The 288358-nt window shown below is 39.4% G+C and overlaps 1 protein-coding gene across 2 annotated transcripts; it reads left to right on the top strand.

The window, feature by feature from the left end:
- The first annotated feature begins 46832 nt into the window (after positions 1–46832).
- GLRA2 (glycine receptor alpha 2) lies at positions 46833–225215 on the top strand. 2 transcript variants are annotated; one of them, XM_004758872.2, is made up of 9 exons: positions 46833–47458; positions 49641–49774; positions 87331–87398; positions 95349–95572; positions 113831–113913; positions 116892–117029; positions 118769–118983; positions 187544–187693; positions 223658–225215. In XM_004758872.2, exons 1-9 carry the CDS (start codon positions 47391–47393, stop codon positions 223934–223936), a joined length of 1359 nt encoding a protein of 452 aa, XP_004758929.1. In that variant the 5' UTR covers positions 46833–47390; the 3' UTR covers positions 223937–225215. The 2 variants fall into 2 exon arrangements, with proteins under 2 accessions (XP_004758929.1, XP_004758930.1); XM_004758873.2 differs by lacking the exon at positions 87331–87398 and adding an exon at positions 87494–87561.
- Positions 225216–288358: the final 63143 nt, after the last annotated feature.

The following is a 288358-nucleotide window of genomic DNA, read 5'->3' on the forward strand; positions in this document are numbered from 1 at the left end:
CTAGCCATTGTATCCAGTTTGGGCTGTGAAAAAAGAGGAAGGGGGACACAGATAAGTCTAGCTCTCCCACCACCCCTCAGTTCTGTATTATCCATGGCAAGAATGGACCAGCTCTGAATGTTTTAATATGGGGATAGGGGACTCATTCCTGTCTGAGAACCCTGCATTCTAGCCCCACCATAGCCCACTGTCCTCCCTGGTCATGATAAGCTGATTAACACCTATGTCATGAGTGCTCCAATGGAAAGATATTTGGGAATCTGATGTCATCATATGATTTCTCTCCCTCACTTGTCACCCAGATAGTCCCCAGGTCCAGAATGGTGCTATGTACGGTACTTATGGCATTGATCCTAATACTTCCCTGTAAAATGTCCAAGGTAAAAATTCTCTCTCTTATATCCTGCGATCTGTTTATCTGGGGAGCGGATGCGATCTCTGAGTTCTCATGCAGGGCTTGTGGCAGATTTTAGGTTCTTTTCTGAGAAAACTTGGATTCTGCCCAAGTCCATCTGAGGCCCATTTCCATTAAATGTAGGTTGACTTTTTATCTACATCACAATACAAATCATGTTCTTTAATTAAAAAAAAAAAAGATGTTTAAAGTGGGGCGCCTGGGCGGCTCAGTCGGTGGAGTGGCTGGCTGTTGTCTGTAGCTCAGGTCGTGATCAGGGTTGTGAGGTCAAGGCCCAAGCCAGGCTCTGTGCTTGGCATGGAGTCTGCTTGTGGATTCTCTCTTTCTCTCTGCCCCTCCCTTCACTCATGCTCCCTCTCTCTCAGAATTAAAAACAGAAAAAAGATGTTTCCACTTTCCACACAGTCAAAGGCAAAGACCCTGGAAAAGCTTATTTTTAAACCAATTTGTAGCTTTGGCCAAAATCATGGATGGGAAGGGTTATACTTGCAAGAGATGTTCTAGATTACCCACCACTAATAGGATCTCTTATTTCTAGCCTTGTGTTAAGTGCTAGATCCCCTAATAGCAATGCATTTGATAACACCTTGACTGCAATAGAATCTTCCTCAGGACCTCACTCCACTCCCACCTAAAAGGTAAGAGCAGTCCCTCTGGCAACCATTTTCTGTGATATGGCCTTGGCTTCCTATACCTACTCGGTTGGTCCAGACTTGTATGTGTGAGCTAGACTCTATGAAATAGAGAAACTTTTCCAGAAAATTTGGAATTAGGATTGAAATTCCAGTTTCCATCAGGACTGCTTATTTAAAAGGAGGCAATATAAATCCACGAGTGGTGGTATAATCCTGTTTTTCACCATGTGGATTGGAGAGCAGAGAATCCCAGGAGGAGGAGAGAGACGCAGAAATTTTGAGAAGACAAAGAAATGATGACACAGAGATGAGAAACAGAAAAACTGCAGTTGATGTTCCAAGCCCCTCATTCTAATATATTCCCAAGGCCTTTGGGATCCATGTTATTATATCTTAGTAATAAGTGGTGGCATTTTTGCTTATATGAGTTTAGGTCCACTTGAGTCCATTTCTTTTATATGCAAAGGAGTTGTAAATAGGACTACTGCTTTCTCTGAACTACTATCTAATGTTATATCTTAATCTAAATCAGAATTTTTGCAGAAAAGAGGTCTGCATTTTGTATGGAGACATGGTTGAAGTAGCCCCCTTTGTACTACTAGTGGGGTGAAAAACAGTTACACAGACTTACATCTTTGTGTGAGTGTATTTCTGAGTGCATATAATGTCACATTTTCTTCATGAAAATGCTTAACTTCTTATAAGTCATCTGACAAATGTTTATTGAGCACCTACTATGTGTCTGACATTATTTAAGACTTGGTTTTTTAAAAAAAATGTCATTTTTTCTATTAGGTGGTGACAGTTTTATAATTGATAATGTTTCCTTAATTATCCTGACTTTCAGAGTGCTCCCAGCTAAATATATATGCCAGTTATGGTGACAATTTTGTTTCATTATTTTATTACTGTTATGCTTTGTAGTCTTTAATTATTTCTTTATATGATTCCTAATCAATTTAACAATTTAAATTCCCTTTTACTGGGGTGCCTGAGTGGTTCAGTAAGTTGAGCATCATACTCTCAGTTTCAGCTCAGGTCATGATCTCACAGGTTGTGAGATTGAGCCCCACATCAGGCTCCCTGCTCAGCAGGGAGTCTGTTTGAGATTCTCTCTGCACTTCCCCACTCCTTCCCACTTGAACATGTTCTCAAATAAATAAATAGATCCTTAAAAAATTCTTTTTTACTAGCCTGGATTCACATGTCTATGCATTTTTATTTTAAGTTGACTCCAAGACTTTTATGAGATTTGGGGCACAGATTATTTGGAAATCATACTAATGAAATTTGGTTCTTTTGGGGTTGGTCCTTGGAATAAAGAGGATATTAACTCAGGCATAAAGTCATGATATGGCCATGTCTCTTGCCACATAAAAGAGGTTGGAAAGACTATCAGTCAAGACAGAAAAAAGAGATCAAGAGTTAGAGATGATACAAGTAGGCATGTGGGAAAACAAAGAGGCAAAGTGGAGAATGTAGCACTAAAGTCAGCTTTCAACATTCACAGTTATTCTTTCATTTCTCCTCCAGAGATGTATTGGGTGCTTAGAAGGAGCTATGCTATGAAGGCTCCTCAAAAAGTTGAAAATAGAGCTATGCTACAATCCAGCAATTGCACTACTGGGTATTTACCCCAAAGATACAAACGTACTGATCCAAAGGGGCACGTGTACCCCAATGTTTATAGCAGCAATGTCCATAATAGCCAAACCGTGGAAAGAATAGATGTCTATCAACAGATGAATGGTTAAAGATGTGGTATATATACACAATGGAATACTATGCAGCCATCAAAAATGGAAATCTTGCCATGTGCAATGACATGGATGGAACTAGAGGGTCTTATGCTGAGTGAAATAAGTCAGTCAGATAAAGACAATATCCTATGATCTCTCTGATATGAGGAATTTGAGAAACAAGATGTAGGATCATAGAGGAAGGGAGGGAAAAATGAAACAGGATGAAACCAGAGAGGGAGGCAAACCATGAGAGACTCTTATCTCAGGAAACAAACTGAGGGCTGCTGGAGGGGAGGGGCATGAGAGGGATGGGGGTGCTGGGTGATAGACATTGGAGAGGGTGTGTGCTATGGTGACTGCTGTGAATTGTGTAAACCTGATGAATCACAGACCTGTACCCCTAAAACAAATAATACATTATAATGTTGATTTTAAAATAAATAAACAAATAAATACAAAAAAAAAAAAAAGAAGAAGGGAGTGTGCTAAGTGCTGAATATCAGAGAGAGAGTTCCCTCTTAGGGTTTATTCCATTACTGAGGGATCATCATTTAAAACCCTCTTTAACTGAATCAGGTTTAATATTGCTGATCCAGGATGTCTTTTTTCTTCCAGACTAGTTTTTGGGCTTTATTTCTGATCTATGTTGTGGGATTCTACTTTTCACCCACAAGCCTAATTAATGGCCCCGGTGGCCTCTCTCAGTCTTCACTAAGCCCTGGGTATTTACTGCATACCCCAAAGTCGGGGATAAGTCAGTATCAGGCCTCCTCCCGATGGTTTATCTCACTGAGGTCAATGATGAGTCATGAGATGGAGATGAGCACTTGATCTTGGCAGCTGGCACTGCATGTAAGCTAGCAATTTAGAGTGAAAATCCAGCTGCCCGTCCCTTGAGCTCCTTCACATTGTAACAGTGGCTGTTTACTGACAGGGGATGCAAGGCCTGTGCAGAAAGAAAGAATGGAAGATAGAAAATCACCCAATCTACATTACGAAAATTAGAGCTTTGTTACTTCTCTTCACTACATATTCTAATATGTTGATCTGGAGAGATTTTCCTTCGTTGGGTGACTGTAAATGAATTACAACAGATCCACAAAATACACTTACCCTTTCAGAGCTCGAAGAGTGATTACAATGTACGGCAAAACAACAACAACACACACATACACACATGCGCATCCCCTTAGCGGTGAAATTTTCTTCCAATTCAATGAAATTTGGTCCTATTTAGAAGTCATATTTTAACCCACTCTCCCATCTAAGGATGCAACATAAATATTGCTTTGGAAAGCTGAAAGGGAAGACAATCAACTAAATGCTTCTATTTTATAGAACTGAATACAATTAAAATGCTTATATATACACACAATAGCAAGCAGGACTAACCATTTGGTTTAATTACACATTCTAGATTTTTAAAAAGTGTGCTTTAACTCCCAATTGGCATTCTAAAACCTGAAAGTAAACTTCCTGTGATAGTGAATGGAAGGGATTCCAGAATTCGAAGAAGCCTTTCTTGAGGGCTCATCAGTGATCACAAAGAATGCATATGCTCAGTGAACATAATTATACATTAATTTAGATGAAGACTGTCCAAAGAATGATTTCCTGAAATTCAGTGTGCCTGGCTACAGTGGGCTTGATGTTCAAAGTAGATGTATGTATAGTTTGTATAATGAATTAGGTGAGAGAGTCTATATACAGGCAACATCATTGCACTTTTTTTGTCTTTGGGAATGCTCTAATCTATGAACAAGAATGTTCCGAAGCACATTCTACAAATTCTAATGCTCAAGCCATGCAGGGTGGAGGCATAGAGTGAGCCATAGAGGGGCTTTCATCTAAGCAAAAATCTTCTCACCAAATTTTGTTCATATCAACTCTGGTTACAGGGCAATTGGTAAGTCTTCTTTCAAATGTTCTCCTCATGTCTCAGAGAGATGGCAAAGATGAAGCATATAAAAGCCGGGAAGACCACAGAAGAGGTCATCAGTAAGTGGATGGTTCTAATTATCAAGATGATATTCATAAGTCAAAAACACAGACCATCTCAGCAAGTATCCTAAAATTTGAAGTTCTAAAAAGAGGGGTTTTTTGGATCATCTCTACTACTCTCCCCACCATCATCATCACTATCATCATTCTCATGCAGTCTTTTTTTTTATATGCCAGGCAACAAGTTCAGCATTTTACTCTAATAGGTAATTTAATCCTCACACATACCCTCTAAGGGAGATATTATTATTATTCTGCTTTAACAGGGGAACAAATGAAGCCTTAAAGCAGCTAACTCTATACCACTGAAGTCCAAATTCTGCCACCGTCCAGTTATTTGCCACTATAGAGACAGCAATCCTAAGTGTTCTTGATTTGGCATTCTTTTTAAGAGAGTACATTTCAAGTTCGAAGCATGCAGTCCACATTTGCTAGATGGAAGGGCAACCCTCTTCCAACGTGGAGCATGAAAGAAATATCTGGATGTGATTTAAAGATCTTTTTGCCGTTCCTGCCTAGTGAAGAAGCAGCTATTTTTATCTTATCATGACTCTTGCTTTCCAAATTTGTAAAGTGGTGCACAGACACACGAGGACACAAAATAAAAAGCTCTCTCTTTTCACCCACCCTTTGTTAACTACAGTAAAGGGTAGAGCCGATTTTCCCAGCTAGACATCAGAACGGCAGAACAACACAGAGGTTGTGACACAGATTCCGGAGCAGGACTGCCTGGATTCTTCCAGATCCTGGCTGTACCAGTTGCTACGTGTGTGATTCAAGGCAGTCACTTAATGTGACTATACGTCAATTTCATTGTCTGCAGGATGGTGATAAAAATATCCTACTTCATAGGGTGGTAGCGAAGACTAAATGATATGCTACATGTAACACACTTAGAACTATGTGATAAATGTTAACTTGTATTATTATCTGACTATGACATTCATCACTGACTCACTACTAAACTGTCTCCAGGAGGTCATCGCTGGGCTTTCGCTGGCTTTAAAAGGATTGGCTTCTAACTCTGTCCCCCCATGATAATAAACTCCTTAATGGTGGGGGCCATTTATTATCTCTTTATATTTCCTGGTGCCTGGCACAATTGCCTTTTTATGGATAAGAACTCCATACTGTATCACTGCATTAAAAAAAGTGTGGGTGACAGAAAAGACCTTTTATTTTGTGCCTTGGTCTATCTTTACACTAGTTTTACAAATTTCAAAGGCTGGAGTCATGACAATATAAACATAGTTGCTGTACTTGACTAATGAAGCAGATGGAAAGGATCTTCAAGTCACATTAAAGCATCTCTTACATACTTTGCATTACCTGGAAGGAAGAGTTTTGCTTTAACCCAGTTAATGCTTGCTGCTGGTTAGTGCCTCGTATTTTCTCTTTTGTCTTTTTCTTCTCCTTCTTCTCCTTCTCCTCATTCTCTTTCCTCTTCTCCTCCCCCCCCCCTCCTCCAACTTCACCTCCTCCTCCTCCTCCTTTTTCTTCTTCTTCTTCTTCTTCTTCCTCCTCCTCGTCGTCCTCCTCTTCTTCTTTTAGAGAACGGGAGGGAAAGGGGAAGGAAGGAGCAGAGGGAGAGAAAGAATCTTAAGAACACCAGGTCAAGAACACTAAATGCTAGTGACCTTACACTAGCAATGAGTCCAACTGCATGGCTAGCAGACTTTGGGTATAACTGTGAGTCCTCGGGGATATGACTTAAGTTAGGTAAGAAGGTTGAGTGGCAGAGGGATGCAGTTCTTGGCCAAATCTTTTGATCGAACATCTATTATAAACCCAAGAAAGGACAAAATATAATTTCTGTAGCAACCACACAAATTAATTTGGTGTTCAGAATGTTAACCTGAATAACAAGTGCCTGGTACAAGCTTTGCAGACTGAGGTGTGTGGGGAGACAGTGTCACGCTGGCGATGGGGTCTGTCATCTCTGAAAGTCACATGATCAATAAGGTCATATCAAGCCATCCATCTAGAGGGATTGATGGAATTAAAACAGTGTTTGGAAAGGATTTCACTGGTCAGCAGCAGCAGAAAATAATAGTCATCTCGGTAAGTACCAAAGCTTTCTTCCAAGGGGCTCGAAGGTTCTATTTATACCTGGATAACATAGAAATCTCAAAGCTCTCTACTGTAAACATTCACCCTTAGGCTCATGCTAAAATAGCACTTGGTCTTTAAAAAAAATTGTGCTCTTGGAAGTCACATCATTACAGCTACTCTTGTTTATTCTGATTATTTCCCAAGAGGGACATCACTGTTGGTGCCTATCAGTTACCTAAGAATCAAGCCTTATAGACATCACTCTTTCATCTCCGCTCCATTATCGGGCAAGCATCACCCAAGGTCACCACTTGAGCATGAGGGTATCTCTAACTTTAAGGAACTATAGGATATTAAAATCTGAACTTTATATATAAGTGCCATGAAGGGGAGAGGGGGCAATTTATTGAAGACATATACATGCCAGATTGCAGACTGCGCACTAGGTAGGTATGGGTACCTTACATACATGTCATAAAGGTTGTAGGTACATTACATCTGCATTGTGTACTACGTCAACCATCCTTACAGTTCCACAGTCAAAACTCTCAATGCGTCACTGTTGATACCTCTACTCTTCTTTTGATGCCTCTCTTCCTTTGCACCTCACAACAGATTCACCAACAAATACGATCAGCCTGACCTTCGTAATATCACTGCAATTGGACCACATGTCGGTACCTTGGTTGCCACCACTCTGGTCCCATCTGCCGTTGTCTCTCACCCAGATTGTTGCGCTGGTTTTATAACTGGTCTCCCTGATTCCGCTCCTGCCTCACAGAAGCCTATTCTCAGTTAAGTTCCAGGGTGATCCTTTGATGTCATAGGGTAGGTCATGGCCCTCCTTGGCTGAAAACTTTCCAATGGCTTCCATCCCACTCCATGATCTGTCCCACCTAGAACCTCTTTGGCTTCATCTCCTACTCTTCTGCATGGCTCATTCTGTTTTGTGCTTTATGTAAATAGAAGCACAGATTAGTTATTTTGTGTGTGTGTGGCTCCTTTCTTTCAATATTACAGTACTTAAGAGATAGTGGTATTATCTCAGGGTTAGACAAACAGACTAATAGCACAAAAGAGAAGGGCTGGAATTGTGCCCACGTATACATGAAAGAGATGAAAAGATACATGAAAAGATGAAAAGAGATGAAAGATACATGAAAAGAGAGGGTCTAGAAATGGCTTGCATAAACAAGAGTTGGCATGGGAGATCAGTGAGTAAATAACCCATCTCTTCAATAACTAACACTGGAACAAATAGCTATCCCTATGGAAAAAATGAATTTGTATCTCCATTTTCTATCATAAACAAAATTACATGTGGATATGAGACTCAAAGGCAAACAGAAAATTAAAACTTAAAGACAAAATATAAGAGGAAAGCATTACAACTTCTGGGTGGGGAGGATTTCTTTAAAAAGATGACAAATACTCAAGCAAAGGAAATACATACTAAATTTAAGTGCATTACAATTAAGAATTCCTATTCAATAAAGAGACCATCAAAGGTAAAAGATAAGCCACAAATAGGGAGAAGATATTTGCAACACATATGACTGGCAAGGGATTAATATCCAGAATATAAAGAAAGCCCCACAAATCAATGGGGAAAAAAAAAAAAAGGAAACACATGCAGGCACTTCAGAAGAAAAGATATATGAATGAAAAATATCCATAATCGGGGCACCTGGGTGGCTCAGTGGGTTAAGCCTCTGCTTTTGGCTCAGGTCATGATCTCAGGGTCCTGAGGGCTCTCTGCTCAGCAGGGATCCTGCTTCCCCCTCTCTCTCTGCCTGCCTCTCTGCCTACCTGTGATCTTTCTCTCTGTCAAATAAATAAGTAAAATCTTTAATAAAAGAGAATAAGAAAACATCTGTAATCCCATTAATAATCTGGGGATGTTAATTAAGGGTACAATGACATGGCATTTTACGCCTACCAGGTGAACAAAAATTAAGATGTCTGACAAAGATGATTATTGTCAGGATATGGAGAACCAAACACTTCTTGAGCTATTAGTAGATATAAAAATTGGTTCCATCATGGGGCGCCTGGGTGGCTCAGTGGGTTAAGCCTCTGCCTTCAGCTCAGGTCATGGTCTCAGGGTCCTGGGATCGAGCCCCGCATCAGGCTCTCTGCTCAGCATGGAGCCTGCTTCCCCTTCTCTCTCTGCCTGCCTCTCTGCCTACTTGTGATCTCTCTCTCTGTCAAATAAATAAATAAACTCTTTAAAAAAAATGGTTCCATCACTTTGGAAAAGAACGTGGCATCACCTCGTAAAGAAAAATATGTGTATTCTTATCACCCAACAGTTTGGCCCCCAGGCCTATGCCCTAGACTCTTTCTTATCTGACCCTAGGAACACATGAAAAATATTCTAGGTAGAACATCTGTAATAGCAAGAGAATTGAAACACTACTACTAATATTGACTGGAGGATGGAGGAAAAAACTATAATATACTAATAAACTGGAGCAGGGCACAACAGAATGCCTTATCTCTGCTTCCATTTAAATAAAATGCATTAGCATATTAAGAAGAGCAGGCAAAATGAAATACAGTTATATGCATCAATAATGGGTGACTGTTAAATTAACATTGACTAAAAAAGCAAGTCACCGAAGAGTGCATGCAATGTAATTCTGTTCATAAAATGTCCCAAGGCATGTGAAGTAAAATAAAATTTTGTTTAGAAATGCATAAAAATTCTGGTGAAAACATCCAACAAAGGAAAGGAAGGATGAACGCAAAATTCAGAATAGTAGTTACCTGGTGGGGGGCAGTGGGTGGGATACAAAAGTGTTCAGGCAGGGGCAGCTGGGGAACGTCAGACGCTTGGGTAGTACTCTCTTTCTTATGAATGGTTGAAGGGTACATGGATTAATTGATTGTTATTTAAACCTTATATACTCTATACTCTTTCATGCCTATGATGTATTAATATAAATATTGCACCCATGAGTTCTTCTACTACTGTGCTTTCCAGTATGGTAGTCCCTAGACATGCATGGCTATTTGAAATCAAATTATTTAAAATTAAATAAGATTAAACATTCAATTCCTCAGTCATACTGCCATGGTTCAAATGCTCAGCAGCCCTATGTGGCTGCTGGCTACCATATTGGACATTGCAGATCATTGGGCAACACTGTTTTAGAACATTTTTACCTCCTTAGCATGAGATACTGTTTTTATCCACTTTTTATAAAATCAGGCAATTCAATGACTCTCTGAAAAAAAAAAAGTCTCCATAATTCTGTCAATAACAGCAGTAGGAGATGAAGCAAAGATTTACTTCCTATGGATTTTGTTGATCCTCTTGGTTAAAGAATATTCCATTAACAAATTTGTCAGACTTCATATTCCAGTTCACTTAACTCATCAAATGCCAGCATGAGCCTGATTACTATTCCGCTTCAGGAAGTCAAAGACAGTTTCCATGCAGCTTCTTGTACCAACAAGGTCGTGAGCAGAATTTCATCTGCCAAAAAATTTCATTGTGTGAAGATTTCCAAAGCTATATATCCTCCAAGGTAGAATTTGGAAGTGGAAAATGGCCTTCTAGAATGAGAAGGTACCATAGAGAAAAGAGAAGGTCTCTGCCCTCCTCCCCCCTTTTTTCCAGGGCCTTCCCAAGGCAGGTGTTGCTATCTGAGAGTTTCAGTTTCTAGTACTCCAAGTGCGTGTTTTATTCTGTGTGTTAGAGGATCAAATACATGGGTGTATTTCTCTGTTTCCCTGGTCTTCACTGAGCAGAATCTGGCCTTGGGCTCTGGCGTCCTTTCTTTCTTTTCTATCTCACACACACTTGGATGTTCTAAACCCTGGCCTCATATTCCTAATACAGTTTCTGTAAGGGTGGTACAAATTTGAAAGTGGGGTTAGGAATTAGGGGAAAGATAAGCTCTCCCTGTGTACTTGGATCTAAGCCATGGACTCTTATCCAGTTGTCTAGAAAGCTTTGCATTGGAGTTTTAGGCACAAACTCACTCAAAGAAAGAAAAAAAAAAGATGTCTTTTTTGTCTTGTCATTGTCCCTTGGGGGAATGGTGACTTTGGGGGCTTCAAGGAGAAGAGAGGAACTGAACAAAAATCAGATTCAGGTGATGCTTTCTCCTTTGCTCAAAAGTCCATTTAATGGCACTTAAAGCCCCAACATAACCCCTGGAGAACCTAGCTGAGGATTCATGATTCAGAGTGGAACAGGGAGTTGGAAAAGTAGTAGTCTGCAACAGCAGCCTGCTGTTAGCTGTAGTCCAGCTCTGCTGGGAGCCAACATTCCTCCTTAAATGAGTGTTTCCCTCACCTTATGGGTGGTCATCTCCCCATCAATGCCACATGCAACAAGTTACCTTCTGTCCTCGCTCAGGGCACTCAGGACATGCCTGTCCATCTTGGCAATGTTACATCTGAAAGCCATGAACGTTTGCCTGGTCTGTAGTCCTGAATCCTTGAAGAGAAAAGTCATCTCTAAAGACACCATTTTAATAGTTACAGTGTACTTCTAAAGAAGACTTATTTCATCTGATTGCTCTGCTAACACAGATGGTTGACCCCAGCGTAATGAGTGCCCCTAAATTCATCACAGATATTCATAGAAGTTACAAGAATTATCATAAAATAATCTCCCATTTACCAATCAAAGTAATCTTAATTCCAGACTCAGCAAAGAGGTCTACTTCCTTCTCTTTTACTAGTAAGTCTAGGTTTGTTTCTCTTCTCCTAATTATTCATTTTGTATTTATTCATTCATTCTTTTATTTGATAACATTCATTGTAAAAGTCACTGATTTCAAATCTGTGGCTTGTGGGCACTCAGGAATTCTAGGTACTATGCAAAAGGATCCTTTAATCCTTCTGTTCAGCAAGTACAGGCTGCCTAATGAATAAAAATAAGTCTTCCTATATATGGGCCTCGGGCTTCCTATATATGGAGTGCTATTTTTAAATGTCTGCAGGTGTTGTGATTAATAAGATATAATGAATTCTGGAACACTGAAAAGAAATTAAAAATAAATAAATTAATTAATATGCCACAGATTATCAAATCAGAAGAACTGGCATTGAGAAAGCTTTTCTCTTACTTAAGCATAGTCATAGCCGCTGAACTGAAGCACTCTCACCCTTGGTTTGAAATTAGTCTGCCTAATAAATTACTAGGGGGGAAGGATGGAGCCTGGACTTGTGAAGCCTGCGTGGAGTTCTAAGAGACTTGTATCGAATAGTGGAAGGGGACATAGATTCCTGATTGGACATCTGAGCAGAGACAGATGAGCATGCTTCCTTGCTAAGGTGGTGGGAATGGGGTTTGTTGGCATTTGGAAAAGAATTTATCCTCCTAAGAACTGGAAATAAAGAAGATCCCCAACCAGCAATGTTGTAGAAGCTCTACAAGTGTCTCAATAAAAGTCATTTTGAAAGAAAAAAAAATCACTTAAAACTGTGTTTGAGGGGTGCCTGGGTGGTTCAGTGGGTTAAGCCGCTGCCTTCGGCTCAGGTCATGATCTCAGGGTTCTGGGATCGAGTCCCGCATCGGGCTCTCTGCTCAGCAGGGAGCCTGCTTCCTCCTCTCTCTCTCTCTCTGCCTGCCTCTCTGCCTACTTGTGATTTCTCTCTGTCAAATAAATAAATAAAATCCTTAAAAAAAAAAAAACTGTGTTTGAAACTAAAGTCCTTTTGCCCTTGTGTAAAATATTATCTCAACCAACTAACACCAGAAACGTAGATAAAATTATAGGATGATTTGGAGATTTTTCTGATGGCATAAAGAGGTCTTCAAACTCATAGTGTTAGGAAACTCTAGTCTAAGTCACTCAGAGTTGGGTCCTCTCACTGTGAGTTAATGTCTGCCAACAGATTTTCCAAATCCTTGAGCAATAGGACCCACTGCTGTTCAGTGACTACATTGAATACTGCTGGAAAAGAAGGTGAGACAGATATCTGGGCTGTTAACAAAGGCAAATGAACAAAACCCTCTCACAAGCAAAGAAAAAAAATGCTTTTGCTTATCCAGAGTGATTTGTTCCCTTCCTCTTTTTGAAAAACCCCATAATGCCACAATTTCTTTCCAAACATAAGAAAATAATAGCACCTAGAGGGAACATGGAGGAGAAGTCAGGAGATCCCAGATCACCCAAGCATTCCTCTGTCCTGCTTTTGTCTTCCCAGGTGTTCCTCGATGGAGACAGTGACCAGCATCCTCAGCTTTCAAACAATCGTCTGCTGCTTCTCCTGTTCCTCATCTGCCTGGGATTCAAGCTGTTGGAGGACGGGCGGCCGGCTAGGCGTCCTGCTAGGTCTGCACGCGCATCGTGCCGGTCTCTCCGCAGTTCGCTTAAATAGCCAACATCATCTCTACTTCAGTCAGCCGCAACCCAAGTCCAGGGCTCAGCGTGGGGATGAAAACTGGGGATGCACCTGGGCTCCAGTCCCAAGGTCAACAGATGAGATGTGATGACTAATTCACTTCCGGTGATTTTTTTTTTTTTTTTTTTTTTTTTTTTTACAAATTCACTGGAAAAACAGTCAAAAGTATCTTTTGCTTCAACTTTGAACAGCAGGGACACATAATTCTCCAAAAATAAATCCTTCTGTATAACAAGCTCCTTTAGGTCAATTACACGTCCACACTCTGTACTTCAGATTTTGGTTCATTAGCTTGCAAAATGCATGTTCTTGGTAACAACCGGGGCGGCGAGGGTGAATCAGAGTATCTTCATGGCTGGATGAAACAAAGAAACAATGAAAATCCTGTGCCCCTGATGCGAAATCAGCAGTATCAGCTTGCTGTGGGAAAAAACACACCTTGGTGTAAGGGGGTGGGGAGAAGGTAGAGAAGTGGAAGGAAAGTATGGGGGAAAGAATCAAACCTTATTACCTTCTATTGCCTACAGTGGCTTTGGTGGGCATTTTAGAAGGCTAGTTTATTATACTACCAAATTGGCATAATGATGGCCAGCTTCAGCACAGAGCACACACTCTGCACATAATAAGTACCCAATAAATATTTATTAATGCCATCTGACCAATTGGAGACCAATTTAGAAGTCTGCTTCTGTCTTCGTTGCCAGTTTGCCTCTTCCGGATTCCAGCTCTCAGAATTCCTTTAACTAGGCTCAAGACCAAGATTATAGCTGGAATTACTATAAAACTTGCTCGTTTTGCCCGAGTATTATGCTTGGAAAATACTATCTTTCCTGGGGGAAATACACCACAAATAGCTTTGCTTATTTCCCCCTCATGTTTTATTTTTTAAAATATTAATTATAAGGAATATAAAAAAACTGTCTTCATTTAAACATTACTTTATTGTGTGTGTGAGAGAGAGCGAGAGAGGGAGAGAGAGCATAAGCAGGGAAGAAAGGGAGAAGCAGGTTCCCCACTGAGCTGAGCAAGGAGCCCAAAGTGGGGCTCGATCCCAGGATCCTTGGATCATGACCTGAGCCAAGGGCAGATGCTTAATCGATTGAGTCTCTCAGGCGTCCCTTACCTACGCTTCATAATGATATTTTACCACCTACGGTCATAAAAGGAGGGTCACACATTCTCCTGGAACTTGGCAGTCTTATTCACTGCTATTACCGGAGCCATTTTAGTTCTTCCTTGTTTAGGTTTAGGGAAGTCTGGTCCTAAAAGACTAATAAATCAACTCTCAGTACACATCTAAAAATATTGAGAAAGTCCTCTTATGTCCTCTTCCCAACTTTGAAATTCAGCTTTGTGATAATTGTAAATTGCTAATTGGCCGTTCCTACACTTTCGAATGCATCTGAATCCTTTGGAAAAGCTTGTTAAGATACAGATTCCTGTGCCTGCCCCCCGAGATCTGACTTAGGAGGGGTTGCCTGAGCATGGGGATTTCTAACAAGCTCTCCTGGTGATGCTGAAGCTGCTGTTCCGCAGGCCACACTTTGAGGAGCGCTATTCTAATGACCAGGTTGAGTTAATGAAGCCATTTAAAATGCCCGACATCCTCCTGGAGGATTAGGTATGGGTGCAAGTAATCCTGCCTAATAAGTGAAGATGGATGGCCATACTTGGGCATCTGAAGACTTCTGCTCTGGTTATACCAGAAATAGTACATTTTGAGGCCAGCCCCAGTATGACAAATGTGTTGTCATTTAGCTGATCACCATGACTCATGCCTACCGATTCTGGGGTTAAGGCCAGCCTGAGAAGTATATGTGCGTCAGGGGGAAATCCTGTCTCTCTACTTTGGGAAATACCAGGTCAAATGACATTTGAGGTCATTCCAGTAAAACGATGGAAAAGGGAGAAATCACCCAAGCAGATCCTGTTCCCATCTATGATAGCAGTTTAAAATACCACGGTCCGAGGGGGCATGAGTGAATTTGTCTCCTTGGGAAGCAAAAGGGGTTGACAGAAAACAGGAATGGATGCATTTTCAGTTAATTCACACCAGCTCTTCTGCACACTTGAATCCTGTAGGAGCTTATTGTACAGAAGAGCAGGTTCTCACCAAATCGGGAGGCATTCAAAGGGGAAGAGGTGGCCTTGAGTGTCATCGAGATGCGTTCCCATCATCTGCAGTCCTCATGCTCTTAATGCTCCATTTACTTGCTGTGCTGTTTATGAGACCAACAGAAAGCATATTCCTTAAGGAAAATACTAAAATTCAATTCAAGGTATGGAGTCTTCCTCTGCTGGGCTTATCTCACATAGCATAACACCCGAGGTGCATTCAAGTTATCACAAATGGTAAGATTTAACTCTTTTTATGACTGAGTAGTAGTCCATTATATATGTAGACTACATCTTCCTTATCCAGTCTGCTATCGACGGATGCTCAGGTTGCTTCCCTATCTCGGCTATTGTAAATAATGCCACCACAAACATAGAGGTGCCTAGGTCTTTCCATATCACTGTTTCTATTACCTTTGGGTAACTGCCCAGCAGTGGAACAGCTGGATCTGATGGTATTCCTAGTTTTAGTTTTTTGAGGAACCTCCATACTGTATTCCACAGCGGCCGCACCAATTTACCGTCCCACAAACAGTGCACAAAGGTTCCCTTTTCTCCACATCCTCGCTAACAAACTTGTTATCTCTTGCCTTTTTGGTACTAGCCGTTCTGACAGGTGTGAGGTGATCTTTCATTTGCATTTCCCTCATCATGAGTGACATTGGACATCTTTTCATACCGTATGATTTCATTTACATATGGAATTCAAAAAAAAACAAAAAACCCCAACCAAAACAAATGAACAAACAAACCACACAACAACAAAAAAGAAGGGAACAGGCTCATAAATACAGAGAACAAACTGGTAGTTGCCAAAGGGGAGGCGGGGTGGGAAGATGGGTGAGATGGGGGAGGGGTTAAGAGGTACAAACTCCCAGTTATAAAAATAAATAAATACCGCATAGGGACTATAGCCAGTCATATTGTAATACACCAATTGTACTGAACATTCTGTAATGCATGGAATGTTGAATCACTGTGTTGTACGCCTGAAACTAATTTAATATTATATGTCAACTATACTTCAATTAAATTGGGGGGAAAAATTTATCAAGGACTTCTGGATCTGGTTAAGTTGGAGTAAACACACATCACCCTGTCCTCCCACTAATCACAACTAAAAACCCTAGATGCAATACAGAAAGTAACTATCTGAGGATGGCAAATAAACACTTGGAAGTATGTTCAACATCATTAGTCACGAAGAAAATGTAAATTAAAACTGCAATATGATATGACTTCACAGCTATCAGAATGGTTTATCTAATCACCTGATAATAGCAGGTGCTGGTGAGAACACAGAGCTCTCCTACATTCCCGACGGCATCAGGAACAGTCATTCGAGAAAACAGCTTCACAGTTTCAGGTAAACAAACTACCAGATAAACTAACATTCCTACGTGATTATCCAAAAGAAATGAAAGCCTACATTTGCACGCAAAGCTGTACATGAATTTTTATAAAAAACTTAAAGCAAAAAAAATAGTTTTCAACAGACGAATGAATGAACAACACATTGTGATCCTGTGGCACCTGGGTGGCTCAGTCAGTGAAGCATCTGCCTTCGGCTCAGGTCAGATCTCACAGTCCTGCGATGGAGCCCCACTTTGGGCTCCATGCTCAGTGGGGAGGCTGCTTCTCCCTCTGCATCTACCCCTCCCCTTGCTCGTGTTCTCTTGCCCCCTCACTCACTCTCTCTCTGGCTCTCAAATAAATACATAAATAAAAACACAAAATCTGAAAAAAATGAATTGTGATCCATACAATGGAGTGGTACTCAGTAATAGAAAGGAATAAACTAAGTACATATGAACAACCTAGACGAATCTCAAATCCATTGTGGCAAATGAGAGAAACCGGTCTAAGAATCTGCGTACTGCATAATGCCATTTATAAGACATTCTGAAAAAATAAAACTGTGGAGTGATTAGAGGCTTGTCAGGGAAACAGGTGGGTAAGGGGTTGACTATAAAGGAAGAGCACGAGGGAATTTGGGGGAGTTTTTGTGCTTTAATCCAGAGTGTGGTAGTGGTTACACGATTCCATGCATTTGTCAAAGGTCCTAGAACTTGACACTGAAACAAAAGTGAATTTTACTGTATCAGCTAAAGCTGAGCATACATATAATGTAGGCCTCAGCCATTCTAGTCTTGGTTTATATCCCAAAGAAGTGCACACGTCGGTTCACTAAAACACATGCATGAAAATGTAGTGATACTCTTCTCAACAGTCCCAAACCAAAAAATACCAAAATGTCCATCAAAACAGAATAGATAAAGTGTGCTTTGTCAGTACGATGGAATCTACATGGAAATTAACAAACTGCAACTATACAATAATATGGTCTACTCTCACAAACAAGGTAGAATTATTAAGAAGCCAAATGTAAAAGTGTACATTACTAGATGATTTCATTTATATGAAATTCAAAAGCAGGCAAAAGCTAATTAAGGTATTGTAAGTCAGGGTAGCATTTACTCTTGGTGGCCTAATAACTGAAAGTGAAAAAAGACACCCCGTTGGGGTGCTGGTAATGTTCTATTTTTGATCTGGGTGCTGTTGATCTGGGTGCATTCTGTTTGGGAAAATTTATCAGACCGTAACCTTATGTAACTTCAGGATGCTTTATGTATATTTCAATATAATGTGAATGTGGGTAGATTTGTCTAGGGAGAGTTTCCACAGCTTTCAGCAGTTTTGCAAAGGAGTTCCTGCCTCAAAACTAATTACAACCATTGAATCAGAACACAGAGAGCAGATCTCAAATGGCATGAGGATGGTGGCTTGACCAGTAAACGTTATTCTGGATTTGTACATTGAACTGGTCAGTCTTGCTCTACTTAAAGAAATGGGTGGTCATATGACACTCCCCGCCCCTGGCTACCTGTAAGAAAGCTGTTCTGTGTTTTCCCAGGACTGTAGGCTTTCCCAGGACGAGGCACGTTCACTGCTAAAGCTGGCAAAGTCCTGGACAGACTCAAATAGAAGTGGAAGGGACCCCTGTTCTGCTTCTTTTCCGAAAAGGACAAATCTTCAAAGTCACGTGTCATTGGAGTTGTTGGCCTTTGGGAATCACCTGCTCCCACAGAAGTACCCAGATGTGTTTCACGGGAAAACTGAATGGAATTCCCAACAGTTCCTGTATTTGAAGAAAACAAATCTGCATCAGGGCAGCATTAAGAGATTCTCGGGGTTCTGAGGGTGAGGACCATCATAGCAGCTGGCTTTTAACCGACCCACTCTATGATGCCTCCTTGCCCCTTCCATGCAAGGTGCAGGGACCTGGTTTCCTGTGGCTCCCCTGTGGGCTGCAGGATCCGTAGCACTTTCAGGACAAGTGATTAGATGAGTGTCTTTCAGAGTCCTTGCTGGTGGATCAGATTTAACCAAGACGATCATGTGTTTCCGTACAATGAGTTCCAGAATACCCAGGGAGAAGGCACAAATGGCCTAGGAGCCTTTGAGAGTTTTCAGTGTAAGATGGTTTCTCTCTCTAAGGTTGTGTGGCTATTGATGTTTTCCTTTTTATATTTGGTGAACACCACTTAAAAATATTCAGTATGATATAATCGAAACTTGTCCACCCCCTTTTCATAGGTGGTAGCTTTGCCTTAGGTAATTGTCAAGCTTTTTGCACTTGTGCTTAACAAATAGCCTCAGCATGGAGTAGAGGAACAGATGAAGTGTCTCGATTCTCCAGACATTGCAGAAACTCAATGCAGGCTAGTGGACAAGATGTCTTACTTTCTAACATGGTTTTAAATTCGCTCCAGAGGAATGCATCTATACATTCATTTTGGTTAGGCGATACAGGGTTCTACTCTAGCTTCTAGAAAAGCCACTGTGATTGGTATGAGAGCTAGAAAAGGGGAAGGGAGAGAGACAGGGCGGGGTGGGGGGGGAGAGAAGAGAGAACAAGAGAGAGAGGGAGAGAAAGAAAGAAAGAAAGGAAATGCTCTTGATAACAAGTTTATTAAATGTAGAGGACTTATGAAATTTCTTATATATTCTATATATAGGGAGATGTAGATATATGACATTTATGTCTATCTGTATCTATATCTACACTATCATTACACATGTATACATGATGATATTTATATGTGCACATTATATCCTTATTTAATGCTCTCAACAAACTTTGAGTGTATTATCTGTTTCACAGAAAGAATCTGAGATTGAGAGAGGAGTAATTTGCCTTAAGCATGCACAGAAAACAGAAGAGAAAGGATTTGAACCCTGTTCTTCTTGAAGCCTAGTGATACCTCAGGGGCTTTGTGACCACTCTGGGCCTGGGAAATAAAGCAGTCAATTTTTATGAAGGAGAACTTGAGCAGTCTCAGGATAATTTTGTTTCAGGTCATCCAAGAGAACTATTAAAAAAATCCCACATTTTAAAGGCAGAAGTTCGTGAGCCTTTAGGTTCACAGCAGTGAAGAATGCCATGTATTTGAGGGAAGAAGAAATAACCCAGCATGAGGGAAATGGAAGGTCTCTACAGGGCAGTCGTCAGGGGGAAATGGATGCTCAGATTGTCGGGGATGAGAGAAGTTCTTGAACCCTAGATGAGGCATGTTGGCTCAGGTGACCCCGAATTCTACCTCAGCATCAAGGGAGGTGACAGAAACCTAAATGAAGCCATTTTTATCATCTGTTCATGGCACAATACACCTGGTGTCCCGAGTTTCAAGTCCTTGAAATGACAGGCTTCTCCGAGATCAGCCAGATGAGTGCTGAGTAAATCCCACTTATGAGGACTGACCTCAGACGAAACAGCTCAGGTCATTTCGGAACACCCTGATGCATTTCTCCTCTATTTTCAATGCATTTGTCATTACTTTCCGTCCTTGGGGTGATCGTGTAAACACAGTTATCTCAGCTCTAAGGCAAGTGGACGGACCGATAGACGGGCATTTGCCTCCTAATCTTAGAAGTTGGTCGTTTAGCTGGTCCGACGTTCCAACATTATCTTTGTGCTTGCACCAAATTATCATCAATCCAGCGTATTTCCCAGGAAATTCAAACTGCTTTCTGGATTCTTGATGAATCCTCACGATATGTGCCTGTGGGACCCACTGTCACATGTCAGGCCCATTTTACATATGGAGGATTTGAGCAGCTTGATCAAAGACAGTCACGTCATCACAGGAATGAGAGTCCAGCCCAACCGTGACCCTGAACCTGCTGGTTCTGGCTATCCCTCTCCTCTGGACAGAAGGTGGCTCCTCTAAGTTTCTACTCCGGTGCTGGTCTTCGGCTGGTTACTAGGCAACTTGAGCTATCAGCTTGGGCGCAAAACCCCAGAACATCAAAGTCCTAGAAAAACGAGGCAAATCTTCTCATCGTATGCATGTGAAATTGAAGCTAGCATCACGCCATGTCAGGCGGCCCTGGCCGGGGAAAAAAATGACAAGCTTCCAAGGGCAACCAAACACTGCATTTTGATGGATCGGGTTCATCTGAGACTGCTAATCATTCCAGGTGTCCTAGAGCACAGAAGAGGAAAACCGAAGACAGCTGCTCTCCCGACAGAGTCTGAGCTTCAGCAAATAAATACTTGCTCCCCAGGAAAAGATGTAAGGAAGATGCTGAGGGGTCAGCGACTTAATCTTAGCTCTTCTGAGCGGGCATGGTGATTCCAAAACAGGAGAGCAAAAAGGGAAAGGTGAAGAGAGAAAATTACCCCAGCTACTTATTTGCAAAGCATGAAAAAGAATTCCTCCTAAGTGCGAGAGGCTGTGTGGTCATCTAGCATTCTCCCGGCGTGGGTCCTTGTGGGCCTGGGCATGTGAAGCGGGTTTTGTTCCAGAGGACAGAGAAGGGTGTGAGATGGGCTCCTGGGCTTTGCAAACCATAGCAGAGCCGCACGCCTCCCACACAGTCCCGAGACGGGGCGAGGGGAGCGGCGGATTGAGGATCCAGCTGCCAAGCAGAAGATCTGTCTCTGGGTAACGGGGGACATTTTGACCGGAGCTGAAAGGCAAGAAGTTCACATTGTTTTCGTTTCTAAAAAGGTCGCAGCTGTTAGCAAAAATGGTGTGGGTTGCTCGGTCCTCGAGAAGTACTTTGCGCCCTGCCCCGCATGCTCCTTGACCCACGCCTGCCACCAGCCTCCCGGCGAGACCGGGCTCTGTCAGACTGTGTCCCTTCAAAACCTTCTGAATCCACGCAGGATCTGCTCAGGGAGGTGCTCTGTCCCAGCAGCGGCCTCCCATGGGACAGACAGCAGGGGGGATCGCACAGGAAGCAAAACTCCCAGGTAAACACTAGTCAACAGCTCGTGCTCTCTCAGGGAAGAGATGTCACTGTTTTCCTTTCTAGCTAATGCAAAACACTTTAAAAAGAAAAGAATTTACGTGAATCGTGGAAGAAAGTCACATGATAGGAAGGCTTCTTAGAAAACCTAATTGGTGCAATTATAAAAAAGTAAATTATTGGATTACAAGGAGAATAATTGAATAATGTACAAGTTACCAGGAAAAATATTTTAAAAACAATTCATTTACTAGTAGAAACCAGATGAAAATGGAAATGGTGGGGGATCACACAAACATCCTGTTAACAATGGAGCCAAAGCTACAGAATAGATAGGAACAAATTTAACAAAGAAAGTGTAAGATCTATTTGAGAGCTATAAATGTGAGGTTCATAAAACAAGACCCCCCAAAATGTAGAGATATATCATGCTCCTAGATAGAAAGTCTTAATAGAGTAAATATATTAATCCTTTTCAAATAATACATAAATTTCATGTAATTTCCATCAGAAACACAATGGACTTTTTTTTTTTTAATTTTTGGACTTTGTTTTTAAATGGAAAATGATGACTTACAAAAATACAAGAAAACAAAGTATGCAAAATTGCCAAGAATGTTTTTGAAAAGGTAGAAAACAAGGAGGGGTTTATCCTCTCTTATTAAAATTAAAAACTACTGTGTTCCAGAATCTTTGTCATAGCGTCTGCTTCTGGGGAGCCCAACATGACACAGTTATGATCAGTCTGTCACTCAACTATATATTAATGGGGATGTCAGAATTCAACTGCAACAGTGAGGTTTTTATCCAGATAAAAGAGCATACAAAGGAAGCGGGTTTAAGGTTTCTAAAGCTTCACGTTGCAGCCAGTCGGGTCTCAGGTGGGCTATGGATCCAGAAAGCTGTCCTGGTGATCCGTTTCCCATTGTCTTATGTCTTTGGGCTTTGCTTTTTAAACATTCGCCTTTGTGACCTGGTCCTCTTTCTTGGCGGGATCATTTGGCTTGTTTCTCATCCGGCACAATTCCTTCCTGTTTTGCTTGTGATTCTGTTGCTTGGCGCCCCTCCCAGTGCTTTGTTCTGGCTTGGCCACCTTTATGCTCCACTTGGCTTGGGCCCAAGATCCAGCCCTTTTTCTCCCTTGCTCCATCCTTGCAGGTGGTCCCAGAATTCCAGATTTAGTCATAGCCTCATTTGCAATTATACTATCCCCTCCCCGGAGAACGCTCCCTCCAGTGGATTGTGACAAGTGGCTAGGCTCTGAATGATCTGGAGTCTGCGGCCATGTCTCATTTATCTGCTAGGCATTGAGACTGTGCTTGTATTAGTTTGTTAGGACTGCTGCAACAAAGTGCCATAGTCTAAGGGGCTTAAACCACAAAAGTGTATTTCCCTGCTGTTCTGAAACCCAGAAGTCCAAGATCAAGGTGTCAGCAGGGCGGGTTTGTGCTGAGGGCCTCTGTCCTTGGCTTGTAGACGGTCATTTTCTCCCTGTGTCTTCACATTGTCTTTCCTTTGTGCATGTCCGTGCCCTAATCTCCTCTTCTTACAAGAACACCAGTCCTTCTGGACGACGGCCAACCCCAATGATCTCACTCAACCTGAATTCCTTAATTACGTCTTTAAAAACCTCGTTTCCAATACAGTCACATTCTGAGATACTAGGGAGCAGGACTTCACCATATGAATTTTCTGGGGACACAATTCTGCTCCTAACAATAGTCAAGCAATCTGGGTTCAAATAGGCATTCACCTCCTCCTGGCTGAGGGATTTTTGAGTAAGTTCTTTTATTTCTTTGGGCCTCAGTTACCCTCTCCATAAAATGGAGAAAGTAAGTATCTGTCTCATAGGACTATGTGAGGATTAAATTAAATAATATATGTAAAGTGTCTGATTCACAGTAAACACTCAGTAAAGGTTAGGTCTTTTTTGTATCTTTGGGGCCCCCTCACCAACACCAAATTCACTATGAATACACGTAAGATTTTGTATACATAAAAATATGCAAATGTGAGATTTTTTATTCAGTTGTTCATTTGCCCAACAAGTATTTATTGAGCACATGTCATATATAGTAGATTCTCATTATTTGCAGCAATGATGTTCTATAAAGTCACCATGAATACTGACTTAGCAAATACTGAAACATCGCTCCTAGGAAAATACAGGGTTAGGTTCCTGAGAGTCTCTGACCATAACATTTTTGTTAACTGACCAATACATAACTTTGTCTTGTGTATATTTCTGTTTCAGTATATATTGTTGGTTCGCTCATATTGAACTCAATATGGCCAGTATCACTATAACTCATGCCTGAACAAAGCTTATCAAACACAGGTATCTTCTCCATAAAGCACACCAGAGCCTTCTTGCATTTGGCAACACGAGACAATACCCCATCATTATACTTGGAAGCCATTTTAAACAGGGAAATCACCCACAAAAAGCACAACAATTTTAAGGACGTGGCACTAAGTTGGCTGGGAAACATACACTTGTTTACAATGTGAGAGCTAAAAACCAAGTAGGTGAAATTTTGTCTTATTTAACCCCACCTGGAAGCGCACGTGTGCTTTGGGAGACTATGGAACCTGCAAATAATGAGTATGAACTGTAGGTCAGGCACTGTGTTAGGTTTTAGGGCACTACTGTGTAGCAGAGGACAGAAAGTTAGGGCGGCCAAAGAGGGGTTAACAAATGACCTGCTGACTTAAGGAGTTTGTAGGAATGTTCGGATTCTCTGAATCCTCCGGGAAGGAAGAAGATTCCAAGCATCGGCCTCCCGAAGAAGCTTTACCATCACTCCATTTGCTGAATGATAAGGATCTTTTTCCAGAGGGTTCCACAATCAGGGTAAGACTTTACGGTAGTCCAAGTTGAGTTACATAATGTGTCAACCTTCCCCTGTGGGTCCTGTGTATCCTGGGAAATGGTGTACTTGACTAACATAGGACTTGCATTCTTCCTCTTATTCAAACAGTTCCTGGCTATAAGGCTTTCCTTCTCCAGTGTGGCTGTGGCTCACCTCCTCTCAGTGCTCTTTGCAGTGCCAACAGCCCACATTCTGCAAGGAGGCCATGGAGGGTGGGGGGGGGCACCTCTCTGATCTTGACTTTACATGGCATTTTTCTACTCCCCCTCTGCCACTGAGCTTTAAAACAAGGATTCTAAACTTCGGCTATTGTATGAGCCAATTGGGTGGGGGAGCTTTTCAAAAAACATCCATGCCAGGCTCCTGACCAATCAAATGGGCTCTGGAGGTGGGGCACAGACAGCCCTATTTTCTAAAGCTCCCAGATAGATTTCATGTGCAGCCAGGGTGGTGAACCACCACTTCGATCTCCCGGAGTCTCACTTTCCTCATATGTAGCAAAAGATGCTGGTGTCCGATGAATCCCAAGATAATATGCTCTGAACTACAATCCTAAATTCTATTTCAGAACTACCAGGGTGCTTCCCCATCCACTCCTTTTTTCCACTAATGTAGCTACTTTAGGAAATATGTTGATTAACCTATTTTCCTTCCCATAGCATGTTTATAGCATCATTGATGTCTGTCTCCCTATCTATAAGTTTGGAAGGAAGAAAAGGGATTTTTCCCCTCCATACAAACAAAAAAATGAAAGAGACATTATTAACTCAATGTTTACTGAATGGAAAGAAAAGCACCATAATCTTTCACATGCTAGCTGAACTTGAATGTTCTATGGCATGAATTTCAATGCCATCTCATGTCTCTAATAAAATCCCTTGAGCTCTTGGGTCCAAGTGCCATTGCTGCAGCTGGAATAAGCAGGACAGACACAGAGTTCAGCCAAACCATTTCCCCCCCTGTTTGTTTTTGAAAAAGAACATGTTTGGAACTCTGAAAAATAGTTCAGATCAGAATCTACGAAGTAAGCCTAGAATAGATTTGAGTGGGCAGATGAGCAGAGCAGAGGCCACAAGGCTCTCCCCACAGGCCAAATGCTGAGTGGAGTAACAGGAACACTTTGGCAGAGTTCTCCTCAAATGAGACACTAAAATTCCACGCTTGAGTTACTTAACAAAACCCTCATTGGATGATATGTAGCAAGTCTTTTGCAGGTAAAACTGAGTGGTAAGAATAATTTAGATATACAGATTAGCAATGATCTAAAGAGACTCTTTCTAGCTGTTTGATAAATGGAGTTTTTAAAAAAGTTATCCTCGGCTAATACGATAGGTCTGGGCACTCAGTTCATATATCACATGGAGGATAAGATATGTACTTGACCTCCACCAGCCAAAATATGATGTTTTTCAAAACTGTCAGCAGTGAAGAGAAAAGATGATAGAAGGAAACTCTGATCAAAGTCTGAATTTGGGGTCTAGGAACTTCCAGAATGTACCAAAAGCTTGGCAGGACTGAAGTGGAAAGTAGCCAGCAGTTATTAAAATTCACATGGAGGGCAAGTGACACTTGGTGCCATCAACAACTACACGTGATCAGATCTCAGGGTGGAGAGAAAGGCAGGCCAGATAGAGGGCGCTGTCCATGGTGGAAAGAAGCAAACAGATGGAATGCTTCTACCCAGATTATGAATCAGAAATCATGGTGTCAGGAAGCAGAAATGAGGAAGCCAGACTCAAAGATTAGTCTCCAGAGGTTGAAGCACTCTGAGAATCTAAAGTGAGACAGGAAGTTACTCAGGATCCCAGCCACAAAAAGAGAGTGGTTAGTAAGGAAAGATCAGGGGATCAGGGCTTCTGGTCACTCATATAGTGACCAACTGTCCTGGTTGGTCTGGGACTCTTGGTTTCAGCACTCAAAATCCTGTACCCAGGGCAAATGCTCAGACTTGGAAAAGCATAGACAGCAGATTACCCTATGGCTGTATAATCCTGAGCCAAGACCAGACATTTTCTGAATAAGAGGAGGCCTATTCTAAAGAAGATTACAAAAGGAAACAACTTATTTGAGGGAGAATGTCAGGGAAGGGGTAGGGAATCAAGAATGCTCCTTGTAACCACCATACCTAGCCATGGGATCTTCTAAATGTCCTTTCATCTTTGGAGACTCCAGTTTCTTTATGAGCAAAATGATTTGGCATTAAAGCAATGACTTTCAATCATTTTTATTTTCCTCTTGTGAAAGCAGCAGACTCCTTTCTTCAAATGAAATCTTACCCAGAAAGGAACATATACACGAGAGAAAGCAAAGCTGATGGGTTGAAGGCAGGTTGGGAGACCTGTAACCCAGACCACTTTGTTGTGCGCTCAGACCTCCCCCGCTCCATGCCCAGCTAGCCTCTAAGGCATCTGCACCAAACCCACACAGTTCTGAAGAACAAACTTTTAAAACCACCAACTGGATGATCTTCAAGTTCTCTCTGGGGTCAGAAATCCCATGATGCCGCCTTACCCATCTACAACATTATCACTATTTGTCAGAACTGGATTAGCTGCCCCTGTTTTCAGAGTCCTGACCTCAACATCTCTCCCTCGCTCCAACACGCACACTACTCAGAACACGGTCAGGGAACCAGTGTGGTTGTGATCTGCTTACTCTCAAAGTCAAAGAATGCATAGGAAACTTAATGAAATGATGAGCTCTGGGTTGTGGGAATGCAGGTGACTGATTCCGCGTAGTGTGTGTGTGTTTCTGTGTTTTCTACAATTTGGGTATAATACTTATTTGATTTGGGCCAAACTCTGGGGCTTGGACATGCTTTGGCCTCATCCAATCCAATTGACCCACTACCTTCTTCTGCTCAGAGACTCTTTTTTCTTGACTCCTTCCCTTTTGCCCTACATCCCTACTTTGACAGCGCACTCCCCCCACCCCCACTTCCTCCTATATCATTTTCCACCTCACATTTCTTCCTCTTACTTTAGCTTCCAAAGTGAATTTCTTTTATTAGCTTTAATGTCCACTGCTCCCAGGGGGAGGATCCAACACTAAGATGTCACACTGTTTCCTGTGCATCTCCGTAGGAGCTAATTCCCTGGTGAAGTCTTCTTTCCCTGCAAATAGCTTAGTGATCATCCCAGCCTTAGGGGGTGATCTACTCCTCCCCAGTTCTGTTAACCTTGCAGGATGTACTGCCCTTTGAAAAGGACGTTCTGATAAAGGAGACAAGTCCTTGAATTTGATGACCCTGGATTGTTACATACTCATTTGGTCTCTCTCAAAGTAAAGACCTTCCTATTGAGCCTGAAACTATGTCAAAGGATGTGTTTCTCCCTTTGCCATGTACAGTAAAGTTTATGGATGAATACTGATGACTCTGTCACCTTAAAAGGATCAGGACCCCTGAGTTATTGTGGGACACAGACAGTACATTTGAAGGTAGTAGAAGAATTAGGTCTCAGCTGTTAATAAAAATATATTTGATTGCTTTAGAAAAAAATGCTTTACCAAAGCAAAATCTCTTACTCCAGTTTTTTTTTAATTGGGGTAGCTGCTTACAAGGAACACTCCTTAGTCCAGCAACCAACACAATTTCAATCATTCCTATCTTCAATTACCTAGTACCTGACTCGTGCCTGACCTGGTTCTCCTGGTCTTTTGCTTTCAGCATTAATTTATGACCTTGCACTATCAGATCTGATTCTTTCTGATGTCATTTTCCTGTCAATAACCCTTCATATTACAAACTATTCAACCTTGCTACTTCCTCAAGAAAAGATGGTGGAGGATAAATCTGAATCAGAAAGAAACATTCCACCACTGACTGATTTTTGTGACTTTCGGCTTATTACCTGAACTCTCCAAACCTTCTTTTTTTCATCTGTAAAACAGACAGTAAGAATTGCCTCATAGGATTGTTGTGAAGACTAAATTACAATGTTTATGAAGTAGTTGGCATAATATCTGCCCCCTAAAATGTGGTGACCATTACTTATATGGAACAGGGCTACTCAAGGTATGCTTCATGGACCAGTGCTAATTATTCATTACTGGTCTGTGATGGGGGGAAAAAAAGGTACAGAAATTGAGAGTTAGCATTTAGAAAATTTTAGAGTGGTAATTTTCTTAAAAAAGAAAAACGAGACCTTTTTCAAAGATACTTGGAGAAGCGCTGCTATAAATGGAATGGACCCTGGCTGGGAAATGTCTGATGTACAGCTTAGCATCTATCACCTGGAAAGACATTCTGAAGAAATATTACATGAGCTCTCCCTTTTCTGCTGGTCAATTACCTTCATGGTTTGGTTAATCCTTGAAAGTTTTCCCATCGCATCATCTCATTCATGAAAGACCTCTTTCCCTTTTCTGCTCATCTGTTGGTGTCTGTTAAGGAAACACAAATTAACGTTAACATTTGTTCAAAACATAACTCAGAAAATCTGTTTCAAAAGCACGCAGGATGCATTCCAAAGCCAACTGGCATTTCTGATTTGTTACTCGTGCCATTTCCCAAAGCTGTCAGGGGATAATTAAAAGTCAGAGGGGAAATTTAATCTTTTCATGTTAAGGTATGGTGGCTATAGGAGAAAGAAAGCATTAACATTTTCAGGGGAGGAGGGGAGAAGTGCTTGATTAAATCCAAAGAAAACAATCAATTCTCGGCGTATGCTGTGGTCACTTTATCCATTAGCTTCAGGACAAGAGCGGCATTTGGAGCAGTCTTTTCAAGGCATTGGCATCAGGCCATTCCTGAAGCACACAGTCATTATGGAGACATTTAATTAGTGCATTTTGCATGATTGCCTATGGACACAGGAGGGGCAATGTGCTATCTAGCCCGTTTAGGGTCAATTGATGGTTGGAGAGGAGGCCAGCCTGCAAAGTTATGATAAATTCTATGAGCTTAGGAACTTCATATTACTTCAATTTTTAATATTTCCCATGTCCAGAATGGGGCCTGCAACATAGTAGAGATCAAAAGAATGCTTATTGAATGAATAAATGATTTTGAAGTCACCAAAACTAGCATCCCTCTAGAAACATTGTTCCATTGCTGGTTCTGTCCAGCATGCCTGGTCCTAGTAAAGGACAGAACCAGGATTCAAACACAGAACTGTCCAACTCCAGAGTTCAGTGCTCATTCTATTACAGCAAATTGCAAAGATGACACCAGAAATAAATGTCATGCCCTGCATAACTAGGGTGGCTCCAGAAGGCCTGATCTGAGCTACCCCCACCCCAGACTCCAAGGGGCTGAATTACCCCTCACTTCTCTCACTCTTCTCTAAAGAGGGATACAACTGGTGTCTCTTAAGCTTATTACCAGGACAATTAAATTGGACCCTTCTACTGTGGGCAAAGAAGTCCTCCCTCCCTCTATCATCATCTCTGGGGTGTGTTCTGGCCATGTCTTATAGAACCCAAGCTGGCCCTTTGGGTTATAAAAGGAGACATTTTTGTAATAGATTGAAGCATAAAGTCTAAGTGGAATCTGGCTCTAAACATTCATTCCAGTATCACCTTTATTTATCCTCCCTGGACCAACAGCCTTGGGTACTATATGACCACTGAGCATCCTTCACTTGATTTTTTTTTAACACAACAACAAAAAAATAACAATAGTGTTTAGTTTAAGTAAAAGTGATAGTACTTTGCATGTAAACTGACCTCCTTTCCTTGACCAGCCAAAATAATTTTAAGATGAGCTTTGTATTATGCCCTGAAGGGTGCAAAATTCACACTGTTATATTCAGAGAGCAAAGGACTTTCAGACTAATAAAGTCTGAGTTCTTTGATTTGTCGTTAACAATCTAATTCAGTATTTTTAAAGGGGAGTTTGGAATTTAAAGGGTTATAAGAATTGGATCCAGGAGGAAAATAGGAATGAACACATGGGTTAAGATTGAAAGTAAATAAGAAAGGCTCAAAAGGAGAAGTAAATCAAGAAACAATGAATTAAAATTTCAAATCCAGCTCCCTGGTAGTGCCTCTTCCTGGACTGGAAGCTATGAGAAGTATGAAGAATGGAATTTATGTCATCTTTAGGTGTAATATGTCTTACCCTTAACTAAATAATTATATATGAATTTAAAACAAAGTGCAAAGTCATGATAGAGCATAGAGAACATGTGCTACACGTGATATGGGAAGAGAAGATAATGTTGAATCTCAGCTTGCAAAACAGGAAGGTGAAAGAGAATAGAAAAGAGGGTTAAAGGTCAGAGAGAAGAGTTTGGAGGTGATCTCATGGGCAATGATAGCTTGTATGGGAAGTGGTCCTAGCTTTGTATGGGAAGAGAGGGCATATTTGAATGCGTTAAATGGAGAGGTCTCCTAAAAGGACTACTTACAAAGATCTGTCTTCAGGATTAAAGAAAGCCAACTAGGAATGGTAAAACACTCAGGAGCCAACAACAGTAGGGAGCTGTTCAAGAGTAGAGCCATTACAGAAAGTTCTGGAATATAGCCATTTTAGGCTTGAAGTTCAAGAGTAGAGCCATTACTGGAAACTGGATAGAGCTGTAGCTTAAGAGAGCACTACCTTCCAGTAACTGTGATCTTTCTTTCTATTTGTTTTAATTGATATAAAGGATATATTTTTCTGGGTTTGTATTTCTGTGTTATAGTTTCAAGTTTTTAGTGTTTCTTTCCCGTTTTCTTTATCCATATTTTCTTTGTTTTGTGCTACAAAAGTTTAATTTGAAACATCTATCCATTTTTTTTAAATTGAAGTATAAATGACATATAACATTATATTAGTTTCAGATGTTCAGCATGATTTAGTATTTCTACATTGAGGAATGATCACAATAAGTCTAGTTAACATCTGTCACCATACACAGTTATAAAGAATTTTTCTTGTGATAAGAACTCTCAAGGTCTACTCTCCTAGCAACTTTCAAATATTCAGTATAGTATTATTAACTATAGTCATCATGTTGTACACTTTATCCCCATGAATTATTTATTTTATAAGTGGCAGTTTGTATCTTTTGACTCTCTTCAACCCATTTTACTCACTCCCTACCTCTTGCCTCTGGCAACCATCTATCTGTTCTCTGTATCTATGAGGTATTTTTAAATTTAATTTATTCATTTGATAGAGAGGGGGTGAGTGAGAGAGAGAGAGAGCATAAGTGGGAGCAGGGGGAGTGGCAGAGGGAGAAACAGGCTCCCCACTGAGCAGGGAGCCTGCCATGGGGCTCAATTCCAGGATGCTGGGATCATGACCTGAGCACAAGGCAGATGCCCAACTGACTGAGCCACACAGGCTCCCCTATCTAATGAGCTTTTTAAAAAATTCCACATATAAGTGAGATCATACAATATTTGTCCTTCTCTGTCTGACTTACTTCATGTAGTATAATGCCCTTAAGTTAGATCCATGCTCTCACAGATGGTAAAATGTCATTTTTTATGGCTGAATAATAGTCCACTGTATAGTTTCTTTTCTTTTTTTTTTTTTTGGAGAGAGAAAGAGAGAGAGAGAGCAAGTAGGGCGTTGGGGAGGGGCAAAGGAAGAGGGAGAGAAAGAATTTCAAGCAGGCTCCATGTCCAGCATGAAGTCTGATGTGGGCCTCAATCTCATGACCCTGAGCTCATGACCAGAGCCCAAATCAGGAGCTGATTAACTAACTGAGTTAATTAACTAACTGATTAACTAACTGAGCCAATAGGTGCCCCCCTGCAACTATTTTTAGGCAGACAGTGAGCTTGGAGGAGGGAGGGCAGAGAAAGAGGGAAAGAGAGTATCTTCAGCAGGCTCCACTCCCAAGCACGGAGCCTGGCTCAGGCCTCAATCTTACAACCCTGAGAACATGACCTGAGCCAAATTCAAGAGTCAGACACTTAACCGACTGAGTCAGCCAGGCACTCCCTATATTTTATATCCATTTAAAAATTGAGATATAATTCTCATATCATAAAATTCACCCTTTTAATATGCACAATTAAATGGTCTTAGTATATTTGTCAAGTGTTGGAGCCACCATCATTTACCTCAAGAATGTTTTTACTACCCACCAAAACCCCATACCCATTAGCAATCACTCCCCATTTTCCTCTCCCTCGAGTTGCTAAAAACCAGCAGTCTGTGTTCTCTTTGAATATGACTTTCAACAGAGGAACAAAACCACTACCAAATTTCTGCTCAGCTGGGAGGGGCTGATGAAATAAATATTCCAACTTCTCTTTTCCTCCCTACTCTGATCTCCTGCTGGTACCTCCTATTGGCTGAAATAAACTGGAAGTCAGATGTCAATAAGGCCTCATTTGTGCAGCCCATTGATGCAGCATCCAGAGGCATAGAGCAGGATGAAGGGTGGAGAGGGAATCTGGAGGGACACAGAGGGAAAACACAGTGCCTAAAGGTCCTATAAATTCTTGATGAGAAGATGCTGGGAAGAGGATGTACTGAGAGATAGAACTGGAAAGTAAGGAGTGTGCAATCCTGGTACAAGGAACTGGGACTCCATGGTGAAAAAAAGAAACCCCTGGGGATAATGGGTCTATTTAACATAACAGAATCCAGGGGTCTGAAGTTCACAGTAAGACTGTTTTCAATGTCCTTATGTAACAAAAGATTAATCATGTATCCTTTCATTTTAATTTTTAAGTGGCTTCTGGAGACCCAAGAAAATGATTCATCATCCATTATTCATATTTCATTTTCATTCTTATCTGTATCAGTGTGACTTTGTATACATGACATTGAGGATTGCATTTATTCTTTCTTTATGGTACCCTATAAATAAATATAAAAGCTTACTTTCTAACTATATGATGGGAGCCTATACAAATAGATTTGTCTTGTATTTACTTAAAAACTGATTTAGTTTTGCAGTATAATTTGGCCTTATCTTCAAGGCCACTACAATCTATAACAAAAATAGTTTTTCTTAAAAGGAGAAAGATGAATGTTACTCGAATGTTTCAGTCTCTTGAGTTGATTACATTTCTTGTTGTGCTGGTCTAAAGCAAACACAACTCAATATTTTCCAGAGTCAGTCTTATGGTTACATTAAATTATCCTTAGGTCCCTTTGAAAATTCTATTCTGACAAGAAGACCTTTCCTTTGTGTCAACTGAATTCTCCCCCCATTCATATTTAGCAATTTATCTAAGTCATTTGGCATAACTATTAAACGTGTTTTATTATTAAAGTTAGTAACTTAAAACTTGAATAAGGTTTTCTTTCCAGAAGCACACATAATAAATGCCCATCTGAAAAATAATAGGATGTTGTTTTCTTCATCCACATATATTTTGTATATACTATTCATCATCATTGAAAAATATGTTTTTCTTTCTTTTCCTTTCCTAAATCAATGTGAAATGTTGAATACAAATTATAATCCTCTCCTTAGAATGATTAAGGAGGCTATTATATAAATAGCTTCATGTGATTGTGATAATGAAAGCATTTATTCAAGAATAACAACTTAAATCTATTGGAGTCCTTGAAGTTTATATAGCCCTGTAACCCATGTCATTGGATTCTTGCTACAACTAGGGGCGGTAGACAGGGAAGGTGAAATTGTTTCCCATTTTGCTGAAGGGGAAACTGGAGCTCAGAGAATTAATAATTTGTCTGATTGTAGAGCTAATAAGCAGGGGTGCTAGAACTTGGATGCATATCTTCCAAATTTTCAAATAATATCATGTGCTATAGATGCATAAACTTGGAGGGACGCAAGTGGGTTTATGACAGATGAACATGTTTTTTAAAAAAATCTCTGTTGATGGAGATTCCACCCATTTTATCTCTGCCTGGTGCAACAGCTAGCCATTTGGCAAAAATGCCCATCATTCATATATCTTAGACCCAGGGCCCCTATATGGTTGTCCTGGAAGGAAATAAAGATATGATGGCTTGTCATATTTTAGAAAATGAACTTTATTTTCTTGAAGGCAACAGTTAAATTGTCCTTTAACGTTCTCATATGAAGTGAACTAATCTCAGCATCTTGGTCTCCAAGAACCTGGAATTGGGAGCGGGGAGAGGGAGATGGAGAGGAAACACCTTTGATTCTCCAGTTGAAAATGGTCATTCAACTTTTTTTTTTAAAGCATTTAAAAACTTGTTAGGATCACCTCCTGGCCTTCTACTCTCTCTATTATTCTTTCTGCTCATCTTCATCTTCCTTGAGTTTTCTTTTTGTTTTGTACTAATGTGGTATCATACTATAGCTTTAATCAGATTGATTTGAGTACTATCATCCTGGCTCTCTCTAGTAAGATTTTCTTTTGCCTTACAACCTACTTTTGCCTGAAACTAATATATACTATTATTATTTGTTCATATTTACCTATTTCTATAGCAATTTCTATGTTTACTACTTTTTCTTGTATCTTATACCTTCCTTCTGGAGTCATTTTCCTTTTTCCTGAAATAGTCTTTCACTCTAAGTTTTATTTTTCTAGATGTTTCATTCTTTATTCCTTTCTGGATATTTCATTGTTAGTAAACATTCTCAGTTTTGTTTGTCTAGAAATACATTTATTTCACTCTTATTTTTTTATTTTTAAGAACTTGCAGATACATACTTCTAGGTTGACAGTTATATTCCCTCAGTATACTGAACAATTCATTTGTCTTCTCTTCCTTTTATTATTGCTAAGAATTCAGCTGTCCATCTAATTGTTGTCACTTAATAATTTTTTAAATTGATTTCCGACTGATCTCAAGGTCTTTTCCTTATTCTTTAGTGTCTTTAGTTTCACTTTAAGTACAATTTATTTATGTGTAGTAATTTTTCATTTATTCTTGGATTTCACCATGGTTTCTGATTCTGATGATTCAAGTTTTTCATCAATTCTGAAAAATTTTAGCCATTGCTTTTCAAAAATCACTGCTCCTGAAATCTTTCTTTGAAACTCCCACTTGACATGTGTTAGATCCCCTCTCTATATCTTCCATGTTTCTTCCCTTTCATGTTTTCAAATTCTTGGTTTTTATCTGCTGTTTTCTAGAAAACACTTTTGGTTTATCTTCCAGTTTATTAGTTATCTCATAAGTTATACCTAATATAACATTTAAAGAGCTCATTGACTTTCAAGTGTGAATTATTATACTTCTCATTTCATGATATTCTATTTGGTTCTTTCAAGTTACTTATTTCTTACTATTTGTTTCTATAATTCTTAAGCATAATTAATACATCTGTTCTAAGTCTGACAATCCTAATGTCTGAAATATCTGACTGTCTTATTCTATTACTCATTGCTACTTCCAGCTCTTACTTAAGCATACCTTGTTTTGTCATATACTCTGTGATTTGTGTTTGCAAATCATTATATCCATTATAACTTTAGCTAAAGGAAGACTTTGAGGTGTGTGTTGATCTTCTTTTCTTCCAAGCAGATTAGCATTTCTTCCATGAGAGATACTTGAAGTCACGAACTTAGAACAACTTTAAATAAATTCCTGGCCTGAGGTGTTTGGATTATGAAGTTAGGATTACAAGCCTATATGATGTTTTCCTGTGGTTACAAATTCTCAAATAGTGTTTTAACTCCATTAAAAGTCAAGTTTTGGATAGGCACTGCTTCTGTGCTATCTCTCCTTTTGTATGGCTTACACAGAGGGTCTCCACATAGAACATCTACCTTGCCTGGGTTCTAGGCTTCTATCTTATTCTCTCTGTCCTCAGCCCCAGTCCATGGTGCCATTAAAACTGAAGCCATTAGTCTTGGGGATCATAAGATACTTTAGAGTAGCTCTTGTCTTTAGCATTTGAATTTTACTCTGGATTCATGTGCTCTTGTTTTGGGTCTCAAAAATTTCTCTCAGTTCATGGCCTGTTCAACTTTACCTTTATAAACACATTTCATCCACAAATCCTAGGTGTTTTATATTGAGAGGTTTTTCAGTCTATCTAATCTTATTTATTGCTTGAAATAGCACTCTGCAAATATTAATACTGGTAATCCTTTGACATGGCTCTTGAAGTTAATCTTCAAAGACAACTGCCCAATGAACCATGCTTTCTAGTATTCACACCCTAAAGAAGTCTCCTTCAACACTGAAACTGAACTTGCCGTGTGTAACCAGTAAAATGCAGCAGAAGTGATACAATATGACTTCTAAACCTATGTCATAAGTATGCTTGCAGCAGCATCTCCCTTGTTATCTTGGAATGCTCACTGTTGGGACATAGGTTTTCATAACCGAGGCACCAAAGTGGAAGAAGCCCAAGCCTCAGGGAAAGGCGCCATGTGTGGATCCTTTAGTTGGTCATTCCAGCTGAGTTCCCATCCAGTACCCCATAACCAATATCAAATATGAATCATGTAAGTAAGCAATCTTGGAAGTATGACCCAACTGAGTTCTCAGATAACTCAACCTCAGCTTCCATATAACACCTTTGAGAGATCTCAAACAAGAATGTCCAGATGAACCCACTCAACCTGTGAAAACTTGAGAGATAGTAATAAATTGAATTGTTGGTTTAAACAATAAAAGTTTTTGGATTGTTTATTACAGTCATACATTACCTAACAATGGTCAAATCTTTTTGGATTAAGATCCATTTTATCTCTTTTTTAAAAAAAATAAAGATTTATTTGAGAGAGACAGAGAGAATGCATGAGAAGAGAGAAGAAGAAGAAGACTCCTTGCTGAGCAGGGAGCCTGACTTGGGGCTCCATTCCAGGACCCTGAGATTATGACCTGAGCTGAAGGCAGACACTTAACCAACTGAGCCACCCAGGCACCCCCATTTTATCTCTTTGAAGTGGCTTTGCAAATCTATGCTCTAATATGCTATATTGATATTATAGGATACTTTAATTTCCAAATTTTTAGAAGGGGAGCACCTAACTTTTGTTTCCATATATGATCTACACACATCATTTTATAACTATATGTATATGACAGTCACATAGATAATTAAAATAGAGAAGATTTATTCAAGCTATTAATTATTTAAATGTGAATGACATTTAAAAACCTTAGAAGATAATATAGGAACACATCTTCATAATATCAATATTGATACTTTTTATATTACAAGACAAAGATTGCAAAAATTATAAGGGAAAAATGAATTTTTATTACATTGATAATATCAAGAAAATGAAAGCTATCAATTGGAAAAGATATTTGTAAAACATACAATGAGCAAATCAAGGTTATAAGAAAGATTTTACACAGAGGCACGTGGGTGGCTTAGTTGATCTGATTCTTGATTTCAGCTCAGGTCATGCTCTTGGGATTGTAGGATTGAACCCCATGAGTGTGGAGTCTGCTTGAGAGTCTCTGCCTCTGTCCCCTCTTCTCTCTCTCTCTCAAATAAATAAATAAGTAAAATCTTTTAAAAAAATTTTATACATAAATAAGGAAAAGGAAACCACCTAATGGAATAGTTTTCAAAAGAAATGTATTTTATAGGTAAAACACAAATGGTCAGTAAACACATTGAAATGGCACTCAAGGTCATTAGTAAATGCAAACTAAAACCACAGTGAGATGCTAGTTAATAGTCTCTGAATTGGCTAGAATTAAAAAATCTGACAACATCAACTATGAGTGAGGATAAAAAGAAATTATAACTTTCTTATGCTACAGAAAGAGTGCAAATTGTTATAACATGGTAGGAAACAATTTGGCATCATCTAATAAAATTGAAGCTGTGCATACCTTAGGACTCAATAAATTTTCTTCCTCTAAATATGCATATGTACAGTAGAAGAAATGTGCAATAATACTATGCAGCATTATTTATCATAGCAAAAAATCTGGAATTAACCCAAAAGTCTATCAGCAGTAGAATGGATGGGTAAATTATGGAATGCTCACAGAATGAAGCAGTGTAGTGTGAAAATAAATGAATTCTTGCTATGTGTAATAACATAATATTGATCAAACAAAGCAAGTCACAGAAGAATACCATCTCATTCAACTGAGGTACAGTTTAAAGATTTTTTATTTATTTATTTGACAGATGGAGATCACAAGTAGGCAGAGAGGCAGGCAGAGAGAGGAAGGGAAGCAGGCTCCCTGCTGAGCAGAGAGCCCGATGCGGGGCTCAATCCCAGGACCCTGGGACCATGGCCTGAGCCGAAGGCAGAGGCTTTAACCCACTGAGCCACCCAGGCGCCCTGAAGTACAGTTTAAAACATGAGAAATTAAACAATATGCGTGTATGTTTGTGTCTGTGTGTGTTAGAATAATAAATCAAAGCAAGAAAATGGTGACATAATATTCAGGATAGAAGTTAATCTAAGAGATGGAATATTCCACATATATATTTTTATAAGCATATAATGTTTTATATTATACCATTTTCAAAAACCAATGGCTATGTCAATTAGCAGTGGAGTTGATTAGAAAGGGAGAAAAAAAGAAGTCTGAGACATCAAATTGCAATCTAAGAAATGAGTAATGAGAACAGATAATATAAATATCGTTTCACAAATGGGCATTATGAAGTTGGAGATGGCTCTATCAGTCTATTTGAGATAGGTTCTACTCACCGTTTTCACATCTCAATCATTCAGTCAGATCCTATTAGTCTAACGTCGTATTTATCATGAAACCTTCCCAGGCAATGTGCACCCAGGATGCTTAAATGCTGCTTAGCCAAATGGGTTTACTTGGCAGCTCGATAGCTGTATTTTCATTCTGGTTTGTATGTCAGGCTCTTAGGTATTATAGAGTTAATATGTCACATTCCTAATTAGTAACATATTTGGGACACTGATGAGATTAATTTTGTGGACGTGCCCATATCAGAACCAGAGTTTACACTGTGCAGAATAGATAGGTGAATGCTACATTTTGAAGCTCTTGAGTGTTAGTAAGCTGATTTCCTCAGATGATACCCTGGCTGCGAGGCCCACTTCTATAGTACTTATTTTTCTTATCTTCACATATGGATCACAAGTCCCTAGAGGGTAGAAGTAATATCTTAAATTACTTTATCTCATCTTTATAGATGTATACAGTACTTTGTATATAGTAAATGCTTAATTATTATTTGCTGACTGGATGATTGGCGGGACTGTTGATTGGGTATGCACTACCCTGTTGGCTTTTATGCTGTGCTTTACAACAATAGTAAAAATGTCATCATTGAGGAGCACCTGGGTGGTGCTCCTGGGTGGTTCAGTCAGTTAAGTGTCTGTCTTTGGCTCAGATCATGAACCTGGGATTCTGGGATCGAGTCCCACGTCAGGCTCCCTGCTCAGGGGGAGTCTATTTCTCCACTCCCTCTGTGTGTGCTCTCTTTCTCTCTCTAGCTCTCTCTCACTCTCAAATAAACAAATAAAATCTTGAAAAAAATGTCATCGTTCAATATAATGAATGGAACTACACTTCAACTACCAAATGATAATTACCTACAGATGTAAAATTATTGCTATTGTTCAAGTTAAAATAATTCACTCCTTCAAAATCAGCTTCTTTTCAGTCTTCTGTGAACCAAAGAGGCATTTTGTGGGGAGGGGAGATAAACATTAATAAAACCAATTACAAAACTTTAAAATTTGAGAACTCTTTGAAGGACATGTTCAGCAAGGGTATCATGATAATGAAGGTGGGGTTGAGACAGTTTTCATGTCAGTGGTAGAACCTAGAAGATTCTAAGACAAGTGATACTGTAACAACCTTATTATTATTATTTTCATTTTTAGAACTGTAGCAAAGGAGGAACCTTTCTAATGCATTCAAGCGAGATTACGTTTGATTTATCCTTCAAATTATTGTTTGCCCACTTGATGTTTATGAAAAGAAATGCTGCATTTCTCACCTTAGCCAACAGAGAAGCAATCACTTGTATGAATCATCGCTGGAAATAGAAATTGTTTCAAGTGCTGGACACATTTGTGGTCTGTGAACACTGAACACTAATAAGCAGGAGTGTTCCAATCCCAAAATGATTTTTCTGACTTTTAAGTAATTTAATCCAGAAATGCTCTGGATAGACATCCAATTGCCTGCATGAAACCTGGAAGAAAAGCGATTTCATATTAAGACTTCACGGCTTTGAAGCTTGCCTTTCTGCATGCTGAGCATCTTTATCCATTCCAAAAGATAAAGGAGAGAGAGGCAAACTGGATTTCTAAAAATGAAAGAGAATAAATGCAGGGCGAATCAGCTCTTTGGCATCCTTGCTCTGTGGATAATGCTGGCCATTGAAAACTGCTATAAATTCATCAGGACTAGTGCTTCTGGCAGCCTGCACAAATCAACATGAACTATGCTTCGGTTTTCACCTTACATTTTAAATGCCCATCCTCCTAGCAACTTATTTAATCCACCAAAGTGGGCTCTAGAGTGTTCCTTTCATTTCTAACACAAGCATTGCGAGGGGATAAAGAACATATGAGCCAGTGAGTGGCCGTGAAAGTTGAGAGCCATTTGTTGACCCTGCAGTGGTAGGTTAGAGATCTCGGACTCAAGAGGTAGACTCGCTCCCTGACTCCTGAGATATTATATATAGTCAAACAGTGGCAGTCCCTAATCACTCATCTTACAAGCCACATGATTTAACAAATATCATAAAGACCACACACCCCCATATCAGAGGATTTTCTCATCCAGAAATCCATCCTGATCCAGGGCCCTATAGTAAGAAAGGGTGTGTTTGAGGCAAGAGAATCTCTCTTAAAATTCTGAAGGTGCATTTTATCAAGATGAAATTGACTTCATTGTTCTCTGTGAGGAAGCATCCTCAAGAAACTAAAGATATTGTAAAACAACTTTTTGCCCTCTCTGATTTGCCACAAACCTCTGCTTCTTGGGGGTCGTCAATTGGAGATTAACAAAGTCTTTCTTAATTCTATTTCTTTTAAAATGGAGGAAAAAAATGTGCATACTTGAGGGCGATCATCTTTCTGCAGGAAGACCCATAAGAGTTCACAAGGAAACCTGACACAGGATATTGATATATTCGAGATCTTTGAACTCCTTCACTAATGAAATCAACTTTGAGACTCTTAATATTGGGCTTTTCATTTGTTATTTCTGGGTAACTGGATCTCAATATAAGGGAGACCAAAATGCCTTCAAGAAAGGGCACTAGCCTGGTGGTGAGTATTAAGGAGGGCACGGATTGCGTGGAGCACTGGGTGTGGTGCATAAACAATGAATCTTGGAACACTGAAAAAAATAAAATTAAATTTAAAAAAAAGAAAGGGGCACTTATTACAATGGAATAATAAACATAGCAATTGAAAATAGCTTAAAAATAGGTATATAGTAGGTTTTCAGTGATTCAGAAATAAGATCAGTCATACATATGATGAGAAATAAGTCTGTTTACTTGGGTAGTAAATATAGAAAGTATGACTTTGTCACTTAATAATCGTGTGAATGTGGGACAATTGATCAATGTACATGAACTTTAGATTCCTCACTGGGAAAAAAATGGTGACCAATCATTGTTCTGCCTGCCACATAGTATGAGTATTTTAAAAACTGTAAAGCATTTTATATGTTAGAAGTTTGTCAGTGTTAGTAAATGATACTGATTTTTCAAACAATGCTGCTGTTCATAAGACATTTGTTTATATCTATTTAAAAATTTTTAATACGTAGCATCATAAAGACCAAATATTGTATGTTGATCTTTATGACATTATAGGATGGGTCAGAATCTTTTCATTGCTCTGATAAGAAGAGTACAAAATGAGGGTGCCACATGCCTCAACAAATTGTAATTTGCTGATTTAGAAGCATAGGTGCTTTCCACTTCAGGATTCCACTGCATTGCAAATAAGACCTTTTCTAAGCTCCCAAGAGTTACTGTGTTTGAAAGTGGAACTGTCCAGGGATAAAGTCAAAACATGAATTTTAGCAGTCAATAGATGCTAAGAACTTAGCTATGATTTCATATGACTTTCAAGAGCATTTCATATAGTATTTTACATAGCAATGTTATCATCTATAATTTACATATGATGAAAATGAGGCTCAGAGGGATTAAATGGCTTACCCAAGGTCACATAATTGATCAGTGTTAGAGTTGGAACTGGAATCAAGGATATCAGATTCCTTGTCTCTTATCTGTACTTTCATCTCATGCTATAGACTCATGAGCCACTCAGCTTGGTTTCTTGTCAAATAATCATAGTTCTTCATTTGTTAATTTCATGTAACAGTTAATTTTTGACAAAACTATACTTATTTAGTATACTGTTCTGTTTAAGCAGACTTCTGGATGCATTTTAAAAATTGTATCCTAATCATCATCAAAACCATTGTGATTATTGTCATTATCAATGAACGTAGGAGGGTACAATGATGGTCTAATATAGATGCTGTCCCTGTCCATTACAAAGTTCATCATTTAAACAATTAATGATACATATGCATACATGCAATGGTGACAAGCTCTTTGACTCAGAGTTGCCGAGTACTAAGGAAGACTATCATAGGGAGAGTTGACAGGTCAGGGAAGACCTTCTTGAGGAAATAACATTTGGGCAAAGATTTGAAAAATAAGTTGATATTAACAAGACAAAATGAGAGGCATAAGCATTCCTTGGGATTAAGCAATAAGGTAAGCATGAGGGACTAAAAAGACACCAATATAGCTATAGGGGAAGAAATGAGATGAGTAGGGGATGAGGTGAAGGACAATAGAGGCATGCCAGACCATGTGAAACTTTCAGGTCACATTAGGGAGGTTTGTTTGTTTGTTTTTGTTTTACCCAAAGATCAGCTGAAAGCCACAGTATTAATCAGGCATATGATATAATCAGATTTTTGACTTTTAAACAACTACTCTGGCTAGAGTGTATAGAATGAGGTGGAGGAGGATCAGCTATTGGATCAGGTAGACTTGTCAGGCAACTATTATATTGTATTGCTACAATACAGAGAAGAGATAAGGAATGCTCAGCTGGGGTTGTGGAGGGTGAGATGGAGAGAAATGGGCAGATTTTGGAAACATATGAGGGATGAAGTCAATAGGGCTTGGTGAAGAACTAAATATGGTGGGTGCTGGAGAAGGAGTCTTAGAGATGATGCCTTGGCTTTTGGTTGGCAACAATGAAAGAGCCACAGTAGAATAGGAATGGATTTGGAGGAAGTATTAAAAGTTGATTTTGACATGGGGAATTTGAGGAGCATTTGAGACATTCAGCAGGAATTGTTTAGGAAGCAATTCGATATACAGGTCTGGATAGAATATATATATATATATATTTGTGTGCCATCTGTGTAGGAGCATAACAGAAGGCATATACATGCAAAATATTGTCTAAGAGAGTATAGTATGAGAAGAAGAGAAAGCCTAGAATGTAGCCTTTAGGAAATCTAACTTTTATAAGCCAGGTAGAGTAGGATATGCCAGCCAAGAAGACAGAATAGAAGGCAAGCTAGGAGTACGCTGCATCATGAAATCAAAGAAAGAATGTACTTCAAGAGAGCAGGATGGTGGTTGCTAGGGACAAAGAAGAGGAGGGAAATGTGGGAGTTGTTATTCGATGGGTATAAAGTTTCAGTGATGCAAGATGAGTAAGTCCTAGATTGTGCCTATAGTTAACAATATTGTATTGCACACTGAAAATCTGTTAAGAGAATAGATCTCATCTTAAATCTTGTTACCACAATAAAATAAAAATAATTTTTAGAAAAGAAGGGATAAGAGACCAATAATGTTCAGGGCCAAGGAAATATTAAGCATGATGACAACAGAAAAATATCCTTTGGCCTTAGTTACAAGGGATTCATTGTAAGACTTAGTGGGAGCTGTTTCTGTGGATTGATAGAGCTGGAATTCAAGTTGAAAAGAGCTGAAAAAGTAAAACAAGGAGGCTGAGACACCTGGCTGGCTCAGTTAGTTAAGCGTCTGCCTTCAGTTCCTTCATGATCCTTCATGATCCTGGAGTCCTGGGATCTGATCTAGTCCTGCATCGCATCAGGCTCCCTGCTCAGCCAGGAGACTGCTTCTCTCTCTGCCCTTCAACGTGTTTGCATGCTCTCTCTTAAATAATAAAAAAATAATATAACAAAAAATCTTTAAAAAAATGAGGCAGCTGGCGCACCTGGGTAGCTCAGTAGGTTAAAGCCTGATCTCAGGGTCCTGGGATTGAGCCCCCCATTGGGTTCTCTGCTCAGCCTGCTTCCCTACCCCTCTCTGCCTACTTGTGATCTCTCTCTCTCTCTCTGCCTGCCTCTTTGCCTATTTGTGATCTCTGTCTGTCAAATAAATTAAAAAAAAAAATGAGGAGCCGAGACTAGATCCCCTTTAAAGTGCCTTCCAACTTTAAAATAGTAAATGCTGTGATTTCATGCTGCTGGCCAGAGCTTCTCTTTGTTACAGGTTTCCCTACTCACCCTACTCCTGGCTAATAAGAAGACTCTACCATTGAATGAAATAATTTGCAAAGACCGTATTACTTTAAGCACCATTACAACCTCAAACAAACTTGGGACAAATCATTCTCTTATACGTTTACATATGTATTTTTTCTTTTAAAAATTTCATTTATTTGACAGACCGAGATCACAAGTAGGCAGGGAGGCAGGCAGAGAAAGGGGGAAGCCGGCTCCCTGCTGAGCAGAGAGCCCCATGCTTGGCTCTATCCCAGGACCCTGAGATCATGACCTGAGCCGAAGGCAGAGGCTTAACCCACTGAGCCACCCAGGCGCCCTATTTTTTTTTTCTTTTGAAAAGAATCTTGAACACAAAAACTTCTTACATGATTTTCCCCATAGCACCAGTTGAAGAAACATATTTCCAAGAATTGGTTTTATTTTTTGGGTCAGGACTGCAGGGATAAAATCAGGTCTAGAGTTTCCATGTGGATGAATTTGAAAGTGAACAGATTCGAAGCTGCAGTCCAGGGTTGTCTCACACTACACTATACTATTTTCCTTTTAAATTGAATCACCTTTTCTGGGCTTTGAGAACTAAGAGAACACATCCAAAGAATTGATTTTGTATGTAAGCAGAATGCTTGGGCATTTGCTGCTTTTCATCTAAAGAGAGATTCCTATATTCTCATTCTTTTGGTAGGAAAGAAATCTAATAAAAGGTCATATAGACCATTGCTACTCAGAGTGAGATCAGTGGACCAGCAGCATCAACTTCAGCTAGGAATTTGTTAGAAATGCAGAATTTAAGGCACCACCTCAGATCTACTAGATCAGAATATGCATTTTAACAGGATCTTCGGGTGATTTATATTAACATTAAGAAGTGAAAAGAACTTGTGATTTTTTTCTCAGAAACTATTTTTTAAAAATATAGAATCCTTTGTTACTCTGCTATGATATTTAATTAATCCAAGGACAGATTAGTCATTTATGGACTAAAAACTAATTATTTTGTTTTAAGATTAAGACCTGCAGCAGAGTGCCAAGGTGATTAAAGAGATATATTTTACAGGCAAATAGCTCATCAGCTCAGGGTAGAACACATATTTTTCATTTCTCCTTACCAGAAGCCGCTAATTACTTGCATTGGACTATTTACTTTTCCTCTTTTAGTAATAATAGTATTTGTAAATTTACTTTGAAATAGCAAGATTACCTGTCATGATTTTGTATAGGTTTTATAAACTTTCACTATTTTCTGTCTCCTTAGCCAGTTTAGGAGAACATCTACACTTTATTGCATGGCCCTCCTTGGTGATTAACATCTGGAATGGACAGCTGAAAACTGTTCAACCCTCAGTCTCACCCTTCTTTTCCGTTTCTTACGTGAAACCCTACTCTAACCTTTAATCAGGGCAAAAAAAGATTGCTATTGCCCCCTGCTGGCCCGTTTTATTTTTCCTCCTCTACAGATTGAATAGGATGCCCAAGGATTTTGAGCCGCGGAAGAAAGCTCAGCGGAAGGGACTTTCCTTAGTAGAGAGGTAGAGATCCTTTGGGAACAGGCGGCTAAAATCAAACGAAAACACTCAATGGGCGAAGAAGGCATAAAGGGCTTCTAAATTAAATTATTGATCTTCAAGAGTCTTTTTCTGCATACGGACTTGTCTATACCAAGGGAATGTCCCCTTCTCTGCAACACAGGACTCCTCTTTTGCCTTTAGATTCCACTGACAAGGAGTGAACTACCCACTCCCCTATTATAATTTCAGTACTCTGGATTCTGTTTTCTGCTTCCCCCAATTCCCCTTTCCCACTTCTTGACCGTATTCCCTTTTCTGCTTCAAACTCCCGTCCCGCCCACCTACCAACAGACTCTCATTTCTAGGGGTCAGACCCTAATCTTCTTCACCCTCCCTGTCTACCTGTCTGTTCTCTCCTGATTGTCATCGCATCCCCCTTTAGCACCCTTCCCCTGAAGAGAAAGCCACTCTTTGCCTTTGAACATCAGGCTTGTCCCCTCTTGAATGCCTCTCCCCGACCCCCGCCCCAAGCGACTGAAAAAGGAAACATGCGCACTTCAGAGCTAGGAGCTGTCCGAGTGCTGAAATTTATAGGCTGGGTAAAATCACGTCTCCCGTCTTTCTGTAGCTCTCATTCCAGCACAGGATCTCAGCAATTTTGCCCTCTTCCCCTGTGCCCACTCTAGCGCGCAGAGTCCTTTCTTCTATCTCATTTACAACTTCTTTTAAAAAGAGAACATTTTCTAGAGAAAAGGGATTTGCTAAACAGAAAGGACATAAAACAAAAGCCACAGCAACCCGACTTCCAGCATGGCATTGTCACCAGCCCCCTTTGCATGGTGATGCGATTAAGGTAGCGGCATTTTTATTATTCAGGAAAAGCAGCTGGGGAATCCATCAGTTCTAAGGCTTTGTCTTTCCTCGGTTAACTGATGGTCCTGAGCCCCGGTTTGACCTGACCATGATGCCTAGGACTGGCACTTTTTGTTTTTTCTCAGCAAACTGTACAAACCCAAATCTCTTTTTGATTTTCAAGGAAACTAGATTCCTGCCAGATTTCGAATCTGGACAATAAATAGATACTTTGTCCTAGCTTCTTTCTGGAATCATTTCGGAGATATTTTCCACAAGCATCACAGAAACAGGAATGAACCGGCAGCTAGTGAACATTTTGACAGCCTTGTTTGCATTTTTCTTAGAGACAAACCACTTCAGGTAGGTGAAACGACTTTGCATGCTGATATTTTCCCCCATGAAAACTGTTTGAAAGAGAATGTGTCATACATTTTAATCTATTTTTCTATGCCCTGGACCATATTATTTTAATTTTAAAGAGGAGAGTTATATTTCTTTTGTTCTTTTAAAAGGCGTAATTATGGTGGGAGGGTGGTAAATTTTCAAAGGCAAGTTTTACGATCCATAACCCCACTCTATGCATTTCAACACATTTTCACAGGCAATGTGATATTAAGGAAGTCTAATGAGTTGCATGCTCTTTACATTTCTATATAATGATGATTTTTTTTTTTTTGCTTTCAAATTTCTCTGAAAGTCATTTAAAATGGTTATTGGATGCAATGGTTCTCATATGGTGGAAGTGATTGGATTAATTTACAAGGAGCATGCTCATTTTATATAAAATATAAAAGAACCCCAATTCTTAGTCAACTTGAAACTTCTATTGTATTTCGGCAACTAGATGCATACTATGAGCACTACAATTCAGGAAATTTCTTGAAACATCAAAAATATTTAAAATCTCATTTTACCACTATGTTCCATTGCTCAGTATATTTGGAAACTGAATGCCTACCAAAATTTAATTAATATGACATGTTTGTATTTATCTTTGCATGAGAAATGGACTGTGCATAATTAAAATAAGTGGCAAATCATTATTTGCATGTGTGTATTTTCTACCTAGTTTATAAGTTGTCAAATCAGTTTATACTTCAAATTATCAGATGATTACCAGTAAGTGAAATAGCCATCCTAATGGCAGAGGTTCTAAGATAGCATAGAGACAGGAGATGTTCATACCACAAAGTGTAGGACTCTTCATTTAATTTTCACTAGATTTCATGGTATTTTTTTTTACAGAACCAAGAGAAATGGAACATATAGCTAATGTTACGAGTACTGGGAAAACCCACTATGTTCCTTTCAGGCTCACACCTACTATGATTAAGAAAAACCATAGGCTGCGTTTCATTAGAAGCATCATCACCATCATCATCATCATCATCACCTTCATTACCACCACCACCACCACCACCACCACCACCATCATAATTAAATAATACTTGATTAATCAGATGAATCTGCATATGGGAATGTGAGTATTTTTAGATGACTGTATCAATTTTTAACTCCTACCAAATGTTTAAATCCTCTGCACTTAATACTTTGCATTTAATACTACTTTGAAAAACTGGCAAAAATGTGGTGTTTTCTCAGTGACAGAATTAACAAGATTATTTGTTAAACTATTAAAAATAAAGCTTGTCAAATATTATGCCTTAGGGAAGAAATAGACATTCAGTCAACCACTATGTACTGTGAAAGTATTCATTTCACTACAAACCAAATAAGCTCTTTTTATAAGCCCTTTAAGGAAAATGAAAATATGAGAAATTTTCCAATCACATTTAGTGTTTGTGATAATGCAGAAGAGAAAATGATTTAGAAGTTCTTTTTCATGACTATTTTACTGGAGAGTGAACAGTTTAAATGCTAATATATAAATAACATCTGATAAAATAATAGAAGTACAGACACACTTATTGTTGACCTATTTTAGAATGAAGTTAAATTTCCAAGTGAAGCCTTTCTTTTAGACAATGCATTGAAAATTATTAATAGTTGATAGCTGGAATAGAATCTAGCAGGTGAGAAAATAAGCAATGGAATAATTAGTTCACTGTTCACTTTGTTCTGCCCATCTTATTATATATTTCCAGTAAAAAGTAGAGGATTTATATTAAGGGCTAAAATGCTGGAAGAATTGTTTGAGAGTCATGGGGGAATGATTTTAAGACAATCACATTTTAGAAATTATCATCTTCATTTCTCTGATGAGTCTAGAAAGAAACAGCTTTAACTATATGTCCATAAAATCTACAAAATAAGCTATGCGTGTAGTATCATCTTAAACATCTTTATGGCTATAGTTTGGACATCTGGGAGATATGACTCAGGATTTCTAACTCTCATCATTTAAAGTTAACTTTAGAGAATGTACAAATTCTGAAGTTGACCAAAGAGTTTTTAATTTTCTTTTTCTTCTTACTAACATAACACATATATTAACAAAACATGATGTCAAACATTCTGTGAGCCTTAGCTCTCGGGCATCGAGAATGAAATTGTTGCTAAAAAAAGTTGATGATGTGTTTAGGACGGCTTTCTGCAAAGACCATGACTCCAGGTCTGGGAAACAACCTTCGCAGACCCTATCACCTTCAGATTTCTTGGACAAATTAATGGGAAGGACATCAGGATACGATGCAAGAATCAGGCCAAATTTTAAAGGTAGGCTCCAATTAAATTTATGTTAAGCCTATGGGAAATCTAGGTGTTTGAATAAACTGAAATAACTTTTAAGGGCTTTTTATCATAAAATAATGTAGTATTCATTTCATTTGGCATTATTTTGAGATAGCCAATTTAATAGTTTAAATTTTATATATTGTTTGCCTCTTTTGAAAACTTTTCTCATTAGTATTCTATTCCACAAGGAAAACTAATGTCAGAGATTATTGCTACATTCCCTTTTTTGATCCTAAGTGGGAGTATGACTGGAAATGACTCCAAGAGTAAATGATGGATTTGACTTATATGTGTGTCTACCAGGAATCATTCAAGATTCAATAATTATTCAAAATCTTTGGTTTCCGTTTTGAATACCTACTCCCAAAGTGATGCTTGAATCTCAATATGAAACATGCCATTTTACACACTTTCAGGCCTCTCTCATTTCTCAACATTGTGGCAAGAGGCTCTAATTGAATACATCAGAAATTTTTGGTTTTCTTTTGTTTAAACATTTTAATAGTTTATTTGAAATTGTTTATCTAAAATTAACAAATACAGAATTGTAAAGTACACATGTCAAAGATGGTGGATACTGTCTTTGTTCAATTGGAAGCAAACCAAAAAGTTTGATATTTTTGTTTATTTAATGTTATAAAAATGTAACTAATCACCTGTAAAAATTATTTTTTATCTTTGATTTATTTTTATACTAAATAAGAACCAATTATTAATGAATGAATTATTTTTGATGTTTTAATTTCTAAATACATATTTTCAACAATTGCGTTTTATCTTGTAATTTAACATAATGCATTGTGGAGTGCTTATAATATTTTACAAAAGAAGAATCTTATAATATTCTAGATATTATGTTGTAATTCCATTGCTTTGGTTTTGCTTATTAGCGACTTAATTGGATTGCTTTCTTTGAGTTTTGATTAATTTTTACTATTGGCAAATATGAGCATGAAAATTAAATTCTAGATTCATTTCAGCTTTAAATGCTACAACTCTGAATATACCCAGCTAAGGGCACATTTTATAAAGAGTTATGTCATAATTTTGACAAAACAAGTATTTATGATTTATAGAGTATTTCCAAAAGAAACAGAACTAAATTCAAAGCTTGATATTCCTGAAAACAATTTTCATGCTTATCCCATTTCATACTAATTTTGTAGTCATTGCTTTGGAAGTCAATATTTGAAATAAAATCCTATGAGCAACATATTGAGAATGAGCTTTCAATGGGACCACTCATTCTTACATCTATTCACTTAGTCATTCAACAACTTCTGAGTCTGAACTATATGGGAAGTCAACTACTGCATGCATTGAAAAGTTGAGAGATGAAACAGGTTTGGGTGCTACCGTCAAAAATTTTAGTGGGGAGGGTGGATGTTACATGAATATTTATAAAGTAATATATATTATGACACAGAAATAGTTAAGTAGTTAATAGTTAAGTAACATGAAAAAGTACAGATAAAATGCTACAGGATTCCAACAAATGAAGAGATGATTTCCTGTTAAGCTATTCATGGAAGGTTTCATAGAGAAGGCCCAGAGATGGAAAATCATTTCAAATTTATGTGGATCTTGTTTAATAGCAGCTATTATTCATTATTTTCTAGAAGTCACTTTCAAAAGTGGAGAAAAATGCAGAGTAATAAACAAACACCCATGTTGTCATTTGCTACTTTAAATGACCACACAGAATGAGCAATCAGTTTCACAGAGCTTTTTTTCTCATTCTTCTGGGGATGTCACCCTTTGGAAACAACACTTCTCATGATTCTAAAGGATAAATAAATGGAGAGATTATCAAGTATAGGAAAGCATGGCCATGTTTTTGAGATTTTTTCCACTGCTTAAAGACCCGAGCACAGGATGTTTTAAAGACTTATAAAAGGGAAATGGGGTAGATATCCTTTAAGATTCGAACATGAATGGATTTCAGTGAGTTTTGTCTCCCACTCCCTTTAACTCTCCACCTCAATGAACGCTGATCCTCTTTCATAAATTTTGTTTACATGAACCAGTTATAGAAGATTAATTACATAACAGCTCCCACAATTCTCTTTATTCAGGGAATCTTGGCTCTTGCTGGATATAAAACATTCCCCATTATTTTAGAGTAAAATAATTCTCACTTCTTGGTATTCCCATTAAAACTTCATATGTCTAATATGGTTCTTTTGCATATTTATGTTTTATCAACCCACCCAACACTGCATCTGAGAGGGGAGGGTTGTGTACAGAGTTATATATAGAGAGAGTTATATATATGCACACACAGACAAACACAAATATGCACACATACATAATATAGGTAAAAGAAGTCATCTTTTCTCTGGAATGAGGATATAAGGACCAAGAAAGAGAGGAAAATGTAGATCACTTATGAAGATTAGTGCGACCAATTAGTTGTAGTAGACGTTGAGGGTGGGAACTTTTGAGGAACCAACCAGTGGTCACAGTGACTAGCAAAGATGATCTTAGTTGAGCTGAGGAGAAAGAAATAAAAGAGATCATAAGGAACTTGTAACAGTGAGGAGGCTAGGAAGAACACTATAGACTTATTGTAACTTACTATGGTTGATTAGCAATGTACCAATGAGAAATCTTATATAGTAGATAGAAATGAAGGATGATTAGGAAATGTGACTGTATCTAGACAGTGACAGGCATGCTGTAAATGCTAAAAACCAAATGGCTATGAAAACAATAAACATGATGATGATGATGATGATTTTGAAAACAACAATAATAGTAATTAATAGGAGGACAGAAGGGCAAGATTCGACCACAAAAATAAAAGCAAGAGTGAAATATGGGTGGCTGAGGTACAAGGAATGGCTTTTCTAGATGTCTTATTAAATATTAGTTCTTCTCTATTTTCCTTGCTGCTGGCAAGGGAAAAGGAAATGCATACGCATAATTTTTCTTATTGGAAGGGATCTTTCCTGTATACTTTCAAGTCAGTAAAATATTTCATGTCTATTTCATATCCCTGATGGCCTCTGAAAGATGTCATAATGGGCATATACACAAGAAGGAAAATGGATGTAAGCTAGAAAAGGGGACCAGAAATGAATCAGACTTAGGCTCTGTAATTGAGAGCCATTCTTAGAAACTACAGGGAAAAAATAGCTTTTCTGATGTGCTGAAGCACAAGTGTATAAACAAAGTCATGAGTCAGATTTGCCAGTTGCATTCCATCTATAAGATCCATAGAGACCTGGGTCAGATCTTGTCAAAACACAAATTTTCAAAATCTTCAGTTCAGATGAAAACACAAGCTAAGTCCATTCACAATTACCTGGTTCTGAAACCATGGTAAATATCAATTCTATGTCAACAGAGGGGCCACTTTCCCCACTTGGGTGATTTGTCTCATTGTCAGTTGATTTATCATGGTGTTACTCCATCATCGTATCAGATACTCCTTTGTCAGTGTTATTGCATCTTGAGAATGCCACTTTAAACATTAAGCTTTTAAGGAGGCCAAATGAAATGCTCAAACCTGGGCAAAATACATTAGTTCTGATTCTGTCTCCTTGAAACAAAGCCTTTATCTATTTTAATGAAATTTTCTTTGAAAATAAAATTAGAGTTATATCCTAAATTTCATCCCAATGTGAATAAATACGTTCCACTATAGCATTCATTTTGGAATAGGATCTGGAATGGATGATGCCGGGAGATAATTATTCACTCCACTTCTTTGTGCATGCCATGCACACTAATTTTTTTCTATGTCTGGAGACCTAAATTTGAAAGTGTGATGTGTGACATTAAAACCTACATTTGCATGCAATATGGTTTCCTTCATTTTCTAAGGAGTTATCAGCTCAAGAGGTGTTTCAGATACAAGTAGAAATAGGCCCACTTTCAAAAAACTAGAGGTTCAGGTTTCTTCCCTTGGAAATTCTATTTATTGTCTATAGCCAAGTGGAGCTCAAGCTCAAATGTTGTGCTTGCCAATCCCTATAGGGGGTGGCTTGAGCACAAATGTCCAGCAGGGACATTTGGAAAGGGTGATTCTCCCAGTTAGGGATAATGCAGCCCCAGCATGGTCATTTCTTTGATCACCCTGGTAGATGTGGGCATCAGATGTTACGATGTTTTCTGAGAAAAAGAATAGAATGCTCACAAGTATCAGAAATATTTGACTTGAGTGCAGGAAGTTGCAGAAAGAGTGCAGCCATTTTAGAATAAGACAATAGGAGATAAAAAGGAGAAAAGTATTATTGAAATGAAAGACTGAAGGTAACAAAGGGAAATTTACATATGACAGTTTTGTTCAGAAATGACGTTAATGAAGATTTTTGAACATCTGAAATCCATTGGCTGTGTCACAGTCTAGCTTTTCTCTGATGTATGGACACCAACCAACACATTTGTATATACTAGGCTTCTACTATTGGCCTACAAGGTGCTTGTAGTATGAAGTGACATCAGGAAGGAGACGTCTATATTCTCCCATCCAAGTACTAACCAGGCCCAACCCTGCTTAGCTTCCGAGATCAGACGAGATCGGGCGCGTTCAGGGTGGTATGGCCGTAGACAGGAGACGTCTATATTCTAATAGGCTCTGGCAAAGTAAATGTTTTCCAGTCCGTGGTAACAGAGTAATATAGTGGAAAGGGTCCTAGACTTGGATTCAGAAAACCCAAGTTCATGTCCATTTTGAGAAAAGATATCTTCACCTTTCCATGCCTTATTTTTTCTTCTACCTTTGCATTTGAGTTGTTCTGAGCATCATATGAGATCATGCATCTGAATGATTTGTTTATAACTATTAAGTTTATTGCAAATAATCTGAATTATCAGACCCTATTACTAGCCCCTCATTTCTATTTTGTAACCAGCACTGATGATATATTGTCAAAGCTAACCCTTTATGGTGGTTGGGGTCTTATAATTGCTTGATTGTTTTTATGGTATAAAAACAAGTCAGAAAAGTTCAGTACCTTAGAATCCTATTGCAGTAATCAGAACATAGACGTCATGTGTCTCAGCTGGTTCTCCTTTTATTTGATTGGTGGGAAGATTTCCAAACTGAAAGAGCTATTTCATATTCTTAAATATGAAACAAAGAGGGAGCCATTTGTGAGAAGGAATTATCTTTATCCATTCAAATCCCACCCCTGATTATTTTCTTGGACTCATTTTTAAATGAACCAAGGAAAAGAAAGAACGAATTTTACTTAGTCCTAGAAAGAAGGACCCTAAACTTAACTGAAGATGTATGACTGTCATTTCTTATATAATTTCTTGTCCAGTTATTGCACTTACAAGGGTCACTGCACAAGCATGCAGAATTGATTTTTTATTTTAGAGTATTTTGAAGAGAGCATTTGGTCTCTACAACATGGCAGTTATGAGCAATAGAAATGGAAGCTCATAATTTAGTTTTTGAGAATGTATTGTTTTGCTTCTTGGTTGATTCTGGGTAACTTTATATCCTTAATTTCATTAATGAAAGAGCTTAAACATTTTATCCTAATCTCTATAGTGCTTGCTTGTCCACCTTGAAGGACAATTCTGTCCATTTTACTGATAATCAGAGACTTCATTAAAAAAAAGATAACAGCATTGATACTGGGATATCTTGGTACTTAATGAGTGGACATTATAATGTGTCCTCTTAGGGTTATCAGCTTTAGAGTGTGAAAAAAAATCATTTGTTTGTTCTTGGTAGTGTTGAATTTTTTTTTTTTTTTTGGCGTGTTGGATATACATGTTTGGAATAGGGTCTTAAAAATGGAAATATAGTTGGATCAAGCCTCATAACAACAAGGTCTTTGGAAGCATTCTGGATTCTCTTTGGAGTTAACATCCGTGAGGCTGTCCTGACTGTGGCACACAGCATTTTCTCACTGACTTCTTTCTTGAGAGGGCTACTCTGGACACTTGTGACTGATTGCAGACATTTTTCGCCATGTGAAATGCACTAAAGGAAGGACCTTCACAAAAGGAATAGGTCTCTAAGTGATATTCTTAAGTGAGCAGGACATTTAAAAATAAAGTCACTGGTTACCCTCTTAGAGTCTAGTCTGGCTAGCCAATCAAATGTGGTCATGGAGCAAGTACAAGAGAAAAGCTGGACACTGCCTTGGACTCATGCCCTGGCTTGTGTACCCACCATATCCTTATGAATGCGAGTATATCAAATGGTGTCTCTATTTTCTTAACACATTTATCCAAGAGGCCAAAATCCTGGATCAAGTCAAAATATGGAAAGACAATGGGCAATTACCACGAATGTGACTGCCTAAGTTTTCTTTTCTTTTTTTAAAAAGATTTTATTTATTTATTAGAGAGAGAGAAAGAGAGAGAGCACAAACAGGGGGAACAGGAAAGGGAGAAGCAGGTTTCCCACTGAGCAGGGAGTCCAATGCGGGACTCAATCCCAGAACCCTGGGATCATCACCTGAGCTGAAGGCAGACACCAACCGACTGAGCCACCCAGGCACCCTCTAAGTTTGTTTTTGATTTCTTCTTTTTCTCTGATGGTAGGGGGGGCATATTTTCTTGAGGAAAAATAAGCTACGTCTGCCCATGCATTTTCAAATCAACAGAATAAATCTGTGGCAAGGGAGCATCTATATGGGCACAAAAAAATTACACATAATGGTTTACATCTTTATATTGCAGTCTAAACACAATTCATTTGTTTGTTCCTCTTAAATAGTGAGTAATTACTATGTTCCAGGTGCCATGTTACTTGCTAAGTATACAGTGGTAAACAAAAATTCAAGCTTTTAAATGTCTGTTTTTACTTCACTAAAAACTGGAATATAATTTGTAAATTGAATTCTGTATCATCCAGGGCCTCTGCAGGAAAGAAATGGCACACTTTAATGGGGTATGAGAGGGTTTGGAAAACCAATCCCCCAAAAGAGAGTTTAGTACTTCAGGCCTGAAGAGGCAAGGGAGGGAATGGTCACCAGAAAGTAGAGAATGTGGCTATATAGACAGACCACCTAATGAGATCTGTGGAGCAATGTAGTTAATCAGTGTTGTCCTAGCAGGGAGAAAGCTAGAGAATAAATATTTAGACCTCACTTTACTCCTGTATTTCATTTTCTTGTGGGAGTATCATTGGCCAAATCCAATTAGAAGTCAGAGAGCAAGGGAGCTCAAAGGTGCAGACTCAAAACATCAGCTTCCCAAGGTGCAGAGAAGAACAGGAAAGAGAAGAGCGTGTCTCTGGACAGGAACTGGAAGATAACAACACAAAACCAACATAAGAGCAAAGACCTCCCTCAGTCTTCAGGTGGTGGACCAGACATCTCCAAAAATGATAATCAGTTTAGTTAGTCTTCCTTTATCAGTCTTGGGAAAGAAGGGAAGTGAGAGAGGGGTATTGTTGGGATAAATTATCCCAATATTTACTGATACCTTCAAAGGCAGGGAAGAGAGACGAAGATAATGTAAGGTGATAGTTCCTTCTCCTAAACAGACATCTGAAAGAGGTGCAATCAATGGAATGGTATGTATTCATGTGTATGTGTGTGTGTGTGTGTGTGTGTGTGAGAGAGAGAGAGAGAGAGAGAGAGAGAGAGAGCTTTCTGCAGAGTATATGAAAATAATTAATGTAGTTTCCTGTCTATCTAATATTTGTCTACATTTGCCAATACTGTATTGTTATACTAGCCCCATGGCAATCCTCTCCAGGCTCCTTCTGCTGGGTGTGTTGTGGGCTTAGATTTGAGCTCAAGACTTAATACCAAGTCTCTTTGGGGCAGCATTTCTGAGACACGTGCTTTCCCTCTGTGCTCTTCTGTTCTACACAGAGCTGTAGAGAGTCAGAGGAAGAAAAGATTAGGTGGAGGTAGAGAAGTGGCAAAGCTGAAGGAACAGTTGCTTGTTTTGCACTCCTTGGTGGTTTGATTACTACACCTAAAATACAGCTACTTATCATGGCAAGTCTGCCACTTTAGGAAGATCTCAGAACCACTTTGCCATGTAATTTTTCTTTTATTTTTAAAACCCAAGTGTATATAGAAGATAATATAATCTATCATTTTCTGATTTATTTACATTTAAATACTTCGAGATGCTGATTTCTAAGAACCACTTCATGTTTAAGAATGCAGTTGAGATTTCTTTTGCCAGGTTTTCTCTTAGTAAAAGCATTTTTTGGCCTCCTAAATATATTCAGGAAACAAGGGGTCAATGTATTTAGCTTTGAACCTCAAAGTCTCTGAAAAGTGAATGATACACACATGTGGCAAACCACACTGTAACAACTCATTAAATGTACTTAATAAATACAGTGTGAAATACTCACAGTGGAATTCTTATATTCTAACTTTTTCCTTTGCGTTAACTCTGGTTTTAGTACTTCAGTGTTGTATAGACTATGTGATGTCTTCCTCAAACAATGCTTTTCAGAGCACCTGTTCCAGAGCCACCTGAGTCCTGTTTAAAAAGCACATACCTGGGCCCCACACTGCCCCAGCTCTACCTCTCCAGAATTGCTGAATGATGGGATCTTAAAATATTCACTTGGACAAATTCATAACTCCTCACACCTTCAGCACTTTAAGACCAGAATGAGAAAATTTTGCCCTTGTGTTTGAAGGATAATATCTTTCTTATAGTATTTTCCCCAAGATACTCTATGCCAGGGATTGCCTTACTAAATAAAGGGGGGTAAAATACCACAGGTGGAAAAAAAAAAAGTAAACTGAGATTCATGAGGACTGGTTGTAATTCTAGTTTTGTCAGCTGTAACCTGGAGCACACCACCTAACCTTTCTAGGATTCATTTTTGTCACCTCCAAAAATAAAGGACTTGGGGCAAGATGTCTTTGTCACTTCCAACATTGATAGTCCCTGGTCTTTACATTCTAAATTAAAATTCTGTGGTATGTGCTTTTATAAATTATTAATTCACCCCCAGAAGAGCTTGGATACATCCAATTTTCCTAGGGAATTGGTCTTTCCTCTGAGAAATATTAATTCTGTCCAGATTTTTTTTTCCAGTTGCTCATTTCTTATTTCATTTCCCAATATTTCAAGGATGATCATTATTCTATGGAAAGACTCTGGAAACTTACAAGGGGATTACTGAAGAAATAAGCCATTTACATTTTTGTCTTGCATTTAGTTTGGTGGTAGCAAATTCACGTACAGAGGCTGCTTCTGGGAAAAGCAGCTGCCATGTTTCTTTAGTTCAGCATCTGGCCAAAAATGTTTCTCAAAACATTAGTCCCACAAAATGTTCTCAGATAAAAGGTTTAAAATGGAAAAATGGATATTTTTAATAAATAAGAATGTGAAATTTTGCAAAACATCCTCTGAGAGAGTCCCAATATCCACTAACATATTAAAAGTTTAGAGAAAACTTGCAGTAAAAATACACAAATATTTTTAAAACTTTTTTTTACATAGGTGCTTATCCTATACTTTTTATTTGATCATGGATTTCTTAAATGAGTAACATTCTGGGGAACTGGGGTTTCATGGAATACCTTTTGGAAAATGTGGTCTTGGTAAAATCCATAAATCTAAATGATTTTTTTTTTTTGCTCTGAAAATTGTTGATGATGATGGGAAACCTATTATGCTCTGCTGGAAAGATAATATCCATAAGAGTGAGAAGGCCTCTACATTCAGTAAATGTGGCTTTCATTTTGATACATGGTCAACATTAGCATTCTGCTGCCACAAGAGAATTACTCTACTGTTAAAATATTATTGCAGGCTATTTATCTCCTGCTTCATTTACATGAATAAATGAGCAAACAGAGGCATTTTGAAAATAACAAACATCGAAGACAAAAGAAACTACATTAGTCAATACAGCAAAATACTTTGATCTGATAATCATCTGTTTTAGTCTTTATGATTCTTGAATGCTGAATGACCAATGCACATTTAAACAAGTGACTTTTAACCTTGTGGCGGGGGGGTGGGGGTGGGAGGTTGGCGTACCAGGTGGTGGGTATTATAGAGGGCACGGATTGCATGGAGCACTGGGTGTGGTGAAAAAATAATGAATACCATTTTTCTGAAAATAAATAAATTAATTTAATTAAAAAAATAATAACCTTGAACTAAAGACATTTCTTCAGCAGGCTATGACAAAGTTTTATGCCTGTATGAGGGATTTCCTTTTGGATTGCCATCTTCTCTTTCAGGCAGTTTTCCAAGATAGATAAATCTTATGGTTATATAATTTCCATCCAACTGTTTATTTAGAAGTTTTTCCCATCACCTCCTTGAAATGAAATTTTTCAAATTTGAATCCATACTAAAAAAAACTCACATTTAAAAAATTGAAATTATGCAAGATTTATCTTAAATAACTTGTGTAGATTTATAATCAAGGTCTTCATTTTTTAGCAGTAAAATATATTCTATATTAGTCTTCTCAAAATTAATCATGTTTCATACTTACATATGTGAATTCCCAGGAAAAACTATTGAAAATTGTTTTCAATAAAGATGATGCGAAAGAAATGTCTGAAATAATCACTAAATGTCTTGAAAAATTATATATATTTATATATTATATTATTATATATAAAGGTATATATATTTATTTTAAATATATATTTTTATATATTGTATATATTACATATATAATATATGTATATATGTAGTATATGTATTTATATATTATATATGTATATATGTAATATACATATATTACATATATACAATATATACACATATATCTTTATTACTAGTTCTTCCCCCATGCTTTCTCTGAGAGTTTGTCAAATGCCCAAGTATGACTTTTTTCTTCTTGTTTCTTACTCCAAGATCTTAGGAGGATATAGAGAAAAAAGTAGGGGTTGGGAAGTATTAAAGCTACCTTAGATTTAACCAATGGCTCCTGATCCATGTCCTTTATTTCATACAGTAGATGAAGATACATTGATGATGGAGCCACTACACATTCTGTATGAGATTAGTACTTCATTTGAAACACTGCTTCAATGTATCCACAGTGAGGGCACTGGCACTGCTGACATTCCACTGTACAACCCACAGATAATGCCATACCAATTTTTAAGCTTTTCTGGTGAGTGAGGGTTGGCAGTCTTAGATATACAACACCTTGGAGACTAACTGAGTGAAGATTAATGAAGTTCTTCAGCCTACACAGTTTGCTTACTCTTAAATTTGGTTTCATATAGCCTGGGTGCCTGACTCAGATTCCTTGATTCCTTATTATCATTTGCTCCTGATGTCACTGCTGCTTCTCCATTTCCAGGAGGCAGACAGTTGCATTAGATATTATGAGACTGAGGAGAAGGCTTTGGTGAATCCTTAGTTACAGAAGTCAGGAAATACGAAGAAGAAGATAACATTTTCTCCAGTATTCTGAGATTTGCTTTCAAAATGAAGTATATAGTATCTTCCCCAAATAAAAAAATTTAAGAAGAGATCATGCCTCTTTGAAAGGAAATGTCACATAGGCCCAATGCCATTTCTTAGGAAAACTGGCACCAAAATGTCCATTTTTTTTTTCAGGAGGATTTTTGATAGATAAAATGCCACTCTGCTTCTTTTAAAATTTGAGATCATAGCTTGTTAGCAACAAAGCTGCTATACTATTCAGTATTTATTTTCTCTGGAATATTCCTATTTTGTTATCTAGAGTTAGTGACCACTCTGTGACCAGCGGCATACTCAACCTAATCCTTACTAAATTAATCCTATATTAGCAAGCCTATTTTTTCCAGCTCTCCAAAGATAGGAGGAATTACCCAAGTTTGGAATACATGTTCCTTTTATTTCCCCCCAAGTACCACCTACATTTCTAATATTCACATTTGTTTATTAGGCACATATGACTCATTTAAGCTCATCCTTTATTCAAATCTTCTGAACAGATATTCCCACTTAAAACCCAACAGGTGGCTTCCTGTTCCATAGATCTCCTGATGCCAACCAAGTTTAAAAATTCTGGGCTTTCAGGAAAGTGTATGAATTTGTGACTTGGGGCAAATATCCTAAAGCCCATTTTAAAAAGGATTTCCTCAGCAAGAGAACACAGTTATTGCAAGGAAGAAATTCCACATTTCTACTTGTGAGACAGACTCAGCGAACAGCATAATTACACGCACATTTTTTATTTCCTGCCTACCAGGTTTGCATAGGGCCCCTGGGTGAAGCATCTTCCATAGCACCCACTCACCCCAACTGAGTTCATTTAAGAGGTGTCAATGTACAGTTAACAGAAAAACAGCTTGGGTGAAGGAATCTTCGCGGAGCTTGGCGGAAGTGGATTGACACGTGAAGCTTCCATGATTGAGTTATGATTCCTCCGCCATGGGACCTTTCTCATTCCTCTATACATTAAAAGAACATCATTATATAAGAATCTGGCCCCAGGTGCTAACACTATGGGCCATAATAAACTGTGTATATGTAAAGTCTCAAATGAGTGGGTATCCCTCAGTGTCTAACTTTTTGTATAAATGTCAGAATAAATTATCTGCTTCAGCGAGAGCAACACAGTTGAGGGCACTAACAAAAAGTGCCCATCAGTGACATCGTGAAATATACCATATAAATTGCAAAATGACACCTTTGAAAAAAGTTATTTACTGCTGAGTAAAAGTTATTTACTGCTGTGGCAGGTGCAAAGAAGGCAAAGAAATAGAGAATGGATAATAAATAGATTCTAAAGGCAAGCTAAGATCAGAAATAAACTCCTATACTTTTTTTAGAAAATTCATAGTGCAGCTGCTCTGGGGTGCCTGATTGGCTATATCTTTATCTGAATGCACAGGAAAAGCAAGCTGAGCTGTCATCCAAGAGAGTGCAGAGCTCAAAATACTAGTATCCTCTATGTTCCAGGCCTCTCACAACTCTTGAAATTCTCCTGGGACTTATCACTTCCTTACACACCTGCACATGGCTTATAAAGATCTTCATGGTTAGATTTTTGACTACAACTATCTGAGGTTAGATTTCTGAGAAGCAGGCCTTCTGTGCAAGTAATTTATTAAGTGAGCAGCAGAGACAGAAAAGAGAGTGATAAAGTCAGAAAAGAATGGGGGGAACCCCATACGGATGTGATCTCAGGCAAAGTCCAACAGAAGGCGGGGTCAACCTGATCCCCAGAGTTTCCGGGGAAACTCTTCAGTATAAGCTGCATCCCAGGGTTTTCCTGACCAGAGGCAAAAGACCTGGCTTTTCATATTCCCCTCTGTTAGTTACTGAGTAAAGACTGCCCTCAGGGTGCATGTAGGTGGGTGGGGAGAGTAAATGTCCCAAATGCTTCTATCTCTTTTCATGTGGGCAAAGTGACCCCCAGTAGCCCTAGGACAGTCCTCTATGAAAGGCCACATGTTCTCAGTGTGCAAAAGCACACTGAGGTAAGAGGCACAAAATGATAAATGGAAACAAAGGAATCTGGGTGTAGAATCAATATTGTCCATTTCAACATGACCATTCCACATTTCCAGCCCTGCCCTCCCACTCTGTTCCAGCCTCAGTGCTGTTGCTTGTTCCTCCAACCTTTTATCTGTGGTGCTCTGGACTTTCATTTACCTTCTCTGTGCCTGCCTTTCCAGCAGCCTAATGCCCATGCATCCTACAACCTCAGCATCCATACCATTTCTTCTAGAAAGCCTCTTTTCAACTACCTAACTCCAACCTGTCCTTCATGCTCAGTCTATAATCTTTATTGTGATTGGCGGCTTCCCGGTCTCTTTCCCTCCTAGACTGGTTCAAGGAGGCCAGAGATTGGGCTTATCTCATTCTCCACTGTACCTGCAATATCTGACAGTAGGTCAGGCCAATAAACATTTATCGAATGAAGAGAAAAACTTATAATACCAATCTTTATTCATAGAATCTGTAATAAAACAAAGTTGGGTGTGAACCATTGAACTAAAATAATAAATTATTATCTGGTAAGAGTTGTGATTTTTTAAATGCATGAACTTTCCCCCCATACATTATCTCATCTGACTCCTTATGCATTTCTCAGAATGGAAGATGGCTGGAATATTGTTTACCATTTTTCTTATTTAGGGGGAAGGACAAAGTTATTTTGCTGCCAGACACGACGTAGACCAACACTACCTTTCCAGATAGAGAAAACCTAAGATGGAGTAGAATGTAGGTCATCATTTAAAGAATGAAGATAAAGACACTCAATCTGTAATACGTTGTTGAATGTATTTTTAAAGATTTATTATTTATTTGACTGGGGGAGGACAGAAAGAGAGAGAGAAAGTGCGCTCACATTGAATTTATTTTTAATGTAACTGCTCCCCTTTCTGTTTCAGGGTAAGTCTAATTTATCTTTGAAGTCTCAGGTTTTTATGCATTTCCTGTCTTTACAGGAGCTTAATAAATGTTTAATGTTGAGTTAGTGGATTCACTCACATATAGATACATATCAAGCATTCTTTGTGCATTTGTCACTGTGCTAGGCACCGAATAGAGGAGAATTAAAAGGAGAATTTTTAATTTACCAGCATCTAGCCTCCAACCTTTCTAACCCACCTCCTTCTATTTTACCACTATTCCAGGGTCAATATCCCATGTATAAAAAGCTTTATTTTCCATGCCCAGTTCTGAACAGGAATGTATGGTGGCATCAAACATACCGAAATAACATCCACCGGCCTGAGACAACTTTATACTCAATGTCTGCAGTGTTTAGTAAATAAAATCAATGTACCCAAATGATACTCACTGTGAACATTGGACACACCTGAATTACCAGTAAGTTCCAATTGGTAAAGTACTATCAGATTCCCTTCAAGGTTATAGCCCATAACTCCTTCCAACCACCGAGTTTGTTGTTGATTTTCCTCTAAAATTCTCTTTTGAGCCTCATCTTCCAGCTTCATCAAAAATCTAAGAAAGGCTTTTAAGGCATAGGATTCTCCCAGATTATGAGGCAATGGACAAAAAAATTTTCACAAAGCCTAGGAAGCCCAACTAAGGCACCTACTACTAATGATAATCTTCATATTTCTTTGGAGAGTCCTTTATATGTGAGAGGTCAGTCTACAGAGGAGAAAAAAAAGTAGCTCTAGGCTTCCTAAAAGAGGTGATGTTTGAGGAATTAGGTATTGAAAGATGAGTAGATATTCAATGAATTAAAAAGCAAATTTCAGATAGGGAACTCTCGATGTCCAGAAAGAAAATGGCTAGATTGGGGGATAGCAAAAGATGAGTATACCTAGAGGAAGTAAAAAGGGGGGGGGTTCATAGAAGATGGGGTTAGAGAATGAAGTTAGGGCCAGAGTATTAAGGAGACTATTACAGCATTTAAGTCCAACCATAGGTAACAGGAAGGCTACAAGGTTTTTAAACAGAGAAGGTACATAATTAAATGTGGTTTCTAAGAAGACAACTCAAGATACATTTCAAATGATTTACTAGAAAAAGGGGAAACCAAGGTCCCATGACAATCACCCACAAGAGAGAAACAGTGAAGGTTTAGGCTTAGGCAGTGACAATGGGATTAGAAAGCAGAAACCAGATTAACAAAATAAATTTAAAGCCAATTTTGCATAGAAAAAAAAATATAGAGGGTACAAGAGAAAGCACAGTGTTTGACTCAAGTTTCCAGGTTAGGCAGCTGATCAGATCGTGATTTTGTTTACACAAAGAGGAGATATAAAGGAAAGAAGATGCAGAGGGAGGAAGATCATAAGAGTTCAGCTTTGGGCACGTTTTTGAGAGGACTGCTACAAATCCACACAGAGCTATCTAACCTGTAGTTAAAAATGTTAATTTGAAGCCAAGAAGAGATGCTGGGCTAGAAATGTAAGAATGAGAGTCATGAGAATGTAATAGAATCGACTAAGATCGCTCAGTGCCAAAGTGCAGAAAGCATAGAGAAGAGTCATAGGATGAAGCTTGCATGCACACGGACACTGAGGGAGTGGGGGAAGAGAAGGACTCAGTCAGGAGCACTGAGAAGCAGTCATCAGCAAGTCTGGAAAAGAACCAGGGAAAGGTGTAGTCACTAAGGTTAAAGGAAAAGAGAGTTTTGTGAATTAGGAAATCAACCATGCCAAGTGCAGCAGGAATGTTGTATAGAAAGAGGTGAGGAAATAGACCATTGGATTTTGTCACTGGGACATTTTTTACCTTAGCAAGGGCAAAATTTCTCTAGAATAGGGAGACAAAAGCTTAGACTGTATCTGGTTGTTGAGTGAATGAGATTTCAGAAAGTGGAGAAAAGAGTATGTAGACTTTTCATTTAAAAGACCTGGGTGCCGCGATTAAGCTTCTGCCTTCAGCTCAGGTCATGATCCCAGGGTCCCCCATGAGCCCCGCATGAGCTCTCTGCTCAGCAGGAAGCCTGCTTCTCCCTCTCTCTCTGCCTGCCTTCCTCTCTGCCTATTTGTGATCTCTGTCTGTCAAATAAATAAATAAAATCTTAAAAAAAAAAAAAGTCTAATGCCAGGAGGAAAAGGGAGATCAGATATTGTCTTACAGAGTTTGAGAGAAGGGAGTATTTTGTTTTGTCCTGTTTTTTATATTAAGATGAGAAGAATGCCGTTTGTGAAATAAGGGAAAGGTGGATTGACAGTGCAAGAAATATAGACGATAGTTGATGAAGCAGCGTTCTGGAAAGGACAGAAGGGAGCAATGTCATGAGGACAGATGGAGCAATTGCTCATGCACTCAAGGAGAATTATCACTTCCTTACTTCAATAGTAAGTTTCACAGGTGGAGAGGAAGGAAGTCAGGGTAGGTTCATATCTAATGGCGTCTATTTTCTTGGGCTCCATCATCTCCCACAGAGGAGTCCCTGCCCCTAGCATGGGCTGGCCCTGTGTATAGTCACCATGAAGCTGGAAAAGAGCAGCAGATACTTGGTTTTGTCTTCTTCTTTTTAGAGAGAGAGAGAGAATGGAACATAGGGGCAGAGAATCTGAAGACACAGGGTTTGATCTCACAACCCTAAGATCATGACCTGAGCTGAAATCAAAGGTCAGATGCTTAAGTGACTGAGCCACCCAAGCATCCCATGATGATTTGTCTTGATGGTTCTCTTTACTATCAGGAAAGTCCACCTAGACATTCAGAAAGATTTTTAAAATTTAAATGCATCATAAAAACAGTGTTTTCTACTAAAAATACACTTATCAATAGGCTTACTGGGTAGAGAGATTTTTAAAAAAACATTTTAAATCTAAGACCCAGAAGATGAAGCCCAAAGGGATTATTTGTCCCTCAGAAAAAACGATGAGGGAAGTAAAGGTGCTCAGTGTCTAAGATACCCATCATTTGCCTTCTTGGCCAACCCTTTATTCCTTGCTGCATCTATCCATATATTTCACACCATTTTTCACTGTAGGGGCCCAGAAAGAGTTAATAATAATAATATTAATTTACATTACTTGAGTCCTTACCATGTGTCAAGCATTCTTCTAAACACTTTGCATATTCGTTCACTGAATCCTTCTAATATCTTATACATTTTATTATTATCCCTATTTTACAGAGGAGGAAACTGAGAAAAGAGAACACAGTGGTCTTTCATAGTCCTATGAGTCCAACCTTTCACCACTAGTAAGACAGTAACGGCCTAGAAGTCTTGTTGTACACCAAGTTCATGAGTCAGACCTGCATCCATTTCTTTTTTTTTTTAAAGATTTTATTTATTTATTTGACAGATAGAGATCACAAGTAGGCAGGCAGGCAGGCAGAGAGAGAGAGGGAGAAGTAGGCTCCCTGCTGAGCAGAGAGCCCGACGTGGGGCTCGATCCCAGGACCCTGGGATCATGACCTGAGCTGAAGGCAGAGGCCTTACCCCCCTGGGCCACCCAGGCACCCCCTGCATCCATTTCTTAATTACACAGCCACGCTGGGGGCTGTGAGTCTGGAGGCTTGCGGGAGGCTTTGAAGCATTTTCCTCAGAATCTGTTTATTATTCAACTTTATATCTTCCAATTCAAGCACATTATTAATCCTTCATAAATATTTGATGAATGATTAAATGAATGAGCAAAGCTGATTTTCCAATCACCCAAAGGCTTTCTGCTTGGAATATACTGGAACTAGCTTATGGATCATGGGGGTGGGGAGACAGCTAGTGGCTGAGGAAAGAAGAAGAGATACAGTGACTGGTTCTTCACAGGTTACACATTCTGTGATTTTTGTCTCTGACTAATGGCATTTTGTAGTCATTTTTTACATCTTCTTTCAGTACAAATTCGTGATGTATTTAAATATATCCCAGAAAAATGCTGACGATGACATACCAAAAGCATCTGGCAGTTTCTCCAGTCTGATGGCCTCCTTCCTAGTGCAGTTTACTATCTGAGCTCCAGGAATGTTTTCCTTTAATAATCTCAATCATTTGGACACAGTGGGAACAAATGCTAAGTCTGGGACCTGAAGTCTGCCATTCGATTCCCTTTATGATAACTTCCAACATACATGAAGAGCCCAAGCTTGCAAAGATAACAGGGGAGGGAAGATTTATGTGCTGCTTCCTGGAATAGTGTTCTTTAAGAACAAAGGACACCATTCTCTGAAACAACATATGTGGTCTTTTCCTAAGCAGAAGAAGCAGGAGCTGCTTACGTACAAAGTCAAGTTTACTTTGTAGCAAGGTAAAAATTAATCACAAAGTATTTGGAAGAAAGACTTAGGATGGGCCTAACTTCTAGGTTCTTTGGAAACTTACTGAAAGCAATAACAGGACAGTCACTCTCCTTTCAAAATGGGCCATCTTGATGAACAAGTGAAATAAGACACATAAAGCAAGCCTGGGCAACACAAGTCAATTCTTTGCTATATAAACATGCAGCTGTGTATGGAATTCTGTCATGGACACTAGGAGTTCTGAGTAAGGGAGGTGATGATGGCTGAAGTGTAAGGAAGAGGTAGAACTTTAACTACAGGTGGGGTTTACAGTGCTAAGTCCCTCATGATGTGCCAGGCCACATGTTCAGTGTGTTGTGTGCAGGATCTCATTTATTCCCTACAAAATTGACAAATACTAAGTCACCAATTCCCTATTGGATCTGGATCCAGAAGCTGATGGTCAGGATCCTTCCAGCTGGCACAGCTGGGGGAGGCAGGGCAGCCGGTCAGATTCAGGCTCTCTCGTGCTGGAGCCCGCATCCTTACCCACTGCACTGTTCCTGACAGTAGCCAAGGCAGACTACCAGTGTCTGTGTCTGCAGATGAACAGTGCATCTGACCTGAAGGGAACTTTTGAGGAGGAATGCACGAACTCAGGGTAATCCCCAGAGAGAAGACTCTCATAGTGAGATTCTTGCCTTTTCACTTGAGGGACTTTCTACCTCCATTACCTGAGAGTTTAGGAATGGGGCCATTTCTCATCAAAGGATTCTTTTGTACAACACCGCTCTATTGTGTTTGGCACAACACACAAAATTAGAACCTATTAGAAGCTTCAACAAATCTTGTCTCTAGAGTGAAAGATTAGGAGTACAAACCCTACTGTATTTCTTTAGCAAAGCATCAAGATTCTCATGTCTTCGAATTATAACCCTGCCAAGTGATGTTCCTGCTTTTTGTCATGAGCTCACAGGAAGTGATGATGTCTAATGGGAGAATAACCCCCTCCACTTTAAGCGGGAACTCAACTGTGGTAAATGAGAGGAGGCCACTTAGTTTCTTCATTCTTAGAGGGACAGCTGTACTCAGCTTGGGGTCAGAGATCCTATCACAGTGAGAAGGAGGTGGAAATATAGGATACTTCCACACGTGGGACAGTTTCGCCACAACTTTAAAAAATCTCAAACAATGCAAAATTTGGAGGTCTTTCAATTTTAGGGAGATAATAAAAAGAGCAATAATGCAGGTCCAACCTTCGATTGCTGATTATGCTTTGGCTAATAATATGTATTTTTTATGAAATAGAGCCATATCTTGCCCGTCCTCTGTATATAAAGACATACATCAACTTTTCTACAAAAAAAATCCTTCTTCTTTTCCTTTCTCCTGTCACATGCATGATTCTGCTATATTCCCTTAAAATGTTAGTCTTATTATCACATTATATTATAGTTAGTCTAATTTATGTCTTTTTGCCATGACAGACTGTGAGTTTATTGAATGCAAAGATTGAGTACATTTTGGTATTCCCCGGTGCCTTATAGGTACCACTGTAAGCACCCAGACCATATCTTAAATTTCTTATCACTTCAATGCACCATCTGACTTCCAAATGCCAACACATGCATTTCTTTGCTTAAGGGCTTCTTCTGACCTAAGCCACTTTGCCCACCCCTGTGGCAGACCAGACGCGAAGATGAATTAATGCCCCCTGAGAATTCTTTCATTCAATGACGGATGGGAGTTGACGTAAGATACCCCAGCTTCTTCCTCCCCTGGGTAGCATAGTTCAGAAAACTGTGCCTGCCAGAGTTGCTCGTGGGATAAAGCTTCATTTTTCCTCAAAGAATAATGGACTTGCTAAACAACCTTTCCTTAGCTTCCTTCCCTACCCTGTCTCTCTTCCCCACTTCCCAAATGGTGTATCATTCACCTCTTTAATAAACTACTTTCAACCGAGTTCTTGACTTCAGGGTAATCCAAACTAAGTAAACACCCAATATAAGAAGTCTGATAAATGGCCTGCTAATTAAACTGAATTACAAAAAAACATAGTGTAGCACGAGGTAAGAGACCCGGAAGCACTATACTACATAAGTGCTAGGGGCCTATTAGTCAAATGTGAGCACACGTAAACACCACAAACATCATGATTTCAGGGTTTCCCTCTGCAGTAGTGAAGCGGCTGGCCTAGTTGTTAGTAGAGAGGAGTGCATGTCAGGAACTCTGGCTTCTATTTTTAGATCCCTTGCTGACATAGAAAACCTCTGTTTCCTAACAGTACAATGGTGACCTTCCTACCCTCAGAGAAATGGTGCAGAATGCCTAATGAGAAAACAGTCCCTTATTTGTGGAAGCCACAGAGGAGCAGTGGAGGGAAATGAGAACTTAGGTATTATAGATTGGCAGACATGGTGCTCTAAGATCTCTTTTGGCAGCAAAACAGCAAGAGCTGGGCTGCCCAGCAGTGCAGTGGCCTTGAACAGAATTTAGGTCTCTAAGCTTCCAAAGCCTGGTTCTGAGTCTAACACTTCTAAAGGGTAATCATTTTTTTTTTCTTCCAAAAAAAAAAAAAAAACCCACCTTTGCATTAACAGATAATTTTTTTATAAATTTAAGTCACAACTCTCATGCAGATACAAAATGAATACATGTTAAAGATTTTATTTAACTCATTAATCAATGAGGGAACCAGAGAGATGGCATAGCCAGTTCAAAAGAAAATCCAAAGAACAGACACATTTATAGATCAAGAATATTGAAATGAATGTGCCAAAGGAGGCAAAACTAGTCTCTTTCCACAGTGGGGGAGGGCAGTCACTGGAACTTCTACAGGACAGAACAGGACAGAATTTACACATCTCTAAGCAAAAGATACATTGCTATTAGTTATAAAATTTACGGAATTGTAAAATAGCTCCCATAGAATCAGAATCAGATAGCATGGAAGGGTGTACTATTGACAATGCATACTTTCCATTGAAACACATCCCCCCCCCTACATTCATGATTCTCCAACAAAGAGGAGATTATATATATATATATATATATATTTTTTTTTTTTTCCTAGAGCCTATTTATACTGTTAAAATCCAGGACTTTTTCTCTTTTCTCCACACTGTGGGTAAGGATGAGCATATAAAATGTAGGGCAGAGATATGGTGCTTGAGAAAAGTACATCTGGTTGTTAAACAAAGGAAAAAAATCTCAAGGTTTAAGACGCATCCTTTCTTGATAGGGGAAGGAGATGGTAGGAAAAGAGTTATCAGTGGCATTTCATACACACAATCACATTCAGTCCCTCCAATGGACCTGAGAGTTCGGTGAAGATATTTCTTTCGTAGATGAGGAGCCCAGAGTGATTCAACAGCTTACAGAGGGTCCCACAAATAGTACATAGCAGAGCCAGGATTTAAATCCAGTTCTTCTAGCTCTGGAGCTTATGATCCGCTCCCCCCCCCCAACTGTTATTTCATGCTGCACTGGTGAGAGAGAATGTTAGGAGGGAATAAAACAGTCAAGCAGTTTCCCTACCCCCACCTCAAACAAGGCAGTTCAGTAGTATTTCCGGAGGGCCATGTTGTAATGCTACTCATGGGTGACTGTCATGTTGTCGTAATTTTCTCATTCTGCTGAGTGCTCTGGGAGGACAGCAAACAGAACTCACCTTCGATTTCGCGAGAGTGAGATGAGACAATTGATTTAAATGAACAACCATTTGAATGAACTACTTTTTGAAGCTGAAGGGATGGAGGCCAACTGATTTAGATGTTAAAATGCCGCATATTGAAAGTTGCTCTGAAATGACATGGAAATGCATGGATTTCTTGGAATGTCACTGGCATTTCCTATACAAAAATGCTTATATTTTGATAAGTAATATTCATTGAGCATTTACTGAATGTCTACTATGTGCATAGTCCTATACTAAATGCTTTGGAAAACATTACAGTGAATCAGATCTGAACCATAACCCTTCTAGAGTATATTCGAAATGATTAGACACAAATGAAAACTTGACCATAACATGATAAGAGTTGTGGGGATATGGAAAGATGATATTCAAGTGGGGAGAATCTTGGAAAAACTCACTGAGTAGGTATCATTTGAACTAGACTTTGAAGCATGACATGATCTGAACATGGAAACACATGTGTGTATGTGGGTAGAGTGCACCTACCCATTCCATTATTATAAACCTAAATTCAGTGTAGTTTCTTCTCCAAAAATTATTAATGCAAAACAAATCTATTTTCAATGTGTCAGGACCTAACAAGTTGTTGAACTTGCTATTCATTTTGCAAAGTAGTAAAGGATCCAATTAACATGAGAGGAAGTTGTCTTTAATTTTATTTTTGTTACTTCCTAAAATCAATGGAAATATCATTTGGGTTCATGAGAAATTCTCAGGTCTCTTCATTTCAAAACTAATTCCAAATGGCATTTAAAATTGTCTTCTTCTAAGACTAAATAGGTCTTTATTTATTATCGAACCTAATCCCAAGATAGCAAGAATGTCATGTGTTTTTTTTAAGCAATTCTCCTTCTGATGACATTTTATGATAGCATAAACATACGTAGATTACATTTACAAATTACTCCCAACATGAGGGTCTATATCTAGTCTCTGAGATCTTTTTTTAGAAGATTCTATTTATTTATTTGACAGAGAGAGAGATAGCCAGAGAGGGAACACAAGCAGGGGGAGTGGGTGAGGGAGAAGCAGGCTTCCCGCTAAGCAGGGAGCCCAACGCAGGGCTGGATCTCAAGACACTGGGATCATGCCCTAAGCAGGAGGCAGATGCTTAACAACTGAGCCACTCAGGCGCCCCTAGTCTCTGAGATCTTTAAAATAGTAAATGAACTTTGTTACTGGCTAAATCTCCCAGAACAAATCTGTTCACTTTAAGGTCACTGTTATCTTAACGATGAACAAAAAAGCAGCAGTTCACTTTTATTAGAAAGAGGCTTAATAAAATGCCCTATGTGTGATGCTTGGATAGGCACACACTTTTTGTTCCATCTGACATTTTTTGCAGGATGACCCAAGGGCTTTTCAGCAAATTATTTCTGACTTGTCTGTAATGCCTGATTTTCTTATATTTAGTCCCACAACTCACCAACTAACAGTAAATGACAATTAGTAGAAGGCCAAACATATACCCAGCACATAATGGGTACTCAATAAATGTTGATTTAATGAATGACTGAAGACTTACAATATGGTAATGCCCAGAATTCAGTAAATGCCTACAAAGAATCACCAAATTTAATTTCTTAAACCCAAAAAAGGGGTATATGTTTCATGAGAGTTCCTATGAGAAAGTCACAGGACCAAAAATATTTTAATATGACCCTAACATATATTTGGCTAAGCAGAATAACCCGAGGCTCATCTCATTATTATATAACATGTAATCCTTGTTGAAAAACCTTTCCATTTATCCTCCCATTTTTATCTTCTTCTTATAATCCAGTGATTCTCAACCAGGGGTGACTTTTTTTTCTCCCAGGGGACATTTGGCAATGTCTAGACACATTTTTGGTTATTACAATAGGGACCATGAAAGTTGTGGGGGCTACTGGCATCTAATGAGTAGAAACCAAGGCTGCTGTTTGACATCCCACAATGCAGAGGACAAGCTCCCACAACACCGAATGATCTGGCTAAAATGCTAATAATCCCAAGGTTGAGAAACCTTATTTTAATAAAGAAGCTATAAAAGAAAAAAGAAAGAAAAAAAAATAAAGAAGCTAGCAGCAATGATCTTAAACCTATAGTGCTATGTGGTTGTCCAAATAAAAAGAATGTTTATGCAAAACTTCTGGAAGAAAGAAATTTTAAAAAGTGTTGGGTCCTGCTAAAAAGTTCCATAGAGCTGAGAGAAAAACAGAGTTTACAGAGAGAAGAGAAAGAAAATTGGATGAGATGGGCATTATTTCAGTCAAGATTAGCACAGAAAATGTTGGGAGATCTAAGTTGTAGTCTCAACATTTCAGTTTATTTTATATTAAAATGGGTTTAATGACATACCTCCTGCATAGGCATATTTTGACAAGCCAGTGAACCGGTAATAATGATACTGATACTACTAGTATTACTATGAATGAACTACAATTTATTGAGCAACTATTATGTGCCTTCCATATATTACTATTAATTTGTAACATCAAGGCAAGTATCATTATTCCCATTCTATAGATGACATAACAGACTCAGAGAGTTTTTGTACTGTTTAAAGTTCACAGGTGGAAATGAGCAGAACTAGTGGCAAAAACAAGACAGACCATAGTCACCATAGTTCAAAATTATCTGAGTGTATGACCCAAAGTCCAGGTTTTCTCAGGACATTCCTGATTTATGCCTGGTGTTTCTGCATAATTGTCAAGAGCACCCACTTTCTTTCTTAAAAGTAATCATCCTATATGAGGTAATGGTCCCTGTCTTATCCCTTGTCTTTAAATCATAGAGAAATCCACAGCATGGAAAAAAAATAGAAACTTGCTGACATTCTCAAAGCCCTCTGACATGGATCTGAGCTATTTGGATGGATATCTGTCCTTTCACTCATCCTTGTGTGAGAGCATTTGACAACTGGTAGACATTAGGCAGAAGGACTCAGAGAAGCTGCCATTTGGTTCTCTATACTTAAGCTATATTAGGTGCTAATTAATTGCTTTATCAGGTAATTTCATCATTTTATCAACATGGCTGGCCCAAAGCAAATGGTTTGCTGGACTATCTCATAAGCTGTGAGAATCAGTAGGTGGCCAACTTCTTTACTTCCATAAATATTTTGCCCTTTGCACAGACCTGGATGCCAGCAACCAAACTAAATGAAGTAGAACTGGTAAAACCATTTTGACCATGTGTTGAACAGAAGGACCAATGGTATATAATTCACTCATGATGAATTATCAAGGAGATTAAAATAATGTAATGGGTTCCTTAGTTTATGTGGTCATTTATAATTACAATAATGATATTTTAAAAAACCTCCTTTCTCTCCCATTAAATACCTGAAATCACCCCTCACAAAGGGACTACCACCATGAAAAGCCATTCCTGCCCCTTGCAATCCTCCCATCCTCCAAGCCTCTCTCTTTCATGGGCATCAAAGCGCCATGCAACACAGGAAGCCATCATAAGAAACACTACTTCTCCCTGTTCAAACAGCAAGGCTCTAACCCTTAACTATGTATCTTTTTGCTTCCTCTGTGTGCTTTATTTTCCCCTTTTATCTCTTGAGCCAATGGCAAGAATCTTCGCGCTAGACAAAAACTTCTTATTCCAAAGGAAACTTAATTTCTGTATAAATCAAGCACATATATTTAATATTGCATTCCTGTCCAAGGGTCTTACACTAAAGCAACCATGGTACTTAATGACACATTAAATTATTTATTAGTAATAAAACACAAAAGGAAAATGCCATTCTTGCCTATTTGTGACAACAGGAAAAAAATAATATTTTCATCTTGGAACTCAAAGAATGCCCTCTGCTCTTAAATCTTTCTCCTTAAAATGATGTTGGAAAATAACATTCCTGAGGCAAAACTAATGAATAATGATTACTTGTTCTGGGGTTACCCAAGATCTCCTATTCTTTCCCAATGTTTATTTTTTAAATCTTTGCTACAGACCTTGTTTAATTTTTTCCAACTTTATTGATATATAATCAACATATAACATTGTGTAGGTTTAAGGTATACAATGTGTTGATTTATACATGCATATATTACAAAGTGATTACCACTATAGAATTAATATTGCAAGATGATTACCATGTAGTGCTAGCTAACACCTCCATCACATCACATAACTACAATTTCTTTTTCGTGGTGAGAACATTTAAGAGCTACTCACATAGCAGCTTCCAAATATCTAACATAGTATTATTAACTATAGTCACCATGCTGCACATTATATGCCAAGAACTTATTCATCTTATAACTGGAAGTTTGTATGTTTTGCAACATCTCCCCATTTATCTCACCTACGGCCCCATCACTCTGCTCTGTTTCTTTGAGTTTGTTTTTGCTTTTTTTTAGTTTCTACAAATAAGTGAAATCATACAATATTTGTCTCTGCTGCTTATTTTTAAATAGAATCCATTGTGAAGCTTTTTAAAAAATAATATTTAGTCTTAACTTAGAAAGCTATGGTCAAAAAAGATATATATATATATATATATATATATATATATATATATATATGAATTTATATTAATATAGTCACTATGAATAATAGATAAAATTTCATTATCATGGTAGAAGTTATAAAAGTTAGTTTCAGGTTTTAAAGGTGCAAGATAGTGAACATATTAAATATAATGACTGAGTCAAATATACTAAGTGTTTGTTGTTCACATTATCTGGCCTAGCCCCATTTTTCTTCCATACTGCCTCCTAGCTCTTGTAATAACATAACAGTGTAACTCAAATTCAGTGGTTTTCACCCACAATGGTGTAGCTGGCTAAAAGGACATCATTTTTCATCCACCCTTGCTGCCAAAGTAGGTTTTTCTTATGTCCCAAATCACAGTATCAAACTGATTATAGATAATCCTAGAGACAGTCCCTGCTCCTCCATGTTCATGGCCAGTCCTCACTCACAGGTGTGGAAAAACCATAGAATTCCACAACAATTTCTATTGTTCACCAACCTCCTACTTTGAGCCCAGAGTAGGGCCCAGAAAACTTGGCCCATGGGCCAAATCTAATCCACCTGTTCTGTAAAGTTTTGCTGGAACACAGCCACACATATTTGTTTACATACTCTCTATAGCTACTTTCACTACAAAGACAGAATTGAGTAGGTGTGACAGAGACTTTGTGGCTCACAAAGCTTAAAATATCAACTCTCTGCCCCTTTACAAAAAAACTGTTGCCAACACATCATCCAGAGCACTGAGTTTTAAGCGAACTCATCCAGGAATTAATACATTTATCAAATCTGATTACAGGCAGAGTTTTTCACTTGCACCCCTGAGTTATGTCTCTAGACCACAGGATCATTACATAAATTCAGTCTTAGACAACTAACTGAGAAAGATTAAGCTGATCTCTACTGATTCTTTGTTCTTCCTCCATTACCTCTCCATCCCAGGCACTGACTCTGCAGCCCCCAATAAAACATCCCCTCATTGGCAGGAGCATAAAGTTTTATTATAACCCTGTGATTGCTTTTAGTCATAGTCTTATTATTATCATAACAATAAATAATATTGTTCAACAAGAATTTGTTAACTGAATTAATAAAAGAAAAATGTGGATCAGCATTTTCCAAAGCACACAATGCTTGCCATCTTTGAAATGTGCTTCATTAAAGGGATGATCTATTTAAAAAACAAAAAAAAATCTCCTATGGTCAAATAAATCTGGAGAACAACAATACACCCTATGTTCTCCTTCAGGAGCACCATAATTCACAAGAACATATTAAAGTTTTGGGGAGGAGGAGGTTGATGTTAACAGAATGGCAGAGTAGGCAGCTCCAAGCTCTTGTTCCCTCACAGAAATATCAAAAAGTAAATAGAAACTGTTAGAACTAACTTTGTCAGAGTTAACTCTAGAACACAGTCAAAAGTTTGCTGTAACCAAGGCACTGCTGAATTAGGAAAAAGCCAACTTCCAATGGTAGGAAAGTTTTGTGGTGTTTTTTTCACTCACTCTTGCCTCATTCCTTCCCCAACAGTGGTTTGGGTTTTGAATTAGTGGCAACCTGCATTCTCAGTGTGGAACACTGGTCCTTGGTTCTGGAGGGAGCGGAATAAAAAATATTCACAAATTATTTTGTCTGCCTATTCTAACCAATGTGTGCTACCAGAAGGACTAATGCAAGGTACTTGTATTAGTTTGCTAGGGCTGTCACAACAAAATATCACAGACTGGGTGGCTAAAACAACAGAAATTTACTTTCTCTCAGTTCTGGAGGCTGTAAGTCTAAGATCCAGGTGTCAGCAGGATTGGTGTCTCCTGAGGTCTATATCCCTGGCTTGCTAATAGCCACCTTCTCACTCTGTCCTCACATGGTCTTTCCTCTGTTCAAACACATCCCTAGCATCTCTTTTCTCCTCTTTTCATAAGGACACCATTTGTATCAGATTAGGGTCTACCCTGATTACCTCATTCAACCTTAATTACCTCTTTGAAGGTCTTCTTTCCAAATACAGTTACATTCTGAGGTACTGGGGTTAATATTTCAACATATGAATGTGGGGGGGGCAACACAATTCAACCCAAAGTAGTGCATATCTCTGTTCCACCTAAGTTGGAACTAAGGATGGAAAAACAGCTGCAGAAAACACTAAAAACTTTCAGATACCTGGGGGAAAAGATTACAGTAGAAATATACAATAGGCCATCTAAGGCCTGAGAGCCAAAGCTGAGGAAATTTTCTCAGGGAAATTAGGAAATTCAAATCAGCCGTGTATGCAGGGGAATGTTGAAAGCCACGTGCATTTTCAGGGCAAGATGCATCCTCAGGAAAGACCTGAGCAGATCCTAAGATTTCACATTGGGCTGATCTGTAGGTTCACTTCAAGATTGGCAAGGTATTGAAGGAATACCCAGCACGGAGACAATCTGCATACTGGGGGAGGTATGTTTCATTTTTTTGTTTGGTTGGTTGGCTGATTTGTTAACTCTTGGTATTCATGGAAATCTCTGTCAAAACCTCACTTAACACAAGCGAAGGAACAGAGATTACAATGGCCACAAGTGAGAAGGTATATAGTCTTTGCAAAAAGAGCTTGGGAAACAGATGGGCTACTGTATCGTTCAACAATCAAATCATCCAGCAAACTCTGGGGAAGGGAGAGAATCTGATTTCCAGAGTTACCACATTATAAGATTCAAATGTCTAATTACCAACAAAAATTACAAAGCATACAAAGTAACAGGAAAGTATGGTTGATTCAAAGGAACAAAATAAATTAACAGAAATGATCACTGAGGAGGTCCAGGTATTACTAAACCAAACCTTTAAAATAACTGTCTTAAATATGCTTAAAGGTCTAAAGGAAAACAAAAACAAAGAATGAAAGGAAATCATAAAAGTGATGCATGAGTACTATCAATAAAGAGATAGAAAATATAAAGAAGAACCACACAGAAATTCTGGAGCTGAAAATTATTGTAACAGGAATGAAGAATTCACTAGAGGGGGTTCAATAATAGATTTAAGCAGGAAAAAGAAAGAATCAGTAAGCTGGAAGATGGGGCAATTGAATTACTGAGTCTGAGGGGCATAAAGGAAAAAGAATGAAGAAAACTAAACAGATGTTCTGCCCAACAATAAAATACACATTTGACTCAAGTTTACCAATGGGATTCTACCAAATGGACCATTGTATACATTCTGTGAGTTCAAGAAGAAGAAGAGAGAAAGGAAGAGGTGGGAAGAATATTTGAATATTTGAATCGTGTATTTAAATAAATAATGGCTCCCAAACTTGATGAAAATGTGAATCTACCAATCCAAAAACCTCAATGAACTCCAAGTAGGAAAACCCAAAGAGACCCGACCTTCTGAGAACATTTATAATCAAACTGTTGAAAGTCAAAGACAATGAGAGGAATTTTAAAACAGCAATAGAAAAATAACTCATTATTTACATGAGATTCCTCAATAAGATATTAGCTTATTTTTCAGTGAAACCTTGGAGGCCAGAAGGCAATGGAATGATATATTTTAAGTACCAAAAGAAAAAAAAAGTTAACTGGGAGCTTGGGAACTGATATCCAGCAAAACTGCCTTTCACAAATAAAGAAGAAATAAAGACATTTTCAGATGAAGAAAAGCTGCACAAGTTCATTACATCCAGACCGACCCTTACAAGAAATGATAAAAGGAGTCCTTCAGGTTGAAATGAAAGGGCACCAGACAGTAACCCAAAACCTAGTGAAAAAATAAAAATTTCTGGTAAAGGTGCCCAGGCGCCCCAAAATTAACACACTCTTAAACAACCAATGGTTCAAAGAAGAAATCACAAAGGAAATTAGAAATGAATGAAGGGGCGCCTGGGTGGCTCAGTGGGTTAAGCCGCTGCCTTCGGCTCAGGTCATGATCTCAGAGTCCTGGGATCGAGTCCCGCATCGGGCTCTCTGCTCAGCAGAGAGCCTGCTTCCCTCTCTCTCTCTTTGCCTGCCTCTCCATCTACTTGTGATTTCTCCCTGTCAAATAAATAAATAAAATCTTTTAAAAAAAAAGAAATGAATGAAAACAAAACCACAACATACCAAAACTTATGGGATGCAGTGAATACAGGGCTCAGAAGGAAATTTATAATGTAAATGCCTGCTTTAAAAAAGAAGAAAGATCTTAAATCAATAACCTAATCCTGTATCTTGAGGAACTAGAAAAAGAAGAGCAAGATAAACCCAAATCTCCAACAAAGTAAATTATAAAGTGGAGAAAAAAATAGGGAAGTAATTAGAGAACCAAGAAGACAAAAAGTTGGTTCTTTTAAAAGATCAACAAAAATCACAGATCTTAAAAAGACTGACAAAGAAAAAAGAGAGAAGAGTCCAATAGCTAAAAACAGAATTAAAAGTGGGAGGCATTACTACTGACCTTGCAGAAATAAAAAAGACTTATCAGAGAAGATTATAAACAAATTAGATAACCTAGATAAAATGGACAAATACCTAGAAACACAAAAATTACCCAAACTGACTTAAGATGAAATAGAAAATCTCAACAGACTATAACAAGTAAAGAGACCAAATGAGTAATCAAAGTAATCAAAAATTTCCTTTTGAATTGAGAATATATTTGCAAATGGTATGTCCAATAAGAGATTAATATCTAAAATATATTTTAGATACTTTATACAACTCAACACCATAAAAACAAACAACCCAAATAAAAATTGGGTAGAGGACCTGCATAGACATTCTTCCAAAGAAGACATCCAGATGGCCAACAGATACATGAAAAGGTGCTCAATACCACTCATCATCAGGGAAATTGAAATCCAAACTACAACGAAATACTACCTTACACCTGTGAGAATGGCTAAAATAAAAAATATAAGAAATAATAAGTGTTGGTGAAGATGGAGGTGGAGTGACCCTCATACACTGTTGGTGGGAATTACAAACTGGTACAGCCACTTTGAAAACAATATGGGGATTCCCCCACAAACTTAAAAATAGAATTCCCATAAGATCCAATAATTCCACTACTGGGTAATTATGCAAAGAAAATGAAAACATTATTTTTTTAAAATTTCTTTTCAGCGTAACAGTATTCATTGTTTTTGCACCACTCCCAGTGCTCCATGCAATTCTTGCCCTCCCTAATACCCACAACCTGGTTCCCCCAACCTCCCACCCCCCGCCCCTTCAAAACCCTCAGGTTCTTTTTCAGAGTCCATAGTCTCTCGTGGTTCACTTCCCCTTCCAATTTCCCTCAACTCCCTTCTCCTCTCCATCTCCCCTTGTCCTCCATGTTATTTGTTATGCTCCACAAATAAGTGAAACCATATGATAATTGACTCTCTCTGCTTGACTTATTTCACTCAGCATAATCTCTTTCAGTCCCGTCCATGTTGCTACAAAAGTTGCTTCTTCATCCTTTCTGATGGAGGCATAATACTCCATAGTGTATATGGACCACATCTTCCTTATCCATTCCTTCTGTTGAAGGGCATTTTGGTTCTTTCCACAGTTTGGCGACTGTGGCCATTGCTGGTATGAACATTGGGGTACAGATGGCCCTTCTTTTCACTACATCTGTATCTTTGGGGTAAATACCCAGTAGTGCAATTGCAGGGTCATAGGGAAGTTCTATTTTTAATTTACTGCCTATGTTCTCCTCTAGGATTCTGATAGATTCCTGTCTCACGTTGAGGTCTTTTATCCATTTTGAGTTTATTTTTGTGTACGGTGTAAGAGAATGGTCGAGTTTCATTCTTCTACATACAGCTGTCCAATTTTCCCAGCACCATTTATTGAAGAGACTGTCTTTTTTCCACGGTATATTTTTTCCTGCTTTGTCAAAGATTATTTGACCATAGAATTGAGGGTCTGTATCTGGGCTCTCTACTCTGTTCCACTGGTCTATGTGTCTGTTTTTATGCCAGTACCATGCTGTCTTGGTGATCACAGCTTTGTAGTAAAACTTGAAATCAGGTAATGTGATGCTGCCAGTTTTATTTCTGTTTTTCAACATTTCCTTAGCAATTTGAGGTCTCTTCTGATTCCATACAAATTTTAGGATTATTTGCTCCAGCTCTTTGAAAAATACCAGTGGAATTTTGATCAGAATGGCATTAAAAGTATAGATTGCTCTAGGCAGTATAGACATTTTAACAATGTTTATTCTTCTGATCCAAGAGCATGGAATGGTCTTCCATCTTTTTGTGTCTTCTTCAAATTCTTTCATGAGTGTTCTGTAGTTCCTCAAGTACAGATCCTTTACCTCTTTGGTTAGGTTTATTCCCAGGTATCTTATGATTCTTGGTGTAAATAGAGCTTATATATAAGATCTTACTAACTTAGAGTAAATGGAATAGATTCTCTAATATCCCTTTCTGTATTTTCACTGTTAGTGTATAAGAAAGCCACTGATTTCTGTACATTGACTTTGTATCCTGCCATGTTACTGAATTGCTGTATGAGTTCTAGTAGTTTGGGGGTGGAGTCTTTTGGGTTTTCCATATAAAGAATCATGTCATCTGCGAAGAGAGAGAGTTTGACGTCTGCATTGCCAATTTGGATGTCTTTTATTTCTCTTTGTTGTCTGATTGCTGTTTCTAGGACGTCTAATACTATGTTGAACAAGAGTGGTGAGAGTGGGCATCCTTATCGTGTTCCTGATCTCAACGGGAAGGCTATGAGCTTTGAAAACATTAATTTGAAAAGATATATGCACCTCTATGTTTATGCCAGCATTATTTACAATAGCCAAGGTATAGCAGCAATGTTAGAGTCCATCAATAAAGAAACAGATAAGGAAGATGTGGTACACACACACACATGCACACAACAAAAAATATCATGCAGTTATTAAAAAAGGATGAGACTGTGCAATCTGTGACAACATGGATGGCCCTAGAGGATATTATATTAAGTGAAATAAGTCAGACTGAAAAAGACAAATCCTACATGATTTCACTCATATGTGGAATCTAAAAAAAAAAAAAATCAATAAAGAAACAAAAAGCAGAATCAGCCCTGTAAACATAGAGAACAAACTAATAGTTGCCAAAGGGTGTGGGAGATAGGCAAAATGGGTGAAGGATGGGAAAGATACAGATTTCCAGTTATGAAATGAATAAATCACAGAAATAAAAAGTACAGTATAATGTATATCTTCAATGATATTATAAATAACAATGTATGTGGATAGATAGTAGCTATACTTGTGGTGAGCACAGCATAGTGTTTATACTTGTCAAATCACTATTGTGTGTTCCTGCAACAAAAAGGACATCGTGTGTCACCTACACTTGAATAATGAAAGAGAATAAGGCAAAAAATAAAGGAAGAGAGAGCGAGTGATAAAGAAAGGGAAAGAGAGGGGTGCCTGGGTGGCTCAGTGGGTTAAGCCTCTGCCTTCGGCTCAGGTCATGATCCCAGGGTCCCCCATGAGCCCCGCATCGGGCTCTCTGCTCAGCAGGAAGCCTGCTTCTCCCTCTCTCTCTGCCTGCCTCTCTGCCTACTTGTGACCTCTGTCTGTCAAATAAATAAATAAAATCTTAAAAGAAAAAAGAAAAGGAAAGTGGAGGGTGAGAGGGAAAATGGGAGAGAGGAGACAAGGTTTGGAAAAGAAGGAAGGGGATAAACAGTGATGTGAGAGGTTAGATGTTTATAAAATGCTTTTTCCTATCCAGTTCTCATCCAATTCACTTTGGAATATCATAACTTTGCTGATAAAATGAATTACATGAGGTTAACTAGTGTTAACTATTTCTACAGTTTATAGAACACATTCATTCACTGATGATCATGACTAAGAATGTGTCCTTGTTAATTAGAACACCTTAGCAGATTACTGGGCTAAGCTACATGTCTCAAATGAATAAATAAAATCTTAAAAAAATACAGATGAAAGGTGTGCTGGCACCTATCAGGATAACAAAAGGGTAAAGAGTTCTAACATTTAACTCGAAGAACTTGCAGGCCAAGTCCTAGTTGGTTCTCTCATGAAGATAATTCCATTGGCCTTAGACATTTCACCCTTGCAGTTAAGAAAAGTGTCCCAAAAGTTAGGCAATTTCTGCCTCTTACAACCTCTGTGACCTTGGGAAAATTAATTACTACTTTTGTGTCTTAGCTTCCTCACCTATACAGTGGGGGACATGGTAGCATCTAATTACTGAAGAATGGATAAGACACTCACTGGCACACAGTAAGGTTTTAATATGTGTCAGTTCTTAATATATGCATGAGCTAATCCCGCATCAAAAAACTGCCTTTTCTTCTTTCCAAGATTTTACATCCAAATGCAAATGAAACTTGAGACAATGCCCAAGATTGAAGAGGTCAGATATAAAGGATCAAATTATCCTAGAAATATACAAGCCAGGGGAAAGCACCACGGTTGGCAGGTCAGGAGGGAGAGAGGCTATCTTGTAATGAATACAGAGCATGGTTGAAAGTTTAGGTTTTTTGGAATCCAAATGATGAGGCATGGAGTGTCAACTTTTTTAATTACTGTGGCAAGACTTTAAGCAAGTTACTTAACCTGTCTCACCATTAGTTTCCTCATCTGAAACATGTACTGATGCAGTAAAACTATTCTTCTTTTGTGAGGGCTAAACTAGATACTTTTGAAAATGTGCCTAATACAGTGTGTCAGTAGGTGGTGGGTTAAAAAATATCTTGAGTTCCAGCGATATACTCACACTTCCATTTACTGGGTGGGATAAAAATAAATATACCATGATATGATGCAGCCCCCTAAATGCTTGCAAGCCAGTTGGGGAGGCCAGACAAATGGATAATGTGCAGTAGAAGACAATTTATGTTTGAATTTTCAAATTCCTCTTGTTAAGATGACATTTCTCTTTTTCCTGTTTCTTTATCTAATCATCATTCATTGTCTTACCTATCTCACATATAAAAATTCATGAAACTTTTCCATCCTGAGTTAGGCTATTTAAAATGAAATATTTTATTGCAAAGAACAAAAGCAAACATACACAATTTCTCATGGCTTGCTTCTACCTTGTCTAAATTTATTTCTTATTAGCAGGAAAATACATTTGTCATGGAATTTTATGGCCAGGGAAGAGACTCATTTTTGTTTTGTTTTGAGTATCTGAAAGAGAAAAACAAATCAAACAGAGTAGGAAGTGACCCTGGAGAGGAGGTCATCTTGGCAGATGCTGAAATAAGAGGGGAAGGGAGGAACTAAAAGGTTTGGAATATCTCAAAGACGTAGGCTGAAAAATGTTTTGGTAATAGGATGGGGTGTGACTCTATACCTATAAACATTAAAAAAAATAAACACAACTGATTTTCTCATTAAAAAAAAAAACCAGAAACGTTAGTTATGTTAAAGAAAAAAGCTTAACATATCCCTTTTACCGAACGTTCTTGCTTGGAGACTTAAATTAGCTGTTCAGCCTCTGTTTCCTTTCCTCAAAGGCAAAGGCTGGAGAACCCAGAAACTTGTAGGGTTTAAAAACATGGTGCTCAAGTGCCACCACTGCTGTGTTTTACTACCAGCCCTAGGGAGAGACCTCAACCTAAACTCCTCCTCACTTACATCCTAGTGGCTTGTTGGGTACAGAGCTAACTGGAGTGTAGACTGCACTAGGTTGCTGAGACTGTGTTGAGTGAAGAGAAACAATTTTCCACTGGGGAAAACAGCAAGTGAATAGATGGTTCTTGGCAATGTGTTCTTATCCCAGAAAGCATGAGGGGGTAACTACATGAAGGCAAAAAATATACTCCCCAGAACAACATGGAACTAGAAATCATTAGACAACAATATCTATCATCGAAGGGCAAAGGTTCTGCGGCCATACCCACCTGAACATACCTGTTGTCATTTAAATGCAGACACTAAGCAGAAAAGAGCCTGATTAGTGCTTGGGTGGGAGACCAAGAGCAAGAGAAAAAGAATTAACCCCTGAGTCTCTGGAGAAAAAAAGTGTGTTCTCTATTGAAAGCACATTGAGAATTAATAACGCTTGCTTTACAATATGGGCATTGGGGCACCTGGGTGGCTCAGTGGGTTAAGCCTCTGCCTTCAGCTCAGGTCATGATCTCAGGGTCCTGGGATCGAGCCCCACATCAGGCTCTCTGTTCGGCAAGGAGCCTGCCTCCCCCTCTTTCTCTGCCTGCCTCTCTGCCTACTTGAGATCTCTCTCTATCTAAAAGGAAAAAAAAAAAAGAGAAAAAAAACCTTTAAAAAAAAAACAATATGGGCATTAAGTGACATTTCTGAGTTTCTTTCTCAAAGTCAGCTCATTTTCTTTGGTTCTGTATTTTGGAACACCATTTTTCATTGGGGGTCAGAGGATATAATGAATGGGGTAAATTCAAAGGTACCAAGAGAATCAATGAGACCCACAGATTTAAAGGGTGTCATGCAAAAAGAAGTAGATATTTCTGGCTCACCCACAGTGCAAAATGCAGTTCCATTTGAACTCATGACCTGAGCTGTTTCATCACCGTGGGGCACCCACTGTTGATGTCTACAATGTTGATGAGCTTCAGGTGGAAGAAAACCACCCACCCAAAAGGCTATTTTGATAGCAACTACTGAGAGTGAATTCAGTTTAATAGTCTCCAGCTTATATTTTCTAAACCCCAAACTCAGCTGCTAAGTTATCATATTTGAAATACTAGTGGGAATGTTATCACTCTGAACCTCTGGGTAAAACGTTTTTGCTCTTTGTTTTGTTTTGTTTTTGTTTTTGTTTTTGTTTTTGTTTTGCAACCTCACCATCATTTTCATTTAGTTTACATTTCTAGTCATTTGCACAGATGTTGATGGAGCTGTATTTTTGCTTCAATGTCTATTGCAACATTCTTATTGCATTCCGCAGGTCCTCCAGTAAACGTTACTTGCAATATTTTTATCAACAGTTTTGGATCGGTCACAGAAACCACCATGGTAAGTGCTACGATGCCACTGGCAAGAGAAAAACATGACTTGATTATGCTATGAACACAACCTGTCAAATTTTCTATTTATTGTTCAACTTGCAGGGCCTCCTGTAAATGTTACCTGCAACATATTTATCAACAGCTTTGGGTCAATAGCAGAAACTACAATGGTGAGTGGGACTGAGCATTGAAGCCCTCGTGTGAACGAATGGGATATGGGATTGAAGAAGCACTGTTTTATATTGTGGGACACTTACTGAATGCCAATTTCCAAGTTCATTGACCTCTAGAAAGTGATTATTTATACACTTTCACTTTGGAAAGTCATTAGTCAAATGTTCATTACTTCAAAGTCAATAATATCTTATCCCCATGCCAGGGAAATTTTGAAAACACTTGCTGTGTGGTTGGATTTAGGTAGAATTATCAGTAATAAGCATAGTGTAATATTAAGGATATTTTGATATTTATATCTCTAATGTTTCAGAAATATATATTTCATAGTTTGGGAGATATATTTTATAGCCAGTCTTTTTCATATAATGGAAGTTTTAACACAGTCAAGCCTTAGATATGATACACTTAAGATATATGCTGAAGGTGCTGACCTTGTAATAAACACACACACACACACACACACACACACAATCTTGTTGGCAAAAGATAGTGGTCCCCAATCCATAGCAATTACATCACATGCATGGCTCCCTCCACCAAAAAAAACCCAGTAAACATAAAATTAATTAGAAGCTCATCATAATGTATGTGCAAACATGTTTCATGTAAATGAAATGGATTTTAGATACTATAAAATCCACCAATATTCCTTAAAAATGTCTTGGTGATGGTGTTGCTTGTGACACAGCCCATTAGTTCAATAGCCTTATAGTGCTAGGCAATAGTGTGGAGACTGAATTTGGATGAAATTTCTTCTTGCTCCTAATAGGATTTATTTTAAGTCCTAAATCAATTTGCTGGTTCTAATATTCATGACTATGTAAGGTATACAGCCATATTATTGAATGAAGTCAAAGTAAAATATAGTTGAGCTTGACTAAGTACTATGGTGGCTGATGTCCTAGAAACACTCAAGTGAAATAATGAGCATAATACCATTGAGAAGTAAAAAATAGTGTTCCCTTGTCTTTATAAATTTTCTCTTTTAGGCTATTAGGATTGTGTTTAAAAAATTACTGTACTTTTGGTGTCCTCGATGCTAGAAAAAGTAATTTACCTTTTACCATTCCTTTTCACTGGCAAAATTAGACATAATGGAACTCTACTACCCATTTTAATATTACTGACACAGCATTGTCCAGAAATGAGACTTCTGGTGCTCTAACAGGATGTAGTGCTTTAAGAATTTTACTCAAATAAGATAGTCCTGATAGGGTTATTAAGTGACTCACAAGAAAAAGTAAACAGAAAAAGACTAATCCAACTCTGGACTTGGCATTCAGTCTCTGTCTCTCCCCTCTTGGTTTTATCCTGAGAACAGAGGGGCAAATCTTCCAGTAGCCCAAATCACTGTCACCAGCTTTACACGATGGCATTCAATGACGATATTTGCACGACCTAATGCTGATTGCATTAATTAGAATCCTAAGTTGCTTTGATCAAATTTCCTCATTGCATTTACCCTCAATCAAAAATGTAAATGTGCACCTTTTCAATGTTTATTAATGTGAGAAAAAGCTAAACATTCACGGAGATGAAAACGGAAACTCTGGATGTCCTTGTTTTCCTGTGTCTTTAATAGCTACTGATGGTGTTTAATAAATGGGCTGCTTAGGGGCTTCCTGGCCACTTATTAAAGCGTCCTTTGTTATGTTTCCTACGAGAAAACTTGGAAATCATTGCTCAAGTGTAAAATGAACAAGCTGCCTATCTTGCTGTATGAGATAGACAGCATCGCATGGTCAGAAGAGTGATGCTTATTGTGCTTCTTTTATTTCTTAGCTTTTGATGGAATGACAAACTTCAACTGGCTTTTAAAAAGGATCTTTTCTTCAATTAAAGCTTTCATGTGAAACTAAAATAGATGCTTTTTGAAACTCTATCAGGCTTAATAAATAACTCATGCCATGTTGGGTAGGGACTGGCCAATATTTTTTCTGTAAAAGGCCAGACAGTAAATACCTAAGACTTTGAGGGTCCGAGAGTCTCTGAGTCACCGCTGCTCAATGCTGTCCTTTGGGCAGAAAAGCAACCATAAACAATAGTAAGCAAATGGGTGTGGCTGTACTCCAAAAAACAGGCTGTGGCCAAATTTGGCCCGCAGGCCCTAGATTACCAATCCTGGACCTGAGGCATTAGTATTTAAACAGATGTCAATCGGATGCTCACAAGAATATGAGAGTTGAGTTATTCTACTTTGAAAGAATCTATCTTGCTAGACCCATGGGGCCCTGCCTGGGAATCCCCCCTCTGCACCAGAGAATATCATCGTAGCCCAAGCTTCCCTTGCCCAAACCTTGAGATTCCCCCACCCGTGAATTGACCCACACTTTCACGAATTCTGACTGAAAGAAAATTGGTCAAAAAAAGTTAAACAGAACCAGATTTTTCTCTGAACTGTCTTTAATTGAAGTCAGAACATCAGACCCTTAGTTTTTCTGCATAGTAATGTATATGGTCACTGAGGACATGTCCCAGTGCTATTGGAGAGCAATAATAATTTTGCTTTCTCTCTGTTTTCAAAGGAATTTTTCCAAGAATGCCTCAGAATTCTGAGTTTCTAAATATATCAATTTTTTCCCTTTTCCCCCATTCTCACTCTATAACCCTGATAGCTTTATTGAAGGATCCAGCTTGGGTATTTGTTTGTTTCTAAATAAGAGACAATGACTATCCATTGTAAGAACTCAGGATGACTTTCTTCCGGTGCTATTGAGTTTGCCCCTCTTATGTTTGATGTTATCTCACTAAATTACTATTGGTATTACCTGCCCACAAAGTATAGGCTTACTTAGAGACCCAATACTGCCTCTCACTCCTCTGATATGTTAGTGCAGAAGATATGTGATTGGAAGATGATGTATTTGTCTAAGGAAAACTTTCATGAGTCATTATGATGATATACATTATTCCAAAATACACGTCTTTTTTTTTTTTTTTTAAAGTAGGCTCCATGCCCCACGTGGAGCCCAGCCTGGGGTTTGAACTCATGACCCTGGGATTAAGACCTGAGCTGAGATCAAGAGTCGGATGGGTAATGGACTGAACCACCCAAGTGCCCTTAAAACACTTTTCTTCATGAAGAGTCACAGGGATCTGTTGATGGTCATTGCTAATTGACCCTATATTAAGAGATTTCTGTAGAACAAGATTTTTGTGGTTCCAAATGACACTTAGGAGACTAGTAAGGAATGTAAGATGAAACAGGTTATATTTTGTTTTGAGAACATCAATTTACCATTCCCCCCCCCCCCCCGCTCCTTGATGGCAAGTGAATTTAGAGGACGGGGAGTATATTGCAACTCCCACTTTCCTGATATAAAGACATACTTTGGGGATATTATAATGTCAGTAAAGATCAAGAGTATTTGTATACCATCTGCATGCAGCTCTCCCCAAGCCTGGGCCATCAGAAAATGAAGAGGAGAGAGTCTCAAACATCTGGGTGGCTAGAATGTGACTCGGACCAGTGAGTGCTGGAACACTCCCCATGCCACAGTAGCAGATCCTGACTCCCTCCTTGTTTAACAGATTTGAGGTGGGGGAGAAAGAGCTAAAAATGCATGAAATGTGTTCTCTCAGAGAGAATCTCCATAATATAATTCCAGCTCCCCCAAACTTGTCCACACAAGATAAGTTCCATATGCTCTGCTGGTTACTGCAGCAGAGCGAAGCGGTCTTTCATCTCGGATCTGAAATCACGTTCTGAGGAAGTGGATAAGAGGTAGACAGCCCTTAGGAGGACGCCTGCTGGGCTGGGACTGCTGAACTGACATGATGGGCTCCCTTTCATTCTATAGCTGCATCAGCAAGTCATGAGGAGATACTAACTTTGCAGGAAGAGCAGGTAGCTACATTTCTTATTTCTGACTTCTTAAGGAAGAACCAAGAATCTACCCCAAGCCTGGCATTTTGTTCAACTGAGATAGAAGGTGACTTTGGTCTCTAAATTAACAGTGCAAAGTTAAAGCCTAAATTCATCATGAAACAAGTGCACCCTCCCCAAAATTTCAAATTCAAGGCTAACTTCCCATATCAAAGTGAGCACAGACTCAGGAGGATGAAAACTTTACTGCAGTGTAGCCAGAGGTTAAAACCAAAGGGCCAAACTGGCACTGTGGGGAATCAACAAAGCAAATCCTTGTGGTTGATAACTTCATAACATAATTGGATGGAGAAATGTATAGATATAAAAATAATAAGAGAGTAACAGTAAGGTTATTGCAAGTATGTATGAAACAGAGTGGCCGTCTCTGTGCATAAATGCTGAACCAAATACAGTAGTACCAAAATAATTCAACTTAAGGAAACCATCCGTGGCATGGGCATAGGATTAGAGGGTATTTGGAAAAGTGAAACTTAAGAAATAATAAACTTGATGTGAAATCATAGTATGGAATGTAGGTACTTGTAGTACCTGTGTTAAGAATATAATAAAGATTATATGACTTAGAAAAAATACATATGTATTTGCACATATAGACATATTTTTCATTCAAATGTTTCCAGGACCTAATCTAATACTAAGAGAGTCAATCATAGGAAAACAGATTGTAATATGAGGAATATGACATTTATTTGAAGTAGAATGTCTTTGTAGAGAGAAGGCAGTATAAGGGAAAATTCAGTCTACATTTAAGCATGTCTCTCAATATTTACTCCGCCTTTAATATTTTATTAAACCTAGAAGCAAACACAAAGACAAAGCAAAACTACAGAAGAATATAACTATCTCCTGTGGTTTGGAATATCATGAGGAAATAAACTTAACTCTAAATAAACAGAGATGATTCAGAGAAAAATCACATGTGTCAAATTTTTACACTACAGTGAAAATCACAGTGAACTGAGTTACAAAGGTCCAGTCCCAGAAAAATCTTTTCCTTGGATGTTTATGTCTGTAGTTCCTTGGATGTCTTTTTCTAAAAGGTTTTAAGGGTTGCTGTTTATTTTAGAATAGCATATATCATCATAAACAAAAGTATGGAAAATTTTAATTCTTATATATTTATATAAAGAACAAATACCCCCAAAAGATATAATAAAAATTGTATTCCATATAATTCTTGTCATTGTGGCACAAACTACATTTTTCCTCTAAGTTTTCTACTTATGCTTGCTTATGAATAGGATTAATTTATTTTAAATTGACTTTTGCACAATTAATGGTTTTATTGTGATATGACAGACAGTATTCTTTTTCAAGTTCTATTATTGAGACAATCTATTTTATCATTTTCTATATATAAAATTCAAAGTAGAAAACCAGGAAACACTGGAGAAAAATACTCATGGGAAAGACTTTTTAAAAAGATGAACATTAGCTGTGAAAATTTATATTAAGATTTTTTAAAAGGTCAATGTTCTCATATTGTATGTCATCATGTAATATTTTCTAGGGTCTCTCAATATACAGTTTTAAATCATTCTCAGGCTCAAGGGAGGGTTGCAATGATGTTCTCTTGGTGATTTTGCTGCCCAGTACTGCCTATCTGGCTTCTCTGGTCTTTCCTATCCTATAAGTGCTTCCTGGGCAGGGCTGGGGCCTCCTTGGCTTCCCAAAGGCCTAAGATATTTAACCCATTCACCTCTATTCTAGCTGTCATTACTTCTCATACTTAGAGTTTCTTACCTCCAGAATTGTCTAAGGGACGAGATTCTCTGAGATTCTCTTCTCTCCTACTTCCTACTGAAACAAGCTCATAGACCACCCCCAATCCCTTCACAACCCCTCCCACACACAACATTTTGTTAAGGAAAACTGGTTCCTACCCTAAAGAGTAGATGTCAAACACTGGAGAAGCCGCATTTTTTTCTCCCTCAGAAAACCTTAAGGAAAGCTCATAGTTGATGTATCTAGTTCATACTTAGATGTAAGTTGGATTATTATATTTCTAATAGTCCCCCTTTTTGATTTTTTTTTTTTTACATATCACACAACCTCACTCTTTATTCACACAATTCCAAAGCTTGCAGTAACTCCTGTTGCCAATGAAACACCGAACTGATCATCTCTTTCCAGTTACAATCCTCTGGTCCCTTTGAACAATTCCAAAACTATATGACGGGAACATCTTTGAGATTCTGCTGTTCCCTTAATTCATTCGCTTGAGGAGTGAGTGAGCGAACAGGATGGGATAGAAGCCTGACTAGGCCCACAATAGTGCCCTCTTAGATTTGAAAATTTGCCATGCATGCCTGGTAAAATCCCAAATAAAAGTCAGCTGATTAAAATTTTCCAAGTCAGAAAGTTCTTATGTTGTACAACAGAGAACCTTAAGGTTATTTCTTTTAATATTTCAGCCTTTCCAAATGAGCTGGGTTTTGAGGACTTGACTTTCAGAAGTTAGTAATTATTTGGTTATTAGTATTCTTTAAACCTACATTGGGCACTATTTCCAACACCTGTCACCTCCAAAATACTCTATCAGCCTGATAAATTAGGATGGCTGTATTTGAAAAAACGTCATAGGAGTTTAGATAGCTTAGTGATAAATAGGTAGAAGGAATTTGATTGAAGCTCTTTTCTACATACCCTAATCTTTACAACTTATTTTTTTCTTTTGGCCCTGAGGGAATGAACCCCAACTGGCCATCCTGAGGTGGTCTCTACTGTACCTAATAGAGTAATCAACCATCCTAGTTTTGCCCAGAATTGGATGGGTCCCCTGAATATGTGACTTTGGGAGTTAAAAGTGGGAGGTTCTCAGGCAAACCTGGACAAGGTGGTCACCATTACGGTAAAATAAACAATGACCAAAAATCAAGGTGCCAAAGATGTGGAGATGGAGCAAACAGTGAAAAATGAAAAGGAAAGAGAGTAAGAAGGTATAAGTATATATCACCCTAAATGACCATAAGTATCAGGAGTGAACAACCCTTAGCTCTGAACTATAGTACTGCTTGAGTAGAGAATACTGTTAAAAGCCTCTTTTGGGGTCCACTCCACCAAGCAAAGCAACAGTTTTCACAAACCTAAAGAAAGACCTTTGAGTAGATATTCCCAGAAAAGAAGTCACTGTCTCGGGATGATTTACTGACAAAGAAGTAAATTCCCAGATCAAGTGAGAATGACACTTCCATAAGGAAAAACACCTTCATCATAAGGTGCAGATCAGGAAAACATGAAAAATATCTCTGTATTGATGAAGTATCAAGTCAACTACTATAGATACAACCCATTCAGAGAAATGATAAAATATTTAAGAATTTTTAAAGTAAGTAATGTGAGAGAATTATCTTGTCAACATGAAGCATCTTAATATTTATGGAGACGAATTTTAAAAATATTGTCCCATCATGTCAGAGTTTTATAATAAGATTTCTACTACCAAAATTACAGAGTGGGTTTCCTTTTGCCCAGAGCATCTGAGCAGAGTGAGAATAGAGATATGTCATTTCTGATGTGGAAAATGAATCAGTTTTGACAATCTACCATCACAGTGTGACTTCTGTACTCATGGTTACCTTTTTCTATGGAAAAACCAGCTTGAGCTAGTATTATTTCCTCCCAGGATGAGTGATTTCAATTTAAGCATAAAAAAATTCAACCAATTCAACGTGTTCCATTAGTGTTCTGGTTTGGTTGAGCCTTCTCTCTTTCTCCCCTCTGTTCCCACTCCTAATAGCACTGAGTGTTTCATTTTGGCCAGGATATACATAGCCTGGTTTGTATAGACATGGATATTGCACCAAATCAGGGAGAAGAGAGGGGAAATGTAGATGGACCTCTTATGCCAGACTGCATGATAAGTAACTCTTGTGCATGGGGTTTCCATAGGACTACCGAGTGAACATTTTTCTGAGACAACAGTGGAATGATTCACGGCTGGCATATAGCGAGTACCCTGATGATTCCCTGGACTTGGACCCATCCATGCTTGACTCCATTTGGAAACCAGATTTATTCTTTGCCAATGAGAAGGGTGCCAACTTCCATGATGTCACCACTGACAACAAATTGCTTCGAATTTCAAAAAATGGCAAAGTACTCTACAGTATCAGGTAAGCTTCTGTTGGCTGTACCTGTTTACTTCTCCATTTCTCTCCTGGCCTAGTGCTGCCTGATTCTAGGGGCTAAGTTGTATATAAATATTTGGGTTTTGTGGTTTCTTGGTTATCATTTGAATCTTAAAATTGGTGAGAATGCCAGAAGTTCCCATGGTCTCAGAAGTATGATTCTCAACAACAACAAAATACATATATTTTTTATTTATATATAAAATTTACATATATATAATTTGCATATATAAATTTATTATATATATATATATGAAGACAGTGAGTGGATATCATGTAAATACCTGCATACATGTATTTTTGATTGCTTCAATAAAAGAAGTACAGGCCTTTAATTCAATTAATCATTGAGCATAATGTACAAATTCTCCATTTCAAATAATTTTGCCATTCTGTAACGTGTAACCACACAGACAAAAACATTCAATGGCTCAGCATGGTCATTGACAGTATACTTTGGTCTGGGTGAGTGAAAAACTAGTTCTCATCTCAGATCTGCTTCTAACCAAACATGTAACCTTGATCTCTCAACTTTTCCTGGGCTTGAGCTTGGGAGTGACATATCTCGAGATCCATTTTTGCTTTTACATTCAAATATGATCTTCTACAGAACTGTTATCACCCTAACCTCAAAATCCTATCTTTCTTTTCTGAACTCTAGTTCCTCTGTGATTCTATAAGACTCTTATTTCTTCTTACCTCATATTTTGGCTATTTTTGTATATGAATTTAGCATAAGAACATGGATCTTTTGGAGTCACACAATCTCGAATTGAATCCAAATTTTGCCACTAAGTTACATAACCTATGACTTTCAGTTACCTAATTGTAAAATAAGGAGCACTATATTTATCTCTAAGTATTCTTGTGAGAATGAATGATATAAATTAGAGAATAGAGGTCAGCAAATATTTTCTGTAAAGGTCTAGACAGTAAGTACCTTAGCAGTGTAGGCCAGACTGTCTCAACTCTGTCACAACTACTCAACGCTACCATTGTAGCACAAAAGCAAGCCATAGACAATATTCAAACAACCGAGTGTTCTGTGCTTCAATAAAATGTTATTTATAAAACTAGAGAGTGGACTAGATTTGGCCCTTTGGTCATAATTTGCCAATCTCTGATACAGCGCATATAGAAATACTTGTCATAGTACCTGACACAGAGTATGTGCTCAGTAAATGAAATAATGGCTCTCTGTATTTTAAAGTTAACATTTTTTTCTAATAGTAAGCTCTTTAAAGCCAAGACATTTGGATTTCACACCTTCTGTAACTCCTTTGGAAGGTCCAAGAAGATGTACTGAGAGATATTTATTAAATAAATATTGACATTTTAAAGATGTTTTATAGAATATTCCCTTTCTCTCCAATATTATCACAAAAGAAAATGGACAGACAGCTTGTATCCTTGCAAATAATCTTCAAAAGTCTGTAGAGCCATCACCATCAAACCTCATTTCACAACTCTATAATTTAGGTCTGCGCCACATATTCCATTCTTAACCTGGTAATTTCAGTTTGCTGATGGCTGACAGACAGGATGTCTTGTGGAATGAAAGAGGCTGCTCATTTGTAAAAATTGGCAAAGTTACTGCTTACGCAAAAACCAGGAAACTTCCTCCACTTGATTTTTAAGGAACTTTACTTTTATTTTTATTTTTATAAACATTTTAAGGAAACCGAATATTACATGTGTTTGAGGTAAGATGCAGTATTGGGCACAACCTAAGTTGATGTGACCTGATGAAACGGGACATATGTGGAGCGTGGTGCTAGGGAGGAGAGTTATAAAAAGCAGCACAGGGTATCAGCTGCTTCAGCTAACCCCCTGGGCCTTGGGTGGCATTTGCTCTAGTAAATACCTGGCATCGTGCACTGCTGAAATAAAACCAAGTTTTTTCCCTTCTGTTCTATGAAGGTCTTTCCAATCTAGAACCATGAAGAATATAATGTTCCCCAGACCTAGATCTGGCAATTCTTCCATCTCTCATTTGCACTGTAGCATATTATAAGCTCTGAAACACCCTGACAATTGTTTTGGATTGGGAAGATTTTGTCCCGGCACAGGCTGCTTTAGATTTTTCCTTCATTTTGGGTGCTCTATGAAATCAGAGAAAAGATCCTTGGTGTAGGAGAACTGGGCATGCCATTTTAGAGAAACAGAGCTCTTGGGAGAATTGAACGACAGCAATCTAATTATTTGCCTGGAAGGATTTTCAATGAGCCAGACACTGTGCTAGGCCTAGAGATCCAGAGCTGAGTAAGATACAGTCTCTGCCCTGGAAGGGCTCCAGTCTAACAAGGCAGGCAGACAAAAGATAAATTAAGTAATAGGAATAAATGAGGAACAAGGAAAAGAAAAGTGGCTCTAACTTTGCAAATGAAGGTGTGACTCAAATCTTGTTAGAATTTAGGGCCTGGCACCTACTTGTCTGTTTACTTGAGTCACTGGACTCAATTTAACTAGAAGACAAGGAGTAATTAGTGATAATATATGCCCAGCTGCAGGTCCGATTCAAGTTTAAGGCCAAGCAGATGACAGTTTCTGATGTCTTAAAGGTGCTGGAAAGATTCCTGCTGATGTTGCATTAGGAAAGATTTTCTCTCTACTCTCAGGTTTACAATGTAAATATTCATAGAAGAGGGAATCCATTGACTTAAATTCATACTAAGCTGTAAAGAGCTGATATGAAATTTTCATTCTAATAGTACATTTGATGCCTATGAAGATGAGAAATCAGGATGAAGATGGTTAATAAAGATAGAAGGAAGGGATACATCTGAAGTACCAAAGATAAATTCATGAATTGCCTCTACCTTATATATTTAAATAACTACTTAAACATTGGTCCACATTAAAAATATAATGTTCTCTGGTGATGTTTTAAATTTGCATTTTCTGAAACCTAAAACAAATGTAAGATAGCATTTCATCCATGAACATTCCATGCTTCCTTGGCTTTGTAGGAGCAGAAGTAAAATTAACTCCGCATGGAAACCAAAGCCTAAGGCTTTGACGCCCAAACAGAACACAAAGAGAACTACGCAGTCCATTGATTTCATAACAAGCAAGATCGCATTTTCCAGGAAGCTTCCTAAAAGACAGCAGTTTAAAAAAGAGGGGACAGTAGACTAAAACTCCACAAGTATCCTGCAGATTCCAACACTTGGTGTACTTAAGTAAAATTCAAACAAATCTTTTAAATAGGAGCTAAAAATGTTAGATCATTGTTAGAAAATTTCTATCCAGTTCGGCAGGACACAGTCTTTGCTGATGAGAAGTTGTCAAATCTATTTTTGTCCACTTCTCTTCTGATTTCTTCTTTGATATTCACTTCCCTAATACATTGGATCTTACTCTTTGTTTTCTTTTTAAGTTTTTGTTGACCTGCTACATTAAGTATTGATCATCCATGACCAAAGTATAAGCAAGGACACACACATCTTGCTTTCTACGTTCCCTTTAGAGACAGTCAAATTCTAAATTCATGTTACTTTTTTTTTTTTTTAAAGATTTTACTTATTTATTTGACAGAGAGAGATCACAAGTAGGCAGAGAGGCAGGCAGAGAGAGAAGGGGAAGCAGGCTCCCTGCTGAGCAGAGAGCCCGATGCGGGGCTTGATCTCAGGACCCGAGATCATGACCTGAGCCGAAGGCAGCGGCTTTAACCCACTGAGCCACCCAGGCGGCCCCTAAATTCATGTTACATAAAAAGGCCTAAATCCATAGTGGAATAGTGAGGTGAGCCTTGAGTATTGTATATATTATTACTCAAATAGTATTTATTGGATTGAATATAATGGATTGCAGTAAAAGTCAGGGCACCATGGCATATGGTGTGCAATAAGAAAGAAAAAAGGAGAAGGTATTTTTGGAGAGGAGCAGCTTGTCTCACTTGTCCACAACGTCTTTGCTAATATTTGTTTCCTTCCTTTACTTTCTATTGCTTCTGAGAATTTTCTGCCAGCATTCTGACTTTTATAGAACCTCAGGATTCTTTTTTTAATTTGAAGGTATTATGTTGCAAAGTATCTAATCCAATACCCTTGTTTTACCAATGAGGAAGTGACTTCTTTCACCAAGTTAGGTGAGATTAAATAATGGAGCCCATAAATAGGAAAGCTAGGCCAAGAATCAAAGCTCTTGACTTCTATTTCAATGCTATCATCTCCTACCACACAGTAATTCTTCATTTGCTCCAACTCAAGTCCAAAGATAGGAACAAATACAATTCCAAAGGCAGGTCATTTTGGAACCAACCTTTTTGGGACTCATTTTTCAAAGAACTATTGGAGGAAGAAGGTAAGATTTAAGATGAAAACATAAAGTTTCTTCAAATTTTGCAAATGTCTGGAAAGACTTTAAATTCAGGGTGCAACAATTGACTTTCAGTTCAAGGTGCAACAATTTGATGCAATTTGATGGTTTTAAACAGCATATGTCACCAACATAATGTAACTACTTTCTGAAAAATTTTACTATCCCAGGGATGAAAGGGCTGAAGAGAACCATTCAAGTCATTAAGTCAACTTTCCTACCTTCAGGCAACCAGTTGAGAACTCATTTTCATCTTAAGGACCCTCAGAGAAGGAAACTTTATATTCTCTCTTTGGATCCTATAATAAGTTACTCTAACATTATGCAGAAATTCTTCCTTATATAACTTACATCACAGTTGCTACAACTTAAATCAGTAGCTTTTTCCTACATTTGTTAACATGATAAACAAATGGCTACCATTTTTGGAAGAATGGAGGGAATTACCTCACTGTTTTTACTTCCATACATTTTTGTCCCACTAGATTTAGTAGACATATGCTTGGTCATCAACACTGTGTTGCTAATTTATTTTACAGCGTGTTTCACTTCAGCACAAACATGTTCTTCATCTCCCAGTTTTCACTTTGCTGTACACTTTGGGGCTCCTACTCTGAAACTTATGATGCTGAATGCTACCCTGGTTATTTCTGATACTACAGTAGACAAGGATTTTAGAGTAAAATGCTCTCGGGCTTGAGTTTCTGGCCTCAGAATTTGCTGAATGACCTAGGGAAATGTCTTACACTCTGAATTTCTATTTCTTCATCTTTAAAAAGAGATGATTTGGTTAAGACCATTAGTAGAATGCAATATATGTTATAAGGATACAGATCAAAAGTGGAATTGCCACATACTCTAGGGCCCTCATATTTTCTTGTAATTTAATTATTGTGCTTTCTGTTCCAGGCTCTAAGACAAAGAGTAAGTTGCTCAAGACAGATCCCTACAAATTCCAGACATTAAGGATAGGACAGACCCAACAGACCCACTCCTTGAGTGTGACCCTATAGAGTAGGTGTTCTTAACCTGAGGGTTCAGTGAAAACTCTAGTAGGTCCTTGAATCTCCCTAAAGTATATTTCTTGTACGGGGGTATTCAGCACTTCTCTTCAGAATTAAACAATTCTGCTTTAATATTTATTGCATACCTACAGAATGGGTATACCTGAAGCAAAGTTGGTAAGGAAATACTGTTTGCCTTCAGTGTCTTCTTATTTGACTGACCAAGTACCAAGGGGTCTTATGCTACCCTCCAACTACACAGAGTCCTCCAAGCCATAAAAAATTATGGGATTGCTCCTCCACAGTAGTACCCCTTATCACCACGCTATCTCCTCCCCCTCATCATCAAACATTATCTGACCTGAAACTTATTCTTTTATGGTGTTGGAGGTGATTTTCTTATTAACCTCTTTTGATTCAATTCATGATTCTAGGTGTAGATGATTCAGTGTTCTACCTTCCCAGTAGTACTTGAGTTGTAATAGAGAACTCTTGGGGATTGACATGCCTCTCCCTCTGATAATAGATTAAGGCACCACTGAGAGTAGGTGGAGTGTAGATTTCTAGACAGACATCCAATGGAGCTCCCCAAATAATCCCGTCTAATGACCGACTCTACCCACACGCATAAAAGGCCAACTTTTCTCACATAACCTCCTATCTTTGACTCATCCGGAGCTTGATGCAAGAACTTCAAAAGATTCTAACTTTAGTTATGGAATGATTTTTATGGCATAGGAAAAAAGAAAATTCTCTATTTAGATGTCAGAGCTGAAAATATAATGCACAGTGAATTTAGACCTGCCTAAATGTTACCAATGGCGATAGTTGGATTATCTTACTCTCAATTTTGAGGAGACACGTAAGCCCATATTTTCTGTTAGAAGACAGCTATAAGAGCTGTGATTTCTTGTCTCTGTGCCTATTTGAACCATGTTTATCTTTCTATCCTATAATCCCGGCAAAATTACATTCTCATTTTCCAATTATGTGTCCAAATCCTCATTAGTTCTGTGACTTGACTTAATGCAGTAATTAATGACTGTAGCATAAGCGCCCACATCAGAATTAAGCAGTGAGTCTTCAGAGAAGTGCTGGGAAATGCCATGGAAACCCCAAGGATTCCATTCTTTCTAGAGTCAAGCAAGGTTGGGAGGGTAGGAAGCAGTGGTTCTCAAAAAAGACACCACTGAGGGTACAAGTATTAGAGTTTAGAAAGTGTGCCCTATATACGACAGATTCTTAAAGTGCTGGAAAGCTCTGTCAAGCTTCTGATTGGGTTCAGAAATTCACATATACTCATGGGCATAATACTGGTTCAGATACAACAGCATTAGGATTTTACCCTTGTTTTGAGGAAAAGAGGGAATTGTGCAATGAAATATGTGGCAGCTGGCATGAACACTTGTCCTTGACTGTTTACCTGATTGGACTAGCAATAGCAACCAGTAGATTTTCCTCCTTTTGGAGGTAACTTTCCACTGCATTAACATTCATCAGGGTTTGCTCTGAAGGTGATGGTGTGAAGAACAGAATGCTGAGAAGGTAGCTCAGAGCATCAGGAACTCCACACTTGTTTGCATCATTTACTGTATCCCCCAGGCTCTTAGAACTGCTTTTCGAACCCCATCAGTCATTCTGAGTCTTAGTTTCCTCATCCATAACATGAGATTGAACTAGAAAAGATTAGATAAAATCTGAGGCTCCTTATAGCTCTATCATACATTTATAACTCAAAATGACCTCCTTTTCAAGCGCCTGGGTGGCTCAGTTGGTTGAGTGACTGCTTTCGGCTCAGGTTATGATCCTGGAGTCCCAGAATTGAGTCCTGCATTGGGCTCCCTGCTTGGCAGGGAGTCTGCTTCTCCCTCTGACCTCTTCTCTTTCATGCTCTCTTTCTCTCTCATTCTCTCTCTCTCTCTCTCAAATAAATAAAAATCTTAAAAAAAAAAAAGATCTCCTTTCCACCCACAAAATTCCCTCTGAATGAGGAAGTAAGAGTGAGTTCTCTGTGTCCCTTAGGGTTTGGGAGTAAGCAAGAGAGGATTCTGAAGTTTAAGATGCCTATCTCAAACTACTTTTGGATTTTTTTTTTTTTTTTACTTTTGGATCTCTGAGTCTTTCTCTCACAAGTTAAATATCCATTTCTTGAGAAGAGGATCCTCATTTTGGAATGGGGTAGCAAATATTGGAGTACCTGTAGTTTAAGAGGCAGCCTTGTGTTCAAAATATAGTTTTCACCATGACAAATACTCAATACTAAACTCCCTATTGAGAAAGTTCCCAATTGCAAATTAGATCATTTATACCCTCTGATTCACTCAGCAGGAGTATCCATGAGATATTATTTTAGAATGTATTCATGAATTATGGGTTTATATACTTTTAGACAATTACACAAAGATGGTTGGCTGGGACAATTACTAACTAGGTATGTAGGTTAAAGGAAATTACATGGTATATTTGAGCCAGCAGAGTCAAAGGGCTAGTCTGCTATTACTCATTATCTGCGTTTTCTTGTGGCTGGAAGCCAAAGGAAATTCAGAAGTCCTAGCGAGCCTGTTTAACTCATGTTGACATGGGCTCCTACCTGGTCCATACTGCTGTCCTTGAATCTCCCTGGATGGTATTAATCCCAAAATAAATGGGTATAATATCGCCATGGTCCTTATGAGACACATGAATTGCTTTAGTGCATTCTCAAAGCACATAATCCAAAAGAAAGGCAATCCATTTTAAAATGGGAAAAAATTTTACATCCTCAAAGTTCAGCAGTCTCTCCAACAAGTGTATCCTTGCTTGTGGCATTTAAAGTTACAAACCAACATCTGTACTGAAGAGAACACACTTATCACTGGACAGTCATTGAAAGACAGTTAAAGACATATATAATTACGTAAAGTTCTACACATGACACACACTCAGAGCAAGGCCATCCCATAGCTGATTGATCATTCCTTTCAAAGGACAATAAAACAAATGCTTTATTTGATATTTCACTTTAGTAGGGATATTTTGCTAAATTTTAGCAGTTAAATAAAGGATAGAAAACAGTAAATGAGGTGGGGATTACAGACAGAATGCTGTGGGGTTGGGGAAGATGTCAGTTCTGAGATCAGTTCTCAGATTTAGGAAGACTAGGAGTCAAATCCAATCTTACTAAGTGACTGTGAGAAGTCATTTAACCTTTCATTGATCTGCAGTTTTTCTCAATTCCAGATTCATACTAAATGTTCAATGAATGTCATAATAACCCCGAGGTGGCTGTAGGATGAAAGGGAGGAAAGGGGGGAGACAGCTCTCCCTATTCCCCCTAACCCAGACCCATAAACCTCTCCTTATTCAGTACGTGTTAATGCTGAGGCTCCTCTCAGCTTCCATACCTAGCTTCCAGCAGATGGATATCCTCCATGCCTTGGGTTTCCTCCTTGTGAGAGGCATTTAGCTTAAAACAGAAGTGACAGATGCATTTTCTTTCAGATAATGGCTTAGATCTCCTCTCTAGCTTCTTGTTAAGAGTGAACTGAGGAACTGTGCTGGATTTCAGCGTTACCTAGTCAAGGATGGAGCATCCTACCATCTGACCAGGGCTCCATTTTATCTCCAGGCTTTGCCACCAGAAACAGTGGCCAGCACTCTCCAACAGTTATCACAATAGAAGTCTTAATGAAGTAAAATACTCACAAAGTAGCAGTTTTTCTCACTGCTGTTAGCAGATACAAAGTTACTTTGGTTATCTTAAAACCCTATTTGCAGTTCCCAAGCATGTGTTCCCTTTCTCTTTTGCCAAAAGTAAAATAATCCCAAACAAAATGTTGAGAAAATTATCATACAATACTTTTAGATACCGAATGGCTAAGAAAATTGCTATGCAGCGCTCTTAGACATAAAGTGACCAAGGACAAGTCAGTTCTCATTATTCTAATGTGCAGACTTCATAACATTTTATCTTGATGAATATCTGGGTGTACAAATAAATACTTTGATATTGAAATGACATTGAAATGCTTCTGAAATGTGAAATGCAACCAACACGTGAACAGTATTAGTTGAGTCTTCGGTGCTTTGAGCTCCTCTTTCTGGTGGTGTCCAATTGAGTCCTCTCCTATTCAACACCTTCAAAACATTTTTCTTCAGGAAATATCAAAGCATTTGGAAAAATTTTAACCATAGATTTATCAGTTACTCTCCAAGTTGAATGCAGTCCATATTTGGACTTAATTAACATGGGCCAACCATATGTGTGCACATTTTTCTAAAAGGACCAGGCACAGACGGGAACAGATACTTTATTTTTGTCCCTCCCTGCTAGTGCTGCTCAATGCATATGGGTATTTTCTGTGATGCCTTTATAATGTTTGGTAAACACGGACCTTCCTAGTCAGCCACTGGCATTTAGTCAAGGGAGAGGAGTAGAACAGCCAATGAACCAACAGTGATATAAGGCACCACTTCCAAATCCTAAGGTCAACGGTGAAAAACTGGTCTTATATTTCTTTGAAATTAAGAGGATAGAGTCTAACCATACAGCTTAGATCCAGTGGGGGGTTTAGGTTCAGCCCTAGACAACACTGAAAAAACTATTTCTCTCTGGTGCCCTAGCCACACTGTTCTAAGCCATGTTTTCCATCCAGCTTCATCCTTCCATTTAATACTCTCAGGATCAAAGTCTGCTCTTGGGGATATTGGTAGGGAATTTGAGGATCCATCAACTCATATACACAAAGGAGGAAATGACTAACAGTATTTAGAACACTATTATTTCCCTATATTTGCATCTTAATAGTCATGGGAGTCTTTAGCTAAATGTCTGTTAGTTAATTATATGTAGCAGCAAAGAGTTGGAAGGTGTTTGAGCAAGGATATGTAATGGGATCTTTCTGGAACTTCTAATAATTTACACACCATGGATTTTCAATCTTTACTTATATGGAAAGCCTTTCTAGGTGCAGCCAAGCACAGCCAAGCACAGCCAAGCAAGCTGTGCTTGCCCATTAGATTAGGTGCCCATATCTTTGTGACTAGCTCAGGGCTAGAGTGAGCAGGACCCTAGTCTATGCTTTCTATGATGAGTGAGTTCAAAGCAGACATTTAATTACAAAGCTTTCAGAAGATAAGTTTAAAAATTTCATCTCTTGCCTGCCTTGCCAAAGTTGGACCAATTATTTTTGCTCTTCATAGATCAAGATCCTTTTGTGGGTACCTTGGGCTTTTATTTAGGAGCATCAAATGATTATTACAAGCCCTACTTCCCTGATACACTCAAAGAGCCCTCTCAGGATCTAGGTCTATAAGGGTATCTGTTCTACCCAACCAGTGTGAGCACTGATCTAGGCCACAAGAGAGTAATTAGAAGCTTTTTACTTAATTAATTCAGTTCAGTTGTGTCTGATTGACATAATCTGGAAATATTTTTTAAATGGGGATTTGGGAACTATTTTAAGAAGTTGAAGAATGAATTCTTGCAATAGATTCCACTGAAAGAATCTATATATAATTAATATATATTACCATATAATATATAAATAATAATAATATTAAACTATGATCTCCTTCAAAAGAGAAACTGTAATTTCAAGTGTCTGGTATGCACAGTGCCCAATAAACACTTGTCAAAAATTGCTGAATGGATGTGCTAGACTACAACCCAGGTGGACTTCTGTTTAACACTAATATCTTTTCACTGAGGACCTAGAGCTGTATCTCCTCTGTGCTCTGTGTGCCTTCCTGCCCAGTACCATGAGCTTTGTAAAATTTGTAGCTGAGGCTCATCCAATGCATACAACTTTCTTTGAAATTTCTCAGTGGCTGATTTTCGAGTCCAGAGACCAGGGACAGTGCCCTGATACACTGCCACTGCCCTGACTTGAGTTCCATTGTCTACCTTTGCAAATATGTGTGTTTTAATAGACATGGATTTGGTTTCTTCTCTGCTGTACCTGGAAACTGTCCTCCTACCCTTCTTAGCAAGTACCCCAGTTTCCTGACCACATCTACCATATTCTTTAAAAAAAAATTATTTATTTATTTGCAAGAGGAGACAGATTGAGAGAGAGAGAGAGAGCAAGAGAACGCACATGCAAGCAGGGGGGAGGGCAGAGGGAAAGGGAGGAGAGCGAGAATCTCAAGCAGACTCCCCGCAGAGCACAGCCTGATGTGGGGCTCCATTCCATGACCCTACGATCATGACCTGAACCAAAATCAAAAGTCGGAGATTAACCAACTGAGCCACTCAGATGTCCCCACACCCACCATATCCTTGGTTGCCAGTGGACTAACCTTGGTTTCACAGCCATGACTTTACCAGCATGACTCTCTATTGTGACTGAGGATCATGATTAACACGTCCTGTCTCACAACCCTGGTACAATCACTTAGAACCCCACGTGGGCCTAACTGTCCTGCTCTGGTTTCAAGTAGAAGGTAATATTTCCCAAAGAAAGTGCTAACATCACTGAAAAATTGCAGACCACTTTCTCAGTCTTCCTATTTCCCTTTTAAAATTTTCTCCTTTTAATCTTTGCTGTTGACAGTAATTAAAGACATCCATAGAGACATGTGGAAGTAATGCTTCTCAAGATGTGCTCCAGGACACTAACATCAGTATTACCTGGGCTGCTTATCAAAAAGACCTGAGAACCTGGATTCAGATGCCCTTCAGATGACACTTATGCCCACCAAAGCTTAAATCCACTATGATAAAGGGTACCTTGATCAGACAACTGGCCTGGCAGTGTCTTTTAATCCACTGACTCCCTAACATTTCCTGATCCTTTCCCCCATCTGTAGGTTGTATTAATGATGTACTTTTAACTTGACTTCTAACTTGCCCCCAGGTTACTTTCACTTAAGGTCTAGGTGGCTTCAGAGGGTACTCTTGTTTGATACTAAATGCATTCTGTCAAATCTCCCTGGCATTAGAATGTCACATCGTTCAGAAATTTCAAAGTACAACTGAGAGGAGAGATTCAACAAACCTACATTTTACCATAAGGCTGTCTTTATGTTCTTGGGGATTTTGTTCTAGGATATTGGATGACTGGATTGTGTTCTAGGATATTGGATGACAAAGCCCAGTGGGGGCAATTAATGTGTCACTGATATACCCAGGTAGCCAGAAAGTTCCTATTTTAAGAAGCATTATTACTGGCATTTAAAGTTTTCTTTTTATTATATTCAAGAATGCAAATTCACCTATAAGAAGAAATACTTTAATCTGGTCATCTTCACTTATAGTTTAGAATCATAAAAATTTTGAACAGGATAGGCTTATGGGTGGCCAGAGATTTAGTTAAGGTCAAATAGCTCTTTATGGGTAAGCTGGGTCTACCACCTAGATCCCTGGATCCCTAGTCAATGACACTCCTACTCTGTGAGGCTACCAGGAGATGCTAGAAGAGTTTTTAAAAGAATAGATCATGAGAAGTCTGGATTCCTGAAGAAAAATGAAAAGGGTATCCCTGACCAGGTACAGGGCAACTAAGGTATCTACAACTCACTCTGTTGACTTTGCAAACAAAAGAGGATGATAAACGACTAAGTTTTTTTTCCCCCACAAGGAGAAAATGTAGTAGAGTGGAAAAAAATAAATGGATCTGACATCAATTAAGTTGGGTTCAAACCTAACTTTGGTAACTTAATGGTTTTGTAGCTTTGGGAAAATGGCTTAACCTCTGAGCTTCAATTTGCTTATCTTAAAAACAAAGAGAACACTGCATTATGTGATGGTATCCCATGACTGTAAAATAATAAGAGTACTTGACCTATAGCAAGTGCTCACAGAATTATGATTATGAATACTATCATTGTCATCACTTAAATTTTTATTTTTCCTTATTAAGCATTGTAATGCTAAAAACAAAAAGCAAAAAACCCTCACCATAAGTCCTGTCCCTTCTGTGGGGTTTTGTGGTGTGCTACACAGAGTGTGCTAAACATGGTCCCTAACAGAGGAACAATAGGAATATACCAGGGACCCTTTTGCTTCTCCTGAAAAACACAAAAGTATCCTTTTGTCCTTCCTCTACAAGCAAGGCAGATTCCTGTACCATTAGAATCAACTCTCCCAAAATAGTACACTAGGAATCTTTGCTTCAAGCAAGACCACTCATTAAAATTTGTATTTCTACCTGAAAATTCGTTTTTTCTTCAAATGGCTTTTTTCTCCCCTTAAGAATCTTCCACTGAGAATGAATTCCCATTTCTAACACTGAGTTCCTTATGAACCGGTAGTTGTTTCAAGAGTCAGGAGCTTTCTGTCCACTCTAACAATGGGAAGTTAAATGATAAATCAGCATCTGTCTAGCTATGTGACAATAGTCCTGGCAATGGACCCAGCTTTCTGTCCAAGGCTCAAGGACAGGTGGACTGAGCTTCCTAACTTTCCTTCAGCTTGATTTGCCGCACTTCTAATAAGAACCACTTAGCAACTTACAGAAGGGGCAAGCAAGCTTTGCTGGCTTCCCTTGCCTGCCTTGTAATTTCGCAATAGCCCTGGGCTCTGGTGACCAGGTTCCTCTCTTCTAAATCCACAGTCCTCTCCCATTTCCACAGCCTTAGGATGCTGATTCATTCATTTGTTCCACAAATATTGACTGAATACTCTGTGCCTAGCACTGTTTAAGATGGTTAAAAAAAAAAAAAAAAGAGTCCCCAGCTTTATGGATCTTGCATTGTTATAGGGGAGAGATACATGCAAGGGTAACTGAAACAGTTTATAATGTCTGCTTCTATCAGTCATTTAAACTTGGAGTAAGGCTTAAACCTGAGAGCGGTTTGATGGGCAGGGTGAACTGAGCAGGAGAGGAAGAATACGAAAGGGACATGAGATTTTGCAAGACTGACTTCCTGTGCTTCGTTTTATTTATTTATTTATTTACTTTTGCTTTTAGTACAGAAATGGGTATGCAGCTTTCTTACTCTCAGTGAAGTAAAAGGGCCCCCGTAAGGAAACTTTATTCTTTACCTTGTGTAAACAGGAGCAGGGGTCCCCCCGAATGCATGCGTGTCAACCGCAGTGACAGTAGGGGAATGTGTAATAAAGCTTCAGGAAATGAGTTCTTTAACAAAAAACGAATGGAAAATGGGTGGCTTCAGCTCAGTGCCTTCAGGGGCAGTGGCCTTAATATTTTAGATCACGGGGAAGTCGAGAGCGTATCTGACACACTGTAGGCAGTATCTGGCAGCAAAAAGCCCGAGTTTCAATTAAACTATTTAATTCTGTAAGACCCACCGAAATAGATGGAGAGCCAGAGTAAAAGAGATAAAAAATCTTTTCATGTTTTAGTATGAATTTGTGTCAGTCTTATTTGGTACTATTTCTACATCTCAGTAGAGATGTCCTTTTGGGAAAATAATATCAGTCTAATTCCCCCCTCCCCAAAATTCACATTTTTAAAATAAAAAATAGCTTAAAAAAAAAGAAGTACAGTGGTAGTTACTTTTGGAAAGTTCTGTCCAGGCAAGAGAGCGCAGGGGAAGTTCTGGGGTAATGGGTGTATTTTAAATCTGCATCTGGATGCTTGTTAGATAGGTGGGTAAAGATGTAATATGTCATTATGCTGTAACATAAGATTGGTATGTTTTTACTGGGTTTAATGTATACTCCAATGAAAAAGGAAAAAAATAAGTAGAGGGCGAGTCTGAACTTGAGACCTGCAGATATGTGGTAAACAAGACCTCATAAATTATGGGCTCTGTGACCCATGAAGGGATTGATTAGGTCTCTACAATCTCTTCCCATTTGCTCAGCTAATGACCTGATTTAGCAAACTACGAGCCGTTAACTCTTTCTCTTTGTATTGGTGTCCATTGGGTCCCAATACAAAACCTATCAAGAAAGGAAATTAGAAAAACAAATGAGGGGGCGCCTGGGTGGCTCAGTGGTTTGGGCTGCTGCCTTTGGCTCGGGTCATGATCTCAGGGTCCTGAGATCGAGCCCTGCATCGGGCCCTCTGCTCCACAGGAAGCCTGCTTCCCTCTCTCTCTCTCTCTCTCTCTGCCTGCCTCTCTGCCTACTTGTGATCTCTATCTGTCAAATAAATAAATAAAATCTTAAAAAAAAAAGAAAAGAAAAACAAATGAGGAAGAAGGAAAATATTGGCTGAGTTCTCAGCTGAGACAGAATTCAGATAGTTTCATGCTTGTTGGGAACTTCTTTCAGTGGAGTTTTCCATACTTTTCATAGTTTTGACCCAAAGAATTCTGGGTCCCTGTAGGATTGTGAGATCTTCCACAAAGGCAGAAATAATGGTATGTGAGACCTTGTCTCCCTAAATCAATGTGATTTTTTAGTTCACTTCACAAAAAAAAATAACATTAGCAAGCCATGATTAAGAATATTACATTTGGGTTGTTTCTAATAGCAAATGGAATACCGTTGAATTACGTGTTGCATGCTTTTTAAAGTTGTATTCATATTCATTTCCACTATTACTATTTTCTAACTTCTCAAAAGTATGATGATGAAATTTCCAGTTTCTGGTTTTGATTCACTTAAATTATGCACATGCCCCCGATTGTTTTTGTCTGATGAACATATTTTTTATTTGATGAAAATATTTCCATTTTTAAAAAATAGGAGAGAAAAAATAGATTCTCATTGTTTTAATAACAAAAGCCTATCCATAGATCCTGCTGAGCTCTCTTCCCCCTTAATAAAGTGCCGGGTCTTAAAAAGTTTTTTTTTTCCTTTTTTTAAATTATTATGTTAGCGATTACTAGAAAGTTTCATTTTGATTCTTTTACTTTAAAAAATTTTTTTTAAAGATTTTATTTATTTATTTGACAGAGCAAGATCACAAGTAGGCAGAGAGGCTGGCAGAGAGTGAGAGAGGAGGAAGCAGGCTCCCCACTGAGCAGAGAGCCTAATGTGGGGTTCGATCCCAGAACCCTGGGATCATGACCTGAGCCGAAGGCAGAGGCTTTAACCCACTGAGCCACCCAATTCTTTTACTTTTACCTTAAAGCGTTCATGCCATTAATTTCAACAATATTGTGTTTTCTAAAAAAAAAAAAAAAACAATAAAGTCTTTGTGATGGGAAAAAAATCTAAATATCAATATCTCCATTTATATCTTTCTCTAAAAGAACTCCATGACTGACAAAAATTATATTTCCTGTCTAAAATGTTATTTAAAAGTCAATTGTTTGAACTCAAAGCTATTTTCTTTCCTTTAGAAGCATGGTATTTGTGTTCTCAGAACAGCCCACAGAAGCTACGTAGTTTGTTTATCAAAGAAGGCAAAATACTGTATGTTTATGGCACAATTTTAATAATAATAAAAAAGGATTACTGAATAAGGTGGAATTTTATAATTTTACCTTTCAGCTATTGTTTAAAGATAGGCATGTTTAATTATGTGAAGATGGACACCTTCAAATAAATTATACTTGTCAACAGAGATAATGCCAGATAAGGAGTAAAAACGAAATATGAATCATCCCACCAAACCGAAGTACTTACTTTTAACAGAGTGTTGTTTATTTCCAAGACTGAAAGCTTGTTTTTACATAATTGGGATTACAATGCACTGCTTTGTATCTTGCTTTTCCCAGTCATTCTTGTATTTTTAACAAAATTTTGAAGACTGTCAGCATAGATTCTTCACCCAATCTCACTTCAACTCCCAAGCATTTTTTCCTTTAACATAAGTGTGCCCCTACTTCTTGTTTTGCCTTGGCTTGCATGGAATGTATGAAATAAAGCTGTGAAAGGAAAAGACAAGCGAACCGGGAGAGGAGAGCAAGAAAGAGCTTGACAGGAAGGAGAATTTAGGTACCTGTTCAAGCATCAGAGGGTTCTATACATATAAAAGATGTCGGAGAGAAAATGAACAAAATTTGGAGCAGTGAACTTTAGAGTAACGGGGATGCTAAAGTTGGAGCTAAATGGGAATAGCATCATTTTGTTCTATCCCATCCTTTGAAAAGGAGATGAATGTTTATTGGGTTTAAGGTCTTTCTTAGGGGACAGAGAGTGTTTGAGGTGATACTGGGAAGGGAACCTAGATCCGGTGATTCTCACTTTCCTTCCTTAAATTTCTGAGGTCTAGAAAAATTGAATAGGAAGAGGTGTGCATCATCTCCTTGAGGAATAAACAAGGAAATGGTGGGAAAGAGATAGCAGCTCAGCCAGTATCCTGACACAAGGCATGGTCAGAGCTGGCTGGAGCTCTGAAAAGTTAAGGCAAAAGGAAAGGAAGAACATAGCAGTCTTTCTTTGGTGCGGAGAGGTGAAGACTATATATAAGCTACCGTCCTCAAATGTCTTTTTCAACTCAAGCATCACTTGCTCCAGATTTGTCAAAATTCTAGAATAAGTGCTATAATATATTGTGAACCTGTCCATGTGGATTAGCAAATGAAGAGTTAAGCATTTGCCCAGTTCATGGAAGGAGACTCAATGCCCATCACAATCACTTATGTTTATCACAGCATTTACTGTTCTTGAAGCAAAGTCCACCTCTCCCAAAGTATAATTCTAAAACAGTATAAACTTCACGTGTTTTGGACATCAGTGTGGGCAAGAACGCATTGTTGTCATATGATACTATTTCTCAGCGCTCCTGTTGATTCTAGAATAGACTTGAGATCACTGAGGTGAGAGTCAGAGACTGGAAGTTGGGAAATAGAGAGTAAGAGGTTATAACAAAATGCTATAATATTTTTAAAATTTACAATGACTACTTGTTCACTTGAAAAATAGAGAGCAAGGGGTTATAACAAAATTCTGTAATATTCTTAAAATTTACCAATGACTACTTGTTCACTTGAAAAATAGAGAACATTGCACTGCATGGAGCTTAGAGTTCATTATTTGAATCAGTGTCTCTTTGCTTAATGCCAAATGTATTGTTGATTTGTTTCTCAAGAATCAGACCTCGCAGGTCTAAAACTTGTTTTTAATTTTTTTTCTAAGACTCACCTTGACCTTATCCTGTCCCATGGACTTGAAGAATTTTCCAATGGATGTCCAGACTTGTACAATGCAGCTGGAGAGCTGTAAGTCCCCACTGTTGAAATGACTGCCTGCTTGTTTTAACTGATGACTTGGTTCTTTAAGCTTGTGATTAAGAAGAAAGGATTCATAAGACTCATTCTCTACATATTACCAACTCCCAAGGCCCTAATGGAAGGACAAGCAAGTGTGCCTGTCTCATACACAGAAAATCTTTCAAGTAAAATGCCAAATATCTCATCCTCTCTCACAAAAACAAACCTGATTTAGTAGCTTTTATTTGAAATGAAAACATCTCTTGGGAAAATGAAAATTACTTGTCATTCAATCTCTAAAATGAATCACTCTCTCATCAGAAAATTGTACTTGTTTCTATCTTATGTTCATATAGACCATTACCCCAAAGGCATTTTGGCAGGAAGGGATAACTGATTTGAGAACAAGATACAGGGTCCTTAGCCAGAGGAGGACATAAGAACAGGGGGGCCAGAGATGATATGGAAGAATAGGCATTTCCCTTCGATGGGTAGGGGATCCACAAAGGCATGGGGAAGGAAATAGAGAAATGCTGTCTACTTTGTCCCCTTTATGTCCTAGCCCTGATGTCACTGAAATCTTTGACACGTGCCATACGCTGCTGATGCCTCCAAGGTAATAGGATTTTTAGGCAAGAGACATGAAAATTTTTTTGGCTTGTTCTGTCACTTTCTCTGTTTGTAAAGTGCAGAGAATAATAAGCAATACTGACCTACAGGGATGTTAGGAGATTTAATGAGGCAAGGGCAAGCAAATACTTTTAACTTCTTTGTTTAGATGAATAATAAAGATAAAAAGACACAACAACTATTATTAAAAAAGAAGCAGTGACAGGGTTTTCTTGTGATCACTTGAAATCACTGTAGATTTCTCTTGAAACTCCCTACAGAAGTAGACAAAATAATGAAATGTCTTTGTTTAAAGAATTTGTCAGGGACAAAATGAGAATTTCTGATTTACAATAGGTTTTATGTATTTTTTTTTCCCCTATTGCCTCTTCTCTTGAGAAGAAAGTTGAGAAAAACATTTCCTTATATAATGGTTCCTTCTTTGTGTCTCCTTTACTGGTCCAAACTCTCTCTTGCCTCAACCCAACACTTATTTTCTCTGTAAAACAGCAAGCATAGCTGTCATCTGAGGCTCCTCCAAGATTTAAAATACTCCAATTAGTAAATACGTTTGGTCCTTGCACGCCATAGAAGTAACGAAACCACAAAGTGTTCACCACTAACTTCAAATAGGAAGGATGGAAATTATTCCTTCCTTTTTGACCCTCATCTTACTTACTTCCTCCTTCCTCATCTGTCTTTCCCTCAACTGTCTGTCCCAGTCTGGGGCTTCAGGATGGCTGGCAACAACTATTATTGTGGTGACCAGTAAGAAGGTGATTGGATATGAATATGGGATTACACAAATATGGGGCTATAATCTTCTCACATTGGTTGGAGACACCCAACGAGTACTCATATAGTGTTGCAGTGCAAGAGACAGGGTTGGCCATTCTCTTTGTGGAACATCAATGTTTGTACAGGCTCCTCTTTGTAATCCCTTGCTTTCCATATTTTGGTTTTGGCTTTGAATAGAAAAGGTCGCTCAAAGAAAGAGGAAAGTAGATTCCAGTTAACTGTGTCATTCATTTCTGGGTAGCTTTGGTGAGTCACTATCTTACAGTAAACAAGAATCTATAAACTCAATAAATATGCTCAAGTTATTGGCTCACCAAGACCTCACATAATATCCCTTGTCCTCCTCACTTTCATGTTAGAGTTCAAATACCACAAAGAGGGAAGGGAGAGAAATGATACCTGAAGGAATAGCAGCCTTCGTCCTGGGTTGCAAAAAGATTCAGAAACACTTAGCACATAATGACCTAGTTAGTGGGAACTTGGAAACTAAGAGCTAACTCTGGTTTACTAAACCGATAACATTCTTGCTTTGTATGGTTCAGGAGTCATATAACAATACAACCTTACATGATGGAGAATCTGTTTTACGTCATATTAGTCATTGCAATGAGTGGGTCCAGTTAGCAAGATGCTAGCACAAATGAACATTCCCGATTTGCATTATTCCACAACTTCCTTTTAGGTTGTCTGCCTATGCCTCCCCACTTGGCAAAATAACAGAGGACTGACCACAAGAACTTTAACCGAAGCTTTCTTTTTTTAAAATTTAAATTTAATTAGCCAACAGATTGGCTAATTAATTGGCTAACAATAATACAGCATTACTTTTTGATGTAGTGTACAATGATTGATTAGTTGTGTATAATACCCAGTGCTTATCGCATCATGTACCCTCCTTAATGTCCCTCACCCAGTCACCCCATCCCCCCAACCATCTCCCCTCCAGCAACCCTCAGTTTGTTTCCCGGACGCGGAGTCCCTCATGGTTTGTCTCCCTCTCTGATCTCTTCCCTTTCGGTTCTCCCTTCCTTTCCCTATGATCCTAACATAAGCTTTCTGAAAACAAATCTAATATCCCTAGAAGAGGGGCCAAGTTTGCAATGGAAGTATTTTAGGCAGGACTGTGATGAATTCAGTCTCATTTAATAAAAAAGAAGAAGAATTCTTTTCATTTGAAATACTAAGACTAGTGCCATGAATTGGATTATCTTACCGGATTGTCACAGACACAGCTCTTTCAAGTAAAGACAACCTTCGAAGGATTTTTATATCCATTTAGTTGTTTGTTCTTCAGAAAGATTTAGTAAACCAAGAGGGCAAAAGAAAATGGACTTTATAGATTCCATTCTCCCATTACACAGAAAAAAATCATTCAGAAATAGATTTCTCTCTTCAATTTCTTTGGCTTCAATGACATGTAGCTGACATGATGATTGTAGCTCCCTTACTAAAAATGATTTTGAATTGATTGAGCATGTGTCTGCTTTAGAAGGTTTTCTTGTTTGTTCTTTACATGGCTAGACTTTCAAACTTTCTTGGAAAGATGCATTTAATTTTTCGCTATGATTTGTTTACTCCAGTTGGGTACACGATGAATGACCTGATATTTGAGTGGTTAAGCGATGGTCCAGTTCAAGTTGCTGAAGGACTGACCCTGCCTCAGTTTATTTTGAAAGAAGAAAAGGAACTTGGCTATTGCACAAAGCACTATAACACTGGTAAGTTTACTTTCAGCTGCTAAGCCCAAGTGGGCTCTAGTCTGCAACATGGCCTACATACCACACCCCCTTAATTGCTATATCTTTATGAAGAAAATGAAGCTACAAGACACAGACCTTGGCTCAAAACCCCCTTTACAGATAAGATGCTTGGGCCCTCTGGCATAAATCAGTGAGCCCAATAGATAATTTTTTCAAAATGGAGTTAAAGGAAAAAGATTTGGGATTCTTCTGTTGTTCCCTTGCTGACCATGTGCTGTCAAATGAGTCTGAGGAAATGTGTACAAGACTTTGTATATAGTGCAGGAAACGTATAAATTCTGGTCCATTCTTGACATCCACTCTTGCCATTGGATCCTCAGATCAGTTTGTATTCTCTGACTTAGTGGAAGAGAGGAATAACCACATAGGTCTTTGTAAACCCAGAAATACAGTTACTATGCACTCCACTCCTTGGTGGTGATGGTGATAAGAATTTGGATGAAAACCAGCTGATGGGAATTCAGCTGGCTCTGATGCCATGCACTGTCAGTAGTGCTGATAGACACATGGGTCAGAGGGAGAATATGAGTTGGTAGTAACAAGTGGGCATATGTTGTTACCTGGAAAATCGTGCCTGTCTAGTAAAGTTGATGGCTTTTCCTATGAATGTCCCGGTGTTTGATACCACATAAGCTGATCATGGAGAGGAAAGCTAGACAGGATGGTTTATTCAGTGACTGCTCCAGGTCACTTGCTAAATAGAATGTTCATGAATACGTATTCCAATAGTCAATAGTGCTTCTTATGAAGTGGCCAAAACCTTATTCCAAGGTGTTTTTCCTGACCAAGAGGAATCCGACCTTATCTCTCATAATTTGTGTCGACTAAGCCAAATTACCTTCCAGGGTTCTGTCTCCAAACCAATTAAAGAGGAAGAAAAATGGCAAGGGGCAGGAACATCTGTCTCTTTATAGTATGTTAAAAGTTGTAATATCTTTGTATGTATTCTTTTTTATAAGTACTGTAACACTGTAAATAGATTCTAGGAATATTCTAAATGTCCTCAAGCAATTACCCAGAAAGCTAGAAAATTGCTACAATGACTAGATTGTATGCAGGGCATACACAAATGTACATTTTTCTCTTATTATGAATATCACAAAGATAGACAATTTTCCAAATACTTTGAGAGCCCCACGTGAACTTTACTATTTTCAACTGTTACATATTATGCATTATATATTATATGCTATACATATATACCACAGGTTATATATTATATGTTATATATTACATATTATAACTTCACAAAATGTGACTATTTCTACTGGTCAGTTTCTGACAGGCTTGCAAATTCTGAAGCTTTGTCTAAATAATCAAGCTACAAGCACAGATTTAGAAAAATGATTTGGTCTAGTGTCTCTCTTTTTTTTTTTTTTTAAGTAGGTTCATGCAGGGTTTGAATTCACAGTCCTTTTCACAACCCTGAGATCAAGACCTGAGCTGAGATTAAGAGTCAGATTCTCAACCTACTGAGCCACCCAGGTGCCCTTAGTCCTGTGACTCTTTAGATCACTCATTCTCACAACTGTTAATTGAATTACTGGTAGAGTTAAAAAAGAGTTGAATTGGTTATGTAGGGTGAGCATTTTGTGCCATCTTCCAAATCCACCTGTAATTAAAAACTAAACAATGGGAGGCAAGAATGGGAAAGATAAATTCGAATTGGATTTTATATCATTATTTCCTGCTTTCAGGAAAGTTTACCTGCATCGAGGTTAAGTTTCACCTGGAACGCCAGATGGGATACTATTTGATCCAGATGTATATCCCCAGTCTGTTGATAGTCATTTTGTCCTGGGTCTCCTTTTGGATAAACATGGATGCAGCCCCTGCTAGGGTTGCACTGGGCATCACCACCGTCTTAACAATGACCACCCAGAGTTCGGGTTCCAGGGCATCTCTGCCAAAGGTAAGAAGTCTCCTTAGTTGACAACAAGTGATGGGGATCGGGGGGCGGGCGCGGGTTGTCAAAGGTCTTGTGACCTGGAGAATGCTGTGAAGACAGAAATGTTTGGCATCCTGTGGTACTGTTGGAGGTGCAATGTAAGAAGAGAATGAAGAGCTGAGTTTGAGAGAATTAGAGCTCTGAGGACATGGGAGATTCCTAATCAGATCAATTAGGGCAGAGGGGAATCAGGGTTGAGAGAGGAGAGGAAGGAGTGGAGGCAGAAACATGGCTCAGGAATTATGTCTAAGAAGTCCTTGACTGCTTTTGACCTCATGCTGTTCATGAGCCACGAAGCTTGTAGGAATTAGAGTAAGATTGATGCAACTTATGCTATATTGCCAAGTGTTTATTGGTGAGCCTATTGTGATTCATACACTCAGTGAAGTCATTTACAGTAAAAAAAAAAAAAAAAGTTTGAATAAGCTCCTGGAAATTTATACAGAAAAGCTACATCATTGAGTATATATGAGATATAACTATAAAAATTAGAGTGCAGCAAAGCAGATGCATGAATCTTTGCCATTCCTTAATTTACCTTAATGGCTGACACACTATTATTTTCAAGTGACATGGTTACCTAGAGAAAGAACAGTGGAGTCTTCCAAGATGGTGAAAATTCTGACAACCATGGCAGGTGGATAAAGAAGCGTGAGATGGATAATAGGTACACATAGACATTTTGTAGCATTTCAAATAGTAATCCATAATGGCTGTATAATTTATTTTTATGTGAGGGCAGGCCCTCTATAGTTGTAAGTATTGCCTAAACAAACAATGATAACTGTCCTGTTCATGAAATGTCCCAGCACCCCGAGAGAGTGCCTATGGGTATTTCCTTTTCACTGGAAAAGTACATTGAGTTGCTGGCTTCAGTTTTCCAGGAATGTGAGTTCAATTTAGTATTCACTGTACACTGTCTCATACTGGTTGAGCAGTCTCTCCAAAACCTAGTTCCAGCAAATAATTGAGGTATAATCCCCTATCTTTGCTGGCTTGAGCTTATGTTCAATTGTGCTGCATTTGACATGAGATATGTTAGATCATGTTCCACATTATCTGCTGTGCTGGAAGATAAGATGACATATGGAGGAGGTCTGTGGCTGTCCTGGAGATGGACTGAATGCTGGGGGAACTGTCATACAAACTTTCCAACTTTTATGCCTCCAAAGATAAATATTAGATCTGTATGCTAATAGAGAAAGGGATAAATCTATTTCTGATATTTTTTAATTTTCTCGGATAACATATTGTACAAAATACTTGTGTTGCATTCCTATTGAAATACAGATAGCAGAAATACTAACAGCTTTCTTTTCAGCTACATGATCACAAATCAATTTTACCTACTAAAAATTTTAATCCACTGTGTGCCTCAACCCAAACAGGTTCATTTACTTATGGCTTGTAAGTCATTAGTTCTAGCCATCACTGCATGCTATGCCATTAAACCCCATGCACAAAACATGTAGTTTACAATTTAATAGATAGCTAAAGAATTGATTACAAGTTGTAAACAGATAATGTCAAAAAGGAAGACATTTATAGCCTCCAAATTCCCATTGCTATTTAAAAAAGTAGTCATTTCATCTCAAAATGGGAGCTTCTGTTTTTATAAATTTGCTATTCATTCTTATTAGCTATTATGATTCTACATCAATGATCAAAACTATTGTTGAATCAATGGTCACTGATCAGTGATCTTTGTCTGTAGAGGCAATCAGGAACTCCGATAAACTAAGAGATAAGTATAATCAAAATTCATTTTATACTTGGCTCCAAACTCATAGTGGTTATCATTTTGCCATCAGCAGGTTTATCATCCTACGTATGTTTTTCTGAGGCTATTATTAAACATGGTTGGCTCTCAACTGACTGTGGGGAGATGTGACTCATCTGGATAACAGTGAGAAAGGAAAATGGGATAAAAAGTGAGTCATGAAAAATAAAAAAATTGACCATACGTTTACACACACACATACACACACACATACTCATTTTAATTTATAAACACTGTAGTCCCCAAGCAGAAGCACCACTATGCTGATTGTACAGTTGTCTCAGAGTTGGTAGCTCTTTACAGACTAGGCATGCACCTTGCACTTTAAAAGTAAGACATGCTTGTTAGAGAAAAAGTAGAAGATATAGAAAATACCATTAACATTAACTATCCACTAAGTAACTGTTGTTAAGACTTTGGTATATTTTCTTCCAGCCTTTCTTTGATGCACATTTGGAGGCAAACCCACACACATGCATACCAAGAAAATAGGATCAAAACTGTCTACAAAGACAGTTATATACTATCTTCCATTTCCATAGCATTAAAAATCTATCATGAACATAATTTTCAATGACATAATAGTCTATCTGGTATATTAATCACCATTTATCTCACTATCTTGGATATTTAGGATTTTATTGTTTGCTTTTCTAAGTGTTATCGTTATATATTTGTATATGAGGGCTTGTGTCTCATTGTGTTCTAGAAGACGTGTGTGTGTATTTATTCATTTATGTATTTATTATATTATGTTATGTTAGTCACCATACAGTACATCATTAGTTTTTGATGTAGTGTTCCATGATTCATTGTTTGCATATAACATCCAGTGCTCCATGCAATCTGTGCCCCCCTTAATACCTATCACTGGGCTAACCCATTCCCCACCTCACTTCCCTCTAAAACCCTCAGTTTATTTCTCAGAGTCCATAGTCTCTCATGGTTAATCTTGCCCTGATATATTTTTTAAATCTTATTTTACGATTGGAAAAACAAAGAAGAAATTGAGGATGATTAGAGCAAATGAGGGACAAACTGTAGGGAGATGCCCAATATCTTCCTATTCAGGCAAAAATTTTGTCTTGTTCATCAGGTTAACTTCAGCATTTAGTACAGTCTGTTACTTATGCTAGATGATCAATAAATCCTCATTGAGTGGATAAAGAAGTTAATGAACAACCATGTTTCCCCATGGGAGACCATGTGGAAGATAGACTTAACACAGAATCTATAAATGTTTTACAGAAAATATTGGAGTTCTAATATATGGAGAATCTCATAATAATATCACATACACGACAGAAGAATGGAATTTCTCTAAAGGACTATGTCTTTCTTTTCAGAAGTCCTCAAGTAGACTCTGGGAAATTAAGAATATATCCGCAAATACATATTCTAAAGTACAGGCAGGCCTCACCGATCTAGATCTTAAAGACTTCTTTACACTCAACCTCTCCAAGCCTGTTTCCTCATTTCTAAAATGAGAATGACCTTATCTGCTCCTTGTAAAAATTGAACTAGGATGAGATGAGGTATTACATATATAAATCATTTTGCCCAGTTTTAGTACATGGTAGCACTCAATTCATTCTGGTTATTTTTATTGTTATTTGTTCCCAGTCCATAATATGATAGAAAAGGCTGCTCCATGGGATGGGAAGTAATATTAGAAGACTCCTAAAGGGCCTTATGAGTAGAAGATACCATGTTCTTTGGATGGCCCATTATTTGTTTATAATCATAATGCAAATGAGGCGAGCTAAAGTTTGTTATATGCATGTGTGTGTGTATAAACCCACATACATGTCTTTCATAGGTAGGCAATCTATTGAATGGGTTAAGCTCTAGAGCATCTGAATAAGCAATGGCTCTATTTTTCTCCAGTCACTTCCATTAAACATCCTCCGTTGGTTTTATTTCCCCTGTACCCGGAGGACACTTCAGAAGGATTCCATAGATTCTCAGTTACTATATGCCATGCCATTAGACTCAGAATGAACCAAAGGTGTTTTACAATTTAATAGACTGCTAAAGTATTGGTGATAAGTACTGTAGCACAGTCCATTATCAGATTTTTTAAAAAAATCAGATAGCTTGAAATAAAACTTTATTCTAACAACCAACTCAACGCTCTTTTCCTTCCTTGCCCTGAGCCCAGGCCTAATCTTTGGCTTGAAGATGTCCAGAGAGGTGGACATTTGTCTGTTCTTACCCTTGCTTTTCACAGTTGTTACCCTTGCTTTTCCAATTCTCTTCCCCACTCCTGTTGCTTGCTTCTCTACTGTTAAGGGCTGAGAGTGAAAGAGTGGATGGAAGAAAGTTGTACAATACTGACACTATTGTATTTGAACTTTTGCCTTCTCTAATGGGAAGCCTCCAAATACTGCATTCTTGATGGTTGAACTTGAGTTCCTTGATAATTCCTGGGGATCCTGCACATGACACCATTCATGGATGAATAACGCAATCTCTGGCTGGTATCATATCTCCTCTTATCTATCACCTCCTACCAGCATATCTCATACAACTTCTTACTCCCAGTCTCTCCTTACTCAAGTAGATAGCCCTCCTGGTTGACATGTTTTGAAGATGGTTCACATCTACCTTCCACACCATTTATTTGGTACACCAAGAATGTGTGTTCATTGCCTTGCTAAATAGTGGAAATGCAACTTAACTGTTAACATATTTGCTTTCACCCTACCATCTTAGGTATTCTAGCTAGCTTACTCCCTTCAGAACTTATTCAGGTGAGAAACAAGTACTGCTGTTCATTTTTTAAATAAAAACCCAAACTTCTGAGGATACATGACAAGTTCTCCTAATAACACCTTTACTCTCTGATCCAGGAGCAATATGTTGAAATTTCAGCAGCTCAACAGATACATGACATGTGCAGGAGATGCCAGTCTTTTCTCTTACCAGCGTGGGGGTAAACCTCTTCTCCCCATCTTTAGGACAATAGGGAAAAGGCCACAGCACTGTCGTTATCCATGAATCCCATTACTTCAAGTAATTCTTTTCAAATGTCTAGTTTTCTGTAATGTTACAGGGTAGGGAGTGCAACTGTCTCTAGATGACATTTGCTTTGTTCTAGCAAGTCCTGTATCCTTCATGCATACGTGTAGAGTCTCCCTTCAGAGTGAGGCTTAAGTTGACATTCTGAGAAAAGAATATCCCATTCCCATACTGTTATACTCATGAATAAACATACTTAATTTTAGAGCTTTATACCTTTGAGGGCAAGGGCTCCATTGATATCATCCATGTTTACATACCTACTGCTTAACACAACACCTGACTCATAGTAGGTGCTCAGTAAAGAGTGGGTTAGTAAATGAATATACAGTATTAAAAAGACTTATGGTTAAGTGGTATGCCAGGTGTAATTTAATTGTTGATTCATTCATCCATTCATTTATTCAACTAATATTTATTGAACGTTTTCTCTGTGCCACCCATTGTGTTAGAGGTTAAGGAAATCAGAGATAAATAAAACATAGACCCAGCCCTCAGGAACTTGTCTTCTAGTATGCCAGAGGCAGATACTTGGAAGGGTAATTGTTACACAATGCAGAATACAAGGATACCCAGAAGGATGCCTAACCTATTAAATGAAGTAGGGAGAAATGGAGGGGGAGGAAAGGAGCTGGAAGAAGAGAGCCAGAGAAGGAGGGAGAGAAGTAGTGTTAGGAAAATGGCTTGGAGGGATCCTGAGCTGAATCTATGAAGCAGATTAAATAGGTAAGGTAGGAGGTGGCAAAGGTCACCCCAGGCAACAAGGACTTCCTACTCATAATATTTGGGCTACACTCAAAACAAGCTTTTCTAGAAGACATTCTGGGCAGGTTTCCAACGTGCTTCACAAATTTTAAACACATTTCAAGTAAGAAACTTGTGTTTATTGATTCCAAGTTAATTTCCTGCTTTCCTGCCAACCAAAGCTTTTTGTGGTTTTTGTTTTGTTTGGTCTGGTTTCGTTTGGTTTGATTTGGTTTCCAGAAGTTCCATCTCCTCCCTAAATACAGGAAAATGAAATGCCAGCATGGTATCTATTCTATAGGTGACTTCCCATTTGAAGCCGTAAATTTGGTTTTTTAAATATACATCTCTGCCAACCTCCAAGAAGCTGATCTGCTGGTAATTTTCTATTTGGAACACAAAACCCCTAGTAGTAGACTAAAAGCTGGGTGTATTATTGTCTTTTTGACCCACAGGAAAAAAACCAGGATGAATTGAATAGAAGGCTGTGAGACATCAGGCAGGCTTTGAATGTGGCCAAACAGAGTTAAACAATTATTTTCCTTTACTCTGTATTTGCTATTATTGCTGAATGGTTTGAAGCTACTCCTAGGTGAGTCTTGAGTCCTCCTCTGTAGCAGCAGCCCAGAGGCTGTAGAGGTGAGAGTCAGTGTTGGTAGGGGACAGTTGGGTTGATGTGGTATGCTGGTGACTGACAGATCCTTAACCATCTCCTTAAAGCACGGATCCAGAGGTATTATCTTTGGCCATTATTAACTGAAATGCCCTATGTCCTATATAAGGAAATTTCCCCTTACTTTTCAGCCATCTGGTCAACTAAGACCAGCTGGACCATTTCAAGCAGCTGCCAAACCCAGGACAGCTTGAAATTTAAAACAAAAGAGGCCATAGTCTTACCATGTTTGGTCTTGCTTTATTCCCCATGAGAATGTTTCTAGCTATAGACTGTAGTAGGAGAAACTATGAAAGCAGTAAGGCTGATACTTACAGAAGTTTTGACGTAAGAATTTGTCTGGATGTCTGTTTTTAACTCTAAAAAAGTAAAAATGATTGCTCCTTGAGTCAAGTACATCCCCACCTAATTTGAATGAATCTCCTAGGTCAGATTGGTATTTCTGGAAAAAGATGAAAATAATTCTGTCTTGTAAATCAAGATTTTAATTAGTTCTCAGATAAAAGGTTGAAAAGTAAGAAAGCCAAGCTTTGGCAAATTGATCTGCAGGCCTGCTTGCTTTAGCCAGATGTCTGCATATATGGGAAACTACATAAACTTTCCCTCCAGTATTTCCTGAGACACAGCAAATTAAAGAGTTGTTGATATAATGAGTATATGATAAAAATATGCAAAGAGATGAAGTGCACGAATTCTCTTGGGACAGAGCTGGAGCACCAGTGGCACTTTAGATCAAGAATACTGTTGTTAACTATGGAGTATTATGCCTCCATCAGAAAGGATGAATCCCCAAATTTTGTAGCAACATGGAGGGGACTGGAAGAGATTATGCTGAGCGAAATCAGCAGAGAGAGTCAATTATCATATGGTTTCACTTATTTGTGGAGCATAACAAATAGCATGGGGGACAAGGGGAGATGGAGAGGAGAAGGGAGGTGGGGGAAATTGGAAGGGGAGGTGAACCATGAGAGACTGTGGACTCTGAAAAACAGCCTGAGGGTTTTGAAGGGGCGGGGGGGGGGTGGGAGGTTGGGGGATCCAGGTGGTGGGTATTAGGGAGGGCACGGATTGCATGGAGCACTGGGAGTGGTGCAAAAACAATGAATACTGTTGCGCTGAAAAGAAATTAAAAAAAAAAAAAAAGAATACTGTTGGCAGCCTTTACAGTGAAGCTGACAGTGGGAGAAGCTACCCAAGCTGTGCTTCTGCTCAAGTCCTCATGAAGTTCATATATCTTTTTGGCATAGCTTCTAAGGTTCAGGATTATTATTTTTTATTTTAATTCCAGTACAGTTAACATACAGTGTTATATTAGTCTCCAGCATACAATATAGTGATTCAACACTTGAGCGCATCATCCATTGTTCATCACAAGTGCCCTCCTTCACCCCCATCACCTATTTCAGCCAGCCCCCTGCCCACCTCCCCTCTAACAACCATCAGTTTGTTCTCTCTAATGAAGAGTCTGTTTCTTGCTTTGTCTCTTTTTTCCCTTTGCTCCCTCGTTCTGTTTCTTAAATTCTACATGAGTGAAATCATATGGTATTTGTCGTTCTCTGACTAATTTCACTCAGCATTATACTCTCTAGCTCCATCCATGTCACTGCATTCTTCTTTATGGCTGAATAATATTCTGGTACACACACACACACACACACACACACCTTCTTTATCCATTCATCTATTAATGGACTCTTGGGCAACTTCTACTTCTATGATTTGGCTACTGTAAATAATGCTTCAATGAATACAGGGGTGCAGGTATCCCTTTGAATTAGTGTTTTTCTATTTTGGGGGCAAATACCCAGTAGAGTGATTACTGGATCATAGGATAGCTCTATTTTTAACTTTTTGAGGTTTCTCAAAAAGTTAAAAACAGGATTATTTTGAACTCTCTCTTTCCATTTCACTAAAATGGGTAACTCTATCTAGGTCATACAGCCTAAAAGTCTTTGGTTCTTATAAATGCCACACAGTGAGGGGGAAATCAACTATTATGGAACATGTACTACATAAAGAAACAGAACTTCTTAAGAAGACTGACATATACATAAAATATATTATAATTCAGTAGAGTATGGGCAGTGGGGTAGATTTTTTACAAAAATGGCTATAATGATTCTCCTCTCTGTATCCATACCCTTTGGGTAATAGCCCTTCCTACACTGACTGTCAGTTTGACTATGTGACTTGTCTTGGCATGTGGGACAATGGCAAATGTGACATAAGCAGAGACTTCAAAAATACTTGCATACTGTAGCTAGCTTTCTCTTGCTACTCTTGCGATCCTATACACACTACCATGTGAATTCTGCCAGGCTAGCATTTGAACGATGAGAGACATGTAGCCCAATTATCTCATGTAGCCCAATTATCTCAGTTACCAGGATGACAGCCAGATAACCACCACTTCCTTATTCTTGTTCTAGGCACAGTGGCCTCCTTGGGGTTTCGTGAATATGCCACGCACATGCTCTCATTCCCAAGCCTTTGCAATGACTATTCTCTGTGTCTGGAACACACTGTCCCCAGATATTTACATGATAAACGTTTCCACCCTTTCCAAGTCTTTATTCAAATCCTGCCTCTCCAATAAAGCCTTTTCTAGCATTTATCACCACACCCATGCCCTCATCAATACCCTGACCCACTTCTCACTTTTTTTTTTTGTTTTCCCACTGTACTTTATTACCTTATAGCAACACTATGATTTGTATAAAACTCCATTATGGATTATGTTTCCTGTATATTGCTTGTTTCCCCTAGCTTGACTATGAATGCCATGAGGGCAAAGATCTTTATCTAGTTTGCTCCCTAAAACAACACCTAGTCTATAGTGTCTGCTTAGTAAATGTTTGTGGATAGAATGAATGAATGAATGAATGAATGAATATACACATCTCTAAAGTCTAGTCATTGTGAAAAATCCATCTAAACTTTCTTAAGGATACAGAACAAATAAAAGGAACCCACATAGCCAGGGGCCCATCTTTCCTTAACTGGCTGGCTATTCATTACTACAGAGAACCCTGACTGCCTATGTTATAGTACTAGAACATAATTACATTATTTTAAAGTTTTCCTTCTCTGGCTGTATCAAATAGTGTCATGGACATTTTTTGATAGCTGTTTCTTATATAGAGAGCAATCTAGCCAAAGAAATAATAATAAATGGTTTAGATGATGAGAAAGTGTGCATACAGGCTATTTTTTTTTTTTATTTGTCAGAGAGAGAGAGAGAGAGCAAGAGCGAGCACAGGCAGAGTGGCAGGCAGAGTCAGAGGGAGAAGCAGGCTCCCTGCGGAGCAAGGAGCCCGATGTGGGACTCCATCCCAGGACGCTGGGATCATGACCTGAGCCGAAGGCAGCTGCTTAACCAACTGAGCCACCCAGGCGTCCCGCATACAGGCTATTTTTATCTAAATTTTGCTTCCTGGGCACTGTCACAACTAATTTGGAAGTTTCTCAGTGTGCCATTGCAAGTGTCCATTTCCCCTTCTTGCTGCTCCAGTTTGTTTGCTTGTAAGTGGAGCCTCTGAATTCTAATGAAGGCATCCAGGACTCTCCTCATCTGAGCTCTCGACAGCCCCTCTGGGCCACAGGTGCCACACTGTACTCTTTCCTAGGGGCCCAGACATCAGAAAATACTCTCCTTTCTTTACCTAACAAAAACCAAGTGGATTTTTGTTTTCTTCTGATTTTAGTTATCAAAGACTGTGCATTTAAACTTAAGGATTGCTTTGGGCTACATCTAGGACTTGAGAGGCCATGAGCTCCGATCTGAAGCCAACTGTGTATACCTAAAGCAAATCATTTTCCATCCCTCCCAATAATGGGGAAGGGGGTACAACTTCATTTGCTTTCCAAAACTGACTGTGCCTTGATGAAACTGGAGTATCAAAATATTTTCCAAACTACATATGAACTGAGCTTATAAAATCTTAAACTTGTGTGTTATGAGAAGAACCTCTGCAATCCTACTAGGGATGTGAAAACTGATGACATGAAAGTCAATTCACTTCTCATTTTTTAAAATCTGCTAAAGTGGGGGTACCTGGGTGGCTCAATCCATTAAACATCTAGCTTTGGCTCAGGTTATGATCCCAGGGTTCTGGGATCCAGCCTGGTGTCGGGCTCCCGGTTCACCGGGGAATCTGCTTCTCCTTCTGCCCCTCTACTTGCTTGTGCTCTCTCTCTCTCTCTCAAATAAATAAAATCTTAAAAAAAAATCAGGTTGAAGTGGATGCTACTTCTTACATGAAGCCCACATGGATCTCCATAAAATGTAAATGACCTATTTTCCTCGCCTCCACGGTACTTCGTGCTTTGTATCAATCATTGCATTTTGGACTCCTGGCTCAGTGATCAGGGCCCATGTGTCCTTTATTGTAAACTTTATTGTAAACCCCTTGTGGAGAGGACCTAGTATCATTCAACTCTGCATAGCCCCTGTGACATACACAGAAGCAGTCCTCAGTAGTTATTGCTGAAGTAATGTAAGAAGACCATGTTCAACAGCTCCTAATGTTTGGTGATCAGAGTAGGAATTACTGCCAGAGCTTAATCGGTCTGAATAGAAAGTGTCACTAAAGTAGAGGGTCTCAGACTTTGTTGCATGTTAGAATCACCTGAGGAAATTTTCAAGCCTTCTCAGACTTCACCACAGAGAAATGAAATTAAACCATCCGGCAGTAGGGTCCAGGCATCAGAATTCAAAGAAAAATTTCATGTGTAGCCAGGGCTGAGAACTGCAGCTCTGAATTTTGCTGTGGTCTGGGCAAATGTTTTCAGTGTTTATCATGTACCAGAATATATATTCATTTGAACTTCACAATACTCTGAACTAGATACTATTATTATCCTCACTTTGGAGATGATGGTACCAAGGCACAGAGGAGTTAAATAACTTGCTCAAGTTCATACAGAGCTAAACCTGTCGTTTCAGCCTAACGACTAATCATGGTGCCACGCCATCTTTCATAGTTAACAGCTGTGGGATTCCTTCCACGTGCCTGGCCCTGTGCTAAACCCTTCACATAGGTCTTGTCACTGCAAACAGATGACATATGCCCGATTTTGCATCATCGAGTAACAGGTAGGGAAATGGAAACACAAAGAAGTTAAGTAATTTGTCCAGTTGTTTTTCTAGCCAGTGAAGAAGATTCAAACCACTGGTCAAGTCAAATCCTCGTGAAGGAAGGACTAAGAATTTTAAGTTACACCCCGCTGTCCACACCATGCTAATTTCAGGTGGAAACTCTGACTGTGAGAGAAGTTATTTTCCAAGCCCCGAAATCCCTGTCTGTGGCTATGCATATTGTATTCACCGGGTGCTGAATGCGGTGGGCATCTTTGCTCTTGGATGGAGAGACAGTGCTTGCCTGACTGCCCTCTTGCATATTATGAAGAACTTTTAATGGTTCCTGAGGCTTACCTTACAGGGTCCTCCTCAGCAGACTCTTTGACAGACTCAGTTGCTGTTTACTGCTTTGGTCGGCCATAGCCATTTTAACCACCATTTTCATCAGCTCCCAGGTGTGATTATGTTAAGAGCCCCACCAGGCATAAGCTATTATCTACCATTCAATGTCAGCTAAAAGGCTGAACAAAAGCAGACTGGGTAATCATCAACAACAAAACGGTTAAATAAATTGTGGCCTATTCATACAGTGAAATACTAGGTACAAAAATGTAACAACTGCAGGCTCACTTAACAACAGAGACGAATCCCTCAAATCTAATGTTGAAGAAAAGTTAACACACGCAGAAAAAACATTCGCCGGCAAAATTCATCTAGGATGTTTGGACTAGAGTTTACGGTTGGGATCTGGAAAGTCGAGAGGGCTTAGTGACTGGGAGGGACCATGAGGGATTGAGCTTCAGGGGGTCAAGGAATGTTCTATTTCTTGACCTGGGTGGTTATGTGGGCATGTGCATTTTGTGGTGATTTACTGAACTGTACAGCTATGATCCTGGTACTTTTTTATTTCCAATATAAGTGGCACATTTTGTTTCTAAAATGAGAGAGGAGAAGGGAGTTGAGGGAAATTGGAAGGGGAGGTGAGCCATGAGAGACTGTGGACTCTGAAAAACAACCTGAGGGTTTTGAAGGGGTGGGGAGGTTGGGGAAACCAGGTGGTGGGTATTGTGGAGGGCATGGATTGCATGGAGCACTGGGTGTGGTGCAAAAACAATGAATACTGTTACGCTGAAAAGAAATAAAAAAATTTTTTTAAAAAGAGGAATAAAAGTTGTTTGGTAAAGCAAATAAATACAGGTTCTCCAAATGAGCTTACGAGAACATTTAGGCACAAAGCCATTCTTTTTTCTTTCCTTTCCTCTTTTTTTTTTTTTTAATTTCTTTTTGATCCTGGTACTTTAAAATATTTTAATAAAGTTTTTTTTTAAAAAAAAACCCAGATTGTACAAATAATGAATAAACAATTGGGAATACTCATAACTTCAAGCATTTTCTTCCTCTTCCTTTTTCAGAATAAAAATAACAAAAGCTAATATTTATTGATTCTGTGTTCCAAACTTGGTACAAAGTGCTTTTCATTCATATATTATTTAATCATCTCCACAATCCTATGAGCTAGATAATATTGGTCCCATTTTCTACATAGATTAAAACTCAAGGTTATACAATAATAAGTGCAAAAGCCAGAATTCAAACTTCATTGGACCCTACTCTATTCCTTTCTTATTTTGCTACTCTCCTCATTTTATAGTCACTAATGTCCCTTCAGTCTTTAAAATGGATTCCCTTTGATGACTGTTGCAATTTATATGCTTGAGGGTTGACTGATGGGACTCAAAGGATTCTGTAACTTAGAGATTCCTTCGATATTCTTAAATTATGGGACACAGTGTTAAGTGATCATAATGTATTTTCCAACCAGTTCTGACTTCTCCCTAGAAGAGTCTCACCCTTTATCTTGCTTCCTACTGTTGTTTTCTGCTCACTTGCTAGACAGTCCTTTCCTCTGGAAAGGGAAATTAACAGCTTTCTGTCAATGGAGAGAATTTGAAGGTCCAAGATACTAAACAAATTGGTGACTAACAGTGTTTCTTGCCTTATGTAATCCTAATGAAAAGATCACTAAAAAAAGGGAATGAATGTTTTGTAATTGGCTCATAGAGAAGACCATTTATTTTCCTTTACCCATAAACCTGTTGCTTCCAAAGCATATGTAAGGGTTTCTCTTTTTGTGGGATTCCACAGAAAGTATGGTCTGCAAATATGGAAATACGTTGTAGGACTAGTCTTTACTCATTCAGTTTCACTTAATATTCACAGTATAGCCTATATTCTAAGATGCACTTTTTCCTGTTTTCACAGCTCTGAGTTTGGGCTGCAGCTTAAAACTGAAGGCAAATCAGGGTTTAATTAGAGATGTTTTTCTTTCTCAGTGGTGCATAAAATAACAGCGCATCTTCCAATACTGGCATCTTAGATGTAATGAACCACTGTACTGAACTTCTAGAACCAGTCACTATGCTTGGCCCTGGGCATATAAAAGTAAGCAGAATATACACACCCCCAGCCTTCAGAGAGCTCACATCCCATTGGAGGGACAACTATTGAGTATGTAATTAGCTGATAATACTGTAATGCCCCAAGAATGATCAGGTTTTCTAATCTGGTTGTGGGAACAAGCGCCATCCTTGTCCCTGGGAGAACACCAAATACCCTTTCCTCTAGTTCTTTATGGCTATTCTTTCCCTGGCCTCATTTACTTTCCTCATAGGTAGGCACTTATCAGTACTTTGCTGACTGCTCTGGAGGAAACTTCTTCAGACCTCTAGAACTGACTGTCTGCCTCCCTTGGCAATTCTCTCCATTCTGGTACTCTGCCCTGTGAATTCTAGACTCCGTGGACTCCCCAGACCCTCAGCTCCATCTCTTCAATTTTGGGAGTTTGTTCTTCCTCTCTACATCATGACCTGAAAGCTCTCTCAAAACAGGACACAGGAGTAACAGCAGGACCAACTACATCTGTTTTCCATCTTTCAGGGATCGCTGTCCTTTTTGCCCATCCAGTGCCTTGAAATCCAGTTTTTTTTCATGTTTTGTCCAGATTTTCTAGTGATTCAGGATGGAGGGTAAATCTGGTCCCTCTTATTCCCTATTGGCCTTAAGTGGAAGTCACTGTGATGGTTTTGAGTCCTTGATTTATTTTTAAAATTTGACATGGGATGTAAATAAATTGAATGTGACAATTTAGATAATTGAAATAATTATCAGAACCAGCATTAGCTTGTAATCCTAAGAGTACAGTTGTTCTAATCAATGAAGACTGCATTTATTAATACATGGTCTATGAACTCTAAGACTGAGAACAAATGTTTTTATAAAGAAATTAATAATGAGGATGTATGGGCATGAATATTAATATCCTAATAGGAAAATTGGTTTTGCTCTATAAAATATTTCATTAAAAGATTTGCTTCAAAGTGATATATTCTAACATATTTAGGCTTATAGCTGACTGATAATTCTTGACTCTTTTTTTAAAACACACCGTGGACTACTTTGGGAAGTAGGGACCTTACCTCCCATTTGGCAACTCCTCTTCACCAGTTAATTTCTCTTAATGGTCCCTGCTTGCCCCAATGGATGCAGTCACTAAATCACATAGTTATTTACTTCATTTTGGTTTAATTTGATGCAATAAATATTCAAGGTACACCCGCTATGTTAGGCATTAAGTAAGTCAAAGAGATGAGAAGATAGTCCCCACCCTTGAGGAATTTATGATCTAGGACAAGAGTCAGCAAATATTGTCTGCAAAGGGCCAGATAACAAGGATTTTAGGTATTGTGGGTCATAAGGTGTCCGTTGCAAATGAACCCTGCAGCTAGAGCATGAAGGCCTTCAGTGACACTACATAAACAAATGAGTGTGGCTATATTCCAATAACACCCCTGACCTAATTGGAAGAAGCAAGGAAGTACATAGAACAACGTATGTTTTACAAAGGTGACCAAAAGCAAGTGCTATAAGATGTTACAGAAGGGACATACATATCTTAATATCAGGTTTGTAAAAACACTGAATGATTTAATGGAGGCAGCAATATTTGACTTCATGTATTAATGTTAGCTAGAATTACAATAAGCAGAAATGATAGGAGAAGACCCGAAACAAATACCAAAGATGAGTAAACACCGAAGATCTGGAAGAAGTCATCCTATTTAGCCCGAATGTTGGTTATACTCAGAAGCATGGTGGAAAATAAGGAAATGTAAGGCCTTTGGGTGGGTCCCTACCCCCCGCCAGCCCCAAGAGAAATTTCTTCCTCCTCTAGACTGGTTAAGCTCCTCTCCTTGGACCTTTATCTCATTCTGCCTTATATTATGGTTATTTTTGCACTTCTCTTTATTCGTGTGCTTGACAATCTTCACCTTTAGAGCAATGATTATATATTGTTTATCTTTGAACCTCTACTGTTTCTAGCCAGAGATGAGACCCAGCAGCAGAGCAAAGAAATTTGTAGGATTAATAAATGAAACTATCCACTTCAGCCCAAACCATTTGGGTTTACTAACTAGACCCCGAGGCCCCGCGGAAACAGTTTAAAGACTAGCTGACTCACAGGGGGTAGAAATGCTCACCCATTACAACAGCAGCACCTACATTTTTCAACAAGGGTTTTGGTAAGAAATCATGCAAGCAATGCATAGGTTAATTCTTTTAATTCCTCTTCCATGTAGATTTTACCATAATTAGGTAAATAGCCACTTGAAATACAGCTTCTAAGTTGCAATTCTCCACAGTCTATTCCAAGGGGGAAAATCCATATAGATAAGTACTGGGGTTTTATTTTTTAATCAAAAGGTTAATTAACTGAATTAATCGTTATGTTTGAATACATTTTTCCATGAAATTTGGAATAAATAATTTAAATGGGTTAAAATCAAGTCAGTGTAGTATTAAAATGAGTAATAAAGCTTAGGAAATGAGTAAAAATCTTATGTGTTCTATTAATCATGCATCAGCAGGCAAAATTGCCTATGGCAAGTTTAACCTGAGAAGACAGGAAAGCTGATAAAGATTCTCAAATCCTCCCACAATTGCTAGTATCTCCATAGAAATCATTTTGTAAAATGCAGAGTGTTTCACAAAGACATAGTTTCTGAGCAGTTCTTTAAAGAAAAACACCAAGCAGTTAGCATTTAAATGAACCTTCTGAATTGCAATGAGAGTAAATACGTACAGAATTATAAATCAGCCTTATTGTGTCCAGTGAGAAAATGCAGACAGACTCTGAGAAAATGCAAAACTGGACTCTGACTACACACACGGGGCTGAGAGAAGAGGAGGCCCAGAACCATTTAGTGGAGATTTCCTAGGAACCAATGATGACAACATCCATCAGCTCGATATGTTTATGTAACACCTGTGTGTCTGTTAGACTACGTAGGTGGGAGCTTACGAGTAGGAACATTCTCTTGTGAGTAAATGTCACCAAAGAAGCAAACAAGAGAAATAGGAGGGCCAAAATCTGTGTCACTATTCAGAAGAAAATGCATTATATAATGGGGGTATAATGCACACGTTGAAATATGAGAATGCAAGACAATTTCTGTCACTGTCTCTGAAGCCCCCAGAGAAGTGTTAATTTGTTCTTCATGTGAAGTTAATTAGGTCATGTGAGATGTGTGACTCATGTTACCCCTACTGGAAACAACTCCTAAGAAGGAGTTCTGAGTATATGTCTCCCAACCCCAAATTCCAGGAATCAAATGCACTGCGGTTTGTATTGAGAGCAAAGAGGTACTCCCTCTTGTGCCCAGGTGGAATCACTACTGGGATTCCCTGGCCATACTGATATCAGGGCACACACAGAACGATTAGGGATATGTCAAAAGGACACAGGAGCTGAATGAATGAGTTTCCAGTGGCCAAAGCTGGAACAAGTTAAATGAAATAAAGGAGTGCTGGATTACAACCCATATTATAAAGTAAATATCCATAAGTACACACTGATATAAACAAATGAATCAAAATATTTGGGGGACAGTAAATAGGTCTCCATGCAGAAGGATTCCAAAGAATTTATGTAGATATTCACTTGATCTTAGCCAAAAGGCCGAGAAGCGATTATGTAGATATTCTACCCTAAAGAAGATAGAGCATAATTACCCACTTCTTAGGTGTAGGGTATATGTAGTGACTTTCTTCCAAAGAGGACAGTATGGATAGAAGGAAAAGAAAAATAACTTTGCAGTAGAGAAACCTGACAAACCCGATCTCAGCCAGATGATCAAAATCAACATCAACAATGACAGGTAATGTTGAGAGCATGCAACCTTGATCCAATGTGATGAGAAGGGAAGTTTCCCTCCATAGTCTTCTTCCCTGAAACTCATAACCCTGGTCTAAGCATGAGAAAAACAACAGAAAGTGCCCAGATGAGGGGCATTCTACAGAATGTCTAACGATTACTCCCCAAAACTGTCAAGGTTATTGAGAACAAGAGAGGTCTGAGAAGTTGTCACAGCCCAAAGGAGTCTACAGAGAGATAGAAGCTAAATGTAATATGGCATCCCGGATGGGATCCTTGAACAACAACAAAAATATTAGGTAAAACCTCAGGAATCAACATTGGTTCATTAGGCCCAACAAATACAACCAGAACAAAGTAAAATGTTAACATCAGGGGAAAGTGGGTGTGGATTATATGGTAACTCTCTGTGCTGTCTTTGCAACTTTCTATAAATCTGTAATTATTCTAAACTTTGAAGTAAACTTTAAAAAAGTTGTACCTATTTTAAAGCAAGTGAAATCTGTTATAGAATCTAATGGGTGCCTAAACATCCAAACTGGGCTAGAGAGAGGGAAAGAACAAGGGGAATCTTCTTTCTCTGTCCCTAAATAAGAGACCTAGTTTGTTCTATTCTCTCTCTCTTGTTTCTTATCCACACAGGGTAGTAAGACTGGCTATAGGCAGTGCCTGAATGTTCATGTTGTATGCTGAGTGCCTGAACAGGGACTGTTCTCTTTCTGGCCCAATTCTAAATTCCCAGAGGAAAGGATTTTCTGCTTTGGGACAGGAGTTCACCTCTATTTCCGTCAGCGTGATAGGCAGGGTTGGGGAAAGGACCCCAATTAGCCTACCTTGGGTTGCTGATTCACCCTGTACAAATCAGTAGCCATCAAGAGAACAGATATATAGATGTACATGATGGCCCAGAGACCCTCCCCTGTGGGGGGAAGGGGAGGAGGAGGAAGAGAAGGAGTTTCTCCCAGGGTGGAGAGTGGTGGGGAGGATATCGAGTAGGAGCTCCTACTCGATAAAGGAATGTTCATAAAGCACCTAAAATTGTGGGGGTGGGAGAGAGAAGCAGTCTTAATATAAGACATAAATATTTAGCACTTCTGAAAATGTACAAGTCCAAAATCCCTTATCCATACTTCTGAAATCCCCAAAGCTCTGAAAACCAAAAGGTTTTCCATAGCTCATTTGGCAGCAAACCTGTCCTGAACTAATGGGAGGTTAATTATACATTCTACATATCCCGTTTAGTGTGAATATTCACACTGTTTGCCAAAGAAATATTAATGTGTTTGATTACAGGGTCTTCCCCAAGCCCCAGTAGGAGTAAGTAATATGTAATAAATTCTACATGTTACAGTATTACCTTAATAAAATCTGAAAAACTCTGAATTACAGTGCTTAAATGTTCCCATGGGTTTCATATAAGGGATACATATATAATGGTACGTATATTGAAGAACATGAGTGTCAATTTCTATGTAGCTCTGAAAATAAGAGCCTCAAAAATAAAAACCATACATAAAAACAAAGAAAAACCCTTTAAAACAGTGAAATAAAAATATACAATATCTATGCTCATTTGGGAGGATAAACTATTAATGGTAATACCTTATTTTTACATGAATGTTTAGCTTTTAAATCTCTCCTCTGTCATTTAATCATTGAAACAAGTCTTGGATGTAAGTAGGACAAATACTATTATTGCCTTTATGGATAAGATTTTATCCATATCCAGAGAAGATTTTACTAGAGAAAGAATAGGGGCTCAGTTACATGTCTCCTAACCACTAACCCAATATCCTTGGACTCTGGCACTTGGTGTCTCACATGGAGAGGGGTTGTGGAATTGGTGCTTTGAGCATGTAAGAAAAGCATACCAAAGTTATGACATATGTGCTTTCTTTGATGTTTTGAGGACTATGAAAAGGAAGATTTGCCAAGGATCCTTAGAAAGGTGGAAGTGAGACAGCTTCCCACAGGATAAAAAGTCCAGGGCTCATATGCCTTGGACCTGAATCCCTTATTGGCTGTAAGTGCCCTTGGTCAAGCCGGTTATCATAGAGCTACCTCTTAAGGCTATTGTGGGGTCTGACATGACACACTCCCCAAATAAAGTCCTGCATGGTGTATTCCCTAAGTTCTCTTCTCTTCTCCTTCCAAGTCCTGCTGGTCTTTCTTAGGAAGTTACTCAAACTTTCTTTCCCAAGTGACTCTTAATGAGAACCCCAGCCCCAGTGCTGAGAAATAGGACACTGTAGACCTACAGAAATATAACTTACACCTCAAGAAGGCAGAGACCCATTGGGTACTCAGCATAGCCCAGAACTTGGTATGAAGTAAGTGCTCAATATATATTTAGTGAGTGAATAACTAAAGGAAGATTAGGAATTTTCCATTGGAGAAAATCCCACATCAGAAGGAAGGAAATCCTCAATATTTAATTAGTTAAATTAGGCAATGAAACACTCTTAGAAGAAATTCCCTCCTGTGTGGTAATTATTTATTATTTTCTCTATTCAGTAACCACGCTTTTCTATTCCAGTGTCAGGATGGGAACCCCGGAGACAATTGCTAAAGCCAGCTCTCCAGTTCTGGGCCCTGTGCCCCTCTGCTTTCCACTCCTCAAATGCTGCACATTCATTAGCAATTCTGACCCATGGTGTCTTTGTAAGATTCAAAAGTCTTAATAAATGCCTAAAAACTGGTCTAGAAGAACTGAAACCGGTCTAAACTTGAGAGTTTAATCCTATTTAGGTAGCTCCCTTTTTTTTTTCTTTTTATTATTTTTGTTTGGAAGATGCCTAGAATTATATGGTAAACTCATCATTTAAAAAAAATCAAAACGTATACTGCTTGCAACATAAGGGAAAGGAATGTGATGTAAATGAAAAAGAAAGGAAAAAGAGCTAAAATATTCTGTTCAATCACAGAAGAAAAATTTCCTAGGCACAAATCTTTTCTTTTCATTATAGTAAAAAAAATACACACATTAAAATGCATAAAATGCCCTAAGTTAATTAAGGGTACAAATTTTTACACGTATATACATCTCAGATCAAGACGTAGAATATTTCCAGTACCCCCAGAAAGTTTATTTCTCCTTCGCAGTCAACTCCCCACTCCGAGGAAACCACTGTTCTGACGTATTTAACTAGTGATTAGTTTTGCCTCCTCTTATATTTCATATAAGTGGAATTTTAGACTATGTATTTTTTATGACTTTCCTCACAAAACTGGATATCTATGTAACGTATCTGTGCTGTTCGTGTAGCTGTAATTTGTTCCTTTTTGTGGACCAGTCTCTGTTGCTGGGTATCACATCCAGGTTTTAGTCTATTGTGTCTTAAACCTGCTGTGAACATTTGACACCTAAGTTTTGATGAACATATGCACTCCTTTAATCTTGAGACCATATCTATGAGTGGAATTGCTGGGCCACAGGGTCTGAGTTTTCCCAAATCGTTAAAACAATTGACACTTCCCTAGCAATGTGTGAGGGTATCCACATCTGTATCAACAGTGGCTCCACATTTGTATCAACAATGTCAGTCTTCTTCATCTGGCCATTCAGATGGTGTTTGGAGTTGCTCATTTGGGTTTTAACTTGCATGCCCTTCATCAGTAATGATGATGAGCACCTTGTGATAAGTTTAGTGGCCTCTTAGTTCTCTTCTTTTGTGAAGTGCTTATTCCAAGTTTTTGTGCATTATGTTATCAAGCAAGCTCATTTTTTATTTGAACTCTATTATCTGAGTACTGTATGTTGAATTCTACATAATTCATAAATCAATCTAGTGTGGTTTTTCAAGAGTAACAATTTCTGTCTTTTTAGAAGTTCTACGTGGTGTTTCCAAAAGTGGTGATTCTAAAATGGTTATTTTTCTCAAGTGCAAAATCCTATCTGGTAGAATTCCTCTTCTGCATATGTTATTAGAAGTGAGATACCATCCCACAGTTTAGTGGTTCAGAGCATAGACTCTAAAGTCAGGATATCTGGGTTCAAGCCATATAATGTTGGTGATATTTACATGCCTCTGATACCTCATCTGTATAATGGGGATCATGACATGACTCACCTGCCTCAGCACTGGGGGGAGCACTGGGATTAACCTATATAAAGCTCTTAGAGTGATGTATAGTATATAGCAATCCGTCAAGAAGTACTGCTTATTAGTAACATTACATAGGGTGCCAGATTAGGACCTCACTGTGTCTCTTTAATCACGAGAGGATTAGAACATTATCCAATGAACTGGGGGAGCATTCGCATGTGGATCTGGATCACTTGAACAAAAACTGGGGGATTGGGTGTGAATCTCTAGAACCGGCTGTTTGGAATGACCACTGAAATGATCACTGAAGCCTATTGAAAATGTTCTTTCTGGTCCATTTGGCTTTGAGAACCCAGCATATGCCTAATAGCTCCACTGGTGCCTGAGTTAGGAGGGTCCAGGCCAAATTATACATATTCACGACTCGTAAATTGTTCAGTTTGGCCCTGAATGGGAACCAAAAGATGTAGGGAAAAAATAGCAGCGCCCCTTCCAGGCAGCCCAAGACACAGGAATGCTTTAATAAAAATGGGAACTTGGGTTTCGTAAGAATCATTTTATAAAATCTGTAAGGCACTCTGATAAAGGTTATACATTCAAGGACATCCAAGCGGCCAGAAAACACAAGTCCAATGTGGCAGGGGAGAAATTGCTAAGTAAGAGCACTTACTCTCTGTCAGTAACTTCAAGAGGGCCATGGGCTTTTTCTCTCATTAAGTCCATCTGCCTAGGCTAGGTGCCTGGCAGATCTTCTACTAATGAGAATCTGTTCTTCCTAATACTGGAAAAACTACATCTTCATCTTTATCCTTTTACATGTGCCAGTGCCATGTCAGAAATAATTTTTCAAGAAAGAGACCTTCCAAGGCACAACCAGGTATGATCATTCAGTCCACCCAGCTCCTCCAGTCATTTGAGGCAATGAGAGCAGAGAACAGTGCTGACTGACTGTCCTTCCTCTGCTGAATCATTATATTCAGAAGGGAATCACATCCTTATTACCCAATGCCATCAGGATGTTGGCTTCCCCAAACCGCTCGTGTAAGAATGCAACAATTTGAACTCGGTCAAGATTTTTCTTTTTGCACAATTCCTTGAGTTATGGCCACATGGATTTTTCGCTATTAATATGCCCACCAAGCAATTATTTTTATTTTGCTTATTTTTTTAAACTTTCTATTTCATGGATTTTAAGAAAATGATTCTTGAGAATTATTTCACTTAAAGGAAAGACAGTCCTGGATCTCTTGAAATATGTTCATTGACCTGATATAGTAGGCAAGACTCTAAAAATGCCCTTTCCTCCCAGAATCTATGAATGTGATGAGATATCACTGCTGTGATTGTGTTATGTTGTATGGCATAATTGACCTTAATATAGGGAAATGATCCAGGTGGGCCAGATCTAATCTCATGAGCCCTTAAAAGCAGAAAGCTTTCTCTGGTTGGTTGCAGAACAGGTAGTCAGAGAGATTTGAAGCACAAGAGAGAGTCTATTCTGGCTTGAAGATGGGGGAGGCCACAAAAGAGTACAGGCAGGCTTAAGGAGTTGAGAGACGACTCTGGCTGGCAGTGATTAAGGAAAGAGGTATTTCAGTTCTGTAACTATAAGGAACTGAATTCTGCCAATAATAAAAATGAGCTTGGAAAAGGAATTAAGGTTCTACTTGAGAACATAGCTAGCTGACATCCTGACTCCAAACTTATGAGACCCTATGGACAGAACATAACCATGCTGAGCCAAACTTTCAACCTATAGAAATGAGCTAACAAAGGGATATTTTAAGCCACTAGATTTATGGTACTATGTTACACAATAGAAAATTAATCCACTTGGTTTATTCTCTTTGCATTCTTCCAAATGACCAAGCAATAGATGAGGATTGGGTAGAGAAAATTAAAAATCCTGTGAAACACTCATGGATTGACTCAGATCACTAGTGATTATGGGGTCATCTCAAGAAGAAAAGGCTCCAATTAATCCTATCTTCACAGTATGACCACACTATAGTTGCGATAAGGAAAAGAATATTGCATAAGAGAGATGGCGAAGCACTGGGTCTGACAAACATTTTTCCTTAAATCTGAATCATGCCAGAATGTCATTTGGCTTTTTGTGTTTCCTTTTTCTCCTTAACTTAGAAGGCTCATTCTCATTCCTGTAGCAATATGGCCAAGGTCAAGAATGCCATGACAGCTCCATGAATGAAATAGGAACATGCTAACATCATCATTACCACAAAGTCCATTATTAAAGCATACATAGTACAGGTGTCACAAGGTGCTAGAAAAGCGGGAGGTGTAAAGTGGGGATAAAAATAGTTTCCAAAATTAGAAGAAAACATGGTATGTCGATTCAGGAATCTTGGAAAAGAAAGAAGACAGGAGTGTGGGTCCTGTGTGTGCTTAACACAGAACTAAAGCAAGAAGCTATTAAGAAAAGGATACATTTATCCACATTTATCTCATTGGCTTCTGCTTCCTCAGGCATGCCACCAACGTTGCTGGATTTTCTCTGTACTTCTGATATTCTTTACCCTTCTGCGGCCCTTCTGGTTCTTATGAGGGACTCTTTTCAGAGAGGTTCCCCATGATACTATCCAAATGACACTCTTCTTTCTGAATCCAGAGTCCTCTCCTCACCAGAGCTTACATCTCTTGCTCTGTTTGATAGAAAACTGAAGTTTAGATAGACTAATCAGATTTTTTAAATGAACTGGAATTTTTTTTAGGAATAGGGAGATTGAGGGTCATGGATTTTAGGGAACTAATGGAGCAATCTAGATATTCAGAAAATCTCTCCTTCAAAAAATATTCTAAGCTTTCTAAAACAGTGAAGAATTACTTTTAGAAAGAAATGAAGATTCAAAACCCAATAATTTAAGCAAGGCAAAGAAGTATGGTATTCCCCCACAGCCAAAATCTCAAAAGGAAAAGCCCAGGGCATCAAATCCAGGTAATTTGGTTTTTTTTAAAAAATATATTATTTATTTCTTTGACAGACAGAGATCACAAGTAGGCAGAGAGAGAGGAGAAAGCAGGCTCCCAGCGGAGCAGAGCGGCGGGGGGGGGGGAGGAGGGAAAGGTGGGGGTTCGATCCCAGGACCCTGGGATCATGACCTGAGCCAAAGGCAGAGGCATTAACCCACTGAGCCACCCAGGTGCCCCTGAGTAATTTGTTTTATTATCCAAACCTTCAGTGTTTCTTTTGCTGATATGATTTCAGAAGATGGATTTATCTTTTTAACTGGCATACTTAAAAAAAAAAAAACAAAAAAAACTAGAAGGCTCCTTGGTCTACAAAACAATAAATTTTATTTCCTACATAAGTAAATTGTTCTAAACTGTTTAAAGTACTGTTCTATCCTTAAACATCCCTACCTGTCAAATTAAATGCTGATTCGAGGGAAAGGAACAAATGAGAGAAGATATTTCAGTGCAGTATTGGCTTTTGGCTTTATGGTTTGATAAAAGCAATCCCTTTCTTGTTTATCCTATACCTTTCTAGTACTAACCTCTAGTACTAATCACAGCGCTTTAATGAGTGTTGTAAATACTGTTCATTGTTCAATCTTCAAAAAGATATTAATGCTTAAGCTTTCATCTTCAAGCTAAGTAGATTGTGGTGGTGGCATAAGTAAACATAGCTTGAATGAGTTTTGTATATGGCATTAGTGAGAAAAATTGATTTCATACAACTTATATAATTTCTCTGATCCACAATAAGAGCTTAGGTATGTAAAGGTGAAGAGCAAATTTTCTGCTTGTTCTGCTCATGGTTTGATTACTTGGCATGGGTACATGAAAGAGAACTGCAAGGTGGATAATATATATTTTCCTTGATTTGAGCCACAGACCCTCTTTACCTACAGATCGAAGTGTCTAATATATATGCTTCCTTTTCTTGCACTAGTGAAGGTGAACACTTAATTGATGCCTTCATGTTTTCTCTTCTCCATCCCTGATGGCTGTATGTGCTTCTTATTCTTACTGTGTTTTGTTTTCCAGTATCTTCCTTGGGGATGGGAATTAACTTAAACTTTTAACAATATGAAACTGAGAAAAAATATGGAGAAATGACTATAAGCTCAATTTTCTGTTTTTTTCTTCTTTGAACCCATAATTAGCTACTCTGAGCAAATACATGTGCAAATAGCAGAGTCATTTTTCAAAGCAAAATACTTTGAACAGAGATCCAAACAAAACACAGCTCTCAATCCATTATCCTGCCTCTTTGTAATTAACCTACAGGAAAGACTAGAACAAGAACTCATCACAGATTCTGGAGCAAAGTCCACCTGGGGCTTGCCAGACCTGGTGCAATATTAGATGGCTGGTTTTCCCACAGAGTGAGATAGATGTGCTTTGAGAAATAATTAAAGGGCTTTTGTTTCTTGGATGAATTAAAACTGCCCCTTTGCTTGCCTGTTCCCTTGTTTTCCTCGCACAATAACTCCACTGACCCTCTGTGAGTTGAAGAGTGTCACAGATCTAGTCTATGCAAAAACAGCTTCTCCATCTTCCAAGCCCAATTTAAGACTACACATCATTAAAGCCATCCATCTGGAACGACGGGAGACAAATGGACGGTGCTCCAGAAGACCGTGATTAAATAACTAGGGAGGAGAGTTCCAGTAACCTAAGGGAAAAAAGAGCCAATTGAGTCGCATGCTTATTACGGACCAAGCACTGTACTAAAAGTGTTTTATACATGTCATGTTATATGACGGTTAATACAACCCTATATGGTAAGGTTACTATTATTGTAGATAGATGAAGAAATTCAGCCTACCAACTTGGACTATGTGACCAGTGAGTGGCAGAGGTGAGATTAGAATGTAGACAGTTTAGAGTCTGAAGCCATGTCTTAAAAGGCATGGCTCTGTTCTAGGCTCCTTCAACTGACTAGCATACTGTATTTGAATAGACTGCTTACTTGGTACTGGGTGCTGTAATAAATTGTTCATGTGGGCGCCTGGGTGGCTCAGTGGGTTAAGCCGCTGCCTTCAGCTCAGGTCATGATCTCAGGGTCTGGGATCGAGTCCCGCATCGGGCTCTCTGCTCAGCAGGGAGCCTGCTTCCCCCTCTCTCTCTCTGCCTGCCTCTCCATCTACTTGTGATTTCTCTCAAAAAAAAAAAAATAAATAAATTGTTCATGTGATTAACTCATTAAGCCCTTTAACTCATTTAATCAAACAACGAATGAGGTAGGGGCTCTCAACAGCCCATTGGACACCTTTATGAACTGAGGCAGGAGAAGGTCAATAACTTGCAATCATTAAAAAAGGAATAAGTGCTTTTTTAACTGTGTCCTCTCCATCTACCACTAAATAACTTAACTTGAACTCTTCCCATGAGAGGGAGTTGGAAAAGTCCACTCAATCTGGGGAGCCGGATTCAGGCTCAGACAAGTCCAGAGGGCTCAGGAGAAGATAAGTGGGATGTGCAGGTAGACATGTGACCGAGAAGATCGAGAGGGACATAGTCCCTAGGGGAAGTTGTAGCAAAGTTGGGGAGCAGAAGTCCGTCAGCAGAAGGAGGTGGGCAGCCCCGTTGCCATAACCTCAGTTTGACCTAGGTAGGCATGATCCTGTGATGATGTTGAAAATAGGAAGTGATTGCTTACTCCAGGCTTCAGTTTTCCTTTCGTGCTGTCTGTATGCCTGGGACCTCACAAAAGACCATGAGAGCCACTCTGGGGCCAGGTTTTCACAACTGCAAAAACCTGAATAAATCAAGCAAAATAAATCATTATTCCTCTTCACATTAGCTGTAGAAAGCCTGACTTGAGCGAGTATGAACAGATGTGGGCAATGCACAGAGGGATCTGAAAGCATATAATTAACCACAAAACAAAACGCAGTGAGGAATGAGAAGGTTGTGTTCTGGGCTTACCTGGACCACAAAGAGACTGAGGAGTCAAGGATCATTTTGAGGAAATACCAAAAATACACCCAAAACATCTCTCCCAAACACATTTGCCTTTAAGAGAAATGTATCGTGGGGCGCCTGGGTGGTTCAGTGGGTTAAGCCTCTGCCTTCGGCTCAGGTCATGATCTCAGGGTCCTGGGATCGAGCCCCGCATTGGGCGCTCTGCTCAGTGGGGAGCCTGCTTCCCCCTCTCCCTCTGCCTGCCTCTCTGCCTACTTGAGATCTCTGTCTCCGTCAAAGAAATAAATAAAATCTAAAAAAAAAAAAGAGAGAGAGAGAGAGAGATGCATGGATTTAAGCTAAAGGTTGACTACAATAAGGATTATGATAGTTTATATTCAGACAGCATGTTAAATGTACAAGTTATTTTCCCATTATTTAATTTCCAGAGCAGCCTTCGAAGGTAAGCAGAGCTAGATCTCCTTCGCAAAGGAGACAGCAAAGGGCCCAAGCCGCACTGTCAGTGGCTGACAGAGCTACAGTTGGAATCCAGATCTCATGAATACTGGTTTGAGGATACAGGACCCTGAGGAGAGGAGCAACAGGGGAGCAGGGGGAACGCACTAACAAAGGAGAGCCTGCCACAGCCAGAAGATGGATATAAAGAGAAAACTGGTAAAAAGCTAAGGACAAACACCATTTATTTTAAGGTGAGGTAGATAGAGGTTTGTGGCTCTGTAAATGAAGAACACTCACATTTACCTGGTCATTTCTCTGGTCAGATTATGGGAGGCACATACAAGTGTTTGTTTTTGAGACGGGTAGCATACTTTCAGGCAGAGATGAGGTGGAGAGAATTGTAGGGTGGAAGGGACAACTTGAATGAACGTGAAAAACCAGAAATCAATAGCATAAGTGAAGAACAATGAGTTACCCAGTGCAGTTGTTGCACTGGATATGTGAAAGGGAGAGGCAGAGAATAAAGCCGACAGGCGCGAGCAGTGGATAAGACCATGGACACGTCTGAAAATCAAGCTACATAGTTGGATCTTAATCCTTACTTGCCATCTAGGCTTTGGAAGAACCAATAATAATTTATAAACATTGAGGTAACACACTGTTGGCTTCATGGGTTTCTTGTGAGATTTTAATGAAATGCTGATGCCAAAGTGCTTTGTAAAAATACGATTTAAGTATTATTATATAATTATATCCATCCATCCATCCGTCGATCCATCCATCCATCCGTTCATTCCATTACATAGCAGGAATGGTCTAAGCATTGGGTATTCGTAAATGAGAATGACTTGTCACTATTTACCAAAGCTCACAGCCTAGTGGGGAAAGTGAACATTTAAATAAATAATTATGATTAAGTACTCTGAGGTAAACGTACATATGCTGCTGTGAAAGGACAGAAGGAAGATCTGATGAACTCTTCCTGGAAGGAGTCACAGGGGAAATGAATCTTGAACAACCGAATCCTGAACAACAACAGATCTAAATGTAGGAGCTAAAATTATTAAATAAGAAAACACAGGAGAAAGTCTTTGAGATATTGGATCAGACAAAGTTTTCTCAGACAAATCACAAAAAGCACAAACCATAAAAGAAAATATGCTAACACGGACCTTACTAAATTTAAAATGGCGTTTACATAAATGAAAAAGAAAGCCAGAGACTGGGAGAAAATATTAGCAAGATCTCTAACTGAACAGAAAGCTTATATCCAAAATATATAAAGGGCTCTTACAAGTCAGTAATAACAAGAGAAACAACCCAATAAAACAATGGGCCAAAAAGTATCAACAAATACTACAAAGAAGATCTATAAAGACAGCATCATTAGTCTTTAAGGTAATGCAAAATAAAATCACAAGACACCATTATACACCCAGTGGAATGGTAAAGTTAAAAAGACTGATTCTCGCCTACCTAATGGTGGTGAGAATGTGGGGCATTTGAAATCCTCATGCATTGCTGGTAGGAATGCAAAAAATGCAAAATGTTAAAGCGCATTTTGAAACCACATGGCAGTGTCTTATAAAATTAAATACACACTTACCATATAACGCAACAATCCCACTCCTAGGTATTTACCCGAAAGAAATTAAAATATACGTCCACACAGACTTATATATAAATGTGCATTGTAGTATTCTTTGCAATATTCTAAAACTGAACATGACCCAAACAGCCATCAGTAGCTGAATATACTCAGAACTTTTAGAGAATAAGGACTGGAGGTCCTTATTTACTTGTAGAAGTAAGACGAAAGTAAGGCTACAAAGAAGCGTAGTACCTAATGGCTGTATGCTTGGGCAATGGAGATAGAGCAGAGCTAGCAAAAATTTGAGGACAATGAGAAGAGTAAGTTCACTCCTAATAACTCAAAAATATTTAGGCAACCTTAAATAATCTTTATTTTTAATGCTGAGAGATTAATTTTTAAAGCAAATAAAGCCCAAGATATAATATGTCCTTTTTCTCCCTAACATTTACATTTTCTCTGACCTGCCTAATCTGATTCCCCAGATATACTCCTGTCTAAGTCGTCTTCTCTCATCAGGAATAAGTGGATTTTGGTCACTTCCTTGAAAAAAAAAAGTAGAGCTAAAAAATATTAAACAGATATAAAAAGTAGTTTTCTAAAAGTTGATCTTTAAAACTTTCCATTGTTATGAATTAGTTGACAAATATGTAATGGCTGTTCAATGTAAGAATTCTAGACAAGCCAAATAAAACACCAAGTTACAGATTCATGTAAAACACAATATTCTAGCTCAGGCAGTGCTATATTGCATATATTAAAGCACAATGGGAATATTTTAGTTTCTGATTATTACAGGACTATTGCACTAATCACCTTCATGAACTAATAAAACACTGATGTAAGGAAAACAAAATCTAAACACAACCATAATGACTACAGGAAAATCTCTGATGAAATATTATTATATATAATAAACGACAATTTTGAAAGCTTTCTCAAACTGTGTTTTAATCATGTTTGTCTCCATTAAGCCTCTAAGTTAATTAAATAGGCAAACCAACTTGAGACAAGGAAATTGATTTTCTGCACAGAACACTCTCAACAGAGTAGCAGACATAAGAAGAAGATCAATTTTTCTTCCTGGTGTGCAAATTAAGCTCCGTTAAAAAAAAAAAAATAACAAAATGCCTGTTCCCTTGTTCCCTTCTGTTCTTTTGTTCTTTAGTGACATGTTAATTGAGTAAATATGGCAGGAAGGGAAAGTACATCTGAATGTTCCTTATACCTTTCACCTCTGGGAAAACAAAGAAGTCTCCGGTCTCATTAGAGAGAGCCTCTACTCCCCCCCCCCCCCCGCAGCCTCCTCCCTAGTGGAGCCTGGGCACTGAGACCCAAGGAGTGGATCCTAACTGGTTTACCCACCAAGGAATTCTAGTAGCAATTTGTTCAGCATGGACACACACACCCCAAAAAGAAAAGAAAGCTTGTTACTTCAGTTTTTTATTATTATTGTAATAAAAGTCGCTTAGCCCTTTCGATTTCATCACAATCTCATCTCCACCCCGATGGCCTTGAGTGCACAGGATCTCATTTTCATTTGCCTCTCCTAAAGAGAAGTCAAGAAGACCAGCATTTACCTGTGTTTGTAAGGCTAGAGGAAGCATATCTGTGGCATCCCACGCTTGAGTCTTTGACATGGTATTTTATTATTTTAGTGACTTTATCAATATCCACTTAGAAACCAGAATAAGCAAACAGAGGGCCCTCTGCTATATTGCCTAACTAAAAATCAAAAGGATATCCTTTTGTGGAGTGTGGATGCTGAGAAGCACATTCTTGGGTGAAAAGTAGAAGAAAGAATTTTTCCTATACGCTTTTGCTTAGTATCTACATGATATCAGTAACACTATATTCCAGAAGATATGTATCAACAACTCAACTATGACAAGGTAGTACTCACTGAAATAATTGAGATCGTCATCTCTGAAATAATTGCATGCAAATGTGAATATATTCTTTATTCTTCTCCTCTTGAATTTGAGGGACAGCAAGAGCTTAATCATTTCCGAAAGTGGTATTACTGTTTCATGAGGGAAGAATTTGCTAATAAATGAAGTTCAAGGATGAGCTTTTACATAATTCCACAGAACTGTTTTTCCCCATACTCTGTAATTCTAAACCTGTGGACAGGGCGCAATGTGCTTTTCAAGATGTAAGGATCTGTGTGTGAAGAGATTTCAAGGTAAAATCATGCCTGATACTATAATATAAATCTGTATTATAATATTCAAATATAAAATATATAGCACATTATATATAAATTTGTTTTATATTAGAATGTCTATTCATCCAGTCGTAGCTTAACTCTGTCTTATTGTATTCAGATATTCCGATATCTGTACGCAGATATTCCGCAGTAAAATCAGGTGTCTTGAAATGTAAAGCTCCAAAAAACATGCGGGCATTTCTACCTCTAACATTTTTAGTCTCTGAAATCAGCATCCATGTCTGGTGAACTTACGTTTACACTCAGTGCCCTAAACATGATAAATGCTAAAAACATTTGGGGGTAAAGGACATGGTACCCTGGATTTTCAAGGTGTCCCAAAATGGAGGAGTGTGAGAGCTGTTTGGATGGAAACAAATGAGCCAGGTATGATGTCCACAGTGCACAGGGGCTACCTACATGTTGGGGATTTTCTAGAGAAGAAAGTAAGTGCTTATTTGGGTAAATCCCAGAATCGTGAAGTTTCATTTTGGAAATAGGAGATGCTGAGTAAACACAAACCAAGTTGAGCCAGTCTGGGTTGGTGGAGCTTCTATAGTACAGGGAGCTGAGTGACTGCCAAGGTTCCCTATTAGTCTCGCAGTGGTGGGTTCCCCCTCTCCCTCCTCTATTCCAGGCAAGGACACCTGGAATGGGCCTTTCTTCATTTTTTTGTCCAGCTACCTCTAATTTACTCCCTGCTGTAGACTCGGACAGGTGATGACCAGATAAGATTCTCATGAGAAGTCTGTTACTCTTGGTGACGCTATCCGAACTGAAGGTTCCTGTATAAAAGCCCTCCTGACCCTTGGATGGTACTATTCCCTGGAGGAATCTGAAGAGGCTTCTGCAGCTGCACTTTTGGATCTGTGCCATTCTCAGAATCAGTGCAGAAGGAGGTTTCCATGGCTAAGTATTTATTTTCAGTTCTTAGGATATTTTCTTAATTACCTCCCTCAGCATCTTCCCAGTTCTTGTTGACTGCATGTTCTACAGGGCTCAGTAGTTTGCCTTTGTACATTGTTGTTTTTCAATTGTTTCCCAGATATAATGGCATCTCACTATGAAATACAGGGTCTATGCGACAGATCCATCTGTGTTAGAACACGGCATTCTGCATGTTTATTTCATAACTATATATAGACTATTCTCAAACACCAATCACTTCTTGCCCCTGGGAACCTCCATACTGAACACGAGGACCAGCAGTATCAGCATCACTTGGGAGCTTGTTAGAAATGTAGGATCTCAGGCCCTGTCCCAGACCTACTGCATCACAATCTGCAATGTAACAAGATCTCCAGGTGATTCATGCATACATTATAATTTGAGATGCATTGGGCTACAGCAATGGTTTCTGAAGCAGAGGATGTACATTATTCACATAGAGAACTTAAAAAAAAAAAACCCAACAACACCAAAGTTAGGTCCAACTCTTAGAGATTCTAACTGGCTTGATATGGGGGCCTGATATGGGTATTATTCTTAGGTCTCACATCTATTTTTAAGGGCAACCACAGCTGAGAAACACTACTTCCCTAGGATAAACGCTATTAGGTTAATATTTGTATTCTCTTGGCTGTACAGGTTGTATACTCAGTGTTAGACTGGAAGATCTTTGAAGGCCATATCCACCTCTTCTACTTTTTATGTGTCCTCTAAGTTTCCCTTTGTGTAGTGCTTAGCATACGGTGGTTACTCACTTATATGTTCATGGTTGATGGGGTACTAAAGCAGGAGAGATTACTAGGATTCATGTCCTAGCTCTATAAGACATGATGTCTTTGACCTTGAGCAGACCACTGACTTTGTTAGGATACCCATTTGTTTGTCAGTCAAATATGAATGACTTGCTATTCTAGTAGTTGTTCAGTTATTAATTTAATACTTATGAGCATCTATTCTGTTCCATGTACTGTTCCAGACCCTGAGGATACAGTGAATAATAACCAAAATAGGAAAAGCTCTTGTCCTCATAGATCTTGTATTATAATGTGATAGGAATAACAAACAAGCAAATAAACAAAAGTATAAAGAATAGATACATAGGTAGTGATCAGTACTAAGAAGAAAAGTAAAACACAGTAAAGAGATGGAGAGTAGTAAATTGTGTGGAGATAGCAACGTAGCTGGGTGATCAAAGAAGAGGTCTGTGAGAAGGGGACATTTGAGCAGACCCTTGAATGATGGAAGCAGCCAACCAGGCAAGCATAGGCAGACAGCCTACAGGAAAACAATCCCTGAGGCAGAACCAAGCTAGGAATAGTCAGGGGTAGAAAAAAGGCAAGGATGCTTTATAGATGTCACTAGTCTGTGGCTTAAAGGACGAGGTAGATTTATTGGAGTCTTGTAACCATCAAAGCTATAGTGCATTTATGGGAAACATAAATTACCTGAAGGTAAAAATATCTAATATTTGAGGCAGCAGCAAAGTAACAAAAACCAGAGCATTATCCTCATTGGCTGAACTTCTTCATTTTTCAGTATGTGAGTATTTTACTTTGGAATCGTAGGACTGTGTCCCCAAACACAGAGATAATATTTACTGCTCTAGACAGTGCCTCAAGTTCCATGGATATACTCCCAGCTCTGTTATATGATGAAAAGGTCCAGTGAGGCACTCTCTTGCTTCTGTCTCTTATCAAAGCTCTGTGAACTGCTCAGCAAGCCAGGATCAGAGGTCTGGCTTTCTGAGAGCTGGAACTCAGCTCTGGTTCCAGATGCTAGGTATCTCTCATTCCAGGTAAGAACCCGTTATTCTGTTGCCGTTTTGCTTCTTGAACCATCTTTTTTTTTCTTTTTTAAGATGGCGTGGTATTATTTCTACTGTTCAACTACCAAAGTTCATCTAGCTTTTAGAGATCTGTGTTCTGATTATAGGAATCTTAATGGCAAATCTTGAAGTTAAAATATAACTCCCCAAAGAAACAACTCTTGATGATGATGATGATGATGATGGATGTATCCGTGATAGGTCTCTTTTTCACATGATATTCAGCTCTAGTGGTGCAGGTTAAATATTCATAATAATAACAACAGCACTGACTAACACAAGGTAAAGTTTATTTGATTTCATCTCTTTTCTAAGTGTATTACATGTTATCAAATTTGATCCCCATAATCCCCTTATGCATTAGTTATTGCCATGTTCCTTCACAGGAACCTGAGTCACATAGAGATTAAGCAACTTGTCCAAAGGCATACAAGAAGTGGCCAACACAGGCCTCAAATGCCAGACTTTCTGGTTCCACAGCCTGAAATCATAGTCATACAGCTTATGTGCTTGACAAACACCTACTTATCTTAGAAAATTCAACTTAACAGTCTACTCTCCATGTAGCTGTCCCTTATCCCTCCTCATCAGGTATAAATACTGTAGCAAAAACTGTATAATTACAATGTTAAGTTCTTATTCTGTGTCAGACTCTGTGTTTAGTGCTGTACTTATGTAACCCTTATAAAATTAGGCTGCCTCCTGGCCAGGCAGTAAAACGGTTTTATTCCAAGTCCTACACAGTAAAATTAAATTGTAGTTTTTGTCCTTATTACATTCTCTCTAAAAACTCCAGAAGGAGAATGCATTCATAACACAGAGCAATACTTCTTAGAATCCCTCTCTCCCCGCTTCCCCTCACCATCTCTGTGGCCTACAAAGCAGTTCATGAGAGCTGCCTCCAATCCCACTTCTTCCAAACTTCTAAAACTCTCTCCTGAAAGACCCATCCCGGGATAGACTTTCTTCCCTCTTTCCCTCCCTGCCAACTCCCCCTTCTTCCCAAATCCAGTCTTTTTCTCTCTCTAGAGAAGCTCTGTGTCTTTTCCAGTATACATCGGTCTACTATGTTTTAGACTTCTTTCTTCCTTTCTCCTTCTCTCCTTCCTTCCTTCCTTTTTTATTATGTGTAGTTACCTACTGTATCATATATCATTCGTTTTTGATGCAGTGTTCAGTGATTCATTAGTTAAGTATAACACCCAGTGCTCATCACAACATGTCCACTCCCCAGTACCCATCACCTGGTTACCCCTCTCCCCATCCTCCCTCCCTCTGAAACCCTCAGATTGTTTCCTGGGGTCCATAGTCTTTCATGGTTCATCTCCCTCTGGTTTCTCTCTCTCCCTTTCGATTTCCCTCCCTTCCCCTATGGCCCTCTGTGCTATTGCTTATGTTCTACATATGAGTGAAACCATATGATGATTGTCTTTCTCTGCTTGATATACTTTACTTAACATAATCCCCTCCAGTTCCATCCATGTCAATGCAAATGGTGGGTACTCATTTTTTCTGATGGCTGAGTAATATTCCATTGTATATACAGACCACATCTTCTTTATCCATTCGTCTGTTGAAGGACATCTTGGCTATTGTGTTGAAGGACAGTTTGGCTATTGTGGACATTGCTGCTATGAACATTGGGGTACAGATGGCCCTTCTTTTCACTACATCTGTATCTTTGGGGTAAATATCCAGTAGTGCAATTGCTGGGTCATAGGGTAACTCTTTCTTTCACATTGGCTTGAATTCTACATAGCCAAGAGGATGGGTACTTAGTCACCTGATCTCACCACAGAGGCCACACACAGCCTTAGCAGCAAAAGAAAAAAGAGAAGAGAAGACAATGGCCATCCACATATTTATATTTTTCCCCTTGTCATACACACTTCCTCAATTTATTATCACCTCTGAGATGGGTTTAAATCTTTGCCATTTGTTTGCCTAACACTTAGTCTCTGTGTGTCTTTAGGTCTCAAGTGAATCCCAGCATCCAGATGGGTCTTGTTATTCTTATCCATTCAGTCACCCTATGTCTTTTTGGTAGACGTAGAGATGACACACAATGTCACATTAGTTTCAGGTGTACAACTTAGTGATTTGACAAGTTTATACATTATGCTATGTTCATCAGGAGTTTAACTACCATTTGTCCCATTACATCACTATTACAATGCCATTGTCTGCATTCTTTATGCTCTGCTTTTCATTCCTGTGAATTACTCATTCTGTAACTGGAAGTCTGTATCTCTCTCTTTATTTCACCCATTTTGCCCAACTCTCCTCTCCACCCCAGCAACCATCAGTTTATTCTCTGTATTACAGTTCTGCTTTTTGTTTACTCTTTTTTAGACTCCACTTATGAGTGAATTATATGGTATTTGTCATTCTCAGTCTGACCTATTTCACTTAGCATGATACCTTTGAGGTCCATCCATTTGTCTCAATGGCAAGATCTCGTCCTTTTTATCACTATGTAATATTCTATTGTGTATATACACCACATTTTCCTTATCCATTCATCTATTGATGAATACTTAGGTTGATTCCATGTCTCAGCTATGGTAAACAATGCTGCAATAAGCATAGGGGTGCATATATCTTTTTGAGTTAGTGTTCTCATTTTCTCTGGATAAATATCCAATAGTGGAGTTATTGGATCATATGGTACTTCTAGTTTGAATTTTTTAAAAGATTTTATTTATTTATTTGACAGAGAGAAATATCACAAGTGGACAGAGAGGCAGGCAGAGAGAGAGGGGGAAGCAGGCTCCCTGCTGAGCAGAGAGCCCGATGCAGGGATCGATCCCAGGACCCTGAGATCATAACCTGAGCCGAAGGCAGAGGCTTAACCCACTGAGCCACCCAGGCACCCCTAGTTTGAATTTTTTTGAAGAATCTCCATACTGATTTCCACAATGGCTATACCGATTTATACTCTTTCATTCCTTTATGTCCACATCCTTGCAAACACTTGTTTCTTGTCTTCTTCATTTTAGCCGTTCTAATAGGCATGAGGTGATATCTCATTGTGGTTTTGATTTGCATTTCTTTGATTATGAGTGATGTTGAGCATCTTTTCATGTGCCTGTTGGCCAACTGCATGGCTTCTTTGGAAGAATGGCTATTCAGGTTTTCTGCCCATTTTTTAATTAGATTTTTGGGGGTGTTGAGTTGTAGACATTATTTATACATTTTGGATATTAACCCCTTATCAGATATATCACTTACAAATATCTTCTCCCATTCAGTAGATTGCCCTTTGGTTTTGTTGATGGTTTCCTTTGTTGTACAAAAGCCTTTTATTTATTTATTTATTTATTTATTTATTTATTTATTTGGTATTTATTTATTTATTATTTATTATTTTCAGAAAAACAGTATTCATTATTCTTTCACCACACCCAGTGCTCCATGCAATCCATGCCCTCTATAATACCCACCACTTGGTACCCCAACCTCCCACCCCCCCCGCCACTTCAAACCCCTCAGATTGTTTTTCAGAGTTCATAGTCTCTCATGAGTCACCTCCCCTTCCAATTTATCCCAACTCCCTTCTCCTCTCTAACACCCCTTGTCCTCCATGATATTTGTTATGCTCCACAAATAAGTGAAACCATATGATAATTGACTCTCTCTGCTTGACTGATTTCACTCAGCATAATCTCTTCCAGTCCCGTCCATGTTGCTACAAAAGTTGGGTATTCGTCCTTTCTGATGGAGGCATAATACTCCATAGTGTATATGGACCACATCTTCCTTATCCATTCGTCCTTTGAAGGGCATCTTGGTTCTTTCCATAGTTTGGCGACCGTGGCCATTGCTGCTATAAACATTGGGGTACAGATGGCCCTTCTTTTACTACATCTGTATCTTTGGGGTAAATACCCAGGAGTGCAATTGCAGGGTCATAGGGAAGTTCTATTTTTAATTTCTTGAGGAATCTCCACACTGTTCTCCAAAGAGGCTGCACCAACTTGCATTCCCACCAACAGTGTAAGAAGGTTCCCCTTTCTCCACATCCTCTCCAACACATGTTGTTTCCTGTTTTGTTAATTTTGGCCATTCTAACTGGTGTAAGGTGATATCTCAATGTGGTTTTAATTTGAATCTCCCTGAGGGCTAGTGATGATGAACATTTTTTCATGTGTCTGATAGCCATTTGTATGTCTTGATTGGAGAAGTGTCTGTTCATATCTTCTGCCCATTTATTGATATGTTTGCCTGTTTCGTGTGTGTTGAGTTTGAGGAGCTCATTATAGATCCTGGATATCAACCTTTTGTCTGTACTGTCATTTGCAAATATCTTCTCCCATTCTGTGGGTTGCCTCTTTGTTTTTTTGACTGTTTCCTTTGCTGTGCAGAAGCCAAAAGCTTTTTATTTTGATGAAGTCTCAATACTTCATTTTTGCTTTTGTTTCCCTTCCCTTAGGCAACATATCTAGAAAAATGTTGCTATGGCTAATGTCAGAGAAATTCCTGCCTGTGCTCTCTCCTAGGATTTTTATGGTTTCATATTTAGGTCTTTAATCCATTTTGTGTTTATTTCTGTGCATGGTGTTAGAAAGTGTCCCAGTTTCATTCTTTCACATGTCCAGTTTTCCCAACACCATTCATTGAAGTCTTTTCCTCACTGTATATTCTTTCCTCCTTTGTTGGAGATTAACTAACCATGTATATGTAGGTTTATTTCTGGGATCTCTATCCTGTTCCATTGATCTGTGTATCTCCTTTTGTGCAGTATGGACAAGTACCATACTGTTTTGATTCCTACAACCTTGTAGTTTGTCTTAAAATCTGGAGTTGTGATACCCCCAGCTTTGTTCTTCTTTCTCAGGACGGCTTTGGCTTATTTGGGGTCTTTTGTGGTTCCATAAACATTTTAGTATTATTTGTTCTAGTTCTATTTGTTATATTTTCACAGGGATTGTAATGAATCGGTAGACTGCTGTGAGTGGTATGGACATTTTAACAGTATTTGTTCGTTTAGTCCACAAGTATGGGTCTTCCCATTTGTTTGTGTCATCTTCCATTTCTTCCATCAGTGTTTTATAGTTTTCAGAGTGCACGTCTTTTATTTCTTTGGTTCACTTTATTCCTAGTTATTTTATTACTTTTGATGCAGTTGTAAATGGTGTTTTCTAAAAATTTCTCTTTCTCCAATTTTTTGTTAGTGTATAGAAACACTACCAATTTCTGGGTATTAATTTTGTATCCTGCCACTACACTGAATTTGTTTATTAATTCTAGTAGTTTTTTGGCAGAATCTTTAGAATTTTCTATGTATAAAATCATGTCTGTGAATAGTGACAGCTTTTGCCACTTTAAGATGAAAAAGAGGAGGAGTAACTCATTTGCCCAATCTGATAAGGTAAATAAATACAGATCTAGAATTTGAATCCAGTCCAAATAGATAAAAGCCCTTAAGTTTAGCCAGATCAGACACTGGGTACATGACCTGATCCCTTCAATCTCCCTTAAGGGCTCTAGAGTCCTCGAAAACAGAGGTCAGCAAGCTATGGCCCATAGGCCAAATCCAGCTCACTACCTGATTTTATAAATAAAGTTCTTTTAGAATATAGCCGCCATCATTCATTTACATAGTTTCTACAGCTGCTTTTGTATTACAAAGATAGAGCTGCTGTAGTTGTGACAGAGAATACAAAATCTAAAATAATTACTATATGACACTTTGTAGAAAATGTTTGCTGACTCCTGCTCCAGAATAAGACCTCATAGCCCATCTTAACACTTGGCTGGAAACAGGCCAATTCACCACAAACAGTTTTAAAGTAATTTGATAACTTGATAAATTTATTAAATATGGTTAAATTGGTCATTCAATGAATTTATTTGCTGCAAGTTGAGTTCTGAAAATTTTTTTCACTCAGTAAATTCATTCAAGAATTATTTATGGAATATCTACTATGCTCCAGGTTCTTTTTGGATTTATGAATAGAAATGACCCCCCCCCCACTTTTATACATTACATTGCAGCAGCAGGAGACAGATAATAAACAATATGTATAATAAAAAAGTAAATTATATGGTATTTTAGAAGGAGATACAGGCTGTGGGATTAAAAAAAGTCCATGGGAGATTGGGAGCACAAATGGAGCTATACAATTTTAAATGGTATTGTCAGAGTAGACTTTTCCTCAACACTTTTCATTGAGAAGAAGATATTCAGCAAAGACCAAATAAAGCAAGGATAAAGGCACATAGGTATCTAGTAAAGAGCATTCCAGACACAGGAAGAACAATAAAGAGGACAGTGTATCTAGAGTAGAGAATGAAGGGGATTATGAAGAATGAAGAATGAAGGGGTAATTATGATGGATGTATCATGTGGATCCTTGTTGACCAATGGAAGGATTTCAGCTTACATTCTTTTTTTCAGTGTTCCAAGATTCATTGTTTATGCACCATACCCAGTGCTCCATGCAATATATGGATGCCCTCCATAATACCTACCACTAGGCTCACCCAACCCCCCACCCCTCTCCCCTCCAAAACCCTCAGTCTGTTTCTCAGAGTCCACAGTCTCTCATGGTTCATCTCCCCCCCCGATTTCCCCCATCTCATTTCCCCTCTCCATCTCCCAATGTCCTCGGAGTTATTCCATATGCTCCACAAGTAAGTGAAACCATATGATAATTGACTTTCTCTGCTTGACTTATTTCACTCAGCATAATCTCCAGTCCCGTCCATGTTGTTACAAAAGTTGAGTATTCATCCTTCCTGATGGAGGCATAATACTCCATAGTATATATGGACCATATCTTCTTTATCCATTGATCTGTTGAAGGACATCTTGGCTCTTTCCACAGTTTGGCAATTGTGGCCACTGCTGCTATGAACATTGGGGTACATATGGTATGGCCCTTCTTTTCACTACATCTGTACTTTTGGGTGCAATTGCAGGTAATAGGGTAGCCCTATTTTTATTTATTTATTTATTTGACACAGAGAGAGCTCACAAGTACGCAGAGAGGCAGGCAGAGAGAGTGGGGAGCAGGCTCCACACTGAGCAGAGAGCCTGATGTGGGGCTCAATTAGATCATGACCTGAGCCGAAGGCCTGAGTCACCCAGGCACCCCTGTATTTTTAATTTCTTTTTTTTTTTTAAGATTATTTATTTATTTATTTATTTGACAGACGGATCACAAGTAGGCAGAGAGGCAGGCAGAGAGAGAGAAGGGAGGGAGCAGGCTTCCTGCTGAGCAGAGAGCCCGATGCGGGGCTCGATCCCAGGACCCTGAGATCATGACCTGAGCCAAAGGCAGAGGTTTTAACCCACTGAGCCACCCTATTTTTAATTTCTTCAGGAATCTCCACATTGTTTTCCAAAGTGGCTGCACCAACTTGCATTCCCACCAACAGTGTAAGAGGGTTCCCCTTTCTCCACATCCTCTCCAAGACTTCTTTCTTGTCTTGTTCATTTTGGTCATTCTGACTGGTGTAGGGTGGTATCTTAAAGATTTTTTTTAAAATTATTTGTTTTACAGATAGAGATCACAGGTAGGCAGAGAGAGAGAGAGAAGGAAGCAGGTTCCCTGCTGAGCAGAGAGCCCAATGTGGGGCTCAATCCCAGGACCCTGGGACCATGACCTGAGCCAAAGGCAGAGGCTTTAACCCACTGAGCCACCCAGGCGCCCCTAAGGTGGTATCTTAATGTGGTTTTTATTTTAATTTTCCTGATGGCTAGTGATGATGAACAGTTTTCCATGTGTCTATTACCCATTTGTATGTCCCCTTTGGAGAAGTGTCTGTTCATGTCTTCTGCCCATTTTTTGATGTGATTGTCTGAGTTTTGGGTGTTGAGTTTGAGGAGTACTTTATAGATCTTGGATATTAGCCCTTTGTCTGTAGTGTCATTTCTGAATATCTTCTCCCATTCTGTGGGTTGCCTCTTTGTTTGTTGACTGTTTCCTTTGCTGTGCAGAAGCTTTTTATCTTGATGAAGTCCCAAAAGTTCATTTTCACTTTTGTTTCCTTTGCCTTTGGAGACATCTTGAAAGAAGTTGCTGTGGCCGATGTCGAAGAGGTTACTGCCTATGTTCTCCTCCAGGATTTTGATGGATTCCTGTCTCACGTTGAGGTCTTTTATCCATTTTGAGTTTATCTTTGTGTGTGGTGTAAGAGAATGGTCAAGTTTCATTCTTCTATACATAGCTGCCCAATTTTCCCAGCACCATTTATTGAAGAGACTGTCTTTCCTCCACTGGATATTTTTTCCTGCTTTGTCAAAGACTATTTGACCATAGAGTTGTGGGTCCATATCTGGACTCTTTACTCTGTTCCACTGGTCAATGTGTCTGTTTTTGTGCCAGTACCATTCAGCTTATATTCTCAGTGAAATATGGGCGATGGAATTTTTTGAACAGAGGAGCAACATGATATGATTCCTATTTTAAACAGATTACTGCAGCTACTTTGCTGATGATAGATTCTGGAAGGACAAGGGAGGGAGCTGGGATACTACTACTTAGGAAGCCATTATAGTTGTTCAAATGAAAGATGATGTAGAGTGGGACCAGTGGCTGGCAGTGGGAGACAAGCAATGGTTGCATTCTGCTGGATGTATATTGCATTAGAGCCAACAGAACTTCCTGATGGATTGGATATAGATTTTTTAAAAATATTTTTATTTATTTGACAGAGAGAGGGAACACAAGCCAGGTGAGAGGGAGAGGGAGAAGCAGACTCCAATGAGCAGGAAGCCCAATCATGTGGGGCTCAATCCCAGAATCCTGGAATCACTACCTGAGCGAAAGGCAGATTCTTAACGACTGAGCCACCAAGATGCCCCTGGATGTAGAATTTAAATGAAAAAGTAGTTAAACTTTTTAACATAGCAACTAGAATGGAAATTCCAACCAACACAACCACAGGAAAGATTTCCAGTAGAACAGGTTAGTATGTATGGATGTCCACGAAACATCAAAGTAGAGTTACTGAGTTGGCATTATCTACACAAGGGCAGAGTTAATAGAAGGTTCTGGTTAGAGATGCAGATTTCATTGACTAAAATATAACTCATGTCATTTCATTTCTGTATATTCTTTGATGGCAGGACCCTTTCTCATTCATCCTTTTATCTTTAGTCCTTAATATGGTGTCAGGAGCACAATGAAAAACACTGTATTTTACTGATATTCAAAGATGCTAAGTGAATGAATGAATGAATGAATGAACAGATACTTTAATGAGACCAATATACACACTTTGAGAAAGGAATATTTTCCTTCTGTTAAAGAGAGAAGACCTCAAATTTTTTCATTTACCTTTAATAATATCTGGGAAGAAATGTACCTGTGGGAATCATGGTAAAAGGTCATATATGGTCTTCAAATTTAGCAGCAGGCACTCATTATCATCATTTTTGTTGTATAAAGACAATAAACACATTGGCAGTCCTAGTTCTGGTTATTCTTGATATCAAAGAATGGCTCACACTGATCAAAGAAGAATCGTCAATTTCTGAACAAGCTGGATGATCAGAGAAAATGAATTCCAAAGACAAAGGGCAGAAAATTCACCCATCTGGGAAAAATACTGTAGTTGAAAACTGTGCCAAGAGAAATATAATAAATTAGAAAAAATAGATAACTTTGCTAAAACTTAATTTTAAAATAGATTTGTCAATATCATCCAGTCTAAGAATTAAGTATATTTTCCCAGATTATCTAGTTTTTGATCTGAATAATCTCAAGCCTATGATTTGTTAAAACTTGAAACTCTATTCAGATAAATATAATACTAATAGGAATATTTTATCACTTTTAATTTTTACATTATATTTGTTAAAGGGAGTGGAATAGTTAGATGGGTAGAACTAAAGGGCAAGGATATCTGGATTTATTATTTCCCTGAATACTCCCTGGTTTGTCCCTATAAGTCCTTTTGTTGGCTTGTGATAAATGAAGATGAATCACACATTTTAAGATCTCTATCTCTTTAAAATTCATGAAGCAGAACAAAACACACACACTCATGCGCACACACTACACACACAAAGACTTCTTAATGAAAATTCACAGTTAATAGAATAGATAGAGCAGATATGATTTCATATTTTTCACATTAACTTCAGGTTCTATATTACTGCACAAAAAATGAGCAACACAATTCACTTAAGCTAACTTTCATAAGTCAATCAGAGAAAGACAATTCTACAGTTTCACTCATATGTAGAATTTAAGAAACAAAACAGAGGATCATAGGGGAGGGGAGGGAAAAATAAAATAAGACAAAATCAGAGAGGGAGATAAGCTAGTAAGAGACTCTTAACTATACGAAACAAACTGGGAGTTGCTGGAGGGGAGAGGGTGAGGGAATGGGGTAACTGGGTGATGGGCATTAAGGGGGGCATGTGATGTAATTAGCACTGGGTGTTATACATAATTGATGAATCACTAAATACTTATGAAACTAATATTACACTATATGTTAACTAATGGAATTTAAATTTTTTAAAAACCTAGTTCTAATCCAAAAGGAATAAAAAATTTTGTGTTACTATAGGGGGGAAAAAAGCTGTATTTCAGATGTGAGTGATTTTTAAAAAATAGGCAAATTATCCTGGTAAGAATTCCAGGGCTCAAACAAAACGTATATGAATGTTCAGGCTTTAGAGGTCTAGTCACACCTGATTTATAAAAATGTTTATTTAGTTTTCTTAACAGGTAATACATTTATTTATTTATTTTAACTTCTTTTTTAAAAATTATGTTATGTTAGTCACCATAGTCATCATTGATTTCTGATGTAGTGTTCCATGATTCACTGTTTACATATAACCCCCAGTGCTCCATGCAATCCATGCCATCCTTAATACCCATCACCAGGCTCACCCATTCCCCCAACCCCTCCCTTCTGAAACCCTTAGTTTGTTTCCCAGAGTCCATAATCTCTCATGGTTCATCTCCCCTTCTGATTTCTTCCCCTTCATTTTTTCCTTCCTTCTCCTAATGTCCTCCATGCTATTCCATATGTTCTACATATAAGTGAAACCATATGATAACTGACGCTCTCTGCTTGACCTCTTTCACCCAGCATAATCCCCTCCGGTCCCAGCTATGTTGATGCAGAAGTTGGGTATTCCTTCTTTCTGATGGCTGAGTAATATTCCATTGTATATATGGACCACAGCTTTATCCATTCATCTATTGAAGGGCATCTCAGCTCCTACCACAGTTTGGCTATTGTGTCCATTGCTGCTATGAACACTGGGGTACATATGGCCCTTCTTTTCATTACATCTGTATCATTGGGGTAGATACCCAGTAGTACAATTGCTGGGTCATAGAGCAGCTCTATTTTTAAATTTTTGAGGAACTTCAATACTATTTTCCAAAGTGGTTGCACCAACTTGCATTCCTACCAAGAGTATAGAAAGGTTCCCCTTTCTCCACATCCTCTCCAACATTTGTTGTTTCCTGCCATGTTAATTTTTGCCATGCTAGCTGGTGTAAGGTGGTATCTCAATGTGGCTTTAATTAGAATTTCCCTGATGGCTAATGATGTTGAACATTTTTTCATGGGTCTGTTAGCCATTTCCATGTCTTCTTTGGAGAAGTGTCTGCAATACATTTATATGAATGACCATATAATGTACTAAAAAGAAGTCTCCCCTGACTCCCTCTTCCACAGGCCCATTTTCTAAGTTTGTATCCCTCTCAACAGGCAAACATTCCATATATTTATCAGGAAAACATACAGTTACAAATTTAATTTATAAAAGGATTAGAACTTACATGGTATTGAGACTTCTTATGCAAGTACATAGAATGTCTTTTCATTTGATTCCTAAATCAACTTTTGTGTTCTTGCACACTTCCTAAGTGTATTTGTAAACATTTATTCTTTTTCTATTGCTATGGTGAATAAGTTATTTCATTACATTTTTATATGAATACAAGTTTTTGATTTCTATATATTAATTTTGTACTTTGCTACCTTAGTGAATTTTTTTAACACTTGTAGAATTACACTTGTAGAATTTTCAGTTGATTCTCTTAGGTTTTCCAGGTAGATTGTTATACAATTCGTAAGTAGTTATATTACCATCTCTTTTCTAATTTTTATAGCTCTAGTTAGTTAAGTTCTTTGGCTAATTGCCTTAATGTCTGTGCACATCCCTGCCTTGTTCCTGATACTAGTTGTTATTGTATCAGTGTTTCCCCTCTTAAACATAGTTCTGGCTTTTGCATACATAGTTTCCAAATTACTATTATTGAATATTTTATCAAGTATTTATGTTGAATTTTACAAATATCTGTTTAGCATACCAGAAGACAACCTTATAATGTCTCACATTAGATTCTGGGCCCAGATCCCTTCACAGAGGACTTCTAATATACCTTGAAAGAGAATAACTCTAATCTATTTGTCTATTTCAGAGCCTAATATATGAAAGAGAAACTTCTAAATCATAAAGCAAACAGTGATACCAAAATTCCCCCAAAAGATTACACACACACACACACACACACACACACACACTAACTGCAGATAAGACTTAGAAAAATGGATGCAATAATTGTATGTGACAAATAATTCATTCCATGGGTTGCCTTTATATAGACCCCAGGGAAACAAACTGAGGGTTTCAGATGGGAGGGGGTAGGGAAATGGGGTAACAGGGTGATGGGTATGAAGGAGGGCACATGTTGTGATGAGCACTTGGTGTTATATGCACCTAATAAATCATTGAACATTACATCAAAAATTAATGATGTACTATACAGTGGCTAATTGAACATAATAAAAAATAAGTTATAACCAAATGGGATTTATTAAAGAATACAATGATAATTTGTTCTAAGAAAATCGATTACTAAAGTACTTCATATTAATTTATGTAAGGAGGGAAATCATAGAGTTATCTATATGCTGAATAGGGTAGCCCTTGAATAAATGTCTCTATTTCTTCTAGGAAAATGGTCTACTTTGACTTTTAAACAATTTCTTCTGGGATTAGTTTTGGTAAATAATATTTTTCTAAAATATTGTTCATTTCATTCATGTTTTGAAATATGTTTAAGTTGAACAAAGTAGTCTCTTAGTAGTCTTAATTTCTTTTCTTTTTTTTACTATTATAACCATGTAAAATAAGAAATTATATTTTCTCTTTCTTGGTTAGTCCAGCTAGCAGTTTATCTTCCTGTTTTATTATAAAAAGCTAGTTTTTCACTGTATTTATTTTTCAAATGATTTCCTTTTCCTAACTCATTAATTCCTGCTTATAAAAAACAACTTCTAAGTCCTCTCTTCTACATTCTTATAATCTATTTTGGTTACTGATACAATATTAAATATAAATATTCTGAGTACTGCCTTAGATAGGCCTTATAAATTACAATATGTATTTTCTTACTATTTTCTAGACACTATGCTGTTTCAGTTCATATTTCTTCTTTGGTTTAAGAATTAAGAGAAATGCATTTTACCCCAAAATGAGAGGTATTCTTATTTTCTGGATTTTGTTGTTCTTGTTTTTATTTCTAGTTTTGCCCTATTATGAGAAAATGCTTGCTGTACTATTTCCAATTTTTGAAATTTATTGAGATGTCTTTGTAATCTAGTACATGGTTGATTTTGTGAATACTCTAGGGGTATGTGCAAACAGCATCTTCTTTATTCAGAGAGTTCAAAAATGTCAGATCTTCCTCATTAATTATGTTATTAATTAACTACATTGTTAGGTCTTCCATTCATGCTCACTTCAAGTCTCAACTTACTGGACATTTCCTCTGACACATGTTTTCAAACCATGCATACCCTAAGCCCAGATGGGCTCCTTTCCTCTCTGTTCATTTAGCACCTGCACTTCCTGCTATTTTCACAATTCTTACCCTGTCTTACAACTGCTTATTTACTTGTCGACACATTCAAGGTCCTTGAGAACAGGGAAGATGTCTTGTACATTGTTGTATCCTCAGGAACTGACAGCACTTGGCACAGAATCATTTGTGGAATGAATGGATGAGTATCTCCACAGCTTTCCCTTCTTTAGAATTCCTCTTAGAGAAGAAGAGTAGGGAGAGGGAGTGAGATACTGGGAAGAAAATATTAAGGATAGATTAAAGGTGTCTGGCAAGAAGATGCCACTCTAAACAAGTCCTATGATTCCTATCCAGACATTGGCATCCCCCAATGTTGGTACCCAGATGTGGTCAGTAGCACACCAAGAGCCCAAGTACATCAGAAAAAATGGCAAAGTGGTCAGTGTTCAAATTTCCACTCTTATTCTATACCCAGCCCTTGACGAAGCCACTAAGCTCATATGACTGATCTAGTTCCAACATTCAGAAACCACCTCAGTCCTTTTTTCCTCTTCTGCAATGTAAATTCCAGCCAATTAGGCCAGTCTCAGTTAAGTACTGATTATATTAAAGTAATTTGCAATGAGTTGTGACTGATTCTATAACTTAATTTTTCAAGACATATGTTCATCCCCAAATGGGAGCCTGCTAATCCAAATACATCTTGAGTTAGTTGCTGTTTATCTCTTCTGAACAGCACCTTCACCTCCATGCTTAATTATGCTTTCAGAATGCATGGGATCAGCATAGATTAAAGCAGGCAGTCATACACAGTCTTGCCCTTTTCATTTCCATTCCTCATCTGGAAAATGAGGGAATTCAGCTCATCTAGAAAGTTGTCTCAGCTCTAAAATTCTGTGATTGGTGTTCTGTCATCTAGCCCTTGCAAATTACTCTAAATAACCTCAGTCACCACTAGAGAATTAGTACAGACAAGCAAGGCAAATACTGAACTTGATCAATCTTCAAATTGGGGGAGGGGACAGTATTGTCAGTCTTTGACTATCCACATCACTGAGGCATGGTACAAATATCTGAAGAGTGAATAACGCAAAAATCTGTTATCAATGAGCAAAAACAAAAGAATAAGGAAGAATCTAAGATACCATCTGGGCCAAACCCTTTCCATAAGCATAAATCCCCTGAAAAGACCCATTATAGGAAGCATTCTGATTAATCAAATATTCCAGTTAATTGTTAGGTTTAAGGGACTAGGAAATACAATGCCAAAAGACTTAGAGTACAATAAAAATATCCCAAATGTTAAAACTAGAATGAATATGTGATGCCATCGTGGAAATAAGGCTGGACCAAGAATCGTGATCCAGGCTTGGCTTTGCTCTTAACTGGTCCTTTGACATTAGGGAAATCTCTCAAGCTCTCTGACGTCAGTATCTGCACAGCTGTAGTATGTGGAGATAGAATGAATTGTATATTGAAACATTTTTGAAAGACCAATGTTAATTCACAACATACATAATACTAATTTTTCATGGTGATAATATGTTTCAGAATGTTAGAGAAAACTAACCAAAATTACACAAACTTTGTATTCTCATAATATTATTCATAAATGCCTTCAATATTACCATCATGAGTCATAATATTGGATAAGGTTCGATAAAAGTTTATGGAAAAGATCAAATTCAATTATGAATTACAGAAACATAAATGAATCTCTAAATAGGATTTGTGCAAATATACAGTTTGCATTCTATTTATCTAAATTCCGCAAGAATAATTCTGCGCAGTTTTCTAAAAATAAACAGTTGGGGATTTAAAGGTAAAACCAAGCCATTTGAGGCCAAAAGGTCATTCTAAAACAAGAATAGTGGCAGGAAAATTAGTCACTTACTGATAGCACTGATTTCAAGATATAGCAGTTGCCCAAAATCTCTTAAGTGCTTCCATCCAGGAAGGAGTCACATGAGACTGACTCCCACATTTAATTTTAATGAAGATCTTAAATTGGATGAAACTATTAATTAATCTAATTTGCAGTACTCAGGGCATTGACTTTAATGGCAGGATGGCAGTACAAGAGGTCAGTTCCACCGTGATGATCAGAGTTAACATGTTCGAGCATTTAAAAGGTACCAGGCCCAGTTGTAAGCATTACCCCCTTGTTGGTTCATGTATATCTCAATTGTTACAGCAAACCTATGAGATCAGCCCCATTATTGTCCCCATTTCTCAGCTGAGAAATCTGAGGCACAGAGTGATTAGGTATCTTGCCCAAAATGTATAGCTATAAAGAAGTAAGTCCTAATTTGGACCCTCAAAGTCAAACACTGGAGGAAATGGGTTTTACCACCATGCCAACATAGTACGGGTAGAGTGCATGGCCATCAACTATTGAACAAATTGAGGATTTGTTGACTGACTGCTAAAAATATGCAATTCATTTTGGGACTTTACATCTGTATACACAACAGCAATAACAAATTGAATTTGTTATTCAATTGAGATACTCAATTGAATTGAATATTGAATTCTCAATTCAATTGAATATTGAATATTGTGATACCAGAAGAAAAAAAGCCCTTACAATGAAATATTTGGGTATGAATTATCTAGTTGTACCTTCTATGTTGATCAAACCATAGAGAAAATTTATTAACTTAGACTACCCTGGGTATTATTTACTTGAATTACAATGTATGATTAGTTCGGGAATCCACAACAATTTTTTTTTTTCTCTAAAGGGCTAGAGAGTAAATACATTAGGCATTCTGAGCTGTTAGAGCTCTATTGCAACTACTTAACTCTACCATTGTAAGTAGTAAGTGGAGAGCCAGACACAATATGTAAATGAATGGGTATGGCTACATTCTAGTTAAACTGTATTTACAAAGAAAAGTAATAGGGCAGATTTAACTCAAGGGCAGTAGTTGATGACCCCTGGACTCCACACAGATGAATTGATTTTGAATAGCTATTTTATAGATGTTTAAGCAGGGAGCCTGCTTGAATGAATAGATTAAAAATGAATGTGTTATGGTTCTTGTTCTCTTATGCTAATTATATCCTTCCAGATAACTTGGCTATTATTTTTTTTTCTTTTTTTTAAATTAATTTATTTTTTTCAGCGTAACAGTATTCATTGTTTTTGCACCACACCTAGTGCTCCATGCAATCCGTGCCCTCCCTAATACCCACCACCTGGTACCCCAACCTCCCACCCCCCCCCTTCAAAACCCTCAGGTTGTTTTTCAGAGTCCATAGTCTCTCATGGTTCACCTCCCCTTCCAATTGGCTATTATTTTTAACTAAACTTCCCTCTTTTAAAAGTTCAAAACTAAGCCACAAAATCTTACCAAATTCTGACTTTGCAAGGCCCAAAACAACTTATCTCCCTTTCCTTCTCTCTTCTCCCTCTTACTCTCTCCTGAAGACATCATGTATCAATTAACTATCATTATATAACAAATTACCCCAGCCCCCCCCAACACCAACACCAACACCAACACCAAATTTAGTGGCCTAAACAAAAATTTAATCTTTACTTTCTATGGATCAGGAATCCAGGAAAAACTGGATATCTGTCTTGGGGTCTCTCAGGAGGCTAAAATCAAGGTGTCAGCTAAGACTGCAGTCTCACATGAAGGCCCAACTAGAGAAGAATCTACTTCCGAGACAACTCATGTGGTTGTTGGCAGGATTCAGTTCCTTCTGAGCTGTTGGACAGAGGCCTCAGCTCTTCACTGACTGCTGATTGAGTGCCACGCTCAGTTCCTTGCCAGGGAGCCCTCTCCACAAAGGCCAGCACATGAAAAGAGCCAGAGAGAGCATGCCAACAAGAAAGAAAGTACAAGCAAGATGGAAGTCTCTCTTTTATATCCTAATAATGAAAGTAACATCCCATCACTTTTGCCACAATTTGTTAGAACCAAAATGCTAGGTCCAGTTCACAGTCAAGGGAGTGGGTTATAATACCAGGAGGCAGGCATCAATGGGGGCTGCTATTAAAACTAAGTCTTCATTGGTCTTTTAGTGTAATGGTGTTAACATTTTTAACTGATGCCCTGTCAAAAGGATAAATTTGTACCTTCATAACTTGTACATCTTTATAGGTCAAAATAGAGCTATGACTCAATCTCCCTAACAAATATCATCCCTAGAATGGAACAGATTATGTTTCTGCAAATAAGGTGTTCTCATTATTTCCCTGACCCCAAAAGGGTTAGTATGTACTGAATAACTCTTGCATATTATTGATAGGAAGTATTAGTTTTTGTTGTAGTTACACAATTCTCATTTGATTAGTTCAAAACTAGCTGTTTAGAACAAAAAGAGAAATGATGGGTGTTAGATTATATGGGTAATAGATCCCAAATTGATTTGATATTTCTCCAGACTGGTTTTTGAACTGTGTGGACACTCCATTCCTACTGATGATGGGCAAACCAGCCAGATATAGGGCTTTTATCAATAAGAAAGGAATTTTCAGGAGGAGTTATGGTTGGTTGGTCTGCCATGCTGGTTCTAAATGGTGCCTCATGTGGCAGGCACCATATTTGTGTCAGGCTTTCCTGATCTAATTTCAGGTTTGGGTCATTTGTTTTAGTAAACCGTGGGCCCTATAACAAGTATTTGGATGCGACAGTTCATTTGAGAGGTGGTCTCAGGAAGGATGAATGAGAGAGCAGAGAGTGTAAAAAAGGAAAGGAAAAAGCCAGCGAAGTGTATTACTGAGTTGGTTATCATGGAGGGCAACTAAGGTCCCGTCTTACTGGGGATCCTCTGAAAAACCACACAGAATTTTCACTGGACTTGTCCCACCAAAGATGGGAAATCTGAGGTCTTTATCTGTCAACTCAACTTCCCTTCCTCCGTGGTTGAGGGCTGCCCCTCAGAGTGTTCCAGTCTTCCTCATATACAAGTAGAAAAAAGTTCTGAAAGCACCAGGAAAATCTCTTAGGCAGAGAAGCAGAGAGGTTCAGGGGCCTGAGGTAAGTTGCTGACTGTTTACAGGAGACTTTTGCATGGAATTTGCTGGTGATTTCAGTGTATCTGCCATGCCCAGTATTACACACACAAATATTTTCCATCCTGCTATTGACTTGGTTTCCTCTCTCATCACTTTCTCTTTCCCTTGAGTCACAGAATCATAGAATAGCAGAAACCTTAAAGATCCTTAAAGTCCAAGCCTTTTCTATTTCTAAGAAGGAAACTGAGGCCCAGAAAGGCAAAGCAGTGAGATCCAGTTAGCAAAGCCAGCCTGTGGCAAAGCCAAAAGCCACATCCTTGGCATCCTCTCAATGTTCGCTCCATCACAGCCCTGCTACCTCCTCTGAGTTTCTCTAATCCTGCAGGATTGATTGCCCCCAAGGGACTGAGATTGCTCATAAATCTCTGAAGCAGAGAGATACAACTGATATATTAGAAACTGGTGTGCTCAATGAGTCCTACCAAAATCTTTTCACGTTTACAATGTATTGTTTTTACTCATCTGTACATTTCCATATTGAACTATAATAATAATACTTCCTGATGTTTTTTTATTATTTCTTCAAAGAGCTCACTCGTCTATTTTTGTCATTTTGTTCAAGAGGCTGTAGGATTTCTTTTTAATTACTAACAGACTCCTGCAGGCTAGTATCTATTGTAAATAAGTCTCTAATTATTTGTGGGTGATTTGTGCTTCTGGGTTTTGTGGTGAGGAGAGAGCCATAGAGCTGATCGCATCGAAAAGCTGCGAGGCTACAGGAACTGGATACCGTAGAGGCCAGCTCTTTGGTAATTTACACTAACAAAAATTGAAATCACCAGCCCAGCCAGTGGCTTTTGTATCAGTTCATTCTCAACCCTGGATGGAACTGTAGCTCCTTTTCCTGTTCTCTCCTCCCCACATGCTACCTGGAAACTGATGGGGGCCTGGAATTCTTCCATTTCAGTTTTACTTTGAATGCTATGAAACAGTACACAGCTGCTCAGCTTTGGGGGCCTCAGGTTAGCAAGCATCAGGCAGGAGTGCTCAGAGTCTCAAGCGAAGAAGGGAAGGTTTCTGTAAAGTTTCTATCATAGACACATGTCCACTCGCCAGCTGCCTCCACTGTGAGCTCACATGCAAGTACAAGGACAGAGCCAGGGGTTGGGTGGTAAACTTCGCAGCTACTGTGGGCTCTGCCATTCAGTTATCATCTCACACTATGTCCTCAGCTGTGAAACAGTCTTTGAATAGTTTTTGTCCCTCTACCAAAAGAACACTTGTTCCTATCCCCAGGACATGGCATCCCAGCGCTCAGATGATTCAGGTACATTGTGGGGATGGTCTGTACTGGGAGAAGTCTCTCGTACCCTGAAGTCATGGAAGGATTCTAGGCTTTCTCGAGGAAGTGGCTTCTCTGTAATTGCGGTCGAACTGGGTTTCTAAGACTGCCACCATTTTAAAGTCCAGAATCAGCCATTCCTCACCGCTCTTACCTACTGATCGTCTCAGAAGTGGACATGAATCAGGAGTCCACCATCACGATTGCTGCGGGGCGATGAGAAGCCTGCATGTATTCAGCACCGGCCTGCCCACTGGCTCCAATGTTCTGAGTTTCAGAAATGGTCAGGGTGAGATGTTTGATGGGGGCTGCCTTCTTGATCTGGCCTCCTCAGCCTACTCTAGGGAGCACTGCCAACAAGTCCAGTCTAGGAGGTAGGGATGTCTCAGCTTTTCTATACTCCCTCTCCCATCAAGACTCCTCCCTGGGGAGCACAAGATGGAAAGCTGGAGAAAACCTTTGTCACGATAAACCCTGACCATCATTCCAAGGCCTTTCACTCAGCCTTACTCCAAAGAACAGGACTGGACTCTCTCTACTAACCTTCTCCCGCTTCTCCTTCCTTGCTCACAAGGCTGAACTTTGAACCTGGGTGGGGTGGATAAGGGAACGGATAAAGAAGTGAAAAAAGCACTGACTGCCAACCAAGAAAGCAAATTGAGAACAGAGTGGTTATGTCTTATCTTTAAACTCTCCTGTTCGTAGTGTCTCCACGGCTGCAGGCGTGACTGTACTGCCGTTTCCTAGGTGCCTGCCCTACCGCAGGTGCCTTTCCCCCTCTCTTTCATACCAGATGTTGTCATCTGGTGAAATCACAGCCTGTGAGTAATTCTCCTGCCTCACTCCCCAGAGAGGGAGGTTCCCACAGGGGTCCGTGAGCCAAAAAAAAGCAGGAGTGTGGAATCATGCCAGGTAGATGGGAAGAACAGCTCAACCACTCTTTGGCCATGAGATTGTGGTAGCTGGTCAGTCAACTGAAGTGTCCTTATCTTTACAATGGAGCGAACTCCTAGAGCTGTGCTGTGGCAGGCTTTTTGTTGCTTTTTGGTGGTTTGCTGTCATGTTTTGGTAACAGCACCTACCAACTCCTGTGACACATTCCTCTATCCCTATGTAAGCCTTGTACTCACTACAGTGAGGTTCCATTTTTTTTTTTTTTTTGCAAATTAGGGAAGTAATTTTTATTGGGTAGTTTTTTTTTTTCATCTTTTTTTAAAAAAAATTATTCTTTTATAAACATATAATGTATTTTTATCCCCAGGGGTACAGGTCTGTGAATCGCCAGGTTTACACACTTCACAGCACTCACCATAGCACATACCCTCCCCAATGTCCATAACCCCACCATTCTCTCCATACTGCCCCTCCCCCCAGCAGCCCTCAGTTTGTTTTGTGAGATTAAGAGTCACTTATGGTTTGTCTCCCTCCCGATCCCATCTTGTTTCATTTATTCTTCTCCTACCCCCCTAACCCCCCACGATGCTTCTCCACTTCTTCATATCAGGGAGATCATATGATCGTTGTCTTTCTCCGATTGACATATTTCACTAAGCATGATACAGTGAGGTTCCATTTTATGTGAACTTGGCTTATGTGGATTTGAAATAGGGCTGTGTAAAAATACAGAAAAGGTCTTAATGCATGCACAGAACATGAAATATAACAAATTCTACTTTATATTTATTCCTCCTGGGAAAACCGCCTTGAGATATGCAAGTTTTGAGTTTCACAATGGCTTCAGGAGCTCATCCTTGGCCAACCAGTGTGACTGAGGGTCTGCAATCTGCCAAATAAGTGTTAAGATTTATATAGTGTCTTATTCAGTCCTTCAGGGAACCCGTGACACTGGAATCCTTGGGCCCCTACTTCAGTATGAGGAAACGGACGTTTCCTCAGATTAAGAGATCTTCCCAAATTCACTGGTCATTCAGCTAGAATTCGAATCCAAGCTGGCTTGGCTCTGAAGTTATTCCTTTCCTTTCTTTCTTCCCATCTTCATAGTCTTCCCAATCTCTCTCTCTCTCTCTCTCTCTCTCACACACACACACACACACACACACACACTGACCACACAAATATCTGTGAAGTGGAGAATCCTTTCATTATTAACCCCCACACACACATACCAGAAAGCTGCTGGTTGTCTTTCTAACACTGAGATCATCGAATTGGCTCTTTTCTTCACTGGGGCTCTTTTTTTTTCCATTAGTGGCCAATTTTCTCCCAGGTCCCACTCCCTCTTCATTTCTGCCCTTGTTTGAGAATGTACTGTACTGCCCTTGTGGCACTGAGGAAGTAGACTGTGGGAGAAATCAGTATTCCAGGCAAGAGCTGAGAATGTGATAAGACACGTGCAAACACAAACACAGAGAAGCATATGTCCCCTGGTCCTGCTTCTTCTTCCTCCAGAGGCTGCTCCCTCCACACCTTGGCATCTTCCCCAAATGCCTACGTTGGCAGAAGGCTGACAGACTCGGGGGTGCCTTGCCACAGGGCATCCCTCTGGTCCCTCTAACAGTGGATACCACCTAATAGTCCTTATCTATTCTGGGCCTGGCAGTTCTACCCTTCCCTTAACCTCTCCACCCATAAAAACTCAACGTGGTCATAGGCTTTGGCAAGCTACTTTGAACAGTCTGCTGACCACCATAATGGAGAGAAACTTACTCCTCCTTGGAAATAATCAGCTATCTCAGCCTGTGTGCCACCCAACACACAAATTGGTCCCTGAAGGTTGTTCAGGCTTGTCCTTACGAAAGTTTTGTGATTTAAGGAGTACCATTTTTTCTAGTTGTCTCCTGCAGATACCAGCCTTGGAGGCACTGCCACCCAATGGCTGTTTCTACAAACAACACCTTTGCAAGAGTGTTTATTCAACATTCTACCCAGAACCCGGCAAGAGCTTAAGATATGGAGAGAAAATGGGGCAAGGGTAGTGACATTGTGACGGGCTCAGTACTTGGTGCTGCTCCCATTCCTCTCTGCCAAGGAAATCTGATTTTCCTGGCATTAAACAGCAGATGTGAGCTCTTTAATTAGGCAACAAAAATGGCAACTTGGCAATGAAATTATAAAGACAAAACTGTACAACGCCATGAATCTTTGGCACTAGGATTAATTCAACTGTCTATATTTTTCTGATGATATTTTTACAGTGACTGAATGTAGGTAAGAGTCAAAACAGAAAGTTGAAGCCAGACTTCTCATTTCCTCTATGGTTGATTACCAGCTGTATGAGATTTAGACATGCATTTAATAAAATTATTTTCTCCCATAAAATGAGGATGGAGAGAGTGGTGGTATACTTCATGGCAGTGGATGAAAGACAAGTTCATTAGAGTTACCAAAGACTTCTGCTCCACATGATAAAAGCGCAAGTCAGGTTACTGTGACCAACAGGTATCTGTCATTTTAAGAGTTGCATTAACAAGGGTTAATTAAAAATTTGCCTTCTAAATTAGGTAAGAAGCAATTGAACTGTACATAGCAGAAAAGTGTCTATTCTGGTTTAGCAACGGTTTATATGTACAGTTTGAGAATAAACATTGACTCAGGCAGGTGGGTGTGAGAGACCATTCCACTCAAAGAAAGAAAAATATCTCAGTATTTTGAGATTGCCCTATGAATCCATTTGGTCTCTTTTCTATTAAAAAACAATACTTGGGGGGCATCTGGGTGGCTCAGTGGATTAAGGGTCTGACTCTTGATCTCAGCTCAGGTCTTGATCTCACAGTGAGTACAAGCCTCACGTTGGGCTGCACACTAGGCATGGAGCCTAGTTAAAAAAAATAGTATCATAGTCATTTGTGATTCTTCTCTACTGTAAGGAATTTCTCTCCATATGTGTTCATAACTAACCCTCCTTACTTGTCTGCTGGAGGAACGTCATAGCTCTCTGTGGTCAGTCTAGAAACTGAGAATGGATATATTTTTGTTGACAAATTGTCACAGGAGAGTGACCTGCCCATGAAGGATGGAGAGGGCATCCAAGCTGTATGGACATCATCATACAATGATGATTCACTCTTCTGTGCGGAGGATAAACCCTGGGTAGAAAATGGCCTAACCCCTAAGCAACCAGCTTCATGACATGGAATATGGTGTAGGTTTTCAAATATAAACAAAACAAATTATGGGACTAAAGTAAATAAATTCATAGCCTGATTTTCACTTTTGAAACGGATCTGAGTAAACCATTAATAAAAAATTTAACTCAAGAAAACTTGCGCGGGATGCCTGGGTGGCTCAGTTGGTTAAGCAGCTGCCTTCGGCTCAGGTCATGATCCCAGCGTCCTGGGATGGAGTCCCACATCGGGCTCCTTGCTCAGCGGGGAGCCTGCTTCTCCCACTGCCTCTGCCTGCCATTCTGTCTGTCTGTGCTTGCTCTCTCTCCCTCTCTCTCTGACAAATAAATAAAATCTTTAAAAAAAAAGAAAACTTGCCCAAGTTTTCAAAAAATGCCAAGACAATCTTGAAAAGAACAGTGATGCAAAACATCTCCAAGAAATGTCAACATGATGCCAAAACAAGTGAGCAATGAGATCAACTCCACCATCTAGGCGATGTGTTTGAATACCAGATCAATGTTTATTTAGTGCCACAAAAATCTAACCCATTTGACTAGCTCTACTTTTTCACAAAATAGGTTTGCAAACTACATCAATTGTAAAGTCATGAAATTAATACGTATGCTTCTTTCCCTTAATGCAAATAAATAAAGAGTAATCTGGATATTATCACCTATAAAGACTGAAGCTAATTTTTTCCTTTTAGTTTTTGTTGTTCTCATTTTTGTTTTGGTAGGTGGATCCTTCATATAAAGCACTGATAGTGAAAGGAATCTGAATTTATATATGGCTTGGATCACTTGTCAATCAACAGAAACTATGGGACACTTATGATATGCTCAAAGACTTGTCCTTGGTGGCATAGATACAAAAGACATTACTGGGTCTTTAAGGTCCAGTATCATACACTTTAGTTGGGTGGATAAAACTTGCATACATGAAGCGAAGACTAAACTGTACAATCCTAACTGTAAGTGTAACACAAATCCTAAAGATAGGCAAGACCACTGTGGACTAGAATGGGCAGGGAAAGCATCACTCTGGAGATGGAGTTTGAGCTACTCCTTGAGGAATTATCTGGAAGTAAACAGGTAGAGGAAAGGCAGGAAGAGTTTCTACATTGGCAGAAATATATAGGCCAAGTTTTCTCAACCTTAACACTATTAACATTTGGGGCTGGCAAATTCTAAGCCATGGGGATGGTGTTATGCATTGCTGGCCATTTATAGCAGCATCCCCGGCCTCTAACTACCCCACTCGCCAGTTGGGATGACCAAAAACATCTTCAGGCATGGTCAAATGTCTTCTCAGAATAATATTGTCCCCAGTGGGGAACCACTAGACTAGATATAGATGCCTGGGCTTGGGGAGTTCTTGCTTTCTCCATCTCAGAGTTTGTCAACCACAGAATTATTGACATTTGGGACTGGATAATTCTTCATTGTGGGGGCTGTTCTGTGTGTTATAGTTAGCAGCATTCTGGTCCTCAGCCTCCCAGACACCAGAAGCACCTCCCCCTGGTTGTGACAACTCCAGATATCTCCAGACATCGCCACAGGTCTCCTGGGGTGCAAAATCACACCCATTTATGAACCACTGGTGTTCTCAGTAGGAATGGAGTTGGCCCCCTCAGGGATAAGCAGAATTGCTTAAACAAAGTACAAGGTTCATGTTAGGAAAGAGTGGAATAAGATTGATTAACTAGGGTGGACACACACCGTGAGAGATCTTGGATACTAGAGCCTATAATAGGCAGCCTCGGCTGTTCTTAAGCAGATGTGCTGCAAAATGTAATTGGCATTTTAAATTTAATCTAGCAGAAGCAAAAGGATAAACTGCCAAGGAGAAGAACTGAATACAGGGAGCGGGGGGCTCAGTCAGGAAGTTTTAATAATCAGGTTTAAGTATGGATGGCCAGGGCTGTAGTGACATCTTTAAAATGGAGAGAAAAGAGTAAACCCCAGGGTGCTCTGCAGAAAGAAACGTTGAGTTTTTACAACAGATTGAATAATAGAGATAAAGGCAAGAAAAGAACCAATGGTGAAACCACATTTGCTAGTGGGAAGAATGATTAAAAGCAAATGAAAGGGAAGGAGGGGCGTTTAATGAGTTTGATTTTGTAAATACTAACTGTAGGCATTTTAGAATTAGCACAGGAATGAGAGGTGAGAGGTCAGGACTGAATGATGGATTTGGAAGCGTTGGAAACACAAAATCCTGAAATCTCTGTGGCTTAATACAATGAAAGTTTATTTCTCACTCAAATTATAGTCTCTTGTATAGTGGGTGGCCCTGGGTCTTCCAGGGATCAAGGCTTCTACCATCTTTGGGCACTGCTATCTGAAATGAGTGACATTCAGGGCGGTTGCAGAGGGGTTAAATCATAAGGACATCATGAGAGATTTTAGAGGCCCTGAAGGGGCATTTCTTTTTTTATTTTATTTTATTTTATTTTTTTAGATTTCTTTTCAGCATAACAGTATTCATTGTTTTTGCACCACACCCAGTGCTCCATGCAATCCGTGCCCTCTCTAATAGCCACCACCTGGCTCCCCCAACCTCCCACCCCCCGCCCCTTCAAAACTTTACCCCAAAGATACAGATGTAGTGAAAAGAAGGGCCATCTGTACCCCAATGTTTATAGCAGCAATGGCCACGGTTGCCAAACTGTGGAAAGAACCAAGATGCCCTTCAACGGACGAATGGATAAGGAAGATGGGGTCCATATACACTATGGAGTATTATGCCTGCATCAGAAAGGATGAATAAGCAACTTTTGTAGCAACATGGACGGGACTGGAAGAGATTCTGCTGAGTGAAAGAAGTCAAGCAGAGACAGTCAATTATCATATGGTTTCACTTATTTGTGGAGCATAAGAAATAACATGGAGGACAAGGCGAGATGGAGAGGAGAAGGGAGTTGAGGGAAATTGGAAGGGGAGGTGAACCATGAGAGACTGTGGACTCTGAAAAACAACCTGAAGGGGCACTTCTGCCCACATTGCACTAGAGATCCAATTGAAGTGGCAGATCTCTCACTGGTGTCCCAGGAAAACGAAGTGGGATTCATGAGAACTTGGCCAATCTCTGCTATAGGATGGAGACACACACACACACACACACACACACACACACACACACAAAACTAGAGGAGTGGATGAATTCATTGAGCACATGAAGATAGAGGGAAAACCAAAGAGGTAGAGTTCAAGGAACACAAATTACAAATAGAAGATCCAGCAAAGGATTCAGAGATGTTGTTAGAAAGCTTGGAAGAGAACGGGCCTTGCACAGAGTTGAAAGTGGCAAGAGGAAGGAAGGCAAATTTTGGTAAGGAGGGAAAATGTCTGCTATTGCTCAGACTCCGGCTTTTGAGGACAAAAAACAGCAGGATAATTAGAAAAGGACTTACACATCTATACCCACTTCAAAACCATCATCGGCTTATCTTTACAAGCAGTCTGAAACCCAACCCCCTCGGCCTGGCCTTCCATGTGCTGGCCCAGCCTATATGTTCACACCCTACCCTGCACTTCCCAGGTACCTAGCAGCATATCCTGGTTACGAGGCTGTTCACGATCCCCAAGCCCACTGACCCTCCCATCTTTGTGGCTTTGCTTTTTAGCTCTTTCTACCCACCGAAGTCCTGGCTTTCCACAAACCGTTAGTCAAATGCCACATCACTGGAGAATGAAGCCTCTTCTGATCCTCCCTGTCAACATCAACCTCCCCATATTCTAACAGCCTCTTGGTCTTTCTTTCACCTTGGCACAGGGGACCATCTACTTTGTATCAGTTACATGCATGTGCACATGATTGACTCCCTCAGTAGACCATGAATTTCTCAAGTACCAGGCAGTGTTACTATGATGTATAACCTCAGGAAAAATCAGACACCACCACAGTCTAGGTCAGGGGATAGCAAATGTTTTCTGTAAAGGACCACGAAGTAAGTATTTGAGGTTTTGCAGGCCATATGGGCTCTGTCACAACTACTCAACTGTGCCATTTTAGTGTGAAAGCATCCGTAGACAATACATAAATGAATGAGTATGCCTGTGTTCCAATAAAACTTTATTTATAAAAACATGTGGTAGGTCAGACTTGGCCCATAGACTATAATTCGCTGCTTCGTGACGCATGGGAATTACAGTTTCTGGAGCACGGTGTAAATGGGGTCCTCTGAAGGACCACTGGGAAGTATCAATGGGCATCTCAGTTATCCTTGTGTCTTTCGCCCCACCTCCCACCATCAGCTGCTACAGTGCCTTCCACATAGTAGGCCCTCAATGTTTATTTTCCCGAATTAAATATGCCTGGAAACATACCAACTCAGTGAGTCATAATAGCATTTTGAGAGCTTAATTACTTTCGAAAACTATTTTTTTTTTTTTTGCAAGACTATAGTAAAGTAGTTCAGGAAGCAATCACGTAAGCCCAAGAATCATAAAAAGAATGTGACAGGAGAAGATGTGAGCTAACAACGTCTAGAGATTAGCAGCCAAAGAGAGCGAATCTGACTTCAGAGCTGGGTAAAAGCAGCAAAAAGGCATTTCAATCCTCAGAGACCAGCACCGAGGGGCATCACATCATATGTAATAGATGTCTCACAACACCCTCTAAATCCGTGTGAATAATGCATTTTAATGCCAGCACTTCAATGCTGGAAAGATGTTCATGATTTGGAGGCAACTCAGAGACCAACCAAAATGATTAAGAGACTGAAAGGACTCATTTATGAGCAGCTATAAAAGAAGCCAAATACGTGCTTGGCCTGCTGATGGCCAGAATGAGACGGGGAAAAGGTTTACAAATTACTAAATGCTGTAAACACCACGAAGGGGAGGAATGACGGTCAGCTCTACTGGACTTCGCTTGTGGTATGGACATTTACCAGGCACTGACAAATACCTCTCATTATTGGATCTTAAAACATTTATGGGCCTTCTGAATAATATATAACTGGGAATGCTGTGATTGGTAATGTTCTATTATTACAGGAGAACAGGATTGCTCCAGAAGAGCAAATATAAGACAAATTACAGGGGAACAGGATTGCTCCAGAAGAGCAAACACGAGACAAATGACTGCTTATTAAGGGAAGAAACATTCCAGGCATGCTAAGTGCGCTGAGAGAATTAAAATGCACTGACAGTCTACTCCTAGAAATATCAAATACATGCAAGTGTGGGTAATGTTACATAGCGTAGAATTGTTGAAATTTAATACAGAGATGGAAAGATGGCCCGATACTTCTGTCATTCCTACTGTCATTCGATCATTGCTTTATCCATCGATTCCATATATCTAATGCTTACTCATTATTTGCTAGGTCCTGTGCTGGTGATACAGAGATTTAATAATACACAGAGCCTGTTCAAAAAAATGAATAAATAACTTGCTTATGGTCTAGTGGTGGGGCCAGGGAAGTTCATGGAGTAAGAAGGGACAGGTTCAACAGAGAATGATGAAAGAGCAAAGAAAAATGGCTCCTAAACCAGAAGGGAGAAAGTAAGAAGGTTGGAGAGGCTTCCCAGACGAGCTGGCACCTGAGTCAAGTCCTGAAGGATTCTGTGAATCAGAAAGAATGAGACTGAGCATCCCAGGTAGGAAGGGTGATCTCTTCAAAGTGCTGGAAATGAGAAAGTGCTGGACCACTTTGTCACAACATGTGTGGGACTGACCAGTAGATCAGGTTGACTGAGACAAATAGTATAAAGCAGGTGGTAACCTTAAAAATAATAATTGGAATATATTAGGATCATAGGTGATTTTTAAAAAATTTTCCTTGATCTTTCTGTCTTTTCCAAAATTTCTCCATTAACAAAATCACACCCTTATGTAGACAAATAATTGCAAACATTTATATAGCACTTATTCTATGACAGATACTATTTGAAGCACTTTGCACATATTAAGTGATCTTCACCACATAGTTCTGAGATAGGTATTATTGTCCCTATTATGCAGACAAGGATGGGAAGCAGGAAGAGGTTTAACAATTTGGCAAAATGATAGAGTTAGTCAAGAACAGGGTATAGTCCTCTATTTGGGCATCTCACTCTAGAGCCTCTGCTTTTATACCCGCCGTGTTGCTATTAACTTCCCAAGTCAGAAGCCAGTTTTCTTATCATTTATTCCCATAATCCCACTCTAAAAACTGATCTGAAAAGTAATCAGAGATACAGCCAATATTTTGAGGGGGGGAGAATATTCATAGCCCCAAAGTTTATAGTAGCAAACAATAGAACTACAAATCGCCTAGCTGCCCTGTAATACAAAATGATTCATCATGGTCTGGACCATTAAGCAAGCATGATTTAGAAGAAAGTTAAATGATGTAAGAAATACTCACTCTAAAGGTCAAAGAGAAATGTAAGATATAAACTGTATAATCCTAGTAGTGTGTTTGTACTTGGGTGGAAAGGAAATCCACCAGTCAGACTGGTATGCAATTCCAATCTTAGTTCTGCCATTTAACTAGCTCTGTGACCTTGAGTAATAATGTAACCCTTCTCTACTCCAGTTTCCTCATCAGAAATTGGGGGCAATACAGTTGTTATAATGGTTAGAAAATATAGATAAAATGCTATGAACATTGAGGTGCATAAGGCCCTTCTTTTTACTACATTCGTATCTTTGGGGTAAATACCCAGTAGTACAATTGCAGGGCCATAGAATAGGTCTATTTTTAACTTTTTGAGGAACCTCCACATTGCCTTCCAAAGTGGTTGCACCAACTTGCATTCTCACCAAGAGTGTAAGAGAGTTCCCCTTTCTCCACAACTTTTCCAACATTTGTTGTTTCTTGTCTTATTGATTTTTGCCATTCTAACTGGTGTAAGGTGGTATCTCAATGTGGTTTTGATTTGAATTTCCCTGATGGTTAATGATGATGAACACTTTTTCATGTGTCTGTTAGCCATTTGTAGATCTTCTTTGGAGAAGTGTCTGCTCATGTCTTCTGCCCTTTTTTTGACTTGACTATCTGTTTTTTGAGTGTTCACTTTGAGAAGTTCTTTATAGATCTTGGACATCAGCCCCTTGTCTGTAGTGTCATTTGCATATATATTCTCCCATTCTGTGAGTTGCCTCTTTGTTTTGACTGTTTCCTTTGTGGTGCAGAAGCTTTTTATCTTGATGAAGTCCCAAGAGTTCATTTTCGCTTTTGTTTCCCTTGCCTTTGGAGATGTGTCTTGAAACAAGTTGCTTGTTGTTGTGACGTGAAACAAGTCAAAGAGGTTATTGCCTATGTTCTCCTCTAGGATTTTGATGGATTCCTGTCTCACATTGAGGTCTTTCATCCACTTAGAGTTTATCTTTGTGTATGGTGTAAGAGAATGGTGGAGTTTCATTCTTCTATACATAGCTGTCCAATTTTCCCAGCACCATTTATTGAAGAGACTGTCTTTTTTCCACTGGATATTTTTTCCCACTTTGTCGAAGATTATTTGACCATAGACTTGTGGGTCCATATCATGGCTCTCTTTTCTGTTCCACTGGTCTATGTGTCTGTTTTTGTGCCACTACTATGCTGTCTTGGTATTCATAGCTTTGTAATATAGCTTGAAATCACGCAACGTGATGCCCCCAGCTCTATTTTTCAACATTTCCTTGGTTATTCAGAGTCTTTTCTGGTTCCATACAAATTTTAGGATTGTCTGTTCCAGCATTTTAAAAAACGCCATTGGAATTTTGATTGGGATGGTGTTGAAAGTATAGATTGCTCTGGGCAGCATAGTCATTTTAACAATGTTTTATTCTTCTGACCCATGAGCATGGACTGCTCTTCCATCTTTTTATGTCTTCTTCAGTGTCTTTCATGAGTGTTCTGCAGTTCCTCGAGTATAGATCCTTTACCTCTTTGGTTAGGTTTATTCCTAGGTATCTTACAGTTCTTGGTGCTATAGTAAGTGGAATCAATTCTCTAATTTCTCTTTCTACAGTTTCATTTTTAGTGCATAAGAAAGCAACTGGTTTCTGTGCACTAATTTTGTATCTTGCCACATTACTGAATTGCTGTATGAGTTCTAGTAATTTGGGGGTGGAGACTTTTGGGTTTTCCACATAGAGCATTATGTCATCTGCAGCAATGTTCACAATAGCCAAAATGTGGAAAGAGCCAAGATGCCCTTCAATAGATGAATGGATAAAGAAGATGTGGCCCATATACACAATGGAGTATTACTCAGCCATCAGAAAGGATGAATACCCAACTTTTGCATCGACAGGGATGGAACTGAAGGGGATTATGCCGAGTGAAATAAGTCAAGCAGGGAAAGACAGTTATCCTATGGTTTCAATTATTTGTGGAACATAAGGAATAGCATGGAGGACATTAGGAGAAGAAAGGGAAAAATGAAGGGGGAGAAAACTGGAGTGGGAAGTGAACCATGAGAGACTGTGGACTCTGGGAAACAAACTGAGGGTTTTAGAGGGGAGGAGAGTGGAGGGATGGGTGAGCCGGTGATGGGTATGAAGGAGGCACGGACTGCACGGAGCACTGGGTGTTATATGCAAACAATGAATCATGGAACCCTACATCAAAAACTAATGATGTACTGTATGGTAACTAACATAACACAATAAAAAAAGTTTTGAAAAATGTTTATAATACTGGTTGGTAAACACTCAGTGGCTGATATAAAAATATTTGGAAACCCTATTTAAAAGTTAGATCTAGGGGTGCCTGGGTGGCTCAGTTGGCTAAGCGTCGGACTCTTGGTTTTGGCTCAGGTCATGATCTCAGGCTCATTAGGATTGAGTCCTTCAGCAACTCCCCCCTCAGCAGGAAGTCTGCTTCTCTCCCTGTTCCTCTGCCCTTCCAATGCTTGTGTGCTTTCCCTTTCTCTCTCTCAACTAGATAAATCTTTTTTTAAAAATTTCAGAGTTAGATAGTACACATTCAGCTAACAGTTTGATAAGCATCCTTTGTAGTCTGGGGTCTAGGAGGTTACAACACCATCTAGTAATTTTAAAAAATAAGTGGAAATGAGGTGAGATGAGGGGCACTTTCCATTACCAGTAAAACCTGTTTGCTTCCAGAATCCCATTTCTCAAATGTTAAGGTATACTAAACACTCAGCCAACCACTGAAGTGTAATAAAATTTGCTTTTTAACCAGATCCCTTCCCAAGACCAGAGCCTTGATGTTTTTTTGGGTTGGATATTTTTTAATTGTGATAGCTTAAAAGTATTTAGAAGTGGGTATTCATTGTCAGGATCAATAGAATGATGGAAATTACCAATGGCTATTGGAAGGGCCCCAAACCACACATAACTTATTTTTCATCCAGGTTTTGGGATTACCTTAATTATAGTAGTTTTTTTTAAAGATTTTATTTATTTATTTGATAGAGAGAGATGACAAGCAGGCAGAGAGGCAGGCAGAGAGAAAGGAGGAAGCTGGCTCCCTGCTGAGCAGAGAGCCTGATGTGGGGCTCGATCCCAGGACCCTGAGACCATGACCTGAGCCGAAGGCAGTGGCTTAACCCACTGAGCCACCCAGGTGCCCCTTAATTATAGTAGTTTTTAAATATTAAGGGGAAAAAAGGAAAGAAATAAACGGGTTCAAAATTTTGGTGGTTTTTTTTTTTTTTTTCCACTAAGGAAATTCTTATAGTCATCTTTGGAGCTGGTCTCAAGGATGAGGCTACTCGAGCAGATGGGCTAGACTGGGAGAGATGGAACAAGGGCCTGGGGCAAAGGGCATGTCATTTTCACTGCTCAGCCCCAAGTCTGCAAGCAGAATGGAAAATGCTTAAGCACTCTCTTAAGGAAAGGAGAGAAAATCCTTGATGAAGGAAAATGAGGTATTCTGCTTCTCACAACACAAGGAATCCGCTTTCTCCACAACTTTTCACAGTGCCCCCCTCCTCTCTCTTTCTCTCTCTTTCAGGTCTCCTATGTGAAAGCGATTGACATCTGGATGGCGGTGTGCCTTCTGTTTGTGTTTGCGGCCTTGCTGGAGTATGCAGCAGTGAACTTTGTCTCCAGGCAACACAAGGAGTTTCTGCGGCTCCGGAGAAGACAGAAGAGACAGAATAAGGTACAGCCGATCCTTAGCACAGACAAAGTCAGGTAGAGCTTGACGTAGTTACCGAGGCAATGGAATTCAGAAATGAGAATACATAATAAGTAAGAGGCTAAGGTTCCTTTTGGTCCTGAGGTGTCCTACAATACTGAATTAGTGCTCAGGTCAGTCTTTTAAAATTGGGCCAGGGTTGTCGCATTTAGCAAATAAAAACATGAGGCATGCAGTTAAGCTTGAATTTTAGATCAACAAATAGCATTTGGTAGAAAGATGTCACAAGTATTGCATGGGAGATACTTACATTAATAAATTATTTGTTGATCGGAAATTAAGATTTAGCTCGGAGCTCTGTGTTTTATCAATCAACTCTAATTGGAGATATATACTCAATTTGACACAACTGCTTTAAAATCCTGTTGTTCTGAACATTAATAATTTGTGTGTATGTGACCTTGTGTACATAACTGCCTTAACTGACTTTCTCATCAGTTGCTCTGGTTTTATGTAAATAAGGTCCCTAACCGGGTTGGTTACAACTTGATAAATCTAGTCAAACTGATCTCATCATCTCGACTTAAACTTAGTGTATAAACCCAAATTCTACACCATCCATATGTTTGAGGTTTCAAATAGATGCTCAAAATCAGTTACTCCGTGGTTCCTAAACTTGCCTACCCATTTAAATAGCCTGCAGATCTTTAAAAATCCCACACTTTGGCCACACCCAACAGCAATGAAATCCCAGTCTTGAAATGGGGCACAGGAGTCAGGGTTTCTGAAGCTCCCACCCAGGGAATTTCAGTGTCTGTACATGTTGGAAAAGCACTACTCTGGCTTGTGATCCAATTTCATACGGGACACCAGGAGGCTTGCAGTTTTCGGTTTCAGTTACAGATTCTGGGAGAAAAACATGTCCTTTGATATGGAGGATCCCAGTGCCTGTAACTATGTCACTAGACGACTGAAGTTAAAATTTTATATACAGGAAATGACAGTTCCCCTAAAATTTGAGAAATTAAACTTGTTATTAAAGCCATAGTTAAATACTACTCTGTTGCAACAAAACAAAACAAAAAATGTTACACTGTCAATCTTAATGCTTGCAAATACCTAGTTGCAAAGCTAAATGTTTATTGTGGTTTAGATTTTGGTTGCATTGAGGAGCTTGTATGCCTATGAGCTCACGGAGTCCTGACCTCACCTACCAAAATGTTTCTCGCACATATTCTATACTGGTATCTGGCTGGTTGTCCTGTTTCTCTTCTCCACCTTTTAGGAATATTTTGTCCTACCACAGTCCAGGGAGACAGACACATTCTTTTTTTTGTACATTGTTGAGCATCAAGCCTTACTCCACTTTCTCCTCCTTGCCCCCTTGTTGATGATAACCATTTCTTCAACCTCATCCACAGGAGTCTGCACAAAGTGGCACTTGTGCCACCCAGAAAATTATGGGAATATGAGGGCATTTTGGCACATAAACTGCATTCCCAGAATTCCATGGCTTAGTGTAGTAGATGGCCACTGACTGTATATTGTCCTGGACCAAAAATGGAAAATGAGTTTCATTTTGCTTCCCAATTCTAAATAATTGATAGGATTTCCTTGGAATGCTATGTGGAAGATTCTTAGGCTCTGTCTGTGTCTTATGATAAGAGTCACATGAAGCGCTTGTTAAAAGTAGATTCTCGGGGTGCTGGGTGGCTCAGTGGGTTAAAGCCTCTGCCTTTGGCTCAGGTCATGATCTTAGGGTCCTGGGATCGAGCCCCGCATCGGGCTCTCTGTTCAGCGGGGAGCCTGCTTCCCCATCTCTCTCTGCCTGCCTCTCTGCCTACTTGTAATCTGTTTGTCAGATAAATAAATAAAAAATCTTTAAAATAAAAAAGTAGATTCTCATATAGATTCCTAAACCTACTAATCAGAGTCTGCAAGGGGAGGTCACTAAGAATTAGTACTTTTCACAAGAGTCCCAGATGAGTCATATTATAGGTTTGCAGAAACCTGAGCGGTACTTAGAGCAGGCAGGAGAAAGTAACACGAGGTTGGAGGAATAGGTGATTTCAGATTCTTATAGGAATTTGCAGGCCAGTATAATGGATTTTATGCTAACTGACTGGAATCCACAAATTAGTTTCAGCATAGCAAATACCAGGATATCAAGTGGATGGTCCATGGGGTCAAGCATAGCAGCAACAGATAAGTTAAGAGGCTACTGTAGAAATCTTCCAATCTATGAGCATGGAATGTCTTTCCATTTCTTTGTGTCATCTTCCATTTTGTTCATCAGTGGTTTTTAGTTTTCAGTGTACAGATCTCCCACCTCTTTGGTTTGGTTTATTCCTAGCTATCTTACAGTTTTTGGTGCAGTTGTAAATGGGATAAGTTAATTTCGCTTTCTGCTACTTCATTATTGGTGTATAGAAGTGCAATAGATTTCTGTACGTGGATTTGGTATCCTGTGAGTTTACTAAGTTCATTTATCACTTCCAGCAGTTTTGGTGGTTTTTTTTGGTGGAGTCTTTTGGATTTTCTATATAGTATCATGTCATCTGCAAATAGTGCAAGTTTTGCTTTTTATTTCTTTATTACCGATTTGGATGCCTTTTCTTTCTTTTTGCTGTCTGATTACTGTGGCTAGGACTTCTAGTAATGTGCTGAATAAAAGTGGTGAGAATAGACATCCTTGTCTTGTTCCTGGCCTTAAGGGAAAAGCTCTTACTTTTTCCTCATTGAGGATGATGTCAGCTGTGGGTTTTCATAGATGGCCTTAATTAGGTTGAGGTATGTTCCCTCTAAACCTACTTCGTTGGCTTCTTTTATTTATTTATTTTTTTTGTTAGTCATGAATGGATGTTGTGCCTTGTCAAATGCCTTTTCTCTATTGAAATGATCATATGGTTTTTATCCTTTCTCTTATTGATGTATCACATTGATTGATTTGCAAATATTGAACCACCCTTACAAACCCCAATTAAATCCCACTTGATCATGGTGAATGATTTTTTTAATGTATTGTTGAATTCCGTTTGCTAGTATTTTGGTGAGGATTTTTACATCTATGTTCATCAGGGATATTGGCCTGTAGTTCTCTTTTTTAGGGGTGTCATTATTTGGTTTTGGTATCCAGGTAATATTGGCCTCATAGAATGAATTTGGAAGCTTTCCTTCTCTTTCTATTTTTTGGAATAGCTTGAAGAGAATAGATATTCAACAACACAAGAAACAAACAGGTGTTGGCGAGGATTTGGAGAAAAAAGAATACTTGTGCCCTGTTGGTGGGACTGCAAACGGGTGCAGTCACTATGAAAAAGAGTATGGCGATTCCTCAAAAACTTAAAGATAGGACCACCCTACAATCCAGCAATTGCACTGCTGGGTATTTACCCAAAGAATACAAAAATACCAATTCAAAGGGATACATGAACCTTTATGTTGATAGCAGTATGATTTATAATAGCTAAGATATGGCAACAGCCTGTGTTCCATTGATTGATGAATAGATTAAAAAAAAAAAGTCTCTCTCTCTCTCTCTCACACACACACACAGGAATATTATTCAGCCATAAAAATAACAAAATCTTGCCAATTGCAATGACATGGATGGAGCTAGAGAGTATTATGCTAAGTGAAAGAAGTTGGAGAAAGACAAATACCATATAATTTCACTCATATATGAAATTTAAGAAACAACAAACGAGCAAAGGAAAAAGAAAGAGAGAGACCAAGCAGGAAATAAACTCAATTACAGAAAGCAAACTGATGGTTATCAGAAGGGAGGTGGGTGGGTGGGGATGGGTAAAATAAGTGATGGGGTTTAAGGAGTGCACGCGTCATGATGAGCACTGGGTGATGTATGGAATTGTTGAATAACTACATTGTACATGTGAAACTAATAAAACACTGTAGGTTTAAAAAAGACAATTGAGGAGCTGGAGGAGAGGAAGGGAAAGTGGGAGGGAGAGGAGGGGAGTTAAGGGTGCTTGGAGGGACTGGTAGTGATGAACCAGGGAGTCTAAGGTAGGTAAAGTGAGAACATGTAGGAGACACTGGCTACACACAGAGTGTCCATTTCACTGAGGTCAATGAAATGCTGAAATAAGAATATTAAAATAGCTGTGTGGGAAGGACAGGAGCCAGTGGTGAGTGGGAGAAAGAAATGCTCAAAAATCAAGATTTCACAGGAAGTAAAGACAAGGATAAAGGTATGACTGTGAGTACACGGCCAAGGTCCAGCAGAGGAAAAATTGAAGGTGAGGCAGTCCAGGAATTAGAAGGCCAATGATGGAGCCAATTATCCATTTGATTACGGAAGACCCTCCACAAAAGGTGGCCTTCATGGGTATTGAGTTGATAATGAAAGTGTTCCTAAAGTTATCAACTACTAAGGGAAGGAGGCTGGTAGATGACATCAGTGATGAAGGAAACCAGTGGTGAAGTCGAATGAACTCGACTTCAGTTCCAGAGGACCTGGGGTCAAGTAAGGAAGAAAGCAAGATGGTTTGGGCACAGCAAAGTGGAGCAAGAAAGACACCTGAGATGGCAGACGGTGGTGGACATTAGGGGGAGACTCCTTAGAAATGCCAGCTGGCATCCGTAGTCACTGCTTTGTTGAGAAATCCAAGTTTAGATGTTTTGCATGGAGATACTCTGGAGTTTGACTATGCATCTCAAAATGGCCACTCAAAATCCAAAGCTTAATTAACAAATTTAAGATGTGAGAAGGAGGTGGGAAACAAATCATGTTTGGACCTTTGCAGTCAAGGCTCTTATTTTCATTGACAATTAAATATGGTGTGTGTGTGGGGGGGAGATTAGGAGACATTTCCAATTATGTGCACCTTAGAAAATGGCATCTGTTTTCTCTAAGGCAGCACATTAAGTTTTTTAAGTCTGAACCACGTTTTGAAAAAAAAAATGATAATAAGAACTAACGCTGCTTGAAGGCTTACTGTATATGAGGCGCTGTTTTAGGCAACTTCCATACAGTAATTGGTTTAATCCCCACAACGACTAGATGAGTACTGTGATCATACAGCCCAGTTTACTGTGCAAAGTCCTGCTCTTGCATATTGTCCTGCTGCCTTGGTGTAATTTAGCATTTGTTATGGATTATTCATTTTAAACAAATTATTAATAGTTGCCTTGAAACAAAATGAAATGGCTGTGGTCGACCTCTATATCCGTTTTCTGTCTTGCCGTCATCTTCTGGGATGGGGGCGCACATGTACAGTGGACGAGTTCTCACTTTAACATGCCGTAAAATCTAAAACATAACCGTCCCTATCTCTAGCTTCTTTTCTTGACTCTTTCCAGAAGCAATGCCCTATCACTCTCTTTTCAGGATAACTCAAGGGGAGCTTGCTGATATCAAAATGGAGTACACTTGGACACAAGAGACTGGGGGTAAAGGAGTCTTTCTTTTGGCCTTTGTCAGTAAGGGGGCACTGCTCTCCTGCTGGCCACTTGGGATGTCAGCTTTGGTCTATGACATGGCACACAAAATCCATGACACCACTAGGCCACCACTTGGTGGGGTCAGTGGAACACGTGGAAAATCATAGTTTCAATGGACAAAAAAAACAAAACAGAGGCTGAGCAGTCTTCCTGTTGAACCTCTGGAGAGCTCACAGCTGAATGTTTCTGTCATTTTTGCAGGATAACTTTGTTTGAGGATGCATTTTTATTTTGTAATAAAATCAGAGAGTTGTATTATCTGTTAGGCCATTTTCCACTCTCATAATTGCCCTTGTTTGGGTAAATTATGTGGTCATCCCGTCAATAATGAAGGCAGTATTCTTATCTCCATCTTACAGATGGTGAGAAAACTAAAGCGAAGAGAGATTAAGCAAAATGCCCAAAGCCACACATGCAGGAAGTCTGGTTCCAGAGTCCCTGACCTCAACTGCTACTGCTCAGACTTCGCATTTTAGATCTTACATTATGATCCAGTCTCTCTCTCTCTGAGTCACAGACGTACTTGAAACAAACACCTCTAATGCACTCTAATGGTCTATTCAGTTTTTTAAGTACAGATAGTATTAGGGTAAGGCAAGTGAGGTGAGCACAGAAGTATAGGGTTAGATGCTGGTTTTATCAGAAATTTGGTATTTTGTTCACCCTGGATTTTGTTCACTAACAATGAAGTTTTTGCATGAAAAGATTGACCTGGAGCACTGGGGTTGTGGCACCCCTTACACTTTGCACCTGAGTGAGGCCTCACCATGCCCTAGTTCTGTCCCAGCTAGGCATGAACCACTAAATTCTCACAGACCCTAATGGGTTGTAGCCTGTTAAAACAAAAACACTATTTTTATTTTTTTTTAAGATTTTATTTGAAAGAGAGAGAGAACGAACGCACTAACAGGGAGGGGCAGAGGGAAAAAGAGAAGCAGACTCCCCACTGAGCAGGGGACCGCCCCCCCGCCTGGCGCCAAACACACACAGATGACTGGATCCAGGGACTCCAGGATCATGACTTGAGCCGAAGGCAGATGCTTAACTGACAAAGCCACCCAGGTGCCCCTAAAACCTTCATTTTTAAAAGTTCAATATTCCCAATGAAAAGAAGTCACTGGGGAACTGACCTCTGCAGCAGAATACAGGCTGATTATTTAGAAGGTATAAGAAAAAAACCAGGAGCAAATCATTTTCCAAAGTGACACTGACATTAAGACGTATTCAAGGAAGATATTTGAGAGAACGCCTCAGATTACATTTACTTGCATGGGAAGAATGCCTGCTCTTTACTAAGCAATGAAGTTATGGAATAGGGTCACTTTCAAGGAGGGGCCAGGCAGTCTGTGGCTAGGTCTAGATGCTTAGGTTATCTTTTCTGCATCTCACAAAGCAGCCACTGTCACTTTTACCAAAGCAGAGTTTCTCAGAAACAATCAAAGCCACATCTTCAACTGAAAGAACATACAAATCCCTATGGTTGGGCTAACCCCAGTCTATTAGACGCTGAGACCCCAGGTCTATGTGGTAAAATCCTATTTTTATGTTACTGCCTCAGCTCCATTAAGAAGTTTTCCTACCACACGATGTTTATAACAATTTCTCCACAAGAACTTTAAAGCCTCACCTGAATTTCTCCCTTTATTTTGTTGTTTCCTTTCTTTTTACTATCTGGCCATACCACACCAGACTTTTGGCATTGGGCCTGGTTTCAGATATTTCCAGTTGCCCACAGAGCCCCGATTTCTTTATTTTCAGTGACAAAACAGAAATTGCAGCTGCTTGAGGAAATAGGGGTTTTAGGTCACCTAATGATAAGCTCTTTGTTTTTAAAGTTTTCGGTTTAATTCCGGTTAACCTAGTGTTAATATTAGTTTCAGGTGGCCAATATACACATTCAACACCTTCAGCCAACACCTGGTGCTCATCACCATAAGCTGTCTTTTAAAAGGAATGTTAACACATTGTTCGAACTTCAACCTCCCCAAAAATATGGGGCTTCAACCTGACTGGACAAGAGGGTGAAAATTGAGGCCCTGAGCCAAAGTTCTCAGATGATAATAAGTTGGCAGAGTAAGACTTCAGTATTCATTTTGTTGTGATTTTCTGCACCCTCCCCACCACCTACCCTTTAAGTCTTAGCTAACTTGCTTAATTCCTCAAAAGATCATTTCCTCATCCTATAGGGCTGAAATAATCCTGCTCTTTCAAGCATCTTAGTAACCAAGTTGTTCCTTTTGATAAACATGATAAAACAATGGGTAGAAAGTGATGCGTGTTTGCAGAAGAATAGAAGACTGGAAAAATATTGGTAGATATTATCTACGAAGCTTTACCTAGAAATACCCAAATCTTGCTCTCAACCAATCATCTTCTCATTGACCTACTGAATGGGAATAAACGTACAAGGACAATAAACAATTTGTATCCAGGCTTTAGCCTCAAACCTGAATGCAATGCCACCAGGAGAGAAACAACTTAGAAGAAGCCCTTGTCCCTCCACTTAGGAGGCCCAGAAGCCCTGCGCTATTTCCTCCCCACTGTTCCAAGAGCCTTAGATTTTCCCATTCCAACAGAACACGAGACCCCACTGGCGAAAGCCAGAAGACAAAAATCCAGAGCAAATGGTCATTTTGGAGTAGCTTATCTGAATCCATTAAGTCCTGGAATGTCCCCAGTCAGACCAGCCCTCCTCCTCATTAGCGGTAAAAATCTCCTTACTCTCTTCCGGGAGACATCCCTTCAAACACTTAAGGATGGTCAGGTGGAAGGTCTTCTCAAATCTTCTGAGCTAAACAGACCTAGTCCTTCCTATGATGTGGCTTATAGCCATGCAGCACACCAATCCCCCTTTTGTGGTTTGCTTGTGAACATCTCGAAGTATGAGTCACAGAATTGGAAAGGTAGCCCAGGCATGATCAACACGTAACACAAAAGAGCCGTAATGTCCCCTCTTTATCTGCAGCTTTTAACAGAGCATTAAATTACAATAGAGCTTTGAAGTCATCCTAGTTTACTACTGGCTCTTTTTGACTTTGCTAAGGCTTGTTAATTTCCCAAGTCTTTTTTTCCTATTATTAATATGAATAGCTATCTAGTTCTCTCCTCCTGAGTGCTTGACTTTTTCTAACCTAAATAAACAACTTTATATTTATTGCTGTAAATTTCCACTTCATTGGATTTGGCTCATTTTCTAGATTGTATTAATCTTTTTGGTACTGATTTAGTCATCTGAAATTAACTACCACTTTCAGCTTCGCAACATTGACAAGTAGTGTCAACACTCTTCAGCCAGACGCCACCAGAAATAAGGCTGTACTTAAACAAGGTGGGTTTACTACTCTGCAGTGAGGAAGAACACATACCATGGGGAGCACTGGAAGAAGGGTTCCTCTGTAAAACTTGGGTGATTTGGAGGAAAACCTAAGGAAGCAGAGGTTTGCTCTAGATTGGATGTTGTCAGAAAGCAGAGGGAAATTTGGGGCACCTGGGTGACTCAGTTGGTTAAGCATCTGACTCTTGATTTCGGCTCAGGTCATGATCTCAGGGTTGTGAGATCAAGCTCCATGTCAGCCTCCGCTGGGTATTGAGGTTGGTGAGGATTCTCTCTCTCTCTCTTCCTCTGTCTCTCTCTACCTCTTTCCCTCTCTCTTTCTGACAACAACCAAAAAAAGGCAGGGTAAATTCTATAATTCTGTATCTCAGTAACCTATATATAGAAGGGCAGACTCATGTGAGGATAAAACAATGATAGTTTTATTGGTAAAGAAAGAGCAGTCACTTAATTTAACCAAGAGCAGGATGTTCCTGGGTCGCAGAGCGACCTTGTTTTTGTTTGTGCTTCCACAAGGTTATGAAATAGCCTTGTGTGTCTGACTTTGTCAGTATCTCAGTCTAGCCTTGTCTGAGGTGGGTATCCTGTGAGGGATTCAAGTTTTGAAGTTCTAGGTTTTGCCTTCAAAATTGAGGGGCCCGAACTGCCGACATTCAAATGGAGGCACTGTAATTGACCAGTCCTGTGACGTTGGTAGGTTACTTAAAAAGAAAACACAAAAACCTCTCCGTGCCTCAGTTTTCTCATCTGTAAAATGGAGTTAATAGTATTCCCCTCATAGGACTGTGGTGAGAATAAAGTGAGTTTCTGTGAGTAAAACTCAGAAAAAAAGCAAAACCCTGGCATGTGGTAAATTCTATGTTTAGTGATTGTTCATTTTAGTATCTACTTTCTCCACCACTAGGTACCAGATTCTGGGTCATAAAGCTTTTGTTCAATTTAATGGGGAGCATATTCTACAGATTAAAATCAAACATCTTAAAATAGCTTCATTTCCCCTCTCCCATTTGCATTTCTCTGGTCTCTCTTCCACAAAGGAAAATTAGATTGCACAGCAAAATGTGACCCATGTACAGTGATTTTTATAATCATAGGACTGAAATAATGAGTTCATGCCTCCACTCTATAGTGGCTAAACAAGAGAAGAGGAAAGAATCAAGGGCAAGCTGAATTCTTCCATTCTACCTCCCATGGTTACAGGCTGTGCCCAAACTTCCTAAGTAGGAGAGCAATTTTTCCAAAGGTAGAGAACCCAGGAAGAGCCTTCTAACCCAATTAGAATGTAAACTGATGCTGAAAGGTGACTACTGAAATGCAGATGGTACCATCACTAAGGCTAATCAACCCCAGGGATCCAAGCAAAGGAATCCATTGAACTGGCTCATCTTTTTCCTCTCCAAAGGCTTAGAGTAGTGGTTCTCAGCCAGAGCAGTTTTGCCCTCCAAGGAACCTGTGGCCATGTCTGGAGATAGGCTTGGCTGTCCCATCAAAGGGAAGGGTGCTACCGGCATCTAGTCTGTTACATTTCCTACCATGTACAGGGTTGCCCCCCCAACCATAAAATGAAAAATTATCCTGCCCTAAATGTTGATTGTGCCATGGTAAAGAAAACCCTAGTTTAGGGTTAGGACAGTTTCATATTGAGAAGTATACCCTAATTGTTTCCTATTTCTTGTTCCCAAGGGTGACATAATTTGCATACATCTGCCCATTAAGTCATGAGAGTGCTTTCAGTCCTGCAAACCTCCAGTCAATTCCTCCACAATTCATACGTAGGTAGGGCTCAGTGGGTGATGACCAGTTCTTTCCCTTACATTAGAATAAGGCAAATTTGTTCCAGCAGCCTACCTTTGAAAATTCTATTTATTCAAATGCACACTCAGTTGAGTATGAAGGAAAACTCCATCCGATCGGCTTCTAAAGCATAAATCATATGGATCCACACACCACACATCCTAAGAAAACAAATCTGTGATGCTATGCATGGCTTCATGCAGGAGGGAAGGCAGGGTCTGTATCTGGGAACTATTAAGTTCACGCTCTGAATATCCAAATTCTGGGAGATGAAAACACATGTGTGTGGGTAGGGAAAAATGGAAGTTCTTTATCACAGCTATTTAGGGAATGCTCAGTGGTATTAACAGTCATAACGAAAGCTTATTTTTAAGTTCAACACGTAAACGTGTGTGGTTCAAGAGGCACACACAATGATGTTTATAGTGTTAAAGAGAAAGCGAGGGCAGTAGGACAATGTTTAAGAGACCAACGATTTCATCCATTCTAGAAAGAATCCAGTGGGAACTTTTGAATTGGGTAGGTGACTACAACTGTGAGAATGCATAGAAAAATCCTCACTACTTGGACCAGCCAGAGGCACAGGAATGGAGAATAACCAATGGTAAACACACTTGTCCACTTGCAGACTACTGCGGGAATATAGGCTACCTCTTGAGCGGCTCTAGATCAGTCCTAGGCCCTGGAGGCCTAGGTCCAACAGAGTCCTGGAATCTAGCCCCAAGCCAGACTCAGAGCCGGGGACATTTCCAACAAATACGTGCCAGGTACAGGTGATGCTGATGCTGCTAGTCTAGACAGCCACACAGAGAACTGAGGGGCCACAGAAGCCCGAAAATGGCCTTCAGTAGCGAAAATGTTATCATTACATCATACCTTTGCTACTCATGTGTCCATAATCACATCAAGGACATTAACCCCAGTGATTCCATGTTGAAAAACTAGCCATGAAAAGATTACCAAACAGAATATAAAGTACTTTATAAAGACATATTTAGATTGGAAATCCCTACAGGTCTCCATTCTCCATGTCCTTGGAAAGGAAACTCCATCATCTCAGCTCTTTTTTTTTCTTTCAAGAAGATTATAGTGCAACGGTGTGTGTTCTCTCTCATCGTTTAACATTTCACCCTATATTCTGCCACGTGTTTGCACACTGTGTTTAAAGAGGGTTTTGTAGATCATTAATTAAGGTAACAACCACTTTCTTAGCAGGCAGGATGTTGAAAAGGTTGTAACTGCTTCCCCAGGGAGGTAGAAGGCATATTTGTTTTTCGTCTTAAAGGTTGAGGAGTTTAGTTGAGGCTTTATCAGACCTGTACGGATTAGGAGTTTGGACTTAATTGCGAAAGCCAGCAAGAATAAATAAATGTCACTGTACTTTGCAATTCCCGTAGACCCCCAGGGTGGAGAGCTGGTACCTGTCAGGGACACGGAGGCCTGAAATGTCTGTAAAGTGCTTTTCTTCCAAGCTTGTTCCATTTTGCTAGGTGTCAGAACAGCCATATTTTAGGGCTCGCGGTATGGAATGCTCTTTTTGCAGGATGTGAAGCACTGTGCAGAAGCAGCCTTTCAGAGGAAATCCCCATCTTTTTAGTGTCTCCAGTTCTTTCTTTCATCCCAGCCTGTTTACCATTATCTCTGTTTTCTTTGCCTTCTTTCCTACTAGATCTTATTTTTCTAGCCCTGGTTTTCTTCCTCGTTTTCTTTTTCCCTTATCCTCAGTGACGTCTCTTCAGACTATCTCATTTTACTCATGCATTCATGCACTCAGTGTAAACATAGAGCACACTTACTATAAGCCATGCACAAAATCCAGTGGACTCTATCCTAGGGATGCTCACGGTCCAGGGAGAAACAGACTGAGAAGCAGACACAACCCCCACGTACACAGGGCACGTATTGGGCTAGAGGCCAGAGGTCTGCTATGGAAACATGCCGGAGGGGCCCCGCGCTAAACGCTGGCAATGCTCCGCCCACTATTCCCGTGCCACTCCTCGTTTCTATATAGGGCGATGGCTTCCAGCTCTAAGTTCTGCTCTGCCATAGTGTGCAGAGGAGGGATCTTAGGCCCCAGAAGCATGCTCAACTCAGGTAGGGCAAGCTGGAAATACTGAGGACTCACTCCAGGAACAGCTCTCTGCCCATAATAGTTGGGGACTACAGATAAATATCCCAGCTTCCTTGACCTTCTGAGGTATGTTCCAAACTGGCTCCCAGTAATTCCCAGTGGGATTGAGCCTGTTACCCACACTCTAACCTGCTTACCGATATACATGTTGAATTGAGATGGTTTCTTCCCCTGCCTCACTTTCCCACTCTCCACTGGTCCCTCCTGAGATCACCACCCAAATAAACTATATGCACTCAAATCCTTGTCTCAGGGCCTTCTGGAAAAGCCAACTAAGACAAGAACCAAACCAACACCTGGGCTCCCTCAAAGTGAACAAGACAGGAGCCCGGAGAGCTGAGCAGATGCCAGGCAAGGAAAGACTTCCCCAAGCTAAGAAGTTGCACTTCCTCCTCAAAGCAATGGGGAGACAAAAGTATGGCTCCTGTGATGGTCCAGGAGGGGCTCGCAATGACTACATAATGTAAAGAGGAGAACAACAATGAAAGGAGGAAACTTTATACACAAACAACAATGAGACCAATACAATACGGGAGCTGCCACCACTTTTTTCCTTGCGATAAAACAGTTACCTCAGGTCTTTAACATCAGTGATCCTTTATAGTTCTATAATCGTCAAACTCCGCCGAAGCTCCAGTTTTGCATACAGACATTTTAAGAGACTTGCTATAGAAAATTTTAAAAGGGAATTCAACGTTAAAATGAGAAGAAAAGCTTCTTCAACTAGTCTCGTTTTGTGTTGTCTGTGCTTTGTTGCCTAGGATGGATAGACTCACGGACGAAAGGTTTCAGGACCGAAACCGGTATGGTGCTACAGGCCAGGTGTGAGTGCCAAGGTTTGGTGAGGACCAACAATAGAGCAGCTTCTGCACTTCATACAGTAGCACCTGGGGAATGCCCACCCATCTGGGTCTTGACCTGGGAGTAGGAGTCGGATGGGTGGAAGGAAGCTAAGAGGGATGTTCAGGCTGACGAGCAGTTGCGGGAAGGTCGTCATGAGGAGATGGGCCCAGCAGAACACTAGGGACATGGCGCCTGTGCGGGAGGAAGACTTGAGGTGCTCCTGAAGTGGGAGCCACCAAAAAGTTTTACAGATGCTCAGATCAGACTGGACTGTAGACATAGCGCTCCCTAAAAACGGGTCGGGTTGGAATGAGACACAAGTTCAGGAAAATACTACTTCAGCCTTTCTCTTTAAACACACTTTGGGGGGCACCTGGGTGGCTCAGTTGGTTCAGTGTCTGACTCTTGATTGTGGCGCAGGTCATGATCTCAGGGTCCTGGGATGAAGTCTTGCATCGGGCTCCGAGCTCAGAGGGGGTCTGCCTGTCCCTCTTCTCCTGCCTTCCCCCAACCCCTGTGTGCTCTCTCTCCCCCTCTCTCTCAAATAAATAAACAAAAACTTTTTAAAAAACCACCTTTAATTGTATAATTAGTCTATGCTTACCTGCAAGCCCCTCCCTAAAGCACAGATCATTATGAGCACACAGTAATTAATCTTTTTGTAATTTTGCTGGCATTACCTTTCCAAATCCAGGATACATACCATAGCCTTTGCAAAGCTCACCATAAACAAGTATCAATACAGAGAGGTCTTTGTGGTTTGAGTTATTTGCAGTAAGAAATGCTTCTCATTATTGCTGTCACATCACCACAAACTTAGTGGCTTAAACCAAGACAAACTTAGGATCTGCAATTCTGGAGATCAGAATATGGGCCTCAGCGGACAAAAAAATAAATAAATAAAACAAAAAATAAACCATAAGGTACTGGCAAGGAAGCACTGCTTCTGGAGGCTTGTGTGGTTTTTGCAATTTGGAGGCTAATCAAGGAAAAAGGCAGGCCCAGGAGAGGCAGCACCACATGACCAGCTGTATGGGATAGGCTTGGCAGAGCTGCACAAGAGGGGGGCGGAATCTTCCAGCAAGGAGCTGTGACCCAGAAGGGAAGAGGGCAAAGGGACTCCCAGCACAGAGGAGGCTTACCTGTCTAGGTGACATCATTCAGCAGCTTGCGGAAGTTTCAGAGAGCTTCAAAAGGCACGGCAGCTGAGGGTCGGTCTTATAACCACAAGGCTCTGTCTTATCACTGGTCCGCAGATGCTGAATGTGGTTTCATGAGGTATGCAAAGCAGGCAGGCTTTAGACGGCTAAAGATCTGCTTGTTTGGACCATCTGAAAAATCATTCAATGTGAAAACCTGACTGAGATGCCAGCAGCCTTTGGAGCTAATAGGTCTCAGCCTACAGTGAAAAAAAAGAATCCAGGGGCCTATACGTAGTGGCCACCTTTGTCTCACTTATGTAATAGAGTTCTAGGGAAGAATCTGATTTCTTGCCTTTTCCCACTTCTAAAGGCCACTCACACTCCTTGACTTACAGCCCCTTTTCTTCAAAGCTGTCTCTCTCTGACCTTTTCTTCCATAGCCACGTCTCCCTCGGACCACAGCTAAGACAGTTCTCCACTTTAAATATATATATGTTTTTTAATTTGAGAGAGAACGTGCTGTGAGTACAGGAGGGGCGGAAAAGGGAAAGAGGGAGGAGCAGGCTCCCCACTGGGCAGGGATTCCCCCACTTGGGGCTTGATCCCAAGACCGGAGCCAAAGTCAGATGCTTAACCGACTGAGACACCCAGGCGCCCCAAGGCTTTCCACTTTTAAGAGCCATGTGACTAAATAAAGCTCACCTGCATAATCTAGGGCCCTCTCTCCATCTCTAATTCTTTAAATTAATCGGAGCTGCAAACTCCCCTTGTCCTGTAAAGTAACGTTTTCACAGTTTCAGGGATTAGGACAGAGAGAGACATCTTTGGTAGCCCTTATTCTGACCACCACACACAGCGATGGTTTCCTGTGACTGAGAGTGTCTGCAGGCCACTTCAGTATATTCCACCCATACTCAAAGCAGCTGAAAGTGGCAGGAGGTGAATGCGTCAGGGGTGGCCCTCGACCAACCGATGAGCGCTGGAGCTGGGTGGCTGACTACCAAGCTTCCTCACTCCTTGGTAGTTCAACTCTGAGTCTCTCAGAGGTTTGAGCTCCATTTGCCAACACTTCTCTGCTGCTCCTTCACAGGCCCTTTCCTGACTTTCCTCCTTTCCCGGTCCCATTTTCCCGCTCCCTCCCTGCACTTCCCATACCCTGTCCCAGATAAACCACTTGCACACAAATCCTTGTCTCGGGGTTGCTTTGGAGCGAAGAGGAGCGAATGACGGTGCAACGCCTTTCACGCCAGGAGCCCAATGACAGTTACAGTCCCATTTAACCCCATCCTCTGACTCCTCACCAAATACCAAACAGACCCTGGAATTCATTTTGTGCCTCAAGTGTGGAAACAGACGGCTAAGGATCTAGAAGGAGCGACGGGTGGCATCCCTGAAGCCAGAATAGTCATTTCTCCAACTTACAGAAAAACGAGAGTATTCCATCTACTGCAACTTGCAGTTGGCATTGATCGAATATTCTGTGCTACTGGGTATTCCAAGGAACTTGACGGGTTTCATAATACAATTCTATTTTCTATGTCCCTGAAATCAGGCCTGTGCTTTCGGCTCGCCTATTATCTTAGAACGGCGATGATGGCAGATATCTTAAAACCTTCTCCTTCCACAGTCTAGCTCTCAATTGCTATAAAATTCTCCATGGTGATGCAGACTGTAGTTACATGTAAACACAACTGGATTCTCATAAGAAGATCAAACGGAATGAGAGAGAGGTCTGGCGCTTTCGTAATCACAGCTCTAATTTGTCTTCTATCAGTATTCTTCTTCTTTATAACAAGCTCTTTGGGGACGAAACACTTAAGCTGGAGTTATTCCCATCTGATTGAAGAATTATCACCAGGGAGTGCATCCTTTTAGAGAATAAGTGATCGTGGCTCCGAGTAGAAGCGCGTATATGGAAATGGCCCTTATTTCCTTTTTTCTCACTCTAAGCTGCTGGACAAACCCTAGGGTTCACTTATTCGGGTATTTTGTAGAAGGCTTGCTTTGTACAGAGTTCTGTTTTAGCTAAGGGGAAGTGGGGATATGAAAACTGCTTGAAACCTGTTTCCATGCAGCTGTGGGGATCCATAAGAAGAAAAATGAAGGGCAACACTTTTCTAATATGGGGAAGAGAATGTCAAGAACCATGCAGAATTACAGGTGGAGCTCTGGCAATTTGTAGGAGTGGAAAGTACTTCTTGCAATGTTAACTGTAAAGTATTCTAACCTCATCATGTTATTGTGAATAAATAAGATAGAACTAAATAATTAAATAATTAAACAGGCAATGAAAATTCTGCTCTGCAAGGTGGCAGTCAGTGCTCACCAGAAAATGGCCTCATCCTACCTTGCCGACCTATCTCTCATTTTTATCAGATGAACCCCAAGAGCTTGCCACACTCAGACGTTCAAGATGAAAGTGAGAGTCACTGATGTGGAAACCTCCTTTGATCTAAGGCAGAGGTTCTCAAGCAAAGATTATTTTCTCCTTGCCCCAGGGGACACTTGGCAACTTCTGGAGGCATTCTTGGTCCTCACAACTTGGGGGGGGGGGGGAGACTGTGTGTGCTGTTGCCATTGAGTGGGTAGAGGGCGGGGTTGCTGCTAAACTTCCTACAGTATACAGGACATAGCAGCCGCAGCGAAGAATTATGTGGTTCAAATGTCAACACCAAGGTTGAGAAGCCCTGATCTAAGGGTCAGAGACATGCTGTGCACACAGATGACTGTGGTTTTGAGAGAGAGAGAAAAAAATTTAGCTTTGTGAGGGCAACCTGTTTGTGAACAATGCTACCACTCCTGGCAGGAGTAATTAGGCTAGTATAACACAAAAGATTACCCAGTCAGAAAAACATTTTAATTAGGAATTTCCTCTTTAGTCAATTAGTTCTTTCTGTAAATTTGGGCTCTTTTTGTTTTTGTTTTTGTTTTTACACCAGACAGTAAAAAATGCATCCAAAATATGGTTCTTTGCCCCGGTGAGAGGGGTATGAATTTTGTTGGGCATATAATTTAATTGCTTTTCAAGAAGTTGACATGAGTGTAAACATTAGGATGTTAAGTTATTGAATGTTCCCACTTCATTTCACTCTGCTGTTGGATTTATTCAAGAGCAACAGAAGTCACACCAGAAACGAGCCCTCATGTTTTCTAGAGACGAGGCAACCTTCTAGAGCAAAGTTCTTGATCCTGCCTGTACATTACCATCCCCTGGGAGTTTCTTAAGTTCTCTGTGCACAGATGCCACCCCAGACCAAATGAGTTAGTATTTTGGGGGAGTAGAAGACAAGTCGAGGCATCTTGATTTTTTAAAGACTTCCCGGGTGATTTCAACATACAGCCAATTTTGAGAACCACTGCTGTAGAGGCTCATTTTCTTAGAATATCTCGTGTTGACCAGAAGGAGCGGCATCACCTGGAGCTTGTCGGAGATGCAGACTGTCAGGCCCCAACCCAGACTCCTAGAATCCTAATCTTTGGTAGAACAGGATCCCCAGGAAATTCACAAGCACACTGACACTTGAAGTGCTGCTCTGAATGTATTGCAAATAGTCTATTTAAAAAATGTACGCATATGGCAATAGGTGCAGTCTAAAACAAGGCCCATGATTAAGGTATAGGGAAATGGCCCAAAGCACAAAATAAAATGAATTGTCTCCTGACGAGAAATGTTAAGTTCATCATTATGGCCGCTTATGTTTACCTATTACCTATGTTAAAAGCTACTTACCTATTTTAATTCTGAAGGCTCCTAATCAAATAGAAAAATCTAATCCTATGTTGCAGGTTTTTGTTTGTTTGTTTGTTTGGTTGGTTGGTTGGTTTTCTTAAGAGTAGCACTAGCTACCTGGTGGCTTGAGATTATCCTCCTGGCATTGAGAACCCAATGAGAACTCCAAGCAACACCTTTGCCCGTAAGTGAGAAGGTGGCCTCTCAGCTCCGCAGACACGTGCACGAGGAGGAGAAAGTATGAAATGCCATCCAGTAGAATGCATGCCAGGCTGAACAGTTTCACCTTAGTTAACAGCACTGAACTGTGCTCACATGTATGATGGTAAAATAATTGTTCTAAGTAGTCAGACGACTCTATTCTGGGAAGCACAAAATGCTTCGGATTAAAGTAGTTAGGCAGTGAGATTTTCCTAGGCAATTTAGGAGGTTTGTTAAATGTCGTACAGCCAATTCCTGGCTGCCAGACCTTAGATGCCTTAATTCGTCATTGAATCATCAAATGCTCTTTCACACTTCCTGTCTTCTAGGACAGACTGATAAAAGGAAAAAAAAAAACCCATAAAAATCCGTGTCCTAAAGCCAGCTCGCTTCATCCCCGCCAAGTACCCTGTCAACATGTTTCATTAGAGCACCCTTTTCTGGAATAATTTTGCCATGTGAATTTCTGCCCTCTTAAAATATATATACCTTTTTCTCTTCAAACCCTACAAAGCAAGAGGTGAGAGAGAAGCGTGGCGTAGCGAAACGAGCTTCTGCCAGGAGTCCTGCGGGTTGGATTTAGATCCTGGCTGGTACTCTAGTTGGTGGGTGATTTGGAGTCATTTTCAAATCACTCTGGGTCTTGGTTTCTTCATCCGTAAAAAGGGCCTAATAAAGCCCTTTCTCATGGAATTACTATTAGAAGTAAACAAGATTATGCATGTAACAACAGTGCCTTGCACACAGCCAACACTCATCAAATATTTTCTTTCTCTTCCCTTCACCTGTTTTTGTTTTTTTTGTTTTTTTAAAAAACCCTCAGGAAAATGTTATTGGATGGCCTCTAAAAAGCAGAGGCTGTTCATTATTCTTTCAATCTGATGAGCCTGTCATGTTGCCTGGTACATACTTGGTACTTAAGAAAAATTTGTTGAATGAATTACTGGTTTCTGCTCAGGGCTTATAACTCAGTGGTCTGAAAGTGGAAAACTAGCCAGTACTAAATTATCAGAAGTCATGCCATTTCTTATATGGGGCGTGGCAGATGTAGACAGCTATGTCTTCTTAAGAATCCAGCCCACTGGCATCTCATGTCTAGCCCAACACACAGATCTGGAGGAAAAGGAACCTCCGGCTCCCTGCAATAGTATAATTGAGTTCTTTTGGCAACCTCATCTCCTGTTCATGTAAAATGCCTCTGACTCTTTAAAATGATCCTATGTATTATTTTGATTACTTGCCCACTATTTAGTGCACAAAAGGCTCACAATTGTATTATTAAAATCCAACCTAACAAATACAAGCATTTAGGAGAGAATAGAAAAAAGGTGTGTTTCCTGCTCAACGGGTGGCAGAAAAGCAGGAGGCAAGAGCCTTCTGGAGGGAGCTTTAATTTGAGCTAAGGAGGGAAGGTTGAATTGTCATGCAGCAGACAGACAAAAGTCAAAGAGAACCATTGGACAGAAAGAATGGGACATGTAAAGAGCCCAGCACAACACCTGATACATAGTAGGCCATCTCTCAGATCTCCTGTGAATGCCCACCCAGAGCCTTCTTCAGCATGACGCAGGACAGCTACAGTAAGCTCGGACAGAAGGGTTGACTGTCAGGACTCTCTTGTGTATTTACTTAGAAGTTTATTTATTTATTTAGAAGGCTCTCATTTCGATTTTCCCATGACTAGCACATGCCTGTCATATGGTAGATGCTCAGTAAATACTTGACGAATGACAACTGATGGTGACAGAACCAAGTAAGGCCATTCAACACAGTACTTTTCAAACTGTGGGGTATGACTGACTTGTGCCTCGTGAAGCCAGTCCAGTGGCTCAACACCAGTTCTTTGGAAAAATACAAATTAGGGGAAAAACTGGGAAATTATCAGAGTGCATCCTGTCAGGGAAAAGTCAATAGCCCTTTGTGAAACTTTGGTTTCTGTTAGATATACTAATGCATGTGGGAGTGTGTGTATGTGTATATCCTGGTTGGCTGTGGGAAAGAGGCTTCCTACTTCGGGTCATGGCAAAAGAGTGCCTTCAGCCCTTATCAGGCCAAGCAGATGAGTTCACCAGGTCTTCTCTGGTTTAAACCTCTGCAGACACACTTAGGAATCAGTCACAGATCGAGTCGCAGGGTCCTTATTTGGTTGCTGTGACGGCAGGGATGGGAGGTGGCCCTTGCGTGAAGGACCGCACTTTCCCCAAACTCCCTGCGCCACTGGCCCTGGTTCTACCAGCGTGCACCCGCCCCTTCCTGAGCACTGGGATGCCCATGGCCCCGTGGGCTCATCACACAGTAGCCTGTGCCTGCAACGTGAGAGCTGTTCCGTCCTCAGTGGGGTGTGACATCGGCCTTATCAGGAGGCACTAACTGAGGGGAGAAAAGGCACCTGCCCAGAACTTATGTCTATTCTTTATGAAGATATATTTTCTTATAACCATGTAAGGTTTACTCTTTGCCTTTGATCATGACTGTTGCACTGACATCTTTGGAAAGGAAAAGGAGACGGATTCCCCATTATATGCCAAGTACCCTTCACACACTTTAAGACCCAGAAACTCAACTGGTTAACAGTTAGCTCAACAGAGAGCCGTATTATTTTCAAATTGTGCCCGATCTCTGTCTTCTGTGTTCACTGCAATCAATCTTCCCTCTGGGCCTATAGACAAGTTTCTGTCTGAAATCTTAAATCTGGTAACCATAGTAATGAAGCAGAGAGAAAGGAAGGTCTTGGGAATGTACTACAGATACTCTGGGGGTGGGGGTGGGGAAGAAACCAACCAGCCAACCAACCTCACTTTATGATTTTTCCATTTTCTTTCTTCTATTTTTTTTTCTTTTTGGCAAGAGTTGCTCGTAAGAAGCTACAGTTGTAGGGAGAAGAGAGCTAGGGCATAGATGATCTGCGAAACCAGACAAAAACCTGGAATAATGGAGCATAGACCGTGTTTCTGGTTCACTTTGCTGCTCTGAATGTCCTTGGGAAAAAAGCACTACAAAAGTGCCTCCCTGTGCTTTACAGGGCTCGTATGCTTCCGTAACTGCTCATTTTAAAACAGAACCTACAGTCCATATTCATTTGAGAAGATCTAGTTTACTGGGATCATTCAAATTCAGGAGGAAATAATGATTGGCCGGAGGAAGCAGGTTTCTAGTTGTTCACCTGCAGAAAATGTGTTTGTTCCATGGAAGATGAAGTGATGGCCCGCAGATGTCTCTTTCCTCGGGCCATGCTTCACTGCCCCTCTGTCAAAGCCTCCTAATGCTTCTTCAAGTCATGCCTGGGTGATGCCATCATGACGTTCACCTGTCTCTTCCAAGTAGAGAGGAGGGGATCCAGGGCAACACTAGAGGTCCAGTCTCACTGATTGAGTTCTCAGTTCCTGAGTTTTACTGAGCTTCCGGCAGCAGCAACCAGCTTACCAAACCCTGACGGCCCACGGCACTGCCTCTTTTCAGTAGAAATCGAGCAGTGGGAGGGAAGAGAAGAGATGGCTACTTGGAGGGTTGATATTATTCCCTGTGGCCTGTAGGCTTCAAAACGGAATGAAGATAGGACTCTATGAATACGGTGGGTTGACCTCCAGAAATACACCCATTCGGGGCCTAATTCTTCATATAATGTGAGGTTATATGTTACTATTTCAGGGGTTTCATTATTCCATAGTCTGTATTTTATATATTCCATATAAGAATCTTATTTAAAATTATAACAGTAGTAAGGGACCTGTTGCTTAAGTGAAACCCTTGGAAATAATGAAATAAAATACTGTGCAAGTCAAAGATAACTGAAAGAGAAACTATACCTGAACCAATCTGTTTCTGTGGGGCTAAGTATAATAGAGCAGGGTTTCTCAAAATGGGATCAGAATGACTAGAAACATCCAGGAGGTCAAGGAGGGTCATAGCAGGGCACAGCTTATTGAATACATCTTTCCTGCACATGGGTCAGCACCTTCCATGTGTTTTGTCCTCCTAGACTTCTTATCTTAGTAATTTTCATATGATCAGAGATGACCACAGTTAGTAGGTACAGAAATGGTAATCTAGTTGCTTAACAGACATGTTAAGTCTATACCCAACATCTCTAACAAATGGTTTGAACATCTCTAGCAAGAAGGAATTAATTACCTTCCAAGGTGTTGTGCTCCATGTCCAGTCACGGAGTTGTTAAAAAAGTTCTTCTTCACGGTGAGTTGACTTCTGTCTACCTGTAATGTCAACCATTTGTTTCTGATTAGCAACCTGGGAGCCATTATTACAAATGCTCTTCACTCTTTTGAAAACACCTGTCATATGAACCAGGCTCATCTGTTTCCAAGGCCAGCCTCTCTTTTTCCTTCTGTGGTTCCTCAAGTGGTGTGCCTTCGGGGACATTCTGCACGCTTGCACCTCACTCTGTCCTCGGGCTATTTTGTTTGTATCTCATACCCCTTTTCCTATTCAATGACCCAAGCACAACAGTCCATAAGCTGCGATAACCATGACATTCTCTCTTTCAAACATTTGAATGAAGAGTACTCTAATTAAATGATAGATGATAGCAAGGACTTGAGTTGACAGCGTCCCCATAGGTTTGAGGCTGGGTTGGCCCAGCTGGAATATGCATAAGTAAAGGAAGCTGAAAGGAGAAAAACTGAAAACGGGAGAGAATAATGGCCATGAGAGATTGAGAACAATGTCATTTCCTGACTTGATCACTGGAGTTCCTGGGCTGGGGAGCCCTGCTCACAGCCTCATCAACATCCTCATCGTTACTAACATTTATTGACTATATACTATATATCTGGCACTGTTGTAGGCCCTTAATATGCATCATCTCACTGAATCCTTTCAAAAACCCCAAGGCAAGTTGTTGCTATTTCTGTCTCACTGCAGAGGAGACTGATGTATGCAGAGGACTGAGTCCTCTAGCCAGCTCCCACACTGGTTAGTGGCAGGGCCAAGATTTGAAACCAGGATACAGGGCACTGCTTCTGGATCTGTGGAGACTCAGGAGATTTTCTTACAATACTTTTTATAGTAATTTCTTGAAGAAATTCCCCCAATTATTTAAGCCACCGTGAAGCAGGTTTCTGTCCTTTGTAACAAATCCTCCCTGATTAAAATACAGAAATATTAAAAGATACTAAGTCCTGGCCAAAAGGCACAGACAAGTGCCTTTGTGATGCTGTGTAGTTGCCTTAAAAAATGGGCTCAGTTGATGAAATAAGGCTGCCTCTTGACATGGCTCACTTTTCTGGAACACTCATGTATATCTTCCAGAGGCAGGGCATTTCATGGTGCTAATAGAGAAAGGATGACATTGAACTTCTCCTTAGTTACTCCTGCCTAACATTACCTCTTCCCTATTATCCTGTTGGTCTGTATTTTCCTTTACCATAGCACATATCACATTCTATTGGAATTATTTTTCTGTGTCTGTGTTTCCCAACCTTAGCACTATTAAGATTTCAAGCTAGCTAATTCATGCTTTGCTGTGGCCAAGTGTCCTGTGCGTTGCAGGATGTTTAGCAGTATCCTGGCCTCTATTCACTAGATGCCAATAACACCACCTCCTCCTCCCTTATGACAACCAAGAGTTCTCCAGGCATTGCCCAATATCCCCTGGTGGGTAAAATCACTCTTGGTTGGGAACCACTTGTCTACATGTTCTAAACCCCCTGCTGACTTCAAGGGCAGGACACTTTTTCATTCTCATTTCTTTGCAATGTTTGGAACATTAAGATGCTTAGCAAGTCTTTTTTAAAAAAGATTTTATTTATTTGATAGTGAGTGAGAGAGAGAATGACAGGGGAGAAGGTCAAAGGGAGAAGCAGACTCCTCATGGAGCTGGGAGCCGATGCAGGACTCGATCCCAGGATTCCAGGATCATGACCTGAGTTGAAGGCAGTCGCCCAACCAACTGAGCCACCTAGGTGGCCAGATGCTTAATAAGTCTTAACTGAATAAAACTATAGTAACTTACATTAAAATGGTGTTTTGTACTTATAAGCCTGGAGTACCTGTATTATCTGTATCTGTCTGGGTTTAGTCAGGAAAGCAGAGGCACTAAGCATACTACCAGAATAAGGGGCTTAATATAGAAATCAGGGTTTATATAAATATGAGAGTCACTACAAAAATGAAGCTCTGGAAGGCTATCGTCCGAAGGGAGGACTTGAACCTGAAGCTCTGGGTAGAAAAGCAGGTGTTCACAGGGAAACCTGAGAAGCCACCATATCCAGCCTGGAAAGTGAGACCATAAAATGGGAGACCACAGAAATATCTGGAATCCTACTATGTCTAATAAAGTAACCTCATCTGACACCTACAGGCCCCCAAACAAAATAGCCTCTGTCTCCCTTCTACCTCTGAAATCTCTCAAATTCTTCTTACTGACAAACCTTAACATAGAACCCATCAAGAAGGGAATTGTGGGAAGTGTAGTTTTCCCCAGCCTTAAGGCAGGCTCTTCAACAGGAATGGCAGTGTCAGGTAAATGACAGCTAATCTTAACAACAGATATCCTGAGCCACTTTTTGACACCAAGTGCACGTGCGTGTGTGTGCGCGTGCACACACACAGGAGCAGATAACGGTCCAGGGAATCTGGCAGTCACAATCATCCAAGTTAGGAGTTACGATTTTGTTGCTGCTGCTTTCTTGTTTCTAGTTTGGCAGAGATCTCATCCTCTGAATACCCGTCCCCTTCAGTCAATGCTCTGTAGACAGTCACAATGTTCACTTTGTTTGCACCCAGAACAGATGGCAAACTATGTTAATAATCGAACAGCTCATACTCCAGATGGAAGATGTTCCCCTTCATGCTTCTTAGAATTTCGGGTGTCTTGTGAGCATTCTTGCTAGACCAGAATTGACAGAGATTACGAGGAAAGAATTTCCAGACACAAGACATTGCTTCACTCTTGAGGAAATCGAAGCCTCACCAGCATGTTACCAACTTCTAAACTACTCTCTAGGACCACAGTCGACATGAAGTGAAAACATTTCTGCTTTGTAGCTTTTGTGCCAGAAGTCAAACAATTACTTTTAAATAATGACTTCCAGTCCATTAAAAACATGTCACTTTAAAGAAAATTAGACTCCAAGTATACACTGAAAGGATATATATACTTCAAAGACTGCATGGCCCATAACATCTAAGATATTTACTATCTGGCTCTTCACAGAAAAGGTGTGCTGACATGTGGGCTGTAAGGAGGGCAGTGGGACTTGTCTCTTACCGAGTCAGGTGAGATCCACTGGAGAATTTTGAATTAATGAGGATTTCCCTTATCTCACATTTTAACAGGATCCCTCGAGTTGGGGTCCTGAGACTAGACTCAGTTGTTGGGAGGGAGGATCTAGAAGCCAGGGAATGAGGTAGAAGACTATTACGGGAGTTCTGGTGGGAATGATTCTGAGGATCCACCGTTGGGCAACTCACACCAGCATGCAACACTGGAGGTAAAGGTGACTAGATTCTGGTTTGGAGATGGGGCTGATTGGACTTGCTGGTACTCCCACACAGGTGCAAGGGAGGCCAGAAAATGCAGTCTTCCCATGTGCAACATACGGGACCAGTTAAGACAGGGCCTCTTCAGTAGGGGTGATTTTGTGATGTCTGGCAATGTCTGCAGACATTTTCCCATTATTGCAACTTGCAAGGAAAGGTGCTACTTGTGTCTAGTAGGTAGCATCCAGGGATACTGCTAAATACTCTGGTCCTAAATGTCAGTCATGCTATAGTTAAAAAACCCTGAGCTGAGCTAAAGGAAGATCCACCACTGGAAGAAGAGAGAGAGTTGGGTTTTTGTAGACAATTAGGAGTTTTAGCCCAGTGCCATCCCTGGGCCCCAACTCCTGCAAGGTATTTGTAGCCTGTGGCAGGCTCAGTTCTGGAATCCCAGCTCATACCACACCTGAGGCCTGTCCATCCTCCTGGCCCACATATTCCCCCCATCACTGGAGGGAAGCTTTGTCCTGCATAGGAGGCCCTGTGGGCTTTTATTTTCACCTGGAGACTTGCAGAAATAACACGTGACCCAGGCAAGGAAGGAAGTTGTGTAAAATGATAGCTAAATGATGTACGGCTCCACAGGGCACACATTCATTTGTTTTAAGACAAAATGTTCCATTAATTAGAATTTCACGACATGAAAACAATGTTTGGTGATGACATAGATTTACAGGAATTATATTGTGTTCACCAAACCCAAATGGATGGCATATGAGCTCAGACACCCTTCATGTTATGCAAACACTCCTTAGTCTTTTGCTATGGGTGATAACTGATAAGGTCTAATTTATTTGGTGAAATATTTGCATATATCTAATATGTACTATCTTTTCATTTACCTAGCATTATTATTTTGACTTGCAAATAGATGCATAAATGAAAAAATGTTTTGTATTCTGGCATATTTGTCTATGCCATTTATTTTCTTTGCAAATGAGCATACATTGTTTACTAAGATTGTTAATGAGTTTGATCTAAATTTATGTATTTTCACACTATCTGGGATGCTCACTAGCTTACCAGTGAACCAAAAAAATGGACAGTGTCTCAAAAATAGACCATAAACACCTCAGTGCTTGAGTGGCATTGTTAAGTTTAAATTTGCCCTAATTTTATGTCAGGTCAATATGTAAAAATAAACGACATGATAAGCATGATAAATAAGCAAGGAAAGCATTTTTTTATTATAACAGATTTTTTTCTACTATTCATTTAAGAAGCATTTTCTTTATATACATATATTCGACATAGGAAGCTTCAGCCGAATATAATTCTAAGTACTAGGGTTATCAAAATATGAGAAACTGGGTCCCTATACTTGAAGGTCATCAAGGAACCTGACACGTAAACAGCTGATTTTAATATGATGCAGCAGATTCTGTTATAGAAGCAGGTACCAGATGCTTCTGAGGAGAAACCCATGACGCAGCCTTAGGGGTCAAAAATAGGCATCCTGGGGGCACCTGGGTGGCTCAGTGGGTTAAGCCTCTGCCTTCAGCTTGGGTCATGATCTCAGGGTCCAGGGATCGAGCCCCACATCGGGCTCTCTGCTCGGCGGTGAGCCTGCTTCCCCCTCTCTCTCTGCCTGACTCTCTGCCTGATCTCTGTCAAATTAATAAATAAAATCTAAAAAAAAAATAGGCATGATGAATGCCTGAATGGCATGATGGCGGAGTGGGGTCTTTAAGGATATGCAGGAGCTTGTCAGGTGAAGAGAGGGGAGGGGCTTTCAATGCAAAGGGAAGCAGCTGACTAAAATCACAGATCACGGAACCCCCATGAGAGAAGTAGGTATAAGGCAGGACATAGGGGACCTTGAATGCCACACAAAGGAGCTTGGGAGTGGTCATTAAGGAGATGAAACTGTCGAAAGCTACGAAGCGTGGGAATAGAGGCAGTGGGCCAATGGCATTCCCTCAATCTCACAACAGCAGAAAGCAGGGCTGCTTCAAAATTCGCGGGACCTGGTGCAAAATGAAAATGTGGGGCCCTTGTTCAAAAATATGAATTTTAAGATGCCTCTAGCAAAGCATGGAACCAAGTATGAGCCGTTCTAAGCACTGGGCCGAGGTGTGACTGCACCTATGCATGCCCACGAAGCCAAACCTAGCAGAAACTATCAGGGCAGGGGTAGGAAGAAGATATTAAAACCCTTATTTACATACTCTCTAGTCTCTGGTTGGGAAGAAAACTCTTAAACCTATCAACCAGCTAGAGATTAGTCTTAAGGCAACGTAATAGCCAGCATTATAGTCCTATACTCAAACTCAAAAGATGGCCAAATGACTAATTTCCTCCTTTTAAAAAGGAGGAAATGGGAGAGCAAAAAATCCGAGGGACTCTCCTAAACCTACACATTTAGGAGATAGTAAAGATGTGAATTCAACCAAAGTCTTCAGATTCGGTGTTAGTGTTTTCCTCTGCTCCTCTGCAGTATCCAGGCTCTCATGTCTGTAGTGAGAGGGATAGCAATGGAAATTCGTAGAGGCTGCAGAAAGAACTGCAATTGGCAAAGAGAGGGAGATCAACTAAGAGGCAATCACTATCCCCTTCTCTGCCCCAGGGAGCATATCCTTTCTAAGCTTTTATTCCGAATCAAGAGGATCACAGCCAGCACAGGACCAGCACTGTCCCAGGGAACAGGGCTCCAGAGATGACTTTAGCACACTCTCAGGAGCTCACCCTCCAGTGAATGAAGACAATAAGACAAATAAGCTACCAAAATCCAGAGTTCCTGACTACCCAATTTTTAATATAACTGGGAAGAAAAATTTTAAAATAATAATAAAAAGGAAAGTCGAGAATGTAGTCTAAAAGCCAACAGGTAGTGAAAGAGTCTTTTCCAGGTGGGCGCTATCATAGATGATTTGCACATTGCCTGGGGTTTCTCGGCTATCTTACTGTGGAGACCCTCACCAATTCTGGAAATTCTAGGCACATCTGACCACCAGTCCACCTTTGTACATATCTCAGGGTGTGTCTTGTATTATTCTCTATGCCCCCCCACCCCAGAAAAACCAAAGGTCTTATTCATCTTTTGCTTCCCATGGTTCTGAAAATAAAGCTCTAAGCAGGTGGCATAGTTTGCAAGGCCCTATACGACCCAGCCCCGCTCACTTGTGCAACCTTGTGTCACCCCACTTTGCTCCCGCACTCCGGGAGCCACCCCACCATCTCTCTGTGGCAGCAGACCCTCCCGTCCCAGACATCTCCCCACTCTGCCTACACCTCTTTAATGCCTTTGCTTTTCCAAGTCTGTAACAAAATCGCACTTCCTCAGGGAAAAGCTTCTCCCAAGTGCCAGATGAGACCAGGCCTCCCATTAATAAACTCACATAGCATCCTATAACTCCCCTCCAGAGCCCTTGTCAGAGTTAGCAATTATGTACTTCTGTGATTAGTTTAATTTACATTTGTCCCCATCTCAGGACTGGGAATTCTTTGAAGGCCAGAAATTGATCTCTTTTGCTTACCACTGGATCCCTCACAAATGGCCCAGTGGCTGGCATCTCCTTCAGCATTTTCTGTCAGAGTACTCAATCTGAGATTAGACTCTAACCAGAGTACTTTCTCCACCATGCATCTCTCTTAAGTTGCTTGCCTCGACTGTTGTCCTCCAAAGCACCCATCTTTATTTGTGTGTAAGTGGGTAGGAGTATTGTGCGTGTGAATACCCATATGTATAAATGTGTGTGTATGGAGAAGTGTTTGTGTGTTTGCATGCATAGTTTCTTTACTTGGTACTGTGGGTTTTCCCCAAGAGACTGTAAACTCCAAAAAAGTAGAAATTTTGTCTTCTTGTTTACTGCTGTATGCCTACCTACCATACACCTGGCATATAACAGGTCCTCAATGAATCTTTGTTGGAAATACAAATATATGATGAGCAAGTGCTCAAGAAATGAATACCAGAAGTTCCTTGTGCAGAAAGTAACATGAATGATATACTGCATTGAAAAAGAGCTGCTGCAAAGATAAGCTTTTTGGGGGGGGTGGTATTTACTGTCTACCCAGAATGACACTGAGGCTTTTAATTCATTTTACCAGATATCATTAAAGAACAAAGGGTTATATTTGGTTTACTTTACTTCAAATTTGTTGTTCTACAAAGTTCAGTCAGATTCTTCATTCATAATCTTCAACAAAGCTATTTGGGATTTGATAGGGACAAATTTATAATAATCACAGACTTTCAGAGTCTTTGGAATCAGACAGTTTTGGGATCGGACAGACCTGAATTTGAATCTCAGCTTCAACAATTATTAGCAATATAACTTTGGAAAGCCACATAACTTCTCTCAGTCTCAATTTTCCCTGAAAGCATGTGGTTTCCATGGTCAGTTTGGTGAAAGGACTTACTGTAGTTTTAAGGGCTTAGTGCATAGTTATAATCAATTAACTATTCTTACTTATTATTCATATCGATCCCCAAGTCCCTGTGACTCAAAGGAGGAAACTTAGGCCACAAGAATTAAGAATTTCTTAAGACCATCTTTCCTGCCCAATTCCAGGCGTTAGAAATCAGCAGGCCTTACAATTAAACATTATCCAGCCTTCATTTGATCAGGGGTCTTTTTTTCAGTGATGGGGCAGGGGGACCTGCTGTGTTTGGGCTCACAGTAGTGTTTTTCTTTTTTAAGAGGTGGGAGAATAGTGATGGGGGGCAAAGGGAGGGAGTATGGAGCCTGATGTGAGGCTCAATCTCACAACCCTAAGATCATGACCTGAGCTGAAATCAAGAGTCCATTGCTTAACCGACTGAGCCACTCAGGTGCCTCACCATGGGCTCACACTGTTTTCTAAGGAGGGCCAGAGACTCCATTATGTTCTTGCACTGATTGAGGCTCACTGCAACCTGGAGTTCCAATGGAGGAACTTCCTATTCCAACAGAAGAGAGACTCAACCCAATCAAAGAATCTGGTTGAGAAATGTGATGGAAAGAGGTTTTCCCTACACCAGTTTTTAGAAACCATTTTCTTTCCTCCTTTCCAGGGCATAAAACAAAAATTGTAACTATGGGCTCCCCTAAAATCTTTCATTTTATGAATACCATGTTCTTTAATTATATTGAAATCATTTGCTTATGACAAAAAATTCACTACAGTGCAATTCTGGTGAGCTTTAGCTTCCATTTCACATCTAGACAAGAACTATTCCAAATACAGGAATGAGTAAATTTTACAATAAGTAAAACTGAGGCATGAATTAAATAAAATGACAAATCTCAAATGAATTACATAGCGCCATGACAGTGCTTCAGATGGCAGGATGGGATTTACGGAGATTTTCTCAAAGTGGGATATAGAAATTGAACGTACTGAAGGTTTGGATGATTCACTTTCTGTGAAAATTTAATCAGTGAATAACAAAAAAGAGGGAGCTAGAAGTATTTACTGTTCAAAGTTACTGAAGATAGTGGGTCAGCAGCAATACTTATCTAATTGGTTTCCTGGCTAATTAGAAGTGGAGAATATATGCCTGAAATTCTTTCCTTACTGGGAAGATCTGATTCTCCCTGTTAATATGTTCAACTAAGCTGTGCTTACAGATTGTTCTTTCTTTTAACTTTAGCTTACCCATGACTCAAGCTCATCTCCATTTTACCCTCATATAGGAATCTTGCCATATTACCATAACATTTTATTCTGAACCTGCTATAAAGGCAATTAGTCATTCATTATAACACAAAAATTCAAATTGGTTGCAATTATGTTTTCTGAATCGAAACCATACCCTTTGATGTGGATAATTTAAGGTTCTATATTTAAAATGCATTGAATGAGTCATAACGGTAAATAAGAAGACCCTTAAACTAGCATTCATATCTCCTGCATGTGAAAAATTAAATGGATAATTTCTACCTACGACAAATTTATTTTTGTGTGGAGAATTTTAAAGAATGGATTTAATTAGCTGTAACTATGCTCAGAAGCATAATTTGAAGTACCGTTGAATGAATGAGGAAAGTGTTTTCAAGAATAGGAAAAAACCTTCTTAAAATTCCCTTTTGTTTATTACTCAACAAACGTTTATTAAGCAGTCACAGTTTGCCAGGCAATGTACCACTTAATGATAACCTAACCTGGCATCCTTCTACTCCAGCTCTGGTACTTAATTGAATGAGTTCATCTTTTTGGCTGTCCATTCACAGTATGTGAGGAAAGACTACAGGAAGTAAATGAATGAGTCGGTCTGAAAAGAAACATGGATGTGGGTATTTAGGTTTCCTTTTGTTCTGCGTGCTAAAGCAGGTTACTAGCTAACCTACCTTTTCTATTTCTTCAGGGATCCAGGGATTTAAAAAGAATCTTATCTCACTCAGGCAGTGATCTATATGCTTAATCATGACTTTCTAAATGTTTATAGAGGTGAGAACAGCAATTTATAAGATTCTACAGATACGGAAAGGAAAAAAAGCACAGTAAATTTAGTCAGATAAGGGGAAATGCACTTTGAGGAATAGTTCCCATTCGAAAAGTAATTTTAGACTTAATAACATAGAATAGGTCCAGCATTTTAGAGCTGGCCCTTAAAGCTCATCTAGGTCACTGGTTTCTAACCTTCTGCACTAGAGTTACTGGATTTTAAATCTCCCTAGAAACTTTAATTCGCTTGGTCTGGATGGGGTTAGGAGGGGAGGTGGGCATGCATATACTTGTAAAACATCCCCAGCAGTCAAAGTTGAGACCCACAGATCTAGTCCAGCCTTGACATTTTTGGTATGAGGTCCCCGAGGCCTGCTTTTAATTAATTCTTTATTCTTTTTAAGTAGGCTCCATGCCCATTGTGGAGCCCAACCCAGGGCTTGAATTCACAACCCTGAAACTGAGTCCTGAGCTGAGATCAAGAATCAGATGCTTAACCAACTGAGCCACCCAGGCAACCCCCTGAGGTCTTTAAAGAATAAATAGCTTGCTTAAGATCAACACAGCTTAAAACCCTTGGAGTGTGACCTGTAACCCAAATATCCAAATTCCTACTCTGTACCTCTGTCTACAAAACCAACTGGCACTGTTTCTACTTCTCTCACTCAGTAGTTGAGATCTAATTACCAGTTAGTACTAGAAAGTCCAAGATAGCGTATAACCCATGGGGCTCCCAAGTCTTCTCCCCCTAATGACCTGTGTTTTTCCTTTCTTGCTGAGTACTGAAGAAGTCTTCTGATAACACTGTAATGATTAATATATCTGTTTACTCCACATTTTAAAATACTTATTTAAAGTTTTTGCATCTATAAAATGTATCAATCACATTTTAAGGCAAAGAAAAAAGATTCAATATTTGAAGCTAAGTACAATTAAAGTCTTCATTATTGAGCTTTGGGCACATGAAAGTACTCTAGTGTCAGGCTGGGTTTTCCTAGCCAGCTTCCTTATATGAGAGTATCTTTAGGTTGAACACTTCCACCAGGTTCTTAAAGCTCCTTGCAAGTAGGGTGCTTGTCCAACTTCATCAACTGCTTCTGAGTACCTAGCAAAATGTCTGCCATAGACTCAACACTTTGTTTTCATTGTCACATGAAAAATCCTTTATTACATTTTGTTAAGAAATGAGATAGAGTGTCTTAAACCAACTCGTATAGAACAATCCCATATAAATTAAAGTACTTGGGAAATGATTTTATAAAGGAGGAGCTTTACAGTTACTTTATTATAAGATCTTTGGCCTGATTTTCCTGACATAAATTTGTCCTTGCTGTACCATTTGGATTACAGTTGGGCTCTCATTCAGACTATGTTAAAGTACTTCACTCCATATATCTTTTACACATGGCTGAAGGGACAACTGATATGCAATAAACACTGATGAAATAAAATTCATACCAAGTTTTCTTGTGTTTTGGGAAATATAAGCATTGGTATTATCCGGCAAAATAAAGAGTGCAGTGCCTTTGATGACTCACAGGGTTGAACAGAATTGTGGAAGGCCTTGAACTCATTTTAAGAGACGATTCAATCAGTGGCTATTTAGAACAAAATTTTTATTTTTATTATTTATTTATTTGAGAGAGAGAGAGACAGACAGACAGACAGACAAAGAGTGAGAACACAAGCGAGTGTGGGGAGGAACAGAAACAGAGAATCTCAAGCAGACTCCACACTGAGTGTGGGCCAAACACAGGGCTCCATCTCATGACCCGTGAGATCATGCATGACCTGAGTTGAAAGCAAGAGTTGGTCACTTAATTGACTGAGCCACCCAGGCACCCCTAGAACTAAATTTTTATTAATCAGGTCATTTCAATCCCACCATTTCAACTCCACCATTTTGACCCAACCACACATCAAGATTCCATGCTCTACAAAAGCTATTTGTACTTTACCCGAACGTTGCAGTTTTTCAGTGTTTTATCTAATTCATGTAGAAATAATCAACATAAAAAATAGTATGGAGGTGTCTCAAAAAGCTAAAAAAAGAACTACCATAATATCCAGCAATCACACTATTAGATAGGTACCCAAAGAATAAAAAAAACACTAATTCAAAGGGATACATGCACACTGAAGATTACTGCAGCATTATTTACAATAACCAAGTTATGGAAGCAGTTCAAGTGTCCATTGATAGATGAATGGATAAAGAAGATGTGATACATACAGATACACATGCACACATACTGGAATACTACTAGGCCATAAAAAAGAGTGAATCTTGTCATTTGCAATGACACGGACGGAGCTAGAAAGCATAATGCTAAGTGAATAAGTCAGTCAGAGAAAGACAAATAGCACATTTTACCCATATGTGGAATTTAAGAAACAAAACAAGTGAACACAGGGGAAAAAGAGAGAGAGAGAGAGAGAAACTGAGAAACAGACTTAAATATAGAGAGCAAACTGATGATTACTAGAGGGGAGGTGGGTGGGGAGATGAGTGAAACAGATGATGGGGATTAAGAGTACACTTATCATGATGAGCCCCGAGTAGTGTAGAGAATTGTTGAATCTCTGTATTGCATATTTGACACTAATATAACACTGTATGCTCACAATACTGGAAATAAAATAAAACACTTAATTAGGGCATCTGGGTACCTTAGTCGGTTAACTGTCTACCTTAAGCTCAGGTCATGATCCGGTATCCTAAGATCAAGCCCTATGTTGGGCTCCCTGCTCAGTAGGGAGTCTGCTTCTCCCTCTCCCTTTGCCCCTTCCCCTGCTCCTTCTCTCTCTGAAATAAATAAAAATCTTAAAAAAAAAACTAGATTGCCTAAAAAAAAGCTGACACCAGACCATTAGCCATGGAAGAAATATTCACCACTGCACAGTCAATGTTTAATCTGGAGGGAAAACAGGTATACATTTAGGGGGTTAATCTTGGGCCTAACATGAACATTAAAGCCAATGTTAATGGAAGGAACTAGGCTTTGAATGGGCCACAAAACTAAAAATTCCTAGCTCAATGCCAGGTACATAGCAGGGGTTCAGCAAATGATTTTCTGAATGACTGAATGATGCAAAAGTGAGTAAATGAATGAAGGGAACTCTATATAGATGTAGGATATAATATTTGGATTTGGAGGCTTGGCTTTAAACCAGTCCACTCAAAGTTATGGATTAATAAACTAGATTTTGGGAAAGTCAGTGCTAAATATAAGTGTTTCTGTTTCTTAATTAAAATGACCACAAAGTCGTTATTCTAACTCTTAATTTCTCAGCCTGAAAGTTAATGAACTGTGTCTGTTCCATGAATAATTGAATTGAACTTGAAAGAGAACTCCACATTCCAAAAGCCTCCCACACTACCAGTTAACTGTGATTTATCCTTTTACTTCTGAAGAATTTTAAGCATCTTCCATCTGATTTGACTGACAACCAATCTGTGCTTCCTCTGTCTTTATTCTCCCAGGAAGAAGATGTTACTCGTGAAAGTCGTTTTAATTTCAGTGGTTATGGAATGGGTCACTGCCTCCAAGTGAAGGACGGAACAGCTGTCAAGGCCACACCTGCCAACCCGCTCCCACAACCTCCAAAAGATGCAGATGCCATCAAGAAGAAGTTTGTAGACCGGGCAAAAAGAATTGACACAATATCTCGAGCTGCCTTCCCATTGGCCTTCCTCATTTTCAACATCTTTTACTGGATCACATACAAGATCATTAGGCATGAAGATGTCCACAAGAAATAGATGTGCCCTTCAGACCCTGGACTTTCTTGCCTAACTGTTGTGCTTGTAAATACACAGTGAAATTGTCTTTATATCACTTTGACAGAGGAGGAGACTGGGGGAGGGGGGCGGGAAGATCATGAGGGCAGGTTTCCTGGCACCTACATGAATAAAGATAAGTTATCTGGGCAATGAAGGAAAATGTTTGCACAAAATTAAGGTGTTGCAGAATCACGTGAGCATAATTCCCTTCATAGTCTTTAGCATTGTTCTTTCAGATGATGTATTAATTAGACATGAGATGCAAGGTCAAGTTCTTGAAACGCTATTTGTCTTTGGTTTGGTTTGGTTTTGACTAATTCTGGTACAGAAAAGTTAGCTTAAACCACATACACATGCGTGCGCGTGCGCGCACACACACACACACACACACGCAGAAAATGCTTACCATCTGACCATAGTGACTAGCCTATAGTGAGTCAAGGACCAAACTTTTTCAGGAAAATGCTGCCTCGTTTTTAAAACAAGTACTCTGAGCTACGTTCTTTACAATGTCTGTAATTAGTGTTTCACCTGAGAAATCCTTTTGTGGGTCGTAAATTATTTCTACTTATTGAGAAAACAACAACAAAAAAGAAACACCAACCACAAAGAACATATTTCTACTTTACTGTCCGTGTAGGTGTGCAGTTTAATATTATTTTTCTTTCCTAAATGTAATTTGAGGGTTTAAATTGTGTGTTGTGTAATTGGTTTGATAGTATACCCTCTTGAAAATAAGTGCCCATTTATTTTAGATCCCTATCAGCACACTGTATTTTTTTCGCTTTGGCTATATTTACATGTGACTTTAACTGCTCAAGTGTGACTTAGCCATTGCAACCTCTCGGCCACAGTATTTATGGAGATGGTGTGTCCTGAATGGTGTAGCTCATATTAGCTTGAACTTTCCATTTCTGCTCTCATTGTAGGTGTAACTACTAGTCTTAATGTCAAATGACCCATGATTTCTACTGTCAATCAAGTGAATATTGTTTTAAACATCCTTAACTAACTTAAAGAATTTTAAAATTGTACTGTGATTTTCATAACCCGTTGCCTTTTTGGTACCAGAGCTACGTGGTTTGAATCCTGGCTACATGTTTTAAGTAAGGAAAAAAAAAAAAAAAAAAAGACGTATTTTTGCTTACTCAGATAAAAGACAACCTGTAAAAATATAATGAAAAACTTAAATTTTACATGTGCTGTAAAAGGGATTATTAAAAATATTTGTTCAATTTCAATAAAGCTACGTGTGCCATAGAACTTCCCTAAGATTCTTTCCATTCTTGTACCACAATGAAAGTAAGTTAAGTGACAATGGTAACTTGGATTTTTGCTTCTGGTTTTTCTCATAAACTTAAAACACTTACAGCTATGATGTTATGTCCTAACATAATAGTATAGCATCCCCAGGAAGAAAGAAAAAATATTATTCTCATTGTAGAGACAGAGAAATGAGGATGTGGAACTACTGGTAGTCACTGTGGGCAGAATATAATACTGGATACTTCATATGAGCTCTGAAAAAGTTCCAGGAACACTGAGGAATTGTGAAATATCAAAATGAAAAGAAATTTAAAAGAACAATCTGTTCACCTAGCTATCCTGGTCTTGTCAGGAATGGAGTTCTATGATGAAAAAAAAATGCTGAAAACCTCAGTGAAGCAGAGGAAATTCACCTTAATCCCTTACACATTTGACTTAACCAAAGATATCCATCATTAATATTTTCAGATAAGATGCAGATTTTTAAGTTGATGTTTATGGCCTTTGAAACCCATTCAAATATTGAATCATTTCCGTAGAGAGGAATATTGTAGAATAGCTAAAAGCAGGAATTTTTCAGATAGAAAGACGAACTTGGCCACCTCTCAACAGTGTGATCTTGGATAAGCTGACTTTTCTGAAGAGCTATGGTTTCATAGAGTTTTAAGATGATAAACTGAGAAAAATGCAAGGAAAGCCATTAGCTCAGTGTGTAACCACAGCAAATTTCCAATAACTAACAGATAATAGTAAAATTATTATCATGAATAGTATTGGTTATCCACTGGGAAGGAAGCTTCACAATTCCTCATCTTGGCAAGATTAATGCTATGTTTTTTGTATCATTCCTAAAATATCATTTCTGTCTGACTGCTCATTCCTTTCCAAACAAATAAGGCAAAGTCTTTGGTCTCATTTTTCTTCCTCACACTAAAAATAGTAAACTGAGGCTAAAATGCCTTCCAAACATGGGTCTGACTTTTAGGAAGAGCCCTTATGTTGCTTATGGAGGGATGGGGAGGCACCCTGGGGGGTCATCATAAGCTAAACAATCATATCTAATTAATGTGTGTACCATATAATTTTGGTTGGGTGGTCCCCACCTCAGAGGATTTTAAAAGGACTCACCTCTAAGCATATCTGCCAGCCACTGAGTAGGCAAAGATATCCTGATGGATTCTTGACTTATCTCTGATTCTAATCTACATTCAGTGGGGAGAATTCTTCAGTGCACTTATTTGAATTACATAAATAAGATAAAATCTCAGGGAAAAGGTTTTTGAGTGCTGCATACTCTGGAAAAATAGATAACTCCCCTATAATGTTATTGGAGATTTTTATATAAGATGTTTTTCTTTCATAATAGTATTTGAAGGAAATAGTTCAAGAATAAAATCATGGATCTGAGGAAGAGAAATTACCAGTTTTCATTAGATTCAAAGCTTCTGGAAGAAAGTGGCTATGTTTCTGTGGGTACTCTGTACTGTCTGCCAAAGCTGAAATGCCCAGTGGGTATTATTACTACAGCTAGGAAAAAGTTGGTGAGGGAGGGTATGATGTGCCTACCGACCAAGTTATAGAAGTTTTTCCCAACAAAGCAATGACATGAAGTAACCAGCTACTGCTACAATTTTTCAGATAATGGATTATTGGGAGATTTGCCTTTTAAACATTTTTCAATTCCTTTCACTTGGTTTTAACAACAGATTGAGATGACTTAAGGCTTAAGACTCTTTATGGCATTCTCAAACACCTTGGCCCCAAACAAATGTTATAAACCAGACTTGCTGTAGATTTTTAAAAATCCTTCCAGTGTTAGCATTAAACTCCTCATCTGTGCTGCTGAACAGAACTGCCAAATTCTGAAACCAAATTTTCCAATAAAGATTAAATGAGTATCATTTTACAATATGCTTAGTCAATTAATATCAAATAAGAAAGCTCTATCCAAAACACAGCATAAAATTCCCTATGATAAGATTCACAGTTTGGGGAGAAAAATCTATTGAGGATTTTTTTAAATTTATGCATTTCCTAGTTTAAGCCCAAAGCCAATTTGTGGAATGAATATAAGTCATACGTCTGCCAGATACAATTTTTTTTTTAATCTTTCATCCTCTGCTTTAAACTTCTTATTTTCACCAATTTGGGTTTTCCTAAGTATAATTTAAATGATTCAAGTAATGCATGCTCTTCATAGATCACAAAGTAGAACTAAAGATAACACCACAACCTCATACTCAAAGCATGATATGCTTTCAACATACCAAAATGTTTTGATGTCCACAACAGCATTCAATTCTAATAATTGTCCAAGGTATCCAAATGCAAAGGATCAATATCCATCCTTTGGTCAATAGATACACAGAAGCTCCATGAGTTAAATGCCTCACCTAAAGTCGCCTGTCATATTGGGGGTTGAGCATCCTGCATAATTTGTTTCCTAACTCCTCAGACTCATCTGTTCACTATATACACTGTTTTTAGGAAAATAAAAGCTGAGAAAGTAAAAAGTCATGGATGACAGAATAATTTGGTAAAGAAGGGCATAACAGAAGACTTCTGTTGAAAATGCCTAAGAGAAATCACTCAAATGCTACATACAGCATTAAGAATATCCTCACAGAGAGTGATACCTTATGCACTCGATGGCCAAAACAATACTGGGGGTGAAAAAAGACCAGCGGAACTCAATTTAGGAGGTGTTATTTCCATTCTGGAAAGAAGGAAAATGACCTTCACATTGTCACACATGCCCTCCACATAAGAAAAAAATTCAATATTCCTCCTTTGGTACAAACACATTTTATTTATTTTTTTAAAGATTTTATTTATTTATTTGACAGAGAGAGACACAGTGAGAGAGGGAACCCAAACAGAGGGAATGGGAGATGGAGAAGCAGGCTTCCCGCAGAGCAGGAAGCCCAATGTGGGGCTCAATCCTAGGACCCTGGGATCATGATCTGAGCAGAAGGCAGACGCTTAACAACTGAGCCACCCAGGCACCCCACAGACACATTTTAAAAATAACAAGTAAGGGGCACCTGGGAGGCTCAGTGGGGTAAGCCTCTGCCTTCGGCTCAGGTCATGATCTCAGGGTCCTAGGATCGAGCCCCACATAGGGCTCTCTGCTCAGCACGGAGCCTACTTCCCCTCTCTCTCTCTCTTCTCTCTTCTGCCTACTTGTGATGTCTGTCAAATAAATAAATAAATAAAATCTTTGAAAAAAAAAAACCGCAAGTAATATAGGGTGCCTGGGTGACTGAGTTGGTTAAGTGTCTGACTCTTGGTTTCGGCTCAGGTCATGATCTCAGGGTCCTGGGATCGGGTCCCATGTTGGGTTATGCACTCAGCATGAAGTCTGCTTGAGATTCTCTCTCTTCTGCCTCTACCCCTCCCCCTGCTTGCACATTCTCTCTCAAAATAAATAAATAAAATCTTAAAAAAAAAAGTAATATTGTTTTCCCCAAACTTAAAGTACTATGTATGTGATACTTTTAGACCATGAGACAGCCTTTAGGAAGAACATTATCACCTTGGCACAAATGATTCATAAATGGGTGAATATATCTTCAAAGAGGAGAGCAAAGCTCTGGGGTGCTCTTTTGAGGTGTGTGCAACACTGGCCTTCTTCTGGTAGGTCCCAGGGCTGGTCATGAAATGGATAGGTTGGTCAGTCCTGCAGACTGAAGCCTCATGAGAAGTTCCAGGTCCCCAAAAATAAAAGAATCAAGAGCTTGGAGACTTTTCATGAACAAGGATCAGAACTAACCAAGACTTCATTAGATCCAATGGATAATCATGTCCTGAGTTACCCCTCTGCTTTCTAAGGAAAAGGTGTAGAGGCAGGGTAGTGAGAAAGGGAAAAGAGATAAATGAAAGACAGTAGTCAGAAAGTTCCTTTTAAGGCATAAATCAGATCATGTCACTCAGATTAAATATCTAATGGCTTTCCATCTCAGAGAATAAGTCAGAATCTTCATTGTGGCCACATGGTCTGACCTCCCTCTCCTATCCCCTCTCCCTCCAGGCATACTGGCAGGGGCTTAAACATACCAACCACACTGCTACTTGAGAGCTTTGTGTTTGCTCTTTCCTCTGCCTGGCACCCTCTTTCCTTAGACCAGGAGTTGCAAAACTTTTCAAAGGCAGGACAGTAAATTATGTAGGCTTTGCAAACAATACAATCTCTGTTGCTACTATTCAACTGTGCTATTATGGTATGAAAGCAATCATAGATGATATGTCAACAAAGGTATAGCTGTGTCCCAATAAAATTTTATTTACAAAAGCAGGTGGTACACCGAATTTGCCCCATGGGCAGTAATTTACCAACACCTGCTCTGGATACATACAGGGCTTTTATTCACCCATTTAATTCAGGCCTCAGTTCAAATGTCTTCTTATCAGAGAAGACTTCTCTGACACCCTGTATAAACTAGTACCCTCCAAGCATTATACTCCATTTGTCATTCATGCCTTATGTTTTGCATAGCATGTGTCACTTCCCAATTGATGCTTCTATGTGTTTATTGGCATGTGTACAAATACACACACACATACACACAGACACACACACACTTTAAGGACAGTTTCATGTGAGAAAGTAGAAACACAGGTTACAATACAATACCTGTTGTATTCCCTGATTCTAGATCTGTGCATGGCACTTAGTAGGTGTTCAATCAATACAGTATTTGTTCAGTGAATATTGAATAGTTCATACTTAGTAAGGAGTTAATTGAGTGTTTGCATGGAGGCTTGGAGATGGAAGTAAGCATCCTAATACTAGCCAGCCACATAAAAATTGCTTTCAAAACTCAAGCAGGTTTTGTGTTTATAACAATGAAGAAATCAGTAGATAAGCATTTTCCAAAGTATGTTCTGTAAAACCCCATTTCTACAGATCCTTAAGGGTCTGAGATATATGCCATCCTGCCTGAATTGAGTTTTTGTAGTTTCCCATTGACTTTCATCAGAAGATGGGGGACTTCTAAGACATGGGGTTTCTGAGAGGTACCCCAGGGAATCTCGGGCATTTCAAACATATTTCCCTTTACCTCTACTATGTAGTAGTGACTCAGTTTCCCCTTGATAGTCAGGATCAGTCACTCCAGCTAGTACGGTAACCCCCTTCTTTGTCTGCTGGCCTGAGGAGCCCAAAATTCCAGGCAGCAGTCTCAACTTCCAGTACCATTATTGTGTCTCTTAGAGGAAGCGGAAGCTCAGATTCCAGAAAATGTTGCAGATTTGAGGCTTTGTGGCTAAATATTTTTAAAGCATAATTTCCAAAAAGATAAAATCATGACACTCAGGCAAATATAAAATTAACATGTCAAAAATTATATTTAATTTAATAACTCATAAAAAGTAGTAAAATGTTAAAACCAGTCCAAAGACATTTGGGAAGTTAGGTATTTACAAGCACTACCAGGGCAAGTTTCAAGACTTAGACACAAAACCAGTTTTGTCCAATAGGCCCATAACCAGTAACCTTTGGGATTATTTCTTCTTTAGACAGAAATTATTTGCACTTCTACTGGACAAAATTCTACAAGTTCACATCTGCTTCTATGGAGTGGTTAAATAGGCCAGACAATACAATGTCAAGCCCAGCACTGCACTGAAAGAGCACCTGCAACTTTTTTTTTTTTTTTTGGTCTATTTCCAAGTTTCAGATAATTTTTTTGACAGATCACAATTCAAATTTAATGCTTACCTGTCATTTGACTATTAATATCAGATCTTAACAGGACCAAGACCCAGAGTGTTAAAGTGATAGACTCTATACCACATAGCATGTTGATGTAACTTTGGGCTCAGAAACCCAAATCCCCTCAATTCTATCCTGGTTCCTTTCCAAATACACCTATGAGCTTTTCTCCGTGTATCCCTGGTAGGGAAAGTTAGGGCAGTTTGTCTCCTTTCTATTAGTTCTACTTCCATGTCATTATTTGCCCATTCTTCTCGAAGGCCGGTGGCATGGTTGTAAAAGCACAGTTTGTGGAATCAGATCTGAGTTCAAATTCTCCCTCTGTCTCATATTTGTAAGGTGTCCTTAGGCAAAGCTTTAATGTCCCAGTACTAAAGATATTGTAAACTGGAACATAATAATGTCTACCTCATACAATTGTAGGTAAGGACTAAACTGATTGGTATCTGTCACATGATGGGTAGTGAGAAAATATTAGTTCTCACTTCCTTTCCTACCCACCTTGAATTAATGTTTTATTTCACTAATGATGGCCATTCTGAACCTATCACCTATGAGTGGAGTCTATTCTTGTGTGGTCTATGGTAACTACTGTAATTTTATTTTTATTTTTTTCTACTGTAATTTTAAAATATCATCTAGACATTGAAAACCTACAAGTGAAAAGTAAATACAAGAATATCATATCAAGAGACAATCTAAACAAACTTCTTGGGTAAAAGGAGACAAGAGAGTTTTTATTGTTTCACTTTGCCCTAATACAGAAAGGAAAACATTTTCCTGATTTAAGTGTTGAAAAAGTTTAAGTTGGCATAATCAGGGCCAGTAGAAGGAAGTTGTTAGGAGAGCTTTTACTGTATATAATTCACATTTGTGCAGCACCAGTACAGTTTACAAATCATTGGCACATAAATTCTGCCAGATTATCTTGTGATCATAGGCTCTGTGGTCTTGAGCAATTTTCTCCCATAACCTGAGTTTATTCTCCTACAATGTAACAGAGAAGAATAATGGTTTCCCATTAGAAACCCCAGCATGGAGCAGGCCTTCGGTGTATGACAACCATCACCACCAGCATCATCGTCATTTTATGGACAAGGAAACTGAAACCTAGCACAGTTAAGGGATTGGTTACAGTCACAGAGGCAACGCCAGCCATCAGAGTACTAGTTATGCAACCCTAGGCAATGTCTGGAGGATGAGGATGATGATATTTGCTGCACCTACCCCCTTTCAAGGTTGCTATAGGAATAAAATAAAACCACAAATGTCAAAGATCTGCAAAACCTATTTTGTTGAAGAGGAAAGTGAGGCACAGAGAGGTAACTTGCAGAGAGCACACAGCTTATAAGATGTCGCAGCCAAGATTCAAGGTCAGTCTGTCTTTCTGCGCAATCCGTGCTCTTTGTCACCACAGTAAATTGCTTCTTCAATATAAAAAATTATCATGTTGGATATATAGTTATATACAGTTATATATACACAACTATCATGTTGGGTACATAAAATATACATTTAATATTTATTTTTAGATTTTATCATATCATTTATATATATTGTATATATAAGTATATATGTATATATATGTATATATAAATATATAAATAATATACATTGCATATTTATCTTGAGATTTTTATCGTATCATTTTAAGTTATCCATTTCCTTATCCATTTCCCCTATGAAACTTGCAAGGGCACTCTATTAGTTTCCTAAAGCTGTTGTAACAAATCATCACAAGCTGGTGGCTTAAGACAACAGAAATGTATTCTCTTCTAGTTCTGGTGGCTGTAAACATGAAATCAAGGTGTCAAGCAGGCCATGTTTCCTCTGAAGGCTCTAGGGAAGCGTCCTTCCTTGCCTCTTCCTAGCTTCTGCTGGTGCTGGCAGTCCTGGGGGTTTCTTGGCTTGTAGTTGCATCACTCTGGTCTCTGCCTCCATCTTCACATGACTTTCTTGCCTCTGCCGGCCTGTCTGCAGATCTCCCTCTCTTTATAAGGGCGCCTCATAAGGCCCTTCTTCATCCAGTATGACTTCATCTTAACTAATTTCCTTGTTAAGATCTTATTTCCAAGGAAGTTCCATTCTGAGGTTCTAAGAGGACATGAATTTTGGGGGAACAGTATTCAACCCAGTCGAGGCACCAACTGTGTCTCATTTTCTGTAGCCTCCCAGGTGCCTGGCTCAGTGTAAGGAACACACAGATTGAGCTAGACACAGCTCACTGCTTCAGCATACAGGTGCCGCCGTGAGATTCCCTGGGATCAAATCTTAGTTCTGCCTTTACTAGCGGTGAGCCTTTGGGCAAAGGTTTCACACTCTCTCTGTTTTTAACTCTTAATGTGTAAACAGTACCTAGTTTATGAAGTTCTAATGAGATTTAAATTAGTCAGTTCACATCAAGCGCTTAGAACAATCATTAGCCCCTAACAAGTGTTCAACAAATATTACTAGTATTATTTTTAGACAACACAATTAATATTTGTCAAATAAGATAATGAAAGCAAGGAGTGTCAGAAAGCACTGAAAATGGCTTACATTCAAGCTGTTAACATTATAAAATATTTTCACATCAGCCCTTTCACTGTGCATAGTCGTCTTAGAGTATCAGTGAACACTCAGTTTAAAAGGGAGAAGGGCTACAGAAGCAAAGGTGAAAACCGAAAGCTTGCCTTTCCTTCTCCCTCAGGGGAAAAAATTTTCAGAAAAGCCATGGAGAAGTAGCATTATTTCTAAGAGACCATGCTAGGAAAATGGAATTGCTTTTCTGAAAGAAAGTAGAAAATTAATACCTGGAGGGTCTAAAATGTAATTATGGTATTGATCTCAGGAAAGCCTTGGATGGACCTAATTTTTTTTTTCTTTTTTGCTCACCAGTATCATTAAAATGGGCTCACATGTAAGGTTTGCAGACTACAAATATCTGAGCCTCACACAGCAAAATAAGCAAAAAGGTCCTGTTAAAGGGCCCTGGGAGGCATCAAGGTAACACTCAGTATGTGCTCTCATTTGGTTCCCTCTTTCAGAAATTTTCTTAATGGCTCTGGGGACTGATTTGGCAAACTGTGAATGAAGCGGCGAGGCAACACTACGTTGCAAATCAACCTCAAAGTTCCGTCTTTATCCTAGCTCCATCCAGTCTGTGGGTTGACCAAGGGGACAAGAGTACCCCAATCTTCAGACTAAAAATGAACTGAGGCTGATTTTACATCTTTCCTCTCTAGCCCTAGTGAGGAGATGGCTTTTTTGGATTCCAGCTTTTTTACCTCCCCAGCTTCTTTCCCCTTGAAGTTGTTCAGAATTCTGCAAACAGTAGTCTCCTTTCCCACTTGGTTGGACAAACACACAGCCCACTGCTTTGCTGAAAGCCCCTGATTGCCTCCAAACCCAATAAAAGCCTTGAGACTTATGACTGGGAACTCCAGATTTTTAAGAAACAGTCTTTTAAAAAAATGATTTTGTTTATTTATTTGAGAAAGAGAGTGAGCACGAGCAGGGGGAAGGCAGAAGGAGAGAGAAAGAGAGAAGTACACTTCCTGCTGAGCAGAGAGCCCGAGCCTCTCCCAGGACCCTGGGATCATGACCTGAGCCGAAGGCAGAGACTTAATCAACTGAGCCATCCAGGTGCCCCTTTTAAGAAACAGTCTTAACAGCAGCTCATATCAGGGATACTTCAGGTGGTTGAGGAGGCGCAAGCTGGGGATGCATTTGAGGCCTTTTGGACATCTCTGATTCTGTGGTTATATTTTTATGAAATCATTCAGTCAAAACTCTTAGCATTCCATGTCCTCCTTCAGAGAGAAACTATACCAGCTGCAGACAGTTTAAAAAGCTTGGATCTTATTCTGGGATGGGAATGAGAAATGAGACGGAAAGAAAAGCTGGGATGAAAAGATAAAGTCACATGCCTGCTTAAAGGATCTTGGGATTTCTCTTCTAAGTAATGACACACCATTACAAGGTTTTAAGCAGGGGAGAGACAGAATTGATTTTGCATTTCAGAACATAATTATGGCTATGGAGCACAGAAGAGACAGGAGAAGGATGAAAGAGGGATGATCTCTAAAGTTCTGAAATTAAATATTCCTGTTAAAACTTGACAAGATCCGTCTACCACTGAACATAACTTAAGCAAAAGAGAGCTTCTAATCTGGACAAAGAGGGAAACAAAAATGGACCCTAGAAATGTGGATGAAAATTTTTGCCAGTTAAAATTCACCAAAATTCACCAGCTAAAAATTCAGCAACATTCCATTTCCAGTTACAGTCAAGAGTCAAGCAAAATGGTAAGGTATTGTTACTCTGTGGTTAAAAACACAGGCTTCAGCAATGGAAAGGCCTGGGTGTAAGTCTCAAATGTGTCACTGTCTGTTCCTTCTGTTCCTGGTCCTATTCCTTTGATGTGTTGTTTACCCTCTTCAACCTCAGTCTCCCCGCCTCCAATGGCAGTAACGAGAGCAGCGCCCGGAATGTGACGCCCTTGTGAGTTTTGTGCATGGAAACCATCAGAACCTACAACACAGGGTTTGTGGAAAGGGTCTTGTTTCCCAAACTTGGTTTCTTTACATGTGGAGGGACCTCACTAGGGTATCCCTTCTGGCTCTTCTCTGCCCCTCTCTGGACAGGAAAAGTAACTGAAACTGATTGTGGAGTTTGAAGGTGTTTTCCTACTCCCAACCACACCCCCGCCCAAACGCCCAGTCTCCTCTTTCCTTTCTTTTGGGGGATGGCCAATCCTCCAAAATTGCATGTTGTGCTCTGGTCTTGTCATATGTTTTCAACATAATGGAAATGTTTGCCATGGAGGAAATGTTTTCAACATTTCCCTACAGGGAAAGCCCACGGTTCTCCAGCATGATCTATGACTCAACAGACAAGTCTAAGTCTAGAGCAGCAGAATTTTAGAGCCAGCCCTCCCACAGATATAAATCACATTTTCCAATAGCAGTACTATTTACAATAAAAGTGACACATGTATACCACATAGAATGTGTCTTTGGTTAATGTTTTCTCAAGAAAATGCCTCTTGGCTTTTAATATCCAACTTCACCTACGTACATTTCAGTGGAATGAGGGTTGTATTAAGAAAATTACATTTATGCCTTAAAAATCAATACAACCTTTTTTAACAAAAGAGTGTACGGGAAACACCTCAAGTTTCACTCTTAATGCAATTGGCATTTAGAAGAAATCAAGTTTAGAGGGATCAGAAGCACACACAGATATTTTGAAGTGCTGCAGAGTGTCAGAAAAGGGGTTCTGTGGCTAGAATATTGCTGGCACTAAGAAAGAACATGGCTGTAGACAAAGCAACTGCTTGTTAACAACCATATTAATTATTTGGTGTCAACAAAGCAAATGTTTTAAGCACTCTACCCTATGAGATGACAATTTGTTCTTTGCATATGGGCATTTTCATGTGACTAGGTTGTGGTTGGGGGCTGGAGGGAGACCGGTAATGCATGGTAATTTCTCCCATTTTAAAATAGTTGGAAAAGAGCTCCTTTAACATTTTTGGGCAGAATATCCGATTTCATTAACAGAAAACCAGTGTTAAGCAAGAAATGTCGGCGTTTTCAGCCTCCCATCTGCCTCACCTACTTTTCTGATTTTTCAATTAGCTCACAATTCAATGGAAAAAGCAGATGGCTATTTGTTGGCCTCGACTAATAAAGAGAATAAAGCAAAAGTGACAGGATGTCACTTTCCAGATCAGGTCACAGAAGACTGACTTCTGTCTTGCTCTTCCTGGGTCTTATTGCCTGCTTGCTTGCTCTGAAGAAGCAAGTTGCCATGTTTTGAAATGCCCCATGGAGAGGTCTGTGTGGCAAGGAAGTGAGGGAGTGCTCTGGCCAACAACCAGCAAGGAACTGAGCCCCACAGACCTATGAGGCCTATGAGGCACTGAATCCTGCCAACAATCATATAAATGAGTTTGGAAACAAATTCTCTACCAGTTGAGCCTTGAGTTGATTGCAGTTCTGGCCAACACTTTGATTTCAGCCTTGTAACAGACTCGGAGCCGGGGGACCCAGCTAAGCCATGCACAGATTTCCAACCCACAGAAACTGTGCAATAATAAATGTTTGTTGTATTAAGCAGCTAAGTTTAAAGGCAACTTGTTGTACAGCAATAGATAACTAATGCAATCAATAAACATATGCTGATGAAGGGATAAATGCATGACTTAATTATTCCCCCAAAACCTCAGCTGATTTGGATCCATTGGTACTTACTTCCAGGAAATGGACCAAGATTTTCTGAGTGTGCTTGAGTTTATGGGAAAATTACATAGGGCATGTGCCCAAAACTTGGTTGGATCCCATCAGTTTAAATCAAGCATAAATTAAGAGAATTGCTGTCTGGAAAGGAACTTTGAGGTCAGGAGCCAAATACCCTCATTTTATAGAAATCGAAACTGAGAGTTAGAAGAGCTAAGTGACTTACTTGCCCAGGGGTGCATGTATGTGTCATGACAGAACCCAGGGCTTCTGATTCCTACTGAAGAACTCCTCCATGACATCACATGACAGTGTTTAGAGGGTTGGAGGAACCCTGAATGTAGATAGTCAGGCTCAAGAAGGGCTTAGAAGAGTGGGTGGGATTAGGGAAGGCATTCCACATGAGGGGTTCATGACAGACAAACAGTGATGGGACTGTACCTCATGAGAAGGGTACTAAGAATCAAGAACTCCATGGTTTGGTCAATCATCTTGAAGTTCATATGAAAGGTGAGGATGGGGAGCCTTGGAAAGAAAGGGAACCTACAAAGAGAAGAAGTCAGCAGAGAAAGGAGGGCAAATCTTGGTGGAGGGGCAAACCAAGGAAGGAACATTTCCATAAGACGTTATGGCAAGCAGCCAGAGTGAATCTGGAAATAGGAAAGATGGGTGGGCAGGAAGAGATGATGGGCATCAGAAGTTGGGAAACTTGCTAGTTTCATAGTCTTGAAGCAGAAGGAAAGAAGAAGTGTTTATAACTACAGATACAGGACTCAGACCTGTGCCTAGAATGTGCAAAACCCTTACCTGGATCTTGTGGCATTTGTCTTATCCATTACAAGACTGTATGAGCTGCCAGATATGGTTATATAGTGTCCAATCTACACCTCTGAACATCGCAGCCCCATGACAGGCTAATTAAGCTTTGGGGACTAACATGTAAATTTAGCCCACAAGACACCACCTTTAAAGAAATTCTTGAGAAATCATTGATTTCTTTAAATTACTGATTTCTCAAACCTACACTGAAGAATCCCAAATGTAGTAGCCTGTCATAATGTAATCTGCTCAATTCTGTGATAATTTCCTGACTCTGGACAGACACCGGGGCATCAGAGAGGCGCCAAAAGGGCAGTGGACTGAAGTCCCAAGTCTGGCTTCTAGTCCAGCATGACTGAGCCTCTGTGCACTTCATTTCTTCAATTGCCCAATGTAGATAATAAAAGCTGCCTGTTCTATGTCACACAATTTCTGTGTGGGTTAGAGTTTGAAAAGCATAAGAGTTGTACAAATACATGGTTATATATAAAAAGAGGTTCCACTAAATTTTCCATTGTTGCCATGAAAAGACCTTTTTCCCCCCTGTCCATAATGGCTTCCTTCACGAAGAACAAAGAATTTCAAAGGCTGAATTACATAAAATTACATGACACTGTCACAGCATATGCAATAAATAATAGGACTGAGATGACTCACAAAGATAATAGGATCAAGGTCCTGCAAAGCAGAGCATTTAATTCCTATGATCCTGGCCAGTAAAGAGAGGTGAGAATAAGTATTCAAGGTTTCATTTGTGGAAGAAGTACCAGAATCCAAATGATGAAAGCAGAAGGAAGTGGTGGAATGAATGTGGAGATTTTTCTGACTTATTAATTAAGGTAATGGTAGCTGTTGTAACAAATAAGCCCCTACATCTCAGAGGCTTAACACAAAAAAACTTGATCATTCACTCATGTAAAGTCTAAATGGACATTCTTTTTTTTTTTTTTTTAAGATTTCATCCATTTATTTATTTGAGAGAGAGCGAGAGAGCGAGCATACGGGTACACATGAGTTGTGGGAGGAGCAAAGGGAGAGGGAGAAGCAGACTCCCCACTAAGCAGGGAGCCCAATGTGAGGCTCAATCCCAGGACCTTGAGATCATTATCTGAGCCAAAGGCAGATACTTAACCTACTGAGACACTCAGGTGTCTCCAAAATGGGCATTCCTGATTGGCAGGTAGCTCTCCTCTCTTTCAAGCAGTAATTTGGAACCCAGGCTCCTTGATGGCTCAGGCATCACCATGGACTCAAAGGCCCATGCTGAATCCTCTGTATCTGTCTGTTGTGTAGAAAAAAAGACAGAGAAGAAGGAACACCTGCTTTCAACTACTTGTCCCTGGAGATAAAACACATCACTATCACTCACATTCCTGTGGTGAGAAACTGTCACATGGTCCCACTAGATACAAGAAAGATATGAAATGTAGTTCCTGGTTTGCCAGCAACAACTCCACACTAGGAAAAAGGAGTTCAGACTTTTGGGGAACAGGTAGCCATCTCTTCCTCACCATAGAACAAAGAGAACACAGATTTCTAACATCTTGCATCCTCTCCTTTTGCCAGCATTTCTATGCAATACACACATCAAAGGTTTTTATAGCTAGAAATGCTATCAATAAAACCGCGTTGCTTGGAAAGCCACTGCCATTTATCCTTAAATCATATGAAAATAGTCTAGCATGGTTCTAAATCAGAGATCAGAAGCTTATGGGAGGGCATCATTAAAAAAAAAAAGACTTTGAAGTCAAGTCAGTCTGGGTTTTAAACTTTGCTCCAGCCCAAACAATAACGGGCCTTGCACAATTTATTTAACCCTTCTAAACCTCAATGTCTTGGGCAATAGCACAAGCTCAATAATAAGATCCTGAAAGGAGTCTGTGAAGACTCAGCAAGATGTTACAGCAAGTTCTTGGCCTATAAAAGGCACTTGTAAAATAGTGCCCTCACAGCATCTACAGAAGCTGAGCTCATACATTCCCTATGGCCAGGTTTTATACCCAATGCATATCCATATTTACCCAAAGTTAAGTACCAGAATGATCCAGGAAACACTATTCATAATAGCTAAAATGCAAAAATGTTACAAATACCCACTAAGAATAGAATGGACAAATAGAAGGTAGCATATCTTACATGCAATACTACACGGCCATGAAAATGAACAAACCACAGCGACACGCACCCATATGGGTGAATCTCACAAATATTGAGCAAAAGATACAAGAGAATACCTACTGTGCGATTCCATTTATATGAAGTTCAAAACAGACAAATTTCATCTATCCCATTAGAAGTCAGAATGATGGCTACCCTTGGAAGAAGCTATGGAATGGGAACAGAGGTAAGAATGGCTTCTAGGAGGCAGGTGACTTTCTCTTTTGGAACGAGGGAGGTGGTGGTTACAGAGCAGATGCCGTTTGTGAGAATTCACTTAGCTGTACCCTTGCACTAATAAAAAAAGTTTTTAAAAATAGCCTCCTTCCTCTGAGAGACTTCTAACACACTTAAATATTACTTGTGAGTGCCATCAGCCTTTGGCAGGTGAAAGAAAGAGTTAAAAGGAGCAGGATGGGAGCAATGTGCACGTAAGCGGTGGGGGCGGGCGGAGGGATGGCGAGGATGCAGGATAAGGCTGGAGGGCACCAAGAGCCAGAGATATCTACCACTTGTCTTAAAAATGCCATTTTGTGTTATACGCCCCAAATCCCTGACAATAACAAAAGGGTCCAGGATATTTTTCTACAGTGACACAGGCCTTCTTATTTGGGCTAAGTTTTAGTGCTGCTAAAAATATAAGTCTTCCCTATGGGCAATCAACGACATGTCTTCCAGATTATAATGTGTCTTTCTATTCCATATGTCACCCTGTCATTTCTGTCATTGTGATTCTTCTTTCTTGTGTCATCGTGGGGAGCTATGGTTACATGTATGGGTATGAGGAAGGGGTTGATCCCTACCAACCCCAGTGCTCACAATCTGTACCACATAACCCTGATCACCAGAGGAGGCTTCCAACAACATGATCATGAAAAAGTCTTTCTCTGCTAGTATCATCCCAGATTAGCCTAGCTTCTACAGGGCAACCACATAATAACTCAAGCTTGGACTCACTATACATCCATATATTTAATGAGGCACCCAACTATAACCATAAATAAATGTCATGTGTAGATACCACATAATAACAAAGAGTCACTAAGATGACAACACTGGAAGTCACTGATCAACACCTGTGGTTTTGTTTTATAAGTATTTTATAAATATGTTTATATTTCTATATAAATACGTATATATAAGCATAAAATGTTAGCATCAATAGGAACCTTAACAAATTACCTTTCCATTTAATCTAGGAAGAAAATTGAGGCCAAGAGAGTTGAATAACTTGCTTTAAAACATAAAGGTAGTTGTGGCAGACCAAATACAAAAGTCCAGATTTTCTTTTCCTTATCTAGCATACTTTTTACTGCATATTTTCAAAGGTCTTCTGTTTATCTCTCTAAGTACTGGACACAAAATGAACATGATTCCAGCATTCTACATGTCCCACTTCGATCATAAGCCCCAGGGTCTGATGTCTACATAAATAAGTACCTTGGCTTTTTTCTTTTTTTTGGTATAATTTTATTTTATTTTTTTTTCAGTGTTCCAAGATTCATTGTTTATGCACCACACCCAGTGCTCCATGCAATATGTGTCCTCTTTTATGGACACATATGTGGACAATATGTGTCCACGACTGTGGCCATCACTACTATGAACATTGGGGTACAGGTGGCCCTTCTTTTCACTACATCTCTATCTTTGGGGTAAATACCCAATAGTGCAATTGCAGGGCCATAGGGTTGCTCTATTTTTAATTTCCCAAGAAATCTCCACACTGTTTTCTAAAGTGGCTGCACCAACATGCATTCTCACCAACAGTGTAAGAGAGTTCCCCTTTCTCCACATCCTCTCCAATACTTGTTTACCGTCTTGTTAATTTTGGCCATTCTACACCTTGGTGTAAGGTGGAATCTCAATGCAGTTTTGGTTTTAATTTCCCTGATAGCTAATGATGATGAATAGTTTTTCATGTGTCTGATAGCCATTTGTATATCTTCTTTGGAGAAGTGTCTATTCATATCTTCTGCCCATTTTTTGACGTGATTATATGTTTTGTGTGTGTTGAGTTTGAGAAGTTCTTTATAGATCTTGGATATCAGCCCTTTATCTGTAGTGTCATTTGTGAATATCTTCTCCCATTCTGTGGGCTGTCTCTTTGTTTTGTTGACTGTTTCCTTTGTTGTGCAGAAGCTTTTGATCTTGGTGAAGTCCCAAAAGTTCATTTTTGCTTTGTTTCCTTTGCCTTTGGAGATGTGTCTTGAAAGAAGTTGCTGTGGCCAATGTCGAAGAGGTTACTGCCTATGTTCTCCTCTAGGATTTTGATAGATTCCTGCCTCATGTTGAGGTCTTTTACCCATTTCGAGTTTATCCTTCATTGTGAAACTGATGAATCATAATTTTAGACAAGAGCTTCTGAGGGCAGATATGGGGAAGAGATTCCTCACATACAGAGGAAGGTCCATCAGAATAATGTCAGACCTGTCCACAGAAACCTGGCAAGCCAGAAAGGGCCGGCAAGACATATTCAGTAAATGAGAAGAACATGCAGCCAAGAATATTTTATCCAGCAAAGTTGACATTCACAATGGGTGGAGAAATAAAGAGCTTCTAAGACAAGCAAGGTTTAAAAGAGTATGTGACCACCAAGCTGGCACAAGAAACATTAAGGGGGTTCAATAAAAGAAGAAGGAACCCAAGAATGACATAGAACAGAAATTTACAGAGACAATTTGTAGAAACAAGGACTTCACTGGCAATGTGATGTCAATAAACATATCTTTCAATAATCACTCTCAACATGAATGGCCTAATGCTCCCATAAAACGACACAGGGTTGCAGATTGGATAAAACGACAGGACCCATCCATATGCTGTCTACAAGATACCCATTTGGAACCTAAAGATATATCCAGACTGAAAGTGAAGGGATGGAAAAGCATCTTTCACGCCAACGGGCCTCAATAGAAAGCTGGGTTAGCAATTCTCATATCAGATAAATTAGATTTTAAACTAAAGACTGTAGTCAGAGATAAAGAAGGACACTATATCATTCTTAAATGGTCTGTCCACCAAGAAGATCAAACAATTGTAAATATTTATGCCGCCAATACAGGAGTAGCCAACTACATAAGCCAACTGTTAATCAAAATAAAGTCATAATAATATGAATACATTAATAGTAGGGGATCTTAACAGACCACTCTCAGTAATAGATCATCCAAGCAGAAAATCATAAAGAAACAAGAGCTTTGAATGACACATTGGACCAGATGGGACCTCATAGATATACACAGAACATTCCACCCTAAAACAACAGAATACATATTCTTCTCAAGTGCACATGGAACTTTCTCCAGAATAGACCACATACGGGGTCACAAATCGGGTCTCAACCAGTACCAAAAGACTGAGATTATTCCCTGCATATTCTTAGACCACAATGCTTTGAAATTAGAACTCAACCACAAGGAAATGTTTGGAAGGAATTCAAACACTTGGAAGCTAAAGACCACCCTGCTTAAGAATGTTTGGATCAACCAGGAAATCAAAGAAGAATTTAAACAGTTCATAGAAACCAATGAGAATGAAGACACATTGGTCCAAAACCTATGGGATATGGCAAAGGCGGTCCTAAGGGGGAAATACATAGCCATGAAGCCTCACTGAAAAACACTGAAAAATCCAGAATATACTAGCTCTCTTTACACCTTAAAGAACTATAACATCAACAACAAATTAAGTGAACCCCACGCATAAGAAGGGAAATAACCAAGATTAGAGCAGAAATCAATGAGGTAGAAACTAGAGATACAGTAGAACACATCAACGAAACTAGAAGCTGGTTTTTTGAAAGAATCAGTAAGACCAATAAACCACTGGCCAAACTAATACAAAAGAAAAGAGACAGGACCCAAATTAATAAAATTATAAATGAAAGGGGAGAGATCACGACTAACAGTAAGGAAATAGAAATAATCATCAGAAATTATTATCAACAGTTATATACCAGTAAGTTAAGCAACCTAGAACAAATGGATACATTCCAGGAAACCTATAAACTTCCAAAACTCAATCAGGAAGAAATTGACAACCTGAATAGACCAATATCTTGTAGCGAGATTGAAGCAGTGATCAAAACCTCCCAAAAACAAGAGCCCAGGACCTAGTGGGATTCCCTAGAGAATTCTACCAAACATTCAAAGAAGAAATAATAGCTATTCTCCTGAAGCTGTTTCAAAAAATCGAAACAGAAGGAAAACTTCCAGACTCTTTCTATGAAGCCAGCATTACCCTGATCCCCAAACCAGGCAAAGACTGGACAAAAAGGAGAATTTCAGACCAATATCCCGGATGAATATGGATGCTAAGATTCTCAACAAGATCCTAGCTAATAGGCTCCATCAGTGCATTAAAAAGCCTATCCACCACGGGAGCGCCTGGGTGGCTCAGTGGGTTAAGCCCTTGCCTTCGGCTCAGGTCACGATCCCAGGGTCCTGGGATCGAGCCCCGCATCGGGCTCTCTATTCAGCAGGGAGCCTGCGTTCCCCCCCCCTCTGCCTGCCTCTCTGCCTACTTGTGATCTGTCTGTCAAATAAATAAATAAAATCTTAAAAAACAATTATCCACCATGACCAGTTGGGATTTATCCCTGGGATGCAAGGGTGGTTCAACATTCGCAAATCAATCAGTGTGACAGAGCTAATCAATAAGAGAAGAGAGAAGAATCACATGGTCCCCTCAATTGATGCAGAAAAAGCATTTGACAAGATACAGCATCCATTCCTTATTAAAACGCTTCAAAGTATAGGGACAGAGGGAACATTCCTCAATTTCATAAAATCTATGAAAAACCCACAGCAAATATCATTCTCAATGGGGAAAAGCTGACAGCCTTCCCTTTGAGATCAGGAATACGACAAGGATGCCTTGTTCTCTTGTTCAACATAGTACTAGAAGACCTAGCAACAGCAATCAGAGAACAAAGAGAAATAAAAGGTATTCAAATTGGCAAAGAAGAAGTCAAACTCTCTCCACAGATGACATGATACTTTATATGGAAAACCCAAAAGACTCCACCCTCGGGGGGTGCCTGGGTGGCTCAGTGGGTTAAAGCCTCTGCCTTCGGCTCGGATCATGGTCCCAGGGTCCTGGGATCAAGCCCCGCATCGGACTCTCTGCTCAGCGGGGAGCCTGCTTCCTCCTCTCTCTCTGCCTACCTGTGATCTCTGTCTGTCAAATAAATAAATAAAATCTTAAAAAAAAAAAAAAGACTCCACCCTCAAACTACTAGAACTCATACAGCAATTCATTAATGTGGCAGGATACAAAATCAATGTACAGAAATCAGTTGCTTTCTTATACACTAACAGTGAAAATACAGAAAGGGAAATTAGAGAATAGATTCCATTTACTATAGCACCAAGAACTGTAAGATACCTGGGAATAAACTTAACCAAAGAGGTAAAGGATCTGTACTCTAGGAACTACAGAACACTCATGAAAGAAATTAAAGAAGACACAAAAAGATGGAAGAGAATTCCACACTCATGGATCAGAAGAATAAACATTATTAAAATGTCTATGCTGCACACAGCAATCTATACTTTCAATGCCATCCTGATTAAAAATTCCATGAGCATTTTTCAAAGAGCTGGAGCAAACAATTCTAAAATGTGTATGGAACCAGAAGAGACCCCAAATTGCTAAGGATGTGTTGAAAATGAAAAACAAAACTGGGAGCATCACGTTGCCTGATTTCAAGCTTTACTACAAAACTGTAATCACCAAGACAGCATGGTACTGTCATAAACACACACAGACCAGTGGAACAGAGTACAGAGCCCAGATATGGACCCTCAACTCTATGGTCAACTAATCTTCAACAAAGCAGGAAAAGATATACAGTAGAAAAAAGACAGTCACTTCAATAAACGGTGCTGGGAAAATTGGACAGCTATGTGTAAAAGAATGAAATCCGACCATTCTCTTAACCATATACAAAGATAAACTCAAAAAGTATCTTGGCTTTTGCCTAAAACACACGTATAAAGATAATGTTGTTAGGAAGTTTCTGAAGGAAGCCATATATTAATTTTTTATTCCCTCAATTGTTGAGTTTTCCTTTTTACCCTTTAAAAAACATTTTAAAACTTAAAGATACAAAAGGAGTATAAAGAATCCCCATTTTGGGGTACCTAGGTGGCTCAATCATTAAGTATATGCTTTTGGCTCAGGTCATGGTCCCAGGGTCCTGGGATCGAGGCCTGCATCAGGATCCCTGCTTGGCAGGAAGCCTGCTTCTCCCTCTCTCACTCCTCCTGCTTGAGTTCCCTCTCTCCCTGTGCCTCTATCAAATAAATAGATAAACTCTTTTTATTTTATTTTTTTAATAATATTTTTAAAAATATTTGATTTATTTATTTGACAGAGAGATCACAAGTAGGCAGAAAAGCAAGGCAGAGAGAGAGGAGGAAATGGGCTCCCCACGGAGCAGAGAGCCTGATGTGGGCCTCAATTCCAGGACCCTGGGATCATGACCTGAGCCGAAGGCAGAGGCTTTAACCCACTGAGCCACCCAGGTGCCTCGATAAACTCCTTTTTAAAAAGGGAACCCCCATATAACTTTACCCAGACTGATACATTTTTAATATTTGCTACATTTGCTTTAATATTTGCTACACTTTCTTCTGTACTCTACCTTCCTCCTTTTCCACTCCCTTCATCTTCTTCCTCCTTCTCTCTCTCACAAACATTATTATTACTATTATTATCATCATCATCATCTATGCTCTGAGAGAGAATATCATTATTAGTATTTTTTCTGAGGAGATTACATAACTGTGCCACTTTATCGCAGAACACTTCAGTGTGTATTTCCAAAGGGCAAGGATATTTTCTTACATAACCACAATATAATTATCAAATTCAAGACAATACTATTATCTATTCCAAAGTACACTTTCCAATTTTTTCAATTGTCCCAGCGATGTGTCTTAGAGCATTTCCACCACACAGTCTAAGATCCAATCTAATATGACATATTACATTTGATTTTCATGCTTCTTTGCTATCCTCCAATCTGGAACAGTTCTTTGGTCTTTCTCTTCTTTCACAATATTGACATTTTCTTAAAATGCAGTCTTTTTTGGTAATAGAATGTCCTTTAATTGAGGTTGTATCTGTTAGTTTTCGCTATATAATAAACCAGCCCCAAACTTAGCAGCTTAAAACAAAAATTTATTACAACAAATATTTATCATTTCTCTCAATTCGGTGGGTCAGCTCAATGATTCTTCTGGTTTGGGCGAGCCTGACTAGGGCTGGATGATCTAGGATGAGCTCTCGCACGTGTCTAGCAATTGGGTGAGTATGAGCTAGGGTCATAAGGATGACCTAGCTCACACCAGCTCAGAGTGAGTGTGGGATGACATTCTCTCGGATCATGGATAGAAAAAAGGAGAATAATTTGTGGCCATTTCTATAATCTACCATACCTGCTAAACAGAGGGGATGAAATTTTTTTTTTTTAAGGAAGAATATGCTATGAATGGAAGAAATGAGCAGAAAAGAAAAAAGCCCCCAAAACAGTGAGGTACAAATCCTTAAAATTTAAATCCTTGAAGAATCTGAAATCAAGGAGCCAAATCACTGAGGGGAAAAGGGCTTATAACACAAGCTGCCCTTTTTCAGTTGGTCCAAGGGGCCAAATTTAAGAGCCTGCACTTCTCATTCTCTGACAGAAAATTCTGTGCAGACGAGTATGTCCCCATGGTGAGATGAACAAGAGAGAGCGGAGAAAGGGACCCTGGCGGTCTTCCTCCCTGCTGGGGCAGGGCCGGAGGCCTACGACTGTGATAAAGAAGGGAGCCTACATCCACTGTACAGCCAGTACCGGCAGCTCCTCCCTCAGTGCTGGGGGCTGCTAGGCAGCAAAGGAGGCCCTGGAACACCCACATTTACCATTGCGTTTCAGGAAAAGATGGAAATCTGGACTGAAATGTGAAATTTCCAGACTCTCTAAACATTGCTTCAAGTATTTTTAAGAGCACATTCATATGCTAAATTAGGCCCAAGGACCATGAATTTGAAAACTCAATTATCTAACCTACAATCAAAAAAAAATCAAACAACAAAAACAGAAACGGTTTAAATTTTGGATCAATGAAATACTTACCCAATCCCCTTAGACACAGTCTCTCAACCTGTGACTGTGTAAAATGTGCCTCTGTTTATGCTCAATAACTACAAGACTTAGCATCACATACACAGCATGGGTACACTTTAAGCTCAGTAACTATCATCTGCCGCATGATATATTATGTATAGTATAGATGACTGAACTTTGTAATAGTGCCATATGCAGACATTCAAGAGGTAATGGAAAACTGACAAAGAACAAGACCGTGACACAATTTCTGAAATCAAAAGCCAGAATTTATTTCCTACTTAAGGAAGGCAGAGCTTTGCTGGTCAGGCAGTCTCTCTGAGCAAAACAAACTGCTGATTTAAGGGACAGGTTTGTTTTGAGGTTACACCGTCAAAAATATAGGAGTAGGCAGTCTTGGGTACATGTTCAAAGTCAGAGGCTTCCCGTTAAATGACTGTCAAAGTGTGAGACTTTGACACTGATTGGCTGGTTTTCAGATAAGACAGCTAAGACAGCTTTAATTCTTGTTTTGGGTTTGATTGCTATTGTGGCTAGAGCATGGGCTATCTTTCCTTCAGAGTGATGGCTTCTGTGATTTATTGGAATTAACTGTGTAGAACTAATGTGGGGCACTGCAAAGGTTACACCGTCATGGCCTTATTAGGCATAGATAATATGTACCAATGGGCTATGAGCTTATTACCACAAGGGGTGTGGCTCCTCTGTGACGTCATGGCTCTCCAAGTAGAAAATCAGGGCCACTTCTCATCTCGACCTAAGAAGTGCTCTATCAATGTAGACAGGTGGATCTTGCTTCTCTGAAATGTGATGTTCCTAATTTCATGAACTACAAAAACCATTAAGTCCAAAAAATGGTATTTTATTGAAAGCAGAGTCTTTCTGATGTCCCAATACTGAGACAAAGGAGTGAATAAGAGAAAGCACGGGATACTGAAGAGGAACAGAGCTGGGGGCGGGGGGCGGGTAAACAAAGAAACCAAGGTAAAGGTAGGCTTGTGTCTCATTACAACTAAATTTGGAACCAGAGAATAGATTAACATTCAGGCAGCTGGATAGTGTTCAGTTTTTATATACTCCCATCAAAGAGTTCCTAACTCCCATGATGACTTTTTTCCTTTCTAATAGCACGTCTCTAGCTTTGAATAAAAGAGGATGTGGTATATCCCTTTATAAATATGAAGCCCAAGTTAGATCTTATATGAGATTCCCCTCTCCTAGCTTGTCATGTAAAGAGCGTCACAGGGAGTGTCAGAGAATTGGAAGGTCTCCAAAAAGGGCCATAGGGAATATGAGGAGACAAGAACCTTGCTGGAGGTTCAGTGCCAAATGACAATGCCATGTACTTCAATCAGTCTTACACCTATCTCACCCTTGCAGAGGGAAATCTCTCCCTGCTCCACAAAACCGATGGGACGCAAGGAGTGGCTTTAAAGTGACATAACAAGAGAACGTGTTGTTTTCCATAACTGCTCATTCATCCATCCATTCCACAAACATAGAGCATTTACTAAAGGCATAGGCTTCATAGCAAAATAAAATTCATCCCTGAGCTCAAAGCACCACAATCTCAAAAGAAAAAGAAAGACACAGACACACTGACATATGAGGTGAGTACAGAGGTAGGATCATTGCCGGAAGGAGGGAGGTATTGAAATAAGTAACACTTCCTTTGGGTTTTGCGAATTCACCAAGGTGGTATTTGCATTGAATCTAGAAGGAAGAGAAATGGCTTTCCAGGAATTTATTAGACATTCACTTTGCATGAACCATAGGATAAAGGTTCACAGTGGGAAATGGAAATTTAAAATTTAGTCTTGGATTTGTCAATAGATTCTTAGTTCTAGCACCAAAAGCACAAGCAACAAAAGAAAAAATAGTCATTGGACTTCGTCAAAATTAAAAACTTTTGTGCATGAGAGGACACTATCATAAGAGTGAAAAGAAAACTTGCACAATGGGAGAAAATACTTGCAAATCATATATCTGATAAGAGTCCCATATCCAGAATGTAAAGAGAACTCTTAGAACACAATACGAAAAGACAATCCTAAGGGCAAATGAGCAAAAGGCTTGAACAGACATTTCTCCAAAAAGATACACAAATGGCCCTTAAACACATGAAATGTGCTCAACATCAATAGGCATTAAGGAAATGTAAGTCAAAACCACAATGAGTTACCACTTCACATGCTATAATTAAAACTCAGAAAACCATAAGAGCTGGCAAGGATGTAGAGATAGTGGAACCCTCATACATTGTGATAGGAATGTAAAATGGTACAAATCCTGTGCAAAACAGTGTGGCAGCTCCTCAAAGAGTTAAACATAGAGTTACTATGTGACCCCACAATTCCATTCCTACATATATACCCAAAAGAACAGAAAGCAGGTATTCCAATAAAATCTTGTGCACAAATATTTATAACAGCACTATTCACAATCACTAAGAGCTAGAAGCAACTGAAATGTTCATTCACTGATAAATGGATAAATAAAATGTGTATATCATACAACAGCATATTAGTGAATAGCCACAAAATATATACCCTAAAAGAGGTAATCTTAGAAGGTTTTTTTTAAAGAGTAACACTGCAATTTAGTATTTGTGAAAAATCTGGTTAGTTGTAAATAAATTAAGGGGGAATGGTGACAGGGAGGTCAGTTGCAAACGATTCCAGAGACAGTGAGGGTTTGAACTAAGGCATGGCAGAAAGGCTGGAGAAAAGAGGCTGGCATGAGATACGCTGTTGGAAGAGACTGGACAGTAATTCATGACTGGGTATAACAGTGAGCTGTTATAAGGAACTGGGGACACAGTGCTGGGAGGAGAGGGCAGAATGATTAACACTCAGTGATATATCAAGAACAGCTCTGAGGGGAATCCTAAACCTTAAGCATCTGCACATCAGGGGAAGGTGTGCAGATGACGGATTAGCAGCATGACTGAGATCTAGGCCCAGACTGAGCTTTCAGAGGGCTAGGAAACAACTGTCTCTTCTGACCAGGCTCAAGGAAAGTGGGTCCATTCTGAGCCCATGCATCTCATCAGTTTCCAGATCAGTGATCATGGGTTTTACAGAATGAACAGCAACAATCTCAGAAGCTCTAATTGGTTTATTGACTCTGGTATTGATGTTTTCTGACATGAAGGACCTTGCATCGAATCACTGTTTTTTCCTGAATGAGCCCGAGAACTTAACTAACATTTTTCACAGAAGAAATGGGGAGACTGGAGAAGTTGCTGGTTTGCTTTTGTTGGCTATCGGGCACCCCTGGAGTAGTCGGGCACTCTGCAAATGCTACTGTAAGGAACCCTTATTGTAGCTGGAAGAACAGTGTCAAAAAGGCACTACTTTCTGGATATATGAAGAAAATGAAGTAGGGTAGGGAGAATGAGCAAGGAGGTCAGTTGGGGTCATTCAAGAGATGGAGAGTGCGTGAAACGGGAGAATGTCAGCAGGACGGGTGGAAAGAAAAAAAAAACTGGTCATAAGGGTTTTCTGAGGTAGAACAGATGGGATTTAGTGAATGGATACAGAGTGGTGAGAAAGATTACGAAAGGCTGGGGAACAGTGGAGGGTGGAAGGTAGATACTGGATACATGGGGAATAGAATGAAACAAGTCTCAGGTAGGTACAATCCTTGATGGAGAGGATGAGCACATCTCTATTTAGAGAGTTAACGTTCTCTAAAGAGAGTGAATGAGGGGGCACTATGAATGTGTGAAAGGTGTAGATGTGATGGTTAAACCTCGGTGGGGATGAATAAGGAGGTCTTGATGGGGGTTAGCCGAGTCATGACATGGGGAAAGGTCCATTTTGGACAGAACCATCTCCATGTATAGAGGAGAGTGTGTTGACCACACATGTCTACCAGGGATTATCAGGGATGCCCTCTTGGCCCAAACACGAGTCTGCATTTCTGATACCAGTACTGGAATCAGGGGCACCTGGATGGCTCAATAGGTTAAGCATCTAACTCTTGGTTTCGTCTTAGGTTGCGATCTCAGGGTTATGGGATCAAGCCCTGCCTGGGCTCTGCACTCGGTGGGGAGTCTGCTTGAGGATTCTCTCTCTGCTCCTCCCCCCTCTCTCTATCAGATAAATTAAGTAAGTAAGTGTTGGAATCATGCTTCTTTCCCTAGCCCGCAATGTTACTATGGTCAAAAGCCCCATTAGGACAGTGGTCCTCAGGCTTTTCTTATTTTCTTTACAGTAGCATTTGTAGAGTGCACACCTACTACAGGACTGCCTGATGGTGGTCAACAAAAGCAAACTGGCAGCTCCTCTAGCCTCCCCAGTTCTTCTGTGAAAAATGCCAGTTAAGTCCTCTGCCTAACCCAGGAAAAAGCAATGATTCTATGCAAGGTCCTTCACTTCAGAAAACATCAATACCAGAGTCAATAAACCCTTACAAGATCAAATATTTCTGTGGTTCACAACTACTGAAATAGCAGTCAATTTGTCTCCTTGTAGCAGGCTTGCTTCCTTTCAATTCATTCTTCAAACTGTAGCCAATGAACCATGATATTTTGATATTTCTGGTGTTATTGCAGTGTCTAGCACTGTGTTTAGCAAGTAATGAGAGTTAAATAAATACTTGAGGATTGAAAAAAATGAATTTTGATCTTTCACTTATTTTAATCTTTTAATGGCTCCTCAGGATAAAGTCCAAAATTGAATATGGTTTGCAGGGCAGTGAGCCATCTAGAACTGACCTAGCTTTCTGGCATCTAAATGTTTAACGACTCTTTTGTATTTCAGAGAGTGGTCTAAACCAAGCTTGGAAAGGCAGACTGCTGGCAGTTTCCTATAAACTACATTAGATGCCTCACTCCTTGATTTTCAAAGTCCAATGCCTCCACCCTATCACCCGATTCCACTCCTAGGTATCTACTCAACATAGATACTCCTCCACCAAAGCCATGCACAAGGATGTTCATAGCAGTGCTGTATACAACAGTTCCAAGAGGGAAACACCCAGATCACTCACAAGAACAGGAATCAATGTGGTATTCTCTTAAAAGGCAATACCACACAGGCATGAGACAAAAGTAACTACAGTTAGATGTAACAACATGAATGAATCTCACAAACATAACACTGGGGAGGAAAGCCAGATACAGAAGAGCATGTACTACATTAGTTCAAGTATAGAAAGTCTAAAAAGTGTCAAAATTAAACTATGATGTTACAAGTTAGGACAGGCTTACACTTGCAGAGGAGAAGGGCAGGTTCCTCTCTAGAATCCGACACAGGAAGGCTTCTGAGAGGCAGGTAACAATATTTATTGATGTGAGTTACAGTCACATGGGTGTTTGCTTTGTACAAATGTATTCATCCGCACACTTAGGATTTATGCACTTTTTCTGTCAAACAACAATAGCTGACACTAAAAAAATTCTCTGCCTTCATACTCTGGATCTATTTTGGCCTACAAGTTCTTGCTCTTCCAACTTTCAATATCACTTTCTCCAGAACCACTTTCCTGAATTCCTAGACTATTTTAGTTCATCTTGCTGTGTACTCAAAGTCCCCTGTTGTTCACCGACCTAAACAACTTTCCACATTTAATTACAACTACTTGTTGGATCAAGTTTTGCAAATTGGCTTTATATATCTTTTCAGGCACATTGTGAGAGTGCACGGATTTTAATAGAGGGCATGAGAAGGGAGTTAGATTTAAGAATACTCTCCCAAGAGTAGAATTTCAGCCCCAATACAGTACAAAAGATACAAGGGTGAACTAATCATCTATTACTTTGTAACAAATGATCAAAAACTTGGCAGCTTAAAATAACACATACTTACTCTCTCACAGTTTCTGTGCATCACAACCCTGGGTACAGATTAGCTGGGTCCTCTACCTCCAGGTCTCACAAAGGTACAACCAAGGTGACACCAGGGCTTCTTTCCTTTTGGGAATCTTGAGGTCCTCTCCCAAGCTCACATGGTTGTTGGCTGAATTTAGTTCCTTACCACTGTAGAACTCAGATCCCCTCTTTCTTGTTGACTGTCAGTTGACGGCCACTCTACTCCTAGATTCAACCCATCTTGTCATATGCAGACCATCTAGCAGGTCTCTCAACATGGCAGCTCCTTCAAAGCCAGAAAGGGAGGGTATCTTGCTCTAGTAGGCTAAAATGGACTCATATAATACTAAAGAATCATGAAAATGAAATCCTATTACCTTTGCCATATAATATAACCTAATGAAGGGAGTGACATCTTATCACCTTTGTCCTATTATGTTGGCTATAAGCAAGTCTCAGGCTCTGCCCACATTCAAGGAGACAATATTGTACATGGGTATAACTCATTAAGCATTGCCTTAGAAGTCTGCCTTGTACAAACAGGTAATATTTAGAGAATGAGGGAGATCCTACGAGCACCCCTCAAATCCCACATTATAGATGTGGGAATCAGCCTCCAAGATGGCACCCTATGATCATACCCTTCTGTAATCCCCTCCTACACTGAGAATTGGTCTATGTGACCAATAGAAATTGGCAGAAGTGATGACATGTGACTTCTGAGATTGTATCAAAAAAGACCATTCAGTTTCAACTTCTGTCACTTGTTCTCAGAGAAGCTGGCCACCATGCCATAAGGACACCGAAATAGCCCTATGGAGAAGCCCACATGGCAAAGAATTAAGACCTGCCAATAAGGTTATGGGATTCAAAAAAAGAATACCAATTAAAATTGGATTTCTGATAAACAATAATAGTAAAAGTATATCCCAAACACTGCAGATTTATATTACAAAATTCTTTGTTGTTTATATGAAATGCAAATTTAACTAGGTACCCTGGGGTGTTTATTGTCTGCTTGTTTTCCAAAATCTGCTGGCCCTCCCTGCCAGCAGCCCTGTGAAACAGATTCCCCAGTACAGCTTCGATCAAAACGTCCTATGAATGCAGCCACAGCTGACATCTAGACTGCAACCTTGGGAGAGACCCTGAACCAGAACCTGCAGGCTCAGCTGCTCCTGTATTCTTGACCCACAGAAACTGAGACCATATATGTTTGTTATTTAAAGCCACAAGGAGGAAGGAGCAAGATGGTGGAGGAGTAGCTGACTGAGATATCAGATCCCAGGAGTTCAGCTAGATAGTTATCAAACCATTCTGAACACTACAGACTCAACAGGAGATAGAAAAGAAGAAGAGCAGAAATTCTAGGAACAGAAAATTGACCACTTTCCGGAAGGTAGGACATGCGGAGAAGTGAATGAATCGGAAGCAATGGGAAGAGAGACCACGGGGGAGGGGTCTCAGGTCATGGCCCCAGGGTCCTGGGATCGAGCCCCGCATCAGGCTCCCTGCTCAGTGGGGAGCCTGCTTCCTCCTCCTCTCTCTCTCTCTGCCTGCCTCTCTGCCTACTTGTAATCTGTCTGTCAAACAAATAAATAAAATTAAAAAAAAAAAAAAAAAGACAGACCATGGCGGGGAGGGGCCAGTTCGCTGCAAGTGGTAGAGCAGTGGAGCACAAAATAGGAACTTTTAGAAGTCTGCTCCACTGAGGGATGTTGCTCCAGAGGCTAAGTGGGGGTGAAGACTTCACGGGGCACAGTGTGGTCTCAGGACCCACAGGGTTACAAACAGACTAGGGGTGTCTGAGTGTGGCAAAGCCCCCAGGTATCATAGCAGGGAAGCAGACTACAGAGATGGAGCTAAGGAGTGAGCTACCAGCTCGGGGTTACCTTAAACCAAGATCCAAGGCACAGTGGGGCCACTGCTCTTCAAGAAGGGACTCCACAAGTGGCGGATCTGGGGAAACTCACCTTCCTCCTCTGAGAGGAGCAGTGCACCAGGAATCTGCTGGGTTTGGAGACTCCAAACAAGATCATGTGCCAGAGACAGAAATACTCAGTCACAGGCTGGGTGAGCACAGAGTGTGACTGGAGAATAGGGAGATGGGAGGGATTGACAGCTTTTCTGAGGGCACTCTTAGGAGTGGGGCCCTGAGCACTTGGCTACTAAAGGCCAGAGAGTGGGAGGCTGCCATTTCCATTCCTGTCCTCCAGAGCCCTACAGAAAGCATTTAGGGAACAAAAGCTCTGAGAGCGAACCCGAGCAGATGACTCAGCCTGGCCCCTGGCAAGGGCGGTGCAATTCTGCCTGGGGCAAAGACATTTGAGAATCATGGCAACAGCCCCCCCCACCCCCCAAAGATCAGCAAGCACATCCTGCCAAGGCCAACTTCACCAATAAACGAGAACTGCAGAACTCCAGAGCTAGAGGAAAACAACACATGGAATTCATGGCTTTTTTCCCCATGATCCCTTAGTTTTTCAAAGTTAAATTTTTTTTAATTTTATTTTTTTCTTATTGCATTTTTAAAATTTTTCCTCTTTCCCATTTTAATGCTTTTTAACTATTTTATCTTACCAACACCTTTTAAAAAATATTTTTAAATTTTCATTGTTATAGTCATATTTTATTCCTTTATTGTATTTAACCTTATTTCTTGTATACATATGGGTATTTTTTTCCTTAAAATTTTGGGATAAAATTTCTTCTAATAGGATCAAAATATACCCTAAATCTATACCTAAATATACCCTAAATCATGGCTTTGTTCTAGTCACCAGCCTGATCACATTCTTCCTCTTTTTTTCTTTTCTTTTTTCAACCAACTTCTTATCATATCAATTCCTTTTCTAGAATCTATTTTAATTTTCATCTTTACAGTCATATTGCATCCCTTCATTGTGTTTACCCTTATTTTTTTGTACATGTAAGTTTTTCTTTCTTTAAAGTCTTGGGAGGTACTTTCTTCTAACAGAGTAAAATACACACAAAATCAAGTGTGTGGCTTTGTGCTATTCTCCAGTCTTATACACACACACACACACACACACACACTCCCCGCCCCCCATACTTCTCCCTCCAGTTTTGGATCTCTTCTGATTTGGTTAGTGTATATTTTTCTGGTGTTGTTGCTACCCTTTTACTATTTTGTTCTCTCTTTCACATATTCTTATCTGTATAAAATGACAAGGTGGAAAAACTCACCATAAAAAAAGAGAAGAGGCAGTACCAATAGCTAGGGACCTAATCAATATGGACATTAGTAATATGTCAAAACTAGAGTTCAGAATGATGATTCTCAAGGTGCTAGGTGGGCTCGAAAAAAGCATGGAAAATATTAGATAGTCCTTTTCTGGAGAAATGAAATCCCTTTCTGGAGAAATAAAAGAAATAAAATCTAACCAAGTTGAAACCAAAACATCTATTAATGAGGTGCAATAAAAAAGGGAGGCTCTTATTGCTAGGATAAATGAGGCAGAAGAGAGAATTAGTGATATAGAAGATCAAATGACAGAGAATAAAGAAGCTGAGTAGAAAAGAGACAAACAACTATTGGGCCATGAGGGGAGAATTCGAGAGGTAAGTGATCCCATAAGATGAAACAATATTAGAATAATTGGGATTCCAGAAGAAGAAAGGGGGGGGGGGAGCTGAAGTATATTGGAACAAATTATAACACAGAATTTCCCTAATTTGGCAAAGGAACAAGCATCAAAATCCAGGAGGCACAGAGAAACCCTCTCAAAATCAATAAAAATATGTCCACATCCTATCATCTAACAGTAAAATTAAAAATCTCAGTGACAAAGCGAAAATCCTGAAAACAGCTTGGGGAAAGAGGTCTATAACATACAATGGCAGAAATATTAGATTGGCAACAGACTGGCAGGCCAGAAAGGACTGGCATGATATATTCAGAGTGCTAAATGAAAAAAATATGATCCAAGAATACTATACCCAGCGAGGCTGTCATTTGAAAATAGAAGGAGAGATTGAAAAAGCTTCCAGGACAAACAAAAACTAAAAGAATTTGCAAACACCAAACCAGCCCTACAGGAAATATTGAAAGGAGTCATCGAAGCAAAGAGAAAGGCTAAAAGTAACAGACCAGAAAGGAATAGAGACAATATTCAGTAACAGTCACCTTACAGACAATACAACGGCACTTAACTTATATCTTTCAATAGTTACCCTGAATGTAAATGGGCTAAATGCCCCAATCAAAAGACACAGGGTATCAGAATGGATTAAAAAAAAACCACGACCCACTGATATTCTGTCTACAAGAAAATCATTTTAAACCCAAAGACACCTCCAGATTTAAAGTGAGGGGGTAGAAAGCAATTTACCATGCTAATGGACACCAAAAGAAAGCTGAGGTGGCAATCCTTATGTCAGATAAATGAGATTTTAAGCCAAAGACTATAATAAGAGATGAGGAAGGACACTGCCATACTTAAAGGGTCTGTCCAACAAGAAGATCTAACAATTTTAATTATCTATGCCCCTAACATGGGAGCAATCAATTATATAAACAAATTAATATCAAAATCAAAGAAACACATCAACAGTAATACAATAATTGTAGGGGACTTTAACTCCCCCCTTACAGAAAAGGACAGATCATCTAAGGAAAAGATAAATAAGGAAATAAAGGCTTTAAATGACACACGGGACCAGATGGACATCACAGATATATTCAGAACATTTTTTTCCAAAGCAACAGAATACACATTCTTCTCTAGTGCACATGGAACATTCTCCAGAATAGATCACATCCTGGGTCACAAATCAGGTCTCAACCAGTACCAAAAGAGAGGGATGATTCCCTGAATATTTTCAGACCACAATGTTTTGAAACTAGAACTCAGTCACGAGAGGAAAGTAGGAAAGAACTCAAATATATAGAAGCTAAAGGGCATCCTTCTAAAGAATGAACGGGTCAACCAGGAAATTAAAGAATTGAAAAAATTCAAGAAAACAAATGAAAATGAAAATACAACTGTTCAAAATCTTTGGGACACAACAAAGGCAGTCCTGAGAGGAAAGTATATAGCAATACAAGCCTTTCTCAAGAAACAAGAAAGGTCTCAAGTACACAACCTAACCCTACACCTAAAGGAGCTGGAGAAAGAACAGAAAAGAAAGCCTAAACCCAGCAGGAGAAGAGAAATAATCATGATCAGAGCAGAAATTAATGAAATAGAAACCAAAAGAACAGTAGAACAAACCAATGAAACTAGGAGCTGGTTCTTTGAAAGAATTAAGAAGATTGATAACCCCCTGGCCAGACTTATCAAAAAGAAAAGAGAAAGGAGCCAAATTAATAAAATAATGAATGAAAAGGAGAGACCACAACAAACATCAAGAAATAAAAATAATTATAAGGAATCTTATGAGCAACCATACGCCAGAAAATTTGACAATCTGGAAGAAATGGATGCATTCCTAGAGATGTATAACCTACACAAACTGAACCAGGAAGAAACAGAAAACGTGAACAGACCCATAACCAGTAAAGGAGATTGAAGCAGTCATCAAAAATCGCCCAACAAACAAGAACCCAGGGCGAGACGGCTTCCCATGTGAATTCTACCAAACATTTAAAGAAGAATCAATACCTATTCTCCTGAAACTGTTCCAAAAAATAGAAATGAAAGGAAAACTTCCAAACGTATTTTATGAGGCCAGAATTACCTTGATCCCAAAACCAGATAAAGACCCCACCAAAAAGGAGAATTACAGACCAATATCCTTGATGAACATGGATGCAAAAATTCTTCACCAAATTACTAGCCAATAGGATCCAACAGTACATTAAAAGGATTATTCACCACAACCAAGTGGGATTCATTCCTGGGCTGCAAGGTTGGTTCAACATCTGCAAATCAATGTAATATAATACATTAATAAAAGAAAGAACAAGAATCATATGATACTCTCAATAGATGCTGAAAAAGCAATTGGCAAAGTACAGCATCCTTTCTTGATCAAAACTCTTCACAGTGGGTACATACCTCAGTATCATCAAAGCCATCTATGAAAACCTACAGCAAATACCATTCTCAAAGGTGAAAAGCTGAGAGCTTTTCCCCTAAGGTCAGGAACATGGAAGGGATGTCCACTATCACTGCTGCTATTCAACATAGTGCTAGAAGTTCTAGCATCAGGAATCAGACAACAAAAAGAAATAAAAGATATCTGAATCAGCAAAGAAGTCAAACTCTCACTCTTTGCAGATGATATGATACTTTATGTGGAAAACCCAAAAGACTCCACTCCCAAACTACTAGAACTCATACAGGAATTCATTAAGGTGTCAGGATATAAAATCAATGTACAGAAATCACTTGCATTTCTATACACCAACAGCAAGACAGAAGAAAAGAGAAATTAAGGAGTCAATGCCATTCACAATTACACCCAAAACCACAAGATACTTAGGAATAAATCTGACCAAAGAAGTGAAGAATCCATACTTAGAAAACTATAAGGTACTCATGAGAAAAATTGAGGAAGACACAAAGAAATGGAAAAATGTTCCATGCTCATGGATTAGAAGAAAAAATATTGTGAAAATGTCTATGCTACCTAAAGCAATCTACATATTTAATGCAATCCCTATCAAAACCCCATCCATTTTTTCCAAAGAAATGGAACAAATAATCCTAATATTTATATGGAACCAGAAAAGACCTCAAATAGCAGAGGAATATTCTAAAAAAAAGCCAAAGTTGGTGGCATCACAATTACAGACTTCAAGCTCTATTACAAAGCTGTCATCATCAACACAGTATGGTACCAGCACAAAAAGAGACACATAGATCCAAGGAACAGAATAGAGAGTCGAGAAATAGACCCTCTACTCTATGGTCAACTTATCTTTGACAAAGCAGGAAAGAATATCCAATGGAAAAAAGGCAGTCTTTTCAATAAATGGTGTTGGGAAAACTGGACAACCACTTGAAGAAGAATGGACCATTTCCTTACACCACACACAAAAATAGACTCAAAATGGATTAAAGACCTCAATGTGAGATAGGAATCCATCAAAATCTTTGAGGAGAAAATAGGCAGCAACCTCTTCAACCTCAGTTACAGCAACTTCTTCCTAGAAACCTCACCAAAGGCAAGGGAAGCAAGGGTAAAAATGAACTATTGGGACTTCATCAAGATTAAAAGCTTTTGCACGGCAAAGGAAACAGTCAACAAAACCAAAAGACAACTGACAGAATGGGAGAGGATATTTGCAAATGACATAGCAGATAAAGGGCTAGTATCCAAAATCGAAAAAGAACTTATCAAACTCAACACCCTAAGAACAAATAATCCAGTCAAGAAAAGGACAGAAAACATGAACAGACATTTCTGCAAAGAAGACATCCGAATGGCCAACAGACACATGAAAAAGTGCTCCACATCACTCGGCATCAGGGAAATACAAATCAAAACCACAGTGAGATATCACCTCACACCAGTCAGAATGGCTAAAATTAACAAGTCAGGAAATGACAGATGTTGGCAAGGATGAGGAGAAAGGGGAACCCTCCTACACTATTGATGGGAATGCAAGCTGGTGCAGCCACTCTAGAAAACAGTATGGTGGTTCCTCAAAAAGTTGAAAATAGAGCTACCCTATGACCCAGCAATCACACTACGGGGTATTTACCCTAACGATACAAATGTAGTGATCCAAAGGGGCATGTGAACCCGAATGTTTATTGCAGCAAAGTCCACAATAGCCAAACTATGGAAAGAACCTAGATGTCCATCCACAGAGGAATGGATAAAGAAGAAGTGGTATACATACATACAGTGGAATACTATGCAGCCATCAAAAGAAATGAAATCTTGTCATTTGCAATGATGTGGATGGAACTAGAGGCTATCATGTTGAATGAAATAAGTCGATCAGAGAAAGACAATTATATGATCTCACTGATAAGAGGAATTTGAGAAACAAGATAGAGGATCATAGGGGGAGGGAGGGAGAAGTGAAACAAGATGGTACCGTGGAGGGAGACAAACCATAAGAGACTCTAAATCTCAGGAAACACACTGAGGGCTGCTGCAGTGGGGAGGGGAGGGACAGGGTGGCTGGGTAATGGACACTGGGGAGGGCATGTGCTATGGTGAGTGCTACAAAATGTGTAAGCCCGATGATTCACAGACCTGTACCCCTGGGGCAAATAATACATTATATGTTAATAAAAAAATAATAAAGCCACAAAGTTTGGGGAGTAATTTATCACACAGTAAGTGATGACTAATATAACAGGTTACTGTCTACCCACTACTTTGCCCAATCAGCCTCTCTTTCACAAGACACAATAATTGACAATGGTTCCATTGTTTAAAAGCAAATCCCCTGCTTTCGTCAAAGAGTAAGAAAACAGTTCAGAAATGACAGGTCATCACCTGTTAATGAAATACCTCAGTATCTATGTGAATTAAATCTGCCAAACAGGACTTACTTGTTAGGGAAGTCAGAAGGCACTTTTGGGTGTGCTTGCTTACTGAAGTTGGCAACAGCATCTTCGACATAACCAAGCCTGACAGCTGCATTCAGCCTGAAAATGCTGATGATAGGCAAGTGATATCTCTTAGAAATATATGGTCCTGAAGTTCCTTAAGCCAAGAGGGGAACGACAAATGCACATTAGATTACTGAGATCTGCCAGGGTCCACTCTGCCACTGGAGGAACAGAAAGATGTTTAAAAATGATTTACACATTGTTAAACATGTAGCTGGAGAGAAGGGAGGAAACAAAGCAAAGGATCTTAAGAGCCCTGGTTCTCAACTAGGGGCAATTTTGTCACAGCCCCTCTTCCCCAGCACACACTGGGGAATTGTCTAATTGTCAAAATGGGGCATCTAGTGAGGAGAGACCAGGGTTGTTGCTAAGCACCTACAGTGCACATGACAGCTCTACATGTCAAAGAATCATCCAGCCCAAAGTGTCATCAGTGCTGAGGTGGAGAAATCCTGATTAATAAGAGAAATATGTGACTGGACAGAACAAGGGGATGCAACAGAGGCAGGCCGGAGCCTCTGCCATTGCCATGACCTTCAGAAATGAGCAGGAGTTCACCCACCAGAAGAAGAGAAAAATGCTGAGCCACTTGGTGAAGGGAAGGTGCCAAGATGACAGGCTTTCTCTTGCTGCCTGCAAGCAGAGGGCCACAGCCTCTCTACCCCTAGAGACTGAGAGATCATGTGGCACAAGCAGCAAAGGGTGAAAGAGAAGGAGGAATCCAAGTAACTTTGTAGCTTCAGGTCCAACCCTCTTGCCCTTGGTCTACGTGCCAGGAGCCAGGTCTACCACACTTGTTATTTTCTCCTCTAGTGCTCATGGGTCCCAGCACCAAGGGCACTCCCTTGGGCCTGAATCTGTACCAGGTCCCTTCTGTGCTTCCTTCCCCTCAGGGAGCCTCTCTTCCCCTGGGCCACTCTTGGGGTTGTGGAGGTTACCTTTTCCCAGGGTTTTTTTTTTTCCCCCCATGGGGCTTACCCCAAAGTATTAAAAGTAGTTTTGTAATTTAAAAGAGAGAGAGAGAGAGAAGATCTTCTTCAAATTATGACAGGATTATATACTGATAAACCCATCATAAGGTAAAAATATTTTAAGGTAAAAATGCCTTTACTACGTCTAACCTACTGAACATCATAGCTTAGCCTAGACTACCTTCAATGTGGTCAGCACACTTACATTAGGCTACAGTCAGGCAAAATCATCTTATCGCAAGTCCTCTTTTATAATAAAGTATTGACTATCTCATGTAATTCACTGAATGCTGTGGCAAAAGAGAAAAACAGAATGGTTGTCAGTCTATCTGTTGTTTGCTCTTGTGGTCACGTGGCTGGCTGGAACTGCAGTATCACAAGAGAGAAATATACCACATATTAGCAGCCCGGAAAAAGATCCAGATTCAAAATCCCAAGTATGGGCTGTGTATCACTTTGCCACCAACATAAAGTCAAAAAATCACAAGTCGACTGTCATAAATCAGGGACCATCTGAATTGTTTGTTATACTGACAAATCAGATTGCCGTAACACTCTGGTATTCGGTACATTTCTATTTTGAAAACACTTAGTTCATTGATCCATTCTACACTCTTTCATTCCATATTCATATATTCATAGTTCATTCAATAAATTTTTATCGAGCAACTCCCTGTGCCAGGTGCTTTGGGAAAAACTGTGTATAAGAAATTCATTCAGCCATTAAATAAGTTAGTAAGCACCTGGAAGTGCTATGAAGGAGGAATCAGATGTGTGTTCTTTCCTCAAAAAACCCAAAATTTTAAGTTAATACTGAATGTAAATAGAAAAAAAAAAACTGGAAAAAAAGGAAGCAAAATCCTGCTGATTTAATAATCAAAGCTTTGTGTAACTCTGATAATGGGTCATTTTCTTCAGGCAAACATTTGAAAAGCCGTTGTCACAAGGCCACAGGCCAGGTAAAGGATGCACCACTGAGCTAATGTATGAAACTAGCTGGTCGTGTGTGTTTTCACGGACTGACCTCCATTTGTCTTGAGTCCTATATAGCATACAGTAATTTAAGATGAGGTTAAAAAAGTGTGAAAAACAGCAATCGAGTAAAACCAAAAACATCTGTGATGAGTAAAGAGCTAGCCTTAGGATACATAAGTATCTTGCACAAAAACTTCAGCTCCGAAGAAAGCATGAACAAGCATTTCAACTTGGCAAGGGTGCGGGGTCTGTGAAGGCTATGAACATGCCTCTTTTTAATGGTGACGTATGATAGCGCTATTCAAATCAGAAAACAGGAGGACCTGGGAGTCTCAGAAGAGGTTTCAAAGGCAAGAAAGGCAAAGGTGTAGTCCTAAAGCAGTTTGGCTGACACATAGGCTGCAGGAAGGAACAGAATAGGACACCGGGAGAAATTTAGAGGATACCCAATGCTCAAATAGGTGCTCATATCTAAACAAAGGCATAGAGGGAGGAAAGTAGTGAAAATATCTTTTATATTGTTCAGTACTATTTCAATTAAAACTTTTTTTTATATCACCTCATACCCGCTAGAGTGATTATTACCAAAAAGATAAGATAGTAGATGTTGGTGAGGATATAAAGAAAAGGGAAAGCTCATACTGTGTTGGTGGGAATGTGAATTGGTGTAGCTACTATGGAAAATACAAGGGAAGTTCCTCCAAAAACAAAAAATAGAACAACCACATGATCCAGCAACCTCACTTCTGGGTATATATCTAAAGGAAATGAAATCAGTTTATTAAAGAGGTATCTACACTCCCATATTCTTTGCAGCATTATTCACAATAGCCAAGATAAGGAAACAACGTAGGTCACTATTGGCAGATGAATGAATAAAGAAAATGTGCTGTATATACACAATGGAATATTACCTAGCCATAAAAAAGAAGGCAATCTTCCCAATCCTCCCATCCACAAGATGGATGAATCTGGAGGATATTAAGCTAAATGAAATATGCCAGACAGAAAGAGAAATATTGTATATTCTCATTTGTATGTGAACTCTAAAAACATCAAACTCAGAGACAGAGACTAGAACGGTAGATTCCAGGGGCTATGGGGTGGGAGAAATAGGGAGATTTTGGTTAAAGGGTACAAACTTCCAGTTACAACACGATTAAGTTCTGGGGGGTCTAATGTAAAGCATGGTGACTACAGTTAATAATATTGGATTGTATACCTGAACTTTGGTAAAAGAATAGATCTTTTAAAAAAATTATTTATTTATTTGAGCGACAGCACACAACCAGGGAGGGGAGGAGCAAAGGGAGAAGTAGACTCCCTGCTGAGCAGGGAGCCCTATGTGGGGCTCAATCCCAGGACCCTGGGATCATGACCTGAGCCAAAGGCACACACTTGACTGACTGAGCCACCCAAGTGCCGTGGAGACTAGATCTGTGTGGTAACTATGCGAGGTGATGGATGTGTTCATTAACCTGATTATGATAATCATTTCATAATGTATACATATCATAAATCATTACATTGTACATCCTAAATATATAAAATTTCTGTCAATTATACTTTAATAAAACTGGGGGGGGGGACTATCATTACAAAATGAGATTCTTAGCTCTCATAACCAGCAAGAGTGTGATTCTAGTTAGAGATTCTAGAGCAGGAGATCATGTCACTGGAACACTCTATAGATGTCAACCTTTTTCTTTCTTGCTGTGTTCTCCATGAAGTAAAACCATCCTCGCTTACAACCATAGGCTAAAAAGGTCACATTCTCTAAACCCTACAATGAGCTTCCCTATTCAAAGAGATCCCAGGGAAAGAGTCTAACTGGCTTGGCCTATGTTACCCATTTGTCTGTTGAACCAACTATCAAGTTGTGATGAGGTCCTTTGTTTAATGGCCCTCGACCAAATCAAATGATTAGACTGAGAAAGGGGCAACTACCCAAAAGAAATAGGGTGAATAAAAACCAGACAAAACAATCAATGCCTACAACCTAAAGGTCCCAAAATAGCAAAATGGTCAGATAAATTAGGGTATACCAACATGAAAGAATATTAAGTAGTCATTAAAAATTCTATATTATGTTTCATAAATTCAGTAAGATTCTAACAAATGCCAGTACTTTTTTTTTCTAGAACAAGGCAAGCTAATTGTAAAATTAAATGAGAAAATGGCAAGAATAGTTAGGCAAACACCTGAAAAACAATAAAAGCAATGAAGAATGACAAGTGTTACTAGATATTAAAACACATTTAGAATGGCACAAAATTTTTTTACAACTATTTATTTATAATTTATCTTCAAAGCACATTTTTCTTTTTATTTATTTATTTTTAATTTAATTTAATTTTTTCAGTGTTCCAAGATTCATTGTTTATGTACCACACCCAGCGCTCCATAAAATATGTGCCCTCCTTAATACCCACCACCAGGCTCACCTAAACCCCTACCCGCTCCTCTGCAAAACCCTCAGTTTGTTTCTCAGAGTCCACAATCTCTCATGGTTCACCTCCCCCTTCAATTTCCCCCAATTCACTTTTCCTTTCCTTCTCCTAATGTCCTCCATGCTATTCCATATGCTCCACAAGTAAGTGAAACCATATAATAATCGACTCTCTCTGTTTGACTTATTTCACTCAGAATAATCTCCTCCACCATCTGTACCCGAATGTTCATAGCAGCAATGGCCATAGTCGCCAAAGTGTGGAAAGAGCCCTGATGCTCTTCAACAGATGAATGGATAAAGAAGATATGGTCCATATATACAATGGAATATTATGCCTCCATCAGAAAGGATGAATACCCAACTTTTATATCAAAATGGCACAATAATTTAAAAATATGGAACTAGGCACAATTAGAAATGTTAATGTAACTGAATAGCCTAGAAATATAGGATAGAAATACACATGGGAGTTAGCATATGATAGAAGAAGCATTTCAAACCCGTTGGATAAAGCTGACTTTTTAAGAAATATAGAGATGATCAGGTAGTCCTGTGGAAAAAAATGTTGGCACTACACTTTACATTGTGCAGCAGAATTGATTCCAAATGCATCAATGATTTAAAGGTAAAACCTAGAAATTTTAAAAGGACTAGAAGAAAAAAAGGTGGGCAAATTTCTTCAAAACCTGGGAGTGGTAAAAACTTTCCTGTGATTCATGGGAAGTATATAACTCTGAGGAAAAGTACAAATGTTCTAATGCATATTTTCTTTCTATCCTTTTACAAGTAGCTAAGGATCAGATTCCTAAAGCTCTGGCCAAATGTATTTATTGTCTACAAACTAGGACTTTTCCTTTTGGGGCCCTTTTATATTCCCACTCTGTAATTTCCAGTCCTCTAACCCAATCTTTTTATTTTGGTACCATTTAGTATAAGTTTCCATAATCCATTTCAAATGTTTTGAAGGAGGGAACATATGGGAAAATTAAAAAAAAAATGAATGAAGGCAAAACAAAGAAAAGAGAGTAAGTGAAGCTGAGAAGAATCAGAACAAAAAAAAAGGAGACGGCATGCCAACTATAAAGGTTGATAAAAGTCATAAATTTTCATCACATTAGAATCTGAGGTTCCTAGAAGCCAAGGTATGAAGGGAAAAATGAGGTCACAAGTATCTGGTTTTCATTAAAGAGAGTGAATATCAGTTCCTCTGAGGACATACAGCATTTTCCTGGCAGAGTATCCTCAAAAAAACTGAAACTTCTGAGAAAAATAATGCCCAACTCTGAGGGTTAAGTGCATTAAGTATATATGAAAGCCTTTATAAACTGCAAACTGTTTTTTAATACTAATTAAAATGTAACTGTCTTTTCTACACTTACAGATTTTCCTACTGGCAATCCTTCCTTTCAATACAATCTACGCTTGGCCAGTCAGTATTGAGTAGAGGAACCTCAGAAGAACTTAGGCTGAGTCAGAAGACAATGCTGGGTGGACATTTGGGAAGCCTGGTGCTGAAAGGAAGCAGCATGGAAAAGGAGATACCTATTCCAGATCAGCTCAGTCGGCTAGAAAAGAGTCCAACTTGTGGAGGAGTCCAAGATGGCAGAGGAGTAAGAGACCTTAGTTTCATCTGATCTCAAATTATTCTGAACACTAGTGAACTCAACTAGAGATATAAGAAAAGAATACCTGCAACTCTACAAATAGAGTTTCTGCTTTCTGCAAAAATGACAAGACATAAAAACCCACCTCAAAAAAGAGAACAAGAGGCAGTACTGACTTCCAGGGACCTAATCAGTATGGATGTAAGAAAGATGTCAGAACTAGAGTTTGGAATAATGATTATAAAGATATTAGCTGGGCTTGAAAAAAGTATAAAAGACACTAGAGAATCCCTTTAATTTATCCAGAATCCCTTTCTGGATAAATTAAAGAACTAAAATCTAATCAAGTTGAAATTAAAAAGGCTATTAATGAGATGCAATAAAAAATGGAGACTCTGACTGCTAGGATAAATGAGGCAAAAGAGAGAATTAGTGATATAGAAGACAAAATGATGGAGAATAAAGAAGCTGAGACAAAGAGAAATAAACTACTACTGGACCACAAGGGGAGACTTCAAGAGATAAGTGGTGCCATAAAGCAAATCAATATTAGAATAATTGGGATCACAGAAGAGGAAAGAACAGAGATGGGGGTAAGGAGGTATATTGGAGCAAATTATACTAGAGAATTTCCCTAATTTGGGGAAGGAAACAGGCATTCAAGTCTAGGAGGCACATAGAATCCCCCTCAAAATCAATAAAAATAGGTCAACACCCTGACATACAATAATGAAACTTGCAAATCTCAGAGACAAAGAGAAAATTATGAAAGCAGCTTGGGACAAGAGGTCCATAGGCTACAGGGTAAAACATAAGACTGGCAAGAGACCTATCCACAGAGACCTGACAGGCCAGAAAAGAATGGAATGATTTATTTGGGGGTGCTAAATGAGAAAATACACAGCCAAGAATACTTTATCCACCAAGGTTGTCATTCAAAATAGAAGGAGATAAAAAGCATTCAGGAGGGGTGCCTGGGTGGCTCAGTGGGTTAAAGCCTCTGCATTTGGCTCGGGTCATGATCCTGGGTCCTGGGATTGAGCCCTGCATCAAGCTCTCTGCTCAGCAGGGAGCCTGCTTCCCTTCCTCTCTCTCTCTGCCTGCCTCTCTGCCTACTTGTAATCTATGTCTGTCAAATAAATAAAAACTTGTTTAAAAAAAAAAAAGCATTCAGGACAAACAGAAACTAAAAGAATTTGTGATCACTAAATCAGCCCTTCAAGAAATATTAAAGGGGATCCTTTAGGTGAAGAGAGACCCCCAAAATAACACTTACCAGAAAGAAGCAGCAATGATATACAAAAACAGTCACTTTACAGGTAATACAAGGCACTAAATTCATATCTTTAAATAGTTACTCTGAATGTAAATGGGCTAATGCCCCACTCAGAAGACACTGGGTGTCAGATTGGATAAAAAATAAGATCCATTGATGCACTATCTGCAAGAGACTCATTTTAGACTGAAAAACACCTCTACATTGAAAGTGAGGGGGTGGAAAACAATTTACCATGCTAATGGACATCAAAAGAAAGCTAGGGTGCCAATCCTTATAGCAGACAAATTAGATTTTAAACAAAAGACTGTAATAAGAGATAAGGAAGGACACTATATGATAATTAAAGGGTCTCTTCAACAAGATCTAACAATTTGTAAAATTTATGCCTCTAATATTGGAGCAGCCATTTATATAAATCAATTAATAATAAACTTTAAAAAACACATCAATAATAATACAATAATAGTAGGGGATTTTAACACCATACTCACTACAAGGGACAGGTCATCTAAGCAGAAGATCAACAAGAAAATGAGGGCTTTGAATGACACAATGGACCAGATGGACTTCATAGATAATATTAAGAGTTTTCCATCCTAAAGCAGCAGAATACAAATTCTTCTCAAGTGCACAAGGAACATTCTCCAGAATAGATCACATCCTGGGACACAAATCAGGTTTCAACCAGTACCAAAATACTGGGGTCATTCCTTGCATATTTTCAGACCACAATGCTTAGAAACTGGAATTTAATCACAAGAGGAAATTTGGAAAGAACTTAAATACATGGAAGCCAAAGAGCATCCTACTAAAGAATGAGCAGTTCAACCAGAAAATTAAAGAATTTTTAAAAATAATGGAAACAAATGAAAATGAAAACACAACTGTTTAAAACCTTTGGTATTCAGCAAAGGCAATCGTAAGAGGGAAGTACATAGCAAACTGGGAGCTGGTTCTTTGAAAGAGTTAGTAACACTGATAAAGCCCTGGTCAGACTTATCAAAAAGAAAAGAGTAAGGACCCCAAATAAATAAAATCATGATTGAAAGAGAAGCGATTACAACCAATACCAAAGAAATAAAAACAATTATAAGAACATATGATGGGCAACTACATAACAACAAATTAGGAAATCTGGAAGAAATGAATGCATTTCTACAGACATATAAATTACCAAAACTGAAACAGGAAGAAAGAGAAAATCAGAAAAGACAAATAACCAGCAAGGAAATTGAAGCAGTAATAAAAAAATCTCCCAATAAACAGGAGTCCAGGGCTGGATGTCTCCCCAGGGCAATTCTACCAAACATTTAAAGAACTACTACCTATTCTTCTGAAGCTGTTTGAAAAAACAGAAATGAAAGGAAAACTCTTTCTGAGGCCAGCATTACCTTGATCCCCAAACCAATGACCCCACCAAAAAGGAGAATTACAGACCAATATCCCTGATGAACAGGGATGCAAAAATTTTTACCAAGATACAAGCCAATAGGAGCCAACAGTACATTAAAAGGATTATTCACCATGACCAAGTGGGATTTGTTCCTGGGCTGCAAGTGTGGTTCAATATTCACAAATCAATCAATGTGATACATCATATTAATAAAAGGAAGGACAAGAACACCATATCATCCTCTCAACTGATGCAGAAAAGGCATTTGACAAAACTCAGCATCTTTTAAAAATTAAAACTCTCCACAGTGTAGGGATAGAGGGAACATCCCTCAATATCATAAAAGCCATCTATGAAAAGCACAGAGTGAATATCATTCTCAATGGGGAAAAACTGAGAGCTTTTCCTCTTAGGTCAGGAACACTGTTGGGATGCCCACCCTCACCACTGTTGTTCAACACAGTACTAGAAGTCCCAGCCTCAACAATCAGACAAGGAAAAGAAATAAAAGGCACCCAAATTGGCAAAGAAGACAAGCTCTTACTCCTCACAGATGATATGAAAACCCAAAAGATGATGTGTAAAACCCAAAAGATTCCACCCCAAAATTGCTAGAACTCATATAGGAATCAGGAACATGGCAGGATATAAAATCAATGCATAGAAACAAGTTGCATTTCTATATACTAACAATGAGACAGAAGAAAGAGAAATTAAGGAGCTGATCCCATTTATAATTGCACCCCAAACCATAACATACCTAGGAATAAATCTAACCAAAGAGGCAAAGGATCTGCACTCAGAAAACCATAGAACCCTCATGAAAGAAATTGAGAAAGACACAATGAAGTGGAAAAACAGTCCGTGCTCATGGATTGGAAGATCAAATATTGTGAAAATGTCAATGATACCTAAAGCAATCTATACTTTCAGTGCAATCCCTATTGAAATACCATCAACTCTTTTCACAGAACTGGAATAAATAATCCTGAAATTTATATGGAACCAGAAAAGACCCTTCAAATAGCTAAATGAATGTTGAAAAAACCAAACCTGGTGGCACCACAATTCTAAACTTTAAGCTCTATTACAAAGCTGTAATCATCAAGACACTATGGTACTGGCACAAAAACAGACACATAGATCCATGGAACAGAATAAAGAACCCAGAAATGGACCGTCATCTCTATGGTCAACTCATTTTCGACAAAACAGGAAAGAATATCCAGTGGGAAAAAGACAGTCTCTTCAACAAATGGTGCTGGGAAAATTGGACAGCCACAAGCAGAAGAATGAAACTGAACCATTTCTTTATACCATACACAAAATAGACGCATAATGGATGAAAGACCTCAGTGTGAGACAGGAATCCATCAAAATCCTAGAGAAGAACACAGGCAGCAATCTCTGTGACCTTGGCCGCAGCAACATCTTGCTAGACATGTCTCCAAGGGTGAGGAGAACAAAGGCAAAAATGAACTATTGGGACTTCATCAAGGTCAAAAGCTTTTGCACAGCAAAGGAAATAGTCAACAAAACCAAAAGACAACTGACAGAATGGGAGAAGATATTTGCAAATGACATAGCAGATAAAGGGCTAGTATCCAAAATCTATAAAGAACTTATCAAACTCAACACCCAAAGAACAAATAGTCCAATCAAGAAATGGGCAGAGGACATGAACAGACATTTCGGCAAAGAAGACATCCAGATGGCCAACAGAAACATGAAAAAGCACTCAACATCACTCGGCATCAGGGAAATACAAATCTAAACCACAATGAGACACCACTTACACCAGTCAGAATGGCTAAAATTAACAAGTCAGGGAAAAACAGATGCTGGCGAGGATGCGGAGAAAGGGGAACCCTCCTACACTGTTGGTGGGAATGCAAGCTGGTGCAGCCACTCTAGAAAACAGTATGGTGGTTCCTCAAAAACTTTAAAATAGAGTTACCCTATGACCCAGCAATTGCAGTACTAGGTATTTACCCCAATGATACAAACATAGTGATATGAAGGGGCACCTGTACCCCAGTGTTTATAACATCAATGCTCACAATAGCCAAACTATGGAAAGAGCCCAGATGTCCATCAACAGATGAATGGATAAAGAAGATGTGTTATACACACACACACACACACACACACACACACACACACAAGGAATATTATAAAGCCATCAAAAAGATGGCATCTTGCAATTTGCAATGACATAGATGGAACTAGATGGTATTATGCTAAACGAAATAAGTCAATCAGAGAAAGACAAATACCATATGATCTCACTCATATGTGGAATTTAAGAAACAAAACAGGATCATAGGGGAAGAGAGGGGAAAAATAAAACAAGAGGAAATCAGAGACCAAAACAAACCATAAGAGACTCTTAATCATAGGAAACAAATTGAAGGTTACTGGAGGGGAGGTGTGTAGCAGGATGCGGCTGCTGAGTGATGGACATTAAGGAGGGCATGTGATAGAATGGGCACTGGGTGTTCTATACAAGTGATGAATCACTGAACTCTACCTCTGAAAGTAATAATACACTATATGTTAATTAATTGAATTTTAATACAAAACAAAACAAGCAAACAAAAGTCCAACTTGCAGACAAATCCTAAGTTGTGGGAATTACTTTTTATAGCATAGTGAAGTCTCAGCTTGGGTTTCCACTGGGTCACCAAGAGGAATTGAGAGTATCTGGTCATGTCTGTGGGCCCAGTGGATTGAGCCTGCTGGAAATCCCCCAACTTTTTTTGAGGAATTAAGGGAACTCTTGAGACAAAACTTATTAAAACAAAACAAGAAGTCCTGCTCCACTGGCTTGATTCAGTTACCTAGCTATAATGATCTGAGTATCACATGGAATTGGTTATTTAGAATTATCTCTCTACTGAGCATCTAATATTGGACAAATGTCTGTGCCTTATAGAGTATTCCTGGTCATAATCACTAAAAACTCCATAAAGTGCCAGGGCACAAGATGCCACTTTATGGAAGATGAAAGAGAAAAGAGAGACTGTCCATCCATTCCACACAAGCACTCCAAGCAAGAGATCACCAGTGCCCACAAACTTTGCGGAGTGCAGAGCTGGAGACTAGCGGACCCGCTGGGCATCATCAGGAGAAGGGGAATACAATTGTTGATTTGTTTGTGGTCACATTTTATATGCCCTAATAGCTCTCAAAACCACTGGGGTGGTGGAGAGACAGGGTGGTATCAAGGGTTCTGCAGTTGCTGGAAAAGCAGAAATGAGGAAAAGAGGGGTTCTCATGATGTGAGAAGCGGCACACCATCAGCTTGGATGTAGGGTCTTCTTAGACATTTTTCAGCTCATCAACAATGATAAAAGCAAGTAGTTGAGAATGATCCTAGGAAAAATGCCTACTTGCTTCAAGTTATTAAAAAACACCTGCTGGACATCTGGCCATGATGGCTGGGAGGGCTACTGGGAAAAAAGCACCAGGCCAGTTCAAGTCTTGGCCCTGGCAGAAATAAGCAATGAAACATCAAACATGTACCTCTCTCTGGGCAAAATAAAGAGGTTGAACTAGACCAGTGAGTTCAATATTCACAAAGAATATTGAACACAAAGCTCCAGTCTATGGAGAGCATAAGCTGAGAAGGGAGCTGTGAGGACCAGCTAAGATGGCCCCTGGGCCCCAGCCCCACTATTCCAGGAGCAAGATGCAGGTCTGTTGCACATACAGGGATTGCTTAGCTGTTTTTATTCAAGGGAAAAACCTGGCTGCTGAAATAAAGTCTGACAATCACTTAACCAAACAAAAATAGTTAATCATGAGAAAAAGTCAAAGTAAATCTGTGAGGACTGATCAATAGTAGCAAGAGAAATGGGTGTTTATCTTGTAGGCGTCAACTCTGACCAGAATAAGGATTCTGGGCAAAATGAAACTTGCTAATACAAGGCAAGAAGATCTGTCACCTGGACCACTTGGTGGCCTTTTGGGTCATCAAAGGGATGAAACTGAGGGAACAGGATGGAAGAAGAAGCAGAAAGAGGGACCAAGATAGAACGACTGGCTATCCATGTGAGCTGGGCTCAGAGTAACTGGAAAGTGACTTGAGGGGAACGGGCCAGATGATGTTGGCCCTGTCTGCTGATCTCTGTGGGTATTTCTGCTTTACTACATACCAAGAATGGGCTGTTTCAGGACCCCAGTAAGCACTGCTGAATCTAAAAGCAGGTTTATGGGCGCCTGGGTGGCTCAGTGGGTTAAGTCTCTGCCTTCGGCTCAGGTCATGATCTCAGGTTCCTGGGATCGAGCCCCGCATTGGGCTCTCTGTTCTGCAGGGAGCCTGCTTTCCCCTCTCTCTCTGCCTGCCTCTCTGCTTACTTGTGATCTCTCTTTGTCAAATAAATAAATAAAATCTTTTAAAAATAAATAAATAAGGGGGCGTCTGGGTGGCTCAGTGGGTGAAAGCCTCTGCCTTCGGCTCAGGTCATGATCCCAGGTTCCTGGGATCGAGCCCAACATCAGGCTCTCTGCTCAGCAGGGAGCCTGCTCCCTCCTCTCTCTGACTGGCTCTCTGCCTAATTGTAATCTCTGTCTGTCAAATAAATAAATAAATAAACAAACAAACAAATAAATAAATATCTTTTAAATGAATAAATAAAAGCAGGTTTACAAAAATAAAACCAATCATTAAAATGCTGAAATCTTTAAAGGTTTACAAACTCAAATGCTGAAGATTCAAAAACCTCCATCTCTGTCCCTTTTTACTAGACTACTGGTTTGTTGTAAAAAGATATAACTCGGGAACAGTCAGGTGAAAGAGATGCAAAGGGCAGGTTATGGGGGAAGGGGCCCAGAAATTCTATGTCCTCTCCAAGTACACCATTCTTCCTGCACCTCTGCGTGTTCACCAACCCAGACGCTCCTCAACAACCTCTCTCTCTCTTTTTTAATTGGAGTATACTTGACAAACAACACAGTCATTTCAGATGTACCACACAGTGATTCAACATTTATATATATTTCAAAATGCTCACCAAGGTAAGTGTACTTACCTTCTGTCACCATACCAAGTTCCTACAATATTATTGACTGTATTCTCTGTGCTATACGATACGTAAGTAAGGAAATTTATTTATTTTATAGCTGGAAGTTTATACCTCTTGAATAAAGGTCTGTCATAGTGTAAATTAGGTGATTTTTTTCCCAGGGATCTACTTGTTAGGGCCCCTGCTGAGAGATCGCAGTTAGCTATCATCACTTCTGGTAAGCTTGAAAATAGCAAATTATTTTTCTAAGATGGAAAAGTAATGTCTTCTTATCAGCTCAAATTCCTGAGATTACGATTTGCAATACTCAATTTTTTGTCAATTTTATCTGCTCCTAATAGAGATATAAATATTCAGGGTTGAAAACTGAATTCAGAGGATAATTACTGGATTAGTATCACAGTTATAGTAATTTGACGATTTCAATTAGTCTGGCTTTCTCTTTGATAAGGATGACTGAAACAAATTGAAATCAGAACCCATAGGTCATATAAAGATAAGATTACTGGATAGCATTTTGTATGGAAATATTGGCTCCTAAATATGCTTCATTAGACTTATGTTCCCAAAACACTGTTAATCTTTCCTTTTAAATAAGAGATTGACACATCCTGTCTTATCCAGTAACAGTCATTCTATTCCTCTCATTCCAAACAATATATTACATAGGAAATAATCAATTACTCCCCAATATCACAGTCTTTCAATGGCTGCTTCCCATTGAGCAAGGCAGTCTGCATTCAAATCCTTATTCCTTCAGAGACTTGGGACAAGACATATATGAGACATCTGGGTCTCTGAGACCCAAATGTTGCTCAAAGTATGGCTCTTCAAGTTCTTGCATTTGGAACATGTGAGATTCCTCCCTTTCACCTTGCAAATGTCCAAAAGAAAGCAAAAAAAAAAAAAAAGGCATGAAAAATTCTATTATTTAAAAAGGGAAAAGAAGAAAATATTTCTGGCCTTTAAAAGATGCTGCTGTAAGACATGAACAGATTATTTCTCCAGAGAAGACATCCAAACAGCCAACAGACACATGAAAAGATGTTCAACATCCCTTGGCATCAGGGAAATACAAATCAAAACCACAGTGAGACACTACCTCACACTGGTCAGAACAGTTACAATGAACAATTCAGGAAACGGCAGATGCTGGCAAGGATGTGGAGAAAGGGGAACCCTCCTACACTGTTGGTAGGAATGTGAGCTGGTACAGCCACTCTGGAAAACAGGATGAAGGTTCCTCATAAACTTGAAAATAGAACTACCCTATGAGCCAGCAATTGTACTACTAGGTATTTATCCAAAGGATACAGACATAATGATTTGAAGGGGCACATGTAAACCCAATGTTTATAGCAACAATGTCCACAACAGGTAAAATATGGAAAGAGCCCAGATGTCCATCAACAGATGAATGGATAAAGAAGATGTGGTCTATATACACAATGGAATACTACTTAGCCATCAAAAGATGAAATCTTGCCATTTGCAGCAACATGGATGGAACTAGAGGGTATTATGCTGAATGAAATAAGTCAGCCAGAGAAAGACAAATACCATATGATCTCAATCATATGTGGAATTTAAGAAACAAAACAGATGAACACAGGGGGAAAGAAGAAAAATAAAATAAGATGAAAACGGAGAGGGAGGCAAACTAAGAGATTCTTAACTATAGGGAACAAACAGAGTTGCTGGAGGGGTGGTGGGTGAGGGGATCGGGTAACCGGGTGATGGGAATTAAGGAGGGCACTTGAAGTAATGAGCACTGGGTGTTGCATGCAACTACTGAATCACTGAATTCTACCTCTGAAAACAAATAATGCAGTATATGTTAATTAAATTGAATTTAAATAATTTTCAAGTTATTTATTTATTTATTTTTATTATGTTAGCTAGGTGAACATCCTACAATGCGCATGACAGCCTCCCATTAAAAAGAATTACCCAGCCCAAAATATCAATGGAGGCTGAAAACTCCTGCTTGACCCAACTAGAGCACGATGTAACATTTGCAATGGTTTTAACTGTACTAAATAGAGAAGCTCATAATTCATTCCATTATGTCATATGATAGACACTAAGTCTAGATTATGGCCAGAAGAGCAAGGGGTTGCTAGAGACTATCAAAGTGAGATGATTTCAACTGTGACAAGTATGGAAGACCTATCTTGTACTAGTTTCCCAGGTATCTTCTTTAATCTGCAGAATAATCAATCCTTAGGTATGTAGAATTATGCTCACTTAAAGAAGCACAATCCAGGGGCAGCCAGGTGGCTCAGTCAGGGAAGTGTTCAACTCTTAGCTTCATCTCAGGCCATGATCGCAGGGTCATGGGACTGAGTCCTGCATCAGACTGTGCACAGGGCATGGAGCCTGCTTGGGATTCTCTCTCTCCCTCTCCCTTCTGTCCCTCCGCTATACTCGTGCTTGTGTGCTCTCTCAAAGAAAGAAAGAAAGAAGGAAGGAAGGAAAGAAGGAGGAAAGAAAGAAAGAAGCACAATCTAAGAGACTAAGAAGTTCAGACATATGACTAAGGTCCCTTGGTAGGGTAGGAAGACAAGATTCTCTCCCAGGGCTCTTTCCTTCCAATGGTATTTGGAAGTAGAAGGTGATACATGTCACTCAGCAAGTATATGTTAGAGGAAATAATGTGATAGGACTCGAAATCCCTCTTATTGCTTCTCTGTACCCTGCCCTAGCTTCAGTGTGCTTCTGCTTCTAACAGCTTGTACCTATGACTTTGCTCAAAAGATTCCCTTAGTGCCTAGAGCCAGTGTGCCCACATGCATGGAAAGCCCACTGTGCCCAGTTTTCTACTTGCCCCCGAGTAGCCATCAGCCAATAATATGGAGCCATGAGAGGTCTGAGCAGTAACTCCCACTCCTGAGTTTCCCTGTAGGATCAGGCTGAGGTATACTTCACAGGCCTCACCTGCAATCATACTCTGCCCTATTCTGCTTACCTCACTCCCTCACCACTTTCTCTTGAGAACACTTCCTTAAGAAATCACTCAGACAGAGGCACATGGGTTGTTCAATCAGTTAAGCATCAGCCTTCCGCTCAGGTCATGATCCCAGGGTCCTGGGATCGAGCCCCGCATTCGACTCCTTGCTCATCCAGGAGTCTGCTTCTCTCTCTCCCTCTGCCCCTCCCTCTGCTCATGGGCTTTCTCTCTCAAATAAATGAAACCTTTAAAAATTAAAGATAAAAAAGAAAAACAAATCACCTAGACACAAAGCCTGGTCTCCAACTCTGCTTCTGGGAAACGTAATGCATAAGAAGGGGCAACTTGGAGGCTAGGGAGGTTGGGGATGCTTCTTAGGGTAAGAGGACTTTCAACTGGATGATAGTGGGAGATATGGTCAGAGACACAGACAGCACGCAGGATGAGTCTAACTCAGGAATTTGGATGTAGCCTGTGAGCAAGAGAAAACTATTAACAATTTTTTCAGTAAGGGAGAGTATTCCACATGAAATAGAATTGGCTACATTAATAAACCTTAGTTGATACTAAATGTAATTTATTGGACATTTTCCAAGTACATTACCAAGTAATGGGGAACTTGCAAGTACAGCAAAATGTAATAAAGGAAAATGAAAAATTCTAAGGTGTTGATTACTTTCTGTGTACAAAGGAGCTTCATGCTCTAGAAATATATGAGTAGATCAAATGACTTTGAACTGTGATTATGGCCAACCATAAAAAGGGAGCTGCTTCTCTGTGACCTGGGACCACTTATTTTACAAAATGAAACACTTGTCTTTATAACAAGGTAATTTTCCAACATGAAACAGGAGAACTACTTGGTGTCTCGGAAAATTATGGTCACTTTTTATTTGTTCATTATTAAATATTCTCTATCTTCCTACTATGTGTCAAGCAATAAATAGATTAAGAAGTAAATATTAAAGTAAAACATTGAAATATTTTTGGATTTTAAACTCTATATTATGTAGATACAACCAGAAGAGAGTATCCTAAAACGTTAACTCTTACTCTAAGGTCTAAAAAGGAAGTTTCATTACCGATAATCAGGTAGAAGAAAATCTGCTACGTTTTTTAAGTGTCTAAAATATTCTGAAAGAAAAATAAAATAAGATATCCTGAAATAAATTATTTTGATGTAACACAGAAGGTTAGAGTTTAGTCTATACTTGATAGATAACTGATTTTAAAATGTGACACTTATTGCCTAGATCATGGGTAAGTCAACTTTTACTGTCAGGAGTAAGTAATAATTTTTGCTTTTAGGCCATATAGTTTCTGTCAAAATTACTCAACCTTGTATTGAAGTACAAAAGCAGCCACAGATAATATATAAACTAATGGGCATCGCTCTGTCTCAATAAAACTTCATAGACACTTGAAATTTGATTTTCATATAATTCCCATGTGTCACAAATACTTTCTTTTTTTTTTTCAACCAGATAAAAATGTGAAAATCATTCTTAGCTCACTAGGGGGTTATATAAAAATAGGCAGTGGTGTGGATTTGATCCAAGAACCTGGTATCCCAATTTTGGGTTTCCCCCAAGCAGGACTGTGGCAGGGATTGGGGTACAAGCAGTTTATTTGGTAGGTGGCCCCAGGAAGCAGGAGCAAAGGAACATAAAGAGAGGGAGAGAGGGAGGCAAGCAAAGAGGGCCAAGGGAGGGGGAGAGGAAAGACAGAGAGAGAGAGAGAGAGAGAGAGAGAGAGCGAGCCTACAAAAGAGCATGTACATGCAACAAAGGACGAGTCCCAACAACTCATTCTGGGAAGAAAGACAGTAGGGGAGCATGTCAGTCTGCAGCACCCACCCTTCACTCAGGAGAACGAGGGGAACTACCACTGTCCAAAACTGAACAGTGATGGGGACGAGCCCATCAGGAATGAGACACCACTCTTAATGGGAACCATCACAGAAACTCCATGGGAAATGCATAGTACACAATTGCTGTTTTATCTGCCCAGACCTTTTTTTTTTTTTTTTTTTTTTTTTTTTTTTGCCTTTCTGGTAAAACAATACTTATCAATACTCATCAAGTCCCTAGATATTCTCTTGGGATATCCCATCAATTACTCTTGAAAAATGTTCATTGGGCATTTTGCACTGGATGTCACTCCTTGTTGTAGCATTGGAGCCTGCAAATGTGGTCAACATATCTCCTTTCTCTAGCCCTAGTGCTGTGTTTGGAAATAATGTGTGACCCAGTTGAACTACTGAGAGGTAATCAGCCTTTTTCTTGAGCTTCTAGGGGAAGGGACAGTGCACATTCCTCCTATACCTAAATCTGAGGAAATATAGAGCACACTGAGGCTAGAGCCAGCCCTTGAAGATTCAAACTGAAAACCTCAGGGAAGGCAGAACCAGAAGAGGGTGAGAAGCCAAACTCTGAATCTGGTCTTGTTTACCTGGCTGACATAGAGTGTTAAAAGTGCTTCTCAGACTTTAATGTGGACATAGATATCCTGGGGCTCTTGTTAAAATGCAAGCTAATTCCGTGTCATCTAGGATAGAGCTTGAGATGCTGCATTTCTAACAAGTTCTGAGGGGATGTCCATGTTGCTGGTTTTCAGACCATACTCTCTGAGTAGAAAGAATGGAAAAGGCACTGAACCTTATGTCCATAATCAGATATAGGAAACCAGGGGTTCAGACTAGGCAGGGCTGAGATAGCTAATTAAATTGGATGGCTACTCCTGATGGCAGTGAGAATGAAAACCTCATATGCCTAAATTTTTAACCTTGAAGTACAGATTAGAGTCAAAGATTTTTCTTAATATGATTTTTACATAATGTTCTCTCTTATAGCAGTAGGAACAAAATACCCAAAAATTTAACTGAGACTTTGATTGTGACCCGGTCTAAGTCCACTTGCTTAACTGCAGTGTCACTGGGTTTCAGAGCCCTTCCAGGTCTTGGATGAGTGAAGGCAGTGACTTGGAAGGATTACAGTTCCAGCAATTTGAATGGCAATATCTGGAACACTTTGGGGAGTACCTGAATTTCCCACCCCCTTATGATGTGCTTCGCACTGGGTCTCCTGTGTCTGAACAGCAGTTCTCCTACCCTAGCTTAGCGAAATTGTTCCTTCCTGGCCTGAGCATGTGCCCTTGTAGAACAAAGCTAAAACTGTCACTGTCACTCAGTCAATAATCATAATCAGATTCCAGCATGTCCTAGGAGGAAAGGAGAGTTCAGTGCAGAACCACACTAGGGAAGAGAAGGCTTATACAATGGGAGACTTTAGGGATTTGTTAAATGATAAGAGCAAAACCCAGAGGGACATTTGTGGGAAGAGATCTTGAGGAGTTTGAACCTAAAGAGAAAAGTATATAAAGAAAGTATAAAAAAGATATAATTCCCAATAAAAGAGCACATATTTCAGTATAGAAATGTTGGGGCATACCTACAAGAGAAGGTATTCTGGAGTGGTTGGATACTGGCCCCTGTGACCGTGAATCCAACAGCTACAAATGCCAATGGAGGCAGATGTGTTGTTAGTAGTATATGCCTGTATTACTCTGAGTTTCCTATTTTGCTATAATAAATTACCACAAGCTTAGCAGCTTTTAAAAACAACACAAATGTATTGTCTTATCATTCAGGAGGTCAGAAGAGTTCAGACTTGGTCTCACTGGGCCAAGATGAAGATGTTGGCAAGGATGCATTCCTTTCTGAAGATTCTAGGAGAGAACTCATTTCTCTGTCTTTTCTTTTTCTTTTTTTTTTTTTTAAAGATTTTATGCATTTATTTGACAGAGAGAAATCACAAGTAGATGGAGAGGCAGGCAGAGAGAGAGAGGGAAGCAGGCTCCCTCCTGAGCAGAGAGCCCGATGCGGGACTCGATCCCAGGACCCTGAGATCATGACCTGAGCTGAAGGCAGCGGCTTAACCCACTGAGCCACCCAGGCGCCCCTCATTTCTCTGTCTTTTCAGCTGCCAGAGGCCTACTGCATTCCTCAGCTCATGGCCCCTTACTTCATCTTCAAAGTCAGCAATCCTATGGCTCTAACCTCTGCTCTGTCATCATATCTTCTTCTTGGACTCTCTTGCTTCCCACTTATTAAGAGCTTTGTGATTACACTGGGCTCACCAAGGTCATCTAGGATAATCACTCCATCTCAAAATCCTTCATTTACTCACAGATGCAAAGTTCCTTTTGCCATGTAAAGTAACATATTCCCCGGCTTGGGGGATTGAGAGTATCATCACTGTTGGGGTTTCCAGTCTTACACAGTATATCCAGGCTAGAGTGCCCATTTCTCTGAGCCTTTTGGCTCTTGCTTATACCATCTACTATGGTAATTCTGCCAGTTTTACTTGACTTGGTGCAGAACATTGTTTTCTCCAAGCTTCTGAGAGTTATCATAACTATGTGTCAGCACCATCTCCTTGCATCCTTGTCAGAAAGTCAAATCCTATATCACTGGAGAGTGTTCGCAAATCGATACCCTCTCTTGGATCCAACTTTGGCTCACTCCCCTTGATCCACACTCCAAGACCCAGTACCATAGTTCTCTTCTGGATCCCAGTAGCCTATGTTGGCTAGACTCTGTAGCAACTCTGGGATATAGTCCCTTTCCTCTCTCCAAGGCCAGCACTTCTCTGAGAGGGTTATGTTGTGATACGACCCTAGTTTATCCCCTATTTGGCTGCAGGAGATAATAGTATTCTATTCCAGTTTGCTACCCTTGAAAGTTTGTTTTGTTGTGTTTTGTTTTTTCTTTTCCTTGGAAGTTTGAATAATCCCAGGGCTACAGTATGCCATAGGTTGTCCATGCTTCACTATGCCCCAGTGATGGGGCCCTGACTGTCAGCAAACCAGTGGGTAATCCACCTCCCAAATCCTATTTTAGAGTGAGATTCCTATCATCACTCCTGGCACCAAATTTGTTAGGTGTGGGAGTGTTCTTGGGAACATCTCTGAGGGTATGAGGAAAGCAGGTTTTGGCACAGAGAGAAGTTAACTGCAATATTTTCACAACAGTGGCCCTCAGTTGAACCCCAGTGGAGAGCTCTGACACTGAACTGACCTTTAAATTGTCCTGACTAGAGTGAAGCAAAGGGCCCAGATCTTTCTGTTCTTGCATCAGCCAGTCAATGACTGTGGATGTCCCTGGGGAAGTGGTCTGACCATTGTGAGGTGGCTCTCTTCAGCCCATGGAAATTCCCAGAGAGGGATTCTCACTGAGTACTGTCAGCCACCAGCACCCAGCTGGTGGGGATGATGGGGCTTCAGTCCTGAAGGAAAAGCAAGGAAGCACCTATGGGCTATGGTAAATAAAAATTTTTGAAAACCTTGCCCCAGCAGCTTTAATATGCTGAGATGACTTTTCCTGACCCTCAGGTGGGAGCTGTGGCATCTTGGACCACTTACATAAAAGTCTTGGGGTCTGGTCCTTCTCCTAACCATCAGTTGCCAAGAATAGAAACTGACAAATCAAAGAATCTCCCCAAAAGAAGATAAACTATTTTTAAACTCATATTTGTGCTAATTCCTGTTCCCCGTTCTCTCTTTGGCCTTTATGGCAAAGAAAGGGAGCTAAGGACAAATGTACCTCAACAAAGCCTTTCCATGTCTCTGATTTAAACAACTGAGGAGAGGGGCACCTGGGTAGCTCAATGGGTTAAGCCTCTGTCTTCTGCTAAGGTCATGATCCAGGGATCATGGGATCGAGCCCCACATCAGGATCCAGGGTCCAGGGATCGAGCCCCACATCGGGATCTCTGCTCTGCAGGGAACCTGTTTCCCCCTCTCTCTGCCTACTTGTGATCTCTGTCAAATAAATAAATAAAAATCTTTAAAAAAAAACTGAAAAGAAATATCCTCAATGAAAGTAGGCAGAAAGCAGACGGGGGTAAAACTGCCCAAGAAGTGGCAATATAACCTCTTATTTGGCCTCCACTGGTATCAAGAAGTTCATGTCCACCTGAGAACACCATGGAATCAGACTTGCCCTGGCTACCCCTTTTCTAGTGCCAAGCTCTCCAGGTTTGTGACACCAGAAGGATTTGCCCGGAATCCGGTGATAATGTATTTCATAAACCATAGATTTAGAGCACAATGAGTTCGATGATGTGAAACGTCACAGTTCATAAGTATTCCTGTGAAGAAAATGAATCAAATGCAAATGGGGATTATGACTCCAAGGAGAGGTAACTTTCACATGACTTCATTCACTATGTAGTCAATTCCTTGGGAGAACATCCCTCACCTAGGCTGAGGGATCCATCAGGGGAAGCCAGAGAAATAAAGTCAACATTTAAAGAACTCTTTCATCAGTGGTCTTTGGGACTCACTCAGTTTTTGCTCTGTTTATGAAAAGTCATTTGAAACATATATGATAAACACCCATGTTCATAGCATTATTCCCAATAGCTAAAATGTGGAATCAACCCATATGCCCACTGATGAATGAATGGATAAGCAAAATGTGGTCTGTACCTACAATGAAATATTAATTAGCCTTTAAAAGGAAGGGAATTCTACAATATGCTACAGCACGGATGAACCTTGAGGACATTATGTTAAGTAAAATAAGCTAGTCAGAAAAAAAAATTGGATGATTCCATTTATATAAGGTACTTAGAGTAGTCAAAATCAGAAAGATGGAAAGTAGAATAGGGATTTCCAGGGGCTGGGAGGAGGGAAGAATGGGGAGTTGTTGTTTAATGGATATAGTGTTTCAGTGGTTTTTTTTTAATATTTTATTTATTTATTTGACAGAGAGAGACTCAGCAAGAGAGGGAATACAAGCAGGGGGAGTGGGAGAAGGAGAAGCAGGCCTCCTGCAGATCAAGGAGCCCAATGTGGGGCTCGATTCCAGGACCCTGGGATCATGACCTGAGCCGAAGGCAGGAACTTAACAACTGAGCCACCCAAGCGCCCCTAAAGTTGAAGGGTTTTTTTTTTTTTTAAGATTTTACTTATTTACTTGACAGACAGATATTACAAGTAGGCAGAGAGGCAGGCAGAAAGAGAGAGGAGGAAGCAGGCTCCCCGCTGAGCAGAGAGCCCGATGTGGGGCTCGATCCCAGGACCCTGGGATCATGACCTGAGCCGAAGGCAGAGGCTTTAACCCACTGAGCCACCCAGGCACGCCAAGTTTCAGTTTTTAAAAGAGTTTATTTATTCATTGGACACAGAAAGAGAAAGAGATCACAAGCAGGCAGAGCAGCAGGCCGAGAGAGAGGGGGAAGCAAGCTCCCTGCTGAGCAGAGAGCCCGATGCAGGGCTCTATCCCAGGACCCTGAGATCATGACCTGAGCTGAAGGCAGGGGCTTAACTCACTGAGCCAAAGTATCAGGTTTATAAAATGAAAACAGTCACAGGAATGGACGGCGGTGATGGTTACACAATATGAATGTATTTAATACTGCTGAACCACGTACTTAAAAATGCTTAAGATGGCAAACTTTATGTTAAGTGGATCTTATTACAATTTTAAACATGTTTAAAGCATATATGAAACAAAGAGATGAGGGGGAAAAAAGTAGAGACATAAATTTATAAATTTTAAAATAAAAGTTAATTTGCTCATTTTAAAGTTTTTGTCATAAACCTACCCAATATCAATAACAGAAAGAAAAACATAAATGAAACAGATGAGAGTAAGGAAACCAAGAGTAAGAGAGGAGGAAACTAAAAGACAAAACACAAATAACAATAATAATAACTGAAAACCCATTTAAAGAAAAATGGAAAATTAATAAATGAAAGATGAAAAAACTGAGATCTGGTGAGAAATACAATAGAAACAGGAGTTGAAGGAGGTAGTTAAAATAAAACCTCCAACTCTTTGGTTAAAAGGTGAGGTTAAGAATTAGCAGAAAGAAAGGAGCAAACTCTGGCTAAACTGTATTAGCAGTGAAGTCGCAAGTGAAGTTCAAGGCAAAGTCATGGGACTGGAACAGCATTTGGCTGAAGTAGCAGGAACATGCTTCACATGGACAAAGATCCTAGGAAGCCCGTATGGGGAGTCCAGGCAGAAGAAGAGACATCAGGCCAAGTATATGAACCAAAAAGACTTCATCTAGAGAGTTGACTGAACTGTTGTCAGGGGATTGAAAAGACAAAAGGAGTAAACATCTCCCTGTGTGAGCGGTTTGGGTAACTGGAACTGAAAGGTTAGGAGGGGGAGCCCTGGGCAGCTGGTGACTTGGTGGGGTGCAACAGGGTTAGTTCTGAGAGTGTGGCAAGTCCTGAAACCGACTGCCACTGTCAGAGTGAAGAGCCACTGCCATGTTGACACTGCCTGACAGGAACGAAAGTGGACAGGAAGGAGCAAGACCCTTCTCCTTCCAACCTGGACATCTCCCTCTAGTGCCCCCTCCTGGTACAGCCTAAGAGGGCATTAGCTGGCAAAGGTTTCTCCCCAGCATGACAAAGCACAGTGCTGGCCAGTCAGCTTGCCACTAGCCACAATTTGTCATTTAAGTTGAAAACTGAACATATGAAAATTAAGTAAAATTTAAAATTTGGTTCCTCAGTTGCACTGCCTATGTTTGGAGCACTCAAGAGCTCCCTGAGGCTGGTAGCTACCACGTAGGACAACACAGCTGTGGAAGATGGTGAGGCCCAAAATCACATTAGAAGGAACACAAATCATCTTGGCAAGTTTCACCCTCTCTGTTGCATCTGCAGACCCAGAGAAACCATCTCCAACCAAGCAAAGGTGATCTTTCTTCACACAAGTAATAGTATTACACCATTACAAAAAGGACTTTTCTTCAATATGATGATGATGGTAGTGGTGGTAGCAATGGCAATATTTTATTCATCATTTACATTAAGAGTCAGGTCCTGTGCAATGCATTTGGACTTCAGTATTCCACTTAATATCGCAACACTATGAGCTAAGTACTTTTTTGATCCCATAGTAGAGATGTAGAACCTGGACATTAGAGTGGGTAAGGAACTTTTCAAAGCCACACAGTTGATACAGAGCCCTTGATTTAACCTCTGGGATATATTTCTCAGGTTGTCAAAGGAAGGTGACATTTCACAAGAAGAAGATTTTGTTTGGATGCCATTGTTCAGTAGAACATCATTTTTCTGAGAA

The sequence above is a fragment of the Mustela putorius genome, unplaced genomic scaffold (assembly GCF_011764305.1).
Source record: "Mustela putorius furo isolate JIRA1106 unplaced genomic scaffold, ASM1176430v1.1 tig00003836_pilon_pilon_pilon, whole genome shotgun sequence".
Taxonomy (NCBI): Eukaryota; Metazoa; Chordata; class Mammalia; order Carnivora; family Mustelidae; genus Mustela; species Mustela putorius.

What these genes read in the sequence shown, in the direction of transcription:
- GLRA2 (XM_004758872.2), top strand. Translation starts at nt 47,391, where the DNA reads ATGAACCGGCAGCTAGTGAACATTTTGACAGCCTTGTTTGCATTTTTC. An exon ending in CACAAAGCACTATAACACTG is followed by an intron (nt 117,030 to 118,768) that starts GTAAGTTTACTT and finishes TCCTGCTTTCAG; the next exon opens with GAAAGTTTACCTGCATCGAG. An exon ending in GACAGAAGAGACAGAATAAG is followed by an intron (nt 187,694 to 223,657) that starts GTACAGCCGATC and finishes TTATTCTCCCAG; the next exon opens with GAAGAAGATGTTACTCGTGA.